This window comes from Cheilinus undulatus, linkage group 12 (genome assembly GCF_018320785.1).
Source record: "Cheilinus undulatus linkage group 12, ASM1832078v1, whole genome shotgun sequence".
Taxonomy (NCBI): Eukaryota; Metazoa; Chordata; class Actinopteri; order Labriformes; family Labridae; genus Cheilinus; species Cheilinus undulatus.
This window is the reverse complement of record NC_054876.1, coordinates 48,096,462-48,384,819: the sequence shown is the minus strand read 5'-3', so window position 1 is coordinate 48,384,819 and position 288,358 is coordinate 48,096,462. Positions and strand designations below refer to the sequence as shown.

General features: G+C 39.6%; 9 protein-coding genes across 12 annotated transcripts in view; 7 read left to right on the top strand and 2 right to left on the bottom strand.

Annotated features, from left to right (window-relative positions):
* Nucleotides 1-8,132, top strand: part of oatx (organic anion transporter X) — an 11,023-nt gene extending 2,891 nt beyond the window's left edge. Inside the window, exons 4-16 of the mRNA XM_041801874.1 lie at nt 487-560; nt 647-776; nt 4,078-4,181; nt 4,284-4,438; nt 4,669-4,837; nt 5,077-5,200; nt 5,280-5,395; nt 5,666-5,720; nt 5,893-6,052; nt 6,153-6,261; nt 6,976-7,054; nt 7,349-7,476; nt 7,633-8,132. Coding sequence (XP_041657808.1) covers nt 487-560; nt 647-776; nt 4,078-4,181; nt 4,284-4,438; nt 4,669-4,837; nt 5,077-5,200; nt 5,280-5,395; nt 5,666-5,720; nt 5,893-6,052; nt 6,153-6,261; nt 6,976-7,054; nt 7,349-7,476; nt 7,633-7,804 — 1,575 coding nt within the window. The 3' untranslated portion in view covers nt 7,805-8,132. The remainder of the gene's footprint in view (nt 1-486; nt 561-646; nt 777-4,077; nt 4,182-4,283; nt 4,439-4,668; nt 4,838-5,076; nt 5,201-5,279; nt 5,396-5,665; nt 5,721-5,892; nt 6,053-6,152; nt 6,262-6,975; nt 7,055-7,348; nt 7,477-7,632) is intronic.
* Nucleotides 8,133-11,023: 2,891 nt separating this feature from the next.
* On the top strand, nt 11,024-21,494 carry pwwp2a (PWWP domain containing 2A). Its single transcript, XM_041801209.1, has 2 exons — nt 11,024-11,987; nt 16,738-21,494. Exons 1-2 carry the CDS (start codon nt 11,128-11,130, stop codon nt 18,554-18,556), a joined length of 2,679 nt encoding a protein of 892 aa, XP_041657143.1. The 5' UTR covers nt 11,024-11,127; the 3' UTR covers nt 18,557-21,494.
* Nucleotides 21,495-25,859: 4,365 nt separating this feature from the next.
* Nucleotides 25,860-38,968, top strand: slc23a1 (solute carrier family 23 member 1). The gene is made up of 14 exons (XM_041802187.1): nt 25,860-25,870; nt 28,016-28,186; nt 28,798-28,955; nt 29,530-29,618; nt 29,868-29,935; nt 30,377-30,558; nt 30,834-30,954; nt 31,436-31,592; nt 32,199-32,346; nt 32,429-32,534; nt 33,585-33,714; nt 33,831-33,974; nt 35,659-35,754; nt 35,950-38,968. The coding sequence occupies exons 2-14, from the start codon at nt 28,103-28,105 to the stop codon at nt 36,162-36,164; spliced, it is 1,698 nt and encodes a 565-aa protein (XP_041658121.1). The 5' UTR covers nt 25,860-25,870; nt 28,016-28,102; the 3' UTR covers nt 36,165-38,968.
* A 1,087-nt stretch (nt 38,969-40,055) lies between these two features.
* prob1 (proline-rich basic protein 1) lies at nt 40,056-46,410 on the bottom strand. Of its 3 annotated transcripts, none has more exons than XM_041801691.1 (5): nt 46,131-46,410; nt 43,602-44,022; nt 43,274-43,366; nt 43,028-43,196; nt 40,056-42,208 (listed from the first exon to the last, which is right to left on the bottom strand). In XM_041801691.1, the coding sequence occupies exons 2-5, from the start codon at nt 43,962-43,964 to the stop codon at nt 40,617-40,619; spliced, it is 2,217 nt and encodes a 738-aa protein (XP_041657625.1). In that variant the 5' UTR covers nt 43,965-44,022; nt 46,131-46,410; the 3' UTR covers nt 40,056-40,616. The 3 variants fall into 3 exon arrangements, with proteins under 3 accessions (XP_041657625.1, XP_041657626.1, XP_041657627.1); XM_041801692.1 differs by having other exon boundaries at nt 43,602-44,001; XM_041801693.1 differs by lacking the exon at nt 46,131-46,410 and adding an exon at nt 44,671-44,707 and having other exon boundaries at nt 43,602-44,001.
* Nucleotides 46,411-48,037: 1,627 nt separating this feature from the next.
* mat2b (methionine adenosyltransferase II, beta) lies at nt 48,038-56,248 on the top strand. 2 transcript variants are annotated; one of them, XM_041801070.1, is made up of 7 exons: nt 48,038-48,267; nt 50,836-51,030; nt 52,619-52,733; nt 53,116-53,268; nt 53,671-53,861; nt 54,424-54,537; nt 54,650-56,248. In XM_041801070.1, the coding sequence occupies exons 1-7, from the start codon at nt 48,238-48,240 to the stop codon at nt 54,824-54,826; spliced, it is 975 nt and encodes a 324-aa protein (XP_041657004.1). In that variant the 5' UTR covers nt 48,038-48,237; the 3' UTR covers nt 54,827-56,248. The 2 variants fall into 2 exon arrangements, with proteins under 2 accessions (XP_041657004.1, XP_041657003.1); XM_041801069.1 differs by lacking the exon at nt 48,038-48,267 and adding an exon at nt 48,617-48,795.
* A 127-nt stretch (nt 56,249-56,375) lies between these two features.
* nop16 (NOP16 nucleolar protein homolog (yeast)) lies at nt 56,376-71,137 on the top strand. The gene is made up of 5 exons (XM_041801072.1): nt 56,376-56,917; nt 58,663-58,771; nt 62,017-62,083; nt 65,067-65,173; nt 69,634-71,137. The coding sequence occupies exons 1-5, from the start codon at nt 56,811-56,813 to the stop codon at nt 69,775-69,777; spliced, it is 534 nt and encodes a 177-aa protein (XP_041657006.1). The 5' UTR covers nt 56,376-56,810; the 3' UTR covers nt 69,778-71,137.
* An 8,289-nt stretch (nt 71,138-79,426) lies between these two features.
* arl10 (ADP-ribosylation factor-like 10) lies at nt 79,427-125,250 on the bottom strand. The gene is made up of 4 exons (XM_041800758.1): nt 124,796-125,250; nt 106,847-107,030; nt 94,355-94,530; nt 79,427-81,419 (listed from the first exon to the last, which is right to left on the bottom strand). The coding sequence occupies exons 1-4, from the start codon at nt 125,120-125,122 to the stop codon at nt 81,246-81,248; spliced, it is 861 nt and encodes a 286-aa protein (XP_041656692.1). The 5' UTR covers nt 125,123-125,250; the 3' UTR covers nt 79,427-81,245.
* Nucleotides 125,251-131,591: 6,341 nt separating this feature from the next.
* Nucleotides 131,592-231,615, top strand: wwc1 (WW and C2 domain containing 1). The gene is made up of 22 exons (XM_041801125.1): nt 131,592-132,430; nt 171,459-171,568; nt 171,917-172,120; nt 174,181-174,257; nt 176,387-176,466; nt 185,443-185,572; nt 194,264-194,410; nt 196,535-196,605; nt 197,445-197,690; nt 202,651-202,740; nt 204,740-205,398; nt 214,816-214,933; nt 215,369-215,539; nt 216,041-216,233; nt 216,405-216,545; nt 218,511-218,563; nt 218,747-218,945; nt 219,443-219,613; nt 219,847-219,939; nt 222,871-223,101; nt 223,190-223,308; nt 224,471-231,615. The coding sequence occupies exons 1-22, from the start codon at nt 132,312-132,314 to the stop codon at nt 224,535-224,537; spliced, it is 3,489 nt and encodes a 1,162-aa protein (XP_041657059.1). The 5' UTR covers nt 131,592-132,311; the 3' UTR covers nt 224,538-231,615.
* Nucleotides 231,616-233,174: 1,559 nt separating this feature from the next.
* rars1 (arginyl-tRNA synthetase 1) lies at nt 233,175-277,214 on the top strand. Its single transcript, XM_041800890.1, has 15 exons — nt 233,175-233,495; nt 245,427-245,561; nt 250,660-250,839; nt 251,111-251,219; nt 251,743-251,843; nt 253,443-253,564; nt 253,663-253,783; nt 254,201-254,330; nt 254,633-254,737; nt 255,952-256,130; nt 256,601-256,710; nt 258,913-259,018; nt 268,697-268,869; nt 271,790-272,037; nt 276,862-277,214. The coding sequence occupies exons 1-15, from the start codon at nt 233,175-233,177 to the stop codon at nt 276,969-276,971; spliced, it is 2,250 nt and encodes a 749-aa protein (XP_041656824.1). The 3' UTR covers nt 276,972-277,214.
* Nucleotides 277,215-288,358: the final 11,144 nt, after the last annotated feature.

The window sequence follows — 288,358 nt, the reverse complement described above, 5'->3', positions numbered from 1 at the left end:
AACATTTCATGCCTACAGGTAACCTGTCACACAGACAGGTAACATTTCATGCCTACAGGTAACCTGTCACACAGACTGGTAACATTTCATGCCTACAGGTAACCTGTCACACAGACTGGTAACATTTCATGCCTACAGGTAACTTATCACACCTACAGGTAACCTGTCACACCTACAGGTAACCTGTCACACCTACAGGTAATCTGTCACACCTAGAGGTAACCTGTCACACCTACAGGTAACCTGTCACACCTACAGGTAACCTGTCACACCTACAGGTAACCTGTCACACCTACGAACCAATGAATGAATGAATAAACCCACTGCTGAATTTACAGACAGGTGTGAAAAATCCTCGGTGGTTCCTGACCAATCGTCCTAACTAATTTGAACATGTAGGGGATAGACTGTCAACCAACTGTTTTTCTGCTTTTCAGTCATGTAATTGGTTGAAGCTGATTGGCGGACTGTAATTGGTTGTTTCAGGTGGATGAAAAGCAGCTGCTAAGAGTTTTCATTCCTCTGGACTCTTCCGGAAATAGACTAGACCGCTGCAAAAGGTACACTGGGATTACATTATTTGTCCTCTCTCATTAAAGTTATTGAGTGCCTCTGATGTCACTTCCTGTTTCTACTGTCCCTACAGGTATGTGGAGCCTCAGTGGCACCTTCTAACAGCTAACAGCTCAGCTAACACTAGCCAGATACAAACAGAGGAATGTTTAGATGGATGGACCTTCGACAGCTCAGAGTTCCACGCCACCACAGTCTCTGAGGTAAGAGCAAGAACTCCGCCCACTTATGCTGATGAGGGTGTATGAGAGACCTAAAAGATGGTTGTTTCTTGTTGTTCTTTAAGCTACTTTGTAGGTGGTTGTCTTGATCTTATAGATGGTTGTAGTGATCTTATAAGTGGTTGTAGTGATCCTTTAGGTGGTTGTAGTGATCTTATAAGTGGTTGTAGTGATCTTATAAGTGGTTGTAGTGATCCTTTAGGTGGATGTAGTGATCTTATAGATGGTTGTAGTGATCCTTTAGGTGGTTGAAGTGATCTTATAGGTGACTGCAGTGCTCCTATAAGTAACTATTGTGATCTTATAGATGGTCGTAGTGATCTTATAGATGGTCGTAGTGATCTTATAAGTGGTTGTAGTGATCTTATAAGTGGTTGTAGTGATCCTTTAGGTGGTTGTAGTGATACTTTAGGTGGATGTAGTGATCTTATAAGTGGTTGTAGTGATCCTTTAGGTGGTTGTAGTGATCCTTTAGGTGGTTGAAGTGATCTTATAGGTGAATGCAGTGCTCCTATAGGTAATTATCGTGATCTTATAGATGGTCGTAGTGATCTTATAGATGGTTGTAGTGATCCTTTAGATGGTCGTAGTGATCTTATAAGTGGTTGTAGTGATCTTATAGATGGTTGTAGTGATCTTATAGATGGTTGTAGTGATCTTATAAGAGGTTGTAGTGATCCTTAAGGTGGTTGAAGTGATCTTATAGGTGACTGCAGTGCTCCTATAAGTAACTATTATGATCTTATAGATGGTCATAGTGATCTCATAGATGGTCGTAGTGATCTTATAGATGGTTGTAGTGATCTTATAGATGGTTGTAGTGATCTTATAGATGGTCGTAGTGATCTTATAGGTGGTCGTAGTGATCCTTTAGGTGGTTGTAGTGATCTTATAAGTGGTTGTAGTGATCCTTTAGGTGGTTGTAGTGATCCTTTAGTTGGATGTAGTGATCTTATAGATGGTTGTAGTGATCCTTTAGGTGGTTGTAGTGATCCTTTAGGTGGATGTAGTGATCTTATAAGTGGTTGTAGTGATCCTTTAGGTGGTTGTAGTGATCTTATAGGTGACTGCAGTGCTCCTATAGGTAATTATCGTGATCTTATAGATGGTCGTAGTGATCTTATGGATGGTCGTTGAAGTGATCTTATAGATGGTTGTAGTGATCTTATAGATGGTTGTAGTGATCTTATAAGTGGTTGTAGTGATCCTTTAGGTGGCTGTAGTGATCTTATAGGAGCACTGCAGTCCTTTAGGTGACTGCAGTGCTCCTATAAGTAACTATTGTGATCTTATAGATGGTCGTAGTGATTTTATAGGTGGTTGTAGTGATCCTTTAGATGGTTGTAGTGATCCTTTAGGTGGTTGTAGTGATCCTTTAGGTGATGTAGTGATCTTATAAGTGGTTGTAGTGATCCTTTAGGTGGTTGTAGTGATCGTATAGGTGACTGCAGTGCTCCTATAAGTAACTATTGTGATCTTATAGATGGTCGTAGTGATCTTATAGATGGTCGTAGTGATCTTATAAGTGGTTGTAGTGATCCTTTAGTTGGATGTAGTGATCTTATAGATGGTCGTAGTGATCTTATAGATGGTCATAGTGATCCTTTAGGTGGTTGTAGTGATCCTTTAGGTGGCTGTAGTGATCCTTTAGGTGGTTGTAGTGATCGTGTAGGTGACTGCAGTGCTCCTATAAGTAACTATTTTGATCTTATAGATGGTCGTAGTGATCTTATAGATGGTCGTTGAAGTGATCTTATAGATGGTTGTAGTGATCTTATAGATGGTTGTAGTGATCTTATAAGTGGTTGTAGTGATCCTTTAGGTGGCTGTAGTGATCTTATAGGAGCACTGCAGTCCTTTAGGTGACTGCAGTGCTCCTATAAGTAACTATTGTGATCTTATAGATGGTCGTAGTGATTTTATAGGTGGTTGTAGTGATCCTTTAGATGGTTGTAGTGATCCTTTAGGTGGTTGTAGTGATCCTTTAGGTGATGTAGTGATCTTATAAGTGGTTGTAGTGATCCTTTAGGTGGTTGTAGTGATCGTATAGGTGACTGCAGTGCTCCTATAAGTAACTATTGTGATCTTATAGATGGTCGTAGTGATCTTATAGATGGTCGTAGTGATCTTATAAGTGGTTGTAGTGATCGTATAGGTGACTGCAGTGCTCCTATAAGTAACTATTGTGATCTTATAGATGGTCGTAGTGATCTTATAGATGGTCGTAGTGATCTTATAAGTGGTTGTAGTGATCCTTTAGGTGGTTGAAGTGATCTTATAGGTGACTGCAGTGCTCCTATAAGTAACTATTGTGATCTTATAGATGGTCGTAGTGATCTTATAGATGGTTGTAGTGATCCTTTAGGTGGTTGTAGTGATCGTATAGGTGACTGCAGTGCTCCTATAAGTAACTATTGTGATCTTATAGATGGTCGTAGTGATCTTATAGATGGTCGTAGTGATCTTATAGATGGTTGTAGTGATCCTTTAGGTGGTTGTAGTGATCTTATAGGTGACTGCAGTTCTCCTATAAGTAACTATTGTGATCTTATAGATGGTCGTAGTGATTTTATAGGTGGTTGTAGTGATCCTTTAGGTGGTGTAGAGATCTTGTAGGTGGTTGTAGTGAACCTATACGTGGTTGTAGTGATCTTGTAGGTGGTTGTTGATCTTATAGGTGGTCTTAGTGATCTTTTAGGTGGTTGTAGTGATCTTTTAGTTTTTGTAGGGATCTAATAGGTGGTTGGAAGTGATCTTATAGGTGACTGCAGTGCTCCTATAAGTAACTATTAGTGATCTTATAGATGGTCGTAGTGATCTTATAGATGGTTGTAGTGATCCTTTAGGTGGTTGTAGTGATCGTATAGGTGACTGCAGTGCTCCTATAAGTAATCTTATAGATGGTCGTAGTGATCTTATAGATGGTCGTGATCTTATAGATGGTTGTAGTGATCCTTTAGGTGGTTTGATCTTAATAAGCTGTTGGTTCACCCTGTGTTCTCTCTTTTACACCCGTTTTTGCTGGTTTTGATGAAGTTTTATTTTACTCTATGTTACCATGTCTTATCCTAGTGGCTTGTCATCTGGTGGTTGTAGTGATCCTGTTGTAGGTCTTTTTATTTTTTATAGGGATGTTTTAGATGTTTTTTTCTAATAAGCTGTTGGTTCACCCTGTGTTTCCTCTCTTTTACACCCGTTTTTGCTGGTTTTGATGAAGTTTTATTTTACTCTTTTTTTTCTTTTTTTCTAATGTTACCACCCTGTCTTATCCTTTTTTTCTCAGTGGGGGCTTGTCTGCTCCCTGCGTCCTCTCAAACAGATGATTCAGACCATCTACATGGGTGGAGTTTTAGCAGGAGCTATTGTCTATGGAGGCCTGTCAGACAGGTAAGATTCACCTGATCAAGCTGTTAAAATACAGGCTCACTTGTTTTAAACCAATGTGCAGCTTTCTTTGCATGTTAATTAACCAGAATCCCTCTGTCGCAGGTTTGGGAGGCGGTCTGTCCTTATTTGGTCATACCTGCAGCTAGGCATTCTTGGCTGTAGCTCCGCCCTCTCCCCTACGTATACGGCCTACTGTGTATTCAGGTTTCTGAGTGGGATGGCGGTGTCAGGGGTCATCCTCAATGGAGTCTCACTAAGTAACTGTCACCCTGTCTGCCTACAATGTTGGTCTGTCTGTTAGAGACTCCTTGTTAATGGAAGGTCCCGGTTAAAGTTTATAACAGAGGATATTGCACTGTCAATCACTGATCAATAATAATGATAATACCTGAACATCTGGAAACTGAAAGCTTCAGCTCTTTAACAGAGAATCTACTGTCAATCACTGATCAATAATAGATATTGACCCTACTCATTTGTGTCTCAGAGGTGGAGTGGATCCCGACCAAAGAGCGGACTCTAGTGGGCACACTCACATCCTTCTTCTTCACCTTTGGCCAGATGATCCTTGCCGGACTTGCCTATTGGCTGAGAGACTGGAGGATGATACAGGTGGTGGTCTGTGCTCCCCACTTCCTGTTCTTCAGCTACAGCTGGTTTGTTTCAAAATAAAATATATATACATATATACATAAATATATATATATATATATATGTATATATTGCATACCCTCAAGCTGGTTTTGGATGACTTTCAAAATCAAATTCATATTTCATACTCTCCATTTGACCTTTCCTGTTTTCTGATTGGTCTGTTTAGTCCCTTGTTGGTCTGTTTGGTGTCTGATTGGTCTATTTGGTCTTTGATTGGTCTGTTTGGTCTCTAATTGGTCAGGTGGTATGCTGAGTCGGCCCGATGGTTAGTTCTAAAACGTCGGTCTGAGGATGCCTTAAAGAGTCTGCACCGTGTTGCACGGATCAACGGGAAGCGTGAGGTCGTCAACACGTTAACCTTAGAGGTACCTGCACATCAGTTAGTGACATTATCATAGACGAATCATCCAATCAGGAGCTCAGACAATTATGATGTCACTCCAGGTTCTTCACTCACACATGAACAAAGAGATCGAGTCGAGTCGAGCGGGTCACACGGCGTACGACCTGATGAGGACGCCGGGGATGAGACGGATTTCTGTATGCCTCATCGCTGTGTGGTAACCAACCTACCTGGTCTTCACCTGTAATATCTCACCTGTATCACCTGGTTTTATATGTAACAGCTGACCTGTAGTTACACCTGTACAGGCTCACCTGTATTTACACCCAGTCTTACCTGTAAAAGCTCACCTGTATTCACATCTGGTCTTACCTGTGACTGCTCCCTTGTATTCACACCTTCTTACCTCTACCAGCTCACCTGCATTCACACTTGGTCTTTACCTGTACTAGCTCACCTGTATTTACACTGGGTCTACCCTCTGCAGGTTCTCCACCAGTTTCGCCTATTACGGTTTGGCGATGGACCTGCAGAAGTTTGGGGTGAGTCCCCTGATCAGCATCATGCTAACTTAAAGCTAAAAGTTCTTCACAAGATGATATAGTCCAGGGGCTGTCCAGATCCAAGTTACTATTGGTTGGAGATGAATACTTTCCCTTGTCCTATTGGCTGCTTATTAATGCCTCTTCTCCTATTGGCTGCTTGATCCTCCAGGTGAGCATCTACCTCATGCAGATCATCTTTGGATTTGTTGACTTTCCAGCCAAACTTATGGCTCTGGGCATGCTCAGTTACCTGGGGAGGCGTGTCTCTCAGGCAGCTTGCCTCTTCCTGTCAGCCCTCGTAATCTTCGCCAACATCTTCGTCCCGACAGGTATCAAACATCTGTACAGAATCACAACAGACACCTAAAATGAATAGGGATCTCCAAATATACAGGATAACTGCAGTGACCTTTGACCCTCACCCCACAGACATGCAGACCGTCAGGACCACGTTAGCGTGTCTGGGTAAAGGATTCACCTCTGCATCGTTTACCACCGTTTACCTGTACACTGGGGAGCTCTACCCCACCGTCATCAGGTAAGGAAAGATGAGCCCTGTATGGTTAAAAGCAACAGTGTTGTTTCTCCAACACTGTAAGAAATTCACCTGGAGACTGAATCCTTTATAACTCTGGGTATGTTTTTCCCAAGCGGTCTGGTTCATTCAGTCCAGATTTGTACAGTCGGGTTCAGTCTAGTAGGGTTCAGTCTAGTAGGGTTCAGTCTAGTTTGGTTGAGTGTAGTATGGTCAAGTCTAGTTTGGTTCAGTCTGGTTTGGCTCAGTCTGGTTTGGTTCAGTCTGGTTTGGTATAGCCTGGTTTAGTTTAGCCTGGTTTGGTTCAATCTGGTTTGGTTCAGTCTAGTAGGGTTCAGTCTGGTTTGGTTGTGTCTAGTTTGGTTTAATCCAGTTAAATTTAGTCTGTTTATTTTCAGTCTAGTTTGATTCAGTCTGGTTTGGATCAGTCTGGTTTGGTTCAGTCTTGATTGGTTCAGTCTGGTTTGGCTCAGTCTGGTAGGGTTCAGTCTAGTATAGTTCAGTCTAGTTTGGTTGAGTGTAGTATGGTCAAGTCTGGTTTGGATCAGCCTGGTTTGGTTCAGTCTGGTTTGGTTTAGCCTGGTTTGGTAGTTATTATAAGACTTTTCATACTTCTGACAGTAGGAATGTGAATAATAGCATACCGTATTGAATAACCTGCTGGAAATGCTCCATATTAAACCTGTTTGTTTGCTTTTTTGTTTGTTTGATTTTCAGACAGACAGGAATGGGTCTTGTGTCCACCATGGCCAGAATCGGCAGCATGGCAGCGCCAGCAGTCCTCATTCTGGATGAGGTGACACCATATATGAGTCATTACTTCAGAACTGAATACTGAGTCAACCCTCTGCTGATGTAGACTTGGATTGATTTTGATCAGTGACTACCCCTCTCCAACATGGCTGCCACATAGTCAGAACTACCCCTCTCCAACATGGCTGCCATATAGTCATAACTACCCCTCTCCAACATGGCTGCCCCATGGCTGTCTCCCGTAAACAGCAGCAGCCTTATTGACATATGTGTGAATAAATGTTTGTCTAAATCTCTGTGCTACAGTCTTGTCTTACCTGGCCTCACCTGTCCACAGGTGTTTCCTGCTCTGCCCAGCGTAGTGTATGGAGGGTCGGCGGTGCTGGCCGGCTGCTTTGCCTGCTTCCTACCTGAAACACTGAACATACCACTGCCAGACACCATTGAGGACGTGGAGGATAAATGGTTAGCAGTTAGCATTGTTAACACGGCTAGGTTGAAATGTTTAGCAATTAGCATTGTTAGCACGGTCAGGTAGAAAAGGTTAGCAGTTAGAATTGTTAGCATGGCTGGGTAGAACTAGCAAGGTAACTGCAGTAACTGTTTCCTGTCTGTGAGCAGGTCTAATTGGAGGAAGACTGGACGAAGCTCTGCCCTGCAGCAATATGGGAAGGTGTCCAAAACCGACAGTGGAAAAGGCGGTGGTGTCTCAACAGAGGGCGTGGTCTCATCCGAGGGCGTGGCTTTAAAAGAGTTAAAGGAAGCAGAAGGGACGGGGCTCAACGCCCTCTGACACTATCCCTAACAAATCAGAGTGCTGGAGTGACCCGTACCGATTAGAGGGCTGGAGTACCGTGGACCAATCAGAGGGCTTGGTTAATGACAGATGAACAACAGAATGAGTGAATGAGAGGCTGTATTTAATAGTACATACTGTTTTATCCAAATGTGACAGGATAAATAACATTCACCATCATCAATGAATCAATTAATGAATGTATTGGTAAAAGGTGATAACTAATGTGTGATTAACATTGATCTGAGACCTCAACAGTAATAAAAAGAACAGCCTGATAATAAATCAATAATTAATTTATGTCACATTCATTTATCCACGTTAATCCCAGATCACTGATTTCTGTTTTTAAGGAGAGCTGATTGGTCAATGAGTGGAATAAAAGTTATCCATTTCAGCTGGTAATGGTGTCTTTAATATATGTGTATATGTGTATGTGCTTAAATTTATTAGACCACCTGTTATAAAAATGAGAAAACATAAATATTTTAGAAATCTTTCAAAAAGTTGTTTAAAACTAAAATGTTATTGTTATTTATTTGGGAAATAAGAAGCTGAAACAACTAAATAGTCCTTTTTCACACATAATAACCAAAAACTTTTTTGTATATATTTTGCCATATCTTGTATGGCCTCCTTTGGCCTTGATAACAGCTTGCATTCCTGCTGCCATTGTTTTTATGTACTTTTCCACAGTCTCTTTTGTTATTGAGTTCCAAATATTTTCTAGCTGTTCCCACAGACTTGCTTTAGATGAAACTTTTGTGCCATCAGTCTTTGAATCTACTAAATCCCAAATTTGTTCGATAGGATTCAAATCCAGACTTTGGCTTGGCCAGTCCATCAGTTCCAGTCCTCCAGATTCTTTTTTCTTGGTCAATAGTCTCTGCACAGCTTTGAAGTATGCTTGGGGTCACTGTCTTGTTGGTATATGAACCCACGACCAATCAGATTCAGTCCTGAAGGGATTCCATGATGCACTAAGCTGCTGTGGTATATGTTCTTGTTCATGATACCGTCCATTTTCACTCATTTGCCCGTAATGGCTATTCTTCCCTTTAAGCCTTGTTCTGTCAGTCGTCTGCTTTTGGTCATTCTGGAGACTTTCTCAGACTCTGATCTAGAAGCATTCATCTCTGCCTGAAGATCAGCAGTGGTCTTCCTTCTGTCTCTACTACTTCAAATCTTGAGCTGTCTGACATCTACTTCAGTTCACTTTGGTTTCCTGCCTCTTCCTTGGTGCATTTTCCAACTAACAGTCTCGGCAATTGACTCCAAAGCATACTTGACCACAATGTGAGAACACTTTATTTGGGGGGGGGGGGTGCAGTTGCCCCCCCTCGTGGCCCAATTGTCGAAAAACACGCGCTAAAGTGCCTTCTTGGAAGCCAAGACGCACACTAAGGTGCCCTCTTGGGAGCCAAAACATGTGCTAAGGTGCCCTCTTGGGTGGTAAAAACGGGTGCTTAAGTGCCCTCCCGGTTGGCAAAACACTACTGCTGCAATGACTTTTATGTTGGGCCCTTTTTTGATCTTTATTGAGCCAGAACTATATCTCACAGAACCAGTTTGGATTATCTGGTGCTAATATGGTGTTAAAATGCACTAGAATACAGGAAATGGCATCTACTTCATTGTAAATTTTCTGGGGGAAGACTCCCAGCCCCCCTAGGGATTTATTTATTTATTTCTGTGTTCTTCACAGTCCAACGTTGAATCTACACAGTTCTTGTGGATGCTGATCCTAACTACAAACTAACTTGAGTATCTGTCTAGTTAGTTTGTTTTAAGGCTATATAATGTGCCATTTGTAGAACATAGAAACATGTCTAAAGTGCCCTGAAAACACGCCAAACTTAGTGCCCTCTTCAGTGGCGAGAACGCGCTGTATGTGCCCTTTTTTCTTTTCGCCCCGCCCTTGAAAAAGTCTGTGCACGCCACTGCTTCTCTGAGAAGTCAGAAATGAATCAAGCGTAACATTCAACCACTAAAACTCATTTTTCTGTTCAGGAATGACAGTAAATAGCTATAATTTGACATATTAATCAAGAAATATTAATGTGCCTTACTATTTTTTCCATTTTTTTTTTTTTTTTGGTAAATCAGTAAATTTGAAAATTCATGGATAACAATAATAATGATATTTTAGCATTAAAAATATCATTTGGGTTAAAGAGCTTCTACATATTGGTGTATTAACCATTGCAGAAACATCAAAAATGATTTTGGTAATTACCAATGCTGTTAATTTAGGGCAGCTGTGGCATTAACCTTACTTTGGGTGGTGGTCTATTAAATTTGTTAAGCACTGTATAGACACTGAATATATATATAGTATATACAGAGAGATCTATGGCTACCCCTGGTGGCCTCTTTGAGATGTTACACTTTTGGTCTGTATTGTTCAATTAGAGACGGAAAGTGCGGTCGGATTCCCTGTTCTTCTTACCTGTCCTCTTACTCCCACCTCCTTGACCCTGTGACGTTTTTCACCGGGTTTAAGGAAAAGTGGATAAAAAAGGACTTATGAGGGTTTTTTTTGGGGGGGGGGGGGGCTTCTCGACCGGACCCGAGCTCTGGTGTGCGTGGTTTGAGTGACAGTCTCCACAACCACTGTCATTGCGCCTGCGCAGCTGGTAGTATAATGTGAAGGCGGTACAAGCAGCTGCTCGGCAGGAGTGATGGGAATTCAGGCACCTTTTAGTGATCCGGATCTTTTGGCTCGACTCAATTAAAGAGTCAGCTCCTTTAAGTGATCCGGATCTTGTGGCTCAGCTCAGTAAAAAGAGTCTGCTCTTTAAAGTGATCCGGCTCCTTTGTCTCAACTTAGTAAAAAGAGATGGTTCTTTCAAGTGATCTGGTGCATTTGGCTCAGCTCAGTAAGAAGAGTCGGCTCTTCAAAATGAACCAGATCTTTTGGCTCAGCGTATTTAGAAGAGTTGTATATTTTAGCTCCAGCCAGCTCTTCACTTGGAAACATTTGCCTTAAATGTATCTGCCCATTTTTGTAAATAATTTAGTTCTACTTCCGATTGATATCTACTCAGCTATGTAATTAGGCTTTAAATCTACAGATCCTAAAGATTCAATTCAATAAATTGATATAAGTGTTCCTTCTGTAACAAGTAAACCCATGTCTGAATATACCTCCTACACCCATCATGTTTTATTTGATAATAAAACATAGGATAGGACTTTTATTGATATAATGGGAACTGGAGCCAGATTTTAGTCATCTTAGGAGAGAAGGGTTACATGTTTGACATAACAGATATCCAACAAAAGTGTTACAGAGTGTTATTTTAGTATCTCAATCACATATGATGGGAGGATATTATTTTATTTTAATTTCACATATCACAAAAGTGTTAGTATGCGATATTCTGAGCCACACTCCATACCAGGTGTCCGATATGCCCAATTTCGTTGCTTGCCAACCATTAATAAACCTCAGTAAAAGAAAGAAGAAGGATCCCAGTCAAATTAAAGAGTCGGTTGTTTGTGCCGATTCGTTCGCTAACAACACATCACTACAACACAGAAACAAAATGGCGGCCGTGGCTGCAGAGCCCGGAGCTGCTCCGCTTTCCAAACCAGATCAAGACCAGGGCACGGTGGATCCGGAAGATCCACTTGATCCGGGTCCGGTGTGCCCTGGACTCAGAGCCCCTCTGGAGGCCCCAGGCCGGCCGGAATGTGTCCCCGAGGAGCCCCAGGAGACCGGAGAGGAGAGCCGGGGGGAGGAGGGAGGACTAGGCCGCCATGAAGGGCCGGAGCCTGAGCCCGCGGCGGGAACAGAGACAGATCCGGGACCAGGACTGGCCGAGCCGGGACTCCCAGACCCCCAGCCCCCCGCCGTTTTCCCGCTCTCCGTGCCAGCACCGCAGACCCACACCGAGCCCGGCCTGAGCCTGGACGAGCCTGACACCCCGACCACCGGGACCACAGGGACTACCGAGGCTATCGGGACCACCGACACCACGGATCGGGCTGAGAACCGGGACTACAGGCTCCACACGGAGGATCAGCACAGCCCAGGTCCTGGTCCGTCTGTGAAGGACCTGAGTCCCGGGGCTGAGGTCCGGGTCACTCTAGATCATGTGATCGATGACGCGCTGGTGGTGTCCTTCCGGTTAGGAGAGAAGGTGTTCTCAGGTGTGCTGATGGACGTGTGTAAAAGGTACAGTATCAATCACGTGACGTTAACATTGTGTATATACGTCAGAAAGTGTGACCGATTTTTTAATCTATCTATCTATCTATCTATCTATCTATCTATCTATCTATCTATCTATCTATATTCTATCTATCTATCTATATTCTATCTATCTTTCTATCTATCTATCTATCTTTCTATCTATCTATCTATCTATCTATCTATAATCTGTCTAATTTATCAAAAGGGTTCTTTATGGATGGGCTGGGGCCCTAAAGTAGGTCATAGGGCTGTTTTCTGAGGGTTGGGGCTGAAGACAAAGTTGAATTTGGAGATTAAAGTCTGAATTCTGAGGTTAAAGTCAGAATTCTGAGATTAAAGTCAGATTTCTCAGATCAAATTTAGATTTCTCAGATCAAAGTCATAATTCTGAGGTTCTCCCCTCTGATGTGGTGAACTGATGTGGGAAGCTCGTTAGTTTAGTAGACATTCATCTGATAAGGATTATTTCTACAGTAAAATGATTTAATAGTTGGAAATGGACGTAGTTTTAAGGTAGCAGATTTATTTGATATGGTTGTACTGATGTCAGATCTGTGTATATGGTATGGTTATATCCTGTGTGGTTATATGTTATGGAAATCTTAGTATATAGCATGTCTCTATATTGTTGGGATACTGTACACTGATATGATTACTGATATGATTGTATGATTATAAGATGTGGATGTAATGATTCTTCAGGTCTAGACAGTAAACCCAGCCTGCTGGCCGGGACACGTGGTTGAAAGACTCTGGTCTGGCTGGTTGATTGTTACACTGGGACTTTACGGTCCATAAAAACGTTGCGTTCAGAAAACACTTAGAAAACACATAGTTCTACTTAGATTTGATGCTCCAATAAATTAAAAATAAATCGCCTATATTAACAGACATACATAGGGATGTGTTGGTGCTTGAAGATGATTACAGTGATATCATTTATAAAAAGTTCTTGAGATAAAGCAGGTAGTGGATCAAATAAGCTCCATTCTATTTGTACCTTTAATTCTGTTAGAGTTTCAGGTCTGAACTACATTTATCTGTACTCACATCACATAAAATGAATTTGTAAATATTGACATGAGTACAATACAGCAATACAATTCAGCTTCATGTTGTAATGTGGGCTTTTATTTCACTTTATTTCATGAATTTACTGCAGGCTAATCGGATTTGGACCGCAGGCCACAGTTTGGACACCCCTGGTAAAAAGTAATGATACTCAGAGAAATCAGGAAATACTTCTGACAGTATCAGAAATTAAATAAAAACTGCAAGAGAGAACATCTATTTGATATAATTGCATTGGATCCTGACTAATATTTATGATGTCTGTTCTCTCAAACACAGTCATGCTAAATTCTGTACTGTTCAACCCCCAAGAGTCACTTTCTCAACTTCATGAGTCTCATATCACATCCTGTTGTCTGTCTGCCATTTCTGCCTATTTTTGACTGGATATTTACGTTAAATGCAGACGTGTATTTGCCCGTTAATCAAACAGCACTTGCAATACCAACAAAGATAAATGTGTGTTTATTTAAAATAAATCTATAATTAGAGGTTAGTGCGAAGGCTGACAGCACTGTCCTTTTACCGACTCTTACCTACGATGGGCTATGGGTAATAAAAGAAGGTTTGGTTGAGCAAGAGAGAAAAGCAGAAAAAACTGAGGAATTATTGCTGACTGATACTCGTATTAAACATCATCTAGCTGATGTGCTTTGATTGAAACACACTTGTTTGAGGCAGCGCTTATCTACCTTGAGTCGGCCCCGTCCATCACCTGCAGCAGGTGAGGTCCTCGCCATCGTGTCAGCTCGTGCTCTGTGTGCAGAGATTTATGCATAAAGGGCCAGCATTACAAAATACGAAGAGTAGGCAGAGTCTCAAACCTCACGTCCAAATCAAGGCTGGAGGCTTTTACAGGTGAATTAAAGTTATTTTTAAGGTCACGTATCCGTGCCCGGCAAGCTCGCACACATACACATACACACAACCCTCTCTCTCCCAATTTTCATCACACCAATGTGACGAGATGAAATAACCTCGTAGCACTGAACAATTTTTCTATTGCACAAGCACCATGTATTTCACACTGTAAAACCCTGAAATGTATTTCTGCTATTGGATTATAATAGGAAATAATTATAATAGGAAACAGGGAGAGGATGGACCAGCCAATCACGTTGTCTCTGCCTGTTGTTGCTGTGCTGTTCTTCAGGAGACATTTGCTTTGACCTCACTCGAAGAATCCCAACATTCTATCAGACACACACACTGGGGGTGTAACAGCACAGAAATGTTTAGGTTCGGTACATATCTCGTTTTAAAAGTCACGGTTTGGTACGTTTTTGGTATGGTCATTAAACGCAAACGAAACTATTGTTTTATTTTAACATATATGTATATATATATATGTGTGTGTATATATATATATATATATATATATATATATATATATATATATATATATATATATATATATGACATTTATGTTTGTGTGGTGCATTTCAAATGCTTTAATTGATCAGATGGACGTGCTGTCAGCGATGCGCCCACTGGCTTATGTCCGCACTATTTTTGCCTCGTTCCTGTCTTTGTCTACTGTTGTATTTCCCTGGGAGACAAAGGGTTCCCTACTGGGACACTTTTATCTGGGAATATTCAGGCTACACTATCATTTGCTGTGGTTGTGTGTTGGAAAGACACTTTTCATTCAATTGGTTGGATGGTCGATCGGTTGGTTTGTCAGTTGGTCAAAATAGAGAACGAAATGCTGGAATGTGCAGATCGACAGGAGAGAGAGGAGCAACGCTGAGCGATACAGGCAAGAGCCATGCAAAGTGGCACAGAACATCTTCTATTCTGATTGTTTCTCAGCAGATCGGCTGTAAATGATTTGGAAACAACAGGTCAAAAACTCGATGTAAAGATGAAGGCCTTTTTTACTGAAGTGGCACTGCTGAGTGTCTCTGCTCTGTCCCCCATTGTTGCCCCAACTCCCATGGCCTGTTAAATTCACTGGTCAGTAAATACGGTATTGTCTGTTTATTTTCAGATTAAAATGTTCACATCAGCGTTAGTGTCTGTTACAGACAGACAGCAGAAGAGAGAAAAGACGATATCTCATGATCCTTAACTTTTCCCCTTCACCTTGGTGAATAAATGCTGCCTATTGTCTAATACAGTGGTTTTCAAAGTGTGAGGAGGGCCTCCACTGGGGGGCGCCACAGAGCTTCAGGGGAGGCCCGGAACCATAAACCAGAAAAAAAGGTGATTTGCTTTGTGAACCTCTGCTGTGCATAGAGCAAAATCGATAAACTTATAGTTACTATAAGGACTATGCTATAGAACAGTGTTACTCGACCAAAGAGCCAAATTATTGAAAATACCTTTGCAAGAGCCACAATCTAAGAGGATAAAAGAGCTTGAAGTAGCAATAAAAATAGGTTAAAGGTGGCAAAAACGGTCAAAAAGCAGCAAAATTAGGTGAAAATGGGAAGAAAAAGTGGAAAAAAGGTCAGAAAGTAGCAAAAAATTGCAAGAAATGAGAAAAAAAATGAGTGGAAAGTGACTAAATGGGCAAAAAGCAGTCAAGAGTGGCAAAAATGGGCAATAAAAGAGGAAACAAGTGGCATGTAATGGCAAAGGGTAGTTTAAATGGGCAAAAAATGGCAAAAAAATGTACAAAGGGTAAAAATTGCTAAAAGGAGAGGCAAAAAAGTGGCAAAAAATGGTTTAAAAAAGGCCAAAAATGGGATAAAAGTGGCAAAAAGACATCGCAAAAATGGGCAAAAAAAGAGGGATTTTTAATGATGAAAGGTAGCCTGAACGGGGAAAAAAAGTGGAAAAAGGGCAAAAATTGGATAAAAGTGAAAAAATGGGGAAAAAGAAGCAAACAGAAGTTGTAAAATGGCCCAAAAAAATATAAAAAAGGGGTATTTAATGGCATTATAACTGAATAAGAGGGACATTTGCAAACCAAAATCTCCAAAATATATTAATGTTAAAAATGTGTAAAGATTAGACATAAATATTTGAAATGTTGTTTAATTTTTTTTTTTATTTGAATATTTTTTGTGGATGGGGGTCCACCGAATGGATCAGTTCTTCTTAGGGGTGGCTCACTCTCACACACTTTGAAAAGCCCTGGTCTATATGCTCATAAATTACAAAGGGCAGGCTGGAATAAGGGATTCTGTTAATAGTGATTATAAATTAATACAAGCATTTGTCCGAGGATATTTTGTTGGCTTTGTAATGCCAAAGCGTTAGTGTGCCCTGATGATGGAAATGAAATGGTTAAAGCCAGGTGCATGCTGACCGTCTCTGAGTCAGCTGTTTTTCAGTACAACAGAATGAGATATAAATACTTAAACGTGCTTCATAAAGCTTGTTATGTTAATTTTAAGGCCATCCAGATTACCAGAGGGTGTCAAGGATTAAGATGCTTTTGAGATTTATCTATCTATTAATTTATTTTACCTGCACGACCAGTCAACTGTTTGGTGTGTGGGCGTAATTTCAGTTGACCTGGATTTTCTTTGGTTGACTTCAGCCCTAGTTGTGTGGTTGCCAGGACCTGTTATCTGGTCGATGTTATGAGCCTCTCTCCACATGTATTTGTTTGGTACATGTCTGTACCATACTGAAAGGCCCTTTGTTGTCTCTGCCGGTTCAAACTATCACTCATATTTTCTCTAATGTTCTTTTTTTGTTCTGTTCTCAGGTTCGGACCGTACGGGATCCCGATCACCGTGTTTCCCAGGCGAGACGACCGGAGCGGTCCTCAGCTCTCAGTTTCATCGGCGCAAGTTACCAGTGATGACCATTGCATCAAAAAGGAAGAGGTCACTGCCCCCCCTCACCCGTGGATCTCCAAACCACCACCACTGTTCCAGGAGGGGGCACCGTACCCCCCTCCTTTGTTCATCAGGGACACGTACAACCAGGCCTTACCTCAGCCGCTGCCGCGTAAGATCAAGAGACTGAAGCGGCGCTATCGCTGTGAGGAGCCCACCTCCATAATGAACGCCATCAAGCTCCGCCCCCGCCAGGTGCTCTGTGACAAATGCAAAGGTGTGGTGTCCTCAGGGGGACACAGGGAGGCTCGGAGGGGTGCCGTTGACCTTAGGGGTGAGGAGGCATCACGGCGGCGGCGAGCGGCAGAGGGGCCGATCTCCTTGGAGGTCAAACGACTTAAATGTGACGAGAAGGCAGGCCGTCCAGGCGCAGAGCGTCGCCCCACGTCCACAATCCGTGTAACATCATCACCTGCTGCTGGCCGCATGCTGAGGGGCGTGGCCTCTGCGGCATGTCTGAACTCTAAGAAGGTTCTAAACAAACGACCTGCTGTTGACCGCCAAAAAGCTCGCCATGTTCTCAACAAGTTGGCTCCAGCCCCCTCTCTTACCCCCCGCAGACTTAAAGACCAGAACCAGAGCCAGACTCTCAACCAGGACCAGGACCGGATCAAGGCTGTTACCCGAGCCGCCACGCTTCAGAACCACAACCAGAAGGTCCACTTCACCCGGCGGCTGCAGCACCTAGGCCCTGCACCTGCCAGCCCCAGCATGCCGCTCCCGCCAAGAATGCGTCTGAAACCTCAAAGGTACCGTACCGACGAAGGCCAGGCTCCCCCCTCCTCCTCACCTCCCAAACAGAGTCCCAGAGCTCCACCTCCAAAGCCTGCTCTAAGCCCCACCCCCACCCCCCCACCCCCTCCAATAGCCACACCTCCTTTAACAAGTACCACCCTGGTGACTCCAGAGCCCCTCCCCTCAGAGGAGAAGGAGGCGGAGCAGGTAGAGGAGCCCCCCCCACCGTCCTCCTCCTGCTCCTCCTCCTCCTCCTCAATTGACTCTGCCCAATCAGAGTGCAGCTCCACAGAGACCTTTGACCTCCCCCCTCCTGTAGCTCTGCCTCCATCCTCCCCAGGTCCTCCAAACCCCCCCTCCTCCTGCCCCCCAGCCCTGCCCCTCAGAGCAGAGAGTGAGACCCAGATGGGCATGGTGGATGGCAAGGAAGTTGGTGCAGTGGAAGTAGAGGAGACCAAGGTGCCCATGGCAGAGGGCAAGGAGACCCAGGTGGGCGTGGCAGAGGGCGACCACGATGGTGGCGACTTTAAGCGGCGGCGTAAGTCGTCTACGTCGTCGTCCTCTTCGTCCTCATCTTCGTCATCCTCGGTCTTCTCCAAACTAGTGTCTAAGGTCTCGCTCCCTGACGGTCGCTCTGTCTGTGTCGGCGACATCGTCTGGGCCAAAATCTACGGCTTCCCCTGGTGGCCCGCCAGAATCCTCGCCATTACGGTGGCCCGCCGCGGCGACACAGGGCTGGCGGTGCGGCAGGAGGCGCGTGTCTCCTGGTTTGGCTCTCCGACCACATCCTTTCTGCCGCTTGGCCAGCTGTCGCCCTTCCTGGAGAGCTTCCAGTCTCGCTTCGACAGGAAGAGGAAGGGGCCATACCGCCGCGCTATTGCTGAGGCTGCCAGCGCCGCCAAACAGCTGACCCCTGAGGTCAGAGCGCTGCTGACACAGTTCGAGACGTAGCAGAGGACAAGGGGTGGCCCCTTGACACACCTGGACTGATACCTGTCTGTTAGAGACAAGCCCCACCTCCTAACACACCTGGACTGATACCTCTTTGTAAGAGACAGACAAGCCCTGCCTCCTAACACACCTGGACTGATACCTGTTTGTTAGAGACAGAAAAGCACTGCCTCCTAACACACCTGGACTGATACTGTTTGTTAGAGACAGAAAAGCACTGCCTCCTAACACACCTGGACTGATACTGTTTGTTAGAGACAGAAAAGCACTGCCTCCTAACACATCTGGACTGATACCTGTTTGTTAGAGACAGAAAAGCACTGCCTCCTAACACACTATGACTGATCCCTTTCTGTTAGAGACACACAAGCCCTGCCCCCTAACACACCTGGACTGATAACCATCTGTAGAGACAAGCCTTCTCCATAACATATTTGGACTGAGACCTGTTTGTTAGACACAGAAAAGCACTGCCTCCTAGCACATCTGGACTGAAACCTGCTTGTTTGAGACAGAAAAGCATTGCCTCCTTACACACCTGGACTCAGACCTTTCTGTGTGGGACAAGGCTGCTCCCTGGCACACCTGGACTAATAACTTTCCATAAGCGACAGGCAAGCCCGCACCCTAACACACCCAGACTGATACCTGTCAAAGAGACAAGCCCACTCCTTGACATCCCTAGACTGACACTTTTCTTTAAGAGAGACACGTTCACTCCAAGACACACCTGGACTGGTACCTGAACTGTCAGGGACAAGCCTGCTTCCTGACACACCTTGACTGGAACCATACTCTAAGGGCCAACCACCAGCTACAAACACTTACGGACTGATACCTGTCTGTAAGTGACAGACAAGCACCGACTCCAAAAACAACTGGACTGAAAACTGTTAGAGACAAGCCCTGCCTCCTCACACTCCTTGACTGATAACTGTCTGTTAGAGACAAGCCCCTGCTCTCTTCTACACCTGGACTGATTCCTATTAGAGACAAGCCCTGCCTCCTCACACAACTTGACAGGTACCTTTCTGTTATAGACAAGCCCCGCCTCCTAACACACCTTTACTGATACCTGTCTGTTAGAAACAGGCCCTGCCTACCGCGTTGATACCTGTCTGTGAGAGATAAGCTCCACCCTTGGCACACCTGGACTGATACTTGTCCCTAAGAGACAAACCCTGCCTTCTAACACATCTGGACTAACACCTGTCTGTTAGAGACTGACAAGCCCCGCCTCCGGACACATCTTGACTGAAACTAGTCTGTTATAAACAGATAACAAACAAGCTCCACTCCCAGACATACCCTGACCGATACGTGTAAGAGAGACAAAGCCTTCCCCCAACACACCTGGATTGATACCTGTCTTTTCGAAACGAGCTTTGCCTCCCCAACAAACCTGGACTGATACCTGTCTGTTGGAATCAAGCCCCGTCCCCTAACACACCTGGACTGATAGCTTTGTTAAGGGGGAGGAGTTTTTTTATTTACTGCCAGTGTGGGCTGGGCTTATTCAGAGGCAGGTGTCAGTCAGCAGTTTTTGCACTTGTCACCATGGTTACTGTCTAACCCTCCACTGAGCCTGATGATGTCATCAGATGGTTGTTCTGATTTGATCGTCCCCCATGTTTTCATCATGGCGGTGGGGTGGACCATGGTGACTCGCTGTAGTGTCACTTCCTGTTTCTGCTTTTTTTCTCTCTCTAAACTGTGAAACTCTATGTGTGGTTCAAACTGAGGCCAGGGTCCCTCAGAGGGTCCACAGGTGACGGTCTACTGATGCTCTCAGACTATCAATTCATCAATGTCTATGCTATCAGATTGATTGACAACAATTCTCTCAGAACGATCAATCGCCATACTTTCAGGCCAATCAGTAAATGTGCTTTAAGCCCAATCAATGTCTATGCTCTCAGACCCACTAGTTTCTATGCTCTCAGACTGATCAATATCAATGCTCTCAGACTGATCAATTACTATGCTCTCAGATTAAACAATATTGATGCTTTAAGACTGATTATTCTCTATTCTCTCAGACTGATCAATATCGATGCAATGTCTATAATCTGAGACCCTTCAGTGTCTATCCTCCCGGTCGAATCAATATCTATCCTCAGACTGATCAATATCGATCAATCAATGATTTCAGACCAATAAATATAAAAGCTCTCAGACCAATCAGTGTCTATGCCTTCAGACGGATCAATAGTAGTGCTCTCAGACAGATCAATTAAAAACTCCTAGAGTCGGAGGTCGGCACACAGACACGAATACGTAGAGCTCCTAGAGTCGGAGGTCGGCACAGACATGAATACGTAGAGCTCCTAGAGTCGGAGGTCGGCACAGACATGAATACGTAGAGCTCCTAGAGTCGGAGGTCGGCACAGACATGAATACGTAGAGCTCCTAGAGTCGGAGGTCGGCACAGACATGAATACATAGAGCTCCTAGAGTCGGAGGTCGGCACAGACATGAATACGTAGAGCTCCTAGAGTCGGAGGTCGGCACACAGACATGAATACATAGAGCTCCTAGAGTTGGAGGTCGGCACACAGACATGAATACGTAGAGCTTCTAGAGTCGGAGGTCAGTAGGTTGTAGATTCACTGTAGGAGTAGGTGTTACTCTGAGATGCCATGCCTCAGTTTGTCCACATGATGCTGACAGGTAGGACACACTGACTGTTAGACAGCTGCTCTCCTCTCCTGGTGACCACGACGACAACAAGGACGATGATTTTGACGAGGATAATGACTGATGATGATGATGAAGGTGGATTTTCCCTCTCTGCTGTTTGTAGTTTCAGCTGTCAGACTCTTTTTACCGTCTGTTTGCAGATCAGAGATCGTGAGCTCAAACTGTTGGGATAAAAATACAACCTGTGTACATGTTCTTTTTCTCATGTTTTAAATCTATTAAAAAACTGTCAAACTTCTCTCTGAATGGTCGTCATTTAAACTCTCTTTCCTCTACTGTGCTGCTTCTCTCAGAGGCTGTCACATTTTCTCACCTGCAAACAGATGTTTGGTAAACGGGTCCTTGAGCTGTTTTTAGCAAAGAAAATTTGGCATCAACCACCAAACATTTTTAGGCGTTGAGTACAGAAATCCTCCACATTTTAACACTCTGAGACCCATGAGAGGACGCAGACTTAGAACCGAAATCATGATATCTGTATCTATATCTATATATATAGCCTTTTTAAGAATTCAGACTTTTTATACGGGATTTCTGAGTTAATGTCATATTTTTCCATACATTCACATTTACTCTGTATAAAGGGTACATTCCAAACTTATACCAGGTAAAGAATCTCAGTATGAAGACCTGTTAATCCTTAGACCAAGGATCCTGAATCATAGATCAGTCTGACCTTTGATCACAGATCAGTCTGACCTTTGATCATAGATAGGTAACCTTTGATCATAGATCAGTCTGACCTTTGATCATAGATCAGTCTGACCTTTGATCATAGATAAGTAACCTTTGATCATAGATCAGTCTGACCTTTGATCATAGATAAGTAACCTTTGATCATAGATCAGTCTGACCTTTGATCATAGATAAGTAACCTTTGGTCATAGATAAGTAACCTTTGATCATAGATCAGTCTGACCTTTGATCACAGATCAGTCTGACCTTTGATCATAGATAAGTAACCTTTGATCATAGATCAGTCTGACCTTTGATCATAGATAAGTAACCTTTGATCATAGATCAATCTGACCTTTGATCACAGATCAGTCTGACCTTTGCTCACAGATCAGTCTGACCTTTCATCACAGATCAGTCTGACCTTTGATCATAGATCATTCTGACCTTTCATCATAGATCAGTCTGACCTTTGATCACAGATCAGTCTGACCTTTGATCACAGATCAGTCTGACCTTTGATCACAGATCAGTCTGACCTTTGATCACAGATCAGTCTGACCTTTGATCACAGATCAGTCTGACCTTTGATCACAGATCAGTCTGACCTTTGATCACAGATCAGTCTGACCTTTGATCATAGCTGTATCAGACCTTCGTGATAGTTTATTGATTTTTCTTTTACTTTATTATTAACATTGTAGTTGTGGATGAACCTCCATCATCATTTAATTAAAATCATTGACATTTATGGCCTCTCACATTTGGACACAGCCTCTCCAATGAGCGCTAGCATCCAGGTCTGATCTACCATTAGATTTTACGATGGCTGATTATACTGAAACAGGAAGTGCTATTGACATCATCAATGACATCACTCTCTCTCTCTCCTCTCTCTGTAGTGCAACTCTGAAGAGCTGCTGATGCTCAGAAAGGGGCTTTTTGATTGACTGAGCTGCAATGGGCGGAGCCAGGCCGTCTGATGATCAATCACATGGACAGAATTGATTATTTAAAGTTTATATTTATGAATAAATGTTTCCAAGGAAACCATGCTCTGATTGAACGAGGTCACATGAGTTATAATGCACAGTCCAATCAGCAGGCAGATCATTAATGACCAGATCAACACCTACAGCAGGCAGCACACACTCAGATAAACTGTCAGCATACTTAAGCAAAGATTTATAGTGAAGTCAAACTGCTAGCATTGTCTCAAAGACAGGTGAAAACAGGACCCTAGATCAGCTGTTTCTGAAGGATACTCTGTCATCATGTTATCAGCCTCATACTAACACATTAGCCTCATGCTAATATATCTGCCTAATACTAATATATTAGCCTCATGCTAATACATTAGCCTCAAGCTAATATATTAGCCTCATCCTAACACATCAGCCTCATGCTAATAAACCAGCCTGATACTAATGTTAGCCTCATGCTAATATATCTGCCTGATACATATTAGACCCATGCTAACACATTAGCCCCAAGCTAATATATTACCCTCATACTAACACATCAGCCTCATGTTAATATATCGGCCTGATACTAATGTTAGACTCATGCTAACATATTAGCCTCATACTGATATATTCAATAATACCCAACTGCAGCCGTAGGTACTGTACAAACCACAACCCCTACAAAACACGCCCACTTGTGCTATTTGCTTATTTTAAGGTTAACTTAAATTAGTTTAGATAGGCCTTAATTAGCTTTAGGCTAGGTTTAGCATTTTAATTTCCACTGGTTAGATGTAGGGGTAGCTCATGGGGGTAGGTGTTGATTAATTAGCTTCCTGGGGTTAGGTTTAGCATTTAAATTCCACTGGTTAGGGTTAGAATTGATTTATTGTATGGATCGATGGGGCGTGTTTAGTACGGAGCGTGGTTTGTAGCGGCTGCAGCTGCAGCTAGACCCTTCTCGATGTATTTGCCTCATGCTAGCACATTAGCCTCAAGCTAATATATTAGCCTCATGCGAATATATTGGGACTCATGCTAACATATTAGTCCAATGCATGTGTATAGAGCAGTGAAGGTTAGAGCGGTTAGCTTAGCATTATCAGAAGAAGCTTTCTCTGAACAAATAAAATCAGAAACAAGGCCACTGCCACAAGAAAGGTTTGATTTCTCGGACTCTCTCACTCGCTGTTAGCGTCATGGTTTTTATGCTGGGCTACACAGACTTCCTGTACATATATATATTAAAAAAAGGTTGTTTCTCTTTTGACGGTGCGACAGGTGTTTCCAGAAGCAGATCTATGCTTAAACAGATGATTTTTTTAAACAGCCCGGTTATCAAGGACACTGAACTGGTTTAAACCATCTAAACTGGTCTGATCTGGTCTGACATGGTCTGGTTTCCTTGCTATGTCTTCAGATGTTTCTTTTTCAAATGTAAAATTAATTCTATTTATAAGTGAGGACAAACAGAAAACAGAACTAAAACTTCTTGTTGTCATTGTTGTTTGTGTTTAAATCATCCAATGAAATTAAAATACAGCACGTGTGAACCGGGTTTCCTGTCTGTGTTTGATTACCTCTATTTTTATTCGTTTTTATTATTTTTTTAAAGGGCTGATAAAAATAAAGATATACTAGTATATCCTGATGAACTGAATTGAGACTCTCAAATAAACATGAAGTGAAAGAGGAGCACCTTCATACAGATTTGTAGGTCATCCTGGAATCTGAAACAGGTATGATCCAGATAAAGATTTATAGGTAATAAATCACTTTTGACAGGAACAAAACACTACAAACACTAAAAACACCAACACTGACAACATCGACAGTAAAAATATCTCACCTCATTTTGGTCGCTTGAATCCGTGATCTCATTCTTTTGGCTATTACCCAGAGTTCATGACCATAGGTGAAGGTTGGGAGGTCGTTCTCCCGGTAAAATGGCAGATTTCCTCTCAGCTCAGTCTGGCACAACGCCTGCAAAACTGCTGATGCTGCACTAATCGGCCGGTCAGTCTTATGCTCCCTTTTACCCTCACTCTTGAACAAGACCCAAAGATACTTAACCCTTGTGCCCTCCTCGGGCATTTTTGGCAATTTTTCTCAACCTTTTTTTTTTTTTTAATTTGTGATCATTTTGTCAGTTTTACAGCTTGTGGCATGAATTTTTACAGGAAGTTTTCTTTCTTGTTAAATTTTTGAAATCCAACATGTTTTACTCTCAAATGTCATTCATACTCTCTCAATGAACAAAAAAATAAGTTTAGTACAAAAAAACTGCTATTAAATCAGCATACATCAATATGTTTTTCTACTTTTTTCATAAATCTCTTTAACAACTTTAGACCTGCTCAAAACTACCAAACATTCAATAATTTTCAAGATTTTAACCCTTTAAATGCCAGTTTGATTATTTGAAATATTTCATTTTTTACTACAAAAAACACAAAAAGTGAATTATTTTTCTTAAATTAATAGTAGAAAGAGGGGGCTTTGGTGCTGGTGAGAGCAGGGCTAGGGTTAGGGTTTATATTATTATTCTATTCATTTATTCTTCGTTTACTTATTGTTCTAATTGCATTTATTCTTTTGTATGTATTGACTCATTCTTTCATTTGTTGATTATATTTCTTAGTTTTCTTATTCAGTTATTTATTATTTTACTGCTGGATGTTTAAGGTTTTGATACCCCTGAACTAGAAAACTTTTTGACTTGAAGACTGTTATGAATAGAAAGTAAAGAAGTAGGTAATAATCAATAATCAATAACCAGAGTCAAGCTGACCTCAAAGTGCTGCTTGAGTCACCTGAGCAGGTGAGAACCTTCTATGAGAACCCTCTGTCACGTGCTACTTTGTGTTAATAATTTGTGGTTAATCTGAGCGGACTTTCGCCTGAAACACTCTCTCTCTCCGCTGTATTCGGTGCTCGATCGTCCATCAGGTCAGACATGGAAGAAGACTTTCAGGTAAATGGGTTATTGATTATTGATTCATAATTTCTTTCTCTGAACTTAATAGAAGAAGGGAGATTGCCAAAGCTGACCCATGATCAAAATAATAATGATAGGTCATTTTATCCTGCAGGCATCTGTATACATCATATTTACTTATCAAGCCTTCAGACTTCAACTAATCAATCAGTTCATCAATAATCTTGTTGACTGTGCTAAATTAAAGCAAACCCTCACTGAGGATATTTTCATGGCGGTACGAAGCATGCTGAGATTTGATACCCTGTTGGTCCAGTTAGGGTTAGGAGGCGTGCATGGTCAAAATATAAAACAAATCCAAATAGGCTCAAATACAGGAAGTGATGTCATGACCCCTGAATAATACCTGATAAAGATGACTCATTCTGAGCTTTTTTTTTTAAATTCAGCTGGCATATGGAGTCATTATTGCTACAAAACTCCAGAGCTCATTTCAACCTTCTGAGATCACGACTTCAGTCTTTCATTCAAACCTGTCTTTGTGCTCTAAACCGCCTCCTTTTCTCAGATTTTCCTTAAATGTTTGCTTGATCCCTAATCTTTTAGTTGATTATCAAATTTCCTGTTGTAACTATTCTGCTCTCATTCAGGTTGATTCTGATGTTTGTGAAACTGACCACGATTTTTCTCTGAGCTCTAAACATTTCTGCTGATGAACCGGCCAATAGGAAACAGTTAGAGGATGGACCAATCAGGTTAGCTGCTGTTCTCCAGGAGACATTTGCTCTGATCTCACTGAGAGAGTCCCAGGGGTAAAGGACGGCTATGGATCTGTTCTAATAGTCTAATAGCCACGATAAAGGCTGAATAATTCTCTAGCTGATAAGGAAAGGAGCTTCATTACTTCCTTTATTCTCACTTTAGCCTTGGAATCGCACCTGTTGACTGTTCATCAAAACAGTTGATCAATATGACGTTACTAGTAACAATTTAAACACTGAAACTCATGGTCAAACTTTTAATTTATGTGATAAACAGGAAGAAACAGGGATGAGAAGAGGAATATTAGACATGACAACTATATTGTCCCACATTTAACTATTTCATTTCTTCTCGTTTTTTATCCAAACAGTAAACCCATCCGTCAGTCCTTCAAACTGCATTTTTTTGCTTTTTTTTTTTGCAGAAATTAGAGAATTAAAGAAAGAATGGATAGGTAGAAAATAAAACAAAACTATTTAATATCGTTGCGAATAAAAGGACTTGAATATTATTCATCTAGTGGCACTGAGTATGAAGAGAGATCAGAGGAAGCGAATCGTTTCTGCTGTTCTGAACGTTCACAGCCACAGTGCCACAGCCTGGAGAGATATCAGGAAATAAAAATCTTAATGAGCTCATGTTTATCACCAAGGCTTTCATGCCTCATTCACTGCACTAAACACAGAGATTGTGTCAAGTGATAGATGTGAACTTTGTAGTCCATTAATGTTAAATTGTAGTTTTTACTCAAATAACACACGTCACGGCCGTAACATCTGCCTAGAGAAAGTGCAGTCAGATATTCCAATCATCATTACTTAAGGAAAAGTGGATAGGAAAACACTTAGGAGAATTTTTTTAAGTTTTCAAATGGACCCTATAATTGGGTTAGGTCAAGAGAAGGTTATGATTGGGTTGGTTTAAAGGGAAGGCTATGATTGGGTTGGTTTAAAGGGAAGGGTATGATTGGCTTAGGATAAACAACCCTTATGATTGAGTGGGGGTAAAGGAATGTTATGATTGGGTTAGGTCAAAGGAAGGGTATGATTGGGTTAGGCTACCAGACAGTTAAAGTTGGGTTAGGTTAAAGGAAGGGTGTGAGTGGGTTAGGATAAACAACCCTTATGATTGGGTGCGGGTAAAGGAAGGGTATGATTGAGTTAGGTTAACAGAGGGTTAAGATTGGGATAGGTTAAAGGAAGGTTATGATTAGAATAGCTTAAAGAAATGTTATGGTTAGGTGAGGTTAGTTTGGTAGTTTCTGCAGTTCTGGCTCTCCAGCTTGACTCCGGCTTACATGTGTTTTTTTTTGTCTTTTACTAGGTTTATTTATTTATTTCTATCCACTCCAGTTGTATTAGGATGTCTTGGTGCTCTGTATACTGTGAACTAATCATGTCTGTCCGTCTGTCTCATTAGGATCAGGATTATGTGGAAGAAGGGCGGAGTCACAAGACTAATACACTGGACCTTCCAACGCAAGATGACAAAAAGAAAGACGGTCAAATGGGACATGGAGTGGGGTCAGACATGATTTACACCATTGAGGACGTCCCACCATGGTACCTGTGTATACTCCTCGGACTGCAGGTGAACTGGGTTTAAACTGGGCTTAAAGGGCTCCAATAATGGTTGAACTGGGATCAAAGAGGGATATATATGGTTCAATACATCAATGACTGGGTTGAAACAATTCAAACAGTTATCAGAGGGTTTAAACTGGTTTAATACATCTAATACTGGGTTTAAACTGGTTCAACAAATCTAAGACTGAGTTTAAACTGGTTTAGTACAGCTATCAGTGAGTTTTACTGGTTTAATACATCTGACACCAGGTTTAAACTGGTTTAAGAGACCCATGATTGGGTTGACTGGTTTTTGACTCAGCTGAGGTGAATCATAACTGAGGTGAATGATGACTTAAGGGAGTCACGACTCAGTTCAGGTAAATAATGTCTCAGCTGAGGTGAATCATGACTCAGCAAAGGTGAATCATGAATCAGCTTAAGTATCCCTAACCCTTACCCTGACTCAGCTTAGTTGAATATTGACTCAGCTGAGGTCAATCATGACTCAGCTGAGGTCAATCATGACTCAGCTGAGGTCAATCATGACTCAGCTGAGGTCAATCATGACTCAGGTGAATCGTGATTCTCCTGCCCCCGTTTCTAACTGATAGCGTCTGTCTTTTGTGATTTCAGCATTATCTCACCTGTTTTAGCGGCACAGTGGCGGTGCCGTTCCTTCTCGCTGAGGCCATGTGCGTTGGTCGGGACCAGAACACCATCAGTCAGCTGATTGGAACTATCTTCACCACAGTCGGAATCACAACCTTGATCCAGACCACTGTGGGAGTCAGGTTAGTCGGTTAGGACGTGACAAGACAGTAGATCTGTGGTCTTGATCAGGATATTTAACTGGACTACTGTCCTCATCCCAGAATACAAGCACTATGAAGACGTCGTTTATTGACAGCAGTCCGTCTGATTTTTCTACATTAGATGGTCACTTTTGGCTCAGGTTCTGGTTGCACGTGTTAACTGGTTTCATTTTCACTGCAAAAACATGAGGAACTTTAACAATTCAGACATGATGATGTATGAAGTCAGAGAACAACAAGACCCCTGATAGGCAGAGCATTTATGCAGTGTGACTTCCTGGTTAAGCCTGGGGTGGAGGCTGTGGAGCATGCTCAGAAGGCCTAGCCCAGCCTGGGTCTGATTGAGGCATTAACATGAAGAGTAAATCCATCTAAAACCACATGTGTGTTAATCCAACTTGAGAAAAATGATTTAGTTATGATTTGAGAAAGATGTTTACATGGATTTTAACAGCCCAGTTTTACACAATAAGTATACTTTTGTGTCGCTATGGAAATAACCTTAAAAAGCTTACAGTCCAACCTTTATACTGGTTTCTGTCTGTGTGTTCAGACTTCCATTGTTCCAGGCCAGTGCGTTTGCATTCCTGATTCCCGCTCAGGCCATCCTCAGCCTGGACCGCTGGAAGTGTCCCAGTGAGGGTAAGAGTCTCTCTGATAATGTTTAAAGAGACATCAAATCAGGAATAACAAGAAGATGAGGCCACATGACACATAATGAGGCCTCATGATACATGATGAGGTCTCATAATACATGATGAAGTTACATGATACATGATACATGATGAGGTCACATGATGCATGATGGCATTAGATGCATGATGAGGTAACAGGACACAATAAGGTCAAATGATTCGTGATGATGTTGGATTAATTTGTAGTTTCTTACAGAGGAGATTTATGGGAACTGGAGTATCCCACTGAACACGTCACACATCTGGCAGCCTCGCATCAGAGAGGTAAATCATAATTGATAGTAATGATTAATGGTATATGGATATATTGTTTTGTGGAGCTTTGACAACATGGGCAGCACTCAGAAACTCAACAGTAAGAGCAGGGCAGAATGGTAATACAAGCAGGGAATCCTTCAAAATCAGGCTGTCATTTCAGTTCAATCATAGTGTTCTGCAGAGAGTTTGGAGGGCAAAGTCCTCTGAGGTTGGGACTGACATAGGATGGAACTTTGTCAGGTGGATCCTCCATGGGGTGGGTCAGCGTATTCTTAATCAGTCATAGTCTGGATCTCCTGTGGTCCTCATTAGGATTGTCTATGTTGTGATGATGATTAGTCGATCAGGTGGTTAGATTCTTGTGTCAGCTGCTCAGTTTCTCTCAGTTTAATCTCATTAACATCCTCAACCAAACTAACCAATACACTGGGGTTGTGTCTGTGTTAGATCCAGGGGGCTATCATTGTGTCCAGTGTCTTGGAGTTGCTGATTGGTCTGTGCGGGTTGCCAGGTTTGCTGCTGGAGTATATCGGCCCTTTGACCATCACACCCACTGTCTCGCTGATCGGCCTATCGGTGTTCAGCACGGCCGGAGACCGAGCCGGGTCCCACTGGGGCCTTTCAGCACTGTAAGACATCTATTCTCTTATATACCTGTGTAGACTCAAAAATGGCAAAACATTTCATTTGACCCCTGTGTTTTTTTAGCAGACGGTCTCTTTTCTGAAGATGAGACCTGGACCAATCACCTCTGATTTTAGAGAATAATAATAAAGGGGTTAACACCAACATGTTGGGAAATGTTGGGAAATTCTGCCACCACGTGACCCCTGTCCAAAGATGAAAAAAAAAACTATTACAGTCTCTAAAACTGTCCAGGTGTTAACTGTCTGTCTCTCTGCAGGTGTATTCTGCTCATTGTACTGTTTGCTCAGTACCTTAGAGCGACATCACTTCCTGTTCCTGTGTACAGCAGGAAGAAGGGTCTTACCTCGACACGGGTCCAGATATTCAAAATGTTTCCAGTAAGTAAAAACATACAGAAAAGTAACAGAAAGCTGATGGCGACGTTAGTTAAACATTAGAATGTGAATGATGTGATAAAGTACATTTTGATATGATGAAGAGATGATTGGTACAAAATGATGGAATACAGCAGGAATGGTCTCTCTGAGGTAATCATCAATATCTGAGTCTGGATTACCCGGGTCAGACTACATCCTTAGACAGAGATTCAATGAGCATGATGAACATTCTCTGATCTCTGGGGGTGTAGGAATTATGGGACTCATCCTAGGTGTTATCACTCAGCAGTGCTGAATCTCCTCTGTGGGTGGTGGGATCGTCATAAGAGCCATTCCCTGATGGATGCTCTGTAGAACTATGAGCATTCGTTTTTACTGATGCGGCTTCAATGAGTCGAGCACTTTCAGTTCTTAATTGTTTGTCATCAGATGATTTTCAAGTCCCTGAAGCGAAGACATTGAAATATTTTTTCTTCCAAAGATCATTCTCGCCATCCTGCTAGTTTGGCTCGTCTGCTACGTCTTCACCCTGACCGACCTGCTGCCTACTGACCCTGATAGCTACGGACACAAGGCCAGGACAGACGCCCGCGGTGACATCATGACCTCTTCACCCTGGTTTAGAATACCATACCCCTGTAAGACAGAGATCAATCAATATCAATCAATCAATCAACCAATAACCTCTTTATATCTTCACCTTTAAAACCCCTGACTTTGGTTATGAAGGCAGACTTAGTATGTTTGCCTGAAAATCCCTGAGTGTTGTCTTAGAGGCACACTTAGAATATTTAGCCTTAAAATCCCTGTCATCGAACAGGCAGACTTAATTTCTCTAACTTGAAAATCCCCAAGTGTTGTATTAAAGGCAGACATAATATATTAACCTTTGAATCCCTGAGTATTGTTTTAAAGGCAGACTTAATTTACCTTATTAAAAATCCCAGAGCTTTGACTTAAAGGCGGACTTAATATGTCTGCCTTTTAGTCCCAGAGTATTGTCTTACAGGAAGACATACTTTGTTTACCTTTAAAACCCTGACTATTTTCTTAAAGGCAGACTGAATATGTCTATCTTTACTTTTCTGAATGTTGTCTTGAAGGCAGACATCATAAGTTTAGGTTTAAATCCCTGGATATTGTCTGGCAGGTTCTCGTCATTTATAAATGTGGATGAGAGGATCAAAAATGTCAAAATTAGAGTAAGTCTTTGATAGATTTACCCCCTGTCTTGTCTCTGGTAGGCCAGTGGGGTTTACCAGTGGTAACAGTTGCTGGGGTTCTGGGAATGTTGAGCGCTACCATGGCAGGAATTGTGGAGTCCATCGGGGATTACTACGCCTGCGCCCGTCTGTCTGGAGCCACACCCCCTCCAGTCCATGCCATCAACAGGTAAACAGGAACGCCACAGCCACAGTTACTGTTCTCAGAGGCTCCGCCCACTCCATTATTCAAAGGTGGTTACCCTTTTTAGGGGGATTTTCACCGAGGGAGTCTGCTGCATCATCGCTGGACTGCTGGGGACAGGAAACGGATCCACTTCCTCCAGCCCAAATATAGGCGTCCTGGGAATCACAAAGGTAGATAAGGCCACAAACACTTACTGGATGATGATTTTGGATAATTGAGATCACAGGAAGTCAGCAATGTCAGATAAATTAAACTAATCAGATGTATGCAACTAAACCTGTCTAACTCAACAGATATATGCAACCACTCAGATATATGCAGCCATTCAGATATATGCAGCCACTCAGATATATGCAGCCACTCAGATATATGTAGCCATTCAGATATATGCAGCCATTCAGATATATGTAGCCATTCAGATATATGCAGCCATTCAGATATATGCAGCCATTCAGATATATGCAGCCACTCAGATATATGCAGCCATTCAGATATATGCAACCACTCAGATATATGCAGCCATTCAGATATATGCAGCCACTCAGATATATGCAGCCATTCAGATATATGCAACCACTCAGATATATGCAGCCATTCAGATATATGCAGCCATTCAGATATATGCAGCCACTCAGATATATGCAGCCACTCAGATATATGCAGCCATTCAGATATATGCAGCCATTCAGATATATGCAGCCACTCAGATATATGCAGCCATTCAGATATATGCAACCACTCAGATATATGCAGCCATTCAGATATATGCAGCCATTCAGATATATGCAACCACTCAGATATATGCAACCACTCAGATATATGCAGCCATTCAGATATATGCAGCCATTCAGATATTTGCATCTACTCAAACACACACACCCAAACAGATTTATGATACTGATTTGATATGCAGCTAGGAAGACATATCCAACTTCTCAGATATATCCAAACCATCAAATATATGCAACTTATCAGATATGTGCGACTAAAAAGATATAAGCAGCCACTTAAATATATGCATCTACTCAAATGTATGCAACTCATCAGATTTATGCATCAAATCAACAAAATCAGAAACATGCAACTATTTTGATACATGCAACTACTTAGATATATGCAACTCATTATAGAGTTGCATATAGTGGTTGACATTGTCTCAGTATTTTTTTTCCATTGTCATGTGTTGAGATGGATGTTTGATTTGTTGACCTTGTGTGCAGGTGGGCAGCAGGCGGGTGGTGCAGTATGGAGCAGGTATCATGTTTCTGTTAGGCTCCGTGGGGAAGTTCACCGCTCTGTTCGCCTCGTTGCCTGATCCGATCCTGGGAGGAATGTTCTGCACTCTGTTTGGTGAGTCCAAACCTGAAGTATATAGAAATAAAAAAGAGCTGTCTGTTAAAATACATAGCGGTCTCTGAACAGAGGTCTGTGTACCGTTCGGTGGTTACAGTTGTCTATTTTTTCAGGTATGATCACAGCGGTTGGTCTGTCCAACCTTCAGCTGGTTGATTTGAACTCATCCAGAAATCTTTTCGTCCTCGGGTTCTCGATGTTTTTCGGCCTCACTCTCCCCACCTACCTGGATGCTCACCCCAAGTCCATCAACACAGGTCAGTGACTAACCCAGCCCTACCCAAGGTAAAGACTGATGATGGCCTTCTGTTTAATAATTGATCTGTAATAATCAATGATTATGAAACATTAATGATTATTAATTACATGATTAATAATTAATGATTACATTAATGAAACATTAATGTTTTACTGTTTATATGTAGATTAGCTTGACATAGATCAGCTGTGGTGTACAGTCACATTTCCAAAAAAGTTGGGTCGCTGTGTAAATATGTAAATGTAAATGCTTGTCAAATCCCGTAAACCCATATTTTATTCATAATAGAAATAAACAACATCTCAGTTGTTGAAACTGAGAACTTTAACCTTTTCATTAAAAAATATTAGCTCATTTTGAATTTGATGGCAGCTCAAAAAAGTAGGGACGGGGCAATGAAAGACTGGAAAAGGAAGTGGTACTAATGAGATACAGCTGGAGGAGCATTTTGACACTAATGAGGTTAACTGGCAACAGGCCAGTTATATGACTGGGTATTAAAGGAGCATTTAAGAGAGGCAGAGTCTCTCAGAAGTAAAGATGGGCAGAGGTTCACCAATCTGTGAAAAACTGAGTCTAAAAATTGTGGAACAATTTCAACAAAATGTTCCTAAATGTAAAATGGTTTAAGACTTTGATTATCTCTCCATCTACAGTCCATAATATCATCAAAAGATTGAGAGAATCTTGAGAACTCTCTGTGAACAAGGGACAAGGCTGGAGGGGCCCTCAGGGACCACTGCATTAAGAACAGGCATGATTCTGTACTGAAATCACTGCATGGGCTCAGGAACACTCCCAGAAATAATTGCCTGTCAACACAGTTGGCAGTGCCATCCACAAATGACAGTTAGAGCTGGATCATGGAGAGAAGAGGCCATATGTGAACAGGATCCAGAAACACCGCCATCTTCTCTGGACAAAAGCTCATTTAACATGGACTGAGGAAACATGGAAAACTGTTCTGTGGTCAGAGGAAACCACAGACGCCGTGTCCTGTGGACTAAAGAGGAGAGGGAGCATCCAGCTTGTTCTCCTGGCTCAGTTCTAAAGCCTGCATCTCTGATGGTATGGGGTTGCATTAGTGCCTATGGCGTGGGCAGCTCTAACATCTGGAAAGGAACTATCAATGCTGAAAAGTAGAGAGAGCTTTAAGAGCAACATATGCCCCCAAATTGCCGATCACTGATTAATTAAAAATGCTTAGTATCGTCCCCGATCCGATACATGTGATTGGGATCGGGACATCCCTGCACAATACATCAGACAAAAATGGGACAGCATTCCTCTCCTAAATCTCCATCAACTGGTCTCCTCACTTCCCAAGCATTTACAGACTGTTGTTAAAGGAAGAGGGGATGCTACACAATGATAAACATGGCCCTGTCCCTATTTTTTTGAGATGTGTTGCTGCCATAAAATTCAAAATGAGCTAATATTTTTTATGAAAGGGTAAAATGTCTCAGTTGCAACATCTGATATGTTGTTTCTGTTGTATTGTGAAGAAAAATTGGGTTCTGGAGATTTGACAATCGTTGACCTCTGTTTTTTTGTTTGTTTGTTTGTTTTTTTTTTTTATTTAACACAGCGACCAAACTTTTTTGGAACAGAGACTCTGAAATACTGTGTAAGTGTTTACATGTGACGATGTTACATAGATCAGTGTGATGTATGTGTTTCAGGTGTTGCTGAACTCGATCAGATTTTAACCGTTCTTCTGTCCACTGAGATGTTTGTCGGAGGATTTTTGGCATTTTGTCTGGACAACACCATTCCAGGTAACCCAGAGACACTCTAGTGCCTTCAAAGAGAGGTTTAACAGTTAGGAAGTTGTTTATGGGCGAGGTTTGACCTCCATGTTATATCTAACCCAACTAACCCTAAAACCCTAAATATAAGCCTCAAACCCTAAACTCACCCCTGACCCCATCGTGGGGTTCTTTAGATTCACACACGTCTGTTTCTGTGTCCAGGATCCAGACAGGAGCGAGGTCTGGTCAACTGGGGCTCTGCCCCCTTCTCCTCACCATCCTATGATCTTCCAGTGGGAATGGATGTGATTCGGCGGACTCGCTGGTTAAGACGGTTTCCGATCAGCCCCTCCTTCACTGGTTATCGGGGGAATGACATAGAGGTGGAGGTGGAAGGGGAGGCCATTGACCTCACTCAGTCTAGTACCAAGGTGTGACTCTGATGCCATCATTAGTGGACATTCAATGAGCAGGAATCACACCTGTGAAATGATTGACAGGTGATCGATGATGCTGCATTCAGTCAGAACCTTGTAGCATGTCAGACATCACATTCAGTGGCATCTATAAAATGAAATTTTTACAGTATTATACTGTTAAAAGTGTAAAAACAAAAAAACATTTTAAACATTTCAATTTATGATTTTCAATATGATGATATTCATATGAATTCAAGTGTTTTATAAATCATGGATGTGCTATTGTTTCTGATATTTTCTTTATAACACTATTACGTCTTTCCAGAGGTGCTGCTCAGCTGCTCAGTGAGCATGCTCAGAGCCACAGTCTTGCAGTCTTGGTGTTGTTCATCCCACCAACACCCTTAAAATCAATCTATTGTGTTTGTCCTGAAACCTCCAGTAAAGTAAAGAGGATTTAAACATCCTCTCTGCATGTTCTAACAGCACATGAGTATAGAATTTTGAAGGGGCAGAAACAGAAGTTTGTATTGACACGTCTTTGTATTGACAGCTTTGAGCAGAATACTTTTGTCTCTGTGTTAACACAACTCTGAGTTACACACAGATAGGGATACCATTAAAGCACCCCTGTCTCTACTGTGTAAAAAAAAAGAAAACAAATGTACATGATGAAACTTCAGCACTGGGACCAAAAGGCGGCTTACGGCCTGCCATTGAGGGAGCATTGCCATTAGGTAGAAAGCATTGGCATCAATCACAAAGTCTGCTGCATCTATTCCAAAGTTTTTGGCATTAATTCCAAAGTTTTTGGCATCTGTTCCAAAGTTTGTGAAATCTATTCCAGAGTTTGTGGCATCCATTCCAAAGTCTGTGGCATCTGTTCCAAAGTTTTGGCATATATTCCAAAGTCTGTGGGATCTATTTCAAAGTTTGTGTCATTTATTTTAAAGTTTATGTATTAGATTCCAAAGTTTGAGGCATATATTCCAAAGTTTGTGGCATCTGTTCCAAAATCTATGGCATCTATTCCAAAGTTTATGTATTTGATTCCAAAGTCTTTGGCATCTGTTCCAAAGCCAGTGGCATCTATTTAAAAGTCTGTGGCATCTGTTCCAAAGTTTATGTGTTCGATTCCAAAGTCTTTGGCATCTGTTCCAAAGCCGGTGGCATCTATTTAAAAGTCTGTGGCATCTATTCCAAAGTCTTTGACATCTGTTCCAAAGTAAGTGGCATCTATTTCAAAGTTTGTGGCATCCTTCCGAAGCTTTTGGCAACTGTTCCAAAGTTTTTGGAATCTATTCCAGAGTTTGAGTCATCTCTTTCAAAGTTTGTGGCCTCTGTTCCAAAGTTTGTGGAATCTATTCCAGAGTTTGTGACATTTTTTCCAATGTTTGTGGAATCTCTTCCAGAGTCTGTGGCATAAATTCCAAAGTCTTTGGCATCTGTTCCAAAGTTTTGGCATATATTCCAAAGTCTGTGGGCTGTATTTCAAAGTTTATGTCAACTGTTTTAAAGTTCATGTTTTCTGTTGAGAGTTTGTGGCATATTTCCCAAAGTTTTGGAATCTATTCCAGAGTTTGAGGCGTCTCTTCCAAAGTTTGTAGCATCTGTTCCAGAGTTTGTGGAATCTATTCCAGAGTTTGTGACTTTGTTTCCAAAGTTTGTGGAATCTATTCCAGGGTCTGTGCCATCTGTTCCAAAGTTTTGGCATATATTCCACATTCTGTGGCATCTGTTCCAAAGTCAGTTGCATCCGTTCTTAAAGTTCATGTATTCTATTCCAAATTTTGAGGCATATATTCCAAAGTTTGTGGCTGGAGGAATTTCACCATGACCACATCTGACTTCAACTTTTCTTATCCCATTTCTAACTTCCTCATGAAGTCCTGATGAGGAAATAATTTTAGAGCTCCTTGCCATCAATCAGAATATCAATATTTGGATCATGCAAATAAGAATGATCATTTATCACCCTATCTATAATCTGTCCCATCCCTACTTCAGTGAGCCAGTCACGTTTATCCACCAGTGTGATGTCACAACTTGATGACTCATGACATCATCATAGCCAGGAGCAGTGTGCAGAATATTTGTTTACTTTTAGTGGTGACCAGTCATTGTTTCACCTTAGTCATCACTGTAACAGCTTATTTTTCTTTGTATTATATTAGTATTAATGGTAGTAATAGTAGTTGCAGGATATTTAGAAAGTATAATCTGATTAAAAGAGTCTACAGTCCAGAGCTTTATGCCACTCCGAACCTCACCAGAGCTCAGAGGTCTGTCAGTGCTCAGCTCAGATGTCTTATCCTTCCTCGCTCTGGAAACAGGTCGCTTCCACGCTGTCCCTGAGGAGGAGCAAACGTGTGTTTTGTGATTTTGGTCTGAGGAAAATGAAATGCACTTTTTATTCTGTTTTCCTCTGTACCACAGTCTAAGATATCAGCTACTCTGTAAAATGCCTGCAGACTGTCCTGATCTGTTTTCTGTCTCATGAAGAGAGCGTACAATTTCTTTTTACACACCAAGTCTTTCAGCCTGCTCAGTTTGTGCTGAATGCTTTCCAGCAGCGAAAGAGGACACTTTGACTTCTGAAAATTAAAGCTGCTGTATAATAAGAAGTGTAAGGTCTAATATCCAGTGAACAACATTATGTTAACATTTGATTTGTCTCTATCTGAAATGTAAAGTGATACTGTCTGTTTTGTTATTCAGAGTCTTGTAAGTCTGCGAGGATTGGGCACTTCTTAGGTGTATGGCATGATGAAATAATAAGTATTGTTTTAATTTTTTTCACTGTAGTTAAAATAATAATAGAAATTATTATTATCATTATTAGTAGTAGTATTAGTATTATTATTATTATTATTATTCAAAATAATAATAATAATAATGATAAATAATAATAGTGGAATTGTACTATTGTTATTTTCATCATCATTGTTGTTAATATTTTCATTAATAATAATAATAATAATAATAATAACAATTGCATTATTGTTATTTTTATCATCATTGCAGTTATGCTTATTACCATTATTTTTTGCTATTGTTATTTTGTCATTATTATCTTTGTTATAAATAATAATGATAATAATTATTAATAATAATAATAATAATAATAATTGTATTATTGTTATTTCATCATCATTGCTGTTATGGTTATTACTGTTATTTTTTGCTAATTGTTTTTTTTTTTTTTTCATTATTATTATTGTCTTTATCATTTGTGACTCCTTTAGATCAACTGTTTTGGCTTAGTTTCCATGTTAACATAGAGATGTTTTAACCATAAAGCAAACAGATATTTCTAAGATGATTGATGTTTTTTGTGTACTTGTCTGTTAAAAATAAACCTGTTTTTTAATAATGTAATCTCTAAATGTGTTTTTTCACATATAGATTATTAGGGGTTTTTAGGTAAATTGCCTGTTTCATCCTGATATTGATATTGAGGACAAAAATATATTTTCTGATATCACAAATCTGCGATGATATGATTTTGATCCAATTCAGAATGTGAGCCTGTGATCGATATCAGATATTTTAATGATTTAATTACTGACAGGTTTCTGTGTTTAATAAAAATCTCTTTTAACAAAAATAACAAAGACCTGTATTTGACTACAGTGACATTTTTTAACGATGTGAATGTCTTCTTACTTAAAATAGAGGGCCTTCAGATCAGGAACATAATAACCAATATCCAATGTATCAATTTACACACCTACAAATTATGATATATATTATAAAAATACTAAAAATGCTTTTGGTTTTAGAGTCTGAGGAGATGATGCAACTATGATTTAAATCAGGACAAATTACTGTTTAAATTTAAAGATTAATCAGGATCAAAATAAAACTTGGGGGCTAAAGGGGATTAAAATAAATTCACAAAATTGATTCTGTTGGAAATTCTCATTTTTATTTGTTCTTATTTACAGTTTAAACCTCAGTCAGATCCATCAATGTGATCCTTTTCAGAAATATCCATAAAAATGACCTTCAGTGACATCATGACATAAGGGTGCAATAATCAACAATTAAAAGGGTAAACTGTGAGAGCAAATAAATAATTAAAGGTGTAAACTCTGTGACATCAAATCAATAGTAATTACAGGTGTAAACTCTGATGTATCAAATCAATAATCAATAATCAACAGTGTAAACTCTGTGACGTCAAATCAATAATCAAAAATTAGAGATCAATGAGTTGGTCAGTTGGTTGATAACAGAAACAATCAGGCAGACAAACTTCACTTTGTGGTTTTGGGTGGATTAAACCATCAGCATCACAAACCTCACCTGCCGATGTGTTTACCTGTGTATGTAGACATAGGTAGTGTGTATATATGATTATATATATATATATATACATATATATATATATATATATATATATATGAAGGATGTAGGTACAGGATGTGTATGCATTATTAAGGGTATTTATCGGTGCAGGTGTGGATGTTACTGGTGAGGTGGGGCAGGGAACTGTAGTCCAGGGGAGGAGAAAACCGCCATAGGGGGCTGAACCTGCATCATTGACATGACAGACTGGGTGGGGTTTATCATTGGATGGATGGAGTTTATCATTAAGGGGCTGGGGTTTGGGCCATGCACTGGGAACAGACTGGAGTTTGGGGCGGAGCTTGATGCAGGTACAAGCACCTGGACGTAGTGACCTGTTTCTGGATCCAGCAGCATCTTTCTCTGAGGCATAGGGGGCGTGTCCAAAAGGAAGCAAGTCCCGCCTCTAGGGTCGAACATGAGGTGGCAGTGGGAGGGGCCACTGAGTAAGGCTCCTGGTGCATAAGTGGCACCTGTGAGGTCAACCAGGATGTTAGGTCCCGCCCTTGCATGTACAATCTGGTGGAGGTGAGACTGGAGCCTCTGAGGCTGAATTTTCTCTGGAAGTTGCTTTTGAAGTTGTTCTGAAAGCTGCTCCGGAATTTGCCGCTGAAGTTGTTGCTGAAGTTGCCGTTGAAGTTGTTCTGAAAGTTGCTGTTGAAGTTGTTGTTGCTCATGTTGCCCCTGTGCTGTTCTTGCGTTGCTGCCTTCGCTCTCCTGGCTCCCTAAAGACCTCTTCTGATCAGGACGGTCCAAGTTTTTTTCTGGTGACTTACTGTCCTCAGACCTCCTCAGAACCTGACACACAGGCACTGGTGGAGGGGCCAGTGGGGGGGTCTGGATGTAGCTCATGTAGCCGACCCCCCTAAAGTGTGGGGGCAGGGTTGGGGGGTACACGGGTAAAACCTGGGTCTGGTAGAAACAGGGTTGGAGGATCTGCTGGGAGGAGCTGGGGACAAAGGCAGAGGAGAGACCTGGGATGGAGGTCTGGTCCTGGGCTTTGGCCCCCTGCTGGCTCAGCATGGAAGGGGGAGAGGGGCTGATGACTTCAGCCTGGTGACTCCTCCCTACTCCTCTCTCTGATTGGCTGAGCTCTGAGAGGTCTCTGCTGATTGTTGACCCAGTGACATCATCAGCTTTACTTCCTATCACTGGCTCGCTGCTTCGTCTCTGCTGAGTGGTTGAACAACTGAAATGTTTACTCTGGTTCCTGCCCTGTGATTGGCTGAGAGCTGAGAGCTGAGAGTCTCCTCTGGAGGTGTTGTTGTAAAATAAGACCTGATTGGATCTTTTCGGGTTTTGGTCAGTGTGAGCCACGCCCACGGCCTGCTGGTAGGTTGGTGGAGGGCTCTGGTCCTGACCAATCACCTTGAAGCTTTTTTGTTTGTTGCTGTCAGGCGGTGTTGAGAAGGACAGGCTGTAGGTGTTTTTGACCAAAGTTCTCACATCTCTGACCACATGGACTGGGGCTTTGACCACGGCTGCGCCCACCTTTGCCCTGTCACTCATCAGCTGATGTTCTGAAGGTGGTGGGAAGCAGGCCAATGCTGGCGCTCTCTGCTGAGGGGCGGAGCTCTGACTTGTGGTTTTCTCCCCCTGCATTCGCTTAGAAAGAATGTTCTTAATGATGCAGGACGCCATCTTTGTCCTGGTTTCATCTAAAGAGAACGACTTCTGCAGCCGCTGCTTCGACGTTCCTCCACTTTGGGGGGCTAGAGGGAAAAAAGACAGGTAGATCAGCAACAACAACTACAACAAGGTTGGTCCTCCTCTGTGGAAATCTGGGGGAAAAAAAACAGATCAGCAACAACACCAGGTAGACAACAATAATGGTCCTCTTCCATGGAAACCCAGAGTGAAAAACAGGTAGATCAGCAACAACAAGGTAGACAAATAACAATGGTCCTCCTCCGTGGAAACCTGGGGAAAAAAAACAGGTAGATCAGCAACAACAACACCAGTTAGACGGACAACAATGGTCCTCCTCCATGGAAACCTTGTGGGAAACAGATGGGTAGATTAGCAACAATACCACGTAGACAACAATAATGGACTTCCTCCATGGAAACCTGGGGGGAAAAAACAGGTAGATCAGCAACAACACCAGGTAGACAACAATAATGGCCCACCTCCATGGAAGCCCAGGGGAAAAAAACAGGTGGCTCAGCAAGTGGATCAGCAACAACAAGGTAGATAAACAACAATGGCCCTCCTCAGTGGAAACCTAGGGAAAAAAGACAGGTAGATCAGCAACAACAACAAGGTGCTGCTGCATGTCTTGGCCAGGACACCCTTGTAAATGAGATTATTGATCCCAATGACGCTTTCCTGGGTAAATAAAACGTAAAAATGAAATCATCTATAGGTTGAAAATAAAAAGTGAACCAACAACAGAAAGCAGGTGATCAGGGTTGACCATTAACAAGCAAGTAGTCAAACTACTTATGGCCCTTTGGAGCCATTTTTCAAAGTCAGTCTTGAATCCCCTAGAGTGACCGTGTGGGCGTGGCCCTGAGAATCCTCATAGATACCTTGGCTGGCCCCTGTTATCAGGCCCTTGTAGACCCTGTAGTTCTCAGAGTCACTGCTGGTGTGTAGAGAGGCGGGCATACTGTTCTGTCGACGCAGCAAATCAGGATGAACATGTGGGCGTAGATCCTCAGTGTTAGCCCCGCCCCCATCAGAAGACTCCTCCTTTACCTGTGGACAGGTAAAGAGAAGCACAAGTTAACGACAGACGTGTAACCAACTAGTGTAACCCATGTCACGGGGCGAACCTGAAATTTCTCTGTGCTTCTTTCATCCTTCTTCTTTAGATGAATCTGTCGCTTTGGGACCATCTTTAGCCCCTCCCCCTTTTGACCTGGCATCTAGTGAAAAAATTGAAAACACCTGATGAATATACCAATCACAAATGGCCATGGTACCTGTTGTTCTAAACAATCGCCACAAGACAAGCGTTAATGTGGCTGGTTCATTAGGGCTAGAGTCAGACTGACTGGTTATGGTTAGAGAGAGTTAAAATGATTGGATCATTAGAGAGGGTTATAGAGAGTTGAACGTATGTGTTTGGCATCTCTTGTCAGGTTTAACGGTGACACTTACCATGGTTTCCATGGTGATGTCGATGCACTCAAAGCTGTTCTCGGGGTCAGACCCGTCATCGTCTGATGGGAGGATGACGGAGGGGGAGAAGTGGAGGGACAGATCCTCCTCAGACCAGTCGCTGATGCTATCATCTTCTTCGTGTCCGTCATCATCGTTGTCAGAGAGGCATGTAGGTGAGACGTCCAGGTAGTTTGTCGCACGCTCACCCGCACAGGTAGAGGCGAAGCTCTTCTCACCGGGGACTAGTGAACATGATGGAGTGTTATGTGTCATAGAGTTGTGATGAGGCAGAATGTCGACTTCAGGGCAGCGATGAGCACTGAGGAATGTCGCCTTCTCTCCTCCTCGTCCTTGCTCCATTGTCAGTTTGATTCACTCCAGCTGATCAGGTGATTGGCTGTTTACATGAAAACATAAACTAAACAACAAAAAACAAACAAAGAAACAAACAAACCCAAATACAAACACACAAAGAAAGCTGTTTCAGCAGTGTATCACTCTCACAGGCCACCACCTCATCTATAAACATTTTTAGCAGGGCTGTCAAGATTAGCTGCATCAATAGTGATCTATTTAGGTCCAAAATTAGTGCACTTCATTTTCTTACCAGATTAATTTCCATTAATCACATAATCCAAGTAATGCCATTAATCGGCTGCTTTATTGTCCCTTACAATGGTGACTCTACATCCTGCAGCCACAGTGTTTAAATAAGTCCACCACTGGTCCTTTGTGTATAATAATAATTATTATTATTATTTTTTTATATATAGTAATTATAATAATTATGGTAATTATAATAGTCATATTAAACAATAACAACTTTAAAAAAGCACTCAGAGAGCACAGACCTCCGCCATTAGCCCTATTCCCCAATAGTGAAGAATCCTTTAAAAAATTCCTGGATCTGTCCCCATGTGCCCCCCCCACCACCTTGGCATCCACCCATTTACTCCCTTTACAGGAGGGTGGAAACATGATGATTTAAGCATTGGCTTCCCTATGGGTGGCCTGTCATGGTGGAAGTGTTGCCTGCTGATGCCAACAGATGCACTGACAGTCTCACCCATGGTCTCACTGGACGACTGGAAGTCATGGCAGAGGGTGAATATTCCTCTATTCCTCCCAGCATTGTGAGTATTCTCGCTACAATTCGCTGTCTTTCTCTCTGATACACTCCAACTCGTCTCCTTGACCGGGCGTGTGTCTTTCAAACTCTATAAACTCCAAAACTTTGAATAGAAACACACCAAAAAAAATGCTGCTGGGATTGAAGTTACTCATGTCCGCCATCTCCTGGTGTAAAGTGGTAACAGTGCAGACCACCGCCGTTAGCCCTATCTCCCAATAGTACAGAATCCTTTAAAAACTTCCTGAATCCAGACAGTGATCCAGATCACTCCCAAAATCTAATCAGTTCTTCCTTATGCCATTTCTGATATTTCCTGAAAATTTCCTGAAAATCTGTCCATAGATTTTTGAGCTATGTTGCTAACAAACAAACTAACTAACTAACTAACAAATGAACAAACCCATCCGATCACATAACTTCCCTGGTGGAGGTAATAATAATAATAATAAGAAGAAGAAACAAATAAGAAGAAGAAGAAGAAGAAGAAACAAATGATAATAATAATAATAAGAAGAAGAAATAATAATAAGAAGAAGAATAAGAATAAGAATAAGAATAAGAATAATAATAATAGTAGTAACAAAAACAATAATGATAATAATAGTAGTAATAATAATAATAATAATAATAATAGTAACAAAAGCAATAATAATAATAACAATAATAAATATAAATAAAAAGTAATTGTAATAATTATGGTAATTATAACAGTAATATTACAGAATACTAACAATTATAGTAAGTATATAAATAATAGTACTTATAAGTCCATCCCCAGTCCTCAATATTACAAAAAATAAAGATAATAATGCAATAAAATAATAATATCAATATTATTATTATTATAAATCATCACAATCCTCAATATTACAATATAAATTGAATTAAAAATAATATTATTAAGTCCATCACTAAATTCAATTATAATAACTCAATAATAATAATAATAATAGTAATTAAAAGTCCATCACTGCTCCTCAATTTTACAATAATAATAATAATAATAATAATAATAATGATAATAGTAAAAATAGTAATAAGTCAGTTAGCCAGACATGAGAGAAACAGATTTAAATACAAAAAAAATTACACTGAGATGAAAAGGATGTGAAATATCATAATAAAATAATTTCTTGTGACAGCCCTAATTATCACTCCACTATCTTTTTCATCTGTTTGTTAATAAACATAGAAACCATTTATTGAACAAATATTATTAGAGGTAAATGATTTAATACAACCCCTGTGATCAGATTATTCTATGATTCGTTTCACCTCCAACAGATGCAACACCACGATCTGGATCAAACTGGATTAAATTTGGGACAGAACCAGAACCAGAACCAAATCAGAATGAAATCTAAACTATATCAGGATTAAGGTGGATCAAATACCGGACTGAATCTGGATCAAATCAGGATCTGGGTCAGAGGTTTTCCTGCTCCGGGTTCAGACTGTCCACTCCAGGTTCCTATTGGAGAAGGATTCAGTCAAGGTCCAGGTCCATTGTGGTTTTTGATATTTCCAACATTTTTCGGATGATCAAATGTTGCAAGAACTTAAAGGAGCTCAAAAGATCAGTTCAGAGTTTCTTTGGTGCTAAAGTTTGACCGTCTTTCTTTCCCACAGCTGTCTCTGCTCGGGCGATCAACACCAACCGTCCCGCATGAGAGAGCGAGAGAGCGAGCAATGTGTTGGTGACAGACTGCAGGCTCAGATAGAGAGTGAAAGGGTGAGAGACATATTCATGAACAGAGAGAGAGAGGGTTGTATCAGGCTGCAGGTTTCTATTTTAGGAGGTGACTGACAGACGAGCCTGCAGCACGTGTGCTTCACTTCTACACAAACACGTTGGTATTTTAGAGTTTGACTAAAATGAGAAGATTTAAATGCCTGAACCAGAACAGAGCAGAAGGTCCAAAACTGTGAGGTCTGCTTTGTTTGTTGTTTTCACTTGTTGATCAACATTTTTAAAAGTTATTATTTTTCAATGAAGCTGTGATGTTACAGATGAGCTCTGACAGGAAGCTGACAGTAGGACCGACCTGCTTAGCATCCAGCCCCCCTAAATAAAGACTGATTAATAAGAAGAAATGAAGCCAAGTTCCAACAGACTGTAATTCCTCTAGTGTCCACTAGAGGCTGTCTCCTAAATGAGTCAATTCCCATAGGGCCCCATTTGTGTGGAGCCTGATTGAAAAGTAATGGACTCAGTAGCTCTGGCAAAAAATTAAAATAAACGGTCAAAAGATTAGTCACCTATTTGTCATGGTGTCATGGTTCGAGTGGTGTTGGATTAATTACTGACACACTGCTCACTGCGCACAGCTAGGACCCTTTTCTAGGACCTTTGAGGTAAGGTATTATTTAAGAACCTTTGAGGTTGGATCATTTCTAGTACCTCAGTGAGAGGACCCTATTCTAGGACTTTGTGGGTAAGACCCAATCCTAGGACCCTGGGGTGACGACCTTTTCAAAATTACAGGAATGATTCCTTTGTTGGATAAATTGCTGACTTGGGGACCTTCACAGATCCTAAAAAAAGTCACCAAACTTTGCAGATATTATAGTATCTTTGAAAATTAACCATATCTGTGGTTTCGTGCATAAACCCTCCACAGCACCCCCAACAATCCTTTTTGGATACCCTCCCCCTTATTAAAACTACATTCATGAACATTGGTACACTTTTGGATCATGTCCACTCAAAGAATAAACTAATTTACCATCTTTTAAAAATCTGTAAAGGTAGTGAGATCATTAAGGGTAAAGGTCACATTTTGGATGGATTTACACGTTTCAGAACTGAAGGACCTCCATATCTCTGTCCATCATTACAAGATAAAGGTCTAAAGTAATGAAAAGCTTAAGTTTTCTCCATAGGGCGGGGCCAAAATCATGCCAAATTAGGAGGAAGAACCTTGATACAGTTCCAAAAATAGAATTTATTACAACAGCAGATATGAACCTGAATACATTGATGTTAACTGATTCTGTCACAAAGGGACTTTGTTCGATCTAAAGTGGTGTGGAACATCCCAGCACCTTGGCCATTCTGCCATTGAAAGCTCAGAGGCTTTCCTCAAACCCTGTTGCCATGGCAATGCAGTGAACGCATGCAACAGGAAGTAGGTTTTTTAGGCCTTAGCTGAAAGAGTTCATATGGTTAATCCACATGTATTTAACCAGTTTAATTAAGAGTGTGAGATAAAGCCCAGGATTTCTGAAGACATTTGTTAAGAGCTACAGTTCACCAGGGGGCGGTGCTGCATTCAGCAGTGTATTACCAGATGCTAATAAACCACAGAAGAAGAAAATCAACAACTACAGTACTAGAAAAAGAGAAAGACGGACTGTCTAGATTTTTTTCTGAGGTCTTCTGATAAGCTCCTTTGACTCTATTGGACTCTACTGGACTCTACCAGGCTCTGCTGGACTCTACCGGACTCTAGTGCAGCTTGTGGCCCGTCTAAACTGGTCTCTCTGGTCTTTCTTGGTCTGATGCCGGGGTTTCAGATCTCAGGCTCGGAGGTAGAGTACTGATGGGTTCCCTGGTTGTTTATTTATTTGTTTGTTTGTTTAGCTGTCTCTCTTCTATCTCCGTTGAACGAATTGAGTTTAAAGTATCTACTGAGTTCTGACACCGGTGTAACGGCATTTTTTGTGTCCGTGCCAGTCTCATCCCTGTCGCTGTTGTATTCGTCAGTTTGATCCAGTTGGATCTGGTCTCCGGGTCTCTGGTTCTGGGCAGATCTGGTCCTATCGGACCCTCTCTCGCTCCGTTAATTTCCCCATCCTGCTCTGTTTCTTCGTAAATCAGTTTTCTGTATGCTAGATGCTAACCCTTTAGCGTCACCACGGCAGCCGCTTTACGGCAAACAGCTGATGACGTCAGAGCAGAGGCGGAAGAGAGAGGTTAGTGCGCAGCAGTAAATCAGAGAGACCCCCGATTAATCGATAACTCATCAATAACTGATACCAGAACGTCACAGAGAGATGAGTTGCGCAGGCGCAGAACTACGGATCCATTTCAGCCCGGGCCGCGTGCAGCTGGTCCAGGTAAAGGCTCACCTGGTCAGAGCTAACAATGCTAACGGCTAACAGGCTTACTAGGGAAGACTCTAGAGTCACACCTGAGTTAATTTACAATGAAATATATAATATTAAACCCGAGTATGACTGTTATTTAACAAGGTGATGTAATAGTTAAATATATTATAACATGCAAACTAAGGGAGATTCTAGGACCTGAGTTAATTTATAATTGAATGTCTAATGTTCTACCTCAGTATGATTATTATTTTATAAGATGATATAATAGTTAAATATTATAGCAGGCCAACTAGGAAAGAACCTAGAGTTACACTTGAGTTAATTTATAACTACCTATCTAATAGTAAAGCATTAATGTACTAGTCCCAAGACTAATACTCAGGGCTTGACATTTGTTTTGTTTGCTCACCACTGTGGCTCGTGGTTTTCAAAGTTACTAGCCACTCAGTATTTCTCCTAGCCACAATTCTGTTGTTGGGAAACTGTGCTGTATGCCAGGGATTTTCAAAGTGTGTGAGAGTGAGCCTCCCCTAAGAGGAAATGATTCATTCGGTGGACCCCCACCCACATAAAGATCAGATTGGAAAAAAACTTAACAGTATTTAAAACATTTATGTCTAATTTTAAATATTTTTAACATTTATATATCTTTGATATTTTGGTCTGCAAATGTTTTTAAACATCCATCTTTACCAGGTAATCAGTTATTTGGTGTTAGTAATAAATTTATCGCCAATACTACCTGATTATTCTGCTCTGATAATCCTTCACCCTGCTCAACCAAAGAGCTTGAAGTAGCAATTAAAATAAGTTAAAGATGGCAAAAATGGTCAAAAAGCAGCAAAAATGGGTGAAAAGGGGCAAAAATGGGGGTAAAAAGGGAAAAAAGATGGGTGAGAAGTGACAAAAAAATGGTCCAAATGTGGCAAAAACAAGGCAAAAAATTGAGTAAAAAGCAGTCAAGAGTGGCAAAAGTGGGCAAAAAGTAGGAGAAAAATGGTATTTAATGACAAAAGGATGCTTTAATGGGCTAAAAGTGGCAAAATAGATGGTGGAAAAGGGCAAAAATTGGAAAAAAGTGGTATTTAATGACAAAAGGTAGCTTAAATGGATGAAAAGTATCAAAAAATGATACAAAGGGACAAAAAAGTTTCCCCTTTTTAAGTTTTCTTGGGGAATAATATTTCAAATTAAGACATAAAAGAGCCACAGATAATCACAAATCACATGTTGAGTATCACTGCCTTGAAGTAACTGTAAGTCTATTCATTTTGCTCCATGCACAGCAGAAGTTAGCAAAGCTAATCACTTTTTTCCTGGTTTATGGTTTGGCGCCTCCCCTGAAGTTCTGTGGCGCCCCCAGGGGAGGCCCGCCTCTTTGAAAGCTGCTGTTATATGCCAAATCATCTCTATCTGGTATGAGATCCAAATCCTCCATTTTCCCCCATCAACCTGATCAATTTAAGCTTTCCACTCAATAAAACACAACTCCCTATACATCTGAAAATGGACGTACTTCACGGTTGTGAGGCACACAGCCGGGATGCATACACACAAACACTGATGACGCTCTAATCCTCCGTGGTCAGAGAGGAACTTTAAAGCTGGATTAGAAAGTTCAGGTCTGTGCTTGTTATCCAGTACTCTGATATGCTTGCCCTTAGCAGATTGAAGCCTAAAGTCTGCACTAGGTTGTGAGTCTGATGAATTTTACTGGCCACAGGGGCTAGTTGAGTTGCTCACCACGGCTGAAATCTACTTGCAATTGGCTACTTGGTGGGTGTAAATGTCAGCCCTGCTAATACTATAGTAGTAATGTAATTGTCCACGCACTAACTTTACCGTATTGATGTACTAGTGCCACTACTGATTCTGCAGTGTTAATGTACTAGTTCTAGTACTGATAATATAGTGGTTATATACTTGTCTTAGTACTAATTCAGTAGTAATAATGTACTAGTCCCAGTAGTACCATTATAGTACTTATATATCCTGTTCCATGGTACCATAGTACTTCAGGTAATGGCAGTATCCTTTTTTGTCCAGGAGGAAGTGCTGGTCCCCACACAGAGGGTCTTGGTCACTGGGGCGACAGGTCTGCTGGGTCGGGCGGTCTGCAGAGAGTTCCAGAGCAGCGGCTGGTCAGTCATTGGGACAGGTTTCAGGAGAGCCAGGCCCCGCCTTCTTCGATGTGATCTCACAGATGAGGATGCTGTCAGAGGTCTACTGCAAGAGTACACAGTACGTTTTACTGTGCTGCTATTCTCCTTCACTACCATCGTGTCTGTCTTCAGGATCCCGGACATCCTTCATGGAGGAACATGGCCCTCATCTATGGATGTTCAACCACCAGAAGTGTTGGTTGAGGTGTTGCTGAAGGCAGTTGCTAACTCAGCTGAAAAGGGCCGAGAGTGCCTGTATGCAGCCGAGGACCTCATCTTCTAATGCCGGAAGTCACTTGAACTTCTTCTTTGTTGCTTTCTTCATGCGTCACCTCCATATTAACAGAGGCATAAGGAAATACAAGTAGACGAAAAATATGTGAGTTTTCTGACTAAAAACCACGTGCATATTGCCGTGAAAAAGTATTTGCCTCCTTTCTGATTCCTGTTTTTTTTTGCATATTTGGCCCACTTAAATGTTTCGGATCATCAAACCAATTTTAATATCTCACAAAGACAACCCAAAGTATGATTTTATTTATTAAGGGGAAAAATCCAAACCTATCTGGCCCTGTGCGAAAAAGTAATTGCCTCTTAACCTAATTACTGGTTGTTCCACCCCTGGCAGCAATAACTGAAATCAAGCGTTTGTAATAACTGGTAATGAGTCTTTCTCATCACTGTGGAGGAATGTTGACCCACTCTTCTTTCCAGAGTTGTTTAAACTCAGCCATATTGGAGGGTTTTTCAGCATGAACTGCCCGTGTAAGGTCACACCACAGCATCTCAATTGGATTTAAGGCCAGACTTTGACTTGGCCACTCCAAAACCTTAATTTTGTTTATTTTGTGCCATTCAGAGGTGGACTTACTGGTATGTTTCGGGCCATTTTCCTGCTGCATAACCCAAGAGCACTTGAGCTTGGATGTTCACCATCCAGATTTTCTGGCAGCAGAATTCTTTGTTCCATTTACTTGGGATGTCTTTGTGAGATATCAAAATCGGTTTGATGATCAGAAACATTTAAGTGAGATAAATATGCAAAAAAAAAAACAAAAAAAAAACAGGAATCAGAAAGGGGGCAAATACTTTTCACAACACTGTATGTGGCGTATCTGCCTCTATTAATTTGGCAGTGATACATGAAGAAAACAACGAAGAAGATGTTCAGTTCAAGAGATTTCCTGTATTGGAAGATGAAATATGGCAACAGTCTTCCAACCTCCGGTATAAAGTTGAGGTCTTCAATTCTGACATTAATCTCAGAATCCTGACTTTAATCTCAGAATCCTGACATTAATCTCAGAATTCTGACTTTAATCTCAGAATTCTGACTTTGATCTAAGAATTCTGACTTTATTCTGAGAACTTTTTCTTCATTCTTAAAATGTGATAACAAAATTGGTTCTCTAAATGATTTTTTTCAGTGTCTCTATCTTCTTTCTTACCTTAAAGGTGTCTTTTGAAACACTTCTTCAAAAATGAATTCAAACAGATTCAATTTAAACATGTTATAGCCTTTTTTATATATAGATAGAAATTTATTTGGAATATGTAAAACAGAGTGCAAAGCGGTCATACAGAGAAAGAAAATAACGCTCATAGACAAAATAAAAATAAAAAATACAGTGCAATGCAAATGTCACATGTAACAATTTGATTTACAGCCTGATGTGATCGTCCACTGTGCAGCTGAGAGACGTCCTGATGTTGTGGAGAGACACACAGAAGCAGCTGTTAACCTTAACGTGCACGCCACAAGCATGCTCGCCAAAGAGGCTGGTAAGTCATCACACTCCTGTGTTTGTTGACCTTATATTATTCTGTGTGTTTTCCTTGTCTTTGTTTATTTACCTCATATCTCTCTCTCTCTCTCTCCTACCCTTTGACTCAAACTCTGGCTTAAGTTACTCTTTAAATCAAACTCTGACTTTAGTTACTCTTTAAACCAACCTTTGGCAGCCCTTCTAACATGTTTGATCTTGATGACTCCAGAGTATGGAGCCTTCAGCTCTTCCAAGAGCTGGGCTTTAAATTGTTCAGTCTGAAGCAATCTTAACCTCCTCTGTGTTAGACTGTGTAGCCACTACGTTTTCCTTTCCTTTATCTGATGTAGAAGCGGAGAATAATTATGTGATGATGATACAGCCATTTCTCTTAACAGCTGCATGTGGAGCATTTTTAATCTACATCAGCAGTGACTACGTGTTCGATGGCAGGAACCCGCCGTACGGTGAAGACGACAGTCCAAATCCTCTCAACGTTTATGGACGCAGTAAACTGGAGGGGGAGAGAGAGACACTCAGACACTGTCCAGGTACCTGCCTGATCAATACTCATAAACCTGACATGACATTCTTGTACATGCATCAAACATGTGGTCATACTAGTCATTTAATATGCTATCATCACATAAACTTTAGAACCATAAGACCCTTTTCCAGCCTTTCTATTGTGAATAAAATTTGGGGTTTATGAGACTTGATGATCATTAACTCCTGTTTTTTTCTCTTACATTTTACACAGCGTCCCAACTTTTTTTGAATTGTGGTTGTTGGAAATCGATCTGCTGATTTTTAGATCATTTACCTTCTTTGTTACTATTTTCAGTCATTTTTGTATGCATGCTTTCATAGTCAAAATGGTTACTGTCACCTGTCCTCTGTCTGTAAGACCCTCACCTGCTCACCTCTCTCTCGTTCTCCCTCTCTGTCCTCAGGTGCAGTGGTACTGCGGGTCCCCGTCCTGTTCGGGGAGGTGGAGTCAGTGATGGAGAGCGCTGTGACATCACTGTGGACAAAGGTTGAGACGACAGAGAGTTGTACCCTCGATCACTGCCAACAGCGGTTTCCAACGGACACACGAGATGTTGCTACTGTTTGTAGGCAGCTTTCTGAGAGAGCAAGAGAGGTAGGCTGTCATCAGACTTTCAGAAATGAAAACTGAAGTAATCACTGAAACAATCCAGTCAATCAAACTGAAATAATCCAGTCAGTAACACAGAAATAATCTAGTTAATTCAATTAAAATAATCTAGTCAGTAACACAGTCATAATTCAGTCAGTGACACAGACATAATCCAGTCAATCACACAGTCATAATCCCATCAATCAGACACAGGTAATCTAGTCAGTCACACTGAAATAATCCAGTCAATCACACAAACATAATCCAGTCAGTAACACAGACATAACCCAGTCAGTCACACTGAAAAAATCCGGTCAGTAACACTGAAATAATCCAGTCAGTCACACTGAAATAATCCAGTCAATCACACAGTCATAATCCAGTCAGTCACACTGAAATAATCCAGTCACACTGAAATAATCCAGTCACATGGACATAATCCAGTCAGTCATACTGACATAATCAAGCAGTTCTCCTTTCCATGTCTGACTCACTCTTGTTTCTCTCCCCTTCTTTCATCCCCCCCTCTCTTTCCTCCCTTCTCTCTTCCTTACATTCTCCTCAGGATCCATCTATCAGAGGTGTGTTTCATTTCTCAGCTAAAGAGCAGATGACTAAGTATGAGATGGCGGTCTCCATCGCTCAGGCGTTTAACCTCCCATCACACCACCTCATACCTGTAAGTATACCAACAGATAAACTCATCAGTATATGCTGACTAAAATGTAGGTATGCACATACCTCCGTTGTGCATGTACTTATCTAAACTACACCTGTCTGACTGTCTGCAGCTAACAGAGCAGCCGGCAGCAGCAGCTGCTCTTCGTCCAATGAACAGTCAGCTGAACTGTTCTCGTCTGGAGCTGCTTGGCCTCAGTGTCACACCACGACCTTTCACCTCTGCCATCACCGACGCCCTGTGGCCGTTTACACCCGACAAACGCTGGAGACAAACAGTCTTCCACTGAGTGATGGACCTAAAGACTGACCCAAATACAACAAGACCATGTTCCATTGACAGACTGATGGGTAGACTGACCTAGATACTGACCTACAGACGACCATGTTCCATAGAAAGACTGACAGGAAGACTGACCTAGATACTGACCTACAGACGACCATGTTCCATAGAAAGACTAACGGGAAGACTGACCTAGATACTGACCTACAGACGACCATGTTCCATAGAAAGACTGACGGGAAGACTGACATAGATACTGACCTACAGACGACCATGTTCCATAGAAAGACTGACGGGAAGACTGACATAGATACTGACCTACAGACGACCATGTTCCATAGAAAGACTGACAGGAAGACTGACCTAGATACTGACCTACAGACGACCATGTTCCATAGAAAGACTGACGGGTAGACTGACCTAGATACTGACCTACAGACGACAATGTTCCATAGAAAGACTGACGGGTAGACTGACCTAGATACTGACCTACAGACGACAATGTTCCATAGAAAGACTGACGGGTAGACTGACATAGATACTGACCTACAGACGACCATGTTCCATAGAAAGACTGACGGGTAGACTGACCTAGATACTGACCTACAGACGACAATGTTCCATAGAAAGACTGACGGGTAGACTGACATAGATACTGACCTACAGACGATCATGTTCCATAGAAAGACTAACGGGAAGACTGACCTAGATACTGACCTACAGACGACCATGTTCCATAGAAAGACTGACAGGAAGACTGACATAGATACTGACCTACAGACGACCATGTTCCATAGAAAGACTGACGGGTAGACTGACCTAGATACTGACCTACAGACGACCATGTTCCATAGAAAGACTGACGGGTAGACTGACCTAGAAACTGACCTACAGACGACCATGTTCCATAGAAAGACTGACGGGTAGACTGACCTAGATACTGACCTACAGACGATCATGTTCCATAAAGAGAGACTGACGGGTAGACTGACATACAGACAGTCAACCATGTTCCATAGACAGACAGACGGGCGGGTAGACAGAACTACAGACTTTGTTTACTTTACAGTTTCCTGAATGTCCTATGTACTGATCAGAAAATCCTCCAAATAGTACACTGGAGTTGTTGACAAAATCAAATAATTCCCTTTTATTGTTTGTTCATTTAATAATTTGTGTTTGTGAATTATGTTGTCATTTAAATACAAACTTTAATTATGTTTGCACTAATGGTTTTGAGTTTTTAGTTCCACCACAGTCAGTTTTTAAATTTCAGTATTCAGATTCTGTAGAAATCAAACTTGAACACAGAGGCAGGTAATTAGTGAGTACAATATGTCAAACACTTAAATAAAATATTTGGACACATTGTGATGTTTCATGTCTTTAAATGGAGGTTATTGGAGGAAATTAAACTACTGTAAATGAACAGATTTTATCTCCTTTTTTTTTTTCTTCAACACCCTTTAAACTTACCAGACCATGCACAGGTCACTATTCTAGTGCTGTTTTTTTTCCCTGTTTTGGTCACAGTTCCTAGAAACTAATGATGAAGGATGAGGCCATTGTGTAAATAAAATCAAATTAGTATGTATGTTACCTGTGACTATTTAAAGAAAAGGATTAAAGGGGATAAAAATATAAGTCAAACTAATTTTAATTAATATTAGGCATAAAATATGGGTTTAATACAACTTAATACATGTAAAGCAACGTACCAGTATTCTATACTAAGATTTTCTGATATAACTAATGCATGGAATTTAAGTCATTATATTTGTGTTTTGTTTTGTTTTTTTAGTTCGTCAACATTCAGTTCAACGTTCTTTCGTTACGGAAAGTTGAAACGTCAGCTTTAAGAACTGGGCGTTGCCGTGCTCACGTCAGCGGAACAAAACAAAGATTGGACTTCCGGTTGTCGCACGTTGCTCTTTCCTCCTCACCACAAGTGCACCCTGTGCTGTTAAACCAGAGGGGAAAAACAAGCCAAAATGCCGAAAACAAAGCAGTCCAAAAGGAGGAAGAAGTTCGACTACAACATGGACCGGAAGAAGCTGAAAAAAAAGTTTCTGAAGAAAAGCAACCCGAGGATAGAAAAGTAAGTTAGCATGTTAGCTAGCGGCGGCTAACAGTGGGCATGTTGATACCATGTGAGAGCTGAGCTGGGTCTGCAGCATCCTGTACAACCAGCCGGAGTGATTAAGACATGGAGTCCATACTATTTACGGCACACATGTATCATCAGCCTGGCTCCTTTAGTGGTTGTGTAATAATTCAGTTCAGTATTATTGTGTTTTATGGCTAATAAACATGTTAAAGCACAACATTCCCACTGTCTAGTCAGCTGCACAGGCTAAGGTTGGAAAAGATTAGACTGTCTGATCATTGCTGATACCATGTGTGTTAAATAACACAGTGTGTTATTTTGGATGGTCGATAGCCTAAAAAAGTTTAACAAACATAAATCTTCTTTCATTGTACTTAAAGCTGACAGGAGGAGCAGAGAAAGAGAACGATAAAAATAACACATTTGAGTTAAGTTTACGAGGGATTTAAGCGGTTTTTCTTGCCAGATTTTGCCCCTTTTAATACATTTTTGTTACATTACTCCCATTTCTGCCACTCTCTTATCAACTTTAAAGCCTTTTCTGTGCATTTTTTCCACTTTCAAGACATTTTGTCACTTTTAAACCCTTTCCACCACTTTTCCCACCTAATATTGCCTCTGTTGTCCCGTTATTGTCACTACTGACCCCTTTTAACCACATTGTATGATCATCTTTGCCAATTTCACCATACTGTATGATAATTTTTGCCAGTTTAACCACACTTCACTATTTGTCATGCCCATTTTTGCCAGTTTAAACCAAATTTTTTCCGCTTTTAATCCAATTTCACCACCTTTTCCCCGTTTTTGACATTTTTATTTCCACTTTTAACCCATTTCTGTTGCTTTTAAAATCCCATTTTAACACCTTTTCCGCAATTTTTTTTGTCATTTTTTTACTCATTTTATTTCTGATTTAACAAACAAAGTATTGACTATTTTAAGGTGACTATATACCACAGCACAAATGATAAAATAATAAACTCCCACGATTTTAGCTTTGATAACGGTGACAGTGACTTCATGGCTGGGCCCCAGAAAGCTCTCCCCTTTATCCTCCCTTATGGACGGCCTCGTCTGCCCATTCCTGTTTTTGTGCATGGCTGGGTTCAACCACCTTCAGGTACAGTGGGGTCCCCTGTCTCTAAATTTCCGTCACCCTTAGAGATTAAGCCTATTAAATGAGTGTGAAGATTTTTGCATGCATGTCTTTTAAACTATTTAAGTATGTGCCCTCATTACAACAAATATTAGGGATGCACCGATGCGTCAGTTTAACATCAGTAGTGGCTGAAATGGCCCTGTTGGCAAACATCAGCCATCTGCAAATTATGTGTCATGAATGGATAATAGCAGTCAGTATTTATCTGTTGTATAATGCTGGTGTTAGGTATAATTGCACCTGAATCAAACAAGGGATTTTTATAGGACAGAGTCTGATGTTTTCATGGACATGTACAAGAACATTGTTGCCATAGTTTGACTGTTTAAAAAGATATCATAAATAACGCAGTGGTGTCTGCAATCAGCTGAATTGGTATTTTAAACATGATCTTGGCCTGAATTTTCACAATGCCGCATCTCTAACAGATATTCTTGTTTGAGTTTACCCCTTTATTGGAACTCCAGAGCAGACCTTGTATTAGATTTTGTTCATTTGACCCTCGTATTCAGTGTCAATGCATCATGATCCACTCTTTTTGCCGTTTGTGATTGTAATGTCTTCTGTCTGTCAGTCGGCAGATTCGAAATGCGTGGGACAGTAAGAAGTCAATGGCTAGGAACCTGCAGGAGATGGGTCTGGCGTTTGATCCAAATCGAAGTCTGCCGATAAAGAAACAGAGGGTGAGTAACTGCTTTAATTTTACTGCAGTTTATTTTTACATGTAGTTTTAGCTCTAAACAGCTCTACTAATAGTGCTACAGTCAGGGGAAAGCACTGCAGTGGAGACTGTGTTCAGAAAAGAAGTCAGTACCAACATTACATCAAATTGGTACATTTACCTTAGAAATAACTGAGGTGGACACCTCTCGAACTTCTCAAGTAGTTCCAGTCAAAAAAATATTCACACTGTTCCAAATGAATGCGCAGCAGCCGTTAGATTATAGGAGTAACCATAGCAACCTGAGGCAGTCATATTTCCTGAGCAGGAAGTACAGCGTCGCCAGCCTAAGCATCAATCGTCACCTAACTGAAATCAATATGACAGACTCCAGGTTTAAGACAGTAACTCAAGACAGTCTTATCGGTGTAAGACTTGTTTCCAGGCTCACCTTAACACTGAGAGGTGAGTGTCGCAAAAAAAAATCCCTTCCCTCCTGTTCTACCTGCTATAAACTATCATCAGGAGATTTAAGTAACATAAAGCAAAAGAAAAGAAGCCATTCTTTTCTTTGTAGAGCCAAAGGAAACACTTCTGATAAACCAGCATGATAATATCTGATAAATATTGACGTGTCTGACAGAGAATCAGCATCTGCAGGGCGGGAACAGCTCAGTTTCACCTCTGTGACCTCATAGTGCAGAAGGGGGAATTATTCTGTTTATTCAAACAGCTGGTCTGCTAAAACTAAGCTTTCTATCAGCTGCTCCAGCCATCCTGTCCATGTTAACATACAGGTTTATAGTCTGATCACATGACTGTCCATGTTAACGTACAGGTTTATAGTCTGATCACATGACTGTCCATGTTAACATACAGGTTTATAGTCTGATCACATGACTGTCCATGTTAACGTACAGGTTTATAGTCTGATCACATGACTGTCCATGTTAACATACAGGTTTATAGTCTGATCACATGACTGTCCATGTTAACATACAGGTTTATAGTCTGATCACATGACTGTCCATGTTAACGTACAGGTTTATAGTCTGATCACAGATGACTCTCCGTCTCCCTTGTCTTAGTGCCTTTTCATTGATAAATCTGTTAAGTAAGAACGCTGAGCGGAATATTATTTTTATTTTTTTTTTGTGACTTCGTATCTCTGGCCCGTCCTATTTACTGGAGTACTGAACTACGGTTACATTCCCTAAGAACGTTATGGGATTGGAATGACGATTCCAGTTATTAGTCCAGCCCTCAGCGTTGCTAGGGGAAAGGAATTGTTACTTCCGTAAAACTATCTATTTTGACTGCAAATGAAATGAAGAATTAGTGGTTTTATTAATTCTTTTCTTTGGTAAGTGGCCATGGTATTGAGTGGGTTAATGCCCAATGAGGTGACCAGTAATCAGGGATTAATGGACGACGTGGAGGCCTGAACCGTCCGACATGCAGCCAAGATAATTGGACACCTTTTCAGGCATTAACCCTTACTTATAGATGTATGTATGTATGAACGTGTATGTAACACATGCATACATAATTAATATTATTATGATTTACTTAATTATTATTTAATTCATTTTTAAATATACTATTACTTTTGGCTACTATCATTGTTATTATGTTTGTTATTATTCCAAGATTGGAATTATATGTACTGTAAAAGCCAGGTCACTTTACCACACCAGAGATTATCCAACACCCATGCTATAATAATAATGTCTGTTTTTGTTTTATGTATTTATTCTTTGTTTGTTTGTTTCGGTTGTCTGCTTGTTTTTGCTGTGTTTTCTTGTTACTGTTCAGTGTATGTATGTTCAGTTCGTCACCAATTTAAAATAAATAAAATAAATAAATTGACCAAGATGCTAAAATATCATTAAATAAACATGTTGTCATGATTCACTTCATTTTTGCACATTGTTTTTTCACAGGTTTTACTTGTACTTTATTGATTATGTCGCCAGGTTAGTCTGTATAAATTATCATGTTCTAAATCAGAAACACTGACGTGAGTCACACTGCTGGTTTTTGACACATTTTTGGGGAAATATCCTTCTTGGTTCAGAACCTTGATGTTATTATGACTGTGGTTAGATTTATTGCAGTCATGACTTGAAGCTTCACAAATGTCTTACTGTTAAATTCATGTTCTTATATTTGATATTTGAGGTTGAGCCATGCTGATTTAGAAGCATTAATGATCAAACCTCAAAGAAAGGCCGTGTCTCTAACATGATAAATCAGGATTAGTCCGTTACAGATGACAGAGCGGCCGCTGTGTCAACAGCTAAATACTGTTTTTGACATTCTGTACTCAGATCAGCTCTTTATCTCCACACAGAACTCCGCTGATATGTTTTTTCATGCAGAACAGAGCAGCTGCTGGACTTAAGCTGCATTGTTTGTGTTCATTAAAGATTACATGCAAATGTCTGCACACTGTCTAACTTACAAAATGCATGCATTTGCAAAGTTTGAGTACAGCATTGTTGGTAATCGGTCAGGGTTTGATATCAAAGCGTAGCCAGTGCAGTGGATGTGTTTTTGTTAGATGGTGTGCATGGTTTGGATGCAAAATTTCACTGCCTCAGTCCTCTTTTATTAATTTTTTTTTTTTTGCGTGTCAGGTGAAAATACATTTTTTGATCCAGCTGTTTTTAGAATCTGCAGTTTTTAGATGCTGCTCTACGTATATAAAAAGGGGTTGTATTTCCCTAAATAGAATTGATCAAATCCAAACAGATGAGAATTATTGAACATCCATGTTCATCTTCTCTAGCAGCATTTTATGCCAGTAGGGGGCAGCAGAGTGTTGTTGATGTTGGTTTAAAACCAGGAGAGGTCTCTTTTCAATCTCATTTATATGTGATGTTTTTAACTCTGTCAAAGTCAGATGTTTTTTATTTTTAAAGCTTCATTTATTTTTTAAAATGTATTTTTGTTTTGGGGTTTTCTCTGGTACTCTGCCGTGTCACTGTGTCAGACACAGCTGACTTTGGCCTCTGGGCTGTAGCTTGACACAAAGTTTTTATTTTCTAAAGTTATGACATCAAAAGAACCATGAATAAATAATTTCTTCCCTCTCCAGGCTCAGTGTAAAGGATGCCTTGTTCTCTTAGAATTAAATAACATATAGAAATGCACTTTTCATGACTGTTGTGACAAATAAAGGACAATCTGTGGAAAAGTTTTTCAATCTTAGAGTCCACCACAGTGGCTAATTCCTCCATCGTTGTTCTTAATGTGTTCCTTTAGCTCCTGGGTGAGGACAAACAGACCAAAGCTCCTGTCAACATCGTGACCAAACCCTACGTCCTCAACCGTAAGTCAGCATTTGAATTATTGAAACCCATCCTTCTTTTTTACTCTGCAGCTCCCGGTTAAATTAATTTGAATCAGACCAAATGTCTGAGCACACAAAGAGAGGCTTTTTAAACATTTATTCAGGCTCCCCTGCACAATTGATGGCACGAATATTGGCAATGAAGTGAAAGCATGAGTACCTTGCTTTGGGCTGATTTTTCTACCAGAGTGATGTGTGTGGAAGGATGTATTTCTAGTAGATCTGACCAGGCCTGTGAGTGTGATTAAACAATGGCTAACTGTGCCAAGCTGCGTAACTCTCACACTGCCGTGCACAGCTGCATACAGTTCTCAAAATATTTGGTACTGTTTTTCAATTCTGCATGCTTTAAATGCTACTATGTAGTTTTTTTATGTTCAGTACTACCAAAAGTCCTGAAGAAAAAAACGATGCACATTTGTATTTCAACCCAAAGATGCAGCAAGACGAAAGAGAGGCAAACAATGTTTCAGCGACATGTAGACTAAATACTCATATTAAGAGGATTTAAGACAGGAGAACATTTAAAGGTCACATATTTTACCCCTTTAAGACAAGTTTATATCCGTCTTAGAGGTCTCCAAAACCTGCTGAAAGAACACTCCCCCAAACAATAACAGCATGTCAAAGCAGCTGCACGAAACCCGGCAAACATCACATAGCTCAACACGGGACAGTACCGTGCAACATAATGTTGCACCTTCAAGAAAACTCATCCGTGCTATGAGTTATTTTATCTCACCACACCGGAGAGTCACGGAGAGAGAGAGCCGTGTTTGTGCACGAGGCACACAGCTGAAGTCACAACTTGAGGACCTGCTCATCTCTCAAGGGCTTCAAACTTGATTTGGACAGACAAGAGATTTTATTTTTTAAGTCCCATTGTCGAAATTATGTTAGATTCTAGTAACAATTAGCTTAATAATTCCTCCTGTAGATACTGTAGTTTGGTTGCTTAGTGAGCCAGTAGTTGTCTGCATTAACGTAGCAGTCTGATATGAGGCAGACGGACAGACAGCGAGGATGGAGAGAGATGAGGAGAGAATCATTACAGTCAGAAGTAAAACAATGCAGCATCAAACTGCATAGACTATTACAAACTGTTAGAGTAAAGAAAAGTTTAGGTAACAGGTTTACTTTTAACCATTTAACTTTAATGTGACCTTCTTATTAAGTTACTATCACTCTGTGTTTGAGAGAACAGAAGGATTTCTTCATTTACATTAAACATCAGTTAGGATGTGATTATACAAGTGGATGTGTCTTAAAATGTTGGAAATATCTGACTGTTACACTGTTTATAACTATTTTATATCAGGGTTATCCAAACAATGGCTCCTGGGCCAATTATGGCCCTTTTCAATAAATTTAAGGTTATTTCTATTTAATTACTGAACATTTTATTCATTTACATGAACAAGACACTCTTTTTTATGGTAAAGTTAGTGGAAATGTTAAAAAAAACGGAATTGCAAAAAATTAAAACGGAAAAAATGAAATTTGGCAAAAAATAAGAAATTTAATAGGGCCCTAATTGTGGACAGACATGTTTTTTTGAAAACTGAAAAAGTGATTTTGCATAATATGTGACCTTTAATGTATATAGTCATTTTATTTTACTGTTTTCAGTATTCTTTTAACCCCTTGTTCTCCCGTTCTAGCAGACACACAGAGCTTTGACTATCTAGATCTCCTTATGATTTTAAATAAGTTTTAATTTATGCTTCTTCAGAAAGTTTTATATTTAGTTTTTACTGTTATCAGTTACAATGCAGAGGTAGTTACAAGTACCGAAGGACCAACATGTACCAGTAAAATCTCATCCTACTAAAGCAAACTCTGTACACCGGTGCCATTAACACACTACATATTAATGAGCACAGAGAAGGGGTGCTTCTGATAGTGAGACTTAAAATCAGCCTTTCAAACTTCAGCGTCTGCCTCGAGTGTTATGCTGGTGTATCTGTGATGGCAGCAGCTTCCCTTGTGGCCTTTATGTGGGATATGACAGGGATATTCTTGAGTTTAAAAAGGCTTACAGGTACATCTTAAAAAATTAGAATATCATGAAAAAGTTCAGTATTTTTTCTCACTCATTTCAGAAAGTAAAACCCATATATTATATAGACTCATTACACATAGAGTGAAATATTTCAAGCCTTTATTTCTTGAATGATTGAATGATTATGGCTTACAGGTAATGAAAACCCAAAATTCAATGTCTCGGAAAATTAGAATATGAGTCTATATGATATATGGGTTTCACTTTCTGAAATGAGTGACAAAAAAATATTGAACTTTTTCATGATATTCTAATTTTTTGAGGTGTATCTGTATTTACACTCCAACAGACCCAAAAGTGAATTGCAGAGCTGTTTGCAGTGGATCACTTTTTGGCTAAAAGGGTGAGAGTACCCCTTTTCCATCAAAAGAACCAGGTGCTCGTTCGGTGCTAGTGCCAGTGCTTAGTTGGAAACAGGATGAACAAATGCTAACCCAGGCACTAGCCTGGAACTAGCGCTAGCACCAGCTCGGTTAAAAAGGGGCATCTATTGTACATGACCCTTATTTGAACATGCATTGTTATATCCTATCTTACTCTATTTTGCAGAGATTACAAGTACATTTATCTCTATCTTGTGATAAAACTAAAAGTTGTTTTTCCAATTTCTAATAAACTGTATGCATGCATGTCCCCCCAGGGCTTCTGTAGTGGTGCATGTTAGCATGTTAGTTAGCATGCTTGCTCTCTCTTGACTATCTGTTCAGTCAAAAGTTTTTGTTCCATCCAGAGTCTGAACTGCAACTTTTTACATTCATATTAAACAAATTAGAGTGGTTGTAAGTTTTCTGACTTTTGGGTCTTGAATCCTCACTGAGGAGGTGGTGGTGAGACCTGAGGACAGACCACTCAAGAACCTGTGCTCTACAGTTTCTGACATGTTTGTGTGTCTCTGTGCAGAGCTGGAAGAGGAGGCGAGTCTACCAGAGAAAGACTCCAAGACGTTATCTTCCGACCTGATCGAGTACGTTCAGTACATGATCCGAGAACACAAGGATAACTTCAAGGTAAGAGCAGGAACCAGTGGGAACCTAGAAACTAACGTGCAGGATTTATTGTATCTGGCTGGCTTTACACCAGAGGACTTTGCTAAAACTCTTTGAAAAGACTGACATCTGAGACCCCATTTTCCATCATGCATCTGGTGAAAATTCAAAACAATTTTCAGGCAGAGAACAAGATGTAGAAGGAGATGGAAATTGCATTTGAGTTAATATCTCTTATAATCTGATGTTTTTAAATCATTTACATTGAGTAGAGACAAAAGGAAAGTTAAACACTGAAGCAACTTTGCACGTTACTGCAGCAACTGAGGAACTATCCCGGAAACACTTCAGAATGAAAGTACTGTATGAAAACGTAAGTCCTCTCACCACAGAAACTAACTGATCACACTTTTACTTATACCGTTTCTGTCACGTCAGCCTGGAATGAATTGGCATAAAAACACACAAGTGCAGAGATCTGACTGCAGCTCTGAGCAGAAACATTTTTCAATCTCCTGAGTTCTGAGCTGACACCCAGCGGCTCTAGAATGATCTACGCTCACGTTCATATTTTGAGGAATTTAGTGAATTAATGTGCTTACATACGACACCGGCTCCCATTGGTCCTAATTTGAAATTGTGTCTGCGACTTTGAAATCAGAGGAAAAGTCGTTAGGTGTAAGGCTGTCTTAAGTTGCCTTACTACAAATATAGGCATGGTTTTTGTTTCTCTATGACAGTCTGTTTTTTGTCCGGCACCCACTAAGTAATGTGCATGCTTTAGTTTGATTTTCTACGAAGAGCAGGAACCACAGCTTAGACCAAGCAGGGAGATTAGATCGACAGTTTAGTGTGACTATTTTTGGATTCCTTCTGACTTTTTACACTGAGGGAAACAGTTCCTGTATGGACTGGATAACAGGGCTGATAACAGGCGCCGAGGACTGTTGGGTGTCATTTGGTGACCTTGCTGATGATGCTGCAGTCCTTGCAGAGAATGTAGATGAACTTGCTGGGTGAGGAGGCTGAAGCATTGGGAACAAAGACCCAGGAGTTTGGGGATGCCATGGATGCTGCCATGGATTCGGTGTCTGAATGGGGAGTGTGGAATGTTTAGAGCAGTTCCTCGGCAGTGTGATCCACTTGGCAGTCTTTATCCAAGCATATTTGACCCCCAAAGTCCTGATTGTTTGCTCAGTGCGAGTGCCCCGTACTGCTCTCTAGTAAAGGGCACTTCCCTGTCCCGGGCACAGGTGAAAGTGGGTTAAGCACTGTGCAATTGCTTGTGCATGCTCTTAAGCACAGGTGGATATCACATAATTAACAACCGCTCCTCTTGACAATCATTTTAACCAATAGCAGAGTGGCACAGAGCTGAATTGGACCAAAGTGACTGAAAATAAGCTACAAAATAAATAAGGTTATAGTCATGTTGTCTGTGTTTTTCCTTTGAGATGACTCTTGGAGCATAGTAGCTCATCACAGTTTAAAAAAACATAGTTATAGAGCTAAACAGCATCGATAAATATAAGTGAAAATAAATTGAAGCGTACAAAGAATAGGAGAGCAGTGTTACTAGAATAAAGTCAGCTAGAAGTTCCATTTATGTTATCGTGAGGATTAGACGTTCAGCTTTCCTGATGGTGCATTCAAGGGCGTCCTGACATCTGAGTTTTCAAGGCTGGCTGCCAAGGTCTGAGAAGTTTTCTTTGTGTGGAGGAAATCTCATTTACCCGCTGAATGTTTTTATCAAGTGTCGGCTCCATGATAAGGGAATTATTCTTCTGTTTGGAGTCTTGAAGGACGAGAGATTCTTCTCCACAGCACCTGATTTCTCTTTAAAGCTTCTAGTTGAAAGAGCCGCACATTTCTGAGGACTTTGTTTAGTATTTTAATTTCTCTAAGTTTTGAGTCCACAAAGTTTTAAAATGAACGGGGTTTTAATGTGAAAAGGACTTCATTCATTCTGTTGAAATGGAAATGAGTCATCTGTGGGAGCACTGCAGGGTCAGAGCCAGTCAATAACTCTGGATATTATGTGAGTGTGTTTTCAATAAAACATTCTTCAATAGAAAATATTCCAGCCTTGACTTGAGATGTTTAAAAGCTGAGCCAGTCATCTGTGTTTGACTGCAGTAATAAATTACATAACCGCCCTCTCAGAGGGTATTTCTGTACGTATCGTGATCAGCACAGCATCACGCTCTAACTGCAGTCGGTACGAGACATGACGCTTGTTCTTTACTTCAGTTTAGACCTCACAATGCACAACGACTCAAAGCCAAATGTTTTAGCCTCTATTGTCAGCTTAGAGCATGGATAAGCCTCTTTAACACTTTACTATAAAACTTTAGGGTTAGGGTTAGCCTTTTAACTCTAGAAGATGACCTGTGCTACAAATACTGTTATCTATAATAATAATAATGCATTTCTACTCATTACTATAATCTCTCCTCAGTCTTTTATATTTTACAGACTTTAGTGTTCCTCTGAGCACACACCTGTCTCTACACATGTGCTTTTTCCTTTTTATCAGGAGTAGGAACTTAGAAACTTAGATTACAATATGGCCGACTGTGATTTAGGGCTGTCCCTATCGATTATTTCCTCGATTTTTCAGCTGATCTGTAGATTATTTTGGGGTGAATAGGCATGGTTTTTTTTATGTTATTGATGAGGCTACAAAGACGAATATGCATGACGTGTATGTAGGACTGGGCGATATATTGAGAATACTCGATGTATCGCGGCTTTTGCCATGCACGATGTATAGAATGACTATATCGTGAACATCAAGTATAAATAATGTCAGCGTGTATATTTCACCGGAGTTTCGCTTCTCCCATTGTCCCTGAATGCATCAGGTTTGCCTGATGAAGGTCTAGTACCAAAATGTTGCAAATAAATACTCCTTTTCTTTGCAAGTTGGTAGGCCTGGGACGATAATCAATAAATCAATTAATTGCACGATAAATGAAAATGAACTCAATAATTTTGCCGGGCTCGATATATTGCCGTGTGCATACGTCTCTCACCTCCAAACAGGCGATGACAAAAGGGTTCACTGTGCGTCAGTCTCAGCACCTGGGTGCGTTTGTTCCATAGTGGAATGAACGGAGTGAACCCTCTTGTCAGTCATCCAGTCAACCACTAAAACTCATTTTTCTGTACAGGAATGACAGTGAATAACTATAATTTGACATATTAATCAAGAAATAATAATGTGCTTTACTATTTTTCTTTTTTTTTTGTAAATCAGTAAAATTGAAAATTCATGGATAACAATAATAATTATATTTTGGCATCAAAAATATAATTTGGGTTAAAGAGCTCCTACATATTGGTGTATTAACCATTGCAGAAACATAAAAAATGATTTTGGTAGTAATGCTGTTAATTTAGGGCAGCTGTGGCAGAAACCTTGGTTAGGGTTAGGGTTGTCTAATAAATTTGTTAAGCACTGTATATCAGGATATACATTTTAGGCCATATCGCCCAGCCCTGCATGTATGCAACACACTGAATGTGTGGACGGCTTAGCAGACATTTGAAGAGTGTAAGGCAGGCCTGTTCAGTTAGTGACCCGGGGGCCACATGTGGCCCAGAACCAACCCCCAAGTGGCCCAGCCTGTGGTCATGCCAAAGATGCAGAGGGCAACCTGTTTCACAAGTTTTCACAAATTCCCACAGTATTACAGACCGTGAATGCAACACTCCGTAGCTAGCGATGCTGACAGGAGTAGCCCTAAGATACCGAGTATAAAACATGCCCTTTTCAACTGAACTTAAGATATGTGACCAAAATTATTTACAGAATTTCATGTTATTTTTTTTATTCCATATATTTTATTTTTAATCAAGTGAAAAAAACTTTTCTACTACCTCAGGTTATGTTCAAATACAGCTCTGTTGTTGTGTTTTATGTGCTTTATTCATGTTTCCAAATTACAAAGGGAGACTATGCATAAAAAGCGCATATTTTTCATCAAATTAATCTGTATTAGTTTGAAATGTGACATTACCGGCGGCTTACTCTCCGCTGTACCTGTCTGGCCTGACTACATTTCTTGATTTTAAAATTTGGCCCAGTTGAATCTGTAACTGAATAGCCCTGCTCTGTGGTGCTCAGGTCAGACCAGTTGGCTGGCCAATCAAACACAGTAATACCACAGTCAGTAAACCAGTTTCTGGTAGTTCTGGCTTCACTCTGGGCAGGTGAAAAGGAAATCAGTATCTCCATAAGAGAGCACAGATGAGAGCCATCCAGAGAACTACCATGTTATTTATATGCTCCAAAAATCAGAAACACGCCAAGATGTTTTCACTAAAGTTGCACCGTTCCTCTGTCATCGGCACTAACATCACTGCTCACCATCTTTAAAAGCAGTTTGTAACCCAGAGAAATAACAAGTCAGGATGATGCTGAAAGCAGTGCTTTACATCTGATAGGAAAAGAACAAATGCATCTCTTCTCTTTGCAGGAAATGGCCAGAGATGAGAAGAACTACTACCAGGACACCCCCAAACAGATCAAGAGGAAAATAAACGAGTACAAACGCTGCCATCCGCAGCACTACGAGGCTTTCATCAGCTCGCTGGCTGCTCCACAGCCCATGGAGCAGTAGAGACTGCCGGACTTTATTTCATTCTCTTTACCGGGATGAAAAGGACTTCATTCGTCAGCAGACGGGATGTTCAGACTGTGACAGCTGACAAGTGACAGAGAATGGAGACACCCCCAGAGAACCGAGCGATGAGATCTGTCTCATTCAGGATCCTTCAGGTGTTTTCGATGTTTTCCCAGCTGTAAAGGTTTCTGTTTTTATTTCCACATTTTGTCCTGATCTCACGGTCTGTTGTGTGTTACGTGTTTTCAAAGTCAAATATAAAAGACAGATGTTTTTGAAGCCTGTTTTGTGTGTTTTTCCTCCGCTAAAATGAAATATATGGGAGCAGTTTTGCTCTCCAAGTTACTGGCTCTGAAAGAAGATAAACCTCTAGATTAGTCGTTCCCAACCTTTTTTCCCATGAGCCCCTGCTTATATCGCAGAGGAGCCGAGGACCTCCAGAACCCACACAAACAAAAGGTGACACATGGATGTCAAAAATTAACATCAAACTAAAAGGTTTTCATTGTTCAAATCTCTATAAAATAGCCACAGACAGAGGTTTTTTCATCAAAAGACCTTTACATGAACAATTCATTAGTGCTCTATCATCACTTTAGTACAAGTGAATCTAATTTTAGCAACCTCAAGGCAGACAGAGCCTTGCACCCCCTTAAAATCTCTGGCAGGTTTTTCTGTCTAGTTTGACCGATACCCGCTCATGGTGCAAGGAAAAAAAGAAGAGACCTAGAATCTGAAAATTCTCCGTGCATCAGACGTGCAGCGTCTCTGAGATGCAGCCCTAACACTGGCTGCCAGTCTGAAACAGCGGTTACTATAGCAACAGCGAGGCGTGACGTCACAGTACCAGTGCGGACCAAAAAGTGGCGGCCTCCAGGGGAGTTTATGAACTCAAATTACTCAAAATGCAGATATCTAGTGAGTTTTTAGGTCAGTATACATATGAGAGTTACAAATATCTATCCAACAAGATGAACTTAATGATCTGCAGGGTTAATTTGAATAAGGCGAGGCTTCTGGGGCTTTTCTCAAGTTTTTAAAGCACAAAATAAACAAGGATGCAGGCTTGATTCATCACATGGGAGAATGGTTATGATTTTCAAATATCCTGTTATTGATATCAATATTTAAACTTTTATGTCTTTAATCTTGTCTTAAAAACACATTTCCTGTTTTTTTTTGCTGATGCCTTGTTGTAATGAAGTACTTCGACCAGACGGTGGCAGTAATGCATTTTAAAGCTGTTTGCTAACCACCATATAAACGGTGACTAAAAAGTATTTGTCCCCTTGGATGTCGATGAAAACATATTTCTACAAAGTAATGTCAACTGAATAAAAAACTTCCCTCCTCTTGACCATGGAGTCTCCCACATGCCTTCTGGTGAACTCTAGTCCAGACTGAATCTGAGTTTTCTTCAACAGTGTCTTTCTCTTTGCCACTTTCCCTTAAAGCTCTGACTGGTGAAGAACCCGGCCAACAGTTGTTGTCTGCAGAGTCTCTCCCATCTCAGCTGCTGAAGCTTGGAACTCCTTCAGAGTAGTCACAGGTGTCTTGGTGTCCTCTCTCACTAGTCTCCTTGCACGCTCACTCAGTTTTAACTGAATTCTGGGGGATGTTCAGAGTCTTGGAGAAGTTTTTGTTTCCATCCCTTGACTTATACTTTTCAGTAACCTTTTCTCTGAGTTGCTTGGAGTGTTCTTTTGTCTTTATGGTGCGATGGTAGCCAGGAATATTGATAGTGTCTAGAAGGTTAGATTAGCTGATGTGAAAATACCAAAAAAAGAGTCTCTCTCTACACATGCTACCAGCTATCTTACTAATTCATCAGTCTTTTTCACTTGGAATAATCATGTAAAATGGATCATTACTCAAGTCAAAGTTGGCGTGATGCATTTCTTAACCTGTTGGCACTGCAGTAGCTTATCTCAGCACATTCTGAGCAACTAAATAGGGTTAAATTCACAACAGCAGATACTCTGGGATTTTCACTGGAAAGTTGAGTAAATAAATGTATAGGGTTTTAAGTCCATTAAGACCTCTGTACAACATTAAATGGAGTTGGAGAGATTATTATTTTTTTACATAGTTGAGAATTTAAAATAGAAGAAATCATGTTATGGCTTCAATACGTTTAAATCATGGCAGCCCACACTGGACATGCATCCATCTGCTTTATCTTACTCTGTTTTTTGTGCTCATGAGTAATTTTAGGGTATTTTTCCAGATCTGTTGTTAGCTTCTTACGAAAACCACTGAAATGGACGTGTTTTCACTGTTTTTATCCTGAGGTTACAGTATAAAGTCACGTTCTTTGAGTAATAAATCAAAGCTGACTCTTCTGGGAAAACAGTGAAATTTAACGTGTTGATCAATGTCCTCTCAGGGCAGGGATGTCAAACTCAGTCACAGCAGGGGCCAAATTCTGAATTTGGGTCTAACCTGAGGGCCTAACTGGGGCAAAATTTCCCAGAAACTGTCAACCTCATCTTCACCAGCAAGGAATTATAGGGAAAAAACATAACGTTGATGATAGATGATTTTGAGATTTAAAACAACAAAGGGTAAAATCATGATTAGCAATAGTTAAAGTACAAAAAAGTCAAAAACACAAGTTTAAAAGGTCAAAATATGAGACGAAAAAGTTTAAATTTTGAATCAAATGGTCAATATTTGGGAGATTAGATATTAAAATTCAGGAGTTGAAAAAAATCAAGATATGAGAAAAAAATTCTAAATCAAGAGTTTAGAAGGTAAAAATATGAGATAATATTAAAAATCAAGAGTTTTAAAGGTCAAAATATAAGCTAAATTCTAAATCATGAGTTTTCAATGTCAAAATGTGAGATAAGTTTAAAAATGTGAGATAAGTTTAAAAATATTTAGTTATAAAGGCCCAAAGATGAGCTAAAAATATAATATTTTAAATAGAAAAGGTTATTATTTGCAATTAAAATTCAAAGTTAGGGGCTGAAAATGTCAAAATGTAAGATAAATAATAAATTTCATGAGTTCAAAACATTAAAATATGACATAAAATAAACCTTACATCTGGAACAACGCACATACACCCTGAAAAACAAGGGAGAATTTTTCCTTATAATATGGCAACTGCTTATGGGCCCTGACATCCACCCAGCATGGCTGGCCGTGCTTGGACTCTGAGCACAAACCAGACAGTGTACTGTGACCAGTGTTTATTTGTATCTATGTGATGTGGTCTACAAGCTGCTATTTTTATTCTCATTTGCTGTAACCTTTCTTCTTTTCTTTTCTTTCTCTTCTCTTCATTAGACTTTGCTTTCTTGTATTTGTTTTCTGTCTTGTATGTTTATAAAACATTGAAAATAAATAAAAAGATAATTGAAAAAAATGACTTAAAATTATGATTTGAAAATGTCAAAATGTGATATAAAAAATTAAAACCAAAACTTTTTATTCATAATTGTGAGATGCAAATTAGAAAATACAAAATAAATAAACAAATTTCTTTTCCCACATTCCTGACTTTTTAATCAAACTATTTGAACTCCTACTCTTTCTAATTCTTATGACTTCAGGAGATTTTCAGTCATCAAGGTGAAGTTTACAGTGTTATACTGGAGGAAACCTACAGACCTCATACTGGTGGGCCAGTTAAAATATGATATGATCTGGTGGGCCGAGTATAACTGTTCCACAGGCCGGATTTGGCCCCCAGGCCTTGAGTTTGACACCCCTGTGGGGTCTGATTTTTTGAGGGGATTGTAGACAGGCCAGGGGCACATATTTTTGTTCGAAAAGCCTGAAAAAGTGATTTTTGTATAACATGTGACCTTTAAGATAAAGCTAAAACCGACATATTAATTGCCTGTCTTTTAGACCGGTTAGCATTAACTGAGTGTAAACCTAAAACCAGCCTCGTTTACATTTATTCTGTTGTTTCTAAAAGACATGCGTCCATTGGGCTGCTTGTTTGAAACTCTGTAAAGCTTCCAGTGTTTTCTCCCTGCGTTCAGTCTTCAGACAGCAGAAAACAGACGATCATGTCTTCAGTTCAACATCAGAGGCCGATGTTTGACGTCTGAGCTGAGGCTGACTACAGTGTGTGTCTTTGAGCAGCGCTGATGGTGTGTGTTTTTCTGCTTTAAGTTTAACAGACAGATCCTTTCATATAGCTGCTGACAGATGTAGCTACTGTAAATGGATTCTGAACAGTTAGCTCAGAATGGCGTGGTGCACATCACGGCCTGAGCAGAAGAAGGTCATTTAATCTGATCTGATCCTGTTGACTATGTATTTTTATTTATTTTATTTATTATGTAATTGGTTGTTCTTTGACAAATTCTGGATGTGTGAGTTAAATGTGCCAGATGAGTTGAATGTGTTGTCTGTGCAGCAGACCCCTCTGCCCAAGACAAAGTTCTCCCAAGGGAGACCAATAAAGAAACTTTGACTTTAAAGTGTCAGTGCTACTCAACCCTGCTCAACCAAAGAGCCAAATCGTTGAAAAATACCTTTGCAAGAACCACAATCTAAATAGTGAAAAGTGGCAAAAATTGGTTAAAGTGGCAATAAAAATAAGTGAAAGGTGGCAAAAAATGGTCAAAAAGCAGCAAAAAGTGAAAAATATTTGGTGACAATGGGGAAAAATAGGAATAGAATGGACAAAACTGGATGAAAAGTGGCAAAACTTGGTGCAAAGTCACCAAAAATTGAGTTACAGGTGGTGAAAGAGCAGTAAAAATGAGGCATCAAATGAGTGAAATGTGACTAAAATGGGCAATAAAAGCTGAAAAAAAGTGGGAACATGGGGTAAAGTGGCTCTTGATGGTAAAAGGCAGCTTAAATGGGCAAAAAGTGCCAAAATGGGAAAAACTGGGGAAAAAAAAGCAGGATAAAAGTGTCTAAAACTGATGAAAAAAGGCAAAAATGGGCAAAAAGTGGTGAAAAGATGTGGTAAAAATGGGCTGAAAGCAACAGAAATGGATTGAAAGTGCCAAAAAAAAAGGGGCAACAAATTGCAAGTTAGGGCAATGAAAATATACAGAAAAAATACTGGCAATCAAAGCCAACTGTATACGTGTAGTGTGACTTAACTCCTGATGTCAAAGTTTCCTTTTTTAAGGTTTTCTGGGAAATAATATTTCAATTTTAGACATACAAGAGCCACAAATCATCACGAAAGAGCCACGCGTTGAGTATCACTCAGTACATATGGACACACTGGGTTTTACAGTTTCACAGTCTGGTCTGATTAAAGCTCCTCTGAGGAGTTTGTAGGCGCTGATTTTATCTGTTACTCCATAGAAATGTAGAATCAGTATCTTAGGAGCAGGATTTTCAGCATGTGAACTGCCTGGGTTGTTTGTGGCACTTTCGTTGTCCAACCTGTATTGACCAATCAGGGAGCAGCAGGCTTTGGCGTACGTGTTAGGGCTGAACGATCTGGGGAAATCGTTTTGCGATTTTTCTCCCTCAGTATTGCGAATTGATAAGCGATTATTCCTTAAGTTCCACATCTTATGTATTTTCCAACAAACACAAGCGATAGATCATTCTATATAATAACCAACACAAAGTTAGCTTAAACAAGGGATGAACGGTTTTGAAAAGATCTCAGTGTGATGATTTTGACCCGTATTGCAAGTTGGATATGAATTGTTAATAAAAAAAAGGAAAAAATGAAGAAAGTAGGATTGTTTGTAGACTATTCCCTGACCTAACCTTGCAAAGGGTTAGGAGTTTAGGTTAGTATAGGGGTTATTATATTACTAACTGGACAAAACATCGTTGAACCCTGGTGAAGTGCTGGCCTCTTGCTCGCCACGGTTGACTTATGGAGGCTAATAGTAAGGCTCTAACTGGGTTTAGGGACTCCTTATCCTTTCTGGAGCATGTGTATCTTGTGTTTAATTACCTCCTTATTTTTGATAAATTACTGATAACTGAAGCAGCAACTTTATAAATCCTAAATCCTGTGTTTGCTGTTTGTGACTGCAGATCTGGACACCATCGCCACTCGTGGCTTTATTTCCGTCTTTCGGCAGTAATCCAGGTGACATATTAAACCTAAACAGAAACTGATTTCAGACACGTCAGCCTTCTTATCTTTATTGTCCTGTTGGAGTACGCTGTTTAAGATAAACTCCTGCACACGTTAGCAGCACAGTAGATCTGCGGCGTTCACCCTGTCAATCATTCACAGACACTTTTCCACAGAGTGAGTCCAGATTCCTGCAGACTGACGTGTTCGACCACCGAGAACAAATCAGCGGGTGGAGGAAAAGCCGAGAGGAATCCTAATCAGCAGAAGGAGAGAGGGCAGGTATGCGAGGTGTGACTGCTCAGTGGTCGACTTCTGCTGTGGTGTTTTTCTGAGTTGTGATGAACTTGCAGCACATTTTGTTTCTTTGCAAATAAACATTGTGGGGTTCTGGTTAAAGTAAAATGCAGTAAGTCATGAGCCATGGTGGTGTGTCGTTTGCTTTTTAAGACAGGAGGTCCCTATTATTAAGGAGCTAGTGTAGCAATTTTTCACAAATTAGTTTGCACGTTCCTGTAAGATAATTCATCATATTAAGCCTGTAAACAAAGGTTTTTATAGCTTCTGGCTTTCATTAAGAAACTAACTTCCCTCCAGGTCGTACTAACCTGCAGAGCTGCCAGCGTGCTCTGCAAACATTTCCCAGAGTGTTATCTCAGAATAAAACAACTTCCTGTTCAACCAGTTGAGGAACTTTGGCCGACAAACAGGGCCAGACTGCTGAGGAGACCTTTATCCGTTTGCATGCTCAGTCAGCAGAGAGAGGAGGGAAACATTCGGCTTGTTTCACGGTTTGGAGCTTGTTTTTGTGACTGTAAAGGTCGACCTATTGATCGAGTCATCCCTGCTTGCATCACTGCAGAATTTGTTTATTAGGGTGTATTCCCTCCATAAATGTAAAGGTTTACTGCCATTCTCTCTAACAGTTTAAAAACATGAAAGACCACAGACGTGAGGAACGTTTTACCTACTTCTAACATTATAACTCCCCTTTTTAATGATATCATTTATAATCTTTTTGCTTGTTTTTCAGCAGTTACTTATACATGGGTGATTGATTAGTCAGAGCAGCTGCTGCAGCTCCCTTCTCTCGGTTTTTATCTCTTTCCCTCAAAATGAAACCTTGTTTTCAATACTATACTCTGCTGATAAACTGTGTTGACATCAATCATGAAATAAAAAAATGCCTGAATTTGTACTCATATCCTTGTAACAAAAAGATGGAATTTAAAAATGCTAATGCTCAGCCTTCTATTAAACATGCTGCGAGTTCTTGTTGTTGCCACTGTTAACTCCGCCAAGGAGGTTATGTGATGCGCACGGTTTGTTAGTTCATTTGTTAGCAACATAACTCAAAAAGTTGTGGATGGATTTTGATGAAATGTTCAGGAAATGTCAGAAATGGCACAAGGACGAACTGATTAGATTTTGGGACTGATCGGGATCACCGTCTGGATCCAGGAATTTTTTAAAGGATTCTGTACTAGTGGGAGATAGGGCTAATGGTGGAGGTCTGTGCTGTTACCACTTTACACCAGGAGATGGCGGACATGAGTAACTTCAATCCCAGCAGCATGTTTTTGGTGTGTTTCTATTCAAAGTTTGGAGTTTAAAGAGTTTGAAAGACGCACGCTCGGTCGAGGAGACGAGTCGGAGCGAAACAGAGAGAAAGACAGTGAATTGTAGCGAGAATACTCACAATGCTGGGAGGAATAGAGGAATATTCACCCTCTGCCATAACTTCAAGTCGTCTGGTGAGACCATGGGTGAGACTGTCAGTGCATCTGTTGGCACCAGCAGGCAATGCTTCCACCATGACAGGCCACAGGTGGCGAAGCCAATGCTTTGTCTCACTGTGTTTCCACCCCACCGGGAAGGGAGTAATCTGCAAATTAGATTTTGGGACTGATCCGGATCACCGTCTGGATCCAGGAATTATTTAAAGGATTCTTCACTATAGGGAGATAGGGCTGATGGTGGAGGTCTGAACTCTGTGAGTGCTTTTCTAGTTGATAATATTGTAGTAGAAAATAAGTTTAGGATAAATGTATGGCCTGGATAGCTATACAATTGATCTCATTTGATGTTGCTCTGCCTGTTTTCTATCTCTGCAGCTCCTTTTTTAGCATCTCCCTCTTCTCTCTTTTTGCACCTACCTCTTCTCTTTTTTTTGAATCCCTCTCTTCTCTCTTTTTGCATTTACCTCTTCTCTCTATTTTTGCATCCATCTTTTTCTCTCTTTTTGCATCTCCCTTCCCTTGTCATCATGGAAATTAACCATGAAACAAAACAAAAGCCAAAGTTTGCACCCACAGGCACGTATCAAAAAGTCTGAACTGAAAGGTTGAGCTCAGACTCAGGCTGATGAGCATGTACTGTAGCTCTGTGGCTAAACAACTGAAAAAGATGCTCCAGAATATGAAGTGAACTCACTTTGATTTCTTTAAGCTAAATGGAGAAGGGGCTTTATTGGTCTTTGCCTGGGGCCTCAAACTCACTAAAACCGCCCCTAATTAATCAGGTCACGACCTCATGATCGTTAGGGAAGGGCCTGAGAAAATCTGCTGCACCAACTCCCCTGGATACTGATCTCTCCACTCTTCACTACTTTTCCTGGTTAAGTCCTCTTTGATGCATAAAATCACTCAAATCCTCCTTAAAGAATCCAGATCAGCTGATAAAGACACGTTTAATGTTTTATAAGAGAGCACCAACAGAAAGACATGCATGAATCAAATCCACAGCTTCTTTTACACAACACATGAAAACCAAAATGACCATCACTTTTAAAAACAGCAAACATTTAAAACAATGAGAACATTTCTGCCAAATCACAAACACCAAAAAGAATTAAACTCTACATTCATGAATAAAACTGTGCTTCAAACATGGCTGCACACAAAGAGCCGTAACAATCAGAATCTAGCTCCTCACAGTTCATCTGTAAACAGCATTTATACATTCAGTGATGAAGTGTTAGGACTGGTTATTTACTACTTTTCTACACGCTGATCTACCTGCAGCACTACGAGGATTAGGAGTGTTTCTGACTGACACTATCCAGCTTAAATACTTTACAATAATCCTCTATCTCTATCATGTAGTCCTCTCCCTTCTCCTGTTTTCTGCTCTAAATCTGAGTAAAAACATTACAAGTTCAAGTTCATCTGTACTGTATGGAAGCCCATTTCAGCCAAAATTACAACTCTTTATCTCAGAATTTTGACTTTTAATCTGATAATTTAGACTTTGAATCTCGTAATTGTAAGCGTTTATATCAGACTTTTGACTTTTAATCTCAAATTATGACTTTTAATCTGAAAATTGTGACTTTCATTCTCAGAATTGTGATTTTTAATCTTACAATTGAGACTTTTAATCTCACAATTGTGACTTTCAGTCTCAGAATTGTGACTTTTAATCTCAGAATTGACTTTTAATCTCAGAATTGTGACTTTTAATCTCAGAATTGTGATTTTTAATCTCACAATTGTGACTTTTAATCTCAGAATTGACTTTTAATCTCAGAATTGACTTTTAATCTCAGAATTGTGACTTTTAATCTCAGAATTGTGATTTTTAATCTCACAATTGTGACTATTAATCTCAGAATTGCTACTTTTAATCTCATAATTTTGATATTTAATCTCATAATAGTGACTTTTAATCTCATAATTGTGACTTTTAATCTCAGAATTGTGAATTTCAGTCTCAGAATTTTGACTTTTAATCTCACAATTGTGACTCTTAATCTCATAATTGTTTTTTATCTCATAGTTGTGACTTTTAATCTCATTTTTTTAAAGTTTATCTCATAATTTTGACTTTTATTCTCCTTTTATTCTCTTTTATTCTCCTATCTGTGACTTTTTATGGCATAATCCAGACTTTTTTTCTCATAATTTTGACTTTTAATATCATAATTGTGACTTTTAATCTCATAATTGTGACTTTTTATTTGACTAGTATGACTTTTAATCTCATTATTGTTACATTGGATTTTTTTATTTAAATTGTCTAATGTTAAAACTTTTCTTTTTTAAATGGCGGAGATGGGCCTCCATAATACTGAGTAACACTGAGTCCCTGGAGAAGGCGTGTAAATCATGAAAGCTGTGAGTTTCTAGGTAGCAAATATTTGGTTGTGCTGAGAGAGACAACTCTGTTTAATGAATATGAATAAACACATTATCATGCAGACAGGAGTGTTTTAATGGGCAATTCAAGGCTTGTTGTGACGGATTATCTGTCCAAATATCAGGATTTTACTGCCATCCCAGTCTTGAAGTATCATATTTACAAGTCTGATGGAGTCTATGTAATAGCCAATCAGAGCAAGCGGACGGGAAAGTGTCACCAACCTGGTGTAGTAAACCTTTAACAGCTCACAAACACTGCAGCGATCGTTACCGTCCACTTTTAATTTTCTCTGCAGAAACAAGCCAATCAGGAAGCAAGCTCAGTCGAGTATCATTAGTTTTACCTTAATTATAACTATGTACCATATGCCCTTGCATACCCATCATCCTTTGCACTCCACTCTAACTGTGAAAATGGTCGATGTTGCTTATGGAAACATTACCACCAGCCTGGACGGTATCCTCGCCACCTCTACCCCAAAGGTGTGGCCTGTCTCACTCCTCACCATGGCTGATGGTTTAATACATGATCAACAGTAACTTATACCAAACAAAGGCGTCCTAGAATGTCTCAAAATGTGCAGAAACCCACGAAAAAGCGTGGAAATCTTCTCACACAACCTGTCGTTTGAGTCGTGAGCTTAAAAATAACATTAACGTCAGCAGGTCCCTTTAAGTTCCCTCACTAAAATCCCCCAAAATCTCATAAAAGCCTCAGTGTAGGAGTCAGCGAGAATCTTCCAAACACATGGGCGATAAATTCACGGAGGTGGTGCACTCAGTCTCCTGGGGCTCCAAACTTTTCAGCCCTGAATATTACCTGACATCTATGAGCACGCACCGGTGATATGGTTTAAGAAAACAAAAAAAAACATAACAGACAGCTTCTGTATAAATCTACAGACTTGACTTATATACAGGAGAATTGACATGCTTGTCACAGGTTGACATGAAGTCTGCTCCAAAGTCTGAGTCACCGGCAGGAGGTAAATCTTTTGTTTCTGAGTCACAGACTCCGTGAACAAACCGCCATCCTTCTCTCCTCCTCATGCTGCACCTCCTCTTCATCTGTGATTCAAGAGCTGCTATTTTCAAACTTGTGTGGTTCAAAAGTACGAGGAGGCACCTCTCTGCTTTGACTTCCTCCTTTAATAACTTCACAGCCTTTCTTCACCTTCTCCTCCTCCTCTGCCTCACGGCTTTAATAAGAGAAAGGCAGAGGAGGAGGAGGATTCCAGTAAGCCATCCCTTTATCTCGGTCCCTCCGTCTCCTCCTCTCTTCCTCTGTGCGTGGATAGAGATCAGACGAGCTGGAGCAGCAGGTCCTGGAAGGTGTCCAGGCCCCGGCAGGAGTTCCTCAGGGCCTCATCAGAGCCCAGCTGGGCAGCCAAGAGGAACAGCTTTCTCTCGTCCGTCACGGAGCCCAGAGACAAGGCTTCATGCAGCTCCGACACGCTCACGGCGTTCGGCTTATCCTGTGAAGAGAGCGAGAGAAACTCAGCCGAGTTTGACAAGGGGTAAACTTTCTGCTCTTTCAAGGACGACAGAAATCAGAAAACACACACAGCTGCTGTCTTAGATCTGCCATTTGACTCACGCATTCTCAAATCATTGTTTCTATAAACATTAATTCCATAAAAGTTGGGACGACGCATAAAATGTGATTAAAAGCAGACCTTTCTGACTAATATTTGATTGAACACAGCACAAAGACAAGATAGTTAGCCCTCAAAGGGAAGATTTTTTCAAATTATACACACATTCTGAATTTGATCCCTGCAATGCTTTCCAAAAAAGTTGGGACAGGGGCGAGAGAAGACTGGGAAAGTTGTGGGTGACCATGATCGGGTATAAAAGGAGCCCTCATGAAAGGCTCACTCACTTACAATCAACAACGGTGCAAGACTGCATGGTCTAGTAGTCCAACAGTTCTGTCTACAGCCCATAATATTATCATCTGTGCATGCTAGGCTCAAAAAACAATATTGTGCATGTGACCTTTAACCCCTGCATGTTGTCACAGGCATCATTCTGTGACTGATGTTACAACATGGGCTCAGAAAACCTCCGTCAGTTAACACAGTAGATCTCCGCATCTACAGATGTGAGTTAAGACTCTAGCACACTGATCATCAACTGGCGGCCCGGGGGCCACATCAGGCCCCCCAAAGCTTCCTGTCCGGCCCCCGAAAGATCAGTAAATTCAGAAGAGGAGGAAAAGAAGATTTCAAGAGTATCTTTTGGCTTTAAATGTCTGCAGCTGCTAAATCCAACCCACAAACAATTAACATTGAAGTAGTTTTAGAATGACTGAACATTTGATCTGTTTTTACAGAGATTTACTGTCATGATTAGTTGAAATTTAAAATAAGGTTAAGTTTGGCAGAAGTGCTGCAAAAATGACCAGAGAAAGTGCTGAAAAGAGGTTAAAATGTGGCAAAAAATGGTAAAAGAGGAAAAAAAGACGCAAAAGGTATCAAAAATGTTTACACATGACAAAAAAATAGCGCAAGAAAGTCATGAAAAGGGGTTAAAAAGTGGCAAAAATAGAAGAAAAGTGGCAAAAATTGATAAAAGAGTGGCACAAAGGGGATAAAAAATGTAGGAAAAGTGGTTTGAGGGGGGTTTAAATCTTTCAAAAATTGGGTTAAAGGAGCAGAAAGTGGCAAAAAGTATCAACAATGAGTTAAAAGTGGGAAAAATTGGTTTTGAAGTAGCAAAAATTGTTGAAAAAATGTAATGAAAAGGGGTTAAAAAGTGGCAAAATAGAAAAGTGGCAAGATGTGGATAAAATAGTGTCACAAGGGGGATAAAAAAGGCAGGAGAAGGGTTCAAAAGGGATTAAAATTGTGCAAAAATTGGGTTAAAGAGGCAAAAGGGGGCAAAAAGTATCAAAAAAGGGTTAATACTGGTGCTAAATGACAACTGGGGGGTCCCATTCTCTTTGATTTTCAGGGGTCTGTCGTCAGTCTCCTTGTGCTGCATTATATATATATATATATATATATATATATATATATATATATACATACATATATATATATATATATAACAGGGCTCAATCTCACTGGTAATGACTAAAAATGTTCTGTGTTTTGAAAGAAAATAAAAATACTACTACAATAATATTTCAATCAGACCAAAATATTCATTAATTTTTGCGTATTTGAAAGTCCGGCCCCAGACTTTCTGTTGAGACTAAATCTGGCCCTTGTGCAGATGTAGTTGATGAACGCTGCTCTAGCATGTAATGTGACAGCCATGAAGCACCGCTGACTTCTCTTTGCCTGAGCTTGGCTCTACTTGGTTTGACTCGTCAGGGGCTTTGCTTTTCCACCACAACCCAGCTACCTGTGTGAGAGCGCCGAGAGCTAAGTTTGAGTCAATGATGTTAAATAGCTGTGCGTCAGTATGTACTGTTTTGTCCTGTCAAAAAAGACAAACAAACAAATGTTGCGTTTAAAAGGTCGAGATATAACTTAAAATCTAAGATTGTGCATCTAAAAGGTCAAAATATGAGATGAAATTCTAAATTGTGAGTTTAAAAATTCAAAATATGTGAATAAAAGTAAGATTTAATTTGAAAACATAATCTTGAAATTTCAAAATATGACTTCAAATTTAAAAATTTGAATCTAAAAGTTCACAATATGAGGAAAAAAAAACAAATGTTGATTTTAAAAGGTTGAGATATAGCTTAAAATTCAAGATTGTGAATCTAAAAGGTCAAAATATGAGACAAAAAGTCAAATTGCTAAGCTTAAGTCAGAATTTTGAGATGCAAAATGAAAATTTGAAATGAAAACACAAATTCATTTCTCTCCCCCATTCCTTACTTTCTATATCATTATTTTTACTCTTTACTTTTTCAAATTTTCATGACTCAACAAAAGATGTTTTAAATCTTCAAGGTTAAATTTACATTTCTATACTGGAGGAAATCTGCAGACCTGCGGGCCAGTTCTAATTAAAATATGATACGATCCTGAGGACCGGGGAAAACCGCACCACGGGCCTCAAATTTGACACCCCTGCTTTCATCAGAAGCTGCAGGGATTTAAAGACTGAAGTTGCCTTAAATACCACTACATACGTTTTAATGCAGAGTTGTTCGATGTCTGATATAATAGTGAGTTTATTTCACCTGGCTTGACTTCCTGAAAAAGAGCTAGATCTCGTCTTCCTTACATAATACTCCACAATCTGTGTAACCACAGTGAAGACTTCATTTAACACCCCCTCCTCCACAAACCCTTCACAGCAGACTAAATCTATAGAAGTCCGCCTCGTCTTTTCCAACACAAATTTTGAGCAGAGAAGCTTTTGTGTTTAAACAGAGCGAGTGTTGAGGCTGAAAATAACCCAGCGATGGTGGATGAGAGCTGCTATCATTGACAAAAACGACTCCTACTGAGGACACTGAGGCTTTGAGTTCACCTCTGTTATTTTCAGAGCATGACGAAGGTTTATGAGGCTAAAAATGTTACAAGACCCACTGAGATTTTCACATCCAGAGCAAACATTTCTATTTTTATGTTTCTTTAGCACACTGTTGACTTTCATTCATCTCACTTCAGGAACAGGAAACCTCCTCGAGACTGATCCCTGTTACAGCGAACAGCTTTTCCTTCGTTTCTCTAAAAGCCCAAACGTCGTTATCCAGAGCGGCAGAAACCGAAGCTTTGTTCTGCTTTAGGAGACAAAATCTAGAACAAGGACAGCTCTCTATTCAAGTGATTTATTCATGTATGGGCTTTTCACACCAGAGCACAAATTGGAGAGCTGGCCTTCCTCTCTGACTCTATTCAAAGCAGACGTTTATTAAAGTATGCTTAACCCACTGTGTCAGGATAACACGCGGCTCTACTCTGAACAAATATGCTCTAAATCCTCATATATGTGCCTCAACAAACAGCCGGGTGTGATTATACTACTAATAACACATGATGCTCTAACCCAGGGGTTGTCAATGTTGGGGTCAGGACCCCATTTGGGGTCGCGAGACACTGAGAAGGGGTCTCCAGATGCCTTAAAGAAACTAGGAATATTTAAATATTTTACACAAATTTTGCCAGATTTCAACCCGTTGTCATCACTTTTTTCCCACCAATTTTGCCAACTTTAACACATTTTTGCCACTCAAAATCCATTGTTGTCAGTTTTAAACCCTTTCCACCACTTTTTTTCTGCCTGTTTTCGCCACTTCTAAATCAAATCTTGCCACTCTTTGCCTATTGTTGGCTCTGTTGAGCCATTATTGCCACTATTAACCCCTCTTTACCACTTTTTACGCTACATTTCACAAGTAAATATGCCCATTTTTGCCAGTTTAGCCCATTTCTGCCTTAGCTAACCATTTGTTGCCAGTTTATATCAATTTTTCATCCCATTTCACCAAATTTACACCTATTTTTGCTACTTTAATGCCATTTCAGCCACTTTTTAAATCCCCTTTTACCACTTAAAATGCCCCTTTTTATCAATTTAACCCATTTTTTATCTTTTGCCACTTTTAGCCATCTTTTGGCGCTTTTAACCCATTTCAGCTACTTTTAAACATCAATTTCAGCACATTTCCCATCATTTTTTTGCCATTATTAACCCATTTTAGCTATTTTTAATGTATTTAAATTATTTTTTTAATAGGTTTAACATTTTAAGAGGGCACAAATGAATTAAAAAGATATGTGCTTCTTTGATAAGAGTGGTTATGATTCAGGTTAAATATAAAATACCACAGTTTAACTTCACAATGGACCATAATTTTGCTGGCCCCCAGTTTGGCTGGGCCATTTCCCCCCTAATGGGCGGCCTTGTCTCCACATGACCCTTCTTGACTGTGCATGTCTGTGTTCAGCCACTCTCAGGTACAGTGGGGGTCCCGGGTCTCTGACACCTGTATTTAGGGGGTTGTGGGCTGAAACTGTTGAGAACCACTCTCTAACCAACATAGCTGTGTCTTATTATGGCTTTATGGGAACATTTTCATACCAGTGTGCTCAACTCAGTCTCAGCTCTGGTCATCCAGGTCACTGGTTCTCAACCTTTTCAGCCCGCAACCCCCAAAATAAAGATGCCAGAGACCAGGGACCCCCACTGTACCTGAAGGGGGTTGAACACAGCCATGTACAATTAAGAATAGTTGTGTGCAGACAAGGCTGCCCATAAGGGGGATAAATGGGAGAGCGCTCTGGGGCCCAGCCAAACTGGGGGCCCATGGGGGTCAACAAGACCATGGTCCATTGTAAAGTTAAGCTGTGATATTCATATTTTATATTTAGCCTGAAAAATAACCACTCTTATCCAAATTTCTTTATTTATTCTTAAAAATGTAAATCCCATTTGTCAAAAAAAAGAATTAAAATGGTTTTAAAAGTAGTGAAAATGGGTTCAAGTGGCAAAAATGGGTTCAAGTGGCAAAAATGGGCATAAATAGTGGTAAAAGGGAATTTAAATGTGGCTGAAATGGCTTTAAATGGGCAAAAGTGGGTGGAAATCTGGTGAAATGGGATGAAAAATTGATATAAACAGGCAAAAAAGTGTTAACTGAGAGAGAAAAAAGGCAGATATTGGCAGAAGTTGGTTAAACTTCCATTTTGGTGTATAAAGTGGTAAAAAGGGGTTAAAAGTCGCAATAATAGGTCAACAGAAGCAACATTGAGCTTGAGTGGCAAGAATTGGTTTAGACGTGGCAAAAACAGGCAGAAAAAGTGATGGACAGAGTTTAAAACTGACAAAAATAGGTGTTAAATGGCAAAAATGTGTTAAAATACGTGGGGAAAATGATGAAGAGGGGAAAAAAAGGACAAAATTGGTGTAAAGTGTAATTAAATAAATATTCTTAGTGTTTTTAGGGCATCTGGAGACCCGCTCTCAGTGTCTTGCTACCCTAAAGAGGATTCTGACCCCAAGGTTGAGAACCACTGACCTAGATCAGTGGTTCTCAACCTTGGGGGTGGGACCCCTTTGGGGGTCGCAAGACACTTAGAGGGGGTTGCCAGTTGCCTTATAAACATTTTTTCCCCCCGCTAATTTTGTTACATTACTAGCCACATTTGAACCCATTTTCACCAATTTTAACCTGCTTACGCCTCTCTAAACCCGTTTTTGTCAGTTGTAAACCCTTTCACCACTTTTTTTTGCCTGTCTTTGCCACTTCTGTTGTTGCCTCTGTTGACCCATTATGGACACCACCAACCCCTTCTTATGGCCTTTTCTGCTCCAGTTAGCTCCTTTTTGCCACAAACATGGTCTCATTTAAAAGCCCAGCCTCTGCTGAAGATTCATGTCGTGTTTTTGCAGTTTCCATTTGTTTCAACAGCTTCTTTTAGTTTTCTGCGTTTTATTTTTGGTTGTTTTTTGTGCCATTGAAAATAAATCTGCTCCTCTTGGTGTCAAACTTTAGTTCCTTTGTAAGACTTTCTTTGAAAGGGAAATATACGGAGGTCTGGTTGATTTGGGGGCAAAAAAAATTTCAAATGGCAGTGATAGTGCCACATTTGGCACTACGAGGGGACTTTGCCTGGATAATTTTGACTAAAATCTCTCTTATTTTGTCCTGACAATCCTCTAATGCAGGGGTGTCCAAATCTTTTCCACTGAGGCCACATACTGAAATATATAAGAATGGTGGGGCCACCTTCATACCGAACCTTGAGGATATTAAAGTTAGTGAAACCAATCTAATATAGGTGAAGACATTCTTAGTGGCTGAGTGTGCACACATGGCTAGTTAGTAGTTGTCAAGGCAGAGAGCCAATCAGTTTAAGGACTTTGGGAGGGCCAATCAGATTTTAGGGGGGCCATTCACCTAGGATGCTACTGGTGCTGCCATTTCCTGCTGTGATCAACTAGGACGTTATAAAGTGAGATATAGTTGTTACTGTGGTTACCAATATGTTTTTACCATTTACAGTGTTGTCTTAGTTTTGTCACGAATTAAAAAAAAAAAAAAAACATTGAAAACGTTCCTCTTGTCAAAATGTTTGTTTACAGAATTAGCATGGTAGCACCGCGTCAGCAGAAAGGAAGAAATACAAAACAATCAAGCAAATGCTTCATGTTTTCATGCGGGCTTTATTTCACTAGATTTTTTTAATTTGCTGTGGGTCAATCAAATGTGGATCTCGGGCCGCATTTGGCCCCAAGGCCATAGTTTGTACACCCCTGCTCTAGTGGTATAAAAGTTGAAACAGGTAATGTCAAGATTTGGCTGCTTTGGCCTACTGGAGATTTTTGGACTTCCACCGCATTATTTCTATGGGATACACACTATATTGCCAAAAGTATTCGCTCACTTGCTTTCCACAAGGTTTAGGAGTGTGTTTATGGGAATTTTTGACCATTCTTCCAGAAGCACATTTGTGAGGTCGCTCTAATTCATCCCAAAGGGGTTCTATGGGGTTGAGGTCAGGACTCTGTGCAGGCCAGTCAAGTTGATCCACACCAAACTCTCTCATCCATGTCTTTATGGACCTTGCTTTGTGCACTGGTGCACAGTCATGTTGGAACAGGAAGGGGCCATCCCCAAACTGTTCCCACAAAGTTGGGAGCATGGAATTGTCCAGAATCTCTTGGTATGCTGAAGCATTCAGAGTTCCTTTGACTGGAACTAAGGGGCCAAGCCCAGCTCCTGAAAAACAAGCCCACACCATAATCCCCCCTCCACCAAACTTTACACTTGGCACAATGCAGTCAGACAAGTACCGTTCTCCTGGCAACCACCAAATCCAGACTCATCCATCAGATTGCTCTTCTGAATATTTTCACAAGTGTCCTCTTCATTCTTGTACCTTGATCATTCACATAGAGTTTATAGTTACAGAGAGATTCTCGTTTAAAGATGAGCAGTAGACTAATAAAAGAGGCTAGGGCTTACTAATCTAAGTTATGTCACAAGTTTCTTTATCAAATTTAGAGCTAAATTTTTGGAGAAACTGTGAGTTTATTCTTCCAGTAAATTTGTTAAAATGCCTCTTTTTTGCTGGATGTTTAAATTTTGAAGCCGTCTTATCTTCTGCCGTTTAGCTCAGTAGAAAGGACCTAACAAGCGCTCTGACATTTCTCTCAGATCCGTCTCTCTAACATTGTGATCACAGCGCAGGGCACTAAGAGCTGCAGCGCTCCGACAGTGGATGTGACAATTACTCCCGCTCCCCTCTGAGGGTCATGAATAATTCGCAGAGCGCCGCACGGGGTGAAGAAATATGAGCCGAGGAGGAAATGTAGAAATGTTTATTTCAGGAGTCTCATGGATCATCAGTCCTGGTTAATGAAGAGAGGACAGTGTGAACCTGCTCCTGCTCACACATTAACGGCTGCTTTTTAGCGTGGAAGCTTTAACCTTGTGTGATATCATTTTCATAAGCACTCAGACTACTGAGTAGTTATGCATTAAGGGTTCTTATGAGAATATATTCCAACTGTGACGGCTTTAAAGTGAATCTTTAATTGAAACCCAAAGTACACATGCATGCTTTATCAGAAAAATGCATAAAAGACGATTCCAGAACTTTAGTAGCTTTTAATTCAGAGAAACCACAAAAATCTTCATGTTTTTCATGTTTTTTTGCTCATTTTTTCATGTTTGTGCTTCTTTTCTGGTTTCCAGCAGGCTTTGGCTTTTTAACAGCTTTTCCAGGCTATTACAGTGCTACCCGTGCCCCTCCAAAATAAAAGCACAAAATATTTAATTCATGACATTTATGTTGCACTATTTAGGCCCCGTGTCCACAGATGTCACATTCTGTCCCTTTCTAACGGTTCAGACGGGAGCTTTGCAAGATGGATTCCCCAGTGAGAAACAAGGAAACCTTCATCTGCTTTGAAAGGCTAGGAGGACAGTGGATAGAACCAGAATGAGAGGCGTGCACAGGCCCGATTCAGACCCGGGTCGCTTGCATACATTACGCGCCTTAAACCACTAGGCCAAGGGTCATCAACGCCATTTTCACTTCTTCTTGAACAGCGCTTTGGGGGCCGGACTTTGAAATAAACTGAAATAAAATCTGTTTCTTTGTCTGAAATATTATTTCCTTCTAAAACGAATGGAACTTTTAGCCTTTGACAGTGAGATCAGTCCCTATCGCCTTTACAGCAGCCAGCCACAAGGGGGCGATTGAGATATTTTAGCTGCAAATTTCTGGAGCCATCTTGATGCCGATCACTGAGTTTGAGGCGAGTATGCTGTGTCCTGATTGGCCAAAAACACATGCATGAAGCTTCTCAGAGGGGAACTGCACTCTCAAAGAGCCTTATGTGGAAAATTATTGTGAAAAACTGCAACTTTAATCAAAATAATCATCAGTATGTGTTTATCACACTAGATTACAGAAATACTAGAGTGCTTCTTGTCTGATAAGCGGCTAGATCATTTTTTGCCACCTGTAACCCATTTTTTTGTCCCTTCTCACCCATTTTTTAAAACTTTGACCATTTTTCCACTTTTTCTCCCCATTTTCACCCCTTTTCATGTATTTCATCGACCATTTTTGCCACCTTTGACTTATTTTTATTGCTACTTCGAGCTTTTTTGCCACCGCTTAGATTGTGGCTCTTGCAAAGGTATTTTTCAACAACTTGGCTCTTTGGTTGAGCAACACTGGGCTAGGTTGAAGCTTTTCTTTAGACTTCAAGAAAAAAGCAGCATGCCGTATTTTTTCCCGTCTCAGATTTAATAATCCTCTGGGGCCGGATGGAAAGCTGTGGGGGGCCTGATGTGGCCCTCGGGCCTCCAGATATCACTGCACTAGTCCATCTGCACCCCTGTGTGGTCCAGCATTTTTAAGCACTCAGAATCCTGAGCCCTAATAAATGATGAGGTCCAAGCCAACAAGAAGAAAACAGACCGGCAGTCTGACTTTGACAAAACATGACGGTCAGCAGCACGCAGTGAGAGAGAGATCCCACACGATGCTCAAAAACAGGTTTATTTTATTTCATACACATTAAGGAAAGGTAACATTTACCTGTAAAAGCCGCTTGTGTATCAGAAGTCAATCATCATTATTTTGATGCTGATAGTTTTAGTGTAAGGTGTTCCAATAAGGATAGTTTTAGTACTGACTCTCGGCAGCTTCAGCGTAAGCCTGGTAATGACTGCTTGCCCAGTTTAATAGAGACGTGATGCAGGAAGGCAGGTTTCCAGTGAGAGCTTTACGGATAAATAGAAGTCAGTGTCTCTCAGTTAATGAGGGCCATCCAACTTTATCGTACAGGATGCAGTGATGAGGGGAGAAGCTGCCACCCGTGATAAATCTGAGGGTAGAGAGATAAACTGAGTCTAAGAGCGGAGACAGAAGAGTGTCTGTAATTTACATCTCCATAATCTAAAACAGACAGCTTTAGCTCTCTGCAAAACAGTGGGAAATTATTTTTGTCTCTATACAAATATCAAATTTTGTGTCTAGTGGTAAATGAATTGAGTGTAAAGCAGGGTGTCCAAACTATGGCCTGGGGGCCATTTTTTGACTGGACCTCAAGAAATTCTTGAAATGAAATGAAATATGATCCACATTAGAGCATGAAGCTTTTACTAGACCAGGGCTTTTCAAAGTGTGTGAGAGTGAGCCTCCCCTAAGAGAAAATCATTCATTCATAAAGAAAATCATTCATTCATAAAGATTCAGACTGAAAAACAACCACATTTTCAAACATTTACTTCTAATTTTAAATATTTTTTAACATTTTTATATCTTTGATATTTTGGTCTGCAAATGTTCATAACCTCCTGAGACCTGAGCTTTATTAGTTCCTCCCACTTATCTGGGATCAGTAGGAAGTGAGAAGTTAAAACATCCGCCTTGTCTCTGAGAGGGAATTTCTTGGAAATTTTTCTTTCCAAAGCCCAAACAAATTCCTTTAAATTTCAAGGAAATGTCCTTGTGAAAATTTCTTGAAAATTCTTAAACATTTTGTTAAAGTATACTCTGATAAGTCCCCCAAATTTCTTTAAATAGTCCTTAAATCTTTTAGTTAAAACAAAAGATAAAATTCAATGTAAAATCCTGAAAAAATTTAAGCAAATTCCCCAAAGAAACTTGGAAATTCCCCCCAAAATTTCTCTGCAAAATTTTAAATAAAACGTACAAATAAATTCCTGAAATTCCATAAAAATACATCCGAAAAATTCCCTGAAATTTCCATGAAAATTTGTGAAAATTTTAAAGGACAATCCCAACCCCCCAAAGTCCCAATCCAGTCCAAAAATTTACAAATAAATTTCCCATATTCCCAAGAAAATGTCAAAGAATTTCAAAGAAGATATCCCCAAAACTTTCAACGAAACTCCCCAAAATATGTAAACATATCCCCAAAATTTCCATGAAAATACTTGATAAATTCCACACAAATTCTCCGAAATCTCCAAACAGCAAATTATTCTAACATTCAAAGCCAATAACTAAAACATCATCCTAGACTATTATGTCAAAAATTCTAATAGTAGAAATGATAACTTTGTTGTAGGAGAGAAAAATGTCCTCATATGTGTATGCAGGGTTACTGCCAATACTGCCTGATTATTCTGCTCTGATAATCCTCAACCCTGCTCAACCCAAGAGCCAAACTGTTGAAAAATACCTTTGCAAGAGCTTCAATCTAAGTGGTGAAAAGTGGCAAAAACAGCTTGAAGTAGCAACTAAAATAAGTTAAAGATGGCAAAAATGGTCAAAAAGCAGCAATAATAGGTGAAAAGGGGCAAAAGTGGGGATAAAAAGTGAAAAAAGATGGGTGAGAAGTGACCAAAAAAATGAGTAACAGGTGGCAAAAAAAATGTTCCAAAGGTGGCAAAAACAAGGCAAAAAAAAGGTAAAAAGCAGTCAAGAGTGTCAAAAACGGGCAAAAAGTAGGACAAAAATGGTATTTAATGACAAAAAAAGCTTTAATGGTAAAGTTAACTTTATATATAGAGCACTTTCAAAACAGAGTTTGTACCAAAGTGCTGTACAGGAAAAAAATAAACAGAGTATATTTAAAATCACCAGGTAGAACATTGTGAAACTGCAAGTGTGTTTAAGACATGAACAGACAAATTAATAGCCTTTAATGGGCTAAAAGAGGCAAAAAATGGTGAAAAAGGGCAAAAAATTTTTTAAAAAAGTGGGTAAAAAAGTGGTATTTAATGACTAAAGGTAGCGTAAATGGATGAAAATTATCAAAAATGGTCAAAAAGCAGCAAAAATGTGTGAAAAGGGGCAAAAATGGAGATAAAAAGTGAAAAAAGATGGAAGAGAAGTGACAAAAAACTGAGTAACAGGCAGCAACAAATGGTCCAAAGGTGGCAAAAATAAGGCAAAAAATTTAGTAAAAAAATGGGTAAAGAGCAGTCAAGAGTGGCAAAAAAGTAGGACAGAAATGGTATTTTATGACCAAAGGTAGCTTAAATGGATGAAAAGTATCAAAAATGGTATAAAGGGGCAAAAAAGTTTCCCTTTTTTAAGTTTTCTGGGGAATAATATTTAAAATTCAGACATCATAGAGCCACTAATAACCACAAATCACACTTTGAGTATCACTGCCTTAAAGTAACTATAGTCTATTCATTTAGGTCCATGCACAGCAGAAGTTAGCAAAGCAAATCACTTTTTTTCTGGTTTATGGTTCCGCGCCCCCCAGGGGAGGCCCACCTCACACTTTGATAACTGCTGTACTAGAATACATTATTCTTAGTTTCAGCAAATGCTACCGTGCTAAGTCTGTAAACAAACATTCTGACAGGATGAATTTGTTCATTGTACTCGTGTATGACAATAAAAGCTCATTCAGTCCTGGTTGTGCCACACTTCTTCCATATGTAAAGTCCTGTGACCTCATGACTTGGATTTTGGTTTGTCCCGACTTCAGAATCAGTTGTACAAATCAAAAACAGGTCTGACTCACAGAATGATGACTGTGTTTCTGTTCTTTCATTCAGTTCTACTAGCTGCTATAAATACCATAAATCCACCCGAGTTTCCTGCTTTTAAAAAGAACACATAAAAAGCTGAAAGTGCTCTTAGCTGTCTCATGGCTGCTTAAAATAAGTCTGCATGGAATCACCAAGTATTTGTGTGTAGAAGCAGAAATTAGAGTAAACTCATGTCTGCCCAGGATGGTGGAAATAGTTCATCTAAAAATATAAAAACAAAGTTCTTCCATTCAGGGTTTCCAGTTTTTCCGTTGCTAAAAAAGGAACAGAATGCAGAGCTTGGAGGTCGTATTGATGGGGCTAGGATCTCTAAAAGTAGGACCAAATCCCACCACCAACCTTCAACTGAGATTCGTTTGATATTTTTAATACAGAAGGAGAATAAAACCAAACCTAAACTTTACATTTGTTATTGTTATAAACCATTACTTTTACCAATTTGCTCAAACTGAGCACTTGTGGGACATTTGTGTGGAAACACACCGATAATCCTGTCTACTTTACCTGCTTATTTCCCAGGACGACCACAGGAAGCTGAGGCTCCACCATCAGCAGGCGGTGAAGTTCAGCTTTAGCCAATGGGAGGCGACTCCGGTCTGAAGAGTCCACGACGTACACCAGAACGTGAGTCCTCCTCAGATAGTCCGACCAGTACCTCCGCAGGTCCTCCCCTCCACCAACTGAAGCACAGAAAACACAAAAACACACATTTAAGAAGAATGATCTATGACGTTAGTTATCTGACCTATAAAACCAAACAAGAATTCCTGTCTATGTCATTTATTCTAAGGACATAGACAAGGTTCCACATGCACAGTTTTCACACTGAAATGCCTACAGATGTTAAAAAAGATGACTCCTGTTTTATGTTATCTCAAATAATTCCTACGGTTCTTAAAGACAGAGAAATCCTTCATTTCTAAAGCTGTAACCCTTTGTGTTTATCCCTGCCCTAAAAATGTTGGATGTTTAATCAAAGATGGCGTGTGAAAAGCTGCCGTTCTGTTGCTGTACCTCATTCATGTTTGTGCTGCCTCAGCGGGGTACAAAGTCAGTAAAGGCCCAATTATCTGATAATTCTACAGATTATCCTGCTAGATTCTCCTCTCCTGTCATTTTAAATTAAAGTGACTCGAACCTGCGTGGAAGACAATCAGAGTCAGCCTGATTTGAAATAATTATGTTTGATTTTTACACTGAGGAGGCTGAGCATGCACTCTGCTGTTACCTGGATCAGAATGACTGTTAATCAAGAGGAAGCACAACAAACACAGCCATGACAATGGTAGTAAACATGAAGCATAAAGTCAGATGGATGTCAGAAAAATTTAAGTGACTTAAACACAGTTGTAATCAAAATTAAAATGATTTGAAAACACCTTGTTAGTTTTCCCTGTGGTGTGTTAAGAGTGATCTTTCCCTCCAAGACCTGCTCAGATGACAATCTGAGCAACTCTGATTTGAAATTATAAACACACGTTCTTTATTTGTGATCAGGAATCCTGTTGTGAGGAGGGAACACCAAGGAGAACAGAGTAGGATTGTTATGTAGAAAGGAATGATAGCCAATCAGGAAGCAAGCTGACCGAAGGAGGAAGCACATCAAACACAGCCATGGCGAGGATGTAAACGTGAAGCATGAAGTTTAACTTCAGAAATGGAGAGGCAACTCCTCGATTTGTTGCAACACGAGTGTTGTTGTATTTGTTCTCTACCTGGGATCCAGGACCCCCCAGATTTAAGGGAGGGTGGAGCTTTGCCTACTCTGTGGTTTTCAGAATAATATTGGCTAAAATCATGATAAACATTCAGTAAATAGCATATACTGGGGCTTTTAGTAAGAAAAACTTGTGTATTCCTATTTGCTCTGGGATTTTGTCAGTAGAAAAATTCAAACACGTTGAGTTTTGACAGGGATGTGTCACTTTTTTGGGTAAGGGGGCCTCCAAGGAAAAAAAAGGGAACCACTGCTATAAAACATACATGCTATCAACAAAGCAGTGGGAGCAAACTGGGGTCAAGTGTCTTTCCAAAGGACACATCAACATGCGACAGAAGCTGTGGATAAAACCCACAACCTTCTAAATTTAGAGATGACCGACTCTGCCCCATCTACACTGCTTATCCCGTTTTGGGTCTCAGGGGGCTGGAGCAAATCTCAGCTGCTGTTTAGCAAAAGTAGTGGACACCCTGGACTGATGGACAATCAATTGCAGGACTGACATATAGGCTAACGTGCTCACACTCACACCTACGGGCAATTTAGAGTCCTAACGAGCATGTCTTTGGTCCATGGGAGGAAGTTGGCATCCCTGAAGAGAACCCACACTTGCACACTTATCCCCCAAAACGTGTGTTTGATTTCACATAGAAGCAGCAGGATTCATGTTGAATTAGGGAATAAACAAAATCTGACATGTTCTTTTAAAGCCAAACTGTCAGCAGCATAAAGAAACTCTGATGGATGCCCTCGCCATGTCGGGGTTTTCTGTCATCCTGTGAAATAAAACAGCCCTCTATCATTGGGCAGAACTAGATAAGCAGCTGGCATTCCTCTTTTGTACAAATTGTCCACAGATCAGTTTTAAATGTGCACCGTGCTGAATGAAATCATAAATCGAGTTTCCGCTGAGGGGTGAAATGGGCTCAGACGGCTCTTAGCTATTATTTATATCTGCCTTTGCCTGCTGGGAAAATTGGTCTGATTCATTTATTCCGTCTTGTTGCCTCCAGAAATGATTTGTCAGCGAGGCCTGGGGCGAAATTTAACCGTGCAGCCATTTTTCCTTTTCTATATTTAATGGTTTTAAATTCTCTGATATTTTACGTTCTCAGAACGCCTTCACCTTATTCTCTTTTCTGTCAACTATTTACCTGCTTCTCTCTGTTCACAGAGGCAGTGTTGTCATGATTTAGGAGAGCTAATTAGTGCTGAAATGCATCTTATTTTTGAAATAACTGTGCACTGTTTATGATTTGAAGATTTTTCCAGTCACGAAAGGCTTTGCAGCATCTTCATCATCAATTAGAAGCATGGACGAGTCAGTCATGAGAGCCAGTGGGCGTTGGATGGTTGTGTAACTTGTTTTCAAAGATGATCATCTCCATTCTTCTTCCATGGAAATTTGACTGATTGATAAGAGTGTTGTGATTTTTGACATTCTGGTCTTACTGAGCAGACAAATAGCTCCTAAGGTCAGTTTTAGGTATATCCTTGGAACAATTCAGTATTGCTGTATTTCAAAGGCTCCTTCAGATGTGGTCGATAAATATGTCGCCCTCTCTTAAACTTAATCAGCATTCTTCTAGTGCAGTGTTACACAACCATGCTCAACCAAAGAGCCTTTAATATCTTTGCAAGAGCCACCACCTAAGAGGTGAAGAGTGGCATAAAAGGATTAAAGTGGCAATAAAAATAAGTTTAAGGTGGCAAAATGGTCAAAAAGCAGCAAAAACAGAGTGAAACATGACTAAAATGGGTTTACGCAGCAAAAACATGGCAAAAAAAAGTGAAATACGACTAAAATGGGCAGATAGCTGCAAACACAGCAAACAAAAGAGAGAACATGACTAAAATGGGTAAATAGCTGCAAAAACAGCAAAATATGAGTAAAATGGGTAAAAAGCTGCAAGACCATAGCAAAAAAAAAAGAGTGAAATATGACTAAAAAGGGTAAAAAGCTGCAAGACCATAGCAGAAAAAGAGTGAAACATGAATAAAATGTGCAAAAAGCAGCAAAAACATAGCAAAACATGACTAGAATGGGCAAAAAGCTGTAAAAACAGCAAAAAAGAGTGAAACATGAATAAATTGGGCAAAAAGCAGCAAAACATAGTAAAATATGACTAGAATGGGCAAAAAGCTGTAAAAACATAGAAGAAAAAGAGTGAAATATGACTAAAACGGGTAAAAAGCTGCAAAAACAAGTGAAATATGACTAAAATCGGCAAAAAGCTGCAAAACTTTGAAATCTGACTAAAATGGGCAAAAATGGGCAAATTCCTTGGTTGTGTGAGCATATTTGGCCAATAAATCTGATTCTGTTCAGCCACCTCTGGAGTAGCATTTACCTGAGTAAACTGGTCGTTTACTGCATCCTGGTTTGAGATCATTTTAAGTACCACATGTTAAAAGACAGCCATTTTCCTGCATCTCTGCTCGTTGTGTGCATCTCATTTTTGCTCCAGCTTCTTTAAACAATAAAGTGTTTCTGTCCAGAGTCTGCTGACAGCTGCTCTGTGTTGTTCTGAGGTGTTGCTTAATCAATGAAGACAGACACCATCTGCTGTACTGTTAATTAACTGTATTCAGGATACCTGAGGTGGGCTGAGACATACTGGGGGTTGTTCAGTGATTTATCAGGGATTAACAATCTGTTTTGGGCATTTAGACAGACCAAGTGACTGCGTGTTAGTTCATAGGGCTGTACAATGCATTAACGATATGTTTTCAGTAGAACTGACTTTCCCACCATGCAAACAACAGTCCGCTCATTGTTTCAGACACTCTTCTACCGTGGAAAAGTATCCCTACATGGGTATGAACTATGCATGAGAAAAAGGCCAGTTAGGCCTCTTTAACAGCTTTTCTCCCTCATTTTGTCAAGAACATGACAATTTACAAAGACATGAACCTAACCCGAGTCCTAGACAGCAGAAACTGAGCCGTGTTCTTGTTACCCGAGTTGTTGTTCTTCTTCTGCAGAAAGACATTCTTTTACTTTATTTTAAGTTATTTTAAAGAACACAATGAAAGCTATGAACGCTTCCTTACACACATGCAGTCTACTGCACAATATATGCCGATGCTTAACACGTAAACAACTGCACTTAGCTTCCTGTTAGCGCAGTTAGCTCTAAGTTAGCCTGTTAGCACATTCATTGCAACCATAACTCAGCCAAATACCATCCTCTACTGAAAACACCACTCCACATTTCAAATGAAAAGTGAGTCCCACCATCAATTTTCTAATATTAGCCCTCATAAACTGATGATCTCAACAGTAACCTCAGCTAAAACAGAAAAATCCAAGCATCATGGTTCCTCAGGAGAAGCCCTAAAGACAAACAAAAGCATCCCAGTGGTTAGTTCAGTGCTGGCTCATCCCACAGTTGAAGTTACGTTCACCGCGACTGTGGCAGATTTTTGCCAGACAGCCCTGAGCGAGCAGTTGGCGCTCTCGCCATCGGCTCAACGGTCCCTGCCTTTCTGCAGGTTGTGATTCTGTGTTGAGTACAGTTCCACTTCATCTGAGGATTGTCATAGGTAGATTCACCCACTCTTCAAAGTCCACTTCAACAATTTCTCTGCTCGTCCAGGCTGCTGCATCACTCAGCTATCTGCAGTACCCTTTGTTTCCACTTCCTTATTAACTCAGAATCCCTCCTACATTGTATGCCCTGCTTGGTTTCTGCAGCCTTTAAAACCACTGAGATTAGATCATATGAATATTCACCATAACATTCAATTTTTTGTTTTTCAATCAAACTCATGGATGGTATTGTGCCTCAGGACTCTGTGGATCACTGAAATCAATCTCAGACACCTGTGATCATTAGTTTGTCAGGAGAGCCCAATTAAAGGAAAAGTACTTAAGAAGTACGTTCCACAATATTAAGCAGGTTTCCGCAATATTCTGGGCCCAGAATTACATGAAGACTCATTTTCAAACAGTCTTGTTGACTGATGAGTGTCGTGCAACCCTGGATGGTCCAGATGGAGGAGTAGTGGATGGTTGGTGGATGGCCACCACGTCCCAACAAAGCTGCAACGTCAGCAAGGAGGGGGCAGAGTCATGTTTTGGTCTGGAGTCACTGGGAGAGAGCTGGAAGGCCCCTTTAGGGTCCCTGAAGGTGTAAAAATGACCTCGGCAAAGTATGTAGAGTTTCTGACTGACCACTTTCTTCCAAAATAAGAACAGTGCCTTCTGTAGCAAAATGATCTTCATGCATGACAATCCACCATCTCATGCTGCAAAGAATCCCTCTGTGTCATTGGCTGCTATGGGCATAAAAGGAGAGAAACTCATGGTGTGGCCCCCATCCTCCCCTGACCTCAACCCTACTGAGAACCTTTGGGGCAGTGACACTCAACATGTGGCTCTTTTGTGATTATTTGTGGCTCTTTTATGTCTTAATCTGAAATATTATTTCCCCAGAAAACCTTTGCAAGGGAAACTCTTTGCCATCTTCAGCATTTTTGCCACTTTCCACCCATTGAAGCTGTCTTTTGCCATTAAACACCCTTTTTTTCCCTGTTGGTTTTTCTTTTTGCCACCTATTCCCATTTTGTTCCACTTTTATTCAATTTTTGCCATTTTCCCCATTTGTTGCTACCTTTTGCCATTAAAACCCATATTTTTCCCTATTATTTGAAAGGTTTTTGAAAGTGCTTTTTGACATTTTTTTTCTTCATTTTTGGCACTTTTCCTCCAAATAAGCTACCCTTGCCATTAAATACGACTTGTTTCCTTTTTTCCCAAATTTCTGCCTCTTCTTTTCGCCACTTTTTGACCATTTTTGCCTTTTTTTGTCATTTTTTGTGCCACATTTTGCCCATTTAAGCTACCTTTTGCCATTACATACCATTGTTTTCCTATTTTTTTTTGCACATTTTTGTCACTTTTCACTCATTTTTGGTCACAAATTTCTGCCACTTTTGTACCATTTTTTGCCACCTATAACTCATTTTTTAGTCACTTCTCACCCATTTTTGCTGCATTTTGACCACTTTGCCACCTTTAAGATTTTTTTATTGTTATTATTATGTTATTTTTATTGCTATTACAAGTCGTTTTTGCCACTTTTCACTAGACTGTGGCTCTTGCAAAGGTATTTTTCAACAGTTTGGCTTTTTGGTTGAGCAGGGTTGAGTAACGCTGGTTTGGAGCATCCTCAAGCTAAAGATCTATGAGGATGGGAGGCAGTTCACATCAAAACAGCAGCTCTGGGAGGATATTCTGACATCCTGCAAAGAAATTCAAGCAGAAACTCTCCAAAAACTCACAAGTTCAAAGGATGCAAGAATAGTGAAGGTGATATCAGAGAAGGGCTCCTATGTTAACATGGAACTTGGCCTGTAAGGATGTTTTTGATTTAAATAGCTTTGATTTCAGTAAATATGACCTCCTAATGCTGCTGATTCAACAAATAGCCATTTTCAGTTCTTTACAACCTATAAAATGTTCTTAAACTCTGTCGTGCATAATCATGTGGAACAGTGCATTTTGAGTGTTTTAATTTAATAGTTATCAGGAGCAGTTGTGGGTTTGAACTTGTTGCAAATCTTTGGACTGAACTTGGCTTAGGAGAACTGGTGAGAAATGGATAAAAATGAGGTTGTGTGCATCCCTGGCATCCTGAGAGTGCTGTTGTACATCAGCACTCATGTACCGCCTCTTATCCAATCAGAATGCTTATAAGAGCTGTTTGTCAAGCCTTGCTGCTGTAAAAATAGCTCTGTGTGTGGGAATATGTTTCTAAAATTTCCAGTGAAAGTATTTGTAGTTTCCCCTCAGGAGTACAACTTAATTCAACAAACAGGTCGCTCCCATCCTCTGACTCACTCTGAGTGTGTGTTTGTGTGTGTTTAATAAGGCGGCCTGCAGAGCGTCAGGACAAACCGCCCGCTGAGCTCCCTCCTGATTTTAAACCAGCAGCTGCTCTCACTGCTGAGCGTTGGGTCCACCATCAGGTAAACAGCTATTTATTTCTGCCACCTCACGTCAGCTCAAACTGCATCCCTGCCCCGTTACCTAGCAACATCCTCCATTAAGTCCGGCATTAATGAATTCCTGCTGAGCGGCTCTGTGCTGCTCTCGGAGGCGGTGACGACCTGAAGTCAAACCGGACGCGGTTTGTGAGCAGCGATTCGTTTCAGCAGCTGAACGGCGATGGCCAGTAAAGCTGCAGGTCAGTGCCGCTGCACAGCGGGATTGTGGGAAGTTAAAGCCGTGGGTTACCAACAAACCGTCTCTGCTTCTGAAGTACACCTGCTGAGGAATGTTTCCTTCACAACACTTTCACAAGATTCTCTCTGTGTCAAACTCCAAATCCATTAACATACAAAACTAAAACATTGTTTCAGACTTTTACTATTTCTGTTTGGGTTTTATTTTCCTGCTTTCATATCTTATTTGTTTTTAACTCCCTGCTATAATTTCTGGTCAAAACATGAGAAAAAAAGTCAAAATCTTGAGTTAAAGAGGTCAAAATATGAGAAAAAAATCCAAAATCATGAGTTTAAAAGGTCCAAATATGAGATTAAAGTCAAAATCATAAGTGAAAGAGGTCAAAATATGAGAAAAAAGTCTAAATCATTGGTTTAAAAGGTAAAAATATGAGATAAAAGTCAAAATCACAAGTTAAAAAGGTCAACGTATGAGTTTAAATTGAATGGGTTGAAAAGGTAAAAATATGAGATAATTCTTTTTCAAATCGTGAGTCTAAAAGATCAAAATATGGCATCAAAAGTCAAAGTTAGAGTTTACAAGGTCAAAACATGAGAAATTTTAATTTTAATGTTCAAAATATGACCTAATATCTAAACTTTAAATCTAAAGGCCATAACATGAGGTAAGAAGTAAAAAATTATGAATCGGAAGAAGTCAAATATGAAACAATAAGTCAAAATCACAACTTTAAGTTGTAATTGTGAGATGAAAAATGGAAAATATGAAATGAAAAAAAATTCCACATTCATGACTGTTTACTTCTTCAGACTTTAACAATTTAACGAGAATATTTTAAATCATCAAGGTTAAGTTTAGATCTTTATACTGGAGGAAATCTGCAGACCTCACACCAGCGGGTCAGTTATAATAAATATATGATATAATGGTGGACCACAGGATGGGAAATTTTGGGGCAAAAGTGGGATAATATGGAATTTGATGACTCTGCTCAACAATAACTGCTCTCCTTATTTACTAAACAGTAAACCACCGTCCTGGTTTCAGGGAGGAATTTCATATAAAGAGGGAGAAAAGCCGTTAAAAGTGGCCTTTGAACGACTCAGAAAGCAGTCTGGCTCTGCTTGCAGTGCTGGCCAGGAAGCACAAATGAAAACCGGCGTATCTTCACCTAGCATAGCAGAGAAGGACAAACCTCTGTCAATAAATTCATTCTTCACCCGGGTCTAACTGGAGCATGGAGAATATCCCAGTTACATATTCTAGTAAAGACACAGCTGAATGTAACAGTGCATGTAAACAGAGTGAATGAGGCGTGTGTTTGTGAGTCGAGTCTGCTCCTGAAATGAAGACGAGAGCAAACTAGAACATTGTGTACCAACAGCAGAACGTTTATGAAAGAGGAGGCTCTAACCGCAGCACCTCTCAAATATAAGGAACTTCTCCCAGATGTTGTCTTTCACTTCCTTTTAGCTCCAACTCAAATCTCAGCAGCTTAAAGCTTGGATCGACCTCTCCCTGATCTGATCTGCATCTCTTCATGCAGAGTTTAAAGCCTTTTAGCAGGATGTCCCTAACGGACTGTACAAAGAGATCTGGACCGTCCCTGAGCCCTGCACCGCTCCGAGCTGTCAACATGCCTCTGCATCAACGTCAGGCAGACAAAGACTCCGACATCCAGAGACGCTGAAGGATCCTGAGTGAGTGGGCGGCGACGTGTGCTGCTCTTACTTTCAAAGATGAGAGAACGATTTGAGGAGCCGCTGATCTCTGTGTTCAGATCATGAATAAATCAGCCGCAGAGCGTGGCATATATTCGTATGAAGACAGAAACTCATTCTGAGGCCAGCCGCTGCAGAGCGTCACAGTCAGGCTGGTCTGAATGAGAAGGAGAGTTATTTTGATCATCTCTGCTGCAGTGTGAAGACTTACAGTGGGAGGGTTAGTAGCAGGATGGGTTTGTCTGCTCTGTTTTGGACCTGCATGATTTGATTCCACTCATTTGAGAGAAAGTCACAAACATCTGCAAAACCACAGAGAAAGTTCAAGTGAAGGTTTTCTTTTACTGGTTTAAAGCAGCTGGAAACTAAGTTTAAAGCAGTAACTCTGCATGTTTAATCTTTTACCCCTTTAAGACAAGTTTATATTGGTCTCAGCGGTCCCAGAAACATGCCTGTGAAGTTTGTTGCTGTAAAAACACTCCAGTATTGGATTTCTGCATGTCTAAAAAACCCCTCTGTTTCAGCCCTGCTCAGAACGAGCTGTTTCTGTGTCTGTGGCTTTAAATGTGAATGAGCTGTCTGACTCCGCCCCTGACCACACCCCTCTCAAGAAATGGATGTGGCTTTCCTGATCCTCCTCTCACCTGGCACCTGAGAGGAGGGCGGAATTTTGTTCCAAGCAGTGAGGGCCAACCAAACCTGGGGGCGGGGCTAACCCCCCCCAACATGACATCATGAGGGGAAATCTGAGAACGGCTTGTTTCGGCACATATTGTATTTTGCATTTTGACCTTTAAAGTTGAGAATCTTATTGAGCATCTTCAGGCATCTGATCACCTCACTTTGGGGTCTTCCAGGGACTTCCAACAGCGAGAAGACCCCCAGGTTGGGGCAGTGCTAGAACTCGCTCCGGGGATAACACACTGGGATCCTCCAGGGTAAGTTGGTGAGTGGGTTGGCTGGCTTAGGCCTGCTAAAACTGAGCCTGCTGAGTGGAAGAAAATGGCTGGTTGGAGAATCTTATCAAGACGTGTTCGATTCATTTATAAATTACAAGACAGAATGTTTTGCCATCCATATCGTTAGCCTCATAGCATAAAGGCCTCAGTCATTTTTTGGCCAAACTCCAAACTCTTGCCTACTCCCCTAATGCTGCTGAGTCATTGTGCCTTATTTTTCTTGAAACCTTAAAATATGACTTAGGCAATTATGCTATGTGTTAACAATATGTTAATCTTTAGTCGCAGGAGGACGAACCTTTACAAAGTTTTTCTAAAGTTGAGCAGTGGCGCAGACGACCTGAGCGACAAAGAGGCAGACTACAGCGGTATTGTAGAGTAAAAGATGTCTAACTAATTAGACAGGAACATCATGACAAAGATGCTGCTATTGGGATCTGAGGGTTCTGTAAAACATCATAATTTTATCATATCGCTGGGGCAAAAACATCAGCATGCAAGGGGGAACCTAGGTTCAAAGCACATCCGCATTGTGCATCAACCAAAAATGTGGTACCTCCGACTCTGGCTTTTGCTGCCCTGGGATATTTATTTTTGGCCACCAAACTCTGCACATCACCACAAACACACCATTCCCACTGTAAAGCATGGTGGCAGCATCATGCTGTGGGGATGCTTCTCGACTGCCAGCCCTGGAAGACTTGTTAAAGTAGAGGGTAAAATGAATGTAGCAAAATGTAAGACAATCCTGGAAGTCTGCAAGAGAACTACGGCTTGGGAGAAGATTTATTTTCCAGCGAGACTTTGAGCTGAAGCATACAGAGAAAGCGACACAAAGATGGTTTAAAGACAACAAAGGGAACGTTCTGGAGTGGCCGAGTCAAAGCCCAGACTTCAATCCAATAAAGAATTGAAAAGAGCTGTTCACACCTGATCCCTGTGCGACCTGACAAAGCTTGAGCAGTGTTGCAAAGAAGAAAAGTAAAATTGTAGAGTCCAGATGTGCGATCCTGACTGAGACCTATCCACAGAGCCTCAGGGCTGTGATTGCAGCTAAAAGTGCATGGACTAAATACTGACTTTAAGGGGGTGTAAATGTGCAGTCACTTACTTTTTTGCAGCCATTAACACACTCAGAAGCAGCTGTGTCCCTATTTTTCTGATATGTTGTTGAATTACTCATTAATTCTTTGTCATGAAGCGTCACCAGGCCAAATTCAAACCAACATTTGGAAAGGCTATCATTGTCCCAAATGACTGCGTTTTTAAAGTAGATCGACACAGGTTGATTAATTGCATGGATGGCATTGGTGGGTTTGGGTTTTCTGTGAGTCTTGATGCTGAAAAGAAACCGCTGGAAGTTTCTAAACAATCTTGACAAAGTGAAAGAGAGAGGGTTAGAGATTGTCTCAGCACTGGCAGTGATGGATGGAGCGAGCGTTCAGGGTCCAAGAGGTGGATAAAAAAGAGAGAGATGGAAAAAAAACGACATAGATGTGGATCTAGTGAACAATAGACTCACTAATAACACCAGAATTACACTTAGACTGCTTATAGATCAGTGATACTCAACGTGTGGCTCTTTTGTGATTATCTGTCTTTTTTACATCTTAATTTTAAATATTATTCCCCCAGAAAACCTTATAAAGAGAAACTTTTTTGCCATTTTTGACACTTTTTGACACTTTTTATCCATCTAAACTACCTTTTGCCATTAAATACCACTTATTTTTATTGCTTTGTTTTTTGAAAAAAACACGAGTGATATTAGTTAAAACTAGCTATAAATATCTTTGCTCACTACATATTAACCCCTTCTTACCCTCAGATGGGTAAGAAGGGGTTAAATGGGTAGGAAAATTGGTTAAATTGGTTAAAAATAGCATGAAATTAATAATTTTAGCACCAGTTTCAACCCGATAAAAGCTTGCCATGCTTTTCAGCTGTAAATGAGGTAACTGTTAGCCAGGATGCTCGCACCAATGCTACTGATCCAACACACATACACTGATTTTACCAATAAATCCCAGCTGGTTAGGTCCCATTCTCTGGGGTTTTCAGGGGTATTAATGGGATCAGATTTTATGTAGAGGACTGTACAGCAGCATTCTAGTTGTTCATTGAGTTTTCTGTGAGTTTTGCAGGTCTCACACTATCCAATGACTACAGTTGTAGTCTATGTTTTCCTTTAGCAGTAGCAGCTGTTAGCATTAAGCTTTTATGCAGATATGTGCATATTTTTCATGACTCTAATCCGCTGCCTCATGGAGTTATTCAGATGTGAATTTGATGGCATAAACTGCAGTAAGCTGAGGGTTTCAAAGCTGCCTCATGCTCCCGTATTAAACACTCAGACTCCAAATGCAGTCTGCAGTGTTTGATTTCGAGGAATAAAAGCAGTCTTACTCTCCAAGAAGTCGAGCTGACAGGCGGGGGCGTTCAGGCTCATGAAGTTGAAGCCTCGGGTGGGTCTGCAGCGGCCTCTTTTAGCCGCAGACTCCCCAGGGGTCAAACCCTGCAACATGCTGCTCTTTCCTGCTCCGTCGAGGCCGAGGACCAGAACCTGACGCTTCCCACGCTCCTCTTCCTCCTGCAGACGGAGAAAATACAACAGGAATATGAAGAAGGCATGTACCTGAGAGGGAACACGTTTTTTTTTTTTTGGAAGAAGAGTTTATCAGCTTTCATCAGCCTTGTAACAGACAAAGCGATGGAGCTGAGGCAGGCCGTAAGAGTTCTGATAAACAGCTACAACATACCTGACTGTCAGTCAACTCAAAAACGCCAATAACCATGCATCATCCTCAGACTGTAACAACTAAAACAGAAAAAGCAGAGCAACTTTTCCTTCACACAGAAAGGCCTCAGTTGGGGTGATTCGAAAATCTCAAAAAAGTTAAGCATGGATGGATGGATGGATGGATGGTACATGGATGGATGGATGGTACATGGATGGATGGATGGATGGATGGATGGATGGATGGTACAGATGGATGGATGGATGGTACATGGATGGATGGATGGATGGATGGATCGATGGTACAGATGGATGGATGGATGGATGGATGAATGGATGGTTGGATGGATGAATGGATGGATGGTTGGATGGTTGGATGGATGGATGGATGGATGGATGGATGGATGGAGAGTTGTTATATGGATGGATGGATGGATGGATGGTACATGGATGGATGGATGGATGGATGGATGGTACAGATGGATGGATGGATGGATGGATGGATGGATGGATGGATGGTTGGATGGATGGATGGTTGGATGGTTGGATGGATGGATGGATGGAGAGTTGTTATATGGATGGATGGATGGATGGATGGATGGTACATGGATGGATGGATGGTACATGGATGGATGGATGGATGGATGGATGGTACAGATGGATGGATGGATGGATGGATGGATGGATGGATGGATGGTTGGATGGATGGATGGATGGATGGTTGGATGGATGGATGGATGGATGGAGAGTTGTTATATGGATGGATGGATGGATGGATGGTACATGGATGGATGGATGGTACATGGATGGATGGATGGATGGATGGATGGATGGTGCAGATGGATGGTACAGATGGATGGATGGATGGTACAGATGGATGGATGGATGGATGGATGAATGGATGGTTGGATGGATGGATGGATGGATGGATGGATGGATGGTTTGATGGATGGATGGATGGATGGATGGATGGTTGGATGGATGGATGGATGGATGGATGGATGGATGGATGAATGGATGGTTGGATGGATGGATGGATGGATGGTTGGATGGTTGGATGGATGGATGGATGGTACAGATGGATGGATAAATTCAGGATAAATCATTTTACTCCAGCCTGGTTACATTTCGTTTCCTTCTGTAAATATTTTGATAGTGGATTTCTTGTCTTTTGTGTTTTTTAAACGCACACATTAATTTTTTTAAAAGAAGCATCAGGAGTCATGACTGTAAAAACATGACATTTCAAAGTAAGAGTCTTTGAGTTTGTTATTTATGAAAGGGCTCCTGTTCAAACATTCTGGCATCATGTTATTGAAGTCTTCATCACACACACCTGCCCAGGCGTTTCACTTTGACAGCTATTAAGGTGACAAATACTGAAATAAGGTTTTACTGGTACTGAAAAACTTCTGTTCTCCTCTGTTCACTGGCTTTGTGAAAACCTGCTGACAGTTACAACAAATTAATATAATCCCTGCAGAAGCGGAAAATTAAGACAATTAAAGGAGATCTGGAATAACATAGCATGTCTGATAGTACGAAGCTGCTTCTCTCCTCCAGTTCTTCTGATTGTGGATATTTAGTCTACATGTCAGATTACATAGAGATGCTCAGAAAGATTTTACAACCAGGCAGCAGAGATTTTCTCCTCTCATAAACAAGCAAACATTGAAAACCTGGCTCTTCTGTTGGGTTTAGAGATCCAGGTCAATGCAAAACTTCAGTTTCAGCAGAGGTAGCGGACTTCTGCATCTTCTGGGAACTCTGGAAATTTGGCCTGTAAGGAAGAGTGCATTCAGCATCCATGAAATTAAGAGAAAATACCCTCATTAATATTAGAAACTGTCTGCAGGTCTTGTGGGTGTTGGAAAGCTCATTTTCTGTCTGAGTTAGAATCAGATGAAAAAGAAGCCTAACCGTCTGAAAGAAAATCATTTTCATCTGCACCTAAATGGTGAGGCACAAAATAATTTATCCATTTTGCTCTTGTTTTTATTCAAACCTGTCTCTACTGCCAGTTCAAAAAAATCAATGAGACAAATCTAGAATATGCATCTAGGAGAGGTGATTTGATTTCTCAAAAGAGAGTGTATTTAGTGATTTTTATGTCTACATTATCACTAATTAAGAAGCAGGCCAAACTATCTCATCTAAAGTCCAGGGAGCAGTCCTTCCCTTTCATTTTTTTTACTCATTTATGGATTTAATGATGAAAGTAATCAATATTTTCTGCCATGATTGACTAAAAACCAAAAGTTTCTGATAAGGAATCACCAACTATGGATTACTCATACGGGTCAAACTGGGTGTTTGGACTTTGTCCTTGTGCAAAATATGATTCATTTTGTCATGCTAAAAAAAGAAAGCACTTCTGGAGATATCCTGAGGTGAAAGTCCTGATATGAAACTTTAATAAAAGACATGACGCTCACTGATCGCTGCTTTTTATCTCTGAATATTTTGGTCAAATCTGAGCGAGGACAAGCGGAGAGTTCTCGGTAAAGGTTAGCAGCTGGGCTGAAACCTCCTCGCTCCCTCTCTTTTACACTGGAGACTTCCCCTGAACCCTCTGAGATGGTGCACACGTCAGTCAAAAGTCCCGCCAGGTTAGTCTTTATTCATGAACTGTGCTTCTGCGGACGCTCATCAGCAATTCATATCAGCCTCTTCAGAGCTGAGCTGCATCACTTTGGACTTTCTTATTAAAAATATCACATTAAACTTCACTCAGCCGAGGCTTAGAGACGACTTTAACCTTTCTCAAACTCACACCCTCATTAAATTCCTTGAAACATAAAGCTGCACCCTAACAAGCTTATAAGATAGATGTTTTCGCTGATGACTGAAGTCTGGTCGGGGCTGTAATCCTGGCCCTGGTGTTTCTGGGTAAACACGGTCGCTCTGACAGATCAGCAGCCTCCTGTCTCTGTGTTTCTGCAGCTTGTGCAGCCTGCAGGGAGACCAACTTCAAATCCTGACAGCTCCGAGGCTGCTGAGGCTGCAGAGATTTGGCTGTTATCTCTCGTTTTGCAGCGAGTCAGCGTGGACTTTGTGCAAAATGATCAATGCTTGCAAACATTTTCTCTCCAAGATTATACAGGAGACGCTTAAAGCTTCAAATCTATGAAACCCGGCTTCTTTAGGAGGTTTATTTTGGAGCTAAAGACGTCAATTTTAAAGATGACTAACAGGATGTTCTTTGAGATTAAAGCACCAAACTTGCAAGGAAGGTCTTTTTGTTGTTAATCAAAATTCAACAAGAAAAAAATCAGATTTTCTTTAAATTAAGGTTGTAAAATTACAAAAATGGCTTTCAGATTACATAGAGATGCTCAGAAAGGGTGAAATCCCAGGGTGAAAGAGATTAAATAAAAGGAAAAAACGTGAATTAAGAGTTCGATGCTGATTCAGAAGGAAAATAACAGTTAATTTTAGGGACTAAAATGATGCATAACAAGCAAATAAACTTCATTAGTCCTAGATTGTAGTACAAAGCCCAAAACGTGACATGAAAGTTTTGGGGTTTTTTTGTTTTTTTTTAATACGCACGTGCGATTTAGATACTAAATTGCACATATGAGGTACGAATAAAACTTACACACAAGATAATAAAACTCATGTGAGAGATATTAAATCGCACGTGCGTATTAAAAAAAAGTTCATGTCACGTCCCGGGCTCCATATGTCAGAGCTACATTTCACTGAATATTCACTGAAGCTGGGTTTCCATTACAGTTTTTCGCAAAATAAAAGCAATATTTCTTAAATTTCGATTAAGTACAATGGCCTCTATGCACAAACTGCTTCCGCATTTGGCATTAGACCGCTCCCACACTTCCAGTCGGGAGAAGAGAATGGGGTATGATGGCAAAATCATTGCGGTTTACTCACTGTTTGCATGAGTTACCTGAGCTGACTGTCAATGACGAGTTAAATTTAGCTGAAGATGATGTACATTGCAGCACGCAGCAACGATGTCCAGAAGTGCTTTCAACCTGTTTTTGAAACATCATTTTAGCATGTTTGGATGCCAAGCGATGATGATAGAGTACTCACAAACAACAATCGAAACAAAACAAAAAAACCCAACAAAACGGACAAATTAAGGCAGTATAGGAGGGTTTAGATTCCGTTTTGGCCTAGCACGTATCGTTAGGCGGAAGTTAAGAACCGGTCTTATTTTCCACCGGAAATACGCCACCCCCTTGCCCATAGAGCCCATTGCGCTTTGAATGCGTTTCCACTGAAGGGAGTTTTGGGCATAGGCCTTGCAATTCTTGTAAAACCTCATTTCGTGTGAATCCGCTGCAGGGAAGCTTGACGCTCAGAACCTGTTGCGTGTTGGTACGGTTTTGGTTACATCTACGGCGGTTGCCTTGATAATTTTGAACAAAAGACGAAGGCAACGGATGATAGTTCAGAGGTAAAGTCCGTATGTACAGCAAAAGCCTCGTATAAGGGTGTAAGTATGATGTTAAGAAAAGTCTCGTCTCTTCTTCTGTCTACACATACCGCGCCATGTTGTCTCGGAGTGACTGGTCATGTTACAACGTACGTCACGTCCTGTGACTTGTAAATGCGGAAAAAGTGTTTCCATTACACTTTTGCGAGATATTTCTATATCAAAACGTCTGAAAAACCTCCTCATGAAAGCGTAAAAACTTTTTAGTGATATTGTAGTGTTTTCTGAAATTCAGGTGTTTCCATTACCAGTTTTTTATTGCGCTATTTAGATTTTGCGCATTTCCAAGTGTAATGGAACAATTCCTCCTCTCAGCCCTAAGCTATCGTTTAACCTTTTGTCTCACCTGGACTTTTTGTCTTAAAATCATATAAAACATCAAACATGTGGTGCACAATCAAGCTCTAAAAATCCTTTATTCAGGACAACCTGGGCTTTAAGAATATGTGTGCTACAGCAATGTCACTTGAACTTAACAAAAGTTACAGGACTTTAAAGACAAAGGAAAAGACAAAACGGAAATTAAAAATCAAAGATTTAAGTGTGTGAAAGTGCCTTATGGGAAAGGATGTGAAGTCTTGACCTGAAGTCAAGCTAAACATTGGCTTATTAAACTAAAGGTAAATTCATACCTGATCCAAAGGTATAAAACATTCATGATGAGGTGAGATTACTATGGCTTGCATTCATCTTTTATACACTGCATTACAAATTAATATGCAAATTGGATTTTAGTGTCATAAACATTCAATTTTTTGTTTTTCAGTTAAACTCATGGATTGTGTTGTGTCTCAGGGCTCTGTGGATCACTGAAATCAATCTCAGACACCTGTGATCATTAGTTTGCCAGGTGAGCTCAATTAAAGGAAAAGTACTTAAGAAGGATGTTCCACATTATTAAGCTGGCCACAGCCTTCAGCAATATGGGAAAGAAAAAGGATCTCTGCTGCTGAAAAGCATCAAATAGTGTAATGCCTTGGACAAGGAATGAAAACATGAGATATTTCAGCAAAACCTAATCATGATCATCGTCCTGTGAAGAAATCTGTGGCTGATTCAGAGCACAGATGGGTTCGTGCAGATAAAGGCATAATGAGGAAGGTTTCTGACAGACAAATTCATGGGATTAAGAGAGCAGCTGCTAAAACGCCATTGCAAAGCAGCAGAGAGGTATTTGAAGCTGCTGGTGCCTCTGGAGTCCCACCAACCTCAAGGTGTAGGATCCTCCAGAGGCTTGCAGTCGTGCATAAACCTACTATTCAGCCCCCCCTAACCAATGCTCACAAGCAGAAATGGTTGCAGTGGACCCAGAAATACATGAAGACTTATTTTCAAACAGTCTTGTTGACTGATGAGTGCCGTGCAACCCTGGATGGTCCAGATGGAGGAGTAGTGGATGGTTGGTGGATGGCCACTATGTCTCAACAAGGCTGTGACGTCAGCAAGGAGGGGGCGGAGTCATGTTTTGGGCCAGAATCATGGGAGGAGAGTTGGTAGGCCCCTTTAGGGTCCCTGAAGGTGTGAAAATGACCTCGGCATAGTATCTAGAGTTTCTGACTGACCACTTTCTTCCATGGTACAAAAATAAGAACCGTGCCTTCTGCAGAAAAATGATCTTCATGCATGACAGTGCACCATCTCATGCTGCAAAGAATCCCTCTGTGCCATCTTGCAAAGAAATTCAAGTCGAAACTCTCCAAAACTCACAAGTTCAATGGGTGCAAGAATAGTGAAGGTGATATCAAAGAAGGACTCCTGTGTTAACATGGAACTTGGCCTGCTAAGATGTTCTGGGTGACTTCAAAGAACATGTTTCTAGGATTTTTTTCTGTTGCTTGGATCCCTTTAGTTTTATTTATCCTCACAGAGAATATATATTTTTGTCTGTGATTTAAAATGTGGACGTCACGCTCTACTCTCTTTCATTATGTGTTTTTAATCTACAACTTCCACTATACATCGTTGGATCTGATGTTTTTGAATCTCTTATTCCCTTTGTCAGCTCCAAGTGCTTCACAGACGTTTCCATGTCTAATAAAAAGAGAGTGATTCTGTAGTGATTTTTTGTTTCTGTCCGCTCCACAGGGATGAACAAAACACCGCGCTCAGCTGCAGATCTGACAGGGATTTAACTTCTTGCTCAAGGACACTCCAGCGCAGCAGGAGTCTGGAAACACGCAGACTTTATCACAGAGCCGAGTTAAAGTCGGCTTGCCTGCAGCTCTGAATCACAAACGTGGAGCAAAGAGGGAAACTTTGATCCTCCAACTCTGCCACATATCATCAATTCTCCATTTTCAGCGCTCCAGGAGTCCCTCAAAGATTTTTTCTACCTTACAGTCTTTTTCTGCTCCAGGTAGTGAGTTACTACATTACCCATAATGACTTTCAGCTCTCATATGATGAGCTCTTAACTGTCAGGAGGCTCTTAGAGCACTGGTGTATAACTTTTCTACCTTGAATTAGTCGTTTCAGAGTCAGTGTGATGACTTTCAACAGAGAGAATCATGTCTAGCCCATTTCCACAAAGTGCCCTGGTCATCTGTTTTCAGCACCATGTAGCTTTCTCTGGTGCTTACAGCTTTACGGCATGAGTCCACACACCAGACTTTAGCTAAAAAGAAGCCAGTTACCCCCTGGTTGATGCAACTTAGGCTGAGAAATGGTCGAGGTCCATGACAGATAATTAGAAGAAAAAAAAGTGGCAACGTAAAGGCAGACATGTTGGTTCCTTCCTGTTAAAATACTGAAATCTTTGACTACAGAGTCCTACTTCCCTAACACAGATTCACCTGCTGGTTTTGACTGTTTTTGAGGATTTAAACTCACAGTTTGTTTTGTCTGTGTCGGGCCCAGCTCTAAGCTGCCCTGGAAACCCCCCACAGGGGGAAAAAGTTACTTTATGGTGAAATGAAAATCCCTCAGTGGAGCTTTGCTCCATGAAAACAGCACTCAGAGCCTGATTTGCTACCACTAATAGCTCAATTTGCTTATAATTTACTCTCTCTGCTCGGTACTGAGGTTTAATTCACAGAGAAAAAAGCAGGACTTTCAGTCACAGACATATGGAGAAGTCTGCCAACAAGGAGCCAGCTGGGAGACTCTGCCTGCCAAGTCAGGCACAAGTAATATCTGGGGGTCCTACTACAGGACATTTCGGGCATTTAACACTATTTTCCCTGCAACCTGGTGAATATCTGAGAAATGACTTGTGTTGGAATTCAGTCATGTTAAGGGAAATATTAGTCACCAGTTAGTCATAAAAAATATTGCAAATCATTGCAAAATTTGATTTATTTTCCACATGGCAATTTTAAAAGTCAATGCATAACAAAGAATAGTTCAATACAGACTTCAGTTTATGCTGCAAAGAAAAAAAAAATCTAAAATTACTTTTTAATTTGTCAAAATGAATTTAAAAATGTCCTGGAAAGTTATTTACAACTTTCCAGTGAAACCATTCAGTTAAGTCAACCACAGTAAAAAATAGCCAGCTGTAACTGAAGTGAGTAGCTGGCTGTTTTGCTAACAGCCCCTCCGTCACAGCTATTCAGGCACAATCATGCCCATAACGTTGTGGCTGCATGCAGAAGCTATCTGCAGAGAAACTATCTGCACTTTTACTCCGTATGGAGCATTGTACTCATGCTGACGGCGCTCAGTTCTGTCCACATAAACACGATGAGCTAAGAGAGGAGGGGAAACTTTTGCACCCTAAAAATTTAACCCATGGTCTTTGGTTTATGCAGGGCCGTTTCTTGCTATAGGCTGACTATGCAAATGCACAGGGCCCCACAAGCCAGTAGGGTCCCCAAGGCTGAATGTTCATTCTCATCTGATGAGAATTCAAATTACATGTTTTTATCCTTATATGCTTAAAAAAACATGCCAGAATAAAATGAGCCACCATGATAAACTGAGGGTGTTGTTAGCAGCCATGTCTCTGGTATTTGCCACTTAACATTACTTTAAGATGACTTATTTTATAAAGTTTAGAGTGTATTTTAAAGGCCTTGAATAAACAACACTAGTCATGTATTAAGTGGCTAATAGATATTGGGCCTATTGTTGATTATTTTTGACTACTGTGGCAGTGGATTGTTGCTAACTCAACTGAGTTAGCTGTAGTCTCCCTCTTTGCCACATTTACTAGAATATTTATTAAGACAATACAATTTGCTAGTGTGAATAATCTATCCTCCATTCCTACAGGTGAGTTAAATTTTGGATGTAGTATTTTGTTTTATTCAAAGGAACCAAAAAAATCACAAACTGAACTAACTGTAATGTAAACTATGCTTTGTAACCTCCTAAGACCCTGCGTCCACATATGGGGACATAACGTTTTTTCTCTTTTTTTTTGTTTGTTGTTTTTTGTTGTTGTTGGTAGGGTTGTTTTTTGCATTCCCAGGGAAATATGGAAAATTTATTACCAAATTTTGGGAGAACTGGATTGATAATATTTGGGATTGTCCTTTGAAATTCTCAGGATTTTTCTTTAATTTTTTAAATGTATTATTATTATTATTATTATTTTATTCTAATATTTTTTTTTCTTTTGATGTTTCATTTTCGTGGAATCCTGGAGGATGTTGTTGAACAATTCTAGAATTTGCAAAGAAATTTAAGGGGGGAATTTGCTTTATATTTTGGGAATTTGCTTGAAATTTTTCAGGAATGCGGATGGAATTTGGGGGGATATTTTGATTGGAAATTTCAGGCTTTATGAGGAAGTTTCACTGAAATATTTGAGGACTATCTAAAGAAATATTTGGATACTTTTCATGGGATACTTTGAAAATATGTTTAAGAATTTTCAGATACATTTTTGGTAATTAAAAAAAATTTTTGAATTTGTTTGGGTTTTGGACAGGAAAATGTCCAAGAAATTCCTGTTCAACAACAAGGCTGATGTATGAATTTATCAGACAGTACTTATCCCAAATAATTTGGAGAAACTAAAAATGCTCTCCTAACAAAAGGCTCAGGTCTCAGGAGGATATGACTGTTAGCTCTGCCCACAGAAGAAAATTAAGGTCAACAGCATAAATAATTTAATACCAGGGGTTATTATGACTGCAGTCTGATTTGCTCAAGAAGTGTAGAAGATTGTGGCATGTTCGTGGATTATCTAATAGATTATGAATCTCTCTATCGTAGTTTACAAAACTAAGGGCCCCATAAACAGCATCTTGCACAGGGCCCCGACAAAGCTAGAAACAGCCCTGGTCTGATGGGAACAAAATGGTGCATCCCCACTGTGAAGCACGGTGGTAGCAGCATCATCCTGTGGGGATGCTTCTCGGCAGCATCATGCTATGGGGATGCTTCTCAGCAGCATCATGCTGTGGGGATGCTTCTTGGCAGCCAGCCCTAGAAAGCTTGTAAAGGTAGAGGGGAAATCAATGCAAAAAAACCAGAATATCCTGGTTGAGAATCTTAATCAGTCTGCAGGAGCTTAACAGTTTGAGAGAAGATTGATTTTACAGAAAGACGAGCCGGAGGGCAGCGCGGTGGCGCAGGGGTTAGCGCTGTTGCCTCACAGCAAGACGGTTGCTGCTTTGCTTCCCGGTCAGGGCCAGGGCCTTTCTGTGCGGAGTCTGCATGTTCTCCCTGTGCATGCACGGGTTCTCTCCAGGTACTCCGGCTTCCTCCCACCACCAAAAACATGCTCATTAGGTTAATTAGGGACTCTAAATTGCCCGTAGGTGTGAATGAGAGCGTGCCTGGTTGTCTGTCTCTATATGTTTGCCCTGCAATTGACTGGCAACCAGTCCAGGGTGTACCCAACCTCTCGCCCGATGACAGCTGGGATAGGCACCAGCCCCACCCTCGCGACCCGGAACAAAATAAACAGTATAGAAAATGGAAAATGGATGGACAACGAGCCGGAGCATACAGAGAAAGCTACATAGAAATGGTTTAAAGACAACAAGGGGAATGTTCTAGAGTGGCCGAGTCAAAGCCCAGACCTCAATCCAATAGAGGATTTGTGTCTGGACTTGAAAAGGGCTGTTCATGCCTGATACCCATGCAAAATTGCAGTGTGTCTATGTGCCACCCTGACTGAGACCTATGCACACAGTCTCAGAGCTGTGATTGCAGCCTAAGATGCATTTACTAAATACGGACTTGAAGGGGGTGAGTAACCATCCAGTAACTTTTACATTAAATATTTCTTCTTATTATATAAACTATATCGACCAAGACTGATTTATAAAATCATAAAAGGGTAAAGCATCAAAGGGGGCGAAAACTTCTAAGAGGCTCTGTACATTAAGAGGCTTTTGCTTAAGAACATTTTGAATAATGGGGTTTGAATTCATGAGAAGATGAAAGGTTATGATATGTAATCTGAGATCAACAAGATTAGTCATGCATCTGTAGAAAAAAACACTGCAAACCTAAACAGAGAAGATAAATCCTGATTTATGTCCAGTTACTTTAGAGTCTCTCAGTTGTGCTTTTGCAACTCCTGCATAAGTGAGCATGCTCAGCCCTCACACCTGCACAAACCCTCCCAGGCTGCAAACACGCTCTAAGTCAACTCCCCCGCTTTGAGACACCCAGAGATGTGATTACAACACATTTCGGTTCAATGTGGCCCCCCGGGATGCAAACATGAGTGTCCGCTCTCTCAGCGACCCGTGGGCTCAGCACACTCACATTATACCACGATCCTCTTTAGACGGGCTGAGACCGATAACACGGGATAAGCTTATTACAGGATGCTGCTGCTGATTGAATCGAGGAAACAAGATTAGAGACAGGCAAATAGATTTTATGAAGAGATTCAGGCTGCAGCTGGAGGAGCGTTCATTAAAATGCTCGGTCGCTGCTGTTTCATCTCTGTTTCTGAATCTGTTTGCAGGAGGCAGCAGCTCCAGTCCTTTAATAGAACAGTGATGTACTCTTTGCTGCTTAGAGACTACAATGTACTGTATATATGTGCAATAAGATATAAGAAGCATGCATCCTTTCCTACCTTCCTCATCCCCAGCATCATCTTCATCATCATCATCATTAGGGGTCAACAGATACTGTTCTTTCTTTCTATACTGATATATTAGTAGCTAATGACATCAATAACAGATATTTGGAACCTATATTAGTTTAAAGTCAGACGGAGTCACTGGTTTGGGTTTGTTAGATTTACATCATGTAATGGGATGTAAATGGGTCATTCAAAAACTGCCTTATAACAGCCGTAAACAAAGGCTTTGAATCAGTGGTGTGAGCTCCATCTCCAATGAAGAAACCTTTGCCTCTGAAGCCAAAATCATTCATATTTACTACACGTGTCTGTAAAGAAGGACTAAATCAACATTTGGCAAACTATGCAGGAGCTGGAAATCAAGCCATAGAGAGAGGAGTTAGCTGTTATGTTACAAAGATTAGAGGATCATCCATGCATCAAAATACAAAGAATCAATAAATCCCTCCAGTCTTACTTTCATCTTCTTTGTCTTCATGTCTACCATCATCAAAATAATCTACTTCACATCTAACTGGGGCATCATCACCCACCTCCTGATCAGCCTCCTGATCCTCATTGTCGTCATGAGAATTCTTTTATCATTATCCACATCAGCATACTCATATTTCACAGCATCATCTGTATAACTGTCATCATACCGTCAGCATCATTCTTATCACCTTCATCATCATCACCATTAGTACCAGAATAAGTACAGTACTGTCATGTCACATCATCATTTATCATTTTTGTCCAACTCTCATCATTTTGTTTTCACTTGAGTCCTTCTTACAATCATCATCATCACCTTCTTCTTCTTCCTATTATCTTCCTCTTGTTCTCCCCCCATTAGTTATTCTAGTTTTCATCACATTTCCATTACTGATAGGACCAATCCCATTTCTACCAACCCAGGGGTGTCAAACTCATATTGAGTCTGGGGCCAGATTTGCTCCAATGAGAAGTCCTGAGGGCTGGACTATTTAGGCCAGGATTGTGAAAGTCCATCACTGACTCTGAATTAAAGAGCCTAACAACAAGCTCAACATTTAAACATAAACTGGCAGCCTCATTTTCACCATTAGTAAAATATGAAAACATTTCATTTCAAACCTTTATTTACTCTCAAAAGGACATCGAGGTTTGTAGCGCCACATTATGTAACTAGAAAAGCACTCGGAGAGCACAGACATCCGCCATTAGCCCTACCTCCAAATAGTGAAAAATCCTTTAAAAAATTCCTGAATCTGTCCTCATGTGCCCCCACCACGGCATTTGCTGATTACTCCCTCCCTGATGGGGTGGAAACATGGTGAGGCAAAGCATTGGCTTCGCTACGGGTTCCAACAGATGCACTGACAGTCTCACCCATGGTCTCACTGGACAACTGGAAGTCATGGCAGAGGGAGAATATTCCTCTATTCCTCCCAGCATTGTGAGTATTCTCGCTACAATTCGCTGTCTTTCTCTCTGTTACACTCCGACTAGTCTCCTCGACTGAACATGCGTCTTTCAAACTCTATAAACTCTAAAATTTTAATAAAAACACACCCAAAATGCTGCTGGGATTGAAGTTACTCATGTCCGCCATCTCCTGGTGTAAAGTGGTAACAGCACAGACCTCTGCCATTAGGCCTATCTCCCAATAGTACAGAATCCTTTAGAAAATTCCTGGATCCAGACGGTGATCCAGATCAGTCCTAAAATCTAATCAGTTCGTCCTTGTGCCATTTCTGACATTTCCTGAAAATTTCATCAAAATCCGTCCTTAACTTTTTGAGTCATGTTGCTAACAACAAACTAACTAACAAACAAACAAACAACCCCACCCGATCACATAACCTCCTTAGTGGAGGTAATAATGTAATACATTTTCAATTCATTATGTAATAATGCCTCATTTTATAAGCGACTAAGCGGTTAGGGTTAGGGCAAGGTAGTAGGGTATACCCTGGAGCCCACCTTAAGTCCTAGAGTTAAGGTTAGGTGTTTAGTCTAGAGTCCTGAAGGGGGGTTAGGTTTAGGCATAGGTCACTAAGCGGTTAGAGTTAGGGTAAGGTAGTTGGGTAGGGCATACCTTGGAGCCCACACTAAGTCCTATGGTTAGGGTTATTACGTAATGTGGCGTTATTACATAATGTGACACTACAAGGTTTCCCTAATTTTCAATGCCATCGAGATTACAGGCAAATTAAAACCACAGCACAGTAAAACAAAATACAGTATATAGCAATAATCACTGTGAACATCATCAGTGACAAAGGTAGATGAATCCAAATCAGGTGAAGCAGTTGCAATGTGAAACACAGTGGCTAAAAATCAAAGTCCTGAACTCAATAGACAAACACAGTCTGCTTAAACTAATACTGCACAAAAAATTACATGTTTTCATGTTTTTATTGAACAAAACATGTAAACATTCACAGTGCAGGGTGGAAAAAAATATGTGAACCCCTAGGCTAATGACTTCTCCAAGAGCTAACTGGGGCCAGGAGTCAGCCAACCTGGAGTCCAATCAATGTGATGAGATTGGATGTGTTGGTTAAAGCTGCCCTGCCCTATAAAAAACACACACCAGTTTTGAGTTTGCTCTTCTCAAGAAGCATTGCCTGATGTGAACCATGCCTGGCACAAAAGAGCTCTCAGAAGACCTACGATCAAGAATTGTTGACTTGCATGAAGCTGGAAAGGGTTACAAAAGTATCTCTAAAAGCCTTGATGTTCATGTGTCCATGGTAAGACAGACTGTCTACAAATGGAGAAAGTTCAGCACTGTTGCTGCTCCCCCTAGGCGTGGTCGTCCTGTAAAGATGACTGCAAGAGCACAGCGCAGAATGCTCAGTGAGGTGAAGAAGAATCCTAGATTGTCAGCTAAAGACTTACAGACATCTCTGGCACACGCTAAAATTTGTGTTGACAAATCTACAATAAGTAAAACATTAAACAAGAATGGAGTTCATGGGAGGACACCACGGAGGAAGCCACTGCTGTCCAAAAAAACCATTACTGCACGTTTGAAGTTTACAAAAGAGCACCTGGATGTTCCACAGCACTACTGGCAAAATATTCTGTCCATAGATGAAACCAAAATGGAGTTGTTAAGAAGGAACACCCAACGCTGTGTGGAGAAAAAAAGGCACAGCACACCAACATCAAACCCTCATCCCAACTGTGAAATATGGTGGAGGGCCATCATGGTTTGGGGCTGCTTTGCTGCCTCAGGTCCTGGACAGATTGCTGTCATTGATGGAAAAATGAATTCCCAAGTTTATCAAGACATTTTACAGGAAAACTTAAGACCATCTGTCCACCAACTGAAGCTCAACAGAGGATGGGTGATGCAACAGGACAACGACCCAAAGCATAGAAGTAAATCAACAACAGAATGGCTTCAACAGAAGAAAATACGCCTTCTGGAGTGGCCAGGTCAGAGTCCTGACCTCAACTCGATTGAGATGCTGTGGCATGACCTCAAGAGAGCGATTCACACCAGACATCCGAATAATATTGCTGAACTGAAACAGTTTTGTAAAGAGGAACGGTCCAAAATTCCTCCTTACCATTGTGCAGGTCTGATCTGCAACGACAGGAAACGTTTGGTTGAGCTTATTGCTGCAAAGGAGGGTCAACCAGTCGTTAGCCTAGGGGTTCACATACTTTTTCCTCCCTGCACTGTGAATGTTTACATGTTTTGTTCAATAAAAACATGAAAACATGTAATTTTTTGTGCAGTATTAGTTTAAGCAGACTGTGTTTGTCTGTTGTTGTGAATTAGATGAAGATTGGAACACATCTGATGACCAATTTATGCAGAAATCCAAGAAATCTCAAAGGGTTCACACTCTTTTTCTGGCGACTGTATATAAAAAACAGTGTTTGTTGCGCCTCTCTTCCAGAGAAGGCCAACCAACCTTCTCATACAGAACACAATGATGAGTTCTGTACCATCACCAGTAATACATCTAAGAGCAGAATGATACACACTGTCCAAAGGCTTTAGAGCTGAAGCTGCAGCATGTCTGTGAATCCCATCACCACAATCATTGACAGATAACAACACAGCTTCAACAACTCTCTGTCTACAGAATAAAGGAAAGTCAGATTTGTTTCTGTACAGGAAACCAATCTTCTGTCGCATTTTAGCGACAAGGGTGTTTACATGGTGCTTGAATGTTAAATCCTCATCCTCAGATATAAATAACACTGATAATAAATCATTCTGAGATTTAAAAAAAAAGGTAAAAATGATAAGTTTAAAGGCTCAAAGTCTGAGATTAAAAGTCAAACTTATTTGACTTATTTCAAAAGGTCAAAACACAACAATAGATGTAAAATAATGCTTTAAAAAGCCAAAAATATATATATAAAAAAGTCACAATCATGTTTCTAAGGCAAAAATATTGCTTAAAATTTAAAATGGTTAACCTCAAAGGTCAAAAAATGAGATAAAAGTCCAAATATTATATTGAAAAGGTCAAAATATGAGCTAAAAAGCCAAACATATTTGTTCAAAAGGTCAAAACATAAAATTAGACGTTAAAATAATGCTTTTAAAAGGCAAATATATGAAAAAAAAAGTCACAATCATGTTTTTAAGGTAAAAATATGGCTTGAAATTAAAAATGATGCATTAAAAATGTCAAAATATTGCATAAAAAGTCAAAATTATCAATTGAAAAGGTCAAAATATGAGATCAAAGTCCAAATAATAGATTGAAGTCATTGTGCAATGCAAAATTGAAAATATGAAATACAACACAAATTAATTTGTTGTTCTTTCTATCTAGATTTTTTACTCTTTTTTTTCTTACATTTTTATGACTTAAGGGTATTTCATATCATCACGGTTATGGTGATATGATGATCTTGCAGGCCGGGAGAAATCGGACCACAGGCCGGATTTGGCCCCCGGGCCTTGAGTTTGACACCCCTGCTCTACAATATTGTCATCATAATAGTCTTCATCATTGCCATCCTCATCCTCATTTTTATCAGCATCATTATTGTCATCTTCATCTTCATCATCATCATAATCGTTACATTAATCATCATTTAAATCCTCCACTTAATCTTCATCATAACAATCATCATCACTGCCTTCATCATCATCATCATCACTATAATCATCATCATTATCACCACTCAAATCCTCCTTCTAATCATCATCATCATCATCATCATCTTTTTAATTTTTATCATTATCCTCATCATCACAATGCCTGTATGTCTGTTAATCAGCAGGAGCTTCATCCTGCTCTTCATCATCACCATCATCATCAGCATCTTTAATCTGTAACTGTAATTCCATCCTCTTCATAATCACACCAATCAACCTCTTCTTCATCAAGGCTTGGAACTTAATCTTCATCAACGATATCCACTCCACTCTGCATGTTACCATGAATATCACCTTCATCACCATGGCACAAATTCAGACCTTGTCCTTCATCATCACATTAATTATTCAAACACATCCTCATCCTCCTCTTATTCATCATTATTACCGTGATGTTTCTCACCATAGATGCCCTGTGAGTATTTAAACATCCTCAACAAAACCAGAATGAAATGTATTTATAAGGCTTTTTAGTCTTCATCATCATCATCATCATCATCATATTTGCTGTCACTGTACCAACAATAATAATAAAGACCTCATTACTGCATTCATTTTCACTTAATTGGCACAGGTTGTCACCCTCCTCATCCTCATTATCACCATCATAATGAATCACCAACATCATCATCATCATCACCACGTCAGCAGCTTCATCTCCCTCTTCTTCCTCCATACCATCATCATGCACATCTTCATCTTCTTCACCATCAACAGCTAAATGATCTTCCTCACTGATATCACTGTCATGATCTGAGCCATCTTAATCATCATCATCATCAGTTATTGATAAGCCTCACCTCCCCCTCTTCTTCATCATAGTCACTATTTTACACAGCATGTTAATTATATTGTTTTAAATCAGGGTTTCACAAAACCACCATGTTTTATTCATCAAGCATTTTCACTCTTCATCATTTAGTCCTCATCATAATTCTTTTGTCATGGAGTCACAGCTCAGTCCTCCAGGTGTGACAGCTCCTCTTCCTCACCTTCTCTCTGAGTTGAACAGTTGACTCTGAACACTAAATTAAAAGCAGAAATGACCCTCGCTGTCTCACCTCTTTGATCGTGCAGTACTCTGCCTGTGGAGACCATACCCTCCTCTTGTAGAAGAAGTTCAGGGCGATGAAGAGCGCGGAGCCCAGAGCAGCCACGGCGGCGGTCAGGGCGATGGAGATGTGCCGGAGCAGAACCATAGACCCGGCGGCTGGACCCAGCGGCTGAACCCGGCGGACACTCACTGATTCCCGGACACGGACTGAGTGGAGAGCCGGTGCTGCTGCCGCTTCCTCGTTTGTGTGTGCCGGCGAAGGATCTGACATGTGATCTCTCTCTCTCTCTCTCTCTCTCTCTCTCTCTGCTTGTTTTTGTTTTGAGACGCCCATGAGGAAAAAATGGTGCGTTCACTGCTGCTTGGAAAGAAGAAACTCCTTTCTTTTTAACCTCTTTGATAAACTTGCATGTAAACCAAATGAAACAGATATTTAAACTTTTAAGTGTGGTTTAGGAGAGAGCTTATTCAGCTCAATTATGTGTGAGAATGTACTTAAAAAGCTCCAACTAAGGCAGAAACCAAACACAGGTGTAGTCAAAGGGGGATGTGGGGCTCGCTACCAGGGCCCCAGCATGCCCTCCTCTTTTAACAACAGTCTGTAAACGTGTGGAAACCAGGAGACCAATTTGGGGGAGAAATGTTGTCCCATCCTTGTTTGATGTTGGATTATAGCTGAAAAACAGTCCCGGGCAGTGGTGTGCCCCCCCCCCCCAAGGCCCAATTGTTGAAAAACACACACTAAAGTGCCCTCTTTGGTGGTTAAAAAATGATGAACTGCCCACTTGGGTGGCATAAAAGCCCCTTTTTTCTTTTTGCACTGCCCATCTTTACTTCTGAGAGACTCTGCCTCTCTGAAATGCTCCTTTTATACCCAGTCATGTTACTGACCTGTTGCCAATATCCTAATTAGCTGCAGTTAGGATCACTTTGTTCTAATTTTCATTTGATTCAGCGCCCTAACTTTTTTGGAATCAGGGTTGTAGATAAATGCTGGTAAAATAAATTCCATGAAGTCTTGATTTGTTAGAATCTAAGACATTTTAATTGACTAATTCAGAGTGCCCTAAAACTGTTTATACATTTGGTCCTTTGGCAGTGAGAATAAAACAAACACAACCATGTCATTTTATTCATTAGTGCTGTTTACTTTTCCAGCCTTTTGTTACTCCGTCCCTACTTTTTTAAAATGTGTTGCTGCCATCAAATTCAAAATGAGCTAATATTCTTCATGAAATATTGAAATGTCTCAGTTTCAACATCTGATATGTTATTTATGTTTTGCAAATCGTTGCATTCTGTTTTTATACACCCCAACTTTTTTTGGAATTGTGGTTGTACAACCAGGGAAAGTCTCACTTTAAGGCACTTCTCCCTTATTTTCACTTTATTGTAATCCTATTTCTCTTAAATAAAGTTTGAAATAAAGATTAAATGCTGAGTTCATGGTCTGGACCTGCCCTCCTTGTAAAGTGTCTTCAGGTAACTAATGTGTGACTGAAGTTTCTCCACTGAATCCAAATCAGTGTGACAGTTTAAAGGTCTGCTCATCAGTATTTTTAAAGTGACTGCATGGTGATATGAGTTTTTAAATAAAATAAGTATATTTTCTTTTTTGATATCGTATAAACATACCGTACTCTGAGTGTGGCGCTCTGCTGTGACTGTTACTGAAAGCCTCTGTGAGGACAGACTGAGGTGAAGAGCTCCATCTAGAGTCAAGTTCAGGCAATGACAGTTCTCTACTTTCTTATTAGGATCTCTCAAATACCATCAGGCAAATAAGAATGCTTACTCATCGACTCTTTAGGCCATAGTGTAACCGTAAACTACAGAGCAACATGGACTAGGCTCAGCGAGCATCTAAGTGAACCTCTGTGCCTCTCCACTCTTCTGGGTCCCAGAGTCTGGAGGAAGAGTGGAGAGGTACAGAATCCACGTTGCTTGTAGTCCAGTGTGAAGTTTCCACAGTCAGTGATGATCTGGGCGGCCATGGCGTCTGCTGGTGTTGGTCCACTGTGTTTTCTGAAGTCCATAGTCCGCCAGGCATCTACCAGGACATTTTAGACACCTTCATGCTTCATGATGTCACTCCCCACTGTGGGCTCATGACGTCATGAGCCCACATATTGGCCCCGCCCACATGAAACCCAGTCAGGAAAGAAGTGATAAACTTTGTAACGGTCTCAATCCAGAATTCAGTCTCGTGTAGATCTTTCACATGTTTACAGCAACCAGATTCCAACATGTCTAGAGTGTTAAGACACAAAGTTTTGATTTAACTTTACAGGGCCTTTAAGTCTTGTGGTTAAGACCCGCGTTCTCCATGTGCTGAGGCTTTGGTCCATGAAGAGGGGGACCTTTTAAGGTCTTCTTTGAGGTCAGTTTGGTTTTTAAGCACACATGGAGTTACTGGTACGCTGTATATAAGAAAGACTTTGCTTTAAAAGGGGGCTACATGGGCGTGCAGATGGTCAAGTGGTTTGGGGTGCTGCCCATGCGTGCGGGTGGCCCAGGTTCAGGTCCGGCCTGTGGCCCTTTGCCGCATGTCTCTTCCTGCTCACTTCCCTGCTTGGGAGTCTATCCACTGTCCTTCCTCTATCTCAGTGTTTTTCAAACTTCAGGGGAGGCGCGGAACCATAAACCAGAAAAAAAGGTGATTTGCTTTGCAAACCTCTGCTGTGCATGGAGCAAAATGGATAAACTTATAGTTACTATAGGGACTATGCTATAGAGCAGTGTTCCTCAACCGAAGAGCCACATCGTTGAACAATACCTTTGCAAGAGCCACAATCTAAATGGTGAAAAGTGGCAAAAAACAGTATGAAGTAGCAATAAAAATAAGTTCAAGGTGGCAAAAAATGGTCAAAAAGCAGCAAAAAATGTGTGAAAAGGGGCAAAATGGGGGGAAAAACATGGAAAATGGTTAGAAGGTAGCAGAAATAAGGGAGAAAATTGAGTTATAGGTGGCAAAAAATGGTCCTAAAATGGCACAAAAAAATGATTGAAACATGACAAAAATGGGCAAAAAAAAGGAAACGAGTGGTATTTAATGGCAATGGGTAGCTTTTTTGACAAAAAAGGCAAAAAGTAACAAAATGGGCTAAAAGTGGCAAAAATTAGGGTAAAAAAGAAGTTGCAAAAATGGGCAAAAATAGAAAAAGACGGGTATTTAATGGCATGAGGTAGCTTAAGTGGGCAAAAAGTGTTTAAAAATTGTGAAAAAGATAAATATCAAAATACGTAAAGCAATCACCAACAAAGAGACGCCTTGGAATGGGAAATGAATAACTTGCAGACACTTTACATGAACAAACTGTGCTGCTATATTTATGCAAAGTGTGGTTACAGGTCGGATAAAAACCACAGGCAGGGGACACACGGTAAGTTTAATCTGCAGCTTGTGGATGAAAAAATAGTTTCATTTGATTGTTCCCAAAGTACATCAACTATGTCTGCACATAGCTTTGAGTTTAAGATTTAATCTTTTGATTTTACAGAGTTTAAGTTCATGAATTATTAAACAGGAGTAACTCCTTTAATTTCCCTTACATTCAAATCAGAGATCACTGAGGAAGTCAGCCTTCATGGCTCTGCATGCAGCAGTTTGGCATGTTGGCCTGCAGAGGGCGCTGTGGGCTTGATTGTTAGTCAGTGCAGTCCTGTGAAGAAATACAAGATACTAACTTTGAAAGAATAATTATATTTAAAAAAACTGAACTAAATATAAACTTATGGATAAATTAGTAGGAAAAAGCAACCGGCAGGGAGAAAATGAAAAGAATAACGTAAACAATAACAATCATTTCAACAGTTAAAGAGTGACAGGAACAGGACTGTGATTGTCTCATTAGAGTCATCTCACAGATATCTGGGGAAAAGTGAAGATAACAGGATACCTGATGATTTCAAAAAGTAGAAAAATGATGCTGGTCTATTGGAAATTGAACTAAAATTGTGAAAAGTGACACTGCAATGATTAGCCAACAGTAAATTAGCGAACAGGAAAAAACAATCTCTTATTCTTTTAATGAGAGAATATTATTCCATCACTGTGGTGACTGCATAAAAGCAAGTTGTTTGTTTAACATCGTAATGTGATGCAAAGAGAATATTGTTAATTTTTTTTTTTTTTTTGATGTTTTATAGATGTTTGCTGATGTGTGGGAAAATCCAAGGATATTTTTAACAATGTTTTTAGCAAATTTTTAAAATACTTTTTGAGGAGTCTGAGCCGAGGCTCTTATGATGCAAATGTTAAAACTAATTATTTTTTTAAATAATTTTTGGAATTTTAGATTTTTTTAAATGGCCAAAAGGTATTCTTTGGCCATTTCTAAATGCACTTGGGTTTTGTGGTGCATTTTTCAAAATTATTAATATTATTATTATTATTGCTTTTATTTATAATAATAATAATAATAATAATAATAAAAATACCATTAATAAAAAATAAAGAATATAATAAGTTTATTTGAAAAATGTTAATATCACTTAAGCAGTTTTCATGACTCTTAAAGGCAGTTTGAGCGTATAAAACAAAGATGTTCTTCTTAAAAAAAGTTTTTGTTTTTCTTCACCATTTTCTTCACTAATGAACTCTGAATTGAATTAAAATGATTTTTCATTCATGTAAAAAATGTAAAATAAATAAATAAATAAATAAAATCTAAAAGGAGTGGGAAGAAATAACTTCCAATTGTACTGTGCAAAAGTAGTTACCCTGAAATTTTTAAAATACCTTTTGAGGAGTCTGAACCGAGGCTCTTATGATGCAAATGTTTAAACGGATTATTTTTGAATATTTTTTCATACTTTAGCCAGTAAATTTGATCTTTTTTGCTGTTTTAACTGAGTGTTGCTTCAAATCTTGGCCAGGCTTTCTTTGACAAAGACATCTATGGTGTCAACTAACCTGGAAATGTAAGGGTTGAACAAATAAATGAAATAATAAATATTTGTTGAATTTTTTTATATTTTGAGATATTTTTCTGTATATAATTTTCTATCAAGTCTGTGAACACAGAGCAAGTCGGGGTGATTGGGACACATAGATGACTGAAACTTTTTTCTAAGCCCAAGCTGAGGTATGAGAAGAAAATTGCACGCATTCGTTATTTTAACATCATGCAGGTGGGCTGGGCACGCATCAGACAGGAGTTTGATCCTGTCATTGATGAGGACAAAGGCATGAGCTTTGTAACCTTTTATCTGTAGGTTATAAAACTCTCAAATCCAGGACTGTCCAAACATTTTCCACTGTGAGCTGCATACAAAAATATATAAGGATGGTAGGGGCCACTTATGCCTCATCCTGAGGATTGAAAGGTTAGTTAAAACATATCTTATGATGGTTAAGATATGCTTAGTTATTGGGTATGCTTAAATGGCTAGTTAATAGCTGACAAGGCAAATAGCCAGTCATCTTAAGGATTTCAGGGAAGCCAGTCAGATTTCAGGGGGCCCTGGTAGGCCCTGGCTACTACTGGTTCTGCCCCTAAAACACCATCAGTACTGGTACAAGCCGTCGTAATCCATCATGGCATTATAAATCAAAATGTTGTTGTTATGTTGGTTGCCAATATGTTTTACATTGACAGTGTTGTCTTCATTTAGTCACAAAAAACTAAAATCAATAAAGTCTTCTTGTCAAAATGTTTGTTTACAGAAATAACATGGTAACACTGCCTTGTGCTGAAAAAAAGAAGTACGATACAGTCAAGCTTCATGTTCAAATGCGGGCCATATTTCATTTAATGTTTAGAATTGCTGAGTGCCAATCAAAAGTGGGCTGAGGGCCGCATTTGGCCCCCAGGCCATAGTTTGGACACCCCTGGTCAAAACAGATGAAACAAGAAGCTAAATCAGAAAAACAAAAGCAATTTTATATTTTCATTTTTGGGTAGTGTTTATGCCCTCCCATCCACCAAAAGAGGGTTTTGATGGATGTGACAGAATAAATTTGGTGGCTGGGAGAGAGCTAAAAAGCTTTTTAGAAGAAAATTACTGATCTAGCAAAATAAAAAAAACTTTTGTGTATGCTCCGTGTGCTTCAGATAAGTAAATCCACTTGTCAGTTTTCAACAAATAAAACGACATAGCCTTACTTCAATAATTACGACGGAGTATAAGGGCCACACAAGAGAGAGAGAGAGAGAACAAACATATATATATGTATATATTCCCATTACGAGAATAAAGTCGTAATATCACGAGAAAAAAACCTTTAATATTACGAGAATAAAATACTACAAGAAAGAGAGTCTGCCGTTAAAATAATCAATGTTGAGCATCTTGTGAAGCTATACTCTTGTATCGGTTTCACAAATAAGGAAATACTTCAACTTTTGGCACATCAGCATTAAATTATTATCAGAATCAGGACAAAACTCCGTCGTAGATGCAGACTGTCTTTGTTGTAATATTTTATTCTCGTAATATTACGACTTTATTCTCGTAATGTCAAAAAAAACCTTTTATTTTTTTTTCCTTTTCGTGTGGCACTTATTCTCCGTCGTAAATAATGAAAGGGTTCAATGAAAAAAAAAGTCCCAGTATCTCTGATTTCACCTCTTTATTCTTGAAAAAGTAAATATATAGTACAACTACAAATTATTATTTTCCAGGCATTTATTTAAAATCATTTTCGGGTTTAAACGGCATTTAACAGTGTCAATAAAAGCGTTTAATTTAAACCGGAAGTTTACATTTTGCTTGCCGAAATTCCAGGTCTTATTTTGAAATGGAAGCCGGAAGCTGCAGTGAACGACAGTCACTTGACAACGGTCGACCCGGCCGAAGTCATCGGGACTGAGGAAAGACTTTACCGCCGCCGCCGCCGCTTCTTCCCTCCCGTCCGGCTAATAGAGGATAATTTGGCTATACTGAAGACAAGTTTGTGTGGGATTTACCGTCTTTTACCGGCTGTGGGCTCAGCCGTTACTTTGTCCTCTCAGCGGTTGTTCAGACTGCTCGTTCCCCCCGCTGCTGGCGGTTAGCATCGGTTACTGCTGCTAAACATGGTGGCCTGTAGGCAAGGAGACGGAGAAGAAACGAGCTCAGTTTGGGGATTTTTAACGATTTAAACGCCACTCCTGGGGACCGTGGATGATCGCGAATTACTTTGTAAGTCTTCAGTGAAGTTTTACCTCCGGGAAAAGTTGTAAAAACAGCGCTCACAAGTGGAAAAATAGCAACACTGTTCTGTGTTTATATTACGGATGACTTCACATTAGGATGAATTGGGGCACAAGTGCAGCCCAGTGGAACTATTTTACCCTCTGAGATAGTTCCTGTTCAGACCCTCTCCTCCTCCCCTTTGAGGTTTGATTCAATGTTAATCTTTGGATTATTATGGATTATTATTATGGCCTAATCCAGACCGCGCCACACCGGGGATTTCTGAGGAATAAGTGCTCCTATTGATGATGATGATGATGATGATGATGAGAGAGAAAAGCGATGGTTTCCCTTCGTTGTGATTTTGAGTAGAGAGGAGTTCATTACATGGAGACTCGCCTGACATGCCAAGGAAGGAGTTGCCACTACCTGAGGGTTGGGAGGAAGCCAGAGACTTTGATGGCAAAGTCTACTACATTGACCACATTAACCAGTGCACGAGCTGGATCGACCCCAGAGACAGGTAGGAGTCTACGTGCGACATGTGTGTGTTGCACTAATGGAGCAGGTGTATGACCTTTGATCTCGTGCAGGTAAACATGATGACTCACTCTGCAAGAATGCTGATGAAATGATATAAATGTGACTCGTGCAGAGGCCATAACTGTGCTTATTGCCTCACAAACACACAAAACATGAATGTAGGGTTTCACAAGTTCAGTATTATAAAACATGGATTATATACAGTAATATCAGTACACCTTAACGGGCATATTCACACCGTATTCTGGAGAAAAACTGAGTTTATTCCCTCTTCAAAGAGTATAATGTGTCTTTTACTGAATCAAATATTCCCAATAATTCTATTTCTATTCCCAAATAATTCTAAAAATGTCTTTATATTTTCCCCAAAGCCCAAGAGAAACTACTAAATTCAAAGATTGTCAGGTTTTTTTTGTTATTGTTAAAAAGAAATTTCAACTTTAAATGTTTATAAAATATAGTGGGTTGAAGGGCTGAATGATTTGGGAAAAGAATCAAAATGAAAGTGTAATTTTTTAAATCTAATATTGCAATTGTGATTTAATATGCAGTTATTTCTTAAGTTCCTCATCTCATGCATTTTACAATGGAAACAAGCAGTAATTCTTCCATTCTAGGGCTGCGCAATTAATTGCAAATTAGATGAAACCGCAGTTTGGCCTGCTGCAATTTACAAATCCAGAAGTTGCAATATTTCTTTAACGTGAAATGTGTCAAAATACCACTTTAATGAGTTGTGTTTTGCAGCAGCAGAAACTTTATGCACATGTTGCAAACATTCAAGTGTCATTTTTTATAGTGGTTTATGTATGCTATGTTTTTCCTAATCAAAACAAGTGACATAAAAATGATACTGCTCTTAAAGCACAGGTGTCAAACTCAACAGTTAAACAGTTGAACAGTTAAATCCGGCCCACAAGATGATCTCATATTTCTGTTCTAACTGGCCCATCAGTCTGAGGTCTGCAGATTTCCTCAAGTATAAAAATGTAAAATGTAAATGTGTCCTTGAGAATTTAAAATATCCTTGTTAATTCATCTGAAAAAGTAAGGAGTAAAAATATTTAGCTAGATAAGAAGTCAGGAATGTGGGAAAAGAAATTAATTTGTGTTTTAATTTTACATTTTCAATTTAGCATCTCACAATAAGGACTCAGACTTAGGATTTTGACTTTCAGTTTAATACTTTGAGCATTTCAACTCATAATTTTGACTTTTGCTTTAAGATTCATATTCTAATTTTTTAATTTAGATTTTGACCTTTTTAACCAACTATTTTGTATTTTTCCTCATATTTTCAACTCCAAACTTTGACGTCATAATCACATAGTTTGACCTGTTAGACTCAATATTTAAAATTTTGAACCATATTTTGACTTTTGATTTCCTGATTACAGATTTTGTTTCTTATTTTGACCTTTGAAACTCATGATTTGGACTTCTTTCTAATATATTTGCCATTAAAAAATATATTATTTTTCAGTTTCAATTTTTTGTTTTTAGTTTTTTGAACTAATAAATGTACTTTTCTAGATTTTGAGCCTTTAAACTTATCTTTTTAACTTTTGAAATGTCAAAATCATTTATCAGTGCTAAGTGTTTTTTTTTCATGTTTTATTACCGGTGAAACAAAGTTGACAGTTTATGGTAAAAAAGGTGACCCTGTTAGGCCCTCAGGTTAGTCCTGAATCCAGAATCCGGCCCCTGATGTGATTGAGTTTGACACCCCTGCTTTAAACAAAGCAAATTACATCACATTTGCGATATGAGCATAAATAGTTAGCTCATTCTATCTAAAACTGATGGAGCCTAGTGTTAGCTACTTCAGTCATGCTCCAGCTGCGATCAGCTGGTAGCCAGTTAGACCTCCTCCACCCCAGCCTCCTCCTTTATAGCTTAAAGCTTGTTGCACCCTCCTGTTCAAATTCATGCTACTATGGATTAATTACTTCAGAAATAATTTCATTGATTTCAATACTCTTGGTCTTATTTATGGAATTATTTATTGCTTGAATTTGTCGAAAAATACACAAGATTGACCTAAGAATAATTGCATATTAAATCGCAATTGCAATATGAGGGGGGTCGCAAATAGATTATTTTTGTAAATCGCTCTGCCTTATTCCATACTATAACCGACACAATAGTAGATTAAGCTAGGGCAAAACAATTGAAAAGAAATATCTGTTTGTGATGATTCTTTTGCTCATTTTGCAAATTTCATATGAACTGTTGTATTAAAAGGAATTGTATATATATATATATATATATATATTAAATAATATTCTCTAATTTAATAAGGGAAACATACAGAAAATGAAGAAAATAGATTTTTTTTGTACACTATTTTGAAGGTATGGCACTAAAATGGTTACATGATGTGTAATGCATGACATCTCTGCTGATAAAAAACGTTCTAACTTGGTATTTTGATGCAAATTTCAGGTTTAGGAAATATTGCACCTTCTGCAATTTGAAAATCGTAGCAGGTCATACTGTTATTCAATCTAATTTGCCATTAATTGCCCAGCCCTAGTGGGGTACTCAATTATCAAATGACATCTAATGTAAGTAGTGTTGCAGCTTTAGTGTAGTGTAGATTTATTTGGTGTGATTTTACCCAACCACCTCTATCAGACCCTCCATTAGAAGTGTGTAATGGCAGTCATAACTGGGCTTATTAAGCTGCAAATGCACATAATCTTGCATATACATTTGCACTGATTAAGTCCCCATTTAATTGTCATAAGACTCAAAGGGACTGTTTCTATTGTCATAGTCCTAATAAAGAGCATATTCATGTCATTTACTGACTTCATTCAGGAAGTATTTTACTGAAGAGAAAGTTCTTCACAATAATTTTATTTATGAGTTCCATAACATGGCTAGAATATCTTTAAATGTTTTAAAATTTCAAGACGACATCTTGCACTCAAATATTTTCAGGTTCCTAGAGGCAAAACATTGAATCCGATCGTTTAAAAGCACTCAGAAATGGATGAAATGTTCATTCAAAATAGCTAAAGACTATTTTACAAGATGGCAACCAATGTTAGGTTTTGCTGCTCTAGTGTAGATTTATTAAATATAATTTCACTAAACCTGTTAAGGAAATTTTTATTGGACTCAGTTCAACAACTATGAGTTTGTAAAGGCAGTACCTGAGCTTATAGCTTTGCAAATGCAGAAATCGTCCATGTACAGTTGCACTAAATCAGTCGTCTGTTCATGATGACAGCACACATATGGATTTCATTAATGAAAATCATTCATAATCATAGAAAAGTCCATATTTAGAAGCTTTTTACTACTTAATTTCTTCTTTTTTTCATCTCACAGGAGGAGTACAACAATGATAAATCCAGATTTAACATGCTGGAAGAAAGACTCAACAGTTTGAACTGATTAAATGTTAACCCAGATAGTTACTGATACTACACTACTCTGTATCACTATAACAACTATTACACATGATGTTGAAGCGCCAGTGTAAAGAAAATAAGTCTGCATATCATCATAGCCACACACACTCAGTCTATTACTGTCAGTCACTGTGTAAAAAAAAGAGCATATTTATATGCTTCATACTTCCCTTTCCAATATTTCTCTAAATCTAACATCCAGATAGATTACATGAAGGCGTTGATATTGTTTTAACTTTGTGAATGTGCAAGAAAGGGCAGTTACTGGTATCTTATTTTTCTGTGATGATTTCACTCCTTGGTTAGTCGCTCAAATGTGTGAATTTCCCCAAGGTGAAGATCATTGATTCTAATATCAGTTCTTTACTGCTAAGTGCAGACATTTTGGCGTAAAGAAACCAAAACATACTTTTCTAAAGCTAGCATTAAGGAGGCATGAGTTGTTTAAAACCACTAGAACCGCTAAAATGTTCGTCCAAAATATTTGGGGACCAAATTACAAGTTGACTACCACTACTCCTGTAGTTGCAGCTGTACTGTAAACTTACTGAGTATTCTTTTATTAAAGTGGAGATGGATCAAAGATCTTTAAAGACTGTTTGTCTATAATATGGCTCTTAGATTAACAGGGAACAAATATTACCAGACACACTGGTGGAAATTTTTCACCCCAATCTTTAGATGTTACGTTAAAAGCAATAAAACTCTTCAAGGGTTGTCCCTACACCAACATTTATGACTTTGACATGCATCTAGTAAAAATGAAACCATGTTGATTCCATGGCAACAAAATAGAAATCCAAGCCACTTAGGAAATTTCTTGTCTTTCATGCCCAAAAATCAGACATTTTCCTGCACATGAGAATGGTTGCCTGTGATTTTGTGCAACTTAGACAGTGTGCTGAGTAGGGCTGGGCAATTAATTAAAAATTAGGCTGGATTAAATCGCAATATGGCCTGCTGCAGTTGTCAAATCGCAGAAGTTGCAATATTTCTTTAACCTGAAATTTAAGTCGAAATACTGTTTTTTTTTTCCTTTTTGCAGCAGAGATGTTATGCATGACATATCATGCAACATTCAAGACCCATTTTTTTTTTTTTTTTTTTTTTACAAAAGTCTACAAAAAAATCATACTTGCTGATGGACTCGTGTCGTAGATGTGGCATTCAAAAACAAAAGTACCTTTTGATCACTGAGATGATAGACCTTTTAAAAGGTCCTAAAAATTTTTGTCTTCGGTGGACAGTAGCTTACATTTGATTTGGGAAAATAATCTTATTGCGATTTCGCCACCCCAATATTGCGATTGCATTTTGATATGCAATTATTTCTGAAGTTCCTCATCTTATGCTACTTTCAACAAACACAAGCAATAAATCACTCTAAACTTTACCAACACAATATTAGATTAAACCAGGGCTAAAAAATTTTTGAAAAAATTACTTCTCGTGCTGATTTTGACTCGTATTGCAAATTGGATATGAATCTTTGTATTAAAGGGAGTGGTGATTTTTATATCATTCTCATATTCAATAAGAACAACGTACAGAAATGAAGAAAGTAGGATTTTTTTGTACATTGTTCTAAAAAAATGTCACTTGGATGATTGCATGATATGTAATTCATAACATCTCCGCTGCAAAAAAAGGGGTAAACTGGTATTTTGTAGGGCTGGGAAATTAATTGAAAAATGAATTAGATTGCAATTTGACCCGGTGCAATTTTCACATCGCAGTAGATGCAATATTTCTTCAACCTATCAAACTGGAATAGAAAAGCACTGATAATATGGAGATGCCAAGCAACAAAAGGCTGTTTTTTTGTGCGATAGAAGTGACTAAAAGAACAGATATCTCTGTTAAAATAGGCCAAAGGAACAAGCTTGATTCATTCAACTGGTTCCATCCTCAGTTCACTGGTTTTTCAGCTCATTTGTCCCCACTCAGCACTGAAACTGTCCCGTCTGTCAGTGTACTTGATAAGCCGTGACGTCCCCGTGTCTGGCTGTTTACACAAGATGTAGGAGTTGGACACAGGAGTCGAAGCCATGAGCCATGCTGCACAAATATTTGCACATAGCCAAAGGTGTTATCAAGCATGTCTTCTAAACAGCTTCTAAGTACTTTCAGTTGATACGTCTTCATTTCATCTCCATTATTATCCAGTATTTATAAATAAGGGACGTAGATATTTTGTCTTTCTGCGATGGATATCAGAATATGGAAAAATGTAGAATGTTACTTTAAATTCATGCGGAGAATATTCACACTTAAATGAAGGCGGTTAATACTTGAGTACTGCAATCATTGCTTCTATATTTTGAACTTTTACTCTATCTTTATGTTAGACCTGCTTGATATGTGAAAAAACTGATGTGCAGTACTGCAACCCAAATTTCAAAAAAGTTGGGGCATTGTGTTAAATGTAAATAAAAATGATGCAATGATTTACAAATCACATAAACACATATTTTTCTCATAACAGAGCATAAGCAACATATCAGCAGCCCGTTGCACCAGCTATGCGTACATTCTGCCTTAAGTTCTGGTTTAAAGTCCACATTAAAGCCTACGCTGAAACCAGTTAGGTTCTAACTAAAGTTGTGTCATTGTTCAGTTGCACTACAGAGACGTAAGGTTGATCTTAACTAGTAGAGATTTACAACCAAACTAACAAATATATTGTCGCAGTTATGACGTTTTCTCTTCCTTTAACCAACCACTTTAAAGCATTTTTTAACCCCGTGTTTGCTACAGATATAATACAATACAATACAAAAACTTTATTTATCCCCGAAGGGAAATTCATTGGTCTGGAGTCTCATCTGTTTATGGTAGTATTATAGTCTTATTGCTGATGGTATGAAAGATCTTCTAAATCTTTCTGTCCTGCAGCGAAGAGAGAGGAGCCGTCCACCGCCGTTGTTTCTTTGGTCATTTAGGGAGATATGAAGTGGATGATCCATGTTCCCCAGAATGGCCTCCACCTTCTTCATTGTTCGTCTCTCCACCTCATCCTCCAGCGAGTTCAGCTTGAGTCCGACCACAGAGCCAGCTTTTTTAACCAGTTTGTTCAGACGCCTTGCATCCTTGTGTTTTACACTGCCTCCCCAGCAGACTGTAGCATAAAACAGAACACTCGCCACCACAGACTGATAAAACACCTGCAGCATCTTACTGCAGATGTCTGTTGATCGGAGTCTTCTCAGGCAAAAGAGGCGGCTCTGCCCCTTTTTGCAGATGAAGTCTACGTTTTTAGACCAGTCCAACTTATTATCCAGGTGTACACCTAAATATTTATACGATGTCACCACCTTGATGTCCACGCCGCAAGTGTTCACTGGCTGAAGAGGGGGTTTGGATCTGCGGAAATCTATGATCATTTCCTTTGTCTTTGAGGTGTTGAGTAGGAGGCAGTTTTTGTGACTCCAGTCACTGAAGGCACTTATCAGATCCCTGTATTCAGCTTCTTGTCCATTTCTGATACATGCCATGATAGCAGTGTCATCAGAGTATTTCTGGATGTGGCAGGACTCAGTGCTGTATTTGAAGTCTGATGTATACAGTGTGAACAGGAATGGAGCCAGGACTGTCCCTTGTGGAGCCCCTGTACTGCTCATTAATGTCCCAGAAACACAGTTCCCCAGTCGGAGCTTGTCTTTGAGTATGGTAGGTTGGATGGAGTTGAATGCGTTTGAAAAATCAAAGAACATGATTCTCACATAGACGCCAGGTTCCTCCAGATGAGACAGGGCACGGTGAAGCATGAAGAGGATGAACGGCTAACAATAACGTATGCTAACTACTTTTAATTCTCAAACAGCATCTAGTTTGGATGAAAAATATGACAAGGCATTTTGCATATGTGAGTATTGTGAAGCCTTCAGCCTAAACCTAGCGCAAGTATAAAATGATAACACTGAAATGGAGTGGTGAAATCGCTAATAACACGAGATAATTTAACAGTGGACGGTGGAAATGATCTCTGCTCATGGAAAACAACAGAGATACTGATCATGGAGAACGTGGTGCTGACACCAAATTGCCAGTAAAATCCTCAACTCCTTGTCACCCTCCGGGTTATCACGCCTCTCAGCGCTAGCACCATGACAGCCATGTTCTACGGAGGACTTTACACCTAGTAGGGAGTAGGTTAGAACTTATGCCTACGTTGAAACTATCACAGCTGGTACAACACCTTAAAGACCCTGTAAAGTTAAAATAAATCTGTATTTAAGTTTGTCGTATGATCGATCACTGTGTTATGAACCCCCAGGTCAAATTTCAGTCACGTAAAGCATCTCCAAGTTTATACAATTAAGCTTCAAATCATGAAAAATGAGGCAGTAAAATCTGCTCCAGGATGGTGTGGGCGTGTCTGTTGAATGAGCTGAAACCACACCCACTCAGGACACGGGTAGTCTGCAGCATTAACCCCCTCACTCATGGTGTAATACTTGGAAAAATATTTTTCCCTAAAAACATGAACCAACAAACAAAACATGCAGAACTAGAACTTTGCAATGAAACATGAACATTACAGAATGGTACAAGAGTACAAGACTGAATTCCTTTGCACAAAATGAACCAGAAGTCCCTGCTCCACGTGACTGCTTCGTTCCACAATATTGTAGTGTTAGAGGGGCGGGGTCATTCCCTACTGTGGGCTCGTCGTGAGCCCACATATTGGCCCCGCCCACACGTAACCAAACCAGGAAAGAGATGAAATGGCCTAAATCCAGAATTCAGTCTCATGTAGCTCTCAGAGTTTTCACGTTTGCAGCAACCATAATCCAACATTTCTAGAGTGTTAAGACAAAAACTTTGGATTTCACTTTACAGGGTCTTTAGATGTTAGGAGAGCGTAAACTTGGTCTTGCGAACTTGCGTTCAAACTAGGCTAAATTTGAACTTAAGCACAGCTGGTGCAACCCATAGTTGATGTTGAAACCAATACATTTGAACATTTATGAAAAATATTAGCTCATCTGAATATGATGGCAGCAACACAACTAGAAAAAGTAGGGACAGGGAATCAAAAAGCTGGAAAGTAAGTGATACATATAAAAGAATGTAGGTGCTTTATGGAACTTATAAAGTCATTTGGCAACAGGTCAGTAACATGACTGACATGGGCTCAGGAACACTTTCAGAAATCATCGTTTGTTGACAGCTGGGCCATCCACAAATGTAAGAAAAGCTGGATCGTACAAAAAAGACGCTATATGTGAGCAGGATGCAGAAACCTCGCTGCCTTCTCAGGGCCAAAAGTCATTTAAAACAGACTGAGACACAATGGAAAACTGTTCTGTTGCCAGATAAATAATATAGTGATACTAATATAAAGTGTGATAGATAAATTATATTTAAGAATCCAGGCAGTCTTTCAGTTGTAGCTTTCTGATGCATGTTTCTCTTAAACATAAATCCAGCATTGCTTTAGTACATTTGCAACCAGTACTCTGAGGGTAGTTTCATCTGGCTGCAGGAAAAATGGTGAATACATGTCAGTGTGCACATGCTGAGTAAGACGGCATGACTTGTTAGCTTAGAATGATATTATTTATTGCCATAAAATCAGACCTTTGCTATGTGTTTATGAATGCTTATCCTATCTTGCTCTATGGATCATTAAGATAACAGATCATATCATTTAAAACATACAGTTTAAAATCAAAACTATATCAACGTTTTTGACAAACGTATGACAAACAGGCTATGAAATCCTCATATCTGAGAATCTGGACTCAGTAAACATTTGCTGTAACATGACTAAAATGATTGTGTGTCATAGCTGACGGCTGATTTTCAGAGATTATCTGATGAATAATGTTTCGCATTTCCACCCACAGCTTAGGCTTCCTGCAGCCCTTTTCAATGCGCCATACAGATAGGAAACAATACTAGAAACGGCTTAAGTGATGAGGATAAAAAGCAGGATACAGATAAAAAGGATTGAGTCAAAACAGCTTTTTCTTCAGTGAATTATACGTTTAACCTTGAAGCTTTTTACTGATGGTTTCTATGAGCTGAATGCATCGCAGAGGTCAGGGAGATCTCTGAGCTGTGTTCATAAAAGAAGTCTCATTGGCCTTGAAAGAGGATACACTGAGTAACAACATGCAAGACTTCTTCACTCATGCTCAAACTATTAGAAAAGAACAAATGAGTCAGTCAGCTTTTCCTGGATTAGTTGTCAGAGCTTCACATCCAACCATGCAGACTGAGAGGAAATTTAAAGCCACATAAAAATATCTACAAATCGTGTTTACCATATCAGTGACATGCCTTTGGTTTCCACATATGATAGGAATACCAAACTTACTCTTGTGTGTTGAATCTATGCCCAAGGTTTTTCTGTGTGCAGAAGCCAATGCATGTCGTCTCCACAAGTGATTGGTTCACTGGGGAATGTTGGGTCACTGCGACTCTTTCCAGGCAGATTGTTTGCCTCAATGTGAGATAAGAGGCTGCTAGTAATGATCCAATTAGTCAGATTTAGGGATGCATGTTATTTGGTTCTTGGCAATATCAAATATACAGCTATTTACAGATTCATCTTAGCTGATACTGACATGGATATCAATATGTTAAAGGAGACATATTATGCAAAAATCACTTTCTCAGGCTTTTCTAACACAAATATGTGCCCCTAGCCTCTCCACAATCCCCTCAAGTACCAGAAAAATCCATTCCCTCTCCCCCTCTCTTTCTCCACCTTTCAGAAAATAAGTGCTGAAACAAGCCGTTTTCAGATTTTACACTAGAGACCTCACATGGGGAGTAAGCGCCGGCCCCCAGGTTTGGTTGGCCTTCCCCCACTTGGAGGAAAGTTCCACCCTCCTCTACTGATCCTCTCAGCTACCAGCTGAGATGCTGGATAGCTCAGTGGGTTACCCTGCTGACTGCAGTTTGAGAGCCGGCTAGGGTGGAGGAGGTAAAGCTCATAAAGCTGCTGCAAATAATGAATGAATGAAACTGCTATTTTGACATATTTCAAGTTTGAAAAGTATTGCAACTTCTGCGATTTGTAAATTGCAGCAGGCCATATTGCAATTTAATGTAAAATGTGATTAATTGCCCAGCCCTACTGCTGATATGATACATTTTTCAGGCTAATGTCCACTAATACAGTTACCATGCCAATAATATTGTTCATCCTTGAGTATTTTCTCTCTGTGGCCTAACAAGAGGAAAGATTTTCCTGTTCTCGGCCTCAGCTGTTTCAGCAGCCATACTTTCCATCTCCCATGTCTCCTCTCTTTTCTACTCTGCTATAACTGCAGTATTAACTGCTGATGAATATCTGTCATTTCCAACTCCAACATAATATGCTCAGTTTCAGCTGTCATGGTTTTCTGTACACAAACAAAGAGGAAATTTTGCAGTGGGGCTGGAAACTGGTATAAAAATTTCACTGCCAAGTAGTGTTTCGATGGAGTATTTGCAGAGCGATGGGGAAACAGTGGTGCACAAGCCGCGCTCACAACAGCACAGGTCACTGTGGCATTGTTACAGCAGAGATCCAGAAGCAGGAGTATAAACCAGGCTTCTTGTGCTCTCATTCTATGAGCAGCTAGGTAAAGTAGGAGACATTTCTGTTGTTAACATTTTAACATCTAATGGAAATGTGACAAACTGTGACGAACTATTAAAGTATTAGAAAATATTGATACTCAATGTCAGTGGGTACCCCAATGTAATTAACCCTACTGGGTCTACTACAGTGATATCAGTGCATCTCTAACGGACAACACTGCAGAGCAAACTAAAGTTAACGGCAATGTTTTTGTGCGAACGAGCCAGATGGAGGATTTTGCATGCCTTTTATGGTTAAAAATAAGAAAATCCTATGACTTCTATTTTTTGTTGTTGTGTCAAAACAAAGATCCATATTGTTTGATTTTCAGTAAAATTGTGTAAAAGTTTGGGGCACCGATGGTCTAGGTCAGTGTTACTCAGCCCTGCTCAACCAGAGAGCTAAATAGTTGAAAAATACCTTTGCAAGAGCCACAATCTAAGTGGTGAAAAGTGGCAAAAATAGGCAAAAGTGGCAAAAAGAAGTAGCAAAAATTGGCTAAAAGCAGCAAAAAAGGTAGCAAAAATCGGTGAAAAGGGGCAGAAATGGGAAGGAAAAGCTGCAAAAACAGTCAAAAATGTATGAAAAGTGACAAAAAATTAGGGTTGTCCCGATCAGCATTTTTAGCCTCCGATCCCAATCTGATTTTTTAATATTGAATATCTGCCGACACCGAGTCTCGATCCGATACTCATAATTACCTAGATTACAGTTTCAGTTGTTACTACTAGATGTCTCAAACTTATTCCATTTAACTCAGTACAGCCAGGATTGTTGTTAAAAACATAAAATCACATTTCTGCTCAGAACGGTGTAATAGCTCTGTTTCACTTTCATTATCTGTCAAAAAATAAATGTACATATTCACTTAGTGCAGTGTTTAGTATTCAGATAATCAAAATCCCTTTAAAGTGGTCAGCTGAACGACCTGAGCGGTCAAAAAAATGAACTCAAATAACCTCAGATTCACTTAGAGGTGGTATAACAGAGTCAATAGTCACAATAACATATGAATTCAGTAAATGAATTTTAAATATTATAATTCCACTTAGAAGTTAGTGGCTCTATTGGTCACAACAAAAACTGAACTCAAAAAATAAATTAAAAACATCCCAACTCCATGTTAAAGTGGTGTAAACAGTTTAACTTGAATAGGATCAAAAACATTTGAATCATACAGATTCAAAACAACAATCTTTATTAAAATGTCGTAAATTGTGCTTTATTTATGGCGACTGACGTAAATAATCGGCTAGGCTGATTGGATCAAATTGCTGATCATCGATCAATTAAAAATGCTTAGTATTGGCCCCAATCCGATACATGTGATCGGGATCAGGACATCCCTGCAAAAAATGAAATACATGTGGCAAAAATGGTCAAGAGCGGCAGAAATGTAGCAAAAACTCAGTGAAAAATGACTAAAACGGGCAAAAAGAAGCATAAAGGTGGTAAAGATGGGCAAAAAGCTGTAAAAAGGTGGCAAAAATAGGAAAAAAGTGGAATTTGTATGGGTGAAAAGTGGCTGAAAATGGCAAAAAAAAGGGGGAAAATAGCAAAAAGCAGGACAAAAGTGGCAAAAATAGGCGAAAGTGGCAAAAAGAAGTCGCAAAAATGGTCTAAAAGCAGCAAAAAAGTAGCATAAATCGGTGAAAAGGGGAAAAAATGGAAGGAAAGGTAGGTAAAACAGCACAAGTGGGTGAGTAGTGACAAAAAAAATGGGCAAAAATGGTCAAAAGCGGCAAAAATGTAGCAAAAAATCAGTTGAAAGTGACTAAAACAGGCAAAAAGCAACGTAAAGGTGGCAAAAATGGGCTAAAAGCTGTTAAGATATGGCAAAACTTGGAAAAAAGTGGCATTTAATGGTAAAAGGCAGCTTATATGGGTGAAAAGTGGCAGAAAATGGCAGAAGAAGTAGAAAAAAAATGGCAAAACGCAGGACAAAAGTGGTAAAAATGGGCAAAAAGAAATGGCAAGGCGGGCTAAAAGCAGCAAAGACTGGTTTAAAAGTGGCCAAATAAAGCCTACTGTACAAGCATGGGAAACAAACTTATTAATGTGACATGCAATGAATAATTTCTGAGGTCAAAGTTTCCTTTTTAAGGTTTTCTTGGGGAATAATGTTTCATATTAAGACATAAAAGAGCCACAAATCATCACAAGAGAGCCACACGTAGAGTATCACTGGTCTGGGTTGTGACTCGTGTCCCATGTACGAAGGCTACAGTCCTTCAGTGGTCGACATGGATTCCAAGTCCAATCCATGGCTCCTTGTTGTAGGTTATTCCCTGCTCTCTTTCTGTCATTTCCTACTTTTGTCTGCTGTTCAAGGCAAAATAAAATGTGCTGCTGAGACAATCACACTGGGTTCTTTGATATCTAGTCATCATCACTGATGAGTGTTGGGACCTTTTTTCATATTAAAGGCATTCAGCCTTGAGTTGTTTATCTAAAGAAGTGTTGGGAGGTTTTCCAGTGAAAATGTAAATATGATTGTATAAGAAGTTTGAACTCTGGAGTTATTTTGGGTACATCTTGCTCATTTACATTCTTGTATTTAAAAATCAGGTTTGGAGGTGTGCCCCCCCCCCATATAAATCCACCAGAGTAATAGGCTTAGGGTGCCAAGCATGCAGCACTACATGACACAGTACAAAAAAACAGCAATGTGGAGGGGAGGGGACTGGTTTTTCATCTTTACCAGTTACTTAAGACCCCTCGGACTTTGACACCAAATCCCTTTAATGGCTTATGTCTGGAATTCTGCAGGCTTAAAGCTTGTTTTTTAGCTTTGGTGTTTGGTGTGAGGGAACACACATTCTTATTGCATTAGGTTGGCTTTTTCTCTACATTTAACACATGTTTGAGGTATAGAGTTAATGCTGGAAAACACAGGGACAAGGAATGAGCTGTAAATAAGCTTCAGTCTCTCAGTCATCAACAACAAACACCCAATATTGGAATGAAGAGTCCAAGCCAAAATCATTACACAATCTACCTGTGACTTAACTTGTGTTGTCATCTCAATCGTACCGTTTAATATGGGACAAAAATAACTGTCTAGATATTTAATATTAGGCCTGAACTATTTGGGAAAATGATCTAATTACGATAATTTTTTCCAAAATTGCGATGGCGATTTAATGTGTGATTATTTTTTAAGTTCCACATCTTCTGTATTTTCAACGAACACGAGCAACATCAAATAGACTTAAGCAGGGCTGAATGATTTTGAAAAAATCTTTAATTGTAATTATTTTGACTCATAATGCAAATTCAGTGTAAACTGTTGTACTGAAAGGAATGATCATTTTCATGTCATTCTCATTTTGATTTAGAAAAACTTAAAAAAAATAACAAAAGTAGGATTTTTGCAAACTTTTCTATAAAAAATGTGACACTTAAATATTTACATGATGGCTTGAACATATCTCTGATGCATACAATTTTTTTTTATCAAACTGGTACTTTAGCACATTTTCATTTCAAAGAAATATTGCACCTGTTGTGATTTGAAAATTGCGATTAAATCTAAATTTTGATTAATTGCCCAGGCCTACTTAATATCCCAGGTAACAAGCACATCCCTCACTGACTTAGCTGCTGTTTTAGTCTCAGGTTCTTAAGTAGGGATTCGGATCATTAACATTTATTGATATTGATACTAGGGCTGGGCAGTTAATCGCAAATTAGATTAAATCGCAATATAGCCTGCTGCAATTTTCAAATCGCACACAGTACAATATTTTTTTAACCTGAAATGTGTTAAAATATGAGTTTGATGCAGTTTTATTTGCAACATTTGCAGAGATTTTATGCTCTATACATTATGTAAACATTCAATTGTCTTTTGAGATTTTTTACAAAAGTCCTACTTTTGTAAAAAATCTTTTTTTAAAGTTTACATGACTTTTTAAATGTCCTTCCTCTGCTGCTGCCATGTTTGTTGTACTAACTTTCTCCTGCTTTGTGACTGTCACCTCTCTCGACCTCACTGAACAAACAACTGATTTATTTTTCCATTATCGTAGACTTTGATTCATATTAGCAATTAATTTGAAAAAAATCGATACTTGGTGGACAAGACGATACGATATATCATCACACAAAATATCGTGATACTATGCTGTATCGATTTTTTCTCCCACCCCTAATGTATAGATGAAGAGCCTAAAAAAAACTGCATATTAAATTGCAATTGCATTATTGGGGAAAAATTGCAATACATTAGAATATTAGAGTATTCTCCCCAAAGTCTTAGTGATCATCACGGCGTGTTTTGGCAAATGTGAGATGAGCCTTTGTGTTTGTTTTTGTCAGCAGTGGTTTTGGCCTCAGAACTCTCCCATAATGCCATTTTTGTCCTGTGTCTTTCTTATGGTTGAGTCATGAACTCTGACCTTAGCTGAGTCAGTGAGGCCTGCAGGTCTTTAGATGTTCTGGGTTCTGTTGTTGACCTCCTGGATGAGTTGCTGATGCACTCTTGGAGCAGTTTTGGTCGGCTGTCACTCCTAGGAAGGTCCACTACTGTTCCAGTTTTTCTCCTTTTGTAGATAATAGCTCTCACTGTGGTTGCTTGTATCTGAAATTCTTGAGAATGTGTTCTGTTTGTCTTATATTAAAATGTGTTTGATAAAGTGTTACAAATATGCTAAAATATGAGATATCAGGGACGGTGCAGCACAGTATTTTATTTATTTATTTTTTTACTCACTGTAACTATGAAAAGATCCCTCAACCTTTGCACTAAGTCCTGTTAGTTTAAAACATTAATTCAGTCAGATAGCTTTGTAAAAAAATGGCAAGATAAAAGCGAGCTAGCTAACTTAATGTGGCATTATGAAGTGTTCAAAGCCTGGACAGTAACTATTGTGGAAAGGTGAAGTAGATACTTGATGTGTTCAAGTGCAACTTTGAAAAAAATGTGTTTGAAAATTTAAATGCTTTTTCAGTGATACTAACAATTGACCTATGGCTAAGTCCCGCCCTCAAACGCGATGAGCCAATCACAGTGCATATGCCACTCCATTACACTCGGACATCGGCTGCCTGTATCAACTCAACATGGATAAAATTAACAACATCTGTTCTAAGGTGAGCCAACATCGTCTTTGAGGCAACATACTGTCACTTTGCTGTAAAGAAATATAAAGTTATCTTTAATATCTCTAACGTTAGCTAAAGTTAGCCTAACGTTAGCTCCTAGCTGCGTTGTTCGTTGTATCATGTTGTTTGTTGGGAGTTCGTTGCCATTTTTTTGTTTTAGTTTTTGTTCTTTGGTGATCGTACATCATTGTTAGCTGTTGTCCAAAGGGCTCTAGTTAAACTGACGTTAACTTCTGGAGCTCAGCTTCGTTAACTTATCTGTAATAGCCGAGATAACAAAGGTTGGCAAATGTTATGCTGAATGATTCAGTATAAATATTGTAGCACCAAACTGCCAGAGAGATACTCTTGGTAAAGATGGTAAAAAGCCTGTTATATTTTTGTCATTGCTGAGCCAAAAACCTTAACTTCAGTGTCTCTTTGATTCTGATCCTCTATCTTGTGGTCTGAGATTGTGATGGCAGTGAGATGCGGTTTATCATGTTTGCACTGGGACCTGTGAATTTTGGCTTTTAACTGAAGCTTTTTATTGACTTTCTCGACAATAAAATGATTAATATATCCCTCCAATGCGTAGTTCAGACCATTTTGGTGACTTCTAGATGATATGTGATCTTTCTGTCTCCAGAAATCATCAATGGCCTCCTGTGAAACATCTCCTACTGTGACAACTGCAATAGCACCCGTCACTGAATGTTCATTGTTTGTCTGAGTGAGTGGAGGGGGCGTGGCTTAGCCATAGGTCAATTGCATTCATTTTATATTCTGAGACCTTTTGCCTTTTGTTTATTAGAATATTTGTACTGTAGCCCACTATAAAGGCCTGTAATGTGTTAGTGTGTAGATTATTGTGTTTTTGATTAACATTAATAACAAATGTAGTGAAGGAGTCGTCACGTGGTGTAATTGATTTGCTCTCACTGGAGGATTCTTGTTTCTTCAAAGTGTTTCCGTTCACAATCGAGGGGTAAGAACGAAGTACAATGACCTTGACATTTGACCCCCAAAATGTACTGCTTTTATCCTTGAATCAGAGCGGACAGTTGTGCCAGGGTGGAAGAAACTCCCTGAAAGCTTTCTTGAGTTACCGCGTTCACAAGAACGATCCCAGTGGACGGACAACATGCAAACATAATGCCTCTGGCCCTGGCTATCGCTCAGTCAGACCCATTAAAGACAGGCACTGAAAAAGCTCTAAAGGAGATAAATGCCCAGGTTTACAGGAGTCTCTGTGCAGGCGTTTTATTTGTATCTCAGGTATGCATTAGCTTGTTTATGTAGTTTTCAAAGATTAGCCATGTGCTGTCAGAAAATGCACATTTTCTTGTCCCATATTCTGCCATGTGTTAGTCATGTTGGTTTCAGTCTGATGTGGAGGACCTTCAGTTCTGTTCAGTTGACAGTGAGTTATGTCATCATGTGCTGCCTTGCTGAAGGATATGTTATCCTTTAGTCCATACACAGATATGTACAAATGTCACCCATCCGTGCTGTTTGCTAATGGTACGACAGACTCATGGCCTTGTGTTAGGGCGACAGCCTCTCCTTGTTTGTATTTCAGGCCATGTCGTCTCGGTCATTGTGCCATAAGTCCTCGATTCGAAATTTGGTTATGTAACTGCCCAACAAGAAGCACAGTAACATAGCAAGCACATTAATGATCTGTTCTCTGAGTTTGGTTGTAAATATGTCGTGTAAACTGTAATTTATTGTGCTTTGACTCGTGTGAAAATGAGCACGCAGTCGGTGGTGTACTCTCAGTCTTAAAAGTGGCATGTGGAATGAAGAGTTTCTTCTTCCAGTGAAACTCCTCTGCTTATTTTACACTTAAAGACACTTGAAGGCAGCTTGAAAGACAAGAACCACCCTAAACAAAGTCCTTAAAAACTACACACATTCCTGAAACGCACGACGTCAAGGAGCGAGAGCGCGCAGACTCGCCATCCAAAGGCCTGATTCATGTGAAATCTCTTTCAGTGCCTGCCAAGGTGCACAGGGTCAAAGTGCAGCATGAGGCCCTGCAGACCACAATCTGGGATCTGAACGGACGCCCACCTCTGCATATGTTAATTTATTTTTTAATCCATAACCAAACGGTTCATAAGGGATTTACGTGTGGACGCCGCTACAGCAGCTTTCATACAGAGCAGAGTGCGGATTCTAAAAGTGGCACAGTGTGAGGACTTCCCAGGAGCGCTTCTCTCAAAACAACAACACATTTCTCAGTGGTTTTGTTTCTGTGTGCAGAAATAGAAGCTACTCTGCAGATGCACAGTCATCTGTTTTACGCAGGGCAGCTCTGACTCCATTCATTCTCTTCAAGTAGAGCGGAAACTTTTAGCATTAATGCTCTGGAAAACAGCAGAAAAAATTGATGGTGTTTTTTGCCATGTTTTAAAAGGCTATTTAACACTTCTCCCACCTTTCCACAGTGTTCAGCAAAATGTAATGAAACTGTTGTCTCTGCAGGCCAATTGTTTACATCTGAGGTAGGGATGGAGATTGAGACCTGGATCCATAAGGACCTAGTTCTGCATTTTTCCAAACCTAAAAATCAATCACGTTTGAGCATGTAGATGCCGATATAGAGTACCATGAGTCCTGTTATGTCATGTTGCATCACAAGCTCAGTCATTCTTTTAAATCAAGCTTCTGTTGCACAAGCACACATCGGTTGTCTACCAGCGTTTTTGGGCTTTACTGAATTGCCAGTCAGTCGATATCAATCCCATCAGGGCTGTGAATCAAATACATTTTTTAAACTCTATGAATACGGGTGCACAATATCATCGGTCTGATATCTTCATTGGCAGATATCAACATTTCTGCCAATATTTCCATCCAGTACTTCGGCTGTGAATATCAGCATGCATGGAGTGAAATTTTGGCCATATATTCTAGTGGAGTTTTAGGCAGCATCAACAGACTATATCGGTTGAGGTCTATTTTCATTTATTTATCCTCATTCTTTAAACTTTAAAGTGGGATTTTAGGACTAAATTTAGTTTCTGTATTTATCCTCAAACCTTAAAGTGTGTTAAAAGGACTGAAGTTTTAGGTCTAAAAAACACATTTAAATATCTGTATCGATATTTAAATACAGTGCATGTTGCCTTTTTTCCCAGGCTTTGCAGAAAAAAACCTGCAGACAGTAAAACGAGGTAAAACAAGCTGTAAAACAGTAAAAACAGTAAAATTGATAGATATTATAACAGAGGTAAACAAAAGGGAAGCAATAAAGACAAAAAAGCAATAAAGTGAGGGAGACAGTAATGATTAAAAACAGCCAGGGGGCAAGGAAATAAAATGAGGTTGACAGGGAGTAAAGGTGAGATTAAGAGGAAATTAAACTAAAATAGGTAAGAATCTGTGAGAAGATATAAAAATAAACTAATTATGCTAACAGACCTAGTACGCATGTTTCTGGTGTATTTGTCATGAAAACTGACATTTTTCTCATAGTTTCTTTTCACTCCTGTCTGACTGCTCTGTTGGCTCTCCAGGTGATTGATGACATTGACTGTTTGCTTTGGATTACAGTGTCAGCATATCTCTTCTGCTCGTTCAGCCCAAACATTTACTCTTTAAGTTTTGACAGAATTCTGCTGCCCACTTAAACGCTGCAGTTACACAAGCTCAAAGTAACCGCTTAAATTTGACGTGACGATGATTTTCCATGCTGATAAATGCTCCAATTATTGACAGAAACAGTGAAAGTCTCGGAGACACGTGGAGTAAATTCAAGCGCTGAGTTTCCTGCTGCAGTCATGGGTAATTTTTCCATCACAGTCCAAAGTTTAGGAGTGAAGAAAGACAGCGAGTCTGATTCTGACACTGACAGCTTTATGTGTGAGGTTCTTTTAAACTGGTCCTGCCTGGGGGTGTCGCAGCAACACTCACGCACGTCTTATGTTCTTATATGAATTTCCAACCTACAGCAGTCATATGGGACTACAGACAACAGGGCTGGTTTCATTTTCATCTGTTCTCCTGGTGTGACCACTTTTGTCTGACCTTTTACATAAAGTATTTTTCTTTTACTAAGAAACACAGGGCCTTAAGCTGAATGAATTGCCTCTAAATGGCCCTTAGGTGTTAAAATTGGCAGCCAGTAGGGACGGGTATGAGTGCCTACCAAGGTTATTATAGTTCACTAAAACTAACTAAAAAACTAAAACTAAAATCCAAAAGTCCTTTTACTTAACTGAAACTTAATAAAAACTAGCTTTACTCAAAAACAAAAACTAATTAAAACTGTATAGTGCACTTAAAAAACTAACTAAAATAAAATAAAAATAGAGATAAAATATCCTTAGTTTTAGTCTTTGACATGACCATACTGACTGGCACCTACACACAAATCTGAGCAGGAAAAGTGTTGTCAGGAAGTACAGAAAGATGAAGATGTGCAGATCACAGAAACACTAGTTCGACACTTAATTGTGGGAATTTCAAGCATGAGGAGAAACGAGAGACAAACTCCACCATGTCACATCACATCTTCATCTAACTCCACCATGATTTTGTTCTATTACAAAACTGGTGACTGGAGAAATACTTCATTAAGTTTTGTGCAAAGTGAAGACTTCAGGGAGCTGATGGTGTTTGTTGAGCTGAAGTACAAGTCACCATCATGGCTAACAGCAGCTATGAGAGCGGAAAAGATGTAGAAGGAAAGAGCTGTTCTGTTTTTCTCTGGTTAACAGTATGGTGTCTGGGAGACTTTTATTTTGAAAGGTGAAAACAACAGAGTAGATAGATAGATAGATAGTCATTTATTGTCATTGCATTGTAAAAATGTAACAAAATTAACGTTTGGCAGACTCCTCTGTAGCAGCAAACACAGTGGTCCAAGCGGTGGTTAGAAATCAGCAGCCTCACGTCATCCATCGTGCTGGCGAGGAAGTGGGCATCCAGGAGAAAGGTGCTTGGTAAGGCAGGTTTGTGTGGGGCTGCTCTTAGCCTCACCTGCAGCCCGGCTTGTTTGCCCCGCTTTCGCCTTCTTGCGCAGTGCCGTCTCTGCCTCCTCCCCACTGGCTGTAGGTGTTGTGCTGCTCCATGTCCTCCTCCTGTCAGTCTCCGAGCGCCCCGTTCTCCGGATAATCTCCATCAGGAAAGATGTAAACTCCGTGGGCACACTGTCAGTTCTGGTGTAAGTGTAGGGTGTTGTTTTGCTGCTAGTGATGGAGCGCCAGGCCGCTGTGTTCGTACACACCGCTCCATGCTACCTCAGTAGGTAGCATTCAGTAGTCTCCTGTTGATCAGGCAGTGTTCTGTTGCAGTTACTGGCAGTTGTTGTTAGCTTTAAAGCTAGCTAGGAGTTGTAGTTGAGACTGAGGTCTTCTTTTCACCTCTTTGGGGTTTTTCTTGATGGAAATTTCCCGTTCTTTCTTTCAAAGGTGTCCTGGACCATCCATCTTCTTTGTTTTCAAGGACTTTACAAGTCCAAGATATAACTTAAGGTCGTTTTCACACCTGATAGTCCGGGGGACTCGGTCTGTTTTGGAACAGAAATGGCAACATTGTTGCACTTTTCTTTGGTTTGGTTCGCATTCACACTGCTCTTGGCTAAACAGACCAAACTGTCTAAACACCTACAACCTCTGCTGGTTAGGGGCAGGAAATCCACCTCCTTCCACCAGTCTTTTTTTCCTGAGTAAACAATGAAAAACACTGAATTTACACCGTCTTTGGGTTTCTGCTTTTGCATCGGGACGTTATGAGCAGCCAGTGAGGCTGTGAGCTGTCCAACATGTCGTTCATTACACGAGACGAATAAATCAGCACCGACTACGATGTGTTGCTATGGATACAAAGACACCAAGCGAGGTACCTACATGTATTTGAGTGTATTAAATCACATATAAATCCGTATATCATTAGACTTTATACCACTTCCATCCTTTGGTTCACAAGTTGGTCTGCTTTGCTTTCGCACCTTTAACAAACAGGTTTTGTTTGAAAGCAGACTGAGACCTCCTGTTTTCAAGCTGACCAGAGTCCGCTTGTTTAGTCCGCACCAGAGTTCGTTTGAGCTTTCACACCACTCCAAACGAACCGGACTATCCAGGAAAACGGAGCAGAGTTCGTTTAAAGCGGACCAAACAGCTCTTTTAGTGTGAGTGTGCCCTAAGAGTGCATCTTTCTTGCTGCCAACTGCTCTGGTTGCCTGGCAACATGGCAACAGAATGGCAACAGAGTTTTTATGCTGTTAAAAGTAGGGCTGAATGATTTGGGAAAATAATCGAATTGCGATTTTTTTTACCCAATATTGCAATTTGATATGCGATTATTCCTTAAGTTCCACATTTTCCAACAAAAACAAGCGATAAATCATTTTGTATTACAACCAATAACCTAAAACTTTAAATTAAACAAGGACTGAACAATTTTGAAAAATTTCTTATTGTGTTGATTTTGCTTCATAATGCAAATTAGATATGAATTGTTGTGTTAAAGGAGGTGATCATTTTATTTAATTCTCATATTTCATCAGAAAAATTTACAAAAATTAAGAAATTGCGTTTTTTTTGGTTGACTTAAAAGAAAAAATATCACTTGAATGATTGCATGGTTTGTAATAAATAACATCTCTGCTGCAAAACATGTTAAACTGGGGTTTTGACACAAATTTCAGGTTAAAGAAATATTGCAACTTCTGCTATTTAAAAATTGCAGCAGGCCGTATTCTGATTTAATCTAATTTTCCATGAATTTCCCAGCCCTAGTTGAAAGGTTGAATAAAGTTTGGACTCTTACATTCATTCAACAGAGCTCTGTGCTGATAATTTGTTGGCCTTTCTAAAGTTTATGTGTGAATAATAATTCTCTGTTTCATCATTATCAGAGATTTGACAGACTGATGAGGCGCTACTGCAGAAAACAGCAGGGCACCAGCATGTCTGTGTGCCATAAAAGTAATAATAAGCTAGGTACTTGTTGATTGATTTACTGTAAATGCCCTTCTCCAGGTTCAACCCTAAATTTCTATTTGAAATGGTATTTCTGCTCTTCAGTATTCTTGGTTTCTGCAGATCTTCAAGGGGGCAAAGATAAGTGAATCAAATGTAGACACAAAGAGGGAAAAGGCTGAAATGTTTTAAGATAAAGGCATCCATTTGGACTTCCTTTATAGACCGTATTAATTCTTTTGAACGCATTATTAGCCATCCACACTGTGTGCATGTCTTCAGGTGAAAGGAGTGTTATCTGTGAGATAAGGAGCTGGTATGCAGAGGGTAATTTGTGAAAGATCTCGGTTGTAAAGTGTGTTTTTATGATGCATTTGCTGTTTTATTTTATCAGTCAGTCATAATGGATTTAGACTGTGAGTGTGAAAGGCCAGCAGAGAAGTGTGATTGTTTTACAGTCGGACCTTGAGCTGCTGTGAAATGTAGTTTGAAGCCTCATAACTCGTGTTGAGGAATTTATACGGCTCTCTGAATGAACATTTCTCTGCGTCGTCGTCTGACTCATCGCTCAGATATGCAGCTCGCCTCCCTGTGTGTTTGCACTCCGCCGCATGCTTTGTCAGTTTGCATTAGAGCAGCGGGCCCGGCCGCCCTGTTTACCTTGGTATGTGAAACCTGGGGGAGTGTGTGCTCGGCTGTGGCTGCCCTCGTGTTTTAAAGGACGATATGGCAGCAGTCCTGCAAATTAATTTTTGACCGCTTTGATGCTAAAAACGTCACAAGAATGCAGCCAGTGTTTTCCTTGCGGAGTTTTAGTCCCAGTCAGATAAGCTTCTTAAAAACATGCAGACCCTCATGTGACACTCCCCACTGAAACCCATACTTATTCATTTGTGAGGTTAGAAGTTATATAAGACAGGGTAAAAGATGGAAGGTTAAAGATTAACATCACTTCTCTTTTAAATCAGTAATTACCTTGTAAATGTCATTAAAACTTTGCTGCACATTTTTCTAGCCTTAGCTAAAAGGTTATATAAATACGGGCTGTACCAGATTTTAAACTTCAGTATCATTCTAGTAAAGACCAGACAATATTAATACCTGTTCCAAACATAACAGAAATCCTAGACACCCAGTTTGGAGCAGTTTAGTGTTTGAATGACTACAAAAATGCTGGAAACCCACCCCCATGTTACAAAATTCACAAGCATTTCTGTTTCCAAAGTTTCTGTGCAGTTCAGACAGTACTGCCTCTTCTTTTTTCTTTCTCTGGCAGCTTTGAGTTTAACATTAAGCTTGGGCACTTTAATATAGTATCATTTATTAAAATAAAACAGATGCTGTCATTTTAAAAGACATGGTATCAAGAAATACTGAAGCATCTGACATTTGGTAACCTTTAAATAAATAATCAACCATTAAGGTTGTGCTGATCCTGGTATCTGCTAGAGCAGTGGTTTTCAAACTTTTTTTGCCCAAGGCACACCTAAGGTTAAGCCAGGATCTCAAGGCACACCACATTCATATCAATACAAAATAGACTTTTTAAATAATATAACAGTCTAGGTGGCCCATAAGGAGGGATAAGGGGAGAGGTCTCTGGGGCCGAGACAACTTGGGGGTGGCAAAAATGGGCAAAAGGTGCCTGAAAGGTTGCACAAATTGGTTAAAGTGATGATAAAACATGGCAAAATTGGGCCAGGAGGGGCAAGACAAAGTTAAAAATGGTTAACAATTGGCATAAGAGGCCAAAACACATTGGTTAATAACAAAAAAACATGTTGAAAGTGTCAAAAAGGTGACAAAAATGGGTTACAAGTGGCCAAAACGGTTGAATGTTGTAAAAAGGTGGTTGAAATGGTTAAAAAGTGATTAAAAAATGGGCAAAATTAGGCAAAAAAGTGGCCAATCAAAGGCAAAGTGGGTGAAAATGTGCAAGAATGTGGAAAAAATGGGTTGAAAGTGTCAAAAAGGTGACAAAATAGGTTACTAGTGGCAGAAAAGTGGCAAAAGGGGTTGAAGTTGCTAAAATGTGGAAAAAAACTGATGAAAAAAATTGGCAAAAAATGTCCAAATAATAGCAAAAGTAGGCAAAAACTGTCAATAAGGTAGCAAAAATGGGTTCAATGAGGCAAAAAGTTCCAAAAATGTAGCAAAAAATGGGTCATAAGTATTTTTAAAAAGTTGCAAAGTTGCAAAAAAGCCGCAAAAATGGTTTAAGTTGACAAAATTAGTGGCAAAATGGGTAGAAAAATTGGTTAACTTGGTTAAAAGTAGCATGAATAATGATCATTTCAACACCAATTTCAACTCAATAATAGCTTGCCAAATGAGGTAACTGTTAGCCAGGATGCTAGCACCAATGCTACTGATCCAGCACACACACTCATCAATAAATCACAACTGGGGAGGGTCCAGTCTCTGGGTTTTTCAGGGGTTCAGCCAGATTCCCAAGGCACACCTAGACCTGTCTCAAGACACACTAGTGTACCCTGCCACACCGTTTAGGAACCACTGTGTTAGATAATGTATGTCTGAAGCCCCATCCACACGGAGACGAATTCAGGAGTATGCACACAAGTTTTTTTTTGTCATATCGGCGTTTCATCCACACAGAAACAACGTTTTGGATGACTGTAAACAATACTTTTTGGAAACGGGTCCAAGAGTGCACAAATCTGTAAACAAACACTGTTTCATCTCCGTGTGGACGGCCAACCTCATCTTTCTTGAAACAATTACGTCACACATAGTGTAGCTCTCTTAAGACACCTGCACGGGTCCGGCAAAAACAACAATGGCAGATTACATAGTTGTGTTCGTGCTGCAGAAGCTACTGAGCTTGTTATGGCTTTTACAGCAAAATCTGATGCTCCTTTACCACCACTGCGAAACACATACACCATATGTTCTTAAATGCAACGCAGAGAATGACTAGAAGGGCAACTAGAAGAAAGTTTGTGTCAGTTTTCTGTGATCTTCTTTTCTCTTTTGGTGCATTTCCAGGGCAGCGTTACAGCGCCACGTACAGTCTTGGCATATGCACTACAGCGTTTTTTTAGTTGTTTTCAGTGGTTCCATGCTTACGACAATATTTCCTGAAACGATCTCGTCTTTACGGAAAACGTTTTCAAAACGAAATGGCAATATATCGTTTTCATCTCCGTGTAGACAGGGCCTGATTCTGACTCAAACAGCTAGATTTGGTATCGGTGACAGTGGGCCAATACTGTGTATAAAATACTCACCCCCTCGGATGTTTTACCCTGTTTCTGATTTTATAAATCAATCATTGGCCATATAATTTGACTTTTTTGACAAATAAAATTACAAAAAACTCCTTAATGTAGAAGTGAAAACAGATTTATACAAAGTCATACCAATTAGGCAAAAATCTGTGAGGTAAAACAGGTGAATGCATAAATATTCACCCCCTTTAAAGTGACTGAACTTAGTCAACAGAGGTGCAGCCATCATGTGCTAGCAGTCTCACAACTAGTGAAATGGGGATCACCTGAGTGCAATGAATGTATCTCAGTGATTGTAGTATAAAGACATCTGTGTCTGAAGGTCCAGTCACTGGTTGATCAGTGTCCCTGGCTACCATTACACCATGAAGACAAAATAACACTCAGAGAAAAGGTAATTGAAAAGTATAAGTCAAGGAATGGAGACAGATAAAAAATTCCAAAGCTCTGAACATTCCCCAGAGTTAAGTTAAATCCATCATGAAGAAATGAAGGAATATGTCACGTGTAAATCTGCCTAGATCAGACCGTCCTCACAAGCTGAGTGGGCGTGCAAGAAGGAGACTAGTGAGAGAGGCCACCAAGACACCTATGACTACTCTGAAGGAGCTCCAAGCTTCAGCAGCTGAGATGGGAGAGACTCTGCAGACAACAACTGTTGGCCGGGTTCTTCACCAGTCAAAGCTTTATGAGAAAGATGCTGTTGAAGAAAACTCAGAATCAATCTGGACTAGAGTTCACCAGAAGGCATGTGGGAGACTCCATGGTCAAGAGGAAGAAAGTTCTTTAGTCTGATGAGACCAGAATGGTGATTTCAGACCATCAGACAAAATGCCAAACACTGACATCACCACAAACACACCATCCCCACTGTGGAGCACGGTGGTGGCAGCATCATGCTGTGGGGATGCTTCTTGGCAGCTGGCCCTGGAAGGCTTGTAAAGATAGAAGTTACAATGAATGTGGCAAAATAATTTTTTAGTCTGGATTTTAAAAGAGCTGTTCATGCCTCGTCCCTGTGCAGCCTGACAGAGCTTCTAGCAGTTTATCAAAGAATGGAGTAAAATTCCAGAGTCCAGATGTCTGAGCCTGACTGAGACCTATCCACACAGACTCAGAGCTGTGACTGCAGACAAAGCTGACTCTACTCAGTACTGACTTGGGGTGAATATTTATGCAATCGCTTATTTCACCTTACTTTTTTTTTTAACTGACATTACTTTGTAGAAATCTGTTTTCACTATTTACATAACTAGAAAGCAATAAAACTCTGCACTGCTTTTGCTGGTGAACAGGCAGCAGGCTGCCTGTCCACATGGACGTCTGGCAATGCTGCAAGTCCTCTAAGAGACTACAAGCTGTTTGATCTGAGCAATCTGATACCAGTCTGCTGCCTGACATATCAGACACATACGCCTGCAAACTCAGCCCTGCTCATTTATTTGAACATTCAGTGTGTTAGAGTGAAACTATTTCAGTAACGTTCTAATGAGAAAAAGTCAGCTGCTCGGGGCTAATATTTACATGAAGTGATCTGGACTTAGCTTTTGTGAGTAAGCAACTTTTAATTTTAAAATGCATCATTAACTCTGACCAGGTTGATGGTTTGATCACTAGCTCTTGACCCTTTGAGCAAACCAGCCTGTTTCTTCTTTGGTAATAACTGCACCAAAAAAACAAAAAACAAACAAACAAGTGAAAAATGTGTTATATACATATGTGTCGTATTGTGTTTATAAACATTAAGTTGTTTTCACACATTAAAAAACCCTCTAATCTAAAAGATTTTCTACATGAACTTGAAGTCAGCTGATGGCAGCATGTCACAGGAAATATCTGGAAAAAATCACTGATATTATAAACTATTGTGTTTTCATGATACTAGATTTTAAACTTGGACAGGATGTTAGTCAAATGAAACAATACCTGTACCTGTTTTAATACCACAGCAACCAAAACAGAGGTCAAAGACAAAGAAATACTGGGTAATTTTCATATTTGGTGAACAAAAACTCCAGGCATTCACAAAAAAATGATTATTTACTGTCCTACTTATGGTATTGTATTTACTCTTAAAAAAAGGGAAATGGATCTGTTAATTTTCCAGGAGAAACTCAACAGTTTTGAGATAATATATAAAAAAAAAATAAAGATAACAAAGCTTAAAATTTTACTAGAGTTTAATAGAGTTTAAGAAAGAAACTCTTTTTGAATTAAAAACATTGTAGATTTATGAGAAAAACAAACTCATAATTTTTTAGTTAAAAAGGTAAATCACCCCCCCAAAAAAACTTTTTATTTGAAAATTTATGAGGATTTTTTAATTATTGAAAACTTGTAAATTTATGAGAAAACAAACTAAAGATTTTTGCATTTAAAAAGCTATGATTTAATGAGAACTCCTTCCCCCAAAAAGTTTGATTAATAATTTGCAATTTATGAAAAAAAATCTTTTTTTTTGTTTGAAAAATTGTACATTTATGAGATTTTTCAAATTAAAATCTTGTAAATTTAATTGACAACAAACTCATAATTTTTAATTTAAAAATTAAATTATCCCCCAGAAAACATTTTTATTTTAAAACTTGCAAATTTATGAGGTTCTTTTAAATTGAAATGTTGTAAATTCATGAGAAAGCAAACTAAAAAGTTTTGCATGTAAAAAGTTATACTTTAATGAGATCTCTTCCCCAAAATATTTAGATAAATAATTTGCCAATTTTTGAAAAAAAAAATCTATTTTTTTTCAATTGAAAACTTGTAAATTTATGAGAAAGCAAACTAAATATATTTGCATTTAAAAAGTTATAAACTAATGAGAACCCCTCGCCCAAAATATTTCGTTAAATAATATACAAATTTATGCAAACATTTCTTTAGTTTGAAAGGTGTAACTCAGAATTTTTAAAATTAAAAAAATTATTGAATGGAAAGAAAAAAACCTTTTTGTTTATTTGTCCAAGTTTATGAGAAAAAATGTCAGTCTAAAATTGGGAATCAATTTGAAAAAAACACACTTTTTTAGTTTAAAGGTTGCAAATTACCACAAATAATTCAGTAATTGAATTTAAAATGTTGGTAATTTAAGGAGAAAAAATACAGATATTTTCAAGTTTAATAAATTGTATAATAGGAGAAAAAAACTCTTAAAAAATTGAGGTTGAAAAGATGCTTTATACAAAAAAGTTGCACATTTATGAGGAAAAAAATCAACATTTTTCCGAGTTAAAAAGTCATCAGTTTTTATGAGAATCAAGAGTGAGAATTTTTGAGACTGTAAACTTAATAACAGCCTATTGCACAGAGGATAATCATGTGAAATTAATCAGTTTTCTTAGCGCAAGTACTGCAGTGCAGAGCCCTACAAACTATACCTTTTGCTTTGAGCAGTGAGGAAATCCTTGTGATTTTAAGCATCCAGACTTTAGAGGCGTTACCGTAAACTGGGTGATTCAGAATGGCCTTTCTCATGGACTTTTGACATATTGTCTCATAAATGTGCGTCTTTGTAATGTTGTAAATGTAAACATCTATAACCTTGAAATATTCAGTTTAATAAAGTCAGAATTTACAGAACATTTTAACAATATCACAGCAGGTGCATCACATGTGGGAAGCATTTTCAGCAAAGTTGTGATAAAAACAGCAATCACAACACTAGTTGTTGTAGTTTTGGTCATAATTGTGCAACGAGAAGTCAAAGAGTCAGTTATGTAATCTGTGCTTGGCAGGCTTCTTATCAGTGGTGTTAAGGTCAGTGACTTGGTATCTTTGTGGACAGCGTAGTAGAAAGGAGGATCGTTGTAAATGTTGTACAGAAAGTGATCTTTAAAAAAAATCATTTCAAATGTGGGTTAGGATTAGCACAGACCCGCTGGGCCAGTGTTTGTCCTCTCTACCTGTCCCCAGTCTGTGTCCCCTCTCAGCCTGCAGCAGTGTGAGCTCTGAAGCAGTGAGCCATGTGAGAAGCTCTACAAGTGGCTATTGAATGACTGACAGTGAAATGGAGGCTGGGCCGCCGCTGCCAGCTGGTCCTCCACTCCAAGGGAAACGTCGACGGCAGAGCGAAGAGTTTAGGTCAGCGGCTCCCCTCAGCCCGGCGATTATAGGATGGGATTTGGCGAGAGAGAGAGCGCAGAGAATCAAATAATGGGATGTGGATACCCAGCCAGCCAACCAGCCGGCTTTTTTCTGCCATCACTGTTTGGCAGAAGCCTCCCTGCCGTCCTGAGCTAAATTTAGAGCGACGCTGAGGGGGTCTTCTCCGGGCCCCTTTCATTATTCATCAGCTGAAAAAGGACCCAGTTCAGTTTTTCCCTTCAGCAGTGAGGAACAGCTCTGTGTTTGTGTTTGTCTGCAGTCATGAAACACAAGAGAGGCAGAGGAGGAGAGACAGAGACAAGAGTTGAGCTTTTAAATTGTTTAACTCTGTCGTTTGTTGTGGAAATGAACAAGAAGCGTAGTATGTCCATCGGAGGTTTCAGATGCTGCTGATGTAGATTTTAACTCAGCTGCTGGAGAACGTGTAAGAAACGTGACTGGGCATTCTGGGGAAAGAGTTTCAGGGTTTTCAACCATGTTTCCATCATTAAACTGATAATAAGCAGGCTGCTTTTGAGACGGAGAGTCTGAGAGCATTGGCTCCATCAGTGTGATTGGTAAATATTGGCCAGCAGTGTGTGTCAACGGTGTGGATGTTTGTAGACTCAGTTTTGGCTGATCATCATGGAATTTTATATCACTTTAAAAATAAATATATATAACAGCGTACCTATGTTACAAAAACTTGATATCAAGTTTTAGGGCTGACACCCTCTAGTCAAGCTCTCATCTGACTAAAATCTTGTAGTCAGACAATCGCCTGGAGCAGTGATGCTCAACGTGTGGCTCTTCTGTGATGATTTGTGGCTCTTTTATGTCTTCATGTGAAATATTTTTCACCCAGAAAACCTTAAAAACGGTCAACTTTGACCTCAGAAATTATCCATTACAACCTACATTAATAGATTGTTGCCCACTCTTGTGCAGCTGGCTTTAAATGTCAACCTTTATTTTTTTCTGTATATTTCCATTTCCCTTACGTGGAATTTTTCCCCCTTTGTTTCCTTTTTTGCCACTGTTAGTTAGGGATGGGTACCTTTCCCATTTGAACCAGTACGGTACCGATTCCCGGTACCTGTGAACCAATACCGGTACACAATGGTAACCATTTTCGGTGCTTTTGAGTGTGAATAATATGCAATAATAAATGTTACATAACCTCAAAACGTCTGAATTTTGATTATGAAAACACTATCAAATATGAGTATTTAAAAAATGTGTTTTTAAAAAATTACTCCGACATGGAAAACCTAAACTACTACAACTACCCAGTGTTTTTTTCTTTATTTTGCACAAATGAAAACCCAGCCCACTACCTCCTATTCCTCTAATTTTCCCTCTTGGAAAAATGTGCATTGGGGTCCATGGAGGGAGAATAGGTTTAAAACAAATGAACAACAGAGTATGGTGTTAAAATAACTAACTAAATAAATAAAGGTATGACATTTTACCGATTAAAGTTTTACAAATGAAAGTAAACAAACTACTTCCTCTACCATGAACTATGTTTACTGCACATCTTCTTTCCTAATGCAGTTCTTTTTCAACAAAACTAAGATGTCATCTTTCCCTGGTTAGAGCAGAGTCTGCTCCTCACTCATCAATCAGTCATGTGACCGTCCACGCAGAAGCATAAACGTCACACACAGAGTCCATTACCTTATATTTGTATACTGCAAAACGTTAACAGAGTGGCAAATTGTTTCATTCTGCGATGAAATAAACAGCAAGGACGTGCCTGTGGCTCTGTCACTCCTTCACAATCACTCTGAATCCATCCTGACAGAGCGCTTTACACGGCGCCAGCTGCACCAAGTATGAGAGATGGAGAGCAGCTTTAAGGACGCGGGCACACTAGGCAATCCACACCGTGCCCTAATCCAGTCTCTGTGAGGTGACTGAGCTAAAAAACATATCCCTTTATCTAGTATATTTCCATGGTTGATATCCACATGATAAACAGACAAATCACGGTGTTTAAAGTGAGGATTCGCTACGAGAGAGAGAGACGGAGGGAGGAAACAGCAGGAAACAGTGGGGGCCGATCAGCCATGCTTGTTTTGCCGATTCAGTTGGCTGCTATGTCATTACTCACATGCGTGCAATACTGCGTTGGCGTCTGGCATGGAAAATTGACTACTCTTCCACTCTCTTGCAGTCACAAGGATGCGTTTAGGTACCAAAACATAGTACTGTTTGATTTTACATGAATCGGTACTGGGTAGTACCGACAGAATTTGGTCAGTGCCTAAAAAAGTACCAAATTCAGTACCCATCCCTACTTTTAGTCCAATTTTTTGCTTATTAAGCTAATTTTTGCCACTTTCCTTTTTGACATTTATGGCCCATTTTTGGCCTTTTTTTTCCAGTTTTTGCCTCTTTTATCCTGCTTTTTACTATATGAAAATCCCCCCCCCTTTTTTTTTTGCTATTTTTGTCACTTCTCCTCCTTTTAAGCCTCCTTTTGCCGTTGAATGCCACTCTTGCTGCTTTTGCCCATTTAAATCATCTTTCACTAGTTTATGCTGTTTTTGCAGCTTTTTGACCATTTTTGCCACCTGTAACTCATTTTTTTGTCGTCCATTTTGCCACTTTTTCTCCCCATTTTTGCCACTTTTACCCTGTTTTTGCAATCTTATGCTTATTTTGCCCCTTTTCATCCATTTTTTGACACATTTTTGCCACTGAAGCTTATTTTTTATTGCCACTTTAACTCTTTTTCGCTCCATTTCATCATTTAGATTGTGGCTCTTGCAAAGTTATTTTTCAATAATTTGGCTCTTTTTTGAGCAGGGTTGAGTAACACTGGCCTGGAGGGTAGTGAGTTTCTGTAAGTGGCATGTTCAAAATAAAACAGGAGAGTACTTTCAGTGCTGTTACATCAGTTTGATGGCATTATTCTCTAAATATAAGACACAATCAATGCTTATTCCCCCTGTACCAGATCACTGACCCCACCACGCAGAAAGGTGTTTTTGCCATTCAGTAATACTTAAAGCTCCATTCTTGTTCATATTTAATCTACTCCTTTGGAGACCTGTCACTAAAAGCCTCAGCTTGAAGTTTAAAAGTGTGGCTGCAGCTTGAATAAGTCTTCTGAAGTCTGATCTTCATATTGACTAAAAGAACAAAGACTGATCTGTATTTTTGGAGTTTTATGCAGAACCCTTTCACTTTGAATTCTGTTAACCAGAGACTTAAGAACACGGCCACAGCACTGTGAATAAAACGGTGAAATGTGAGGAATATGCTAACCATGGAAAAGTTGATGTAAACATTTCCTTCATCCTTTGATTCAGATCTTTGGCTCTGACTCAGTTATGTGTAAACAGAATGTAAAGGAGTTAAATTCCCATCCGTCCCGGCTGCACTGAGCTGGCTGAAAGGCTGCAGCAGGACGAGGGTTGCCCCAGAAACCTCCAGGCGATGCGTCAGCGCGGCCTGTGGAATGTAACGGGCCGGTTTCCTCCTATTGTGACCGACAACACGTACCCCCTCCTCACACTCTTCTCCTTCTCCCCCCTCAGAGGTGAATAGAGGACTCTGAAACAGCACACGACCCACCCCCATTCCCTCCTCACATACACTCACGCACTCCAAGCTTCTCCTGAATATGCCCTCAGACAAACAGTGAGCTGAGATAAATCCACGTGTTAAACTCTTGAAGGCTTTTTATTGAGGTCAGTTCTTTATTTACATCATTACTTTATTACAAATAAATCCCAGACCAACAATATGTCTGAAAAGTATGTCAGAATTCTTATTTGACCAAGATGATCTACCCGTGGATAATCAGTTTGTTTTCCACCCTGAGAAGCTAAACTCATTCTTCAAAAACTATTAAAGCTGTATTACTATTATAGCTCTCGTGCAAGATATTATTTCCTGCATAAACCTGTTGAATTTCTTCTTAAATGCACCCTAACAAGGACAGATGTTTTTGTGTTTTTGCAACAGAGAGCGATGGGTTCTCCCTGTCACATTTTCCCATTCATTCCCATGATTCAACGAAATGTGAGGAGGTAGAGACTGTGTGGTTAAAGGTGCTTATTCTAGAGATATTTAAATGTTTAACCCTTGTGCCCTCCTCGGGCATTTTTGGGCATTTTTCTCAACTTTTTTTTTTTTTAATTTGTGATCATTTTGTAAGTTTTACAGCTTGTGGCATGAATTTTTACAGAAACTTTTCTTTCTAGTGAAATTTTTTAAATCCAACATGTTTTACTCTTAAATGTCATTCATACTCTCTCAATGAATTTTGTACCCTCTGGACACCTTCGAGGCAAAAATGTACACATACAAAAAAGCTGCTATTAAATCAGCATACATCAATATTTTTTCTACCTTTTTTTTCATAAATCTCTTTAACAACTTCAGACTTGCTCAAAACTACCAAACATTCAATAATTCTCAGAATTTTAACCCTTTTAAACTCACACAAAACTCTCCATATTATAACCGGCAAAAATACAAGAATTTGGTGCATGGTCCTACAATGAGTAAATGTTTGAATCTGGTGGAATACGGTAAAAATGTCAAATTTCACTAGACTTCTTCACATTGGAATGCTGACATTAAAGGATGCATGATTTTATACTGCAATGACAGTGAGATTAAAAAACCTGGTTTTAATGGAAGTCAAGATGTCAGGAGGGTATTTCTGACATTACGTAAAAAATATTAATGCAATCAAATCAATTTTGTTGCTAATCTTTGACCCATCCAAGACTCTCATCAGCACCAAAGCCCCATCTTTCCACTATTAATTTTATGGAAATAATTCACTTTTTGTGTTTTTTTGTAGCAAAAAATAAAATATTTCAAATAATCAAACTGGCATTTAAGGGGTTAAAATCTGGAAAATGATTGAATGTTTGTTAGTTTTGAGAAACTCTGAAGTTGTTAAAGAGATTTATGAAAAAGAAAAAAATATTGACTTATTGTGATTAAATGGCAGTTTTTCTGTGTACATTTTTGCCTCGAAGGTGTCCTGACAGTAGTAAATTTGAGGAGGGCACAAGGGTGAAATACAAATTCAGATATTACGATAAATTATTAGTCTGGAGCTGGCATATTCTAAAGTGATTTCTATGGCAATATTGTATCTTGAGGACTAATCTTTTTATAATGATTTCTCCCAAAGCAAAGATCAATTGATTACACTGCACAAAACATGAGGGACAAGCAGCTCCTAAGGCAGTGTTTACCAACCATTTTTTCTTGGCGCCCCCCCTGCATGTACCTAAGAAAAGCGGAGACCCCCCCAGGACCCAGGAGAGAAGAAAAAGTGACACACTGTCGTCAAAAATCAACAAAGATGTTAACATTTCACTGATAAAAACCCTAAAAAGACCTACGCATGCTTTTCTTATCAACAAGCCTTTGTGTAAACAACTTAATATCTGCTTTATCATGGTTTTAATCAATATTTGCTAATCTAAGTTTGGCAGCCTCAGAACAGACAAAAAGTTAGTTTTCTTTTAGTCAAGATGGCTAAAACTAGACTAAAATGTAATGTAGCTTTGTTGGGACATTCAAAATCCATGATATTTCTCTACTGCTGGTAAATCTATCAAAAAACAGTGCAGCTGTAGTTATTCTGTCTCTCAGCTGTAGGAAGTAGGGAGCAGAGAACACACTATCATGATTCGGTACCAGGCTTAGGCAAGAAAATAAATGCTTGGACTAAAAATCAAGACTAAAATGTGAGGACTTTTTAAGGACTGTAGCGCCACATTATGTAATAACCCTAACCATAGGACTTAGTGTGGGCTCCAAGGTATGCCCTACCCAGCTACCTTACCCTAACTCTAACCGCTTAGTGACTTATGCCTAAACCTAACCCCCCTTCAGGGCTCTAGACTAAACACCTAACCTTAACCCTAGGACTTAAGGTGGGCTCCAGGGTATACCCTACTACCTTGCCCTAACCCTACTGCCTAGTGGCTTACAAAATGTGGTGTTATTACATAATGAATTAAAAATTTATTACATTATTACATAATGTGGTGCTACAAGAACTAAAACTAGACTAAAACTAAAAATGGTAGAAATGACTGTAATGTGACTAAAACTAAAGGATATTTCATCTAAAGACTAAAACTATGACTAAAATTAAAAATAGCTGCCAAAATGAACACTGCTGGGGGGTCTCGGACCTTAGGTTGGGAACCAATGTCCTAAGGAATAAGAAATGATCATTAAAAAGCACAAGTTTTAGTGTTGCCTGCAGAGGTCCAAAATCTGGATCAAGCTCCAAAGCACTATAAAAATGTCATTGTCTTTATCTGTCTTTAAAAGGAGCTTAATGCAACAGCTGCTGCTACAACACTGTATATCCAACCCAAAAAACCTGTGTGCCTGAGGATTTTCACTCTTAAAGGTGCAGTCTGTAATGTTTAGCCTTTTGGCATTTAGCAAAGCAAATTTAAGAAAAGGAACATGATATTTTTATGTGCATTCCCTCTAGCACTGCATGTTAGCATCTTTACTGTTCTTACTGATGTTGATTCCTACTAGGGCTGAACAATTTGGGAAAATAATCTAATTGTGTTTTTTTTTTTTTTTTTTTTACCCAATATTGTGTTTGCAATTTAATATGGGATTGTTTCTTAAGTTTCTCATAATTTTTACATTATTCTCATATTTAATAAGAAAAACATTTAAAAATGAAGAAAATAAGATTTTTTTGTACTCTATTCTTAAAATATGGCACTAGAATGTTTGCATGATATGTAATGCATAATACCTCTGCTGCAGGAAAAGTTCTAAACTGGTGTTTTGACACAGATTTCAACTTAAAGAAATATTGCTCCTTCTTCAATTTGAAAATTGCAGCAGGTCATCTTGCAGTCTCATCTAATTTGTGATGAATTGCCCAGCCTTAATTCCTACTGTCCAGATCTTTGCTTGTGTTGTTCTTACTCTCAGATGAATATTGCTCTGGACAAAAGCATCTGCAAAATGACATTGTGATGAATATGAAGGCCTATCTAAATGAGTGTTTACCACCAGCATACCAAAAAGGATTTTTTCTATATTTGCTTAGAATAAGTCTTTTATTCATACATGAGGAGGGTCCCCTCCATGGACTCCGCCATCTTGGATTTTGAACTCTTGCATGTTTCTACAGCACCACAGGAGGGACATAATAATAATAAAGCAATTTGATATATTCAGCTGTTTAAACACTGATTTAGAATGGCCTACTAATCAATATTATGTTCCACTTTTACACATTTGTTCTGCTAAATGCTGCTAAGCTAACTATTACACATTGCACTTGAACAGCTTCCAGTTTAATCAACATACTCCAATTTAGGGCTGCAGGATTTTGCTGATATCTTGTACGCTGGTGTTTTCAAGCTCATTTTTGTGCAGAGAGGTTGAACAAAGTGGAGCTCAGAGAGGAGTGGAGAAGTCCACAGTTGTTTTTCAGTCAAAACGTTCAGGGCTCTCAGTGAGCCTCCTTGGCAACAACCTGAACTTGAAGGTTTATTTATTTTTAAGCTAAAACTGATATCACGTGGTTATTATCATGCATCTCTACTACAGTCAATGTCTTTTCTGACGTGTTGCTGCCATCAAATAAAAGTGAGCTTGTTTTTTTTTTTTCTAAAATGGTAAAATGTCTCAGTTTCTAATATGTTCTTAATACTTTATTGGGAATGATAAATGGGTTTATGAGAGTTGCATACCATGCACCCCAACTTTTTTGGAATTGAGGTTGTATTTCTTTTATGTATTTGCCAATTTTTACGTGCACTGTATTACTGTCACCTTAAATTTAGCATCTTAAGAGGTTTTTTTGGTTATTTTATTCATTATCATTATTTTTAGTGTTTAAATTGTATTATTTATTATTATTCATTATATAAATTTTATTTTTAATTAATTTATTTTTATTGTTTTATTATTTCATTTATTTTATTTTAGAGTTTTAGGTTCAGTAGCAGGTTGAAAATCATGGTTGTAACTGTGTTTGTTATTTCTGATACAGTGATATCACAGCCCCAGCGTGTAAGCTCCAGGTGGCTTTGGGTAGTCTCAAATGACTATTTAATGGGTAGTCAGGATTGAATGCGTCTGCATTTTAATTGACTTGTGAATGAATTAAAAGTAACTAATCATTACTTTGATAAACTGAACTCTGGTGGTCTGTGTCCACAGTGTTTGTGCTGGCAGCATCCACAGCCTCTGTTTCAGAGGGTTTTCTCCAGTGCTAGTTGTTGCTAAGTTAGGAAAGTTGACTTCCTCAGAAGACTCCATAAGGCCTTTTTTACATCCGTATGCTTCAAAATTTCCCTTCGTCAGTTAAATCACCTTTCTTCTCCAATCAGAGGCTTGATTTAAGCACTTTATTTTAACATGCCTATACTGGTACTGCCATGGATTGGCTGATTAGACAGTTACAGCAGTTGAAGAGGTATATCTAATAAAGTGGTTGGTGAGTGTGTAAAGTTTGATTTCATATTAAATATAAATCACACCAGAGTCGTGTTGCTGAATGTGATCCTAAATTTTGTAAATGTTATAGAGAAGATGGTCTCCCACCTTTCAGGCTGACAGGGTTTGTGTCGTTTGTTGATCTTCATGGATTTGTTTCTGTTTCTGATTCTGTTTTCTGATTCTGTTCCTCCAGGCAGACGAAGCCTCTGACGTTTGCTGACTGTATCGGGGATGAGCTGCCGGTCGGCTGGGAGGAGGCGTACGACCCCGTGGTCGGCGCGTACTATGTCGACCACAACACAAGTGAGTCAAGTCTCTGGTTACTTTTGATACTTAACTTCAACTTAAAGTTATTCTCCATGTCATCCGACTCCAGTTTCATTCCTTGTTCCTGTTCGTTTTTTCCTGTTCCCCATCTCCACCAAACTCCAGTGCTGATGTTTTATTTTTAGATTAATGAATAAAGACCTTAAATAAAACTGAATAAATTACTGTGCAGTAGAACACTTATCAGTTTTATTGTATATTTAAAGCAGGAAGGGTCTTGTAAATCTTTAACATTGTTCTTTCAAATTTAGAGTGATAATTTAACATGCTAATAAGATTTTGATACCGCCAGCGCTCCTCTAATCCTCTTGACCTTCTCTGTAGAGAGCACCCAGCTGGAGGACCCACGGGCGCAGTGGCAGCGGGAGCAGGAGTCCATGCTGCGGGACTACCTGGCGGTGGCGAGCGATGCACTCAGCGCCCAGAAGGAGATCTACCAGGTGAAGGAGCAGAGGCTCCGCCTAGCGCAGCAGGAGTACAGGCAGCTCAACGACGCATGGAGGGACAAGTCAACGTCTCAGACCAGCTGTGAGTATCGAGGATGAAAACCTCTGATACGATGCAGCGAGAGTATTCTTCTTTTTAGGGATGGTTTTGGAAGTGAAGTCGGTAAGGTTGGAGAAGTTTTTCATGCACAAAAGCAAAAAAGAGGTATATACTAGAAAAAGCCACACAGCTTTGTCTGACTGAAATAACTTAAAAAGCCTACAGACTGATAAGTTAAAATTTAAAAGGGAGCTTAAATCACTCATGACAGGACTTGATAGGCTTCATTATGTCTGTAATTACTCAATAAAAATATCACCATATCAGTGAGTCAGTTTATCATTCATACAGACACAAGCATTTAAAGAAAACTGAAGTAATAAATGATTTCAAATTAAAGAGCAACAGGAGAAAACAAGGAGACAAACAAAAAGAGAAAATGAAACCCCATCAAATAAAACAATAAACCTGAGGGCCTAACAGGGTCAACATTTAACCATAACTGTCAACCTCATTTTCACCAGTAATAAAATATGAAAAAAAAGCAGCACTGATGATAAATCATTTGGAAATTCGAAAAAGTAAAAATAATAAGTTTAAAGGTTCAAATCTGAGATAAAAATACCAACTTATTAGTTCAAAAGATCACAACACCATATTAAAAATAGAAAAACAAGGTTTATAAATACACGAGGAGAAAGTTGAAATAAGTTTTAAAGGTCAAAATATGTGATCAAATTTAAAATTATGAGTTTAGAAGTCAAAATATGACTTAAAATTTTAAATTGTGAGTCTGATAGGTCAAAATATGGGATTAAAAAGCCAAAATTAGGAGTTGAAAATGTCAAAATATGAGCTAGAATTAAAAATGATGACTTAAAAAGTTAAAAATATGACTTAAATTTAATAACGTATATATATGTAACATTATGACGCATGAAGCAAATACTTGGAACTATTTCTTGAGTAAACCACTGGGTGGAGTGACACAGTGCAGCAGCCATGTCTGGAGTGTAGTTCCGGCTTTGCATTTAGCTTTAAAACATCTCCGTCCCATAACGTTCCATGATTATTTCATAGCGTGGTGAATGTGCAGGTCACAACTTGTCCACTAGAGCTTTTTGGAGTTGTTGGATTGTGTATTTGATGAGTTTGATGAGGGAAAGCCGGAATACCGTCTGCTTACATTGAGTTGGCACAGCAGGTCCGAACTCGGCAGCGGCCGATCTAAAAGCAGCTTGCACCGACAACTGAAGGTAGCGAACCTATTCCTAAGACTATAGGGATTATGGCAATGGACGAATTTGCCAAAATGTTAAAGTATCCCTTTGAATTCAAAAACTTAGCACGTTGCATTAAATTTATTTTGCAATACTATTTTGCATCTCCTGTGCATTTTTTGTGTGATGATAATTTATGTGCAATATTTCCTATGAGCATAGCATTTCACTGTGCACTTTAATTCTTGTAAGTTCATGTAGAAAGCCTCGTATCTTTGCCCTTTTCTCTGCTTTTAATCCTGCAAATCAAATGTTTTAGTCATAAGTATTCAGATAGCTGGTTGGCGTGGTTCCAGGATAAAATGATTGTTAGCGGAATTTTCTAAAATGTCAGTGGAGGATTTGGAAATTTTCGGGCAAATTTTGGAACCAGTTTTGAATAGTAGGTGTTCACTGTTGAGATATAGAGATATATAGATTAAAGAAAGACTTTTGCACATGATTTTAATCCATTTGCCAAAGAGGAGGAGTTTTTTCAGCTCTGACCTTGAAGGATACAGACATAATGATGATGTGGTGGGGGAGTTTTATTTTTAGCTCCCAAACTCTGAAAAACAAACTCAAGAATCTTAAATATGTCAGTTGACAGTTTCTTATCTGCAAAGCTTTTTCATGCTGACAGAATAAAATGACTTGACATTTCCCTTGAGTTTCCTTCAATTTAACACATTTTCCCCAGAGCGCCTGCAGCTCACAGTTCTATTGTTCCCCTCTGTCATCCACTGCAGGTGTTTTTCACAGGTGTTGAACATAACCCAAATGATACTAGTGTATATTTTTTTAACAAATTTCTCTTCTCTTTATGTCTGCTTTTTCCTGCAGTGAATTCTAGATCTTCCTCATCCAGCAAGTACGACCCCGACATCCTGAAAGCAGAAATCGCCACAGCCAAAAGTCGGGTAAGAGCGTCTACTTAAGCCTCACAAATGCTCTAATGCAGTGTTACTCAATCCAGCTCAACCAAAGAGCCAAATTGTTGAAAAATTCCATCATAAGAGCCACAATCTAATGGAGAAATGTGACTAAAATGGGCAAAAAAGGTGGGAAAATGGGGTAAAAGTAGCATTTGATGGCAAAAGGCAGCTGAAATGGGCAAAGAATTGCAAAGAAGCAGAATAAAATTGGCGAAAACTCATAAATTAGTGCAAAAGTGGGATAAAAGTGGCAAAAATGGTCAAAAAGTGACTAAAAGAAGTGGTAAAAATATGCTAAAAGCAGCAGAAATAGATTAAATGTGGCAAAAAAATATGGGAAATGGGGCAAAATAGGCATACAATGGAGAAAACTGGGTGAAAAGTGGCAAATATGGGTGCAAAGTCACATAAAATTGAGTTACAGGTGGTCAAAGAGCAGCAAAAAATTAGTGAAAAGGAACTGAAGTGGGCAAAAAATTGCAAAGAAGCAGGATAAATGTGGCTAAAACTGAGGAAAAAAGGCAAAAATGGAATAAATAGAAGTGGCAAAAATGTTTGACAAGTTGCTTAAAGAAGTGGTAAAAATGGGCTAAAAACAGAAGAAATTGATGAAAAGTAGCAAAAAATGTAAAACAAAAAAAGGGGGCAAAAAACTGCAAATAAGGGCAATGGAAATAGAGAAAAAATAAAGGTTGACAATGAAGTTTGACCTTTAAAACCTTCTGTATAAGTGTGGCCATGAACTGTGGGTTGTGACCGAAAGAACGAGATCACGGATACAGGCAGCTGAAATGAGTTTCCTCCGCAGGGCGGCTGGGCTCTCCCTTAGAGATAGGGTGAGAAGCTCGGCCATCCAGGAGAGACTCGGAGTAGAGCCGCTGGGCTTTCCTGCTTAGGCTGCTGCCCCCACGACCCGACCTCGGATAAGTGGGAGAAGATGGAGGGATGGATGGATGGATGTATAAGTCTAGGAAACAAACTGATTAATGTAACTTGCAATGTATAATTTCTGAGGTCAAAGTTTAAAAGGATAATATTTCAAATTAAGACATAAAAGAGCCACAAATCATCACAAAAGAGCCACGTGTTGAGTATCACTGATCTAATGATTTCTACTTATGGCTACTTCTTATAAATTCACAGACACACAAACTAAAGAGTTTTTCACAAAGGAGAAGCTGGAAAATGTTAGGAAATTAAAACCTAGCTGTGGGGAACGTGAATTAAATTACCATCCTTCCCTGACTTCTCATAGGTCATAGCAACATGAATAAAAATCTGGAAATTGCACCGTGTTCATGTAATCTTATTATCCTAATATTATCAATTCTTGCAAAGTCTTTTTACCACTAAAAAACAAACTGCAACAGACTTTAAGACTTGTCTGCAATGCTGCTTGTCAGTCTCGCTCGTCTGTGTTTTGCTAGCAGCCGTTACAGTGCTCCCAAAAAACGCTAGGGTACAAAGCAAGCAGACCATTTTGGGTCGGGCTGGTGCCACTTTTCACCATCTTTTCATCCTCATTGGATCATAATCCTGCAAATAAAGAGGACAGGAATGTGCTAGTAGACAAATAAGTCTTGCAGAGCTCCAATTTGACTGAAAATACTCTTCAGTCAAAGAAAACAAGTGATCCGCTGAGGTGGGCAGGGCGACTCATGGACTGTGTCTGTCAAATTCACGATAATCACTGCAAGCTGAGAGCTTAACTACTGTATTATAACTAGCAGGGGTGCAAACTCTCCATGACAGAAGCAGATGGTGCTAAAAGAGATGCACAGCTGCATAAAACTGCATGTTGTGGACTATACTGAGCACAATAAAAGTAGTTGCATAGGAAGACAGTTTAAACCTTTTTTTCCCATGGGAGACCCCCAAAAGACTGCTGTTCATTATACTTGTATAATGTAAAATCTGGATTTTTACAATACCTCTTTAGTGAAGACCAACTTGCTCGAGTACAACAGACAAAATGTGGCAGTCAGAAAGTATGCAGCTAAACACAGCCCTGATTTTGTCTTATTCCATCTATAACTGTAGAAACTATCATCAGTTTGTCTTTCTTATTTGAAATGTTGTTAACACTGACAGATTTTCTCCCTTGTGTGTCACAGGTGAACAAACTGAAGCGGGATCTGGCCTGTATGAAGCAGGAGCTGCTGTTTAAGGAACAAGGCTTCGAGACTCTCAAAGAGTAAGAACTGACTCCTTTAAAATCCGCACACTGCTTCATCTCTTTTGCCCTCTGTCTTAAATCCTCGTGGAAGGGCGCTCTGACCGCTGTATTTGTTGACAGCGGACTCAGTGAGTTGATCCTCAGGCTTTTTGCTGCCACCAGCCTCCTAATTTAATGTGACGAGCAGAGCAGGACAGTCGCAATCTGACTAGAAAGTGAATGTGTGTGACCTTCCCTCAGTGTACAGTCTCTCCTCCTGCTGCAAAACATCTTCAACTTGTTTTTGTGGGGAGTTTGAATGCAGACATCTCATGATGGTTAATGTAGTTTTAGTAAACATGTCTGCATGGGGAATGGTCTGTTTTTAAGTGAGGATAAAACTCAACACATCAATTTTTTTAGGGGTCAAAGGGTTGATTGCATTGGCAGTATAGTGACCCAGATATCGTTCTTCCCAGCATTATTTTTCTGCATCTCCTGGGGTATCCCCAGGACAGATGGAATATATAATCCTTCCTGTGAGTTCTGAGTCTACTTTGGGGTCTCCGCCCAGTTGGACATACCAGGAAGACCTCCGAAGTTAGACAGCCAGGAGGAGACATCTTGATCAGATCCCTGAACAAATTTGTTTGGCTCTTTTCTAAGCACAGGAGCAGAAGAGCTGGGCTATTTGACCTAAGATTTATCTGTTGGTATTTTTGCTCTTTATGGGAATGGGATTATCCCGGTATTACAAAATTAACAGCGACAACTCGTTCAAATGCATATATTTTCCCGGTAATCAACCCTGTGATGCCATACTGAACTCATGTCTGTGAATAAGATCTCAGAAAAATGGCTGTATTCACTTCTTTATAATTGCCCTTGTAGTTTAAAGTTTCATGTGGCATATTTCCTGACGTGGGTTTTCACAATAAAAGCACTCAAATAAAATAGCAACAACAGACTTTTATTGTGAAGATCCTGTCAAGGATAGTGTGTTTATTATTGATTTAACTTAGTTTTAGCAGAGGTAGCACTTGATGTATGTTACTGTTATTACACACATTAAACCTTGACTATGTGGTTCTGCTGGCTTCCTCAGCTGGGGACCTCCAGCAAGCACTTGGGTGGCTTGCGGCTGGGTTTGAAGCGGCTGCTCCCTCTAGGTGGGGAGTGCGTCTTTGCCCCAAGTGAAGGAGTTCAAGTATCTCTGGGTCTTGTTGACAAGTGAGGCTAAAATGGACCGTGAGATTGACAGGCGGATTGGTGCAGCATCTACAGTTTTGCCTGTACTGTACCATCGTGTTGAAGAGGGAGCTAAGCCAAAAGGCAAAGCTTTCTGTTTACCAATCGATCCATGTCCCAACCCTCACCTATGGTCATGAACTCTGGGTAATGACCGAAAGAATGAGATTGAAGATACAAGCAGTTAGATTGAGATTCCTCAGTAGGGTGGCCAGGTTCAGCTCTAGAGATAGGATGAGAAGCTCTGACATCTGGAAGGACCTTAAAGAGGAGCCACTGCTCTTTCACGTCAAAAGGAGCCAGTTGAGGTGGTTCGGGCATCTGATCAGGATGCCTCCTGGGTGCCTTCCCATGGAGGTCTTCCGGGCACGTCCGACTGGGAGGAGACCCTAAGACAGACCCGGGATTTGCTGGGAGGATCATATATTCCATCTGGCCTGGGAGCACCTTGGAATCCCTCATGAGGAAAGAGTTAGGCCTAGGCCTACTTCACCTGCTGCCACCGCAACCTGACCCTGGAAATGGATGGATGAATTAAACCTTGTGTGGAAAGAACACGTTTACCCCATTGCTGTGCTTCACGTTAGTTACACAGCGTTAGTTACACGGACACAAACAGGTGACGTTTGACTTCTCCTTGGTATTGGAGAAAAAACCATGCTGATGACATGACTCAGACTGAGCTGTTGTCTGTCCTATATCACTCTGCTACGCTAACGGTGGCATGCTGGATGCCTTGTACACAGCCACAGCTCTACTCTTAGATCTGTTGTTGTTGGCCTCTCTCTAAGGCAGAGTCCAGCCACCTCAGAAGAAACTATTTCAGTATCTGTAGTCTCATTCTTTTGGTCTTTTCTCAAACCTCCTGACCATAGGTGATGGTTGGAACATAGTTTAGCTGGTGCATCGTAAGCGCTGCCTTTTGGCTAAGCATCCTCCTTACCACAGTGGTTTGGCATAATGCCGGCAATATGGTTGACGCTTCACCAATCTGTCAATCTAACAGTTTATAAACCCTCACTCAGTGGACAGACCACAACAAATAAGAATAACCTTTAATGATTTTGATCTTTTCCTTTGGTTTTACTATGAACAGGGATATTAACTGAAATTTCTTACGTGGAATAGTTCCTTCTTCTAATGAGAGAGCTCTCTTGTTTAAGCTATCATCTTTCCTCCTTTTTTCTACTCCACTGAGATCTTTAGAAGTGTTAATATCTCTTCTCAGATCCTGTCTTTTGTTTATCTTATCTACATCCAAGAGTGACACGAGAGGTTTATTCTGTTGTTCAGTAGAAAGACGAGAGTTTGAAGTTGTTTTGAAGGTTCACTTGTTGGAATTTGCCCTTCAAACATTGTATAAACAGTAAATGTTGCTTGAGCTCGTGCAGATTGGTGAGAATGGTCTTATCACCTGAGCGATTGCCTCAGCGGTGTTATCACACATTCCATCCTGTCATTAAACACTAACACCTGTGTGAACAAATCGATAGAAACCACAGAAGAAGAATGTGCATGTGAAGGGAAACACTCCTTCTTTCTGACCTACTTCTACTCCTCAGAGGATGAAGTGACTCAGGAATGTTGTTTCTCTTTATCTCTGACACTTCCCTGTCATTTTTCTGTTTTGAAATCCACCGCAGTGAATGGCCGCTGTGCAGCTCAGCTGCTGCTGGATGTTGAATTGAACAGGAATGTCCGGTCTGTTTGTCTTGCCTCCTGTGGCGCAGAGAGAGAGAGAGAGAGAGAGAGAGAGAGAGAGAGAGTGTGAGAGGATTAAAGAGTAGCTGAGGCAGAGTGGTCGGACGGCATTCCTCCGTGACTTTCCTCTCCTGTTACAGTCATCAGACGGCGTTCAACAACCAATCACTGTTTGCAGAAATACGAATAGGCTTAGAGTGGAATGTGGCTGAACACTCAGCTCCTGATAAGATTTCACTAAATACTGCTACATGACAAAGAGAAAGTTTAATGACCACAGAATCGTGGGCATATGAATCCTGGTGCAGTTAAAAATATGTGTAACTTTGCTTTGCTTTGTCTGAGTACAGTGTGTATTACTTGGCGTGAGTTTTATTCCAGTGAAAAGGGCTTTCCATGCTTTGGCATGCAGTCATGTCTTACACCAATGGTTCCCAACATGAGGGTCATATGATGTTTCACAAGGGTCTCAATATGATTAACAGGACATGGAGGCAAAAAAATACTCCCAAAACATTTTCTAGGGACTTTTCTTGGCAACAAAACAAAATTCAGGTAAACATAAATTTTAATTAAGTTAAGGGATGCACAATATTGAATTTTGCCAATATCCAATACACTGATGTTTCCAGACTAATTTTTGCTGATACCGATATTTAAATATGCTTTTCTTACAACAAATTCCAGTGCTTTTGGAGACACTTTAAGGTTTGAGGATTACCAAGGAAACAAACTTAAGTCCAATAAACACTTTAAAGAATGAGGATAAACAGAGAAAAAACTTCAACTAGGGCTGGGCGATTATGGAAAAAATCTAAGTCACAATTAATTGAACTATCTACCTCGATTGTGATTAATGAATGATGATTCCACGCCAAACCTCCGACTCTGTTTGTTCTGTAAATTAACGATTTGGGAAAATAATCTTATTGTGATTTTTTTACCCAATATTGGAATTGCGATTTGAAATGCAATTATTCCTTAAGTTCCTCATATTGCCATTTAATCTAATTTTTGATTAATTGCCCAGCCCTACTGTAAATATTTGTATAATTTTAAAACAAACTAGAAAAGCACTCAGAGAGCGCAGACCTCCGCCATCAGCCCTATCTCCCAATAGTGAAGAATCTTTGAAAAACATTCCTGGATCCAGATGGTGATCCGGATCACTCCCAAAATCTAATTCGCCAATTACTCTCTCCCCGATGGGGTGGAAACACGGTGAGGCACAGCAATGGCTTCGCTACGTGTGGACTGTCATGGCAGAACCACCTATGGTCTCACCGGATGGCTGAAAGTCATGGCAGAAGGTGAATATTCCTCTATTCCTCCCAGCATTGTGAGTATTCTCGCTACAATTCGCTGTCTTTCTCTCTGTTTCGCTCTGACTCATCTCCTCGGCCGGGCGTGCGTCTTTCAAACTCTATAAACTCCAAAACTTTGAATAGAAAAACACCAAAAATGCTCCTGGGATTAAAGTTACTCATGTCCGCCGTCTCCTGGTGTAAAGTGGTAACAGCGCAGACCTCCGCCATTAGCCCTATCTCCCAATAGTACAGAATCCTTTAAAAAATTCCTGGAGACGGTGATCTGGATCAGTTCCAAAATCTAATCAGTTCTTCCTTATGCCATTTCTGAAATTTTTTGAAAATTTCCTGAAAATCCATCCATAACTTTTTGAGTTATGTTACAAACTAACAAACTAACCAACGAACAAACCCACCCGATCACATAACCTCCTTGGCGGAGGTAAACCGTGACTTTAAACCGTAACTTCAAAACTGAGGTACATACCGAACTGAAATTTTTCTGTACCTTTACACCCCTAGTAAACATTATAATTCAGTTTGTTCACATGCAAGTACAGTGTTTTTAGAATTGTAGCCCAAATTTTCAGCAAAGGCTGGAGAAAAGGTGATTTCAGTGGTCACTCAGCATCAACACAGGAGAAGACAAGACTTTTTTGGATAAAGAAACTTTGAAAAAGTTTACCAGACACAGAAGCAAGGACTTGCTATCAAAACACAAAGACTAGAGCAAGATAAACTCTCATATGTTTAAGATGTAACATGGAGTTTTATTTAGTGTTAGTTTCAGTTTAAGTTGGTACCTGTTCATAGTAGTGTTGTATTTCTCTGCATGTTTGGGAAGGTTTTATGTTGGATTATTGTTCTCTCTGCCTGTTACAGACAAGTGCCTCTCTCTCTCTCTCTCTCTCTCTCTCTCTCTCTCTCTCTCTCTCTCTCACTTCCTCATTCCCTATGCACCTTGTTCTCTCTCTCTGTCCAAGCCTCCCTCCCTCCCTCTCTTCCCCCTCTGAAGAATGTGGAAGGACCTGTTATTCAGATGCATGCATGACTTGCTGATGACAGGCTTTGCACGGCTGCTGCTGCCTCTGATGGCCGTTTCCTGCAGCGTCCCGTCTCTCCCTCTCTCTCTCTCTCTCCCTGCGGCCTAATAATCCAAAAACAAACTCTTGTGTGTCTTACCTGGAAGTTACGAGCTGTGCAAACAAGACTGAGTGCAAACAAAAACAGTTTACCAATGAAAACGTCTGCATTTCCTTGTTGTTTTTCAAATGTTTGGAGTTACCTTAGTGACGGGAAAAAAGATAAACTCTTAAAAATATTAGATATGCAGAGGAGGGACACAGACAGTCCTGTTTACTCTGTTGATCATGGACAACAGTTATTCTTTGAAATGGTAAACTCTTGATAGAGTCACTTCCGTTAATTCTTTTCTGTTGTCTTATTTTAACAAGATCTTCTGCTGGTCTGCTCCTCATTTTCTGCACATGAGCATGTTGCACATAAGCCAGCTTAATGTGGATGGCTTAACATCCAGCTTAGTGTCCCCAGGTATTAAGTTTTATTTTATTTATTTTTTCATTTTTACAGAAGCTACGGGTCTCTAATCTGCTCTTCATGAAGTGTTTTTTTTTTTTTTTTTTTTTTTTTTCTCTAAGTTGTGTATTGGTTTTATATTTAGGGCTGTCAGTGTTGATCAGTCTGCAATCAAGGTCTGAAATTAACATGCCAAAGCTTATTTGACACCACATGCTTGTTAGGTTAACTGGTGACTCTATGTTGGCTGTAGGTGTGAGTGTGCCTGGTTGTTAATCAGCCCTGTGACTGCCTGGCGACCAGTCCAGGATGTACCCCGCCTCTGGCTCAATGACAGCTGGGGTAGGCTCCAGCCCCCAGTGATGCTGAATGAGATAATTAGTGTGGAAAAATGGATGGATGGGTTTGGTCGTAAATATTGGTGGAAATGTTCATATCTGATATTACAGTGTTTTTTAAAAGGTTTTGGGCTTTTTATGCCTCCATTGATAGCAGAGTATGGTGGACAGAATCAGAAACTAGGATGAGAGAGCCCCACAGGTCGGATTCGAGCTTGAGCCGGCCACGTACATGGGACACACCTCAAACCACTAGGCCACCTGCGCCCCACAATTTTTAAGCTTATATTGTGCTGATAATATTGTGCACCTATAGAAATAAGGACCCTATGTTACTTTGAATGTCTCCTTTGAGTTTAAAAAACTCACTGAAAGCTCATTGGACAAGTCAGAAGTCATATGCACCTTGTGTTTAACCATCCTTCATGGCAACAGATGTAACAGATGTTTCGTGTCTTGTATAGCTGGTTTCAGACTGGATACAGAGATGAACGTCTTGGCTATGCCATTTCTTGATTTTCAGTTTGTTTGCATGTAAACAAGTTGGAGCTTTCAGACTGCGTGAGTAAGCACAGAAAATTTAGAGGATTGAGATTTTTTCTGTGCGTGGTTGTGAACCAAAATAGACAGTAAAATGATGAATAGAGAGTCATATTTACCTTGTTGTAGTAAAATGATAATACAAGTATTAATAATGATACATTTTATTTATAAGGGACTTCTCAAAAAACTTAAGACGCTGTACAGTAATTAAAAAGACCCTGCACACCACAAAAACAACATAATAGCCAAACAAACAAGCAAAGTGACAAACAGCATCAAAATCACAAACTAAAGCCAGTTTACAAAGGTGAGTCTTGAGCAGTGATTTGAGTTTGGTCAATGTGGTCTTGGATGTGTTTAGGGAGTGGGTTCCAGAGGGAGGGTGCAGCTATGGAGGAAGCTCTGTCTCGAATATCTTTTCAGTCTATTTCTTGATAACCTTGATGAAAGCCACAGGCTAAAATGCTTCTTTTAATAAAGCTGTTTCCTTGACTTCTATTGTTAAAGCTTTCTGTTTCCATTCTGTTACCGTATGTCACAGGAAATATAGACAGAGAATGAGTGCACACTCTGTGCTTTTCAAAGTAAAAGCCCAGTTTAGCTTTTCTTTTGAGAAACTTCCTTTGTTTTAACAGAATGCTTTTATTTTTTTACAGGCATGGTTCTACTGTACACTTGTTGATGCACTTGTAGGGGGTTTACTGAGGTATAACTAAAGCTGCCCATACATCAGAAGACTTTGAAAAGATTTGGAAAAGACTCTTGGAAAACTATCAGCTCACGCCTGCTCACATCTAAAGATGAGTTTTTAGAGTTTTCAGTCACAGCCTCGTCTCAGACTGAAATTTTACAAAGACTGTAAATCTTGTAGGGTCACTATTTACAAGACTACTACTAGATTCTTTTAGCAATTTTTCCCCACCATACAGTTTTTTTAAAAGTTGTGATATGTTGGACAATTCACATTGAACAGGCTGGGCTGATCTGCCCACAGCTCCACCAGCTTGGTTGGGAACTTCAACATTTCACTGCTGGTGTTTCTTTTTTCTTAAAGATTTATTTTTGGCCTTTTTGCCTTTATTAGATAGGACAGTGGATAGAGTTGGAAATAGGGAAGAGAGCGGGAGGAGACATGTTGGGAAATAGTGCCACGGGCCGGATTCGAACCTGGGTCGCCTGCGTACATGGGGTGCACCTTAACCACTCGACTACCGGCGCGCCACTGCTGGTGTTTCTTAGTCGTCCATGCCACTCTGCCACTTTTGTGGTTGTTTTGACCGGCAGGTTTCCTGTTTCCGGTTTTGTCAGAGCTCATCTATTGGTTGTTGATAGTGTTACGTCACTGCGACTTGCGATCATATCAAACACGTTTGATATGATCGCAAGTCCAAGACTAGGAAAAGACTGATATAAAACAGCGCAGATTACCTCCTTAAACTTAATGATAGAGATGACGGGAGCGCGCCGTGACTCCAGTAAGACTCCTAAAATTTACTAAAGACTTTCAGTTTTGAGTCTGTGACTGTGAAAATCTTTTGTTATAAACCCAGCATTAGGAAGAATGACAGCAGGGAGGTGGCCATCAGGCATTAAACTCCTTAGTGTGAAAGCACGAGTGGCACACACGCAGCAAAACATGCAGCCAGTTTGTCATAGCCTCAAGCTTGATGTCTACTTTTCCCTTGGGATTTATAAAGTATGCCTATCTTTCTACCTTTAATCTATAAATTTTCTCTTAAACATTCCTCCACAACATTTTGTTCTTAAGTTGCAGTGAAATCAGCGAGTTTAGGCAAAAAACAAAAATTCTATTTCCTGCTTCCTCAGTGCAAGAGCCAGGCTGTTTGAGAACGAGAGGCTTGATTTTGCATTAATAATATTTTCATAACCATTTAATACCAATGAAGCACATAATTTGCTCTATTTTACACAGTTAGTAGCAGTTCCACCATCACTTTAATAAAGGCCATGCTTTGTCTTTAAAGAATAGAAAGAAGGAAAACAACTTCATGTCAGGGAAGTGAATGAGTGATGCTGCTCCTCCACCCGCTGTACCTGCACACGTTTGCATTGAAGCCAGCTGAGTGAGCGCTAGTAAAAACCTGTGGTCACAGTTGGCAGCTTCTCTCCACTCTCGGTGTAACTGTGTGACAATGAGTCAGAGTGTTTCTGTAGCGCAGCACGCTTGTCTGACCCAGTTCTCTGTGCAAACGCTGAAGAAAGGAGCTGATGTTAACAATGAATGAGGTGATCTGGGGACGTTTTGACATGCTGCTGAAACTCTGGTGCTCGTTCTACTGACATGAATCATCATTCACTGACCTCTCTCTTCTGTTCTGCAGGATCGACCAGAAGGTGTCCAACAGCCCGTACGGCTACAAGCTGCAGGAGGCGCAGGCCATCCTCAGCGAGGTCCGCTCCATCCGAGACGCCATCAGCTCCGGGGAAAAGGAGAAACAGGAGCTGATGCAGGTACAAAGACATCTGTTTTTGAAAGGGCTTTGACAGCAGCTCTGCAACAGCCTCAACTTTGAGACTCCAAACTACGTTTATGCACCGAAAACTGCCAAACTGCAATTAAGACTGCATGCAGGAGTTTCCCCTCCATTTTTTGTTAATTTAAACCAGAAATGACCCAATACTGTGAGGCTTTGACTTGCATTTTATTGCACTGGTATTAACACAGGTATTAATGTAAGGCATATTTTTAGTATAGTCATATCTAAGTTTATTCCTCATGGTGCAGCATGTTGTGGTAACCACCTGAGTTCCTTCAGAGGCCAACATAGATACCTTATTACAGTTTTCTCATTCTCATAAATGACCTGTTGGTCTGTTTTCCTATAAACTGGGTATATTTATCAAGTCATACTGTAAAAACAAAGTGTCCAGTACTACAAAGAAAGTAATCCCAGGCTTCTCTTTGTCTAATTCTGGCCTTTGAAAATGGGGACCAATCTAAATACAAACAGTCGGACATGCTGCAGTATTCCCTCCTGACAGAACTATGAGTGCTGACATTCAGAATGATATGAAAGATAATAAAACCAGTAGCTATAGACACTGGAAAATCGCTTCTAAGTGTAATCAAGCCATAAATTCAGCTGTGACTTAAGTCTGGCATAAACTGTGCGATTTCAAGCCGACTCCTTGTTGGTCATAGTGGAATGTTAGCTAAAACTGACTGAGTCGCTCACCGGAGGGCTCACACTGTTCGAGTCTGGACGGACTGCAGCAGAAAGCTGCGGCGTTTACTCTGACAAAGTCTGACAGTCGTATCTTGTCACATCCTCTCTCTTGCCGTCCCTCCCTCTATCACACATATAAACAATATCGCCATCAGTGCTGCTCGAGGCGCATTTCCTGCTGGTTTTTTTCCCTTATTATAGGGGCGGGTGCATTAGAAAGTACTCCTGCTGTCAGGTTCTCTAGTAATTGTACTGTTCCTCACTTAAAAAGGACTGAGCATGCTACCTGAAAATAACCAAGATTCCATTCAACGCTTCAACTCCTTTTTTTGTTCTTTATTTTGAAAGGTTAAGTAATCGAACTCAAAGATTCCACTTTAATTAACGTCTATTTGTCAGCCTTAGTGTTAGGTGAAAACCTTTTAAACAGAAAAAAAAACGTGCTTAGTGTAAACAATGAATAAACCAACAAATAATAGCTTTGCAAAGCATAAGAAAAAAACACTAAGCATCAGTGACATATTAAACTTGTTTTTCAATATCACTGAAATATTAACTATTCCAGCTGTTTTCAAACTTTTAGCTTAACATTTTAAACTGTAAACCATATCTATACATAACATTTTACCCTGTAGTATTTTAGCTAGTGGTGGGGCGCAGTTAAAAAAAATAATCTAATTAATCAGAGGCTTTGTAATTAATTAATCTCAATTAATCACATATCAATATTTGACACAAGAAGCAACATTTTTCAATTTAAATGGATTTTGGTATTAGAATGAATCAATGAATAGACACATAAATGAGCTAAAACAACAAAATCGTGTTTATTTTCATCACTGAGTGTTAACATAAAGTGCAGTATTAATGAGGTATTTTATGATTGCATTGTTTGAAACGGTCTTTCTGCATGGCAGTTCATCATTTGGGTCAGCCGGCTCTATCTGTAGCACCGCTTCTAGCCCCTTATCTTCTACCACCAAGAGTGGTTGACAGTCCACTGCAATCCATTTCGCCAGTGAGTTTGTTAATTTGTCAGCCGTGAACTTATTCATTTTGGCTCTGAACCCAGTCATCTTATCAGTGTGGATTGGCGACACTGCCTGCTCGAACTGGGAACGTTGTCTGTGCTAGCTGCAACATGTTTGTCATTGAGGTGCAGCGGAGGCTTGAAGAGCTCCAGTGATAGGCAAATTTTTTCTTGTACAGTTTGCACACAACTGTGTTTTTATCCAGGTTTCCATCCAGTAGTTTTTAAAACTAGATTTTCCACCCACCAAACCCAGCAACGACTTCTCATCGGTTTCCATGGTGTTTCTCGAGTTGTGTCCTGTGCATCAGTATTACCGGTATACCGGGAACTCTTGCCATGAGAAACGTTCCTCACTGTTTGGACTGCAAAAATAAATTGTGATTAAATGCGTTATTTTTTTTGGTCACATTTTTTCTGTAATTAATTAATCTTAATTTACGCGATAAAGTCCCAGCCCTAATTTTAGCATACAATCTTTTCTAGTCAACACAACATCACATTAAACTATTTTATCAAAACACCCCTAATGTGAAAGCCCATACAAACTCTATCAATCAATCAATCTAACCTGGACAATACTGTGTGCCCATGTGTGCCAAAATTTACTGACAGCGCTCTTAAGTCACACGTTCTTCTAATCAGAACACAAAAAAACATGCCATCCATCCAGTTTATAACATAAAGATCTGCGCTACCCGTGTAACACAACACACAGAAAGTATATTAGCAAACAAAACAAGGTCAAAGGTCAGCACTCTTACCGGCTGCCTCTTTGGTTTTTTAACAGATCCCCACAGTCTACCTGATGAGTGCTGATCAGCTGCTGGGTCTGTTTCTCTATAGCTGCTCACCTGCAGCGTTGCCTCCTTCACTGGAAGCTGTCCCCAAATTTCAGAGTCCCAGATGTGCTTGCACCCAGGAAACGTTCCCTTCCGGTTCACTGAACCCTATCAATATTTGAAATCTTTATGACACAAATTATAAAGGAAAACTGTAACTCATCAATTTCACTTTTCAGGGTGTTTTTTAAAGCATCTCTCTCTATTTAGCTACTAATTTGTTTTTAACATTTTTAAATAAAATCAAAATATTCATCACTGCATCAAATATGACACCTGCTGTTTCCATGGTGATTTGAGTTGTCTGACAATCAACAAGGGGAAAATGTGTCAAAGTTGAGGATTCTGCCTGTTGTTCGGCTCTCACTGTGGGGGTGTGAGAAGTCCATCCATCCATTTTCTATTCCCCTTTTCCCATTGTGGGTTGCGGGTGGGCTAGAGCCTGTCCCAGCTGCCATTGGGTGAGAGGCGGGGTATAACCTTGACTGGCTACCAGTCAATCATAGAGACAGATGGCCAGGCATGCTCACACTCACACCTAAGGCCAATTTAGAGTCACCAGTTAACCTGACGAGCATGTCTTTGGTGGTGGGAGGAAGCTGGAGTACCTGGAGAGAACTCATGCATGCACGGGGAGAACATGCAAACTCTGCACAGAAAGTCCTTGACCAGTGACCTTTTTGCTGTGAGGCAGCAGCACTAACCCCGTCACCGCCGTGTAGCCAGTATGATAAGTCAAATGAACATCAAACATGTCAGAATCTATTTGACCAGTTTGGAGCGGCTGGTCGGGCTGCAGTTGGGTCGTGATCGGCTGTCTGAATGGGATGAAATTTGGACAGTGTGGGCCTGGCTTTACAGAATGAAGGTCCCCTTTAAAGGCTGTAAGGGCAGTTCTTTGTGATGGAGTGAGAACTGAAACCAAACAGCTCAACAGTCAGAGGATGAAGACTCAGACTGATGACATGAAGTGACTGTGGAGAGTCTGCATAGGTGTTAAGACCCTTCACGGTTTATATTACTATAATAAAAAAAGAGCTGGGTGTATTAAATGAATTTGAAGTGACCCAGAGGAGCTGATGCTGCAGGGAGGCAGGTGGTGTTTTAGTATCAGCCCTCAGTCGGTGTGATTACAGCCTGTCAGGGTCACTCGGTCCCTGTGTATCAGACGACCAGTTTTATAGCGGAATCATTTAATGTGGTGGTGACACATTACAATCATGGGGGTCTACTCATGTCTTCTAGCTCATGTGGTTCAAACTCTGAAGGGCAGACGAGCTGGACCCTTGTGGAGGAGTACTTACCTTTCTTTTGGTAAGGTAGTGAGAAAGTGTGTGATGATAATCAGAGTTGAACATGATCATAATGAAAAGTATTCATTCATGATAGTAGTAGGGCTGAACGATTTGCAAAAATAACGTAATTGCAATTTTTTTCTGCACTATTGTGATTGCGATTTAAAAAGGCGATTATTTAGGTTCCTCATTTTTTCTGTTGTTCAACAAACACAAGCAAGAAATTATTCAATATTATAACAAGTTCAATATTAGATAAGTTAAACTAGGGCTAAAACCAATGCTTTATTGAAAGGGATGATCATTTCTCATATTATTCTCATTTTGATGAAGAAAAACAAATGGATGAGCAAGAAAAGAAAGAATTTTGTAAAAAATAAAATAAAGATACTTGAAGGTTTGAATAATGTATAAAGCAGTGATACTCAACACGTGGCTCTAGAGCCGCATGTGGCTCTTTAATGTATTCATTTTAAATATTATTTCCCCAGAAAACCTAAAAATAGGGAAACATTTTTGCCCTTCACCATTTTTCCTACTTTTCACCCATTTCATCTACCCTAACTATTAAATACCACTTTTTTCCTCTTTTTTGCCCATTTTACTTACTTTTCACTCATTTTTTGCCACGATTTTGCCACTTTTTTACCATTTTACTTGTTTTTTTGTCACTTCTCACCCATTTTTGCTACTGTATGACCCTTTTTCCACTTATCCTCTTCATTTTCACCTCTTTTCACCCGTTTTTTCTTGCTTTTTGACCATTTTTGCCACCTTGAACTTATCGTTATTGCTACTTCAAGCTGTTTTTGCCACTTTTCAACACCTAGATTGTGGCTCTTGTAAAGGTATTTTTCAATAATTTTGCTCTCTTTTTGAGCAGGGTTGAGTAACACTGGTATAAAGCATAAAAAAAGAAAAAAGATTGTATCAAACTGGTATTTTGACACTTTTCAGGTTAAAGAAATATTGCACTGTCTGTGATTTGATAATTGCCATATTGCGATATAATCTAATTTGCGATTAATTGCCCAACCCTAGATAGTAGAATAATTATGCTAGACTCTGTTGTTAGTACAGCATTAGGATGAGTTCCTGATAAAAAATAGGGATTTGATTAAAGCCACATGAAATCTGAGAATATTCAGATGTTTGGACAAAGGTTTCATTCTTCGTCCCCGTGAAGGAGTGGATGATTTAGGCTGAAGTTCAATCGTAAGGCTGTAGATTTTATTGTGTTCAGCGTGTCTCTACAGTCTGCTGCATGCTGTTTTTATTCTCTCTCCCTCTAAAAAAGTCCTTCCACCCAGGCTGACATCTCCCAGCTCTCTTCGGTTTTTGTCCTCACTCATCCGTACTTCCACTTGTGTGTATTAAAGTTGCATGATGGGATTTGGAGGCTGCAGGTGTACAGTAAGCTCGTCTGCAGGGATGAATAGAGTATAGACAAATATGAGATCTGTTCTGTGACGGTTTCTATCTCTGATGCAACGCCATGCAACCCAGACTGCATTGTATCAACTCTCAGATCTTTGCTGCACAACACAAAATGTAAAATAATTAGACTTTATGAACAATCCTTCATCATTTTCAGTATTTTCAACTCCAGTCCTGCACAAAAATGGACAAATGTAGACAAAACTCTTTCAAACATCCTCATTCTTACTGACAGAAGGATTTAATCCATCAGATATTATCAGGATTGTCTGGCTGTAGATTTGTGAGTCTGGTTTTTTGGTTTGCAGGTAGAGAGGAGAGTGTGTTCAATAATACATAATCTGCTCTGAGGACTCCCCCTCTCCCGTTTCTCCTCCTCCCTCCCCCGTTACCATCTGCAGCTGACAGCTCAGTCTGATTGTCTCTTACGTATGTGTCCCTGTGAGTGTGTACTTGTTGTTTATTTGCATTTTAATGAGTGCATTTTTCAAGCTTGATTGCTTTAAGTTGTTAAAGTGAAAATAAAGAGCAAGAGTGAGACATCTGCTGTTTTTACTGTTGGACTGCCTTTTCCTCTCTGAATTAAAACTACTAAAGTGAAATAATAGCTTTAATTCAGAGAGCCAACACATTTACTAAGAGAGAATGATCAATCTATTGTAAGAGTACATTTTTGTGAACCGCCCTCCCTCCCAAGACTGATTGACTCATGAATAGATGAATCATTTTGTTGAACTTTGGCTTGCCATGAATTATTGATGATTTTGTTTTGGTTAAAGCAGCCCACAGCCTTGGCTATGACATTGATTGATATACTGACAGGAGCAGACAAAGTGTTGCAGGCTTGGTGCATTGTTTTGGTGTTTCAGCTGGTTAAACTGGAACATGCTGGTGTTTTATAGATGTTTGTTGGGACTCAGGATATGGAGCTTGGAAATGGGATGGTACCAGTCATGCTGGGGTGTATGGTCAAAATTGTGTGCCAAGGCAGAGGCAGGTCTAGGTGTGCCGAGGGAAATTGTTACAGATTTTCCAGTACCATTTTCCATCCATCAATCTTCTTCCACTTATCCGAGGTAGGGCCACGGGGGCAGCAGCCTAGGCAGGGAAGCCCAGACTTCCCTCTCCCCGGCCACTTCGTCCAGATCTTCCCGGGGGATCACGAGGTGTTCCAGGAGACATAGTCTCTCCAGCAGGTCCTGGGTCTTCCCCGGGCCTCCTCCCAGTGGGACCTGCCCGGAACACCTCACCAGGGAGGCATCCAAGTCCATCTGGACCAGATGCCAAGCCACCTCTTCTGGCTCCTCTTAACACCGAGGAGCAGCGGCTCTACTCAGAGTCCATCCCGGATGGCCGAGCTTCTCACCCTATCTCTAAGGGAGAGCCCAGACACCCTGCGGAGGAAACTCATTTCGGCCACCTGTATCTGCGATCTTTTTCTTTTGGTCACAACCCACAGCTCGTAACCATAGGTGAGGGTAGGAACGTAGATCGTAGATGCATACAGTGGTGTTAATGAACAGTCATTAATCGCAGCTTTAGCTGGCTCACTTTATGACATATGTGATAAAAATATACACTCTATGGCAGGGGTCATCAACTACATTTGCACAAGGGCCAAATTTAGTCTTGGCAAAAACTCTGGGGCTGGACTGTCAAATAGACAAAAATTAGATAAATATTTTGGTCTGATTATTATATTGTGCAGCAGGCCTCAAGAAGACAGGCCTGCCCACATAGCACCAGTATTAACTAATTTTTGACACTTTTAACCCCTTTTTGACACTTTTTGCCTCTTTAACCAGTTTTTTGACATTCTTTATCACCTTTTGAACTACTTTTCCTGCATGTTTTATCCCCTTTGTGTCACTCTTTAATCAATTTTTGCCACTTTTCTTCTATTTTTGCCACTTTCTAACTCCTTTTCATGACTTTTTTTGCCACTTTTAAACCAGTTTTTGCCATTTTTCTCCCATTATACCAATCTTTAACCTCTTTTTTGCAACTGTTTTGCTAATCATTGCCCCTGTGTGCCTCTCAGGTTATTTTTGGCTGTATTTCTGCCCCTTTTCACCCCTTTTTGATAGTTTAACCTAATTTTAACCATTCTTTAACCCCTTTTAAACCACTTTTCCTGCATGTTTTATCCCCTTTGTGCTACTCTTTTATCAATTTTTGCCACTTTTCTTACATTTTTGCTCACTTTTTTCCCATTTAGATTTCTTTTTTGCATTTTTTGCCGGTTTTGACCCATTTTTGAGAATTCTTTCCCCCTTTTACTTTTTCTTGGTAATATTTCAACCTCTTTTCAACACTTTTCCTGTCATTTTTTGTCCCTTTGTGCTGCTCTACAACCCATTTTGCTACTTATCACCCATTTTTGCCACTCTTTAACCACTTTTCGTCACTTTTATCTGTCCATTTTAACAACATTTTTGCCAACTTTAACTCTATATATTTTATATATACTAATAATGGCTGGTAAATACATTTCTATAAAGAACAATCAAATGTTAAGTCATTCTGAAACTATTTCAATATTAATCATTTTTGGGGTGGATTTAAAAAGCCAAAAGCAACTTCTTTTCCTCCTTTTATGAATTTAATGACCTCCTGGGGGCCGGACAGAAAGCTTTGGGGGGCCTGATATGGCCCCTGGGCCACCAGTTGATGATTATTGCTCTATGGGCTGAGTTTTGGCCGTTTAGAATCAAACAGTGTAAAGTGATCCTTAGGCAGTCTTTTTGAGCCACAGTATAATGATAAATTCAGTATAAGTGAAAGACAAACAGTTCGATTTGTGCGTCTCACTTACTTTTTGTTAAAGTTTATGTTAGAATAAAATGAAATTTTCAAAACCGTGCCATTCTTTGCAGCATTATGATAAAACAAGTCTTGGGAATAGGCAAGTAAAACTCCAGAGAGACATTTTGATGCTGAATATTCAAAATAAAAACACATTTTTAGTTGCATCGGAGTTTGGATGTGATATTTCTACTCCATCTGAAAATCAGAGATAAGGTGAATCCTCAGCAGGCTTCAAAACGAGCTGCAGTCGTATAAGATTTTCATCACAGCTGTAAAGATGAAAGGATGCCTGCTGCAGACGTCACTGCTGCTGCATCGCTCTAGCAAACACAGCAGGTCCAATTTTACATTTCAAGTTTTTTTCTCTGTGCCCTGAGCGACTGTAACTCAAAGACTTAATATTCTTATGTTATACTCCCCAGAGTGACGGGGTTTTATTGTTCCTGTGTTCTTAATCATGTCCTATTTTTACTCTCTGTGTTTTTATTCCTGCTGCAGTGTCCCACTTTCCCCCTACAGTTTGTTCCTGTTGTGATTCCTGTTTGTCTCTCGTGTTCATGCAGAAACTGGCCGTGTTGAAGGACAGTTTTCAGCTGGACTCGGGCTCACAGCAGGAGCTGTGGGGAAGCAGTCCCTCGCTTGCCAACTCAGAGCTGTCCATTCCTCGGCTCTACTTAGACGCTGGCTCCCAGACTGACATCCCTGCTGAGGTAAGTCCAGGCATGGTCTCAATTTCACTCTATCCACTGAAGCAGCTTTAGGAAAAGTCACGCAAACTTAAGAATATTCAAACAGGTAAATTAAAGGCTGCAGAACTTTGTACTGTAATCATGGAGAAGTTTAACAAAGATGGATGCTCATTCAGGTGTCCAAGTGCTGGGTGCTTAAGACTTAACTGAGCTTTAAACCAAAGTTTGTAAAACCCTTCTATGCTGCGAGTGAGTTCTGAGTACTACTCTGTTTTTTATTGACTTTTAATTTGATTTTGAATGACTTAAAATGTGTAGAATTTTGTACTGAAATGTTTGAAATGACAACTCCAAAGTGACTTATTTGTACTACAGTACTTACATTACCTCAAATATTTCCAACTGTTTTCAAAGCCAGATAAATTGTCATTTTTGACAGTTGTATCTGGACGTGTCTTGTCATAGTAGCTGCTATAACAGACAATCTTTACACAAAAAAGTATAAGGCAAATAAAGAGAGGAAGGTCTCAAAGTTTGAGCCAAAGTTAAGATCAAGAGCATTTCTCTTGTCCCAGCCTTTTCACCCCTGGTCATAGACGAGACCGCGGCAGTATTTTGGGCCTTTGGGACATCCACAGCACAACCAGGGGCTCGTGGCAATCCTACTACCAGCCAGGGTGGTATCCTAGGGCTGTGTTTCCCAACCATTTTTTCTTAATGTTGGGGTCAGTACCCCATTGGGGGTCGCGAGACACTGAGAGGGGGTCTCCAGATGCCTTCAGAAAACCAAGAACACTTTTGAAGTACACTGTTGCCACTTCACACCAATTTTTTCTAATTTAACAAATCTTTGCAACTTAAAACCCATTTTTTGTCTATTTTAAACCCTTTCCAATACTTTATCTGCCTGTTTTGCCACTTTTGCAACTCTGCCTATTGTTGGCTCTGTTGACACATTATTGCCACTACTAACCCCTTTTACCACATTTCACAATTTGAAAAGTCCATTTTGCCAGTTTCTGACTATTTCTGCCTCAGCTAACCCTGTTTTGCCAGTTTATATCAATTTTCATCCCATTTCACCAAATTTCTGCCTTTTTTTGCCACTTTAACGCCATTTCAGGCACTTCTGAATCCCCTTTTATTACTTGATATGCCCATTTTTTTGCCACTTTATCCCATTTTTGCCATTTCTTGGTTATGTTTTGCCACTTTCCTAACGTTTGGCATTTCTTACCCATTTCTGCTACTTTTAAAATCTTGTTTCACCACCTTTCCCACCATTTTTTGCTATTATTAACCCATTTTAGCTATTTTTTAACACATTTTAATTCTGTTTTTAACAAAGGATTGGCATTTTTAAGAGGGCTACTTACTACACAAATGAATAAATATTTGTTTCTTTGATAACAGTGGTTATTATTCAGGTAAAATGTAAAATATCACAGCTTAACTTTACAATGGCCCATGATTTTGCTTGCCCCCAGTTTGGCTGGGTCCCAGAAAGCTCTCCCATTTTCCCCCTCTAATGGACGGTCTTGTTTGCACATGACTATAATTCTCAAATGTGCATGGCTGTGTTCAGCCACCTTCAGGTACAGCGGGGGTCCCCGATCTCTGGCGCCTTTATTTTGGGGGTCTTGGGCTGAAAAGGTTGAGAACCCCTGCCATAGGCTATGCTTACGTACCACATCGACCCTTTACTCCACCCTGAAGGTGTGGACTTTATTTTTCCAACGGATTATTTTCCCATGCCCCTGGCATGCAAGGACATCCAGTGCATGACCCAGGTTGTGTCAATCTTTTTTCCTGCTCAGTGATGCCCTCTGGTGGGCTTAGACACCATTACACATCTAACTTCAGCCCAAACACAGCTCAAACATGCCTTAAAGGACCTTAATTAATTTCAGTTACTGTGTTAAAGCTGACAGCCCATGTTTGAAGAATAAACTCTGATTAATGGGGAAAGATGAGATTAAACTTTATTAATCTCAAATGAGATTCTTGTGCCACTGAAAGACGAGGAAGATCAGGAAACATTGAAATCCTTCATTTTGCTAAAATTATCTCTTATTTCACCAAAATAGTGCTTTTGATTGGAAGTTTAACCACAGTGTTTCTGTGTATTGTTTTGTTTGTTCTCAGTTTATGACGAGCACCAACAAACTGGCCGAGAAGGTTCGTCTGAGTCTGAAGTACGAGGAGGCAAAGAGAAGGTACCCTAACCCTTTATTTGTGTTATATATGGATTGTTTTTTACATTTTTGATGGTTGTTTTTAGTCATGATAAGTCACAAAAGATTTGATCCTTTTAACTTCAGGACTGATTTAACTAAGAACCTGTAGAAAAATCTGAAAGAGTGCATTTATATAACAGAATAAACCTTTATCGTCTGAACATCACTGCTGATGTCTTTGTACTGTTTTAAATTAGATATTTGTCTAAATAAGTAGTCAGTTATTGCTAAACTAACTTCTGTACACACTATAATTTACTCTAACTCTTGAAATCAGGCCTGTGATATCAGATACATGGAATAAAAATGTGGAAATAGAGTCCCAGACTGCATTTTTAACATTTTTAAAACATATTTAGAGGGAACAAACATTATATGAAACAGTTGGGTTTATTGATGATGACAGTAATGGTCGTTATAAATTCATACTTAGAAGTTAGGCACATTTATTTCTGAATTGTTTCAGAAACTTTGTGATTTATTATTTTGATTATTATCTGTGTTTTTTCCTTTGGTTTCTCGTTGTTGGTATCACGGTGTATCAGCCTGTTTGGGGCTGGAATAAAGTAAATGCACGACACGATGATGAAGTGCAACTAGTCAGTCATTAAAGGAAGGCTGACTTTCACACAGGATTGCTTGATAGTTGGAACGTTTCATCATCTGTTTCTAAAAAATATATCAAAAAAAGAGTTGGCGTCATCTCAGTTGGTAAAGATGTGAGCTTGAAGATAAAATGTAAATGTTCTTTCTCTTGTATGGAGAGATAACGGATGATCACGACTCATCACTCTTCTCCCTGCCCCTCACTCTCTCAGGATCGCCACCATCGAGGTCCAGATCGCCAAACTGGACAGTGAGGCATGGCCGGGGCTGCTGGACCCAGAGCGAGACCGCCTGATCCTGATCAACGAGAAGGAGGAGCTGCTGAAGGAGCTGCAGTACGTCAGCCCACGCCAACGCCTGGAGCCCAACGATGCAGAGAAGCTCGAGACTGAGAAGAAACGACTGGAGAGAGACCTGCAGGCGGCGAGGGACAACCAGAGCAAAGCTTTGACTGAGAGGTAGGAGCAGACGTTTTTATTTAACTCGACATGTTTCAGATATTTTAATCTATCATCATTATCTGTTAACCTTCTGCTGACATAGAGGCTCTTCAGTCAGGAGAGAGTTTTTTATTTCTGCCATGTCTAGGAAAATAGTTAAAATCTTGTCTTATGTAGTCAGTGTGTCAGACTTTTTTTTATTTTACTTTTAATGGAATATTGATAAAAACACAAATTCACAATCCTTTTACAAGTTAAACATTTTCAAAACAGGAAACTCTTTCATGAAATTCTGAAGACTAAGAATACTAAGAGTGGTACAGATGTTAAAATCAAAGAGCAGTAAAGTAAAATAATACTCATATCGAAGAAACAACTTTTTTTTTTTTTGCCATTTTCACCATTTTTGCCACTTTTCACCCATTTCAGCTATCTTTTGCCATTAAATCCCCCTTTTATTGGGGCCATTTTGTAACTTCTTTGGCCACTTTTTCCCCATTTATTCCACTGTAATCCATTTTTTTGCCCTTTTTCACCATTTTTTGCCACTTTTTGCCCATTTAAGCAACCGTTTGCCATTACATACCACTTGTTTAATTTTTTCTCAAAATTTTTGCTTCTTCTTTTTGCCACTTTTTCCCATTTTTGCCTCTTTTCATCTAAATAAGCTACCTTTTGCCATTAAATATCACTTGTTTTCTTTTTTCCCAAATTTTTACCTCTTCTTTTTGTCACTTTTTTCCCCATTTTTGCCTTTATTCACCATTTTTTATGTCATTTTTTGCCCATCTAAGCCACCCTTTGCCATTACATACCTTTTTTTGCAACTCTTGACTGCTTTTTGCCCATTTTAGTCACGTTTCACTCTTTTTTTTTGCCACTTTTGGACCATTTTTGCTACTTTCTGACTATTTTCCACGTTTTCTCCCAATTTTGGCCCCTTTTCATCCATTTTTGCAGCTTTTTGACTATTTTTGCCACCTTTAACTTATATCGATTGTACTCCATGCCATTTTTGTGACTTTTCACCACTTACATTGTGGCTCTTGCAAAGGTATTTTTCAACAATTTGGCTCTTTGGTTGAGCAGGGTTGAGTAACACTGCAGTAGAGCATAAAACATCTACTGCAAAAAACTGTATCTGATAATCTGACACATTTCAGGTTAAAGAAATATTGCTCTGTCTGTGATTAGAATACTGCAGCAGGCCATATTGCGATTTAATCTAATTTGCGATTAATTGCCCAGCCCTCTGTGCATCCCTACTGTAAAGCCATCAGACCAGTGTCCTGAGTTTTTGTGTAAAGGTGAAGTAAAGAACAGAGTCCTGGAGAAGGTCACAGCTGATGCTGTCTGATGAGCACATTTGTGATCTTTATGGCCTCATCTAGAGATGAAACTGTTGACCTTATACTTCTGTTTGACCTTTTGAGACGCCAGACATCCTCCATGATTATTAACAGTTACAGACAAGCATGACAGTCCTCTCCTCTGTTCCTCGGACTGCCCTCCTCTTTTTATGAGTTTTACCTCTTTTATCCCCTGATTATCTTCCAGCTACTTTTCCTTTTTTACCCCTTTCTCTCAAGTTTAGAACTACTATCTCGTTTTCCAAATAGCAGCAAACCAAGGACGACAAAGATCCTACGTCTCTCTCCTCCTCTGTCTTCTGTCTCTCTCCCTCTCCTCCTCTAACAGGACGGTCGTTGTTAGTCGCCCAGGTCAGACTCTACCTGAGCTCAGTCTCTCTCTTTGTATCTCGTCTCGTGTTCCTGAAACCCGAGAGGCTGCAGAGCCCGCTCACAAAAGCAACCTCTTGTAGTCCTCCTACGCTCCCGTACACACACTCAGACTTACACACATAAGAAATACACACACACACACACTGTTATTCAGCATTGAGATGTCAGACTCTCTGAATCAGGGTCCTTGAGCTCAGTAAAGTAATTAGTTTGGAGGTTTTAGAAGCTTAACACACCCACACAGGTATTTATCAGTAACCCTCCACTCAGCCTGATGTTAGATAAAGCTATTTCTTTGGGATTATGTGAACTCATAATAAAAATGTCAAATGTGTAAGTAAAACACACAATGAGAGGATAAATGTCAGTAAAACACATGATGGTCGCTCACTACTTAAAATCAGTGAAAAAAACTTGAAAATTTAAGGATGAGGATAAAAGTTATTGTTGTCTGAGAGAATTCATCATGGCCCACAGCGCCACACAGAGCTGTGATCACAATTCTCTAAATTCTCTGCACCTGTCCTGTAATGTTGCCCCATCCTTTCTGCCAGTTACAGGTCTGAAATGTTTCACACGATGCAAATGCAAGAAAGACAATGTACCTATTGATAAGATGAGATGAAAAAGCAACAAAGTGTCAAATAAAGATAAACCAGGATAAAAGAGACATAAGTTAAGTAGTCCTAATTAACAATACAATATAAAAATGAAATAGTTTCATTAATAACAGCAATTAAAACAAGATAAACTGGTTTCAGCTAAAATGGACCAAAGGGCACTAAAATCAGGTAGAACAGTGGTTTAAAATGAGCAGATTTTTGAGAACCTGCCTACGAAGTGCAACTTAACTTTAAAATCAGTTGTGCAACTCAAAACTTGAGCAACAGACAGTTTCAGCTTTATTTTATTTTCACTCTTCTTGGTTTGGTTTAACCCATAGAATACTAAAAATCTATTTAGTGTTAGTATACCGTACGTTCGGAAAGTATTCAGACTAATGCTGAACAATTTCTGAAAATAATGTAATTGTGATTTTTTTTCCACCCAATATTGCGATTGCGATTTGATATGCGATTATTTTGGGATTTCTCATTGTCTTTATTGTCAAAAAAAACCTAAAAAATCTATTCTAGGGCTGGGAAATTAGTTGAAAATTAGATTAAATCACCATATGGCCTGCTGCAATTTTCAAATCGCAGAAGGTGCAATATTTCTGAAATTTGATTCACAATAGCAGTTTTAACTTATTTTGCTGCAGAGATGTTAGGCACGACATATCTTGCAATCATTCAAGTGCCATTTTTTTTTCTTTTTCTTCTTTCTTTCTTCATTTTTGTACTTTTTTCTTATTAACCCTTTAAACCCTGAAAACACAATTTATAGCCAGAAATTTCTAATTTTTTGGAACTGAAATGTTTATTTCACTTTCTAATGAAATCCAAAAAAAAAAAGCTAAATTTCCATAAAATTTAACATATTTATTTATTTTTAATCTCATTTGATATATTAGGTGTTTTTGGTAACTGATAATCCACTTGAGGGCATTTTTTTATCATATATCAGATTGTATTCAGTAGGGCTTTTTTTAAACCATTTATGATCATTTTGATTAGATAGAGGTATCATAAAAGTATGTTTTAAATGTGATGCAACAGGCTTTAAGGGGTTAAATATGAGAATGACAAAAACCCTTCAATGCAACAATTATATCCAGTTTGCAATAGGAGGCCAAGTCATCATAATCAGATATTGTTTTAAAAATTGTTCAGCCCTTATTTAGGAATAAAAGAGAGTTAATGAAGATGATTTAAAATCACAATCAGAGTATTGGAGAAAAAAATTGTTACAGATTATTTTCCAAAATCGTTCAGCCCTAATCCACTCTATTCTAACCAGCAGAAAAATTAAACTTGGGATGAAAGATTTCAAAAAATAAATCTTATTGCAAATTTGATATCAATGGCTATACTGAAGGGGATGATACTTTTTTGTAATTCTTGTTTTGATTTTGAAAGTCATATATAAGAACAGGAAAAGTGGGATTTTTGTCATGTATTCTAATTTATGCATAATATGTGGAGCAAAAAATCTCTGCTGCTAAAACATCCTATCAGACAGGTTTTTTGACACATTTCAGGTTAAGGAAATATTACACTGTCTGAGATTTGGAAATTGCTGCTGGTGATATCGTGATTTAATCTAAGCCCTAATTCAGGCCCCTCTTACTCATCCTGATGCTAAGATCATTGAAATTAATTTTTCTCTCATTAATCTACACTCAGTATCCTGTCACGACAAAGTGAGAGCAGAATGTCAGAATTTTGCTGATTTATTAAAAATGGAAAACAGAACTATCCCATTGGTATTTAGACTGTTTACTCGGTACTCGGTTGAAGCACCACTGAGTCATTTTGAATTTAACACAGCAAGCATTGCACATGTGGTCTGGGGGATTTTCTGCCATTCTTCTTTGTAAATCTTCTCACAGCCAGGGTCTGAATAGTTTAGCAATGTTATTTAATTTTTTATTTTTCATAAAGTTTTAAACATTTCTAAAATTCAGTTGTCCCTTTGTCATGATGGAGTACTGAGTGTAGATTAGTGAGAATAAAATGATGTTTTTGACTGTAGAGTTAGAGTGCAACATACCAAACTTGACAAAGATGAAGAGTGTCTGAATCCTTGCTGAATCCACTGTATGTTAAAATTAGTTTATTGTAATTTTGAACAAGTTTATCTACTCCTTGAATGTAAGAGCATGTGCACAGACAACAAAATGATGCCTCACATCTTTAATGAGCCACTTCTCCAGAATAACCAAGGATTTAATTTCATTTTTAAAAGTTTGAAGTAATGTTGAATCTGAGCGGACATTCGATGCCAGCAGCTGTCTGTAACCTGATCAAAGGCTTCCCCCTCTTCTGGCCTGCTTCCATTCAAACCATAGCTCCCAGTAACAGCTTTAATGGACCAGTTTCCTCTCAAACAAAGCTCATACAAACAAACGACACCACTGTCACCTGAACACAAAGCAGCTGCTCACAATACCTGCCAACATGGCAGCCTTCATGTCAGATTTGTTCACTCTTTTTAAAGTGCTCACACCCCCCGTGTTCAAAGAGACTACAGAGGATTGTGTTCAGATATTTTTAAAGACATTATTTTACACCTGCAGGTGACGAGATACAACTTTAGTTTATTTGTTGTAATAAAGTTTTATTCTGTGGTTTCAGGCTGCGACTTCACTGTAAGAGGAACAAACTGGTGAGAGAGCTGGAGGAGATGGTTCGACTCGCAACATCACTACACTCGCAACTCAAAAGGTTTGTGTGTCCCATTTCTGCTCTTCTCATCCCTAAGGAGATGGAGATTTACCATTCTTATGTCATATTCTCAATAGTTTATCTTTGTGTTTATATTTCTGCCACACTCTTTAGTCTCCATTTTATTGAGTAGCAATCATGCAGTGACCAAGAACTTCATTGCCAGTTTCTCAGCTCATGAAACCAAGAGCAATAAATAAAAGAATAAATAAATGGCATAATGAAAATATAAAGCAACAATAAAACATCCTAAAGTATTGCAGGAATAAACATAAGTGCTACTGTTTAGGAATCAGATAATGGAGACATATTTTACCCCTTTAAGACAAGTTTTTATTGGTCTCAGAGATCCCAAAACATGCCTGTGAAGTTTGTTGCTGAATAAACACTCCAGTATTGGATTTTTGCGTGTCTGAAAACCTCTCTGTTTCAGCCCTGCTCAGAACGAGCATTTTCTGTGTATGTGGCTTTAAACGTCAATGAGCTGTCTGACTCCGCCCCCCGCCTTTTCTAGATTTTTATTTTTTTAATTCGTCCTGAACAAAAACATTTGAATGAATCAAAAAAACGATATATCGCACAGGCTGAAAGATGGAGAAGGGGGAATGATTTTTCTGATTTTTGGGGGAATTGTGGACCGGTTAGGGGCACATATTTTTGTTAAAAAGCCTGAAAAGTGATTTAGGCATATGTGGCCTTTAAAAAGATCAAGATTTACTGGTAATGATGATGTTTTTTAAAGTGCTGAGCAGATTTCTTCCAAGGTTTTCAATTATTTGCTGCAAAAGAGTCCTTTTTGTCATCTTAAATAGAGCCTACAGTCAAAGAGAAGGGTTTTAAAGTGGAAGGGAGGAGCAAAAAATACAGTTTAGATCAAGATTTTAACCTTTAATAGCATAACATTTGCTCAAGCTGAATGTGCTCCGTCTTGTCTCTTGTCTCCACTCCCCTCATGATCTGCAACAAATCAAATTATTCGACCAAACCCAGCTCACATTTCAGAACCGCTTTAAGGATTACATTTTTATGAGATGATGCAACAAGCCTGTAAGAGCCGTGCATGTAACAGAACCCTTTAATTTTTAACAGAGTGGTTTTTTAATGTTCACCAGTGATAATCTGAAAGTGAACTGAGCGGCCTCCTCCTTCTCCTCAGGCTGCTCTCTCTTTATTGTTGTCTCATCACCCTGTCTGTTCTCTGCTCTGACGGGCAGCAAACGTCTCCCCGTGGACAGGAACTCCTCTCCGCCTGTGCTAACAACTCCTCCTGCTTAAATTAGAGAGACGTTCACAGACACAGGGAGAGAATATGAGATGGGGACAGACAGACAGAAGGGAGAAATGAATCTACCTACGCCTCAAAGTCTTTAAAGTAGTCCCCCAGCTCCGATATCTAAAGTTTATGTCGGTTCTCACTTTAGTTTGAAAGTTTTAATTGGTGATAAATTTGATTGATGTCAGCCAACAGTTTGCCTACTTTGCTGCGAGGTCCACAATATTTCCGTAAGCAGAATACTTCCAAAGCAGGTGCATTCACTGCTCTAAAACTTTTAAGACAATGTTATGCATAAATTGGAGAGTTTTGTACATTAAAGACTGTATGGTGAATCATCGCTTGAAGATTCAGAGAGACACCAGTGTAACTTTCACTTTATTTTTAATGTGACATATTCATTTATTCACAGAAATAACTTCAGTATTTAACCATACAGGTTATTTTGCAAAGGCTATATTATTTTATCAGTGTTAAATATGTATGGGGTACGTGTTTTACCCAGAATGCTGTGTGCTGAAAAGCTGGACAGTATGGGGTTTATATTGAAAATGAGCTCTGCCAGCACAATAAACAGCAGCTATGGAGAGACACTGGCTCTTAGACCTGGCTTGAGTAATTCTTGGTATTTAATTTCCAATTAAAGGATGAATCTGTTATTAAATATGAGATATTTCATAGAAGTTTGTAACTCTTCCCCTGTTAATCTTCGCTCTCTGTCTGCAGCCTGTCAGCGAGCACTTTGTCTTGTTCGTCTGGCAGCAGTCGAGGCTCTCTGACCTCTAGCCGTGGCTCGTTGGCGACCACCTCCAGTCTGGGCTCCACCTCCTCCCTCAGCTTCACAGACCTGTACCTGGAGCAGCCCGAGCTGGCCGACCCCGACTTTCAGAACAAACTGGACAGCCTCCTGCAGGAGGGCGGCCAGGGGGGCTACCGACCCTCCAGCTCCATCACCACCATCCACGAGCACGAGGTGGTGATGGGCAGTGGAGGGAGGGACTCTGGGAGGTCTGAGGGGAAAGCAGATGCTGCCGGAGGAGGAGCAGGAGGAGGCGGAGGAGTTGGAGCGGAGTCGTCCAGGATCCAGGCACTCAGACTGTCAGAGACCCCCCGCTCCATGAGCTCCTTATCCCCGCGCTCCTCTCTCTCCTCGCTGTCTCCGCCCTGCTCGCCGCTCGTCACAGACGCTAGTTTCCTGTCAGGAGAGACGTTTGCAGGTCAGACGGGGCCTGGTGGACTGAGTCTGGACCTGGAACTTCACAGCAGGCTGGCAGAGCTGGAGCTCAGTCTGGACTCTCAGGAGGAGCAGCAGGAGGAACATGAAGGTCACAGAGGGCTGGAGGAGAAACAGAACCGCAACACAGCGCTGGGCGAAGACGTTAAAGGTAAAAGAATGTTTTTCCCCCTTTACTCTGTGTTTTCTTCATTTTCATCTTAAAGTCTTTACAGCTGATCTACATGATTTCTTCCTCAAACTACAAAGAGACAGTTACACCTCAGTGGACCAGATATTCAGTGGGAGCTGCACGTGTGAATGCACATCCCATCTTTCCTTGAACTATTCCTCAGTCTGGTTAGTAGTGTTGTAGTACTTGAGACCGGTCTTGGTCTCGAGGCCACATTTTGAAGGTCTTGGTCTTGTTCTTGGACTCGAGAGCATTTTTACTTGGTCTTGTCTTGGTCTCGGATTTGCATCAGGACTGGTTGAGACCAGCACTGATCTGCTATGACTTTGTTTATGTGATAATAAGGAGAAGCACTTGCTAAAACAACAAATAGCTTCAATTCATGTGTAATTTCACTCCCCTCCCCATGATGACTGCAACCTTCCCAGTGTTGTGACCGAGGGACACACCCCCCTGCACACAAGCAGGAGTGAGAGGTGGAAGGCGACAGAAGGACGAGACTGTGAGCTAGGAGAGCCCGAGACAGTTTTATTCTTCATGTGTGCAGATAAATGCTAAAAAGTGTATCAAAACTTTACAAGAAGTCCTGTTTGTTAGAAATATTAACCCAGTGTAGAAATCAGTGCCAGAATCGACAGAATTGAAGTTAATTAGCAAACTTTACGACCTGAAAGCCGGAAAATATGGTGCGTTCAGGTAACCTCAGTAAATTAGACAACTGTATCCTATATGGTATGATATGTTCAAATGTCCAATAAAGATAGGAGAATTTAGTTTTGGCAGGAAACATCAATAAATGCAGCTTTGAATATGAGGAAATTGTATTTGAGGGGTATAGAATAGATGTTACAGACTAAATAATGATATTTTAGCTCAAACACAACTCAGTTCTTACCACTTCTATTGTAAGTATTTATCCTCATTTTGTCTTCACCCCAATTTATAGAATAGTATCGTTAGAGGTATCAATAAGGACTCGGATCAATAAGGAGTATCGTTAACAGTATCAGTTTCAGAAAAAATTAACGATCCCCATCCCTCATCATAATGAGACACCAACGTGCATGTTTTGGTCACAAAATGCTGCAGTCTCTTGTATTTCTTAAATACAACCAAACTCTTCTTTAAACCTTCATTTCCCATTAAAAGAAATGGGATTTTTGAGGACTTGTTTTGTGGTCTTCAGCAACCATACCTCTGTTTGTTTGCTCATGATGGTGAGCTTTTTTTTTTTTGGTCTCAGTCTTGTCTTGGTCTCGGTCTTGACTCCATCTCAGTTCCCAAAAGTGTTGGTCTTGTCTTGGTCTCAGTGCACTCTGGTCTCGGGCAAGTCTTGGTATGGATAGTGTGGTCTTGAGTTCAACACTACTGGTTGGATCTATGTGCACCTAATGCTTCGAAAATTGCTTTGTATCAGAAAAGTTCCAGATGCTTTGTGTGATAGGTTTCCCAGATAAATGTTAAATATATCAGTGCAATGGATACAGGAAAAAGTCTATTTAGTGTGTCAGGTAAAGGTGTGTGATAGCATTGGTCAGCTGTACGAAGCTCCAATAGTAACTAAGGATGTTCCTAAGTGTCTATTGCCGTATTCGGCTCTACGCTCATTTAAAGGGGACATATTTTACCTCTTTAAGACAAGTTTATATTGTTCTCAGAGGTCCCCAAAACATACCTGTGAAGTTTGCTGCAGAAAAACACTCCTCTATTTGATTTTTGTATTTCTAAAAACCCCTCTGTCTCTAACCCTAACCCTGCTCAGAACTGAGCTGTCTGACTCCGCCTCTGACCACACCCCTCTCAGGAAATAGATATGGCACTCCTGATGTTACAATGTAACTGACACTTTTATCCAAAGTTAAGGACCTGGCTGTGATTTGAACCATCAATCTCCCAGACCAAAGTGAGCAGGGTAACCCACTGAACTATCATCATCTTAGCTAGTAGTAGAGAGGAAGAACAGCAGACGAGGGCAGAACTTTCTTCCAAGCGGGGAGGGCCAACCAAATCTGGGGGCGGTGTTTACTCCCTGCATGACATCATGAGGGGAAAATCTGAGAGCAGCTTGTTTCAGCACACATTTTCACTTTTGCATAGCTGATTTAACAGGCTACAGGACAACAGAAGTCCAGTTAACTGAGCTATAACCATTGCTTTGAGGAAATTCTTCTAGAAATTTATTTAATTCTAATCAAAGTCACAATTTTGGCTCTCCCACAAAGAAAACACCCTTACTGGTGGCTTTGGTTTACATTAAAAATGCGTTTCAAAAGCTGCAATAAAAACCTTGAATATTAAGTACTGTTGTTTGAAACATATTCCTTTCTGACATTCACTTCTTTTACATTTTTGCTTGAGTGTGGATATTTATATTTAAAAATTATTTATCATTGCTGTGTGGCCGACTGTCAGGGACAGATCTGGGTCAAAAAAGTCTTGTCAGGTTTCTGCCTCTGTCCAGCTCTGGCAGCAAATGGTTACCAGAATAGGTGTGTTGTCAGAGTAACTTAAAACAATACAACAAAAAAAACAGGCTTTGCAATAGCTGAATAATCTAGATTACTAATCATGATCTCAGTGATGTTGATCAGAATAATTCTCATAATAATTTGGTCAAAATCCTGCATAACTAACCCATGTGTTGAGTTAGCTATGCATCGGGTTGTTCTCTCTTTAGCCACAGGATCAGCATGGAGGTAATGTTTTTAATAACAAAAGGCTCAAGTTCATTCACAGTTTATTCTGAACAAGCTTAATTTAGAGTACAGTTTTTCCTGAATTATTGGACACCTAGAAGCCTATAGATAGAGAGAAAATGCAACAGGAATTCACAGTCCTGTTCTCCTGGGTCTTTCAGAACTGAAAACAAACGGAGTCCACTTTGCAACACAAAACTACAGGAGCAGCATTGGTAACAAAGACCAGGCTACTTTTAAGTTTAACAGTTTTCATCTAAAATATAATGAAGCAACTGCTCAATGTAAGGAAAAGCATTAAAAATAGTATGCTTAATATCTGAGTAACTGTCTCTAATATTTATGTTTTTAAGGTTTATGAGGACGAGAGAAATGTTCCTCCTTGTGGTTTCTCGTTCATGTAAGCTTGTCGAGTTCTTCCACATCAAACCAGGACACTATTTCTTATTTTTGTCTTCTTTATGAAGCTGGGGCTGAACTGAAGCTGAGGCTTGGTTCCCAGGAGCATTTTCATGTTGAAACAGGAAAGAGAGAAACACAAATGCTGCCACAAAGTTTGAAGATAAAGAATATGATTGTATGATAAAACAGGGGACTTCCCCATGATTGGAAATGATGCATGAAAAAGTCCTAAAGCACTCGTACCAAAAACATGTGGACACTGCAGGCAGAGTTTTCCATGGTTCTTCAGAGATACACAAAAAAGACAACATGAAGTTGTCAATTAAAGGAAGAACACTTCCATGGATTTGCAAAGGCCTCAAAACTTTTGACCCATGCAGGGATGTTATTTTAGAAGCACAGAAGCAAATCAAAGTTGTAGTAGTGATGAAAATGGTTTTAAAGAAACAGTGCCAAAATCAAGAAGTGCCAGCTTTAAAAAAAAAAATTGAGATCTTAAGTCATATTTCTGGCTAAAAGGTGAATGAAAGAGAGAGCCTGTTTGGCTCTTATATGGAGTTTTTGGAGACTCAAAGCAGGCTTTCATGTGTTAAAGCCCAGATAGGTGGGGACCCCACTAATGCTTGTCCTTCTGGAACTTTGTCCTGTCTTCTCATAGGATCTCTGGACTCAGTCAGAGTGACCGTCAGGTTCTTGGTCACCTCTCTTAATAAGACTCTTCTCCCCCAGATTGCTCACTTTGGCTGGGTGACCAGCTCTTGGAAGAGTCCTGGTTGTGCCAAACTTTTTTGTTGAGAATTCTGGAGGCCGCAGTGCTCTTGGGAACTTGAAGTGCTCTAGACTTTTTCTAACCTTTTCCCAGATCTGTGCCTGTCAGAAATCCTGTATCTGAGCTCTGCAGCTCCTTTGACCTCGTGGCTTTGTTTTTGCTCTCATACATCATCAGCTGTGAGGCCTTCCATAGAGAGGTGTGAGGCCTTCCAAATCATGTCCGATCAGTTTGATCTACCACAGGTGGACTCCAATCAAGGAGTCTCAGCAAAGACTGAGAGAAATGGGAGGAACCAGAGCTGAATTTCAGATGTTTTTGCAAGGGTCTGAATACTCATGTCAGTGTTATATTTCACTACTTATTGTTTATAAATTTACAAAAAAATTTCGAATCTTCTGTTTTCGCTTTGTCGTTATTTGGTACTGAGTGTAGATGAATAATGAACTCAGACTGCTACGTAGTTTATGAATTATTAACCCCATCTTGATAAAACTTTGCTTCATTGCAATCTTGAGTAACTGGGAAATGAATTGCAAATTAAATTAAATAGCAATATGGCCTACTGCAACTTACAAATCACAGAAGTTCCAATATTTCTTTACCTTGATAGGTGTCAAAATACCACTATAATGTATTCATTTTTTGCAACAGCAGAGATTTTATGCACATTATTCAAACATTCAAGTGTCGACACAGCGGTTCGTTTAAGTATGACATACTTCACTAATCCCTGCTTGCATCAATTCTGATGCACCACACTGCTGCTGGCAAAGCTTCACCTCCACCCCAGCATCCTCCTTTATAGCTTAAAGCCTGCTGCACCTTCATATTCAATTGCAATATTGGGGGAAGAATTGCAATTAGACTATTTTTGCAAATCATTCAGCCCTAGTTGTTGTGCTCTGGTTTGCATATTTCTAATTCTACATGTAGAATTGACATAGTTTTTACTCAGATGTAGGGATTCTAACCTGAATTGGTAGCACCACTGCTTAATACTCATATACAGCAGAAAAAAAGCCTTTGGATTTAAAATGATTGCCATATGTTTTAATGAGCAACAGTGTTGTGAAGTACCAAAGATATTCATTGTCATTCTTAAGAGAAGTGTCTGAAATGCACAGTTACAATGGGAGTGTACTTGTGTAAAGGAGTTGATTTCATTTGATCTCTACTTGAATCATATCAAAGATTACAACCCTAGTTCTCAGATGATGCATTATCTTACAACCCTGAGTCTTTTGTCCACACAGCAATCATGTCACATCTCTGCAGCAGTAACTCTGTGTCTGCATAATAACCCAGGAGGGCTGCAGGTTAATGACCGGAATGATAATCACAGTTAATAACATTATAATCCTGATGAATCATCTTCATTTTAATGAGCAGCAATAAGAGGATGAGAGAGGAGAGCACAGAGCTGCTGCTGATGTAACGCCTCCGTCTCCGTTACTCTAAGCCTCGGACAAAACACTCCAACTTTATTGGAAAGCAGGAAACCTCCTCCTCGCTGAGTGTGTGTGTGAAATGTGATACTGTGTGTGAAACCTGATTGTCAGTTGGGGGAGATGGGAGGAGAGGTGAAGGTGAGGGAGGAGTTGGATTACAGCTGCTGGGTCATCTGTGTGCCGTTTGAACTCGTGTTTTAATTCTTTGGCTATTTGGATTTTTTTTACAACTCCAGATCCCCCCAAAATTTGTGGCTCTCTGTAAATGTAAATGAAAATGGAATTCAATTATATAAAAATGTCATAAACCCGTATTTTATTCGCAACAGAGCATAAACAGCATATCAGATGTTGAAACTCAGACAATTTAAATGTTTCATGAAATATATTTGCTCATTTTGAATTTCATGGTAACAACACATCTGAAAAAGGCAACAAAGGGCTGGAAAAGTAAGTGGTACTAATGAAAAAATACTAATTAGGTTAACAGGCAACAGATCAGAAACCCGACTGCGTATCAAAGGAGCATTTAAGAGAGGCAGAGTCTCTCAGAAGTAAAGATGGGCAGAGGTTCTTTGAATATCCTGCCTTTTGTGGAATTAGGGTTGTACTTGTGTTAAAGTTTAATCCAGTGGTTTTAAAATGGTGTGGCAAGGGACACTAGCATGCCTTAAGACAAGGAGAGGTGTGCCGGGGGAATTTGTACAATATGTTATTACTACAACTTTATGGCAAGTACTGTAACCAGGCCTCCCCACAGACTTGGACCCCTGAAAACCCCCAGAGAATGGGACCTCCCCAGTTGGGATTTATTGATGATATCAGTGTATGCATGTTGGATCAGTAGCATTGGTGCTAGCATCCTGGCTAACAGTTACCTCATTAAGAGCTGAAAAGCATGGCAAGCTATTATTGGGTTGAAATTGGTGTTGAAATTATTAATTCATGCTCTTTTTAACCAAGTTAACAAATTTTTCTACCCACTTTTCCCACTTCTTATTATCACTTTTGACCCATTTTTGCACGTTTTCTGAACTTTTTGCCATATTTAACCCATTTTTGCTACCTTTTTGCCACTTTTCACCCAATTTTGCTATTGATTGGCCATTTTTTGCCATTTTTCCCATTACTTTTGACTCCATTTTACCACCTCTTATAAATTTAACCATTTTTTTCCACTCTTCTGCCACTTGTAATCCATTTTGCCACCTTTTGGACACTTTCAACCCATTTATGCCACCTTCTTGCCAATTTTTTGCCCAATTTTGCCTTTTTTTAATCACTTTTAACCCATTTTTACCACCTTTTTTTTTTTTTTTTTACAACATTTAATCCTTTTAAGCCACTTGTAATTTATTTTTGCCATTATTTTGACACTTCCCCTTTACCCCCCCCCATAGGTCACTTTGACTGTAACATTATTTTAAAAGTCTATTTTGTATCAATTTAAATGTGGTGTGGCTTGAGATGTTGGCTTAACCTTAGATGTGCCTTGGGTGAAAAAAGTTTGAAAACCACTGGTTTAATTTGTTAAGATTAGGGCTGCAGTAATCTAATGAGAAATATTGCATGCTCAGCATTTTTTAAATGCCTAATTTAAGAGCAATAGAAATATACACATAAGAGCAGAAGACTGGACTCTGAAAGGATTTTTCATTTCCCATTATTTTATCTCAACAGGTTCTCTAAAGAAAATGCATTTTAGACTGCAATTTCCTGTGATGGCATTAAACTTTATTTGAAATTCAACGCAAATTGAATCAGAATTTAAATGAATTATTTCCTTGATTAAGTTTTGGTCTTTACTAGCCTTAATTTTCACTACATAACCTGGTTTGTAGCAGTCTGTTCATCTATAATGCATCATCAACATTACCTTGTTGGACTCTGGCTTTAGCATTGGGCTGATTTTGCAGCTGAATTGTATTGAGTGTCTGTTGCAGTTTTTTTCATCTGGTTTTGAGCTCACTGAAGCTGAACGTACCTCAGATTGCAGCTTCAGGTGAAAGGTGGACGGCGTGGTGTCTGATTTCCTGCTCACTCTCCATCACTGCTGCCAGAGCTGGACATGTTATCAGACTAACAGACAGCAGACGTCTATTCCTTTGGGCTTAAAAGGCTGAGTTCAGATCAAGATACGGCAGCAGCTTTGTCAGATTTTTCAGCCAAACTGGGAGATAAAAATCCACCTGACAGTGTAGAATTCACCCTAACATTGTAATATTTAGGATTCTTGTAGATTTATGTTGTTGTTCTTGTTAGTGTGCAAAAAATATACCAGTGCTTTATGCATCAGTCTCTCAAAGCATTCTGGCATTAATCAGAGGGACTACTGTTTAATAGCTTTATCCCCTCTTTATATGAGATTCATCCAAACATAAACAGGGATTTACTGTTTACTGTTGGAGTCATAGGAGGAGATCACTCGACAGAATGTGCAGCTGATGGCAGAGAATAATCGTGGTCCATCACGAGTCAGCAGCACAAAACATAAAAGATAAACAAGAATAGAATAGCAGTTTCCTTATGTAGCAGTCTTTGTAACATCAGCATTTCCACAGCAAAGATTCAAAGACGGTGTCTGTCATGGCCGAAAGAAATATAAATGTCAGAGACCCTTCAAGGTCTTCACATTTATATTTAAGTAAAGTTCACTCGTTTTCTTTGTGTATCAGGGTCATTGTCTGAGAGGCAGAGATGTTTTTATGTGAATCCAGATGAAAAAAATGTTCATCTAACTTTCTCTTGAAAGACATTTCTTTTCTGTCAACTGTGCTTTGTTTCATTTGGAGCAGCTCAAGGTTTTCTTTTCGAACAGTGTGTGAAATTCTTTTCACAAACTTACAGGAACAAGTCCATATTCACCCATAGCTTACAGTCATACAGCACATTTTATTTATTTTGCTTTTCTCAGCTCTATGTAATCACTGTTTTGGACATTTTCTAAATGGCCCAATCTTTGTTATATAAACAGATACTTCTGATATTATTCTGTGATTTCATTTCATTATCATCAAATGCAACAAAATTTATGTATAAGTCCATCCTGACTTCTTTCCTCTGCCTATGACTCACTTGCTCCTACTGAGCATGTTATTGTTATTATTATTATTATTAGTAGTAGTACTATTAGTTACCATTACCTAAGTCCACAATTAGAAATTGGTCTACACATTTGCAGTCTGGTATTGGTGTCGTCAGATATTAGCTTTAAAAAGGGAAATATTGGTATCAGCAGGTTTTAAAATTTCTGCTGATGTTTACATCTGATATGTTGCATGTATTTTAGCATACATGGACTGTACATTTTGTCCATTTCTACTAATAAATTAGTGGAGTTTTAGGCTGAACCAACAGACCTATGACAGTTCAGGTCTTTTTCTTTATTTATCCTCATTCTTTGAACTTTAAAGTGTTTTTTAGGACTAAACTTTGTTTACTTGGTCATCCTCAAACCCTAAAGTGTGTCGAAAAGGACAGAGTTTCTTGTTCAAAAAGCATATTTAAATATCAGTATCTACTAAAATGAATCTGTAAATATCGGCACAATCCAATACAATGCATTCCTACTGTGCACACATTTTTGGATCTTAGTTGGATCTTTTGGATTGTACAGATCTGCAAATCTTTATACATGTTCTCAAATCTTTTCACACATTTGCAGATCTGTGCATGCATTTGTAGATCTTTTTACAGATTTGTATATTGTTTTACGTATTTAAAAACCTTTGCACATATTTGCAGTTCTTTGGGCACATTTGCAGACCTTTGCACACATTTGTGGAACTTCTTTCACATTTGCAATTAGTTTTGCAGCCATCATTGCTCCATAAACATGTAGATTTTGAAAATGTGTCCAACAAATAATTTGCTTTAAAAGATATCCACTGTAGTTTCCAGCAAAAGTTACTCAGACTTGAGAATAAGTGTTTGGTTATTTTCAGTTGTGGATAAACATAGAGAGCAGCAGGACAGTGTTTGTTCTGTGTCTCTGCTGGTTTTCTCCTCATAATATTCATGTACACCTGAAACACAAACAAAAAAATATTCATTGTGTTTTCTTTCCTCTTGTCTTCAGACTCAGCTCCACAGCTTCGAGGTACAGGGGCGGGGCCAAAGAAGATCGGCGTTACATCAGCAGTGTCTGACGAGTCGGTGGCTGGAGATAGCGGCGTGTACGAGCCCTCGGAGCGCAGGTAACGAAATATATATACATGATATATGGGTGCATCTACGTAACTTAAAATACCCTGGGAAAAGTTCAGTTTTCTCCCGTAATTTAATTCCTAAAGCGAAACTTTTATATGTTCCAGGTCCATTACACATAAAGGGAAATGCTCCCAGTTGGCTTGTCAGTTAACCACAGTAATCTCATGGTCAGCAAATCAGTTACTGGTAGTTTTAGCGTCACTGCAAACATGCTGGCAACATTATGGTATTTGTGCAATTAAAACAGTGTGTAGGAGTTTGCTTGTATGTTCTTTTTTTTTTATTTTTTTAGGACTTCAGTTTTTGTTGCCATTGTACATAAACATTTATCATTACTGTTGGATAGTGATTGTTTTCAGATTCAAGTCTTAGATTTTGTGTTGTGATTTGCTCTTCAAATTACGTGTTTGTCTCTCCCACAGGCCGGGTCTCCCTGCAGACCTCCTCCTCGGCTCTTATGAGGAGAGGTTGGCGTCAGGCTGCTCTCAGGTTCAGCTCGGTTTCCGCTACGAGTCTAGAGACCAACGCTTCACCGTCTACGTGATGCAGCTGTCAAACTGCAGCGCCCTCTGTCTGCCGCCTGAACAGAAAATGTACGTCCTCTTTATCTCTCTGAGGTTTATTAAGGACACAGGAACCGACTGTAACATCAACAACAGCAGTTTGAATATTGAAATAAGAAAGCGGCAAAACACAATTTAAATAAATATTCAGACTCTTTAGAAGCTGTTTGTCTCTTTGTGTGCATGTAGGTAAAGAGTTCAGAGCTTCTAGTGTTTGTTTTATCCTCAGGCTTGTCTCGTTTGTTGCTCTGCATGTTTAATGCTCCTGCAGACCCTTTTTGCTCATGTAGATTTAAAGCTCAGAGGTGGTGCCTTTTCTGCTGTTTTTCTGTATTTTTACCATAGTTGGTATTTTGTTCTGCCTATAAAAATGATCTTAAAGAGACTTTCCTTGTTTCCTTGTTTGAAATGTAATAGTACACAAGATCCACAGTATCATTATCTGTTCAAGAAGTTGCGAAGAAGTTCCTAAAGCAACAGCAAATCAGCAGAAAGGTTTTAACAACTTATTTATGATGACTTTATGTGCAGGTATGTGCGCGTGGCGGTACTGCCCTGCGTGGAGACGACCCGCTGCCTCTTCAGAACGCGTGGCTCTCTGCCTCAAGACGTGGTGGAGGTCAACGAAGTGTTTGGCATGCAGATATCCCATAGTGCACTGCGGCAGAAGACATTGAGGGTCGATGTGTGCAACACCAGCAAGTCTGGCCATGAAGACTGTCTGGTTCGTAGAAGTCTAGTTTCTATAAATAAAAAAGAATCAATCAGATTCTCTGGACACAGAGATGAGCAGTGCTGCAGTGTTTCTGAGATTTCATCGAGTGATTCTACTAACAACACTCCATCTCTCTCCTCTGCCTCCCTCCTCCTCTCCTCATCTTCTTCTCCCCTCCAGGCAGGAGCTCAGATCAGTCTGGCTGACGTCAGCTGTTCGGAGGAGAGATGCACCAAGTGGTACAACCTGCTGAGCCGAGCATACATGCCAGAGATCCGCAGCAAGGACAAGGAGAGCAGAGCAGTCGGTGGCTCTGACAGGGTACGGACCAAACTCTGATTCTGATTGATTTTAAACTGTTTAAAGGAGAAAATTCAGCCTGCTGCTGCTGCTGCTGATTCCTCTATCAATAATCCACAGAAAATGAGATTCAAAGATCGGTTTTTATCTGATGTGTCTTCAGAAGTTTCACTTCAATATGATGTTGAAAACTAACTGAGTGGAGGGTTTTCTCTTTGTGCCAAGATGAGTGGTTTCAGCATTTTAAACAGTTTTAATTTGGAATTAAAATGCATGTATTACATTGTTAATATGTCTGAATATTTCTTCTCTCACAAACAAACTTTAACATGTAGCTGCAAACATTGTTGACTTTTAATCCTGATCACAATATTGGCTTTCCACAGTCAAAGAAACATGATTGATGGAAATTATTTTGGTTTATAAAGTATGCTCTGTCAGGAAATTCAGTGGCCTTTAGTTTACATCACATTCCAAATTATTATGCAAATTGGATTTTAGTGTCATAAACATTCCATCTATTTTGTTTTTCAATGAAACTCATGGATGGTATTATGTCTCAGGGCTCTTTGGATCACTGAGATCAATCTCAGACACCTCTGATCATTAGTTTGCCAGGTGAGCCCAATTAAAGGAAAACTACTTAAGAAGGACGTTTCATTTTATTAAGCAGGCCACAGGTTTTAGCAATATGGGAAAGAAAAAGGATCTCTCTGCTGCTGAAAAGCCTCAAATAGTGCAATGCCTTGGACAAGGTGTAAAAACCTTAGATATTTCAGGAAAACTTAAGCGTGATCATCGTACTGTGAAGAAATTTGTGTCTGATTCAGAGCACAGACGGGTTCGTGCAGATAAAGACATAGTGAGGAAGGTTTCTGACAGACAAATTCATGGGATTAAGAGAGCAGCTGCTAAAATGTCATTACAAAGCAGCAAACAGCTATTTGAATCTGCTGGTGCCTCTGGAGTCCCACCACCCTCAAGGTGTAGGATCCTCCAGAGGCTTGCAGTCGTGCATAAACCTACTATTCAGCCCCCCCAACCAATGCTTACAAGCAGAAATGGTTGCAGCGGGCCCAGAATTACATGAAGACTCATTTTCAAACAGTCTTGTTGACTGATGAGTGCCATGCAACCCTGAATGGTCCAGATGGAGGAGTAGTGGATGGTTGGTGGATGGCCACCATGTCCCAACAAGGCTGCAATGTCAGCAAGGAGGGGGCAGAGTCATGTTTTGGGCTGTAATTGTGAGGAGAGAGCTGGTAGACCCCTTTAGGGTCCCTGAAGGTGTGAAAATGACTTCGGTAAAGTATGTAGAGTTTCTGACTGACCACTTTCTTCCATGGTACAAAAACAAGAACCATGCCTTCCATAGCAAAATGATCTTCATGCATGACAATGCACTGTCTCATGCTGCAAGGAATACCTCTGTGTCATTGGCTGCTATGGACATTAAAAGGAGAGAAACTCATGGTGTAGCCCCCATCCTCCCCTTTGGAGCATCCTCAAGCTAAAGATCTACGAGGGTGGGAGGCAGTTCACATCAAAACTGCAGCTCTGGGAGGATATTCTGACATCCTGCAAAGAAATTCAAGCAGAAACTCTCCAGAACTCACAAGTTGGACCATTATCATGATTTCTAACATTTTAAAGTGTGTTTTTAGGATTGAAGTTGAAAGTTTGAACTTCAATATTAGTTTCGGCTAAAATACAACCATCCATTTTCTACACCATTCTTCCAGTTTGGGGTCAGCTGTTACTGGTTGAGAGGCGAGGTACACCCTGGACTGGTCACCAGTCAATCACAGGGCTAAAATCAGTGTGTAAATATCAACCAAAATCCTATTGTGCATCCCTAGCAATCAAAATGATTCTGAAAGTAGAGTTTACTTGTTTGACAGCGGGTTAAACATTCTTACAGCTGGATATTCAAAAACATTTAAAAACACTTTAAATGACAAAGAATTTAATGCTTGTGTGTTTCAGACTCCAGTGATCTCCAGTGTGTCCAGAGTCAGAGCTCCTGACGACGATGAGTGGTGAGTGTTCCAACCTTACAGCATTTAGAATCTTAGTTCAAAGATATGGGCCTGAACCAGCACTTGATGCCATCTTTGCTGCTCCAAACTCCTTTGGCATTGACACACATGGATGAGTTTACTTGACACTAAAGATAAACATGGACTTTCTCATTTTTAAAAATCTCTGTGTTGAATCTTTAGGCCTGGAGATGTTCTGGACGCCGACCTGTTCGATGATGAAGAAGGAAACGGAGAGGAGGAGTCAGGGGCTTTGGATGAAGAGGAAGGCTTCTATCCTGACAGCAGCCAATGGGAGGCAGAGGAGGAGGAGGAAGAGGAGGTGCACGTGAGCAAACCTCCTCATCTAGCAGCAGCAGCAGCAGCAACAATCACAGAAAAGGTAGATTTTGATTGAAATCAGAAAAATCAGTTCCCCAAAGAGAAGGCAATAATGTGGTTTTTGTGTTGGACATAAATATTTCTACAGGGAATTTAAAGCTTAATGACATTTATACATTAGTGCTGCAGAATGAACCTTTCACTGTCATTTACAGAAACCTACCTCGTACACCATAGTTCAACTATTCTGTCCTCTTTAGATTAAGACTTTTTTTCTACTTTTCTCACCCCTTCACTGCTTTTGTGATTGGTGCTGGATGAGTCAAAAATGTAATAAAAACTCTATTTTTGTTTTTTTTTTAAGGCATTATATCAGCTTTTAGTGACTGATGTAGCGTTTTAGGTCTTAATTCGGTTTCAGAAATAGAAAAAAAAAAAACACAATATCACCTCATAGGTTGACACAACTTTAACTGAAAAGTTCCCTTATTATGAGTTTGACATGGCCAGTCTCATCTGCACCTTCTCATTTCAACTGTTGATGATTTTTCTGTACAGGTGAACAAGGAGACAAGCACAGACAGCTCTTCGTCGTCTCACCACCACTCAGTGGTTCGGCCGAAGGAACGGCGCCCGGACGTCCGGCAGCAGAACCCATTCATGAGGGGGAACACCATCATCCGGTCCAAAACATTCTCCCCGGGACCTCAGAGCCAGTACATCTGCAGAGTGAGTACGGCTCTCTGGACTTAAAACATCAAAACACAACACACAGGGGAAGAGAGAACTGGCTCTCCGTTTTGTTTATACTGGTTTTAGTGTTTCATTTCGTAATGTTTGTTCTGTTTAATCCCTTGACCATAGCTTTCTATTTTTATGGTTTTGTAAGTATTGGCACATGATGACTTTGATGTGTAAACAGGCTCCAAGTAATATTTTACGCTGTGCTTTTTCTCTTCCAGATAAACCGCAGTGACAGCGACAGCTCCACGCTCTCCAAGAAGTCTCCGTTTGTGCGGAACGCTTCAGAGAGACGCAGCATGCGTATGAAGAAGGTAAACACTGGGCTCCTCAGTCTTAGTAAAACAAAACTGCTTAAGTCAGTTCTGAGCAACCCTGAGGTCAGGCTGTTTGATCTGTATCTGTTACGATGGTGGCTGCGTCAGATGAAGTTATCATAGAGCCGTGATCTCACCAATATTTATACCTATACATACCTTTATGGCCCCCAGCATGATTTATACTGAAATTTGTTAATAAGCTAAGGGTTAAACTACCATGAGAGCTGTTTAAAGCTTTTTATCTTTATGAACAAAACGTGTACGTTTCAGAAACTTTTATTGGACACAGACAAACCCATTGAAAACTCCCATAGGCCTGCTGCTGAGGGAACCCATGCGAAGCTAACTTCTGGGTTTTGCTTACAAAATTATATCACGACTGCTCTATAAGATGTGTGAAAAAATCATTGCATGCATATACAGCTGTGCTGCTTTGATTGCCTTTTCATGATATTCTCATTTTTGGAGATGCACCAGTAATCAACTGAAGTATTTGCCTCTTTCTTCTCCATCTTTGTGCTGTGCTCTCTCTCTCCCTCTGTTTCACTGTATGCTTGTGAAGTGAAGCAGGCTGGCAGTGCCACTTTTTGACAGCTTTTCTCCCTCGTAATGTCAAAAAATACTTTAAAAGAAAATATTTATACAATGTTTAGTAAATTAACATCTTGGAGTGTAGTTGATGAAACGGGACCAAGGCTGGGTAGCACATCTCCAGTCATACCTGTGTACAGCAGGGGTGTCAAACTCAAGGCCCGGGGGCCAAATCTGGCCCGTGGTACAGTTACACCCAGCCCGCACGATCATATTATATTCTCATTATAACTGGCCCTAAAACATGAGGTCTGCAGGTTTCCATGATGATATCAAATATCAAGTCATAAAAATGTAAAAAAATAAAAAGTAAAAATAATTAGATAAAAAGAAATATGGGAAAAGAATTTCATTTGTGTTTTTATTTCATATTTTAAATTTTTTATTGCATTATTATGACTTCAATCTGTTATTTGGAATTTAATTTCATAATTGGACCTTTTACATTTATTATTTTGACTTTTTGTCTCATATTTTCACCTTTTCAGCTTACAATTTTGACTTTAATGTTTTGGCTTTTTCAATTAATTATTTACACTTTTTCATCTCATATTTTGACCTTTTAGGTGCACCATTTTTGCCTTCAAAAACATGATTGTGAATTTCTTTTTTATATATTTACCTTTTACAGCATTATTTTAACATCTAATTTTGTGTTTTGACCCATGCACTAATAACTTTGACTTTCTATCTCATAGTTTGACCATTTCAATTTATCATTTGGACTTTTATCTCATATTTTTTTACAATTTTAAGGTTCACAGTTTTAAATTTTGAGTCATATTTTTTTCTTGAAAACATGATTTTGACATTCGTTTTTTTATATTTCCCTTTAAAAAGCACTCTTTTAACATCTTATTTTATGTTTTGACCTTTTGAACTAATAAGTTTGACTTTTTATCTCAGATTTGAGCCTTTTAACTTATGATTCTTACTTTTTAAATCTCAAAATCATTTATGATCAGTGGTAGTTTTTTCCCCCATAATTCATTACTGACGAAAATGAGGTTGACAGTTTGGTGAAATGTGGACGCTGTTAGGCCCTCAGGTCAGACCTTAATTCAGAATCTGTCCCTTTCTGTGATTGAGTTTGACATCCATGGTGTACAGGGTCAAAGTTGTGAGGCGTTCTGTACGTGGTGTTAATTGTTGTTCACTATGACACACTACACAGGATTTTAGGTTGGGCCAGTGGGTCCTGAAACCCTACTTAGACTGTGTAGTCTGACCTTAGTATACGAGATATAGAAATGCCCCTAGGGTTGTTGCAATTGCTTTTATATGCAATAATGGAGGTATAGGAATAAGGATAAAAATATGAATAAGATAAGAAATATTAGTTATAGCTTTCAGTTCAAGGTTTGAGGCCCTAATGAGAAACACTGCAATAAGTCGACAAAGAGAAGGGTGATGAGTACATGAGCTATAGACTCAAGGGTCAGAGAGGGGAAGAATTAAAGCACTAAAGAGCATCATAGAACAATAGAGATACTGCCATGCAGAGTATTGCGTTGCATATTTGTGTTGTTGAACACGTTTTACCTGTTGAGACTGCACAGCTGAAAATAAATAAGAATTAATGGAGGAGTTCACAGCCATTAAGAGTGAAATAATGTGAAGTTTAGTCCACAAAGGTCACAAAGGAACAGCGGCATCCTGGATTATTTGTGAAATACTACAGCCATCATGTGATTCTTCTGTGTCCAGCCCCAGCAGTGACTCTGTAGCAGGTTGTTCTGCCCGACTGTAAATTAACAGAAGCTGGTAAATGCCAAAGCTGCATTAAACATTCAGAGAGACATTAAATATTAAGAATCACTTCGGCAAGAGTCGTCGACAGGCTTTAAGACTCAATCAAATGCAAACAGGCTCTCTGTCTCTGGAGGAAACGTGGTCATGTTTCACTGTACTATTTAACTGTCAAAAACTCTAGAAGCAGGGAGATGACGGATGATCTCCAGCAGATTATGCGGAGAGAAATGTCAGAAGAAATGAAGCTGAAAGCAGTCAAACAGCAGGAGGGAAGCTCATAAAGCTCTGAGCAATCACAAAGCTGGTCTTTTGGTTTTCAAATTCAGTGAACATGGTTTTCTTTCTTATTCTTGCTACACTTTTCAAAATAATTTTAGCATCATTTGAAGCCATTTGCAGACATTTACTTTTTCTCTGGTTTCAATCATAGAAAAATATTTCTGCTCTTTAGAAAATTGGCATCATCAAATGATTTTTCTTTCAATATTTGGTGTAATCAGTCCTACCCATGTGACACCCAGATGTCCTCACTCTATCATTCCTACCTAAAACACTGAATTTCATACTGTGGTTTTCCTTTAGCCTCCTGTGCAGGTCAAAGGTCTGGATGGTCTTCTTCGGACTTCCCTGGACCTGGAGCTGGACCTGCAGGTGTCTCGGACTCGTCAGGCCCGGCTGGATCAGGAGCTGCGGGTGCTGCGGGAGCTGAAGACGCAGCTGGAAAAAGCGAGACAGCAGGGCCAGAGAGAGCTGCCGGCCTGGGTCCAAGAAGACGAACGCTTCCGACTGCTGCTCAAACAAGCCGAGAAACAGGTGAGGGAACATCAGAGATTTATAATGCACTTTCAGGCGCTTAGAGACCAAAAGAAACTGGATCTGAACTCCTGTGTCTCCTCTCCAGACCCGAGAGGAGCAGCTGCAGGAGAAGCGGGTAGAGAAGATGATGAGAGCAGCAGCGAAGGACGTCCACAAGATCAGGGGCCAAAGCCGCAAAGAGGTCCCTGAAGTTCAGACCTTCAGGTGAGAGAAACAGACCAGGTTTATCTGAAATATGACGACATTACCTTTAAAAAAGACCTTTAAATAAGAGGAAATTATGAAAAAATGCTTTGAAAATAAAGTTGTCACTGTTGCCTGGTTATACTGATTTTGTTTTTTTGTTTTTTTCCATAAAGAATTGTCTCATATGGTAGACTTGATTGTAGCACAGCACTGATATGTGGATAGGCCTCAATCAGGCTTGCACATCTGCAGAAAACTGCTCAGGCCCTGTCAGGTTGCATGGGGATTGGATGTGAACAGCCCCTTTCAAGTCAAGCCACTAATCCTCTATTGGACTGAGGTCTGAGCTTTGACTCAGCCACTCCAGAACATTCCCCTTGTTGTCTTTAAACATTTCTGTGTAGCTTTCTCTGCATGCTTCAGCTCATTGTCTTGCCGGAAAAAAAAAATCTTCAAAGAAGTAGTTCTCTGCATTCATTTTACCCTCTACCTTAACAAGCCTTCCAGGGCTGGCTGCTGAGAAGCATCCCCACAGCATGATGCTGCCTCCACCGTGCTCCACAGCGGTGTGTTTGTGGTGATGTCTGATGGACATTAAGCTCCATTTTGGTCTCATCAGACCAAAGAACTTTCTTCCTCTTGAGCATGGAGTCTCCCACATGCCTTTTGGTGAACTCTAGTCCAGACTGAATCTGAGTTTTCTTCAACAGTGTCTTTCTCTTTGCCACTCTCCCATAAAGCTCTGACTGGTGAAGAACCCGGCCAACAGTTGTTGTCTGCAGAGTCTCTCCCATCTCAGCTGCTGAAGCTTGGAACTCCTTCAGAGTAGTCATAGGTGTCTTGGTGTCCTCTCTCACCAGTCTCCTTCTTGCACGTTCACTCAGTTTGTGAGGACAGTCTGATCTAGGCAGATTTACTTTGATGTTAAAGAGGTTTTTTTGTCATTTCTTTTGTTAATAAAGCCAAATTGTATCGACCATGATCACTTAAAGAGTAAAACATCCAAGGGAGTGAATATTTTTATTGGCACTGTACGTGGATTGTGAAAAGAGAATTGCAGAGCTCTCTTTTCATTCACAAACCTCTGTAGATCATGTAAACAACTCTGTAAGAATATTAAAGTAGTAAAGTGTGAATGATGTGTCCCAGCCTCACCGTTCTGCCTCCTGTGTGCTTTCAGAGAGAAGATGGCATTCTTCACACGAGCAAAGAGCAGCATCCCTGACCTGCCGGCTGACGACGTGTAGAGAAGCATTTCAAAGTATTTCCTCCTCCTGAGTCTTAATCTGCTGTTCCAACACAAATGAAGCAAATGTTCAGCGGTGAAATGAAGAATTTAAAAGAATAATAATATGTTTAGTAGAGGAAAAAAACACTCAAAACCATGAAGAAACACGTTTTTTAAAGAGCTCAGCATTTCTAAAGTGGATAGTCTTTGTTTGTAAATTAGTGATAGCACTGCTTGAGCTTTCTTTTTTTATGATTTCACTCTTTTCTTCTCGTCGTCTTTCTGTTACTAACAGGCTGTTTGTAGGCTCTTAGGTGTTTCAGATCATTCCAGCACAAAGTCACACATGTGCATAAAATGTTTTTGTACTTTATTTACACATTTGGACACAAAGGAACTATGAATATATAAATATATGTATAACAATGGCACACAGACATCATCAAACTATGGTACTGAAGCAATGTAAGCAACAAAAAAGAAATATGTGAACTTAACAGATATTTATGTGTTTTTTAAGACCATTTAAAAAAAAACTTTATACGCAGAAAATTTAAGCACACATAAAGTTTATCTGATGGTTGTACATAATCGTCATCAGCATGCCTCTGGCTCCTTTCACATTACAACGACACAGAAGGTAAACTGGAGTCGCTGCTTTACAAACCTTACTAAAAGAACTGGAAATGATGATTAAGAGCAGGTCTACGGCAGAATTTTCTTGTGTTTTTAAGCAAAAAAGAAAGTTGTCTCTCACAGATAAACACACACATCATCAGCATAATGTAGAAACAGCACTAACACTCAGGTAGATGTTTGGATAGTCTGCACTTTAAGAAACTTGAGGTAAAAGTTAAAAAAAAGATGAAATGAAACTTGCTGTGGCTTTTAGAAAATGAAAAAAAACATTGCCTCATTGTGGAGCGAATGTTGAGGCACGTGAAGATTGTCAGAAAAACATGGACAGCGAAGATAAAATGTATTTTTCTGACTGTGAACTGATTGTATCACTTTAACATAGAGATGAACCCTTGAAACTGACCAGCAGCTTCCCGCCAATAGGAGGAAGGCACACCTCTGGTTGGCTGGTTCAGATACTGTCTACCCTTACCACATTCAACACAACTGTTGGTCAGTTTTTCTATTTTTCTTTCATTTTCTCACTGTGACTTCATACTTCTCATACATATCTGAGTCTCTCACTCATTTTCTATACTGAAGACTGGCCATTTTTGACAACACATTATTCCACTTTTTCCAAAAAAAGTCCCCTCATGTACTGGAAGCGCTTTATTCTGAAAACCCAGACCTATTTTCTGGACAACCCACATTTTTCAAAAGGTTTTCCTGTTGGGTTATTGTATCAAGGTGTGATGGTTCAGGTACTAACTGTGGGATTGCAGAGTATTTTTTTCAAGTTTGAGAGAAAGAGCTAACACCAAGGGTTGAAAAATTAAACCAGGCTGCAGTTCCTCAAGTGTCCACTAGAGGCTGGCCCTAAAAAGCCAAGGAATTCCCATAAGGTCCCATGTTATATACCCATTTTAAAAGCAGAAAAAAACATTCTTAGAGCCTGGTTCAAATGAAGAATTCAGTATCAAAAGTTATTTTCTTTATTGTTTTCCTTTATGTTAATGGTGAGTTTGTCCATAATATATTCATTTTCATTATGTTAAGGCTAAAAGTTATGCGTAAATATGCATAATTAGTGGCTTGGCCAGGCTGAGGCTACAAAATTTCATCTTTTTTAAATTAAATTATATCCTAAATTTTTGCGTTCAGGAATGCTCTCTAAGCCCTCCCAGAAACTACTCAAAGTCACAAGTCCCAGTTTAAAGCCTTCCCTTTAGTCAGGGTGGTGGAAGAACAGCTGAAAAGGCCACAGTAAGGTCATTTTCAGACTGCTAGGGTTCTGTTTTAGGTTTTGGTTTTCAGAATAAAGTGCCTGTGGTCCGCGGGGAAATCTTAAAAGCCTGATGGGTATGTTTGTCTAAATTAATTTGTATCACGCAGCTTCATTTTGGCATGGTGACCAAGTAAAACTTCACATATCAACTCTTTTCCTCTCATCAGTGGGTAAATTTACATTTTCATAATGTGACAGAGTTTGCTCTTTGTAGTCTCTGGAGGTTTTTACCATCGTTAAGCTTTTTGTTTAGGATTAATTTGACTGTTCAGGCTTAGCACTCTTGTGGTTTTGTTTTTGCCACCTCAGAAAATATCAGACAGAAACCGTCAGAGAGGCGTTGATGTGTGTGAAGTCAGGTATTCATTTACATCGAGGCTCCTTTATGTTTGATGTTGTTTCCACGGCAGCCAAACTTCAGACACCAGCAGCTTTTCTCCTCTTTGTGAGTTTGTACCTGGACCTCGAGTCACTGTTATGTAAGTCGTCCTTGGTGCTTTTATCCTCATTTCACCAGCGTTGACAGCAGATGTCTCTCTAAAAACTTTGATCTATTCAGGTGGCACACCTTGTGTTTGTATATGAAATATACTTCATATAATCCTGCTGACAACCTGAGAAGGGAGGACGGAGCTGAATGCCTCTCAGTGGGAAGGTCGGGGTTTGATCCTCAGTTCCTTCAGTCACCTGACAATTTGTCCCGAGGCAAGACACCAAATCCCTGTTAGCTAATGCTGATGGACACTTTACATAGCAGCCTCCTACACCAGTGAGTGAATGGCTGTGAACAGAATACAAGTTCAGGTCCTTTTACCATTATTTTGAGATATTTCACCTTTTTGGCAACGTTTCATTCAACAAACTGCTCAAAATGTGAAAACCGTGCCGGTTAATTATTTGCCTAAAACAGTGCACCTGCAGAGAGGAGACTTTCATCTTCAACCTTATTATTATCCTGAAGGAAATCAAATCTATGAAAGACATCGAGACGTGTAAACGACACATAAACGACACGTAAACATAATGTAAACAACACTGTAAGTTAAATAAACTATAATATTAAAAGCAGGTAAATTCAGATGTGTAGAAATGTTTGGTCAAAAAAACAGGGGAAAATTGAATATTATAGTATAAATCTTATTATAATAATTATTAAACCACAGGGACCTCTTAATAGAGAGGCTTGTAAGAATAGGGATGGGCCATGATTTCAGAATTTTAAATAATGGTTAATGTATGAAAAATGTAGGTTTTTCTTGTGATGAGTAATTTAAAAATAGAAGTTTCTACCATTATCAATATCTTTTACCAGGTCCTGGTTGTAATGCAGTACTGCCATCAGAGAGTGGCTATTGCACACCTGAGCATCATTGTCTAATTCTTCAACAACAACAAAAGAAGAAGAAAGCAGTAATGTCTGTGAAACATCTGTAAGTTTACAGACTGTAGAGGTGCCATGAAACCAACTTTGCTTCTCTTGTAAGAAACGATCAATTACACTGAATATTTTTATTGAAAAAAGATCAACTATTGATCTGTTTAAATTTGCATTGTGATATGGAATAAATAAATTCTTAAGTTGAAGTTAGCATGGAACAATGCTAAATTTGTTAGCCCTTCACTGGCAGATTCCATATGTGTTAGCATCAAGCTATGTCTTAGTGTTTTCCTCATGCAGGAATGAATACGAACAGAAATCCAGACACGGCTTCACTGGTCAGGTTGTTTGTTTCTCTGTCTTCTGTCCCGTCATCATCACGGTTAAGCTTTTAGCTTGGTCACCATGCTAATCATATAACTTTGTTACTTTTGTTACCTCCAAATGGAGCGATCCTGTCATACCATTATGTTTCCATTCATGACATAATCCCTAATGTAGCTCACACAAGCATAGCTGCTGCTGTTATTCCATTTGTTTAATGATTGTAGAAAAACTGCAGCTCATACAATCGTTTCCTTTTTGGCCTTTCAGTTTTGTAGCTCTGTGTTGCCTTTGGTTTTTGAATGATTAAAACCAAGATACTTCTCTTAAATGTCCCCAAACTGATAATCAGCCTTTTTTTAATCACAATGTAACACTTAAATGTTCCAAATCCACACAGAATTAATGACAGTACAACACATTCAGGTCAAGGTGGGAATGTTTTTCACAAGTGTGTTTAGGAATTATAAATACACCATAAATACAGAATAATCAAGCACTACAGCTCTTGCTTGTTTAAAAATATGGAGACTATGAAGCCTGGTGGGAATGTTATGAAGTATGAAATGATGTGAGGATGTTTGTGCTGAAGCTGCGATCGCACTGCAGGAGCTTTTCTAAAATGTTCTCTACCAACATCCAGTCATACGTACATAAATAATATACAGAAGATCAACACTAGATAATGTCACAATACCAGAATTTTAAACTTTGATATGACACTAAAAATTAAGTGATTTTCAATACCTCAGCAACAAATATTACAGACAGACTCTAGGATATCATCTGGTGAGAGAAAAGCGGTGAAAAATGATGCCAGTCTGGTCTGTGCTTTTATATTTTCCAACATGTTCTCAGCAGTGAAGCGGCCACTCAGGACGCAGCGATGGGGGGAATTTATTCTATTCTGTTAGAGTAGTCACAGCTGTTTTTATGACACAGATAACTTAGTGGGTTTAAGTTAAGTTGGTAAAAGTGCATCTTCTGTACTGGAGGTTATGGTGCATACAGTAAAGCTTCACAGTTTTGTAGGTTTAGGGCAGTGGTGGTTTTCCCTGAGGGCCAAATACAGAAAAATAAAAGTATGACAGGGCCGCTTTGAGATACCTCACCTTTATGGTATTAAAGTTAGTAAAACCAGTCCAGTGTAGGCGAAGACATGCTTCGTCATTGAAATGCTGAAAGAAATGAAAGCCTGCATCACAGCTTTCCAATAATGACTGACAAGGCAAATAACCAGTCACTGTTGAGGATTTTAGGGGGACTTGTATGCCCTAGCTTCCTCTGGACCCACCCTGATCAGGGTAACATTGATGGGGTCTGCCTGTGTTATCCTTTCAGGATTAGGGGAGATGCTGACAGCTCAGCTCCACATTCAGACACAAAACAAGAAGCTTCCAACATTTAAAGAAGAAGATGATCGGTGTGTAAAGACGGAGCAGAAAGTTGAGCCAGGAAGTTTGTCATGCACTGTTGCAATAAACTGCTATGAACCAAAATAATCACATTATTTTGGTTATTAATATTACATTATTTTCTGCTATTATTTTGGCTGTCAATATTTTTACCATTTACATCACCACTTCTATTTAGTCACGAAAAAGGCATGTTGATGAATTCCTCTCGTCAAAATGTTTGTTTACAACAGCCCAAACAAAGAAGTACAATACAGTAAAGCACAGCTTCATATGTGAGCCCATTTCTGCTATTTAAGTAAAGTAAATGTTAGGTAATTTTTTTTTTTTTTTTTTTTTTTTTTTAGTAATTAAAAACTTGGTTAAAATGATAGCCCTGCGATTGACTGGCAACCAGTCCGGATGTACCCCGCCTCTCGCCCATTGACAGCTGGGATAGGCTCCAGCCCCCCATGACCCCCATTGGGAGAAGTGGTATTGAAGATGGGTGGAAGGATGGAGGTTAAAACGATGAGAGAAAAAGGCATAATTCTGAGAGTAAAATATCGAAATCATAATATAAGTCAGTTATGAGATTGAAAGTTATCTTGATTTAGCTCATAATTTATTTACTATCATAATTTTGCCTTTTTACCTTAAGATTCTGACATTTTATCTGATATTTTTGACTTTTTATATCTTTTTTAACTTGAATTCCATCATGATCACTTTTTAATAATAATTGTGACTTTTAGTCTCAAAATTTCACGTTTTTTTTTAATAATTATGAAATTTTAATCTCATAATCGTGACTTTTCATATCATAATTTTGACTTTTTACCTCTTAACTGACTTTTTTCATAGTTCATAGTCTGGCTTTTTATGTCTTAATCATGATTTTTTATATCAGAATTTTGACTTTATATATCATAAGTTGTGGGTTTTCATCTCATTATTGCCTCTTCTTATTGTGTAATTATGACTCACTTTCTCATAATTTTAATTTAACATATCTTTTTGAAATAACTACCTAGTTTCTATGTTTTTTTCTTTTATAAGTGGCAGCAATGGGCGTCCATAGCTTCATGTTGTAATGATGTGCATATTAATTTTTTGTTAGGAGTTTATGGCTGGACCACGGGCTGCAGTTGGTCCTGCAGCCATAGTTTGGACACCCCTGCTCTTCAGCTACCATTAGAAGTTGTCCAGCTCTTAATCCTGCATCATTTAAGGCTTGAATTGTTGTTGTTTTTTTTTTTTATTCTATCTTAATACTGGGAAAATCCTCATGAAACGTCCCCAGCAAATTGGGCACAAAATCTGTTAATGTGTGGGTAACCAGGCAATGATAACGGTACATTTTTATTAGAAACTAAAGGTTTAAAATTCTGGTATTGTGACTGCCCTGGTTTAAATACAGCCCATGTTTGTGTGCGTGGTCCTGCAGTGTGAAGCTGTCAGAGTTTGACTGTAGCAGGATCACTGTGGCATTAATGAAAGCCTTCAGAGACGTGAGAGAGAGAGAGAGTGTGTGTGCCTTTGGAGAGAAACTTTATCTTTCTTTCTTTGTTTCCTGTCCTAACTTGGACGCCATCGTCTGATCTGTAGAGAAACGTTTGAGTTTTTCTTTTTCTGTCCACAGTAGAGTAGAACGGTGTTAGTCTGAGGAAACATCACTGTCGTCATTAACCTTTAAATCAAAAACACTCTTTGACATCTGGATGAAGGAGTGTAGATTTTTGCTCACGATCATTCAGAGAAACACAAATGCTGTTAGTCACAAATTATTTTTTTTCATCATGTAGGTTGTGATATAATTCTTGTTTGTTATTTGAAGTTCAAGTGCATTTTATTTTCCTCATTTGATTGTTTTCTAATGAATCTGTTTGTGTTACCTGAACCTGGTAATGTGTACGGAGGCGGCTATGAGAAACATACAGCATGTATTTATTGCACTTTGTGATTTGGGTGTGCTTTTTTTTTTTTCTTTTTATCGCGAGAGTCCCGAAAAGCTGTGAATTTTATTCTCAGACACTGTACTGTCGACCAGAGTTGTAAATATTTCACCAGCACAATAAACGATATGTTTTGTAGTTTCACAACAAATAAAAAGTTCTTCTCTTCTAACGTGTGATTCTCTTTGTTTTATTTGAATAATAATTTAATATTCTTTATACCTTTGAGGTGTTAATGTATTACTGAAAAAACAGCAGCTGTTTGGAAATGGTGGCATGCTGATTGGTCGTTGCGGTAATGTTTTAACAAACTGAAAAGCGCTGCGACTCATGCTCTTTGAGATAAATGCATGTATCAAGCTTGCATGATTTAACCAGCTTCCTTTATATCTTTGCTTGTTTCTATTAACAATTAAAATTCTTATTTTGCAACTTTATTACATATTATTTTGGTAAAAAAAAACAAACAAAAAAAAAACAATCTAGTAACTCAGTGCCTGCAAAAGATAGATGGGTGGCAGACCGGTGGGTTAGTGTCGTCTCATGGTCAAATGAACGCAGTGAAGGCAGTGCCAAAGACAGACTGGCTCCATGACACGTCACATGGATGCAGGGATTTGTACAAAAGATAATGTAGCTCATGATTTTGACTTTAAATCTTATTATTTTGACTTTTTAGAAGGTAATTTTGACTTTTAATCCTATCATCTTGACTTTTAAGCTCACAATTCTGAATTTTACTCGTATTATTTTGACTTTATAGCTCAAATCTGAATTTTTATCTTATTATTTTGACTTTTAAACTCAATTCTGACTTTAAACGTCAAAATATTATGATTTAAACTCATTATTCTGACTTTAAATCCTAGTATTTAGACTTTTAAACTCACAATTCTGCCTTTTTATCCTATAATTTGACTTTTAAACTCATAATACTGACTTTTAATCCTATTATTTTGACTTTTAAACTCATTCTGACTTTAAATCCTATTATTTAGACTTTTAAACTCACAATTCTGCCTTTTTATCCTATAATTTGACTTTTAAACTTATAATTCTGACTTTTAATCCTATTATTTAGAATTTTAAACTAATAATTCTGACTTTAAATCCTACTTTTTTGACTTTTAAACTCATAAGTCTGACTTTTTATGCTATTTTATTTTTAAACTCATATTGTATTATTTAGACTTTTAAACTCATAAATCTTTTAATCCTATTATTTGAATTTAAAACTCATAATTCTGACTTTATATCATATTATTTTGATTTTTAATCTTGTTATTTTGGCTTGTAAACTCATAATTGTGACTAAAAATAATGTGCATAAATGAGCAGAATTTACCAGAAGGTTTATATTTCTGTTTTTTAAATCCTTTTATAGTGTTTTTTTTTTTTTTTATCTGTTAGCTGTAATCATTAAGAATAAAAAAAATTGACATATTTTCGTTTGTGTTGATGAATTGAGAATATATGGATTTTTTCACTCATTGAATTACATCACATGAAAAAATAAAATTTGCATGATATTCTTTTTTAGATACACCTGTGTATTATATCAATGACCACAAGACCTCTTCAAACACTATTTTCATTATTTCACGTCAGACCATCTCAGAAAATATTTTATTTAACTCGAACCTTCAGAGTCCATTATTTACCGTTTATCGACCATTGTTATCCCCCTTTCAAACAGGAGATGGCAGTGTCCACCATTGTTATCCCCCTTTCAAACAGGAGATGGCAGTGTCCACCATTGTTATCCCCCTTTCAAACAGGAGATGGCAGTGTCCACCTTCTGTGGGTTTCTTTCGTTCCACCGGCAAACACGAAAAAGACAGAGCAACTGACGTTTTCAGTACCGGAAGTACTCTTAAAAAGTGTTGGACTGCTTCCTCCCTCTAGTTTGTTTCATCAGCCACGAGTTTCCACTTTCAGCCTTTCTCAGGAGTTTTTCCTCTGCTGTTTCGTAAAGATGGGAGACCCTTTAAGCGAGTACACAGCCCGGCTACAACAGCAGGTGAGCGGCCGGTCTTTAAGGAGAGAAGCTAACAGGCTAACAGGCTAACCGTGGCTGTGACAGCCGGCGTCAGAGACCGACGCAGACCGCAGCGCCAAACCTCGGTGAACAAACCGTCAGTTTAATGTTATACTGTCTACCAGTGAAAATACACACGCCACAGAAGGACTTCAAATACAGTTGCCGGCTATACGGACTCGAGTCTTAAATTCGGCTAAACTGCTTTTTCCAAACGCCATTTATCTTTGTTAGTATTTAAACTTTTTATCCGGCTGTTTTCTTATTTTTGCCGGTCAGTTAACGTCATTTAATATGAGACGTGGAGACAGCTAAACCAGACTGCGCTAAACAAGCTTTTGATTTAATTTTAGTGTGTTTATGAGCACAATCAAAGCCCTTCCAGGAACAAATGTAAAAGGTATAGCGCTAAACTGGTCAGAACTCAAATTCGGCACAAATATTACACTAGAGAGAACTTAGTCATTTACATTTCTTTTCATTTATGTCAGACAATCTGACACGCACACTGGTGTTACGGTGTACAGGGTGACCGTGTTAACCTGTGACTTTGATCCGAATCCATCTGGTTAATGTTCATGATAATGACTACAGAGTAATTAAATATGGGGATTTAGTTGGGACTTTTTCTTTCTTCAACATATGTTACTGCGACAATCACAGACGAATTCTGCTGATAGTCACCAGTTAACACGGTCGCTTTTTAAACCATAACACCGGGCCATTAAACACCCGCCAAATCTGTGTGATTCTATTAATCAGTACGACTTAACTACTCTCACATTCCACTCAGTCATCCTATGCCAAAATAAACATGTATTTTTATTTTCCATTTGATTAATTGCCTTTAGTACTCTTACTATTTATTACGCCCGATCCGCAGGTTAGTTCTAAGTGGGCTTTTAATGATACACAACTTTGTGTTTGACGTTTATGTCTAATTTCCCTCTGCTGAATTTTACATCATATTTTTATGAATGTGAGGCTGTCCATGCCATTGAAAAGGTATTAAATCGACAAATTTTTAAACAAAGTATCAAATGTTAAAATTCTTGCAATGCAGAGTATGCTCGTCACACAGTGGTTATCTCAGAGGTGAAACCATTTTAAAATCACGCCAGTCTGTAATGATTTAGCCTAAAGCAGGGGTCATCAACCACATCTGCACAAGGGCCAGATTTAAGTCTCCACAGAGACTTTCAAATAAACAAAAATTAAATAAATATTTTGGTCTGATTGAAATATTATTGTGTTAGAATTTGTCTTTCTTTTCAAAACACAGGAAATTTTTAGGTATTACAGTGAGCTCTATCCCTGTTATCTATAATGCAGCAGGCCACAAAGAGACAGGCCGGCCCACAGAACTGTCCGGGCCCCTGAAAATCCCAAATAATGGGCCCTCCCCAGTTGTAATTAAGCAGTAATGTTAATTCATCTTTTGACACTTTTAACCCCTTTCATTACTTCATTTGGCCATTTTCTGCCCTTCAACTTATTTTTGATAATTTTTGCAACTTTAAAAACAATTTTTGCCACTTTTGCCCATTTTGACACTCTTTAACCCATTTTTGCAACTTTTCTGCCAATTACTGTTCCTTTGTCCCATTCTTTAACCCCTTTTCACTACTTTGCCAGGCTATTTTTGCAATATTTTTGCCACTTTTAACTTATTTTTGACAACTTTTTGCCTCTTTAAAATGATTTTTCTTTTCTCTAACCCTTTTAAACCAATTTTCCTGCACATTTTTGCCCTTTTGTGCCACTCTTTTATCCATTTTTTGCCACTTTTTAACCCCTTTTCATTACTTTTTTTGCACCATTTTTGTTACTAATAACTCATTTTTTATGCTTTTTGCCCTTCTTTCCCCTTTTACCAATTTTTTGCCACATTTTTACCTCTTTTCATGCACATTTTTTTTATCCCTTTGTTCACTCCACAACCCATTTTGCCACTCTCTAACCCCTTTTCATCACTTACTCGGGCCATGTTTGCAACAGTTCTGCCAGTCTTAACCCATTTAAAAAAATATATTTACTAATTATGAATGATGAGTGAATTTCTGTAAAAACAGGTCAACATTAGATCATTCTAAACTATTTCAATAGTAATTTTTTTTTTTTTTTTTTTGGACGGATTAAACAGCTGCAGACATTTGAAGCCAAAAGACACTCTTAAAACCAAAACATTTTCTTTTCCTCCTTTTCTGAATTTAATGATCTTCTGGGGGCCGGACAGAAAGCTTTGGGGGGCCTGATTTGGCCCTCAGGTCGCCAGTTGATGATCAGTCATTAAAAGTTTATAAAACTTTCTTAAACTGGTGTTTGGCTCCCTCTGCTGGTGCTAGATGGGATCGTTGGCTGTTCCTGGACAAGCTGAGAAGTTGGTTCTAGTATCAGTCTGGACATTTTTAGTCTGTTTTATTTTTCAGGTTTTCTATTCTCATTCATTTTTAATTTAAGTGGAAAAAATAAAAGAAAAACACTTCAGGTGATTTTATTTATTTATCTTATTTTGATGCATTCAAAGGTAAATCATAAAGAATATTTGCAACCACTTACAAAGCCAGAGAAATCCCTCATTTTTATTGTTGTAACAGTTAATTTCTTGTCATGGTGGCTGCCAGGTGAGGGTTCTGTGACCCAAAATCTACATCAGAGATTTTTTTCCCCTTGCAGTAATGGTAATATTGTCAAAGGCATAATATCTGTACAAGCATACTCAAGTGCTCACTTCTTTGCTGCATCTGTAGTTTTAGTTTCATTTCTCTCATACACAATAAAAATAAGTAAAATAACACCTACAGACTTTTATTGTGCAGCACTTCTTGGAAATAGTGCGTTTATTCTTGATTCAACTTAACTTAGCAGTGGCACCAGTGACTGTATGGAGCTGCAGTGTTTATAGTAATTTCTTTGACCTCATTTAACAACACAGATTCTTTGAATCATGAAGGACTTAAAACAATTGAGCATGAGTTAGAGCACACCTTTAATCAGTTTTTTAAGCTGTAAATTGCTGCAACTCGGGGCTGAAGTCGATCTGAGTCCATTCATAGTGTCCCACTACTTGTTTTAACCCTTTAAGCGCCAAAATTGCAAAATTTTGACAAGCAACATTGCTGAATTAAACAGGCTCCAGCTGCAAATATGGTGCCTAATGTTGTTACCACTTTACACCAGGAGATGGCGGACATGAGTAATTTCAATCCCAGCAGCATTTTTGGGTGTGTTTCTATTCAAAGTTTTGGAGTTTATAGAGTTTGAAAGATGCACGCCCGGTGGATGAGACGAGTCGTGGTGTAACAGAGAGAAAGAGAGTGAATTGTAGCGAGAATACTCACAATGCTGGGAGGAATAGAGGAATATTCACCGTCTGATGTGACTTTCAGTCTATCATGACAGCCCACATGCAACAAAGCTGATGCTTTGCCTCACTGTGCTTTCCACCTACCAGGGTTGGAGTAATCGGCCAGTGCCGTGGTAGGGGTATCTGGGGGGGGGGGTCAAAACACCGCAAATATTAACGGAGATTGGGAATCAAACACACCGCGGAGGAAGAGACATGGTAGAAGCATAGGGTAGAAGCCATGGTAGAAAACACACAGCCAGTGGTGGTAGAGGCCACCTGATGACATCAGAATATGCAAATTAGATGAGTGAATTTACTCCCAAAGACGTGGTAGACGCAGGGAAGAAGCCTTCGGAGAAAACGTACAGCCAGTGACGGTGGAGACCACCTGGTGATGTCAGAATGCAATTTAGATGAGTGAATTGACTCCCATCACAATCTTTGGGTCATACTGAAGATTTTTCTCATTTACAGTATGCCTTTATCTCTAACCACTTTCAAGCTGCAGCCTTTTGAAATTTTGATATCAAAATTGAATTTTTTTTATTTATTTATTTTTTTAACTCTGGCGCCCAAAGGGTTAAAGTTCTGGACAGTCTGACACAGACGCTCCACAGAGTGAGCATGCTCTAGACAGAGCATGGACTTGCCCTGATGGAGAGATGTCAGAGTGATGGCCCTGCTGCACTCATTGAAGCGCTGCCCAGAGCTGTGGGGGATTCAATCCCTTGCTCAAGGGATAGTACTCAGGAAGTGACTAGACCAAAGTCCAGATATGGTCTGACTGGGACTTGAACTGGCGATCCCTCCAATTCCCCATGTCCTTGCCTGCCTCTAAGATTATCAAATAAGGAGACATGAAGCTGCCTACCTGTTGCTGTATCTCATTCATGTTTGGTACTGCTTACTTGTGATGGATCACGATTGCTCACTGTCATCTGCTGCGTGCAAGCTTCTGTCCTCAGGAAATGCAACTCCATCCATCCATCCATCCATCCATCCATAACAGTGTTTCCCCACTGGACATTTCCAAGCTGAGTACAGATGGGCTGTACATCTCTACCCATCTTAACTGCTCACCTGTTTCTTTGGCACTCCATGAGTTGTGCTTGTTAAAAAGTAAATCCAGGGCTTTCCACAAGCTTTGGCTGTCAGTCAAACAGCTGACTAGTCACTTAATCACAGCTGGCCATATTTTTCACATTGATGCTTTCATCTAGAGTGAATAACAAGTAATGACTCCACTGTTCTTGTCCAGTTTGGAGCTGTTCACCTCCAGTGAAACCATTACATTCATGAGAAAGGTGTCTGTCTGACTGTTTCAACTCTGCCCCTGAGATTCTGACTGGCTACTCCACGTGGAAACCTCTGAAACAACGATTTTCCTTTCATGGAAAATGAATTCCACATGATGATGAAGAAAAGCTGTTAAAAGTAGCTCTTCCTGGTTCATGCTGCTGGTAATCCCAGAATGGTTTGCAAGTTGCTTGTGGTGCAAAGCAGGAAGGCCACTTTTGAGTGTGCATGTTTAGTTGAGTAGAGTCCTGATGGCAGAACGGCACGTTATCTTTTGTGGTTGTTTTGAGTGAGAGCCCCCTGGTAGTGGGATTCACATACTGTGTGACTACTGTGCTTGTTTGTCTGACTATCTTTTTAAAAACACAAATAAACCCAGTAAATTATCATTTAATCTTTATGTAAGACAAAGAGAAGCAGCAGGTATTATTTACAGTAACATACATTATAAATCCGTCTTAATCTTTATTTCCTAAGCGACTGTTCTGGTGCCGTGGTTTCCTTTAAGTTTTATATATCTGTTTGCAACACAACTTTTTGTTGCATCATGTCCTGAATAGGGGTCAGCTTTTAGTTTCATTCTTACTCAAACTAGAACGTCTCTGCCCTTTTTTTCAGGGCCTCTGCTTCCAGGAAATCATGTGTGTTTTAATATCATCAGTCCACCCAGCTTTATGGGTGTCATATTTCTAGTGTGAGTTCCACAGTGATATTGCAAAGTCTTTTCAGATTGGTGGAAGTCACGTAAAAGTGAGTACATATTTTGAGTTTCCAGATATTACAAGCTTTATATCATGTTATGAAAAAAGAAATCAAACTTTTAGGTGAAATTTCGACGCTTATCTAAAATAACAGCCTAAGTCGTATTCTCAAGTTTTTCAGGAGACAGAAAAACTGAATCAAATGTAGAGTAAATGATATTTTTCAACCATTACACTCAGAAAGCCTATGACAACAGATGACTGTTGACATACAGATAATGCTGTCAGTCAGTTTTCTAAAATAAGAGAATTAAATGATTGGTGATTATGAGCCTGACTTCGGCCAAATGACTTTTGGAATAAATGACTCAGGTAAAGCAGTTTACTTATTTTTTCCCACTATGACAGACCATGAGGAAGAGTAAGACACAAACATTTAGAAATGTTAGTGGAGCATCCAGAGACTCGGGAGACAGACGTGCAGCTCCATCTCTTTAATGGTAGCCTCATTGTCATTTTTATTGGAGGGTTACTGATCAGAGTCAGAGTAAGGGCTGAACGATTTTGGAAAAAAATCCAGTTTTTGATTTTTTCCCTAAATTGCGATTTTATACGCAATTATTTATAAACTTTCTTTTATTCCTAAACGACGGCTGTAAAATAACAACTTCAAAAATACCAAATTCTGATGATTTTGACCCTTAATTGTCAATCGGATATGAATTATTGCATTTATAAGGGTTTTTGTCATTCTCATATTTAATAAGAAAAAAGTACAAAAATGAGGGTAGGGTGTTTTTTTTAGACTATTCTAAAAATGGCACTTGAATGATTGCATCAGACGTCATGCATAACATCTCTGCTGCTGCTGCAAAAAAGTTTAAACTGCTGTTTTGACACAAATTTTATATATTGCACCTTCTGCGATTTGAAAATTGCAGCAGACCATATTGCAATTTAAACCAATTTTCGATTAATTGTCCAGCCCTAAACAGGAAATAAAGATTAGGACGGAACAATTTTCAAAAATAATTTAAGTGCAATTTTTTCCCTGATACTGCGATTTAATATAAGATTATTATTAGATTGCTCAACTTACTCATTTTTCTACAAATTCAAGCAATAAATCAATTCATATTATAACCTACATCACAGGTGTCAAACTCAAGGTCTGAGGGCCAAATCCGGGTTGTGGAACAGTTAAATCCGGCCCACAAGATGATCTCGTATTTCTGTTCTAACTGGTCCATCAGGCTGAGGTCTGCAGATTTCCTTAAGTATAAAAATGTGAACTTATCCTGCTGATTTAAGATATCCTTGTTAAGTCACAAAATCTGAAAAAGTAAGGAGTAAAAACATTTAGATGAGAAGTCAGGAATGTGGGAAAAAAATTTAATTTGTGTTTTAATTTCACATTTTTAATTTAGCATTTTTACAATTAGGACTCAAACTTAGGATTTTGACTTTTAATTTCATACTTTGAGCGTTTCAACTCATAATTTTGACTTCTCATGTAATATTTTAAGCTTTTAGATTCATAATATTACATTTTAATTTTGACCTTTTTAGCCAGTTATTTTGTATTTTATCTCATATTTTCAACTCCAAACTTTGACTTCATAATCCCATAGTTTGACTTTTTGGACTCAAAATTTAAATTTTTGAATCATATTTTGACTTTTAGTTTCATGATCACAAATTTTATTTCGTATTTTGACCATTTAAACTCATGATTTTAAATTCTTTCTAATATATTTGCCATTAAAATCATTATTTTTTAATTTCAATTTCCTGTTTTGACCTTTTTTAACTAATAAATTAACTTGTCTCATATTGTGAGACTTTAAACTTATATTTTTACTTTTTAAATGTCAAAATCGTTTATCATCAGTGCCAAGTTTTTTTTTTTTTTAATGTTTTATTACTGGTGAAATGAGGTTGACAGTTTATGGTTAAAAATGTGACCCTGTTAGGCCTTCAGGTTAGTCCTGAATCCAGAATCCGGCCCCTGCTGTAATTGAGTTTGACACCCCTGACTTAGGCCGTTATACAAAACGGGTAAGATCACAGGATCTGTTCAGCGGAGGATGTTGGTGATTTTACCAGAGGTGGCCAGCACCATAGAGAGCTGATTGAGGCAGGAATACATACAGTCAAAAAATGACTTAGGCCATTATTGTAGGAAGGTGACGATTCGGTATGCATCTTTCTGAAACTGTTATTTAGATGAAACTTTGTTTATATGAAGTAGTGAACAAAACTAGACAATTCTCCTTTGACTAAAAAAGAAAAAAACTGAAAAAATTAGTTGCTTTCTTTGAGCTTGTCATGTTTACGGCACAATTTTAATCCTAAAATTGCGACTTAGTGTCTTTCAGAGCAGCTGTTAAAGAAACTAAAAACTCGTATGTCATTGATAAATCTTTGATTTATTTGTCGAGGTCAGCTGCTAATATTACTGCTGCTATAAAAGGTAATCATTGATTTTACTGAGTCTCTGATGTGTATCAGCACTGAGCAGCATCATTTATGAGTGTAAATTAGGCCAGTACGGACACGTGGAGAGGGTTTTTACTCTGGGCAAACACTGAGAGGAAGCGATTGGTTGTTTCACTACAACATAACTGCTCAGCAGCAGATCTGCTTTCACTTCTAGACTGACAGCAGATGCTGAATTATCACAGACATTATTGAAACCCACTGACTGCAGAGTGCTGATAAAGGTAAAACTCAGTAATTTATCTGCTTTGGAAACATAATGCTTTTAACAATGAAAGGAAATGAAAATGTGCATATGATTCTATGCTGTCTTATTGATGCATTTTTACACAGATCAAATCTAAAATTTGAAAAGAAATCAGTGAAAAACTTAAATGTCTTGCAATTAGATTTCCCAGTTGTGAGTTTCTCAAACAGAGAGGCGTCACATGTTGAATATTTGCTTCTTGTTTTGCTACCCTGAGGCAAAAAGAGTCAGTAGCAGGGATAATAGCACTAATGGACATGTTCAACCGAGATATTAACCACAAAAAAGAATTGCAACATAAAATACTGCATAAATTCACATTGTTTGGTACTTTTTGGACACTGAAGGTTTCAACAGTTCTTAGTGGCTACACTGAAAGATCAGCAAGTCCTTAAAGTTTGTGAAAATTTAAAACTCTTTTAAAAACTGTCATTGATATAAAAGCAAAAAGCTCCTCACACCAGGAAGCTCTGATTAGAGAACCTATCTAGCAACAAGTCAGGGGCTCTTCAGAGGAAATGTATATGTGTGATTTATCTTTACATGATGCTATTTAAGTATTAAACGTTTCTATTTTTTGAACCTTATTATAAATGGACAGCTTTCAGCTTTGTTGGCTCACGTCTGTCTTTGTATATTTAAGATGGTGACTCAAAAGTCAAGTCTGAAGAAGAGTCTGGGGCTCAAAACATCACCTGTTGCTAAATAAATCTTCTAACAGGAGCTTCATGATGTGCAGATTTTATTGATATTTGCTTCAGCTTCTTCTAAAGGGATAATTTGTCGTATTTAGATTTTCTCCTTTGCATTTTCAGGCTCAGTTGGATTATTTTACCTGTCGGTATGGTAGATTTATTTTGCAGCCAGGAGGGTGGTTAACATCCATCATGCCACAAATTATAAAACTAAAGTAACATGACAACAGTTAGAAACTTAAAGATGAGTTATGAATAAAACCAACATTTCCCCTTTTAATTATAATTTCTGCATATTTGCAAACTTTTTTGCAACTCTTTTGATAAAATACATTTTAACTCATTCAAGAAGTCTATCAAAAATGTAAACCAACAAAATCTTATGAAGTCTCGACTTCTGGAAACGTCTCAGTGAAATTGAGCGAGTTTAGATGTTGAATTTGTAACATGGAAGTTTATTGCATCATGTGCAGACAAAGAGGCAGCTTTCGGTTTCATTCTAACTGAAACTGAAAGTCATGGCCTCATTTATTATCAGAATTTTGGCTGATAGATGTTTTAAAAGTAGTGATTATCTTTACTAGGTCTCTACAATTAAATTTTAAGGTTCTTATAGTTTCCCTCTAGGAAAAAATGTTCTTGATGACACTTTAACAGTTGACAGTTATGGGATTATTCACCTCTTCATTAATCTTTTTTCTGTTTATATTTGTTTTATAATCACACTGTAAGTCAGTGGTTTTAAATGCTGTGCCTTGAGCCAAGTCTTGGTATGCCGTAGGAATTTGTGCAGCCATACATAATTACTGCAACTATACAATAACTTATGTTCAGTCAGGACCACTTTGTCAAGAAACAAACATGATTTACAGTTATAAATAGTTTTTATTTTTTAGCTGTTTTAAATTTGCACTCATTGCTGTTATTTATATGTGGCTGTTCTGGGAGGGAGGAGCTGGGGTGGAGGAGGGTTGTATAAAGAGGGAGCAGCAAAGCATAGCCAGTTAGAGCAGTTTAAATACGGCTGCATGAGTGCGATTGATAATAATCTAAGACTAGAACTATCCTTATGTCTTTTGTTTCTGTTTCGTTGATGTTATAGAATGGTTTCTCTTTTTAGATTAGTTTAACCTTTACTCTGGAGGCTGAGTGAAACTTGATATTTTCACTTCGGCCCGGGAAGGAATGGAAACTCTACCCTCCGGCCTTTTTAAGCGGCGTCTTGGTGCTCTGATGCTCTCTTGCTTGTTTGCTTTTCCTCTTGCTCTCTTCTCTCTTCTTGTTACGTTCTTCCGTTTGTCTTACATCCTGGTCCTACGTCTTTACTTTTGTTTTTGCCTAGTTTACTGCCGCTGGTAATTTGGACTTCCATTCCATCGGCCTCCAACTTTTCTTGGATTTTTCCAGAGTCTTGCTACTGTAAGCACTGGCCTTCGAGAGTTTTTACCAGCCGCATATGATCCAGGCCTTTTTCCCTGGTTTGTGACTGTTGTGGCTTTCTTGAATCTCCACAATTTCTTTTTCCAACTTTTTATTTTCGACACTTGAATCCAACATGCCCGGCGGTTCAGTCAAATCCACCTACCTGAGTTTCCCTAATAACTCCATTAAAGTGGTGTCAACTGGCCAGAGACATGATTATTTTTGAGTTACTTGGGCGAATTAAGGACACTGCTCCTTCTGTGACTTGAGGAGTCAACTGGACCCTGAGGGGAAGAGATTGTCACCGGAGCTCACCGTCACCTGAGAGACCGCTTTTAGCACCGCCTGCATCCTCAGGAACCCTCCAGCTGGTTCTCGGCGGACCGAAAGTTTTTTCCAGCTGAACTGAGGTTCGACCTAGCTAAATCGGGTGGTGTGTTTGCTAGGTACAGTAAGAACTAGGGATGCACGGTATTATCGGCCTGATATTGGTATCGGCAGATACTAGCAGATATCAAAATTAATGCTGATATTTGCATCGGATATTTTGGCCATGGATATCAGCATATATTAACTATAAAATTTGGCCATATATACTAATGAGTTAGTGGAGTTTTTAGCTGGACCAACAGACCAATGTAAGAGATCTTTTTCTTTATTTATCCTTATTCTTTAAACTAAAAGTGTGTTTAAAAAAAAACTTTTTTTTTTTTCATCCTCAAACCTTAAATTATGTTCTAAGGAATAATGTTTTTATTTAAATATCGGTATTGGTATCGATATCAGTATCGGCTAAAATGAATCCGTAAATATCGGATATCGGCAAAAATTCAATATTGTGCATCCCTAATAAGAACTCACACAATTTAACCGGGCTAATAATTCTAAATTTCCCTCCCAAACTCCATCGTACAATTAGTTTCTCACAGTTTCCAATCATACTCACTCTCCGTCAAACCATATTATTATAACTGCATTTGTTCATTTTTTTGTTTCTTTCCTTCATTATTATAATTCAGTTTAGTCACTTGAATTATTCATTGTAATCTTGTTTATCCATAATAAATCAGCCAAGCTCAGTTCACTTGTCCAGAGAGTTATTATTTGGGAAGAATGTCACTGAAAATGAGAATTCACACTTGAGGTATGAGATTGATTCATAATTAATGATTTAATGAATTAGTGGAAGTTTTGTAATTAATTCATAATTATATATTTTGAATTGGTTATTAAATAATCAATACACGTAAGCGTTGGTGCCCCTGTTGTTTTTATTAATTCAAGCTTTATATGGAATATTCATATTTCATATCTACACCCTTCAAAAACCATCCTCTGAGCTGAATGGTGGATGTCTGAAGAGGTTCGCTGGCATCTTAGAACTGATAAAACATCCATTGTAGCCTGCAGAGTGAACTCCTTGATCTGCAAGGAACATAAAACTCTAGACACAAGTTATTGTCTTGGTTGTCTCTTCTTCTTTCTTCTTGGTGGATTTGCAAACCAACATGCATGTCGCTGCTGCTGTATCTACTGTGTAGGTATGCAAGTGTGCTGCGGCGAGATTGGTGTTACTAATGCCATGGGAGAGTGGAGCAAACACACTGGTGCTTGGAACAAACAATTGTGTGTTATTTAAAACTGCTTTATGTTAATGACAAACAAAATGACCTTTGTGCGTGTCGTTTGGGTTTATTTTTTCAGGAGCAGGAAATCAGGAGTCTCTCTGCAGAGATCGAGAGTCTCAGAAACCCACAGAACCAATTTTCATCTCCTCGTCTGGAGGAGCTGCGAGAGGAAAACGCCAGGCTTAAATACCGCCTAAATATCTTAAAAAGGGTGAGTGAAAAATGAATTCATGAAAGAGCATACGGTAGATAAGAAGATCATGAAAATCTTCCAAAATTGACCAATAACATTTCCTCAATCTGGGGTTCCTGTTTCATCACAGTTTTAACCTTTCACCTTTTTATAGTGACAGTTTTTATAAGGATGAAAAAATATTTAACAGTTTGGTATTTTAACTTTGCCTCAGTTTTTATAACATAACAGAGTTAGAGTGTTAATGCCAGACTAACTGTAAACCACAAAAGAGAGCATTGGGGGAAAAAAACATGGTTGTTCAGAGAATATGGACCTTTTTTATTATCTGCAGAAGTGTCAAGGCTCACTTTATTTTCTACAGATCGCTGAATCATTGCAGCATGTGTCATCAGGTCGACATTGACACCAACGGGGATAAATAAGGGTTCTTTTCTTTTGAATAAGATGATTACTGCTGGCTCACTATAGCTCTAAAAAAGACTCAAGTAGAGACCTCATTTACAATTTCACACAAGGTCCCAGACACAAACATTCATGAGATAAAGTGGAAATAATAAATTGAAACCTGAATATCAGAGTGAGAGTAAAGAATAAACAGAGCATATAAACAAGAGAGGAGTTCCAGGTTAAATGTTTATCATCAAGATTTCAATGCCAACTCTTCTTGTTTTAGCTGTAAGACCAGCCTAAATAAATAAAACTACAATAGGGTCACCAAGCCAAAGTTCGACTTGCAAAAAATGCATTCAGAGAAGTTGCTGACATGTAATTTTGACAGTGTGAAAGATTTCCTAGACCGGTGACTTTCAGACATTTTTTGCTCAAGGCACACCATCTGCATTTAGCTTTTTAAGACGTCTTACAGTATTTGTAATAGATTTATATTTGAGGTAATAACATATGGCTGTTTTAATTCACAATGCACACCAAGACCTGCCTCTCCAGACCATTTAAGAGCAACCTAATTCCAAAAATAATGCTAAAATTAATGTTGTTTTTTATCCGTATCAGTCTTATTCACTTGTTGACTAACAGCAGTCTACTGTACCAAATCACAAACTCCTTGTACCTATTATTTGCCATTTTCCCACCAATTTATCCAATGTTTGTAAAATAAGGCAAAAAGCACAGTTGGAAAATATCCCAAAATACCACAGAAAAAATCAGGTTTTCCCAGAGGTTGTCCTTTTTTTTGTTCTGATACTGAATGATATTGTGAGTTTCATAATGATAGGGTTCCAATAGGGCTGGGCAATTATGGCAAAAATAAAAAGCACAATTAATTGAATTTTTTACCTCGATTATGATTAATGAACGATTATTCCACCCCCCACCTCCAACTTTTTTAATTTTAGAAAAAACAAAAAAACAAAAAACAAAAAACTGAAAGGAACAGGCACAGATTAACAATTTCTGGTTATTCATTGAAACATTTGAAATCAAAACACACATCAGCTGAAATGAAAATATTTTTCTTAAAAAGTCACATTTTTCAGAGAAAAGAGGAAAAAATTTAAATAATTGACGTGGCAGGTTTACTTTGGCTAGAGGCTCTAATTGTCGGTTTTGATTATTTTTCGATTAATGTCTCAGCTCTAGGTTCCAATGGTTTTCTCAGTCATAGATAGTATTGAAGTCAGCCAGCGCTCACTAATTTGAAGTACCCTTAGTTGCTGTATTGTAATTACTCATGGTTGTACAAATTCCCAAGGCACTCCCAGACTTGCCTCAAGGCACCACAGTCCTAGACCATGGCCCTCTACTATAGTCTAATATTTGTCACCCTGGTTTAATTTCCCCGCCAATGTTATGTTTTTTATAAAGCTGACATGTCTGCTTGGCAGTGAACTCATACATGCTCTTGAGCTGTGCAGCGCAGGGAGAGAACAGCTCCATAATGCTCTGAGCTTCAGACACTCAAAGCTTTTGAACATTTCAGGTAAAACTCTCCTCTCCACCTTATATCCATGTATCTGCATGGATTTTCAGAGATATAACCTCTTTATTTTGCTCTCAAAAATGCACCAGATCAGTGCATTTAACTTGAAAATGTCCAGATTGTTTTCCTGGGGAAGCATACCCCTGGACCCCGTAGAGAGTTCAAAATCCCCCCACCATTGTCTCCTGTGGGAAACGCTGTCCTCTGCATTTTTAAGTAAGAAAATTCAAATATATTGGGTACCTAGGGTTTTCTTTTTTTTTTTTTCCCTGAATAAATGTGAATAAATTTCACTTAATTTCTTACTAAAACTAAAACATTTGTTATTGTGACAGCCTGTAAACTATTACCATATTATGTCATCAGCATTGCTGTGTTTTTTTTTTTTTTTTTTTTTTAAGATTTATTTTTAGGCATTTTTGTGCCTTTATTAGATAGAGGAGGACAGTGGATAGAGTTGGAAACAGGGTCAAGAGTGGGGGAGAGACATGCGGTAAAGGGCCTCAGGCCGGATTCGAACCTGGGCCGCCCGCGTACGTGGGGAGCGCCTTTAACCACTAGGCCACCTGCTGCCCCGCTGTGGTTTTTTTAATACAATTACAAAAGAAGGACAGAAGAAGAGGACAGAAATCTCCAGCAACACTTGTAGTTTAGAGAACAACTTTATCAGACCGACATTTTAGGGTTGGTTAAGTGATCGTGTTGTTTATGGCTAATAGATGCTGCCAAAGAGGCACAGGGAGTGTCTAATGGGAAACTGACCACAATTAAAATGAACAATAAGAGGAAATGACCACTGGGTGGGGTTAAAGTGCATGCTGGGGTCATTTTAGTGTGTAGATGAGGTAAAACATTTTAGAAATAGCTGAAGGACATCAGTAAAAACACCTCTAGAAGGAGAGACAACAAGATTACCATAAAACCAGAATATAGAAATTTACTTGGAGATAAAAGTTTAACAAGGATCCCCAATTTAGAAGATAACTGTAGAAACTCATTGATAGAAAAATCCTCATTTATCCCCTCTGGGGATAAACATTTTTAACTCTCAGGCCCTCCTAGAGCCATTTAGGGCTTTTTCATTGTATTTTTTGCTCTCTCTCTGGCAGTTATCATGCTAAGGTGATGACATTTGAGAAAGATGTTCATTTTTTAATGTTTTTTTTTTTTTTAATTTCATTATCCACACTGTGTTGACAGAATTTTTCACTGTGTAGACAAAAAACTCTCTCTCTCCTGGAGCCCTTTTAGGTCACATTGACTACCCATTATTTTCATTCTACTACCATTTCAATGAAGAAACAAGAAATCTTGTTAATTCCTCTGTAATTCAGTCATTCAGAGGTAAAAATTTTTTTATACAAATAGTTTATAGTCTGTCAAAATCAGTGTTGCTGATAGTCATAGACATATCCCAGACTGATAATCCCCGTACAAGAAAATCCACTTTGTATTTATCAAATTGAAAATAATTCATTTTTTGTGCAAAAAAAAAGTGGTATTATGTAAATAAACTGGGATTTAACTAAATGACTAAAACTAAATAAAATGATGAAAATTAATTCATATTTGCTATGCATGACGAGGACTGGAGTTAAGGTCCAAAAAAAAAGAAAAGTTTTTTTCTTTAATGTTTATTCATTTTAAATATGTCCAATGTCCTAAAAGGGCTTCAAGAGGGAGAGTGTGATTTTTTTGAAAAGGAGGGCCTGAGGGTTAAATAAAAAAATCCAACATGCTTCTCTCCTGTTCCTGATAAAATTTTGATTCCACCTCTCAAATTTGGTTTAAGGGCTTCGTTACCTAAGAAAGTAAAGAGGACATAGTTCATTAAAATGTCTGGCAACAGGGCTGGTGGTGGTGTTTGTTTTAACAGCGATACATTCATTATCATATTTGAATGGTAAACAGAGAAGGAGCAACCATATTGCTCCTTCTCTGTGTGAGACATCTTCTTCAGTTCATAGTAACTAGTATTTTACATTTTCAGTACTTAAACACTGCTATCTATGCAAAATAAGGGCAAGGCCAGGCTAAGCAGCACCAGCTCATGCCTTCAGCCCTGCAGAAGAGGAGCAGTTTATTGAAGCCTCCTCAGATGCAACAATATTATTGCAATTTAGGTCTGAGGCATTGCCAGTATTTTGGATTGGAGTGGGAAATGAGTGGTAGTAACTAGGCATGAGAGCCTTTGCCAACCTTTTCTTTTTGCTTCATCCTACCTGTGTGAGGATGTTGCAAAAGGCTGGTGCATCTAAAATACAACAACAAATCATAGCTGGACATTGAAAATGAACTGAGAGTGGCAGCTTCACAGCTGCCCCCAAGATGCAAAAAGATCTGTAGGACCACAGGTTAGAGTTAGATTTTTAAAACTCATAAGTTTTAGGTTCTATGTTGTGGTAAATTCCAAAACAGAGGAATTTGTTTGAAAAATTGTGAATAATGGTGTGTTTGTCATACATTCACGTGTTTTTACATGAAGATACATGCGGTGAGGGGTGGGGGGGCCTGAAAATATTTTCATCGATCAAAGCGGGGCCCAACTGAAAATGTTTGAGAAGGTCTACATTAAAGTTTAACATGGTATCATCAGCATATGGGTGTATAATGTACAGTTAAAGAGGAGGAATATCCTCAGCAGTAATGATATTGAGGTCATAGTAGTGACCCCAGGATTGAGCTGTGTGGAACGCCTTTTGGAATACGCAAATACACACTACTGTCTGTATAACTGAAAAGTTTCTACCAATAGTTTTAAAAAGCTGTGTAAGGGGGAAGTTCGTAAAGATTTCAGAAGAGAGTATTGAAGCTTTTTGGACACGTTTTAGTTTTCTAAGGAGTAACATGCAACAGTTGTATGCTGATGTTGTTTAAATGTTGGTAAACAGGCTGATGCATTCTTCAGTTTGATTTCACTGCTTTGATTTATTGTGTGCCATCTTTGTGACATTTTGGGGCCAAAATAAAGAACACAGAGACCCCGCTGTCAAAGCAATTGTGTAATAAAACACATGCAGCATGAATAAACTTTTTAGATTCCATCTGCACATCATGTTTGTTCCAACAGTCAAAATATGCCAGATAAATACTTTATCTGGTACTCAGTCAACCGTCCTCTTTATGTCATCTTCACATTGATGTGAGTGAAGCTGATGTGCCGTGTTCTTGCAGGAAGAGAAGGCTCACTGCAGTAAAGCCATGTTGAACATCAATCAGCGGCTCCAGGAGATTTTTGGCGAGGCCATCCGGGCATCCTGCCCTGAGCTGGACGACCCTCCGCTGGCTGTCGCGCCCAACCAGCAGGCCAAGTTTGGAGACTACCAGTGCAACAGTGCCATGGGCATGTCCCAGGTAAAGACGCCAAATCTCTCTGGGAATCACAGAAAATGACCCGTTTACTTGGGTTAAATAACAGTCTCCATGAGTTCACAAATCCACAATATGTCCAGGATTTAATAAAGCGGGACATGGTCAGCTTTTTTTGATTTGTGATTGTATTTTGAGGGTTCTTTGTTGTTGTTTTTTTTACATGTCAGCTGCTCTTAGCTTTATAAAGTGGTTACATCTGTCCATTTACTGGTTTATTTGTTGTCAAACTGAATCTGATTTTGTGGCCGTGCAGATGCTGAAGGCAAAGGGAATGAAAGTCAGCCCCAGGGAAATCGCAGATAAGATCATCCTGAACCTTCCAGCCAATGAACTCATCCAGAAAACTGAAATCGCAGGACCAGGTACAGCTTAACGTCCAGCTAGGTTAAACCTGGATGGCTATTTTTTGATTGTGGAAGAAGAGATAATGATGGTGTTAATAAATGTACAGTGCTGAGGCTTCCCCTAAAAATGTATAGGAAGATGAGAAACATGTCAAAGATGTTTCTGATTGAATGGATGTAAAGAAGGAACTTTTTGACTCAAAGTTATGACTAAAAACTTAAGTACTTTTCATTTTTTCTGATGAGGATTTTTAACATTTTGAAGACGAAAACTATAGAGGGATAAATGCCAACGATGTGTCTGAAACTAATGAGCATAGCTGACAAAATTAACATTAGGCACTTGTGTTTTTATTTGCAAATTTAGAGTTTCCTTTTCTTTATGCTTTATTAAACTGAAAATGGCAATAAGAAATTAAATGTAAAAATAAGAAAGTATTTGGGTTTATGTAGACATCCTTACACAGTTTCCTTTAAAGCACTGAAAATTTAATCTGTGTTCACACAGCATATAATTTTCCTGATACCTTTGTGTCTTCAGGCTTCATCAACATCCACCTGGAGAGGAAGTTTGTGTCCAAACTGCTGAGCAACCTGCTGGTTAACGGAGTGCAGCCCCCTCCACTGGCCGCCAAGAAAAGGGTAAGTCACAGTCATCACAGGTATGGCAAATCCGCATTTATTTACAGTCGGCTTTTGGTGCTACAGCATGCAGGATACCAATGTTCTGGACTTAAATTTAAATGCATAAGAGCACAGCTTTTTGGAATTAGATGTCTCGCCACAATGCAGGAATTTGCTGTCATGAAACATGCATGGACGAAAGACTCTGAATCATTAAACCTCAGCTGAGTCCATGTTTGCACAAATCAGCATGCTAATATTCAGTATCTAGTTTTTTCATGGAAAGGTGGGAGGGTGGTATTGCAGTGAACGCAGTGCTGCATGGCAGTAATGTGTGGCTGAAAAGATTCTCCTTAGAACTTCCATCCATTTTCTACACCGTTTATCCCGTTTGGGGTCCCAGGGGGGCTGGAGCCAATCCCAGCTGCCAGTGGGCGAGAGGTGGGATACACCCTAGACTGGTTGCCAGTCTATCACAGTGCTGACGCAGAAACAGACTTAACGAGCATGTTTTTGGTTGTGAGAGGAAGCTGGAGTACCTGGAGAGAACCCCTGCGTGCACGGAGAGAACATGCAATGGTATTGCATAAATGGTATTCCAAAGCTGTCAGTGTAATGTTAGAGTTTAAATGTCTATAGTCTTAAAACTAAATGTAAACTGCATTTTTTTTAGTTCTGTTGAATTGAATAACTTGAACATGCCACAAAAAAACCCACAAAAAATAATACATGATTTTAAAAAAAGAAAAGGATATTTTTTGTTTTACCTTGCCTCCCTCCTTACTAACATACATAAACACTTTAAGATCATACTAATGACAACAGCCAGCACTTTTAATTGTTGATTGATTTTTTTATCAATCCATTGTGGCAGCCCTATTCATCACCAAACTTCACAAAGATTATCACACATTGAGCCTGAATACATTCATACCTTTAACCTTCTGCCAGCAGACATTTTCATCCTATGATTTATGTTGTACTTCCCTAAAACATTCCTAACGTTCAGCCCCTTCAACCTATACTTTTGTTTTGTTTTTTTTTTTCATTTCAAAAATAATGGGTATTTTTGTCCTAAATGTTTAAAACCTATTTTGGATTTTGTTTAAATTAAAGCACCCCCTAATGGTGACATAAAGTGACCAATTTTAATCTTTTTTTTACCCCTCTAACTCTGTGGATTATATGAAGCTCAGATGTGGACAGAAAAGCCTAGATAGCTTCATAATTTTTTATATAACTTAGAGGGATTTGATTTAAAGAATCCTCAGTGGCGATGGAAATTGTTTTGATGACTCGCCAGTAAACAGGAGGTTACCATAACTCTCATTGATTTGCCTCAAATCTCACGTGATCATGGTCTAGCCATAAACACTTGTCTTGATCACATCTTCATACCAACATCTTCCACCATACTGCCACCTAGTGCTGACTGCCAGTACAACCTCAGATACAGTGTAAATAGTTCTCATTATTTCTCATCTGATGATGGACCTGTGTAGATCTACATTCTCTCTGCAGCATGCACGGCCTGCCAACACCCAGCTACTGCACACATGCAGCTGCAACACACCCCAGTGTGCACTGCTGCTGTAATAATGTTCGTGTTTTCCTCAGGTGGTGGTGGACTTCTCGTCTCCAAACATCGCCAAAGAGATGCACGTGGGCCATCTTCGCTCAACCATTATCGGGGAGAGCATGTGCCGCCTGTTTGAGTTTCTGGGCTATGACGTTCTCAGGTACACTTACTCAGCTTAAACATGATCACACACTTACACGCTTGGTGTTTTTTCTGCATTCTGTTTTTAAATCTTGAAGGTGTCCATGCTCTCCTCAGGTTGAACCATGTGGGTGACTGGGGGACTCAGTTTGGGATGCTGATTGCTCACCTGCAGGATACATTTCCAGACTACTTAACGGTTTCCCCACCCATCAGCGACCTGCAGGCCTTCTACAAAGTCAGAAATCTTTCTATTGTTTTGTCTTTCTGTACCCTTCAGTCTCTGATAGTTCTTTTTTTCTCATGCGACATGTTTCTGAGATTTAATCCACCTCTTTTTAAATACGTGGACCAACAACAGTGCCGCTGGGAAATGAAAGTAATAGGTTGGGATTTGGCATCAATAGACGTTCTTGTATTTGCTGGGATCTCAAATAAAAATAGAAACAATAGTGCTTCATGAGTGTGCCTTGTGTAGTACACTTTGCATGTGTATTTTGTGCGTATACTTTATACATAAGTGCAAACATTCTCTGTTTCTTCTGCTGTCGTCCCTCATTTCTCTCCACGCCTCATTTACTCCATACATCATCCTCCCTGCTGTTTGTTGTCCTCTCATTTCTTTCCTCTCCTCCTCCTCTTCTCACCCCATCAGAAGTCGAAGAAGCGCTTTGACGAGGAGGAGGACTTTAAGAAGCGGGCGTATCAGTGTGTCGTCAGGCTGCAGAGCAAAGAGCCGGACTTCATTAAAGCCTGGAACCTCATCTGTGACGTGTCCAGGAAAGGTAGACTGCCCTGTTCATCCTTTTAATCAGAATTTAATACTCTAGACATAATCCTCTGTAAAATACACAAATTAATGTTCCTACAGCTTTGCATTTGTCCTCCCAGCAGATTTAAGAGGGATCACTTTTTTTAAATTAAAATGCATCATCATGAATTAGACTTGTGTATAACTGAGCTCAGGTTTTTGGCAGGGAGCTTTTCATTTAGCTTTAGGTAGAAAACTTTGTTTCATCACATTGTGTTCATGTAATTCTTAAATCGGTCACAGAACTCTGATCAGGATTGTTTTTTGTTGTTCCAGAGTTTCAGAGGGTTTACGACTGCCTGGACATCACAATCATTGAGCGAGGAGAGTCGTTCTACCAGGATTTGATGACCGAGGTGGTGAAGGAGTTTGATGAGAAAGGTAGGTGTAGAGCCAGTCGAAACAATAGCTGGACTCTGTACCATCCTCAAACTCCCAACACTTCTGACACCACAGTTAAACACATTTATTGTCTACACCAGCATTACTCAACCAAAGAGCCAAATTGTTGAAAATACTAAAATTTGGCATACAAATGCCGAATACTGAGTGAAAAGTGACAAAATGGGGGAGAAAAAGTGGCAAAAAAGGGCAGAAAGTGACGAAATTTGGGGGAGAAGTAACAAAAAAAATGAGCTAAAGGTGACAAAAATGGGTAAGAAAGTGGTATAAACATGACAAAAAATTAGTGGAAAGTGACTGAGATGGGCAAAAGGCAGTAAAGAGAGGCAAAAATTGCAGGAAAACAGTGGCATTTAATGGCAAAAGGCAGATTAGATAAGTGAGAAGTGGCAAAAAATTGGGAAAAAATGCAAATAGTAAAAAGCAGGATAAAACAGTCATAAAAGGGCAAAAAGAAACGACAGAAGTTGGCTTAAAGCAGTTAAAATAGTTTAAAATGGCAAAAAACATGCAATTAAGGGAAATGTTTATTATCAGACAAATTTAAAAGTTGACAATTGAAGAATTGTTTAAGTGCGGGAAACAAACTGATTAATGTTTCTTGCAATGGATAATTTCTGAGGTCACAGTTTCCCTTTATTCAAGGTTTTCAGGGCGAATAATGTTTCAAATTAAGACACAAAAGAGACACACGTTGAGTATCACTGAGGTTTTTCCTCTTTGAGGATTTTTTCAGATTTATTTTCATCTACTTTGAATTTTTAAGTATAACAGAAATGTAGAGCTTGCTACAGGTGCATTTATTATTCTGGTAAATAAAGATCTGACTTCTAAGTAGATAAAACTGCAACGAAACTCTCAGCTTAAATCTGTTGTCAGTATTATTATGCAGTTCCCTAATGTGACCACAAGAGGGCAATGTTGTCTCATAGTTGTCCTCTTCCTAATCTTTTTATGGACTGCATAATTTCTTCATTTATCCCGAATTCCTTTTTCCCCCTTGATTCTCCATTTCACACTTTTCCTTTTTTCACGAGTCATACTCCTCTTTCACCTTCCTAAAATCCTTCTTTATAGTTTTATTTCTGTCCTTCCCTCCCTCTCCCTCCTCTATTTCTCCCCCTCACTCATCCACTTTTTCATTCTTTCTCTCCTTTCTTCATTTGGATTCGTATTTTGTCGTCTCTCCTCAGGCTTGTCCAAGATGGACGAGGGCCGTAAGCTCGTCTTCGTCCCAGGTCAGTCCATCCCCCTCACCATCGTCAAGTCAGATGGCGGCTACACCTACGACACGTCTGACCTCGCAGCCATCCGTCAGAGGATTTTTGACGAGAAAGCTGACATCATCATCTACGTCACAGACAGCGGGCAGGTGGGAGGAAGTTAAAGTTTGGATATGAGCAGAAAAACACTGAGTTCAACCCTGTGGTAAAAAAACAGCAGGAGAAAAAGCTAAAAACAAAGTTTTCTAAAAGATGGAATGAACCACCAAGAGTTAAATCTGACTATTTTTTGTTGACAGAAATACTCCTTTTTCTTATTACACATAGGTTTTTCTGTACTACAGGAAGCAGACAAGCTTGATTTCTAGGGCTGAATAAACAAGAAATCCACCTACATACACTTGTTTAACAATTTAGTCAGTATTTTGGTAATAAAACTGATTTTCTTTAGAGAAAAGTGACTTTAATTTAGTTCCAGTAAAGCTGAAGTGTCCTCTTGTTCCTGTTGCCTTGCTGCTTGAATAAAAAAATAATGCTTTTCCCCTTTCTCTCTTCAAGTGAACAAGTTTTCTCAAATTTACACAAAAAATCACAAAGTTTGTGTTTTTCTTTTTCTTAGGGCACACACTTCCAAGTGGTGTTTGCTGCAGCTCAGATGATTGGCTGGTACGACCCTAAGGTGACCCGGGTAGAGCATGCAGGCTTCGGAGTGGTGCTTGGCGAAGACAAGTGAGTGTCATTGGTGCAGACATGATTTATTCTTACCAAGACTAAAAGATAATTGCTTTAAAATCAGGTGTAGGGGTGCAAATGGTTCAATGGTCAGGGCAGTGGTTCCCAAAGGTTGCGAGATGCCTTCCAAGAAACAGAGAGTGTTTTTAAATGGTTTTAAATTGTATATTTTGCACATTTCTATAAAATATACACATAAAATGAGTTCAATTAAAGATAAAATCTTGGTCATTTGTTAAGATTTATGCTGAAATCCAAGCAGTGTTTAAAAAGCCAGTGTGCATGGCTGTGTTCAGCTATGCCACTACCAATCCTAGGAACAGTGGTGGTCCCCGATCTTCGTCACTGTTATTTTGACTTACGTCTGACTTACCCTCTCAGTGGAGGTGTTAGTCTTTGTCCTCTGGACAATCGTCCAGTCAGCCGTCTTCCCCATGATCATGGTTGTGTGTACTGGATCAGAGTGAGAGAATGAAGGGTCAGGAAACCTTTAGATGATTAGAGCTCTTTTCAGGACTGAAATAACAGACAACAATCTCACTTGTACACAATTTTTCTCATTTTTAGAGACCGCTTTTTTTTTTTTCTTGTGAGCTGTAAGCCGTAATCATCAAGATATAAAGAGATACCTTTGAAATGGCTCACTGCTTATGTGATCAATCCACCTGTATAATCTAGATTCATCACACTTAAATGTCACATATAATGCAAAATATACATATTTAGGCTTTTTCCAAAAAAAATATGTGCTGAGACAAGCCGTTCTCAGATTTTTTATTTTTTTTTTAAATGCTCCGATAGGCTGCCAAGCAGACGTAGACGCGTTTGCACATGTGCAGTACAAGTTGGGTTTCCGGGACGGATCAGGTACCGACACTCCTCTCGGCTGAGGATAAGGAGAGCCACACCCACTTCCTGAGAGGGGTGGAGTCAGACAGCTCATTAACATTTAAAGCCACAGGCACAGAAACAGCTCGTTCTGAGCAGGGCTGAAACAGAGCAGTTTTTTAGACATGCAAAAATCCATCACTGCAGTGTTTTTTCAGCCACAAACTTCACAGGCATGTTTTGGGGACCTCTGAGACTGTTATAAACTTGTCTTGAAGGGATAAAATGTGCGACCTTTAAAGTGAAATATTTCAAGCCTTCTTTCTTTGTTTTAATCTTCATATTTAAGGCTTACAGCTCGTGAAAATCAAAAATCAGGTATTTCATTATATTACAATATTTCATAAGACCAAATGAAAAGAAGATTTATAAAACGGAAATGTTAACCCCCTGTATGCTCATTAATTCTCTAAATACTTGTCCAGGCTTCTTTTGCATGATTTACTCCATCAATGCAGGGTGACATGGAGGCCGTCAGCCCATGGCACTGTTGAGTTGTTATAAAGCCAAGGTTGCTTGGATAACGTTCATGCTTCTCTGCCTCCTCCTTCTTCTTTTTAGTCTTCTATTCCTCCTCCTCCTCCTCTTCTTCTTCCTCCCTGTTCTCTTCCATTATTTACCTTCTCTTGCTCCCTCCTTGAGACTCTTATTCTCCTCTTCCGCCTCCTCTGTGATTGTTTCTGTCACAGTAAATTCTCTTGTAATAGTCTGTATCTCCTCCTCCTCCCTCTCCTGTATTAACTTGTATTACAGTGTGTATCTAAGCTGTACGGTATCTCCTCCATGTATAATTTATTCCCTTTAATAGTAAGCAGTGATTACTGTGCTGCTGATAGCCAAGCAGCTCTGTAATTTCAGCTTTATCAGTCACACTGTTGTTTAGTCCTAATCAATCGTCCAGAGAGGAAGAAGAAGAGGGCTGACTTTAGACTCTGCAACCAAACGCCCCATGGTAACATGAGGGGGCATAAATTGGCCTCACAACGTCTTTGCTGCTCCAGAATCCATTAGACATGTAGCATGCTGTTCTCTTAACTGCTCATGCAGACGATGAGGGTTGAAAACGGCCACAGGGGGCGCTCTTATGGCTGCAAGTAAACAAGGACGAAAGAGACGGTGGTGTTATAAAATGTTTGGCTCTTGTTCTGCTAAAGTGTTAGTTTGCATGATGATGACTGTCAATAAAAAAACTTCAAACATTCTTGAAACACAGAAGAAAACTTAAATATTTCCCTTTGTTTCCAAGATTAGACCTTTTAGATATGTGTTGTTCCTTCATGTGTTTTTGTTGTTTTTTTGTTTTCTTTTCAGGAAAAAGTTTAAGACCCGGTCTGGAGACACCGTGAGGCTGATGGACCTGCTGGAGGAGGGACTGAAGAGGTCAATGGACAAACTGATAGAGAAGGAGAGAGACAAGGTAAGAGACAGAATTTCTTAAAGTAGAATTAGGCCGTTTACTTTCGTGTATTGAGTATAAATGACTGACATATGAAAATACATAGCTGTAATATCACATTAACATAAGTATTCAGACTAGGGCTGAACGGTTAGGGAAAATAATCTAACTGCATTTTTTTACCCAATATTGCGATTGTGAATTAATATGTGATTATTTCTTTTTTCTTTCTTTCTTTCTTGCTTTTTTTTTCCCCCAAGATTTATTTTGGGCTTTTAGTGCCTTTATTGATAGATGAGGACAGTGGAGACAGTTGGAAACAGGGACAAGAGAGTGGGAAGTGACATGCAGGAAAGGGCCACAGGCCAGAATCAATCCTGGGCCGCCCGCATACATGGGCCATCCTTTAAACCACTAGGCCATCTGTGCCCCCAAATATGTGATTATTTCTTAAGTTCCTCATCTCTTGTATTTTCCAACAAATACAAGCAATAATTTATTCTATACTATACAATATGAGACTGGACAATTTTGTAAAAATATCTAATTGTGATGCTTTCGACTTATTTTGCAAATTGGAAAAGAACGGTTGTATTAAAGCAATGTAACTCAACCCTGCTTAACCAAAGAGCCAAATTGTTAGAAATTACTTTTGCAAGAGCCACAATCTAAGTGGTGAAAAGTGGCAAAAAAAGCTTGAAGTGGCAATAAAAATCAGTTAAAGGTGGCAAAAATGACCAAATAGTGGCACAAATTGATGAAAAGGGGCAAAATGGGCATAAAATGGCTAAAACTGAGTATAAAGTGGCATAAATGGGTGAGAAGTGACAAAAGAAGTGAGGTACAGGTGGCCAAAATGGCCAAAAACCAGCAAAAAAATAGCAAAAAATTAGGGAGAAGTGACTAGAATGGGCAAAAAGCAGTAAGAAGTTGGGAAAATCAGGAAAGAGGGGCATTTAATGGCAAAAGGCAGCTTTAAATGGGTGAAAAGTGGCAGAAAATGGAAAAAAGGGGAAAAAGATGGGCAAAAAGCAGCAAAAATGGGTGAAAAGTGCCAAAAATGAGCGGAAAGTGCCAAAAATGGCAAATAACGGCAATCAAGATATACTAACAAAAAATAAATGTTGAAAATAAAGTTTGACAGTGAAAGCCCATTGTATAAGTATGGGAAATAAACTGACTTGTAACTTGCAAGGGCAATTTCTGAGGTCAAGGTTACTCTTTTTCAAGGTTTTCTGGGGGAATTATATTTCAAATTAAGACACAAAAGAGCCACAAATCATCACAGAAGAGCCACATGTGGCTCATGATCCACATGTTGAGTAACGCTGTATTAAAGGGAGTGGTAATTTCAATATAATTCTTATATTTAACAAGAAAAAAACAGACAAAGATAAAGAAAATAGGATTTTTTTGTACACTATTCTATGCCACTAAAATGATTGCATGATATGTAATGCATAATGTCTCTGCTGCAATAAAAACTTTTAAACTGTTATTTTGTCACAAATTTCAGGTTAAAGGAATATTGCAACATCTGCGATTTGAAAATTGCACCAGGCCATATTGCGATTTAATCTCATTTGCGATTAATTGCCCAGCTATATTGCCCAGCTATATCAGACCCTTTGCAACAACACTTGAAATTTAGCTCAGGTTCCACCCATTCCTCTAGGTCTTTGCTGAGATGGTTCTACACTTCAATTGGAGTCCACCTGTGCTAAATTAAACTGATTGGACAAATTTGTAAAGGCACACACCTCTCAGTAGAAGGCCTCACAGCTGCAAAAACCAAGCCATGAGGTCAAAGGAACTGCAGAGCTGCAGAGTTCAGAGACAGGATTGTTGACAGGTACAGATCTGGGGAACGCTACAAAACATTTCTGCTGCTTAAAACAGAAGAAGTTTGGCACAACCAGGACTCTTGCAAGAGCTGGTCCCCCAGCAAAACTGAGCAATCAGGGAGAAGAGCTTTGGCAAGAGAGGAGACCAAGAACCTGGTGGTCACTCTGATTGAGCTCCAGAGATCCTCTGTGTTGATGGGACAAAGTTCTACTGTTCTGCACCCTTGGCTTTCATGAGAGGCTTCTGTCTATTCACTCTGCAATAAGTTCAGAAACGGTGGAAGCTGCAGTGATGGTTGTCCTTCTGGAACTTTGTCCCATCTCCACACAGGATCTCTGGAGCTCAGTCAGATTGACCTTCAGGTTCTTGGTCACCTCTCTTACTAAGGGCATTCCCCCATGAATGCTCAGTTAGGCTGGACGACCAGCTCTTGGAAGAGTCCTGGTTGTGCTAAACTTCTTCTATCTGAGAATTCTGGAGGCTGCTGTGATCTTGGGAGCCTGTGAACAATCCTGCCCCTGAGCTTTGCAGTTCTACAGTTCCTTTGACTTCATGGCCTGGTTTTGCTCTTATATCACGGTCAGCTGTGCATTCTTCTATAGAGAGGTGTGTACATTTCCAAATCTGTTAAATCAATTTAAACTACCACAGGTGGACTCCCATTGAAGTGTAGAAACATCTCTGCAAAGATCCAGAGAAATGGAAGGAACCTGAGAACATTTTAAGTGTTGTTGCAGAGGGTCTGAATACTCATGTCATTAATGTCAGAGAATTGCATGTAAATCAACGATTTTACAGTTGAAAACATTTCCTAATAATTATCAATCACCGCCTCCCTACGTAAAAAGATGCTAATGCTGTTAAGTCCCCTTTATGACTCTGTTATCTGGATGTTTACCTGCTGGGTGAAAAGGCTTGTAAATAACTCAAACTGTAACTAAAATTGTTCAAGTAGATTGCTCCAGCCTGCAGCTTAAACTTAGGCTGTATTGGCTGCAGTATATCCCTTTATCTTTTTAATGTCTGCTCCGTAAAAGTTGTTTTTTCACTGACAAGCTCAGATTGTTGTTCTTAATCACGATGTGTACTCACTAAACTGATGAGAGTTTTTAGCTTTAAATCAGTGCTACATGTTTCTCTCCTCAAAGCCACGAGACTCCATTAACAAAATCAGTCATATCACCTGTAAACACTTCAGAGTTGTTGGTCTGCCTCTAAACTAGTGGTTGGTTTGTCAGTGTTTGCTGACCTTGGTTTTAAACCTTTTTATAACCAAAACAAACTTTCTGATAGCAGCCACAAAAACATTTTTTTTTTTTTCAAGGTAAAACAACTATTTTTGTCGAAAGTGTCAGTGGTAAACAAACAAAACAAAACACATTTGCACCATGTTCTTTCCCTAAATCCTGTGATTCATCTTTTATATTTTGGAAAGATAAAAATGGTTAGTTTGTCAGTGTTTTGGACAAGAGAGAAATATCACAAAAATCTGACAGACTGCCTTGAAAGTTGGATCAGACAGTCTCAGGAGAATGAACCCTGCTCTGGAAAAAATTGACATATTAGACAGAAAATGTTGTTTTCTTGGTGTTTGATTGACGTGCATTATGGCCGGAAAGATTCAAAATTGGAGCTGGTTTTTTTTGTTTTAAACTAAACAAATTTATGGCAACATGGCTGCAACACCTAGGGAGTTTTTGTGTTTTAAAGCTTTTGCATGTCTGTAGTGAATATTTTTATCTCGTAATCCTCATGAAATCCTTTTTTATCCCTGACTGGCTCAGTGCTGATTCATATTTAATCATCAGTAGGAAGTCTTCTTAAATTCTCTAATTTTTCCTCTGAATAATTGCTAAGTCTTAATAGCAGGACCCCTCCTTGGTTCCTTTTCTGCTGGAATCATTTCTGTCTCACTCGTGTTTCCTGCCTGTATTCATGTCAGACATTTAATGTTTGATAAGCAGCCGTTTAGTATGAGGTTATGTCCAGTGAGCTGCTCATTATTTCTACTTTGGATCCATCCTGAAAGACATGGCTTATTTTACAGTAATGATCGCTTCGCTCTACAGCAGCCATTACTTCTTCTCCTCCCGCATGAATTGAGCAAAACTCTGGTTCTTTCTAATCACATCCAAAGACGATAAAGACTGAAATCTGAAACGACGACGGCAGAAAATCTTTCCTCTTATCAGCTGAGATGCAAGGACGGCCGTGTGTGTGGCTCGCTTTGCTTCTCATGATCTTCTGTTTTTCCTGTGAGCTTTAACCTCCTCGTGTCTTCAGCCACACCGATTCATTTTCTACCCTTTTATTGCAAGGAAAGAAAATCTGTTTCATTGAGCTTTCTGTTTTTTGTTAAAGGGGAGAGGAGAATCGAAAGACTGAGCCATTTCAAAACGGACAACACAGTAATTAAGCCTGCTGAAACTCAGACAAGGATAATAACTACCATGGAAACTATTGTATCCCAGCATGATGGCATTTGCTAATTGGCTTTAAATACAATGTGCAGCTGAGGCTGCTGAGAATGCCTTTTTTTGCAGGTACTGATGATAAATGATGGAGACTAATCCTGTTAGACAGGAAGGGAAAAAAGAAGTAAAAAGAGCAATGTGGATCACCATTACATGATGCAGTAATGACAAGATTAGCCTTTATATCCTTGTTTTCAATAGTTCAACACATCCATAATATCTAAAGTAGAGACCATGCTGGTCAACACCAAATATAATGGAACTGTTTCATTGCATTGATGAAGACTGAACCTGTTGGATGCATGCGGTCTATGCACTAGCTGCAGGATATAAATGTCACCACCCCCTCCTGCTGTGTTCTCATATCATCTCGACTTGACACAGAAAGTTAACTCCAAGGCTGGCAGGAAAAGTGAAATTAATGTTGGCTGGGAAAAATGTCTCTGTTTACAAGCAGCTCACCTCAGAAACTTCTGGAATAAGCACGTATGAAAGCATTAAAAGTAGGACTTAACGATTAGCAAAAATAATTTTTCTGTTGTTCAACAAACATAAGGAAGAAATCATTCTATATTATAACTCGTACAATATTAGACAAGTTAAACTAGAGCTAAATTTAGAAAAAAAATCTTACTGTGATTTTGGCTCATATAGCAAATTTGATATCAATTGCTTTATTGAAGAGGATGATCATTTCTCATATTATTCTCATTTTGATGAAGAAAAATAAATGCATGAGCAAGAAAACTAAGATTTTTGCAAAGATAAATAACAAAGATACTTGGTTTGAATAACACTTAAAGCAGAAATGCTCAGCATGTGGCTCTAGAGCCAAATGTGGCTCTTTTATGTCTTATTTTAAATATTATTCCCCCAGAAAACCTTAAAAAGGGAAGCTTTTTTGCCCTTTTTCACCATTTTTTTCCACTTTTCACCCATTTAAGCTACTTTTTGCCATTGAATACCACTTTATTCCTACTTCTTTGCCAATTTTTGCCACTTTTATCCAATTTTTGCCAATTTAGGCAATCTTTTGCCACTTAATACCACTTTTTCCCCTACTTATTTTGCCCATTTTGACACTTTTTTCATTTCTCACCAATTTTTACTACTTTCTGACTCTTTTTCCACTTTTCCTCCCCATTTTCAGCCATTTTTGTTGCTTTTTGACCATTTTTGCCTCCTTTAGCTTATTGTTACTGCTACTTCAAGCTGTTTTTGCCACTTTTCACCACTTAGATTGTGGCTCTTGCAAAGGTATTTTTCAACAATTTGGCTCTTTGTTAGAGTAGGATTGAGTAACACTAGTATAAAGCATAAAAAAAGAAAAAAAGATTGCATCAAACTGGCATTTTACACTTTTCAGGTTAAGGAAATATTGCATTGTCTGCGATTTGAAAATTGCAGCATGCCATATTGCGATTTAATCTAATTTGTGATGAATAGCCCAGCCCTAATTAAAAGACAGCTCAGCTTGAAGCCCCTCCTGAGGTCTGAGGGCTAAAAGACCTGGCACTTCAGACTGGCTAAATTAGTTAAATATTTCAGAGATCCTCCTTACAAAGACTGTAAGCAAGGGCAATTAGCCTTGGCTCGTTACTGGAATAGTAAAACAAAAACTCTGGACTTAGTACAAGCTAAATAATCAGTAAGGAAGCTAGTGGCAGCTCAGCTCACAGCCTGTCTTCAAGTCCTTTGTGCAGAAATTGTTGGAGTGTTGCTTGTTACCAAAACAGGAGCCAAACACGCTACAAACAGATGTAAGAAAGCTGCACCGTTATCCTAGCTCACCGTAGCTGGAAACAGTCCAAACCACATGAGAAATAAATCATGCTCTGTGACCGTCTGTACCAGTGTCAAATCAGCCTCCATGGTCTCCTGTATTGCTGTTGCTGTGTTTGAGGCTCCTTTTGTCTAAGGGCGCATTCACACCAGAGCGGTTTGGTCCGCTTTAAATGAACTCTGGTCTGTTTTCCTGGATAGTCCGGTTTGTTTGGAGTGGCGTGAAAGCTCACATGAACTCTGGTGCGGACCAAACAAGCGGACTCTGGTCCGCTTGAAAACAGGGGGTCTCAGTCCGCTTCCAAACGAACCCTGGTGCGGTTCATTTGAGGTGTGAAAGCAAAGCAGACCAACTTGTGAACCAAAGGCAGAAAGTGGCATAAAGTGTAACGATACATGGATTTATATGTGATTTAATACACTCAAATACATTTCGTAACCTTGCTTGGTGTCTGTGTAGCCATAGCAACACGTCATAGTCCGTGCTGATTTATTCATCTCATGTAAAGAATGACATGCTGGACAGCTCACCCCCTCGTTGGCTGCTCCTAATGCCCTAATGCACCCCCAAACAGCGTAAATTTGTTTTTCTTTTTTTTTTTTTGTTCATTGTTTATGTAGTAAAAAGACTGACAGAAAGAGATGGATTTCCAGTTTCGTCTTCTTCTACACATTCTTTTCTTCTTTATCGCTGTTTGTAATGACAGTGCCCCTAACGGGCAGAGGTTGTAGGTGTTTAGACAGTTTGGTCCATTTGAGCCAAGAGCAATGTGAATGCAAACCAAACCAAAAGAAAGTGCAACAATGTTGCAATTTCCGTTCCGAAACAGACCGAGTACCCTGGAATATCAGGTGTGAAAATGACCTAAGACAGCTGCTCTCCAATCATATCATACATGTGCATTCAAACGTGGCTTGTCACCTCCTCTGACTGCTTCTGCTTTGTTTTAATGTCCATCTTCATCAGAGTTCTCCAGTCTCCTCCAAAGCCAGCACGATAGATAGACATTTTTATTCTCTATTCCCATCTGCTCTTGTACGTTTAGTTTCTTTTTTCTCAAATAAATCATCACTAACTTGAGCATGAATGTCGAAACAATCAAAAACAAAACAATCATACCTAATGTGACAACAGCCTGGATAAAGACTGCAGGATGATTGTGAAGGGTAATTCTCAGACTTGCTCAGAGTTTTTCACTTATTATTCATGCTTTGTTTTGCATGCTATGGTTTGGCTAGCATGGCTAAAAATACAATAAACCTCCACAGATTTCACTGATAGAACTCAAGTTGACTTTGGGTCTTCTGGACTGATAAAATGAATCATTGACTTTTAAAGGGCTTCCTTAATCTTGAGCACCGTGCCGCATTGCGAAGCGACATTGCCATCCTTTAAGCTTTGCAGCTTCTGTGGCTGAAACACGATTTACTGTTAGGAGAAATCAGGCAGAGAAGATTCTGAAAATGTTTGGCGGCCCATGGAGCCATTACTTCTTCTTCCTTGACTTTAAAGTTTCCGCTGAAATTCCTTTGAGCTATATGACGTTTTCCTTGACCTTTAAAGAATTGTATCACCTGTCACAAACATGTTAAAGTGTCCTTATCTTCATCTGGGGAGGGCTTGACGTGTCTGTGTTGTATTTTCCCCTGCAGCTCTCTGACTCTCCCAATTTACAGCAACTTTAAAAATCTGCTTCACTCTCCCATCCTGCCAAACAACTCCTTTATCACTGGAGCCTGTGCAGCTCAGTTAGGTCTTATTAAAGAAGATCTTTATTGGTTGTAGAGTAATGGAAAGGATTTTTCACCCACTGACCTTTACATTGTACCAGCTTGTCTCCAGATCCAACCCACATGAGCAAACGAGCCTGAGGCTATCATTAGCTCTATTTTTTCTCTTTATTTCACAAAATAAACCCTGACTTTTCTCTTAATTTGGGTTTGTGTGTTGACAACATCTACCACTGAGATGTTTGCATCTGAAATTCAATTTGCATTAAAAAAAAACAAACAAGGAAACAACATAACTTGACCTGGTTAAGTATTATCTGGAGCACTTGATGCGGTGTAAACACTCGATGACTTCCAGTTGAACTGCTATGATTTTAATGCTGAGACGGTTGTGTGAAACGGGTGCCAGCTCAGTTTCCCTGCAGGCCCTTCTGGCCCAGCTCTCTGCTCACTGTCTGGGTCGGTGCCCACGTCTACCATCTGCTAACCCTGCCTCATTAAAACAAACCCAGACCCCAGCCTCCTTTAACCTCCGCCTGCAAGATCTGTTTTCTCTAGTTGTGAGGGATTTTTTCAGTTCTGATATTTAATCATCTGTTCTTTACTTTTTTGATTTGCGTTTTTTGGCTAAGCTCACTAGAGTAACAAATGTAGATTTATTCTCCCCTAGATCTCCAAATCTGGCCCCCCAAAGCTCCAAATCAGGCCCCCCATAGCTCCAGATCTTGTGAGTTTTAAAATGAATAAAGTCCCCCCCCACACCCCCACAAAGCTCCAAATCTGCCTCCCTCCCCCAAGCTCCAAATCAGGCTCCCCATAGCTCCAAATCTGGCACCCAAAGCTCTAAATCTGGCCCCCAAAATCTCCAAATCAGACCCCCTGAATCTCCAAATCTGGCTCCCCAAAGCACCAAATAAGGCCCCCCAAAGCTTCAAATCAGGCCCCCCAACGCTCTTAATCAGGCCCCCCCAAATCTCCAAATCAGACCCCCTAAATCTCCAAATCTGGCCCCCCAAAGCTCCAAGTTCAGCCCCCCAAAGCTCCAAATCAGGCCCCCAAAAAATTCAAATCTGGCTGCCAAGGCTCCAAGTCCAGCCCCCCAAAGCTCCAAATCAGGCCCCCCAAGCTCCAGATCTGGTGAGTTTTAAAATGAACATGAATAAGTACAAAATAAACCAGAACTCACAAAAGTTCCCTGGTGTGAGCACAGCTGGAGTTAATTAATAAACCAGTAAATTAGCAGCCTCCTTGACTATCATGTTCATGTATCATTGCTGTTGTTTTATGCCATGTTCTCCCCTTGTCTGCTTTGTCATCTTGTGCTTTTCCTCATCACATTATGTTATCTTCTATCGTGTCTTCACCCACCTTTAAGCCTTCTATTTTTTCCTTAAACCCCACAATGTTTAATAAGATGCTGTCATGTCACGACCTGTCCCTTTACTTCACGTCTTGGTATGTTGTTTTGTCATCCTGTCATGTTGTGTCCCATTAGTTCATGTCCTGTTGTCATTTCCTCTTTCATTCATGCTCTGCTCCTCTGGAACTTTTTTCTGTTTCCAGTCAAATCTTCTGCATTAATTCCCCCTCCTCTCTCAGTTTAACTCCCTGTGGTATCGAACACGTCACTCTCAGATTCAGGGAAAGGCCATGACTTAATAAGTTGATTTAATCTTCGCCTTAGGTTGGTAAATTAGATTTATTATTTGGATTGAATTCAACTGCTTTAACAGTAAGAAGCTTCAGCCCTCAGTTATTAGGGGCTGATAAAAGCTGAAGAGTTATCAGAATGACTTTAAGAGTGTATAAGGATTGAGAAGATCTTAACTCATGTCTGTAAAATGAAATTGTCCTTTTTTTTCTTCAGGTCTTGACCCCAGAGGAGCTGACAAAAGCCCAGAGGTCTGTCGCTTTCGGCTGCATTAAATACGCCGACCTCTCCCACAACCGCATCAACGACTACGTGTTCTCCTTCGATAAGATGCTGGATGACAGAGGCAACACGGCGGCGTACCTGCTCTACGCCTTCACCCGCATCAGGTGAGCAATCACTCCAAAGCTCACACTGGAGATGTGGGTTATCCTGGCCCAGCATGAGGTGGTGCTACCTTTGTTACTGTGTACAAGTGCATGTACTGCCTCAACCTATCAGGATCTAGTTTGTTGCCAGGTATGTTTTCGCATGAGAGGAATTAAGTTTGCCACCAAAAAAAAAAAAAATGATAGAAGAAGAATAAAAATAAGAGGAATAGAAAGCAAAATAGGAATTGCAATATAAAATAGAATATAAAGGCTCAAAAAGTATTTTATGGTGATTTCTGAAGGCAGATGACAGCGCAGCGTCTGCTATGCTTAGCATTGATGCGGTGTCAGCGTCTGGCAAGAAGACGGGAGCATGCTCAGAATGCCTCAACCAGTCTGGAACAGATTGAAGTGTTTACATGGAAGAATTAGTCGATCTCCAACCACATAACTAATGCTGGGCTTACACCAAAAGATTTTCACAGTCACAGACTCAAAACTGAAAGTCTTTAGTAAATTTGAGGAGTCTTACTGGAGTCACGACGCGCTCCCGTCATCTCTATCGTTAAGTTTAAGGTGGTAATCTGCGCTGTTTTATATCAGTCTTTTCCTTGTCTTGGACTTGCGATCATATCAAACATGTTTGACATGATCGCAAGTTGCCGTGACGGAACACTATCAACAACCAATAGATGAGCTCTGACAAAACCGGAAACAGAAAACCTGCCGGGCGAGACAACCACAAAAGCGGCAGAGCGGCGTGGACGAACAAGAAACGCTGGCAGTGAAACGTTGAAGGTCCCAATCAAGATGGACCATCCAGAAAGAGGAGCGGCTGGTGGAGCTGTTGGCAGATCAGCCCAGCCTGTTCAATGAGAAAATTGCATGGTGGGAAAAAATTGCTTAAAGAATCTAGTAGTAGTCTTGTAAATAGTGACCCTACAAGATTCACTGTCTTTGTAAAATCTCAGTCTGAGACTAGGCTGTGACTAAAAACTCTAAAAACTTGTCTTTAGATGTGAGCGGGTGTGAGCTGATAGTTTTCCAAGAGTCTTTTCCAAATCTTTTCAAAGTGTTCTGATTTATGGGTAGCATTAGGCGTCTAAATCTGACTTTGAGAAACTGGATTTGGTACAGTTTCATTTGGAACGCCTTGTTTTCATGCATTTAAAAGTCCAGTTTTAAACACGCTTGCACAATAAATCCACTTCTTCTCACCACTTGTAAACACACTAGCTGTCTTTTTTGTTGGTCTGTTTCTAATGTACTCTAAGCTTACATAATCAGTAATGGCCTGGTAGTGCCTATTTACATTATATTTGCAAATCAGTCCAAGCTCTGATGAAGATGCAGTGGATGTTAAAACATTAGTCTTTTGCACCTTATTAAATTGCAGTAAGTGACTTCAGTTTCTTCTCTGGATTTGCTTGAAAGGTGGAGTCCATTTAATCGTCTTTTAAACATCTCCGGTCCACCTGTGGAGGAAGTAGGGTTAGGCAGCATCCAGTTTTAATTTGGTTAAACCCCCCAAAATGTCTCCATGTTATACAGTATTGCTGTTTAGAAACCCTGTTATACAGGGTGCAGTTTCAATCAAGCACTTGTTAGCATGCATATGCAATCCCAGTTGGTAGAGCGCACCTTTAAATGCGTTTCACTCAGTCCTGGAAAATCACGACTGTAATTGAAGCAGCACCATGGCTGTTTTTAAATACCCTGGGATATGATGTTACCGTGACATCCTAGAAAGGGCTGAATACTTCAAGACTCCAGTTTAGTAACGAAGACTGAAATGCTCTCATATTTGAGTTTGTCTTTATTTAATCACACACGTATGGAAGATTATTAGGGCGCTGAAAAAAAATTTGGTACAAAATTCTGAGATTAATATCAGAATTCTGACTTTTTTTCTCAATCCCAATCCTTTTCTGTACACATGCATAATAAATGTTAAGAAATGTTTATTATGCATGTACATACATAAAACTTGACATTAATTGTTAAGCCTTCACATTGTGGCTTTAATGATTACTTCTTTTCTACAATCATGATAAAATCATTTAATAAAGTGGCACATGAGGCTTAACCTCTGGGATTCTATCAGCAGCTGTCTAGCCATCTTGGCTGCTAATTTTAGGGCTTTTTTTAAAAGTTAATTTAAGTTCCTCAGATATCTTCCTGATTGGGGAGCATCTTTACACTACCAGAGCATTTCCATTAACTCTATCAGATCAGCCTTGGTGGACCTAGTGGGATCTCATGGCAGAGAATTAGTCTTTGGGGTGTTTCCATTTGGACAGACCCAATCTCTCCTCACCCTTTATCCTCTGTTTGGAGGGAGCGTCTCATGGCTGCAGAGCAATCATTGATCCTCTCCAGCATCCCTGAGGGTTTAGACTCGGTGTGGCAGAGTGTCCAGCTAAGATTGATCTGTCCTTTTTTAGTGGAGTGGGGGGGGGGAACTCGCCTGAGAAAATTCAGTGTGTCTGAATTCAGTCAATAAGGGAGCCACTGGAGACTGGTGGCTGTTCAAGAATCAGAAAAGACAAAAGAAAAGAAACAGAAACACGGACAAACCTCAGGGAGCCGGTAGCATGAAGAGGCCTCAGAGGACAATGTAAGAACTAGTAGTCATGTTTTTTTTCTAGCCTTAGCTGGAGAGATGGAAAAACTAGTAACGATTTCAACTGTCTATCAAATGATTGCTTTCTTACATATGTTTTGGACTTTAAGGGAAAAAACTGTGAGCTAAGTGAGTATTTTAAAGGATAGTAGACCTAAAGACCGTGGAATGATGGTGAATTTCCCCTTTGTAATCCCCTAAATTAACCTCTGCCTCCATAAAGAGTCAAAAAAGACCAGACTGATTTTAAAAAACACCTGCTGAAGCACATGGTGATTTCAGAGCTTTATTTACTGTGTTAATGTCCCCTCATAGGTCCATAGCTCGTCTAGCTAACATCGATGAGGCAGCCCTCAGGAAAGCGGCAGAGGATACAGAGGTCCTCCTGGATCACGAGAAGGAGTGGAAGCTGGGGAAGTGCATCCTCCGATTCCCTGAGATCCTGCAGAAGATCCTGGACGACCTGCTCCTGCACACGCTCTGTGACTACCTGTACGAGCTCGCCACCACCTTCACCGAGTTCTACGACAGCTGCTACTGCGTGGAGAAGGACAGGCAGACAGGTACGCTGGCTAGGGGAGAAGGGAAATTTAAAAGTACTGAAAGAGTGTCTTTACACCCAGACAACTTCCCTTACTGATAACCTACTGTATGTTTAAGTTGTATTGATGATTATGACAAGTCCAAATCACAAAATTTGAGTGCACTGCTATTACCTGCCCGATGACAGACATGGAGTCTGGATAATTCTTCTGCTTTGCTAGGTTAACTTTATATGGGTATTTATTAGGGGTGTAACCGTCAAGGCTTATTGCATGTAGTCCCACAACAAATACAGTCTGAATTCTTTCCCCAGTCTCAGTCCTTGGTCTGAATGGAGAAGAACAGCAATCACAGATGGCGGTATTGTCAGCCAGTGGAGGTGGTAATAATGCATTAGCTATAGGAAGAAGCAGGCAAAACGAAACACATGAAGAATAGTCAACTATGGGTGCAGTAGCAGACATTCAACTTCTTTGCACGTTTTTGAGATCAAGATTTTAAAGCAAAGAGTGTCGAGGATATTAGCGACACTGATACATTTCAAAAGCTATGTGCAGTTATACAGAAATAGAGAACAGCAGCTACAAGTGTGTATTTATGCTCTGCTTAGACTCTGTTACCACGTCGGATTCTGTGTTTACATGAGATTTTCTGCCGTCTATCACTGATAGGGCTGGGTGATTATGGCAAAAATGAAAATCACGATTAATTGAACTTTTTATCTCGATTATGATTAATGAACGATTATTCCACCCCCAACCTCCGACTCTGTTTGCTCTGTAAATATATTGTATAATTTTAGAACAAACAACTGAAAGGAACAGGCACAGATTGCCAATTTCAGGTTATTTATTGAAACAATTGAAATCAAAACACACATCAGCTGAAATGAAAATGTTTTTTGTAAAAAATCTAATTTCTCCAAGAAAAGAGGAAAAAATTAAAATAATTGACACAGCAGGTGTACATCAGTTAGAGGCTCTAAATGTCGGTTTCGACATTAAGCACTGACGAACATGTCAGGATTTTGCAGAAGTAAACACACTTAAGCTGCAGCTTCCTGCCTCTACATATCAGTCTGTAGCCTTTAATGTGCTGTTTACTAACAGCTATGTGAGAGCGTAACAGCACACTATATAAATCATTAATGTGATATCTTACAAAGGCTCCAGAACACATGTATTACATTTTAATCAGGACATTGTATTAATTTTATCATTCTAAGGAGAAAGTGCATTATTTATGTCGATGTTGCTTCTAAGGAGTATCCTTTTAACATGTATAAAACACCACAGCCTGTCCCAACTGTCACAGGTAGTTCTCAGAAAAAAGGGCCAAACTGTAAGCTACACTAGTGTGAAGTTTTAACATAATAATGAGGGAAACCTAGTCCCCGAAATTAAGGACTTTTGTTTCTCTTTTATCAATGAATGAGCAGAACCCAAACTGAACCGTTCCACCCCTAGTATTTAGTAGTGTTGTTGATCAGTCAGGATCCAAATCTGGACTTTCGACATATGTGGTGCCAGCTTTTGTCACCAGCTCCCGCCCACTTTTTTCCCCACAACTGTTACCCTCAGGGTTCGTGGTAGCTGAGAGCTTAAATTTGCCGGCTATAGAAAGCTCCACCAATCAATACCAACACTGTGACACCCTAGGATTGTGGGTAGTGTAGTTCTTTTCTCCAAGGTCATGAATAAATCATGTTTTTCTTAAAACAAGTTTATATAATATGACCTCATGTCTTCTGCAAGAGAAGGTAGCTTAGGTAGCTTGTGGTAAGTCTGCCTTGGGATGGCTAATAATCTAATCCACAGCAGCAGAATGGTGTTGTGGCTGATGTATAACAGAGTAGATGGGCTTCACTTTCCCCCTCCCAGCACTGTCCATGATGTTGCAAAGGCATTTTATAACATTCTGCGATAGCTGCACCTCAGCGACAGCGCTGGGTTTAGTTCCTCTCCTTTAGGGCAATGATTTTAGTCTTTACAGGTGAGTCATAGCTTGCAAAACATGAAGGTAAATCATGCACAAGAAGAGTAGAAATTCATTAATATTCTTCACCCTGCTGGAGTCAGCTAAGTTTCACTCTGAGGAGGTTTTAACCTAAAAGCTGTCTAAAGTCTGTTAGCGCTCCACTTGTCCCTGTTAGCATTTTCTCCCTGCAGTGTGCTGAAGTGCTAACACTTCAGGCTTAAGGCTGTTTAATTATGCTAATTCTAAGTTAGCGCCGTGGCTGTAACCTCAGCTGGAGGGTTTTGTTTTATGTCATTTTACTTTGTTGACTGATGGGAAGTGTCCGTGTGTATTTATATCTGACAGAAAACTTGAGACAGGGGCCGTTCCCAGCTGAGTTTTTCATGTTAATCTGTCTGTGTGTTTATTTTGAAAGGGGCTATGTTTTTCAAAAGTGACAAAAATGGGGGACAAAGTGTCCGAGGGAAATTTAAGCACAAAATAATCATCACATAATTTACAACAAGCCCCAGTGAAAACAAGAAAGGCATGAAGGAGGTCAGGGATTGGTCAGCTCTAAGCTCAGGAGGCCTGAGCAGAGTTTAAACCAGAAAAACACCACTTTAGTGGAGTATTCTCTCTATTCAAATGATGTGTTTGGTCCTGACCCAGCCCCGCTCAGAGCTGCTGAGCTCTGGCCCACTGCTCACTCACCTGGCTCAGCTTCAGGGGCCCAGTAAGACACAACTTCACACCTTTATTCCCAGTTCAGTCAAAGCTATAAACCCTTTGAACAACTCCCAGAAATCCAACTCTCAGGTGTAAAAACCAAAGTCCTCAGAGCTCCCTGTCTAAAAAGTCAGCTAGCAGAGGACAGCAGAGGATTACTAGGAAAATATGGGCTCCATAAAATGTTTTAAACTGTTTCCAAATGCCACACAGCGCCCCCTAGAGACTGGATTGGAGTTCTGCCAATGGGAACAAAGTGTTCTTTTGTGTTGCAGTAAACTTTGCACCAGGATTGTGTTTGCAGAAAATCTAGCATTTCAGTTTAATTTTATGTGCGTTTATGATTTTTATTTGCTGAATATTTTCCTTGTTTTGATTGTTTTAGACTTTAGTGTTTCTGATTTGCTTCATTTCTTCAGTCCCACTATGTTTCTCTAAAAGGAAATGTCTCACTACATTATATTACAACAGTAACAGTTAAACTGAAAGCACTGTAACAGTGATGCTCAATGCGTGGCTCTGGATCCACATGTGGCCCTGATGATTTGTGGTTCTTTTCTGTCTTTATTTGAAATATTTTCCCCCAGAAAACCTTAAAAAACTTTGACCTCAGAAATTATCCATTAATCAGTTTGTTCCCCACTCTTGTACAGTTGGCTTAAATTGGCAACCTTTGTTTTTTGGTTTGTACATTTCCATTGCCCTTATTTGCAATTTTTTCTCCTTTTTGCCACTTTTCATCTATTATTACAGTTGTTTAGCCCGAGTTTGGCACTTCTTTTGCCACTTTTTGTCTTTTTTGTCCTGCTTGTTGGTATTTTTTTCCCCACTTTGTGCCATGTTTTGCCCCTTCTCACCCATTTAAGCCACTTTTTTTCCATTGAATGCCACTTTTTTCCATTTTTTGTCCATTTTAGTCTATTTTGAATCATTTTTTTCATCACATCTTTACTTTTTTTTTTTTAACCATTTTTACCACCTGTAACTAATTTTTAAATCAATATTCCCACTTTTTCTCCCCATTTTTTGCCACTTTTATACCAGTTTCTGACGGTTTTGCCCCTTTTGCCCCATTTGGTCTCTTTTCACTTGTTTTTTGCCACATTTTAACCCTTTTTTATCATTTTTTTTTTTTTTACCATTTTAATCACCTGTAACTCATTTTGAAATAAATTTTCCCACTTTTTCTTCCCATTTTTTTCAGTTTTCACCCATTTTTCGCCACGTTTTTTTGCCAGTTTCTGATAGTTTTGCCACTTTTGCCAATTTTGGTCGTTGCGCTCATTATTTACCACATTTTTATCTTTTTTCTTACCATTTATACCACCTGTAACTCATTTTTAAGTCAATTTTCCCCCCTTTTCTCCCCATTTTGCCACTGTTCTTGCCAGTTTCTGATGGTTTTGCCACTTATGCTCACACAATTTTTCACCATTTTATGACCAACTTTTCATTTTTATAATTTTTTGCCATTTCCCACCAGTTTTTGCCTCTTATATCGCACTTTTATCCCACTATTTTCACATTTTCCCCTTTTTTTTCATTTTTTTACCCCTTCTTGCATACTTTAGCTTCCTTTTTTCCATTTTGCTACTTGCCACAAATTTTTCAAAAAGAAATCTGCTGTTCTTTTTTCTTTCAGACACTTTTTTAAATCAGCTTTTCTTGAACATCAGCCTCACTGTGACGTCAGCTGTTTGTGAAAATTACAAACTGATTTTTCTGTCTGTCAGAGAGCACCGCTGTTCATGGCCTCTTTAATGAGCCGTCTGTCTAATTCACCCTCTGCTGCTCGTTACACTCTTAATTTTTATTGGATTTCTGCTCCGTGCAGCCGTTTGTCCTGACACTGGTGGTTGATGTGTGTACATTCAGACCTCAGAGTCGTTAGTTTTTATTGATTTTCACTTGACTCTGTGTGATTGGAGCATCATTAAGCATGACCTCTGATCTTTCTGTTGTATGTTAACGTTCTCCTCTCACCTCTGACTCTTGTTTCCTGTCACAACAATCTGAATGATGCCTCCATTTGTCAAGTTTTTTTCAGCCCCCTTCTTCTGCAGCGCTTTCTCTTCTCTCATTAAATTCATACGACACAGTAGATAAAGATCAGCTGCTGACATCAGTCCACACCACATTATCTGTCTCTCTGTGTGCAGGTGAGGTGGTGAAGGTGAACATGTGGAGGATGCTGCTTTGTGAGGCCACAGCGACCATCATGGCCAAAGGCTTCGACATCCTGGGCATCAACCCCGTCCAGAGGATGTGATCTCACAGGATGTGATGTCACAGGCATCAGCGCCGCTTCTGTCTTTATTCGTCTGCATCTTTAGTTCATCAGAATCGAAAAGGGACAAAGAGGAGAGGTGTCTTTTTCAATTTCACTGCTGCCAAAAATTACTCAAGTCATTTCTATGAAGTCATGCTATCCAAAAATACAACTATCAGTGCATTGATTAAGATTTCAAGTAAAGTATCATTTTTATTAAAGAACAGAAATGAAACCAAAAAAGCTTGGTCAGTTGTCTTCATTTCTGCTCAATTAATTGCCTTGGACACTGGGAGGAAATGTCCATATATTTACGGACACTTGTTAAGCCAAGCTCAAATAAGACAAAGGGCTACACACATATGAATAAAGGGCCTTCCTTTGGAGCCAGAGGTGACCATATTTGGACATGATGGTGGAGCTTGAGAGGAATGTGGATCTTCCAAACACTACGCTTGATTACTAAAGAAGCAACTTTTTCCAAATCAGATGCTTTTTATTTTCGAAGTAAATTCTCGATTCACAAAATACAAGCTTGAGAAATATAACCTGTTAAAGGAAATATATCCACAATGAATCAGTTCTTTGTTTTCTTGTAAAATTGACTATAATTCACAAAATAAACATGCTGTATTAAAAAGGAAGGCTTCTTTTAAGAAATTTAGAACATAAACGTATTAGAAAAGTCTTTACTGGGGGAATATACGGTCTGTGAAGCATAAATCGCAATTTAAAAGATGTTAAGTTAAATGTGACTTTAAACAGAAAACAGTGATTTGAAAATCCCTCTTAACCTCCATTCAATTAAATACAGCACAAAGACATTAACGGTCACATATTTTACACCTTTAAGACAAGTTTATATTGGTGTCAGAGGTCCCCAAAACATGACTGTGAAGTTCTGGGTATTGAAGGTCCAGTTACTGGTCAACCGGTATTCCTGGCTACCATTACGCCATGAAGACAAAAGAACACTCCCAAGACACAGAAAAAGTTACGGAGAAGCCTAACAGGATGGATACAAAGCCATTTCGAAAGGCTCTAAACGTCCCCTAGAGCAGTTCAATCCATCAGGGTCCAAAACTAACTTTTCACTTACCAGCCAGGCTGGCTGGTCAGTGAAATTTTATTACCAGCCAGGCAGATATTTTACCAGCCAACCAAATAAAATTTGCTTTTAAGTGTTGTTACTTGTTATCAGTATTATTTAACATGTCATTTGGGTCCTATATGCGATTTTCAATCAATATATTAATAGTATGCACTAATACTAGCAATAATGTATGCTAAGAGAGACCAAAAGTGAGTAAAAAGACCCTTATTATGTGTAGAACAATAAATTAACTTGCTTCTGTCAATTCTTGTTTTCTAACCCTCCTTTGTCTGGGCTAGGCAGAATGACTCAAGAGATACTCTGGCAGAGTTACTTTGAATTTTATTTTTGGTTTTATCATTTATTTATTATTCTATTTTTCTTAGTAGTTTAGTTTTCTTACGTTTGGTTTAGTTTTAAACCTTATGGTCCACTTAAGAGCGTACAACAAATCCATTCTTTTTTTTTTTTTTTTTTTGTATACCTATCTAAATGGACCAAAAAGAGACAAAAACTGTTAAGGCACCTTCACAACGCGGTTAATCTGTAGTCTGGACATGGAGGCGTGAGCATCTCCTGCTCTGACCGCAGCTGAGAGGGACTGCTGCGCGAGGAGTGGGCTGCCTGTCGGTGCTTTGGGACAGGGAGGAGCCCACAGCAGAACCCGCTGCTCGCACTCAAGTGCTTCAACGATATGTGCTTTCATGTAAGAGTCTTCAAAAGTCTCAAGTAACACCAGAAAAAGCTGCTAGATTTGTTGGTAGTCGCTTTTTTGAAAAGGGTCACTAAAGGGGTCTGAAAACTCAGTTGGGGTCTGAAAAAGTTGCTAAGTTGGCAACACTGCAAGGAGACACGGGTACAGCAACAACCAGCTATCCACCTCGGGGCGCTGTGAATGACGTCATGACTGACGCACTTACGTGACCAAAGATTGTCTCGGCCTGAAATACACATTACTCTGCCAGGAAACCAACCGATACCAGCATCGTTCTCCAGTAACAAAAAAATGAATTTTTCGCTGGTAAAAAAAAATAACTCACCAGAGTGGCGAGTGGTCTTAAAAATTTACCAGCCAGAGACAAAATTTACTCGTAATAGTAATTGGCAAGTGGCGAGTGTTAGTTTTGGACGCTGAATCCTTCGTGAAGACATGAAGGAATATGTCACGTGTGTAAATCTGCCTAGATCAGTCAGTCCTCACAAACTGAGTGGGCGTACAAGAAGGAGACTAGAGAGAGAGGACACCAAGACACCTATGACTACTCTGAAGGAGTTCCAAGCTTCAGCAGCTGAGATGGAGAGACTCTGCAGACAACAACTGTTGGCCGGGTTCTTCACCAGTCAGAGCTTTATGGGAGAGTGGCAAAGAGAAAGACATTGTTGAAGAAAACTCAGATTCAGTCTGGACTAGAGTTCACCAAAAGGCATGTGGGAGACTCCATGGTCAAGAGGAAGAAAGTTCTTAAGCACTGGTATGGGCAGGTTTTGGAGCAGTAGATGCTTCCATCCAGACAACGTCTTTAAAGGGACAGTACTGCTTAGTTAACAAGACAATGCCAAGCCATGTCCTGCACAAGTCACAACAGCATGGCTTCACTGTAAAGCAGTGGTACTAGACTGACCTGTGTGTAGTCCAGACCTGTCAGCTGTTGAAAATGTAAAGCGCATTATCCATTTATCTATTTTCTATACCGCTTTTCCCGTTGGGGGCGAGAGATGGGGTACACCCTTGGACTGGTCGCCAGCCAATCGCAGGGCGGTACAGTGCATTATGAACTACAAAATGCATAAAACGAAAACCCTGCACTGTTGAGCAATCTAGGATGTATATCAGTCCCCAAAGGCTTAAAGAGTGTGGTTAGAGCAGGGGTGTCCAAACTATGACCCGGGGGCCCGCAATCCACTTTTGACTGGCCGGCAGCAAATTTAAGAAATGCAGTGAAATATGGCGCGGATTAGAACATGAAGCTTTTGCTGGACTGTAGTGCACTTCTTCATTTCAGCACAAGGTGGTGCTACCATGCTAATTCTGTAAAGAAACATTTTGATAACAATTTCTTGATGTGTTTTTGAATTTGTGACTAAACTAAGACAGCACTACATGGTAAAAACATATTGGCAATCAAATTAATACCAATATCTCAATTTACAAGGCCCTAACTGATCACTGCAGAAAATGGCAGCACCAATAGCATGCCAGGTACGTAACCAGGGCCCCCTGAAATCTGATTGGCCTCCCCAAGGTCCTTGAATTGATTGGTTAATAGCCACGTGAGGACTCCCAATCACTGAGAATGCCTTTACCTATATTACATCAGTTTTATTAACTTGAATATCATGAAGGTTCAGTATACCACAGCAGCCCCAACATTCTCACATAGTTATGTGATCAGGTGGGTTTGTTCGTTTGTTTGTTTGTTAGTTTGTTTGCAACATAACTCAAAAAGTTGTATACTGATTTTGATGAAATTTTCAGGAAATGTCAGAAATGGCACCGTCTGGATTCAGGATTTTTTTTAAGAATTCTGTACTATTGGGAGATAGGGCTAATGGCGGAGGTCTGCGCTGTTAACACTTTACACCAGGACATGGCGGTCATGAGCAACTGCAATCCCAGCAGCATTTTTGGGTATGTTTCTATTCAGAGTTTTGGAGTTTATAGAGTTTGAAAGACGCATGCCCGGTTGAGGAGACGAGTCGGAGCGTAACAGAGAGAAAGACAGTGAATTGTAGCGAGAATACTCACAATGCTGGGAGGAATAGAGGAATATTCACCCTCTGCCATGACTTCCAGTCGTCCAGTGAGACCATGGGTGAGACTGTCAGTGCATGTGTTGGCACCAGCAGGCAATGCTTCCACCATGACAGTCCGACCGAAGCAAAGCCAATGCTTTGCCTCACTGCGTGTCCACCTCATAGACTGTAGAAAGAATTGGACAAACCCTGTCTGTCAGTCGTCTGCTTACAATAGGCAGACTCAAACAGATCTTGAAGCCAATCTGCGGATGCTTCCATATTGAAATCGCGGTCTCAACCTAACTTGGATCGGTCTTGGATCAACCTAATGGCCCGCCCACTAAGCGCAACTTCCTGTCAGCTTGCCAGCTAGCATTCCGGTTGACAGAAACGGAGCCTCTGCCTGCCAAGCTATCTGTCAATCAAATGAGACGCACCAATCAGCTTTCATCCTAAATATAATCCAAACGATCGTGGTACAAAAAAATTCACCCCCCGTACAGTGGGAGCACGATAAGACACTAGCTAATGAGACACATTTGGTGTTTTGAACCAGGCTGTAAACCAGTTTATTTTGTGTGTCAAAGCCGGCTGTTTAACATGTGTGCAGATGGAACTTCCAGTGTTCCTGCAGCCAGCCTCAAGTGGACACTTGCGGTATAGCAACTTTTTGCACTTCCGCATTGGCTTCATTTTTCAGGACCTAAGGTTGCAGCTTGGTCCATCCCACCAGGGAGGGAGTAATCAGCGAATGCCGTGGTGGGGGGGCACATGGGGACAGATCCAGGAATTTTTTAAAGGATTCTTCACTATTGGGAGATGGTGCTAATGGTGGAGGTCTGCACTCTCTAAGTGCTTTTCTAGTTCAGTATGTGGCCCTCAGTGGAAAAGGTTTGGACTCCCCTGGGTTAGAGGAAAGGTGATTTACCAAGTGCTAAACACGCTCCTGTCCCAACTTTTATGGAACATGATGGAGCCATCAAGTTCACATGTATATTAAAAAAAACCTTTATCAGTTAGAACATTAAATATCTTGCCCCAGCTTCTTTAGAGTAGGATTTTATTTTTTCATTGTCCCACACCTTCATGCAACCAGTCTTATTTGCAGCCAGTGGGCGTGTCCTTTGCAGGCCTTTAGAACGAATGCAAGTGTAAGGCATTTGTGCTTCGCCTGAACACAGCCTGATCCAGAATAAAAGCACCAACACTTACTTAAATCATCTCATTCTCCACCAACGGCTCCAGTCTCCAGAACAAGTTTGAAAGACGCTTTAATCGCATAAAAATTCTGCATATTCAGGCTTTAAGAGAGGGTAGCTTTGCATTCTTTTCAGCTCTAATTGCTTCTCTGGTCTTTGACACACAGAAAGCCGCATTAGACTTGAGCTGCTTTTAAGATAACGACAATTACAGCCTTCTCCCTCCATGACATGCGTGAGTAAGTGGGCTTTGTTTGCAGAAACTCCGGGTGCAAGGCAAACAAACCCATTTGACGGAGTTAATTATACATCACACATGCTCCCAGGCAGCCTGTAATTGTGAAGTCTTCCTCTACCCTGCAGACAGTTGTGCACTTCCATAGATATAAAAGTTGTATGACTGCAGGATTCGGCACAAGTCGTACAATAGCTGTTAGAGAAGTTCTGAAGCTGCGCTGAGGGGAAGACATGTGCCTGTGACCCATCTTTAAAACTTATGAAATATCTTCACTCCTCTCCTCTGGACTTTGAGGCTCAGCTCAGTTCCTTCTCAGACAATAATTCCCGCAGCAGCTTCATGAAACATTCATTAAGCTTCTGCAGAGTCTGTGCCGAGTGGCTGTTGAAGGACAGCGTTAAAGGTGTTTTGACAGTCGCTCCAGGAGGAGAAAATGCTGTCACGCCGCTTCAATAACACCTGCAGAAGCAATAACGTTCCTCCGTCTTGATGGGGGAGACGGAGCTCATCACCCGCCGGCCTCAGCTGATATTTATTCCCTTTTTCTCAGGCCTCCGGGTGGATTAAAGAGGCCGGACGGTGACGAGGAGGTTGTCTGTGTGAAGGCCCCAAAGGTTTGGAGAAGCTGCAGAGACTGAAGGGTCGGTACAGCTCCTCTTTTACCACAAGGCCTCAGAATTTACATTCAGGACAGACGGTGTGGAGTGACCCGGTGATTCAGCTGGAGGAGCAGACCGAGGTGGAAGATAAAAGGGGATATTTGCCCAAACACTCTGCATGATCTTCATTTTATTGCACCTTTAAGCTGCACAATAGAAGATGTTTTCATAGAATATTTCGATGTCTTTTCACGTATTATTTGGTCCTATGGTGCATTTATTGATTAATACTGCTTGTATTAACTATCTCAATCAATATCTGAACATTTGAATCATGAGGCCAGCAGACATTTTGGTAGTTTTGGTGTCTGCTTACAGTCTGAGCAGCCTGAACTGATTATCCATTGATGGCTTTCCACCAGCTCAGCTCATCGACTCTGCTCTGTTTCTTAAATTTTCTATGAAGAGATCATACCCAAAGCTGTGCAAATACCGTGCATTTTCAAACCAATGCAGACATTAAATATGAGCAGCAAACAGCTCACTTAGGAGTCTGGACTTTTAGCCTGATGTTGTGTTGCTTGTTATGCAGTGTTGAATGCACAGTGGCAGACTTAAACCGCTTTCCCACTAAAATTAGCATGTAAAAGCGGGTTTTTAAACGCGTGTAAACCCGCGAACAATCGGCAAGTGACTCCTTTCCCATTGACAGCAGACCCGGGTCTGATCACCAGCAGACGAGCTGATGATGTCATCAGCATATAGTGGACTATATAGTGGACTCAACTGCAAAACACAAAAATGATTTCGGACACTTCTATGGCAGCGGGCGATGACGTCATCGCCATCTCGCAATTTAAACGTTTAGCAGCAACGGCTCGTAAATTTCCTTGACAATGGCTGAGGATCGAAATTAACGGTAGAATTTCGATAAAAACTGCTACAAAATGTAACGTATTTTCACAAAAAAATAGATATACTAATAGATAAAAAAGTTGTCCTATAGTGACAACATAATATACATTTTTGAGTGTATTATCACTTATTTTGCATAAAGCTGATAGTCTCATGTCTTGTAATCATCATAGGGGGAAAAAGTTACTCCGTTTTGAATCCTTAATGTTATCTTACAGATTTGGCAAAACCAATAAACAAAACAGCATTTTAAAAAGTTTTCAAATATGTTCTTATGCTCCTCTCGTTCATCCGTCATGCTTGAGAGCAGCGACCGCAATGCATTATGGTAAATATTACTGAGCTAGTGACCATCGGTTGCTCACTACTTTTCACAATGCATTGTGGGATAGAATGAGTGCACTATATAGTGAATAACAATGCTCACTCAGAATTCGGACACCACTACAAAATGGCATATTCACTATATAGTGCACTATATAGTGAATAGGGAGTGATTTCGGACACAGCCTGTGTCTTTGAGGTTTGACTGTTTTGGCCTTCCACGGCTACCGTAATTCAGCTGTTGAAAGTTTGCTTTTTAAGAGTGCTGAAAACATTTGCCTCTAAGTATAGTTATGTTGGACTACTTATGATGTTGTGTGTTGAGAATGTGTCGTTAAAGTTTCTGTTTTTAAAGTTTAAAAATAACCGCGATCATGATGCTAATTTTAGTTAGCCCGAAAATGGGATTTTCCATGATGTGTTAGCATCAAGCTAACGGACTTTGTGTGAGAAGAATGGATAGTATGCTAGCTCTACAGAGCATCATGTTAGGATGTGTTTTACAGTTTGGTGACAGTGAAAATGTAATTTCAACTGACAAACTATGTTCTGTTATTTTACAGTTTTACTAAGTGCCTTTGAGTGTGAGGTCTCAAGAACCCACCCAAGAAGGATCTCATTTCACAAAGAACTGTTTATCGATCTGCCAGACTAATCCGGAACGTTCAGGTAGGGCAGAATAGAGCCACGGACACAAGCCTGATCATATTCAAGTTAAAGTTTGATGCCACATGGACCAAAAAGGACTGTTGGGGGATGTTTTTTGTATAGAAATATCCAGGCGGATTTTAAATATATATTTGAGGACTCTAAATGGACATCTGGTAACCAAACGACAATAGAGCATTATTAATACAAGGTTTGCCTGTTTATTAAATGCAAAAAAAAAAAAGACCATTTACTCAAAGAAATATAACTGTTCCATTTTGGACTCTCTTTCTGGTCATATTTTACCAACCAAAAAAATATGATAGCATTGAACGTGTTCAATATTGTCATAAGTCTTAAGTCTGGTTTTATGCAAATTATGTTTCTCAGTGACGCGACTGTTGTCCACGACCAATGGGAGCCAAAGTACCAGCTGCTCTTAGGTAGGAGGGGAACCAATGCAAACAGCAGGTTTCTAAAACTTATCCTAGAGCGATAACTACTAAATTCCAAGCGACTGATGGGAAAAGGGGCAAAACTAAAGCATAAGGAGAGGAAGGCAGAACTTTCTTCAAAGTGGGGAGGGCCGACCGAACTTGGGGGCGGGGCTAACTCCCCACATGACATCATGAGGAGAGATCATGAGAACGGCTTGTTTCAGCACAAATTTTCTGAAAGACAGAGATAGAGAGAGATGGAGGGAATGGATTTTTCTGATTCTTGGGGGATAATGGACATATTTTTGTTACGAAAAGCCTGAAAAAGTGTATTTTGCAAATTTGTGACCTTTAACTCATTGAGTGCCAGCCCTTTTATAAAATGGAAAGTGGCTTGTGCCAGCGTTTTTGGCCATTTTGAGTCATATTTCAAGACCCACAGAATATTTTCTACCATGACTCTGAAAACACAGAATAGCTCAAATGAAAGAAGAAACTCTCTATTTCATCATGGAAAAACCCGTTTGTTTGTAGCTTGTTCCGTTCTTGATTTATCTGAAGTTGAATAGAGGCTAGTTTCACCAAAAAGACCACTTCTTTTCTAGAAAGCTGAGAAAAATGCATTTTTGTGAGAGTCTGTCAAGCAGAACAGTGATTTGAATCTTATAATTTTGCCTTCAATGGCATGAAAGACATCGGAAAATTGTATTACAAATGTTATTTTATTGTAAAATAAATAAAATAAATACAAAATACAGCACAATACAACTAGACAGCCGCTACAGGACCCCCCTACCCACATCCTCTCCTGCTTGCGTGTCTCCTGGCACTGCCTGTAAATTATAGAAGTAAAATAATATTTATGTTATATAGATTATATATATAATCTATAATATAGAATTTTTTGTTCTTACCTCTTTCTCTGCCAACAGACGGTGTTGTAGTACTGCATGGGGCTTGCTCTTCTCTCAAGTCTGCTTCTGAAATCACAGGAGCATGAGTGATGATTTCTTTGGATAAATTTGTCTGAATAATCAGTGGGTTTCCAACGTTAACTTACCTCCATCGCTCTGGGATGGAGAACAAGATCCGCTCCGCTCACTTGGCAGCCATTCCTCAGAGTCTGGGTCGGAAAAGTCCGTCTCTGAAGTGTCGTCGCTGTATGCATCCAGCTGGATAGCGGGGGCCTTTTCTCTCCGACACACGGGGGAGACCTCGCGGCATTCTTTAGCCTCTTGGCCGGCCGAGGCAGATGAATGACTGTGCTGATCGCTGGATTCGCTGTCGGTTTCAGTGAGTTACCGATTTCTCACGCAAAAGTTTAGAGATTCTTCCAGTGTCTGCTGGCGAAACTGGCCACTTGATCCCTCAGTATTTGGGGGGAATTTTGTGCCGATACTGAATATTTTAGAACTTTTAGCTTAGATTACCTCCATCTCTGATCTCAGTGGCTTTGATCTACCGTCTTTTTCGTGTTCCGACTACGTATCCCAGAAGCCCCAAAATTACTCACAGGGAGCGTGAAAGCGCCCCCTTGTGCCAGCCGCCAAAAAAACACTTTGACGTATATATACAGCGATGGCACTCAAGCCTTGGTATTAAATGACGTATATATAAGTCAATGGCACTCAAAGAGTTAACATTTGTCCGTGATTCAGAGCAGAGTAAGCCAGCTCTAGCTGTGGAAACACCTTAAGAATAACAATCTGAACCGGTTGGTGGAATAAAGCGACTTTTAGACGACATTCTTTGATTGAATTAAGGATTACTGCTTTGCTGCAGCTGCAACTCCAACTCCACAAACTTTCAACCCCAAAATATGACAAATTAAAAACCAGGATTAGGAATACTTGATCTGCACTTTAACTTTTAACCCTGAGTTCACTGCGTTTTATCTCCATGTGGAATGAACAGATCAGTGCAGAAATTAAAGCAGCCTTCAGGCGCTCCAAAGCTTCTGTTATCCATAATTAGCATACATTATTCCACTTCTTTAAAATCCCGTTCAGCACAATGTCCTCGCCATGAGAAGTATTTTTAAATCACATTTTCTCTCTGCCTCTTGCTCTGAGTGTTATCAGTGATCTGATCTGAGATAAATCAATGCGATATGTAAATACGGTCCATGAAAATGAGACACGAGTGTGAGGAGGAGGTGAGAGAGGGGAGCGGTTCAGAGTCTGCAGAGCGATCACGCCGCCAGCTTTATTAATCTCCCGTGCTTCAGTGACGCCGTGTGGTACCACGCCTCTGCCGCTGCCTGCTGTTTCCCCTCCTTCCTCTGAAATCACAGCACCTAATCTGTTTGAGTCGAGTCAGCGAGGAGAGGGAAGCGGGAGCGACAGGAGACACGTTCAGAGAGAAATCAACATTTTAATTAAGTGTTTGGCACTGATAGGTTTACATTTCACACTCATTCAAACAAGATAACAAACTCAGAGCTTCTATTAAATTATACAGATATAGATTTGTATTTTTGATGTGATGAAACAGGGATATCTTTAGACATGTACATGCACACACCTCTATAATAGCATCATGAAATATGCAGGACAAGCAAGCTTTAACACTAGAATGCCACATATAATTCAACTGTACACAGAATAAATACAAAAGTTAAAATATTCAGGAAGTCCAGGATGGTACGTGTCTGATTTTATATTCGTCACAAAGCTATCAGAGGCCTTCTTCACTTCACATCTGCTTCATAGCCACACAACAGTGGTGTTGTCCTGCGTAGAGGTAGATAGCGCTCTTCTTAAAGCTGTCACGCAACATTATCCTGTTCCTGTGCTTTTTGAAGGCACAGTGGGGAGGCTGAATATGGCTCAAAATGGACAGACATGTACACCAGGCTGCTGCTTGTCATTTTTAAAGACAGAAAATGTCATTTCATCACATGAAAGCTGAGTTTGTACAGGAGAAAAGGCAGCTGAACATTAAAAACAGCCATCTCTCAAACTCTGTTTGGATCAGGAGGCTGCTGAGAGCTTATAAAGGATGCTGAGCTTCCTTCAAGGTTTTAAACTTAGTTCACAAAGGTTTCCTTCTCTAAAGCAAACAGGCACAGTCATTAAAACTACTGAAAGACACTTTAAGTAATTTAACATTTAATCTGTATGTCCTTTGCTCTTCAGCCTGGGGGGCTGCAAGCTGAGCTGCCCAGATTCAGCTTGGATTTTTCCTTTCATAATTTTG

Coding starts and splice junctions, on each gene's coding strand:
- pwwp2a (XM_041801209.1), top strand. CDS start 11,128: ATGATGGGAGGATATTATTTTATTTTAATTTCACATATCACAAAAGTG. Junction 11,988..16,737: donor CTGATGGACGTGTGTAAAAG/GTACAGTATCAA, acceptor TTCTGTTCTCAG/GTTCGGACCGTACGGGATCC.
- slc23a1 (XM_041802187.1), top strand. CDS start 28,103: ATGGGACATGGAGTGGGGTCAGACATGATTTACACCATTGAGGACGTC. Junction 31,593..32,198: donor GTTTAGAATACCATACCCCT/GTAAGACAGAGA, acceptor TGTCTCTGGTAG/GCCAGTGGGGTTTACCAGTG. Junction 32,347..32,428: donor CCAGTCCATGCCATCAACAG/GTAAACAGGAAC, acceptor TACCCTTTTTAG/GGGGATTTTCACCGAGGGAG.
- prob1 (XM_041801691.1), bottom strand. CDS start 43,964: ATGGAGCAAGGACGAGGAGGAGAGAAGGCGACATTCCTCAGTGCTCAT. Junction 43,197..43,273: donor GAAGCACAGAGAAATTTCAG/GTTCGCCCCGTG, acceptor ACCTGTCCACAG/GTAAAGGAGGAGTCTTCTGA. Junction 42,209..43,027: donor GATAACAGGGGCCAGCCAAG/GTATCTATGAGG, acceptor TTTTCCCTCTAG/CCCCCCAAAGTGGAGGAACG.
- mat2b (XM_041801069.1), top strand. CDS start 48,733: ATGAGTTGCGCAGGCGCAGAACTACGGATCCATTTCAGCCCGGGCCGC. Junction 48,796..50,835: donor GCCGCGTGCAGCTGGTCCAG/GTAAAGGCTCAC, acceptor TTTTTTGTCCAG/GAGGAAGTGCTGGTCCCCAC. Junction 53,862..54,423: donor TTTCTGAGAGAGCAAGAGAG/GTAGGCTGTCAT, acceptor CATTCTCCTCAG/GATCCATCTATCAGAGGTGT.
- nop16 (XM_041801072.1), top strand. CDS start 56,811: ATGCCGAAAACAAAGCAGTCCAAAAGGAGGAAGAAGTTCGACTACAAC. Junction 58,772..62,016: donor TGCCGATAAAGAAACAGAGG/GTGAGTAACTGC, acceptor GTGTTCCTTTAG/CTCCTGGGTGAGGACAAACA. Junction 62,084..65,066: donor CAAACCCTACGTCCTCAACC/GTAAGTCAGCAT, acceptor GTCTCTGTGCAG/AGCTGGAAGAGGAGGCGAGT.
- arl10 (XM_041800758.1), bottom strand. CDS start 125,122: ATGGGCGTCTCAAAACAAAAACAAGCAGAGAGAGAGAGAGAGAGAGAG. Junction 107,031..124,795: donor AGTACTGCACGATCAAAGAG/GTGAGACAGCGA, acceptor CTCCGTCTGCAG/GAGGAAGAGGAGCGTGGGAA. Junction 94,531..106,846: donor TCAGCTCGACTTCTTGGAGA/GTAAGACTGCTT, acceptor TCTGTGCTTCAG/TTGGTGGAGGGGAGGACCTG.
- wwc1 (XM_041801125.1), top strand. CDS start 132,312: ATGCCAAGGAAGGAGTTGCCACTACCTGAGGGTTGGGAGGAAGCCAGA. Junction 172,121..174,180: donor GTCAACGTCTCAGACCAGCT/GTGAGTATCGAG, acceptor TTTTTCCTGCAG/TGAATTCTAGATCTTCCTCA. Junction 214,934..215,368: donor TACGAGCCCTCGGAGCGCAG/GTAACGAAATAT, acceptor TCTCTCCCACAG/GCCGGGTCTCCCTGCAGACC.
- rars1 (XM_041800890.1), top strand. CDS start 233,175: ATGGCAGTGTCCACCATTGTTATCCCCCTTTCAAACAGGAGATGGCAG. Junction 233,496..245,426: donor CAGCCCGGCTACAACAGCAG/GTGAGCGGCCGG, acceptor TTATTTTTTCAG/GAGCAGGAAATCAGGAGTCT. Junction 259,019..268,696: donor TAGAGAAGGAGAGAGACAAG/GTAAGAGACAGA, acceptor TTTTTTCTTCAG/GTCTTGACCCCAGAGGAGCT.